A 288358-nucleotide genomic window follows, 5' to 3' on the forward strand; every position below is an offset into this window, starting at 1 on the left:
GCCAGCTGACTTATGCATTAGGTGCAGTAGACACAGTGCCTAGCTCCCACAATAATTTTAGTGACCCATAAAAATGTTTCAATTTCTTTTAAGGTCAAAATAAAGAAGATTTAGAGTTAGACTTATTTTTTTCTCACAAAAGAGAAAGATGAAATTTCGGGGGCTCACAAAAATCTACTAAATTTTGCCTGAAACAGAAGAAAAAGTTGAAGTATTTCAAGCTATATCAAAAATAATTTTTAATACTGAGATGATTAGGATGGGAGACCCCCATAAAGGTAAGAGTGTCCAGGGCCCATGAAAGTCCTTTTGCAGCCCTGTCAACATTAAACAAATGTAAACAGAGATTTTTTGTTTGTTTGTTTGAGTAAAATTAACATTTGTTATCAAAGCATTAGACAAGAGGAAACTCTATTGATCCGGGGGGGGGGGGGGGCGGTGCTGCCTACCTTCACAGGGTGCAACAGAAAGCAAGAAATTGCCAAGAGAGCAATAGAGCAATGGTCAGCTTGGAAGTTATGTTTACACTGGATCCTTTCTTCCAATTCCCTGCTGCCCCTAGACACTGGTATGCTTAGCTGTCTCTGAGGACTTGCACTGGCTGAAGTGGCTTTTTATATTATTGCAACACTAACCATGCATGTATGGGCCCTCATCCTTGCACTATGTTCCTGGAAATGACACCAAATCCAATATGCCCCCCTGCCCTTTGAAACGAACCCTGAGAGAAACAAATACTCCTAGGTCTCTTAAATTTTCAGCATGCTTAAATATTAACCTGAATTCTTATAAAAACTATTTTGTTTAATGTGCATGTCTTATTTTGTTTGGGCTGCTATGACAAAAACATCACAGACTGGGTGGCTTGAACGACAAACATTTATTTCTCAGAGTTCGGGAGGCTGAGAAGTCCAAGATTAAGGCACCAGTAGATACTGTGTCTGATGAGAAGCCCCTCCTGGTTATAGATGATCTCCTTGTAGCTGTGCCCTCACATGACAGAAGGTGCAAGAGCGCTCTCTGGGGTCTCTTTAATAGGAGTACTTATTTAAAAAAAAAAAAAAATCTCATTCATGAGAGCTCCACCCTCATGTCCTAATCACTTCCCAAAGACCCCCACCTCCAACTACCATCACACTGGGGATTAGGTTCAACATAGGAATTGGGGTGGGAGGAGCACAAACATTCAGCTCAGAAGAGTGCACCTCTCTCAATTTGAGGATTTGTATTTATATCCCTAATTTTTATAACATTTTATTTTGAAATAACTTTAGAGTTGCAGAGAAGTTCCAAGAAGAGTATAAAGAATTCTAGAAAATTCTTCACCCAATTTCCTAGGATTTCCTAGAAACAAGAAAATGTTCTTATATAACCTGAGTTACAATGATCAAAAAGAGAAAATTAATGGTGATTCGATACCATTATTTAATCTATAGACTTTATTCAATTTAAGACAATTGCCCCAATGATATTCTTCACATAGATGGATAGCTGGATAGATTGGTAGACGGATGGATGGACAGAGAGAGAAAGGCAGAGATAAAACTACTTCAGGATTTAAATCTAAGATCACATATAGCATCTAGTTGTCAATATCTAATATCTAGTCTCCTTTATTCTGGAACAGTTTCCTCAGTTTGGATTTGTCTGATGTTTCTTCATGATTAGATTCATTTTGTGCAGCAGTATTTCAGTGTGATGTTGTATACCTCTCGGTGCATCTTCTAAGAACCTGATTTCCATATGCACAAGTAATAGTTACAAGGATTTTGCACCCTAGCAAACAGGACTTTAAAGTATCAATTTATGCCCTGGGGGGGAAAAAAAACATTTGCTGAATGAAACTTCCTTGATCTGTTCCGATTGCTGTTCTTGTTTTATAAGAATCACGTCAGTTTCACAAGAGCCCTTGCAGTAGTTATAATTAATAAATACTTTATTTTGATAGTACTTTTCCGGTCTTCCAGAGCTCAATGCAGCAGTAAGCAGCTGCTCACAGAAGGCATGCGTGTGCGCGTGCGTGCGTGTGTGTGTGTCTTTGGCGGGAGGAGGGGTGAAATCTATATTAAAGTGCTCACTAATGAATCCAGGCAATTGTTAGAAGTATTTGGTTTTTCATGTTTTTAACTTTTGTATTTTTTCTGAATTTAATCATTTATTAATTTAATAATGTCACTTAATAAAACCAGGGTTATTAATTATTTAGTAAGTGCTTTTTCACCATGTTATGTGCCAGGCATTGTGATTCGTGCTGTGAATACAACGGGAGTAAGATCTAGTCTCTTCCTCTGTAGACCTTGCAATCCAGTGAGCAACCGGACCGACGAGTCAAGTGCAGGGGTAGAGTGTTGTAATAGGGAGGCACAGAGGCCACGGGAGCACAAGGATGGGACCTTTCAACCATCTTGAGGGAACTGATATATGAACTGAGACCTCAGTCTGAATGTGGAGCTCTTAAGGCAGACGTGGCATGGAGAAGACAAGGGGTGCTGCTAGAGAGAAGAGAGAGCTTTCGTCTGCATGCTCTCTCTCCTACCGACCCTGCGCCTCCTCAGAAGTGGCTCTCACGAGGGAAGTGACTGCAGAAAATCGCAGCCACTTACTGACTCTCCTTAGAAAGAAACGACGCCCCGAATTTGAACCTTTGAACACCCAGTGAAGCTATTGATCCTCTGGCAAATATATTGTATTGCCCATTTTTAACCATCACTGTCACCAATATAATGATGGGAATTATGGTTTCTTTTCTAAAAGCTCAGAAAAGAATAAGCAGCTGCCAACACAGTTACTGAATGGATATGTACCACAGTGTTCTGTTCCAGCGCATTCAAATTCTCAGCACGGGGAAACAACCAGGACATCGAGTGCTGAGTCAGGGAAGGGCTAGACAGAGACTGGGCAGAGCTGGGTAACCAGTCCCAGCTCTGACCTCAGCAGGGCAGCGGCTGTGCAAGAAATCAGCCTCAGAGACTGCTGCTCTCCTCGCTCACACCCGTCTAGCCTCCCCAGTAGGCACAGCTAAGCCAACCGACAGTCAGGTGAACACAACTTCCTTACTCTCCTACCTAGGCTTCCATCCCGTGTTGACTCCCCCGCCTGCTATACGTCCTGCCTGGGTGCCATAGCCTATAATGCTTGTCTTGTAGAAACTTCTAGAATAGGTTAAGTTAAAGAAGCTCCTGTAGGAATCATAACTCTCTCTCTCTTTATGGAACCATTCTTACTTCTCACCCACCGTGGAGTACATCTTCACAGCTCTGAAATCTGTCTCTTTTCTTCTTTCCTCCTTTTTTCCCTTCCTTCCTTCCATCCTTTTCTTCTTGGCATTTGACATAGTTCTACATTACAAATGTGATTCCTTCTGAGTATAGAAAAGTATGAAAAGAAAATAAAAATGGTCCCTCATTTCATTATCCAGAGACGAAGGCTGTTAAGGTTTTGATAGATTTCATTTCAATCCTGTGTGCTCTGTGTACGCTACAATTTTATGTCCTGGTTATTTCACCTTCTATTGTGTTGTCAGTGTTTCTTAACATCAGTCAGTACTTAGGGGCTCCTGAGTGGCTCAGTTGGCTAAGCATCCAACTCTTGATTTTGGCTCAGGTTATTATCTCAGGGTCCTGCGATTGAGTCCTACATCAGGCTCCCTGCTCAGTGGGGTCTGCTTGTCTCCCTTTCCCTCTGCACCCACCCCCCGACCCCCCGCTCGCTCAAGCACATGTGCACGTGCTTCTAAAATAAATAAATAAATCTTTAAAAAAATCAGTCAGTACTTCTACTGAATGATTGTCCTGTCAGCATTTCTACTTCTACTTCCACTTGCATTTGTGAAGTATTCCAACATGTAGCTTTTTTATTTTTAAGTTTTTATTTATTTACTTGAGAGAGCGAGAGAGAGCATGAGCAGGGGCAAAGGGAGAGGGAGAAGCAGACTCCCCACTGAGGAGGGGGCCCAATGTGGGACTCGATCCCAGGACTGAGAGATCATGACCTGAGCCGAAGGCAGACGCTCAACTGGCTGAGCCACCCAGGCGCCCCCCAACATGTAACTTTTTAAAATTCCATAGTGAATTTCTTCTCCCTTCCTGCCCTCCCACACTAGACTGAGTCCTCCTTTCTCTCACCCAGATCACCCAAGAAATCTCCTTAGTGGTCTAACCTCAAGCTTTCCCCCCTCTCCTATTTGCTCACTTTTGCCAAGTGAACTTGCTAAAATATGACTCTGGTCATGTCTTTTCCCAGCTTTAGTCTTGCTGTGGTCTTTAGGAAACAGTTTATATTTTCACTCTGATGAAAGTATTTCTCTGCTTGGCCCCTTCTGGCCAGCCTCTCCAGACTCCTCTTCAGATCTGTCTCTCCTCCTTGCCTCAGCCTCCGTCTTCTAAATTCTCATATCTCTGAGTCTTTGTTCATACTCTTCTGTCTGGGATACCTTTTCCATTTCTTTGTATCCTTTAAAATTCAACCTAGATAGCACCACTGCTTGGAAACTTCCTGAAAGTTCTTCTTTCAACCTCCACTTCACCATATGGGTTAAGATCTCAAGGTCTCTTCCCTGCCTGTGAGCAGTCCTATAGCTGACTGAACCATAAGTGACTTCTTGGGTTTTTTTTCCCCTTAACAACACGAGCTAGATTTGAATCCCAAGCGCCTCACACAGAGTGAACACTCAAGACAACTCTTCTGAAAAGAGGAAATCTTTCAAAGTTACTCTGGCTCAGTAGCAAAGAGTTCCTGTGTCTGAGGCCAGTTTCCTTCTGTTGACCCCAATACAATGTCGCATGCCTAATGCATGACTCATGGATTCCTGGACAATGTCATTTGTCCAGATGGCTATGAAGCCTGGTTCACTTGTGGAATTTCCCAAGGATTTCAGAATCTCCCTTTAAAACCCCTTTCTCCAACATTTCTGTCACAGACGCCTCTAGAGAAAAAGAGTAATAGGACATTGTTACCCTGAGCATAAATCACCTATTGAAAAAAATCCCCCACATTAATTTTGCTTTAAGGAGCTACAAAAAAGGAAACCAAATGAGAGTTTGTTTAAAAATATAATGAGTTAAAATTTTAACATGCAAATTCTATTGTAGTAAATGTGAAAGTGCTTTGGGCGGAGATCCAGAAGGACAGATAGAAATTTTAACATGCAAATTCTATTGTAGTAAATGTGAAAGTGGTTTGGGTAGAGATCCAGAAAGACAGACAGAAATCAAAACACCACTTTAGTGTCAAGAAAAGAAAAATCTCTTTAAATCTAACCTGATGATAGTTCTTCATAAAATCATTCTGGTGACCTAGACCTGATTCACCATTTTTTGAACATACAACAGAATCTTCTTATATTTGTCACTGTTACCAGTTACTATGGGCACAGTTACTACCCTAAACATAAGGATGAACATTTGTACATCCTTTTTAAGGAATGATGTCACTCAGGTAGATGAGAACTTTATCACAACCATAGGTGGACGTATCATGAAGCTACTTAGCTTGAGCTCGAGGACCCGTCACTGGGTCAGCCTTTTTTCAAGGCTTTGACAGGAGCCCTAGCAAGGCTTCTATATTTTTATAGAATGTCCTGTTGTATTTTAACCAAATTGGTTAGGACGGCTTATTTTTCTCATTCCCACTTCCCTTCTTTACACTTCTTGTATTGGAGAATGTTGATGTTTTGCTAAGGGGAAGTTGAGATGAGGATATTAGCTTAGATTTAGTGATATATATTTACTGGTTCACAGTCATGTTATAAATGGTTCTGTTTTTACTAGACATCCTGGCATGAGCATAGCTTCTAGGAAAATCCCTCTGCTCACTGTGCCTACTCACCTGGATTCCTGTAGTGGAGAGTGAGTCTTAAGGGACACAACACCAAAATGATGCAGGCATGGGAGAAACAAGGTTGAAATACACAGAGGCAGAGCTAGTCTGGGGAAAATTCTTCTGGTCATCAGAATGGAAAGTTGCACCAGAGGATTCAGTTCACATCAAACCTAGACAAAAGAAACCCCCCTCCCCATTTCAGGACTATCTTAATCATGCAGGGTATATGGTCGAAAATGTTTCATATCTTTTTTTCTATTTGACTGGAATCATGCATCATAGAATCTATCAGAATTCTTGTAAAGTGTGCAACTGCAGTAGCATGACAAATAGTAAGTCCATCTGTACATGAAGTCACACGCTTTATGCATCCAACTACCTTCCATAAAAACAGATCTGGATCAACCACCCTAATAGACAGAAAAAACTATCTTTCTAGTATTTGTATAGATGATTACCTTAAATATCTTTGTTATATGAAGACGATATGACGAGTATTATAACCACAAATGTAGAGTCAAAGTGTTTTAGAGATGTTGCCAGTAATTACTTAATGAGCATATCCTATTTTATTGGATTTTCTGTTTGTGGTATTTTTCAGCTTTATAAATGTATAATTTATTAGGATTACTTTTCTTATTTAGAATAAATATTTATTCTTACACTGTAATTTGTCTGCCCTCTTTTAGAGCATCTCTATTATTTCATGAGCTTCCGGCTCTACAAAACCTGGATCTGCCTAATTCATGATTTCTTTTTTAAAGTTTCATGTGCATATCGCCCTTCACTGTCTTCCATAGAATGGCCCTTGTCCCCTCACTTGGAGTCACATGGCATCACCCAACACTCAAGAGCAGTACATACAAAAGGCCATTCTCCTGGGTTTGAACCATAGCTACCGCTTACGCACTCTGTGACCTCGTGGTTCTCTCTGTCTCCGTTTCCTTACCTATAAAACAAGGATAATGGAAGGAATGCAGAGGAGAAGAGTGAGGGCTAATTAAGGCAAAGTTTTGGAAACCACTTAGCCCACTGTCTAACACAAAATATATAATCAGTTAAATGATAGATACCATTATTAAGGTGTTACAGAAATTTCATCATATTTTTCACATGTAATATGCATCCTTTTTGCAAGACTTAGATCTACCTAAAGTAATATTCTGAACCCAATCTCAAATCCATTAATAGAATTAGTCTTGTGGTATCTCTTATATCAGAAGAACTAAACAATAGGGTTTTTTAAAGATTATTTATTTATTTGAATGAGAGAGACAGAGATAGAGAGAGCGCGCGCTAGAGAGAGAGAGGGAGCACAAGCAGGGGGAGCGGCAGGCAGAGGGAGAAGCAGGCTCTCTACTGAGCAGGGAGCCCGACATGGGACTTGATCCCAGGACCCTGGGATCATGACGTGAGCTGAAGGCAGCTGCTCAGCCGACTGAGCCAGCCAGGTGCCCCAACAATAGTTTTACACCAGATAAATATTTGAAGAAGAAAAGGTCCAGAGAATCTAACACATCACATAGTGATCGTAGTTGATAACGTTGTGCTATATAAATAAAATTTGCTAAGAGACTAGACTGTAAATGCTCTCACAAAATTGAAAGAAAAAGATAAATATGTGAGGTAATGGATATGGTAACTAACTAAATAGAAGAAATTTTTTATAATGCTTACATATATCAAATCATCACAATGCAATTTTGTCAGTCCTATCTCAATAAAGGTGAAAACAAACCCAAAAAAGCCATTATGTTCTTAATCCAGTAAATTGTTTTAAATTTAAAAAAAAGAAATGGTTCTCATATATATTTAAATGTACTCAAAACATCTCCTCTGGCAAAAAAAAAAAAAAAAAAAAAAAAAAAAGTGGTTTTCTCTATCAGTCCAGTGAGACAAACTCCTAAGAATCTTCTGTGCCTGCAAGTTCTATAAATAGTGAAGCCCAAGAAAAATCAAGAATAAAAAAGAAAACCAACTAAAGGGGGAAAAATGTCCAACAGATCTGAGCAGAGGGCAGCTGGATAGCAGAGGTTTTGGAAAGGGGGAAGGAATAGGGGAGAACGTTTATACAGAGCGGAGAAGGATTACATGTAGTAGTGTGTTTTTTGAAAGCAGTTTTCAAAAAATAAAGCCCAGATTTGTAGCATCTGCTAATTTCCATGGTGCAAACATTTCTACTATGGCCAAATTTATGCTGCCAAAAATTAACAACCAGCTAACAGAATGTTCAACAATTTAACACTCAGCTCTTGTAATAGTATGAGCTGATTTGAGCACAGCAATGACTGTAAGTGACACTGGGAAACACTCGCTGACTAAGGACGAGCTCCTATAGGACCCTTGGGATGATAACTCTCCGATTACAGAAGACTTTTCTTTTAATAAAACTATGACTATGTTTTACTCTAGGGCATCAGTGTGCATATCCTGTGCATCAAGAGGAGTTTTTTGAGTGAGGGATTGAATAAAGTAAAGTGGTTTTACCCCTCAAATGCTGGGCACCTCTGTTCTCTGGTTTCAATGGCAACTGCTATCCATTTAGTGAACTCTAACCACTCGGAAGTGGGAGGAAGGGTGGGAGAAAGAAATGGAATATCAGGGAAAGCGCCCTGTGTTCTCACCCTGCCCTTTTGCCTTACCCCCTCACCCCCACCCCCTCACTCCCAGCCCTGCTTGTAAACCCTTGGCATCTCTGAAATAAACACTACTTGGCCCTGTCTTGGAGGAAACTTGGAAGAGCTAGGCTCTAAAATAAGCTAATATTATTCACAGTCTAGGACAAAAACAAAACAAAAAAACCAGGAAACATTTGGCACAAAGAAGTTGTCTTTGAGAAATTATTTTCCATGTTGTATTTGCATGAATTTGTCATGGGTCTGCCATTTCAATAGAGGAGGAAAATGGCCTGACCTTGAGTTGGCTGACATCCTGTTGTCCTTTGCAGCCAACCAAAGTCAGACTATTTCACAGTCTGCTTTATTTCTGCTCTTCTTGGTAGACTCAAGCCTGGCAGATCTGATGCTGCAGACTGAATCCTACTGATTTTTCCCCCAATCCTGTGTGCTCTAAGTAATGCATATTGGGCAACAAGATTTCATTTTGCTGATTCTTGGTTTGTTGAGCCATGAGTCGGACAAGTTGTTCAAACCGTGAAGTAGCATTTCCTGTGGCAGTGCCAGTCAGAGAGAAGCTGTGTCCAAAGGTCAAGTACCAAAGATGCACTTGGCAAGACCGTCTGACTCCACAATCTTGCTCTAGAATCCAAATTCCTCACTACCTAATATTGTTCCTATGAATTTCACGAGGATCAGCTAGCTGACAACATATCCCAAGACATGATGACCAGTTCAGACTTCTGCCCTAACTGTGAAAGTCCTCCACCAGGAAATGACAATTGCTGTCCCACTGTTAACTCATGAAGAATTTGAAGTCTCTTGAGTAATAAGAAGTTGAGAAATGAACTTCCTGCTGTTGAAATTCCTACACCATGGAGTACTTCAATCAACGGAAGTAACTAGTGTTTTTTTCTTTCATAATGAAAAGAGATTTGCTTAAAACAAGACCAAACTAACTGTCTTAGAACAAGTGCATAGAATCAGTTAGATTGTCCAACCACTGAAAAAAATAAGGCTGTCTCTCATTGCACGAGTTTTCAAGGATAGTTTGAGGCACCACTGAAGACAAGATGATAATTCTTTGCTTTTCCTAATAATGCCACGTTGTGTTATGTTATCAAGATTGATTATAGTTAAAATAGCATTTTATTCATTGGTCAAGAAATTCTACTTGAAAGAAAAACATGCATTTCATCCCTTAATGTGGTTTTCCCCATCTGAGGTCTTAACCGTTAAAATTTATCATCCACACTCCATTTCTCTTCCTTCCCAAGAACATCTTATTTCAAGTTATTTAGCACCATTTCATTCCAAGCACTATAAAATGAACTCTGTGTGTAGAAAACATAGATAGAAAATAAATAATTTTTGTTTCCAAAAAGCAATAAATCCTCTAGAGGTTACCAAAATAAGCACAAATTTAGATACATTATAAAAATACTCAACTTTTCCCCAAAATTCATCTCCCAGTCATCTGTTTTAGGATGCCTTTCCAAAACTCCTTCCCCAAATGCACATCCCCAATATCTATGAACTCAGGCCTATATCTAACAGTTGTGAGGTCTTAGGGGAGAGTTCAAAGAGAGACCCACATTTCCTGTCTAAATGTTTAAAACTTCCTAAACAAGCTAACAAAATGTTAAGAGAATAGTTCTATCCTCCTACCTTGACAAATATACCTTGATAAATATATATCAATAACATTTTAGAAATATGTAAAGCTATGGATTTTATTTATTCATTTGAGACACAGATACAGAGAAAGAGAGAGAGCATGAGCAGGGGGAGAGGCAGAGGGAGAAGCATGCTCCCCGCTGAGCCAGAGGCCCGATATGGGGCTCGATCCCAGGACCCTGGGATCATGATCTGAGCCGAAGGCAGATGCTTAACCATCTGAGCCACCCAGGCGCCCCAAAGCTATGGATTTTATATGATGAAAGTAAACAAGAGAGGGGCACCTGGCTGGCTCAGTCAGTTAAGCATCTGCCTTCAGCTCAGATCATGATTCTGGAGTCCCAGGATAGAGCTCCATGTCTGCCTCCCTGCTCAGTGGGGAGCCTGCTTCTCCCTCTCCCTCTGCTTCTCCCCCTGCTTGTGCATGCTTTCTCTCTCTCTCAAATAAATAAATAAAATCTTAGGAAAAAACGAATAAAAATTTTAAAAAAGAAATGAAGAAAATAAGGAAAAGATCAAAGATAACTAAATTTAATTACTCCATGTATCTGGGTGTTTTGTTATTATGAAGGCCATATTTGAATGTGTATAAAATAAAGACATACATACTTTTATGATTAAAGCTATATTTATGGTATAAAATTCATTCTTCCTGGCTACGTACATTTCAGCAAAATTAATTTTTAAGTTTTCATAATTGAAATTTGTGTTCTATAGACAGTCATGCAAAACTAGATGTTATTTGAATCATTAATCTTTAGATAATTTATTATTAATTTAAATTTGGGGGCTTCACTCTGCTAAAGTAGTGACTTGAATTGTTAATAAGATTCCTAAAACTACTTAGATTCAGAAATGAACCATGAATTTCACATCATGTTCATATATTGTAATGGGTTGCCTATGATAAACTACCTAGATACTGAGAATAAATGAGAAAACATACAATGGATGGATTCCTTAGGGTTTATTAACTGTTATTAACTGATCTCTGAATGAGAGGACAGGGAAATTATTGGTCATAAGGGTACATGGCCCTCTTGACTTCACCCAAGCTTCTTAGGTCAAGTCTGCTGTGAATATTCTGGGTTTACTGCTGTTGTTATTTTAAAAGTTTTGTGTGTGGTTTTTTTTTTTTTTTGTAAAGATTTTATTTATTTGAGAGAGAATGAGAGTGAGAGAGTGAGAGAGAGAGGACACAGTGGGTAGGGGCAGAGGGAGGGAAAAGCAGACTCCCCGCTGAGCAGGGAGCCAGACATGGGGCTCAATCCTGGGACTCTGGGATCATGACCTGAGCCACACAGGTGCCCCTTGTTTTTGTTTTTTTATTACACCTCCAGCTCCTCATATGTATTCCAGGACAGAAGAGACTAGGAAAAAGCCTAATTGCCACTTTTATTTTTCATTAGCGTCTCCAGGGCTTGGAACACTCAGCCTTGGAACTAAACTTTGTTAGTCAAGAGAATAGATATTTAGGGTTAAGGATGTTAAGATGTTAAAGGTCATTTGATGCCCACACAGGTTGCTGGTTCTTCACGTGGCAGAGGTGCTCTTATGTTCTCCAGTACATTTATTTTTCTATATGTTTGTAATAAGGAGGTCTTCTCACGCTTTGGCTAAGGAAAGAGGGTCCTTCTTCCTTAAGTCTAAGGGCATGTAGAATTTGCCTGATACAATTTTTTCCTCTTTGTCTATTCTATCTTTAAGAATTTGAGCCCTGAAAGGATGGGGACAGTATTTTACTCCTTTTTCTATCCCTATTTCTTTACTTATATAGTATCTGGCATATGTATTGTGTTATTATTGCCTGTTGACATCCCTATAGCTCTTGAAAAGGAAGGAATAGATATTTTGATTTCTGGATCTCAGCGTGTCACCCAATTCTGGAAACATGGTCGCTCTTTAATAAATGAGTCCACTGATTAATGTGTGTGTAACCTTAGAACTGTACCCTTAGCGTGGAAGAAAGGAGACAGTATAGTCCATGTCCCATAGGGTCTTATTAGTTTGGAAACATCCAAAATAGGCAAGAAGAAAATATAGAATAAGAAGGGCACTAGAATACAGAAGTATCTCCTATCTCCGTTCCACAATTTGGCTACCTTCAATTTCATTTTCTGTTTCATAGTCACCATTCCTGTATCTTCTATTCTCTTTTTCTTTTTGAATTCATGATCAACCCTCCAACTCCACCTAGTTCCCTGCTGGATACCACAGGGATAGAAGAGCCAGAAGGGAAAGGGTTGTCACAGTGTTTTTTACACATTGCCAAGATCAACAATTTTGTTCCTTCTCTCAGCTCTCTTTCCAGGAAGGTAACAGGACTATGGAAGAATGGCTGTAATCTGTACTTGGAAGACTAGTAAGCCCTGGTATTACCAACTTTAGCACAATTTCTGTGCCACAGAACAGAAAAAAAGCTACTCAGTGCTGCATCTCAAATGACCATGCCAATGTTTGTCCTTTTATAGAAAATAAGCTCAAGCCAAAGCCCAGAGGGACATTCCTAGATGTTTTGCTTTGAATAAATCCCTTGCACTACAAAGAAGTACTGTCAAGGAGCCACTGAAATTAAGTAATTTTCTCCATGGTGGAATGAAGGCACAAGGTCACATTTAATCAGTTTTAAAGAAAATAAACTTAAATGCTCCTGAACATATAAGAGCAAAATTCAGACCCACCATCCAATGTTTGAAGACTCAAAAAAGTTACCTGAAGGACAATAGAAAGTGATTTTTTGTATAAGGACAATTCAGAATTTAAAATATAACCACTGACTTTGCCTTTGTTTTAATTGTGATTATCATAAGCATACAACAGAGTAAATTGCCTCTTACCTCATAAAGATTTGCCTATTTTTCATGTATTTTTATGATGGATATGCATGCAAGATACAGGAAAAGAATAGCTATAAAGACGTGACAGAAAGAAATTTCATCCTAAATAAACATATCACTAAAGAAATTCTTCTGTAATCCAAAGATTTTCAACTTGTTTCCAATGACAATTTATGTATAATTATATTGACTTTAATAAAGTTCTATAACAAACAGAATATCAGCATATTTATTATTTTATGGGATTAAAATTTGTCCTGAAGAATTCAAAGCACAATTTAGGCTCAAAAGTAGAATTCTCACAAAGATAATTGCCTTAGTGCTGGGATCAACTTATTCCTTGCTTAAAGGGTATTCTGAATCCATGCTAAGAAATTTAAAAATGACGCCTTGAAAGTATCAAATTGATCCTTTGTAGCCTAATTGCATCCCAGAGCAAAGTGCAAAAATATTTAAAGTAATATAAAAATATATAATTTAAAAATCCATTCCCAACATAAAATACACAATATTTGACATCCAATCAAAAATTACTAAGTAATCATAGAAGCAGGAAACTATCACCGTAACTAGGAAAGAAGAAAGACATGAGAATGGCACAGATAATAAATTAGTAGACAGAGATGTTAAAACAATTATTATTAATATAATCCATTTTTCAAGAAAATAGAGGGAAGGATGAGCATAATGAGGAGAGAAACAGAAAAAATAAAAAACACCCAAAGCAAACATTAGAGATTAAAAATACCACAGCTGGAATAAAAAAACACACTGGATGATTTACTAGCAGATCAGACACTGCAGAAGAAAAAACTAGTGAACTTGAAGACATAGCAAAAGAAACTACACTATGAATTACAGAAAGGAAAGACTTTTAAAAAAACAGACACCTTCAGTGAGCTGTGGGACAATATCAAGCAGCCGAAAATACATAGAATTGTAGTCTCAGAAAATGGTGAGGAGGAAAGAGAGCCAGAAGAATTATTTGAAGAAATGATAATCAAAATTTTTCCAAATCTGATAAAATTTCTATCAAGAAATGTAATAACCCCCAAGTGGAAAAAAACATGAAGAAAATCAAACCAAGACACATTAAAATCAAATCGTACAAAAAAAATTTGACACAGTCAATTTTAAAGCAACCAGAGGGAAAAAAGCCACACTATGAACAGAAGAACAAAGGTAATATTACAGCAGACCTCTCATCAGAAACCACACAGCCCAGAACACAATGAAATAGCATCTTTACAATTCTGAAAGACAGTTATTAATCTAAAATTCTAAACTCAAGAAAGACTTTTAAAAATGATGAAATAGGGTGGGAGGATGGGTTAGCCTGGTGGTGGGTATTGAGGAGGGCACATTCTGCATGGAGCACTGGGTGTTATGCACAAACAATGAATCATGGAACACTTCATTTAAAACTAATGATGTAATGTATGGGGGTTAACATAAGAATAAAAAAAAATGATGAAATAAAGATTTTTTCAGACATACAAAAAATGAAAAAAACTTATCACCAGGAGATTGGCAATGTTGAAAGAAGTTTTCCAAGCAGAAATAAAATAATACCAGATAAAAACTTGGATTGGTACAAAGAATGAACAAATGGAATAGGAAATATGAACATGAATATAAAATTTGTTATTTAAAATCTATCTAATAGAAAATTGACTATTTAAAGCAAAATAACAGCAACATATTGTAGAGTTTATAACAAATGAAGAAGAAAAATGTATGACAACAATAGCATAAAGGCAAGAGGATGGAAGTGGAACTATACCGTTGTAACATTATTCACTCTATATGTGAAGTTGTCATGCTAAGATAGAGATTGATAAACCCTGGAGCAATAAAAAAAGAGGTATAGCTAATAAGGCATGGTCGAAGGTAAAATGAAATAATATAGTAATATTCAATTAATCCAAAAGATGGCAAGCTGGAAAAGAAATAAAAAGAAAAGAGAACAGATGAGACAAATAAGTAATGGTAGATATAAACCCAATCACATCAAGAATCATATTAAATGCAGATGGAATAAATACCTAAATTAAAGGCCTAGGTTATCAGACTATATAAAAAAGCAAAATCCAAACATATGCTTTCTAAAATAACTCATTTTAAATATGAAGACTCAAGTAGTTGAAAAGTAAAAAGGATTGAAGATTTACCATATTAACAGTAATCAAAGTAAAACTGGATGGATAGACATGTAGATTTCAGAGCAAGAAATATTGCTAGGAGTAAAGGGAGTCAACTCATAATGAACAAAGGTCAACTATTCAAGAGAATATAACAATCTTAAATGTGTAATGATAGTTGTTAGAAATATATTTTTGGTAAAGTCATAAAATCTTACACTTAAAATTGGCTAATGTCATCTATGTAAATAAAATTTCAGTAAAGCTTATGAAAAAATCCACAATTCATTGATCATAGTTCCATTCATATGCCGTGTTGAATCCATCCTATGTTCTTTCTAAAAGCTAAATAAATGTAATGTTCAGTGAAGTTTATTGTGTTTCATCTTCATTTGATTTTCATTCTGAGTATCAGACTGCTCCTGCTGATGAAGCAATGAGTGTTACAATCATCAACTCCTATAGGTCTGCCCATATAACTTTCAGATATTTATCCATTCTCTCTATTTCTACCTTAGGATAGTAATAGACAAATAGTCTGTGGAAGGCATCGCATATTTACAGAAGAGTTTATCATTCTGTGTAGGTGTAATATATGTGTGGGATGGGGCAGAGATATACTGGAGACAGTAGATAATCATTTCTTGAAGAGTTTTGCCCCCATTTTGTGTTTCCCTCTTAGCATTTCACTTCAATGCCATGAGAATCATCTTGCTAAAATACAGATCCAATGATGTCACTCATCTATGTACAAACATTCAAGGTTTCTATTTTTACCCCAGTGGAAGGTCCCAGTTTGTAAGCATGGAACACATGCCTTATTTCCCTAAACTTTGAAATGCGTATATTTTGAATATCTATTTCTTGGGTTACTATAAGGAGATTTTACACACACACACACACACACACACATACACACACAATCTCAGCCCCATGTCATATATAAAAACATATAAAATTGTGTGTTTTTACTGTTAGTGATTATTAATAATTATAATTGTTATGTTATTATCATTGCTATTGTACTATCATAGTCTGGTGGGTTGAATTAAACATTTAGCAGAGATGTTTCAGTGAAGATCAGCAAAGAGTGTTGAAATTGAAACGCAAGTATTTCAACAAATTTTTTGAAAAGTTAACATAGGAGGAAGTGGGGTGCAAGTGGTAAGGTATTATGGTTTTACTTTTTTCTTTATTTCTCTTCTGATGCTTGCCACAAACATCTTTAGTTGGATATTATAATCAGTAAGTATGACCCAACAGGCCAAGAGACCGAAACAAGTTCTGCTCACTTTACTCTTTGTTTTAGATTAACTCTACTGAGAGCATTGTAAGGCTGTCACCTTATCAGCAAGAACATCTAAAGCCAGCATTTCTGTCGGGAAAAGCACAGGTTGTATTGCAATTTACTGTAGCTACCTGTTGTGCAAACTTTCAGGGAGTGATGAAATTAAAGTGGCATTACTTCAATTTTTTTTTTCTTTCTCACTGAAAATTCTTAGCAGATAGTACCTACAAACTAAGAACTTGTATAGTTACAACCTGGATTAATGAAACAGAATTACTGAAGGGATATTTTTGCTGGTGGAGGTCCATTTCCTGTATCTTGTGCATCGAGGATTTAGTTTTATAGTGACCCATGCATATAAGCAACAAAAGCTTCATGAAATAAGACAAGCTGATTATTTATGATGCATTATGGTATATTTTTTTATTCTATCCTATTGTACTTAATTCCATTATATTTTCCAATACTAGTTATAACCCACAAGATTGATTTTACAGCCTATGAATGCATCATGACTTATAATTTAAAAGCATTGCTATAGTTTCTTAATGACAGAGCCAAGCTTTGACAGTCCATGGTAGAGTCGACGTCCTTGTTAGCACTTTCCCAGATGTTAGAAGAGTCAGTACAGGTAGAATGCTTAAACTGGCTAGGCCCTTTGCACACCCTGCTTATCATCTACCTTCATATTATATGATTTGCAGATCCTCACCTAGTGTTGGAAGTCTCTGGGCCCTCCATGGGGCAAAGCATTTGGAGTTGAGATGGCACAATAAGTAGGAGAATCTCTGGGCTGTTGAAACTCTGGTGGCTAGTAGTTGCCATTACCCCAACATTTCTGTTTGGTTCCTAGTACAAACTAGATTGAGCATTTAAAAATGCACTGTTGGGGCGCCTGGGTAGCTCAGTCGGTTAAGCGTCTGCCTTTGGCTCAGGTCATGATACTAGGGTCCTGGGATCCAGCCCCGTATCTGACTCCCTGCTCAGCAGGGAGCCCGTTTCTCCCTCTCCCTCTGACCCCACCCCCCGCTTGTGCTCTCTCTCTCTCTCTCTCTCTCCCAAATAAATAAATAAAATCTTAAAAAAATAAAAATAAAAATGCACTGTTTTCCGGGGCTCCCGGATGGCTCAGTTGGAAGAGCATGCAACTCTTGATCTCAGGGTCATGAGTTCCAGCCCGATGTTTATTGTAGAGATTACTAAAAAAATAAATAAACTTAGAAAAAAAGGACTCATAGGTAAACTTGAAAAAAATAAATAAAAATGCAATGTTTTATAAGAGAGTTTATCAAATGAAATACACTCAGTAGACTTAACATTTACATGGTCTCCTTCTTCCCGATCTGATTCTTGGTGCAGAGAAAAGCCTGGCTTTGAGCCAGTGTGCTTCTAAGTCAGAGAGTCTTGAGTTTTACTTTTAACTCCACCTTTAAGATCTTCTTTCCCAGTTTCCTTATCTATAAAATGAGAATAATAATATCAACCCCATAGCATTCTTGAGATAATTAAAAGGATATTATAAAGAGCTCACACACAGCAGCTGACCAGAATTGGGGCCTAAGAACTATTACTCTTCTTCTCTTCCCTTGGTGCTTACCCCCAGAACTCATATTTCCAAACAGCAGTGACCACATCCCTGAGCCAACAAGCAACCCACTAAGGGTACACCACAGGCAAGCAAGAATTTTCTTCAACAGAACCACAAGCCCAAAGCCGGGGTGCTACCGTCAGTAAAGAAAAATGTAGCACAATTAATATAAACTACATTTCCCCAAAAATCAAATAAAAACCCTGCAAAATTTATCAACCACTATATTTATAAGACTATAAAGTATACAGAGTATCTGGTGATTGAGATCTGGTCTTAACTTTCTCTTTGGTGAAAAAAAATAAGAAGACATAAACATAGCATGTAATCATGTTAATTATTTATTTCTTCACTGAGTCAGACACAAAAAGGGATTATAAAAGTATCCAGTTTTATGTGGGTGGCAGTAAAGCTTGAAAGCAAAAGGAGTCACCAAACCTAAACAGAGTTAGGACTATCAAGTCTTAATTATGAACAATGTTGGGTAATTTGTTTTTACTCGGTGATTCCAAAGCACCATATCCCAACCTCCATCAGCTCTAACTCCAAAATCTAGTGTAATTATTTTCCTTCTGATTTGTTCCTGTAGAGGAGCAAACTTTATCCCCTCTAGTATATCTACATTCTAGAAAATGCTAAAAACTATTTTTCAACTCTGAACCACAGGGAGGAGAACAATGTGATTACTGTAAAAGTTTTGGAGAAGGTCTTTTTTTTATTTCTGGGATAAGCAACTCAACTAACCAAGAATAACACAAAATGTGCTCACTAAATGATATTTAGTTGTATAAGTACATGTTTAATGTAGAGTGTATCACATGTGATATATAACCAAGCCATCCTTCCGTCCCCTTTTCCTCTATATTTTCCACCCATCTGTCCTAACGGGATCTCATAGTTCTGTAACCTCCTCTACTTCAGACCATTCGAATGCCACTAGCTCATCAGCCACAAGCAGAACCTTGTCTTTGACATCATCATCTTCAGAACAATGCCACAAGATTATAGATGATGAAAGGCTCTTCTGAGACCACAACCTTTTGTCCTTCTAATTCTTCTGCTCTCAAACTTAAACTGAGCAGGCCCGGCATTCCATGGGGACTGAAAAGTCCCTCAAAAACCCCACCACCATCATTCATTTCCGTTTCTCACACCTTATCCTGTTTCATTCACCTTCCAGCTCAGCCTGGACTCCATGGTTAGTCATTTCTGCAAATTACTCTCTACATAGTTCGTACCAGGTTAATCCCTCATTCTTGCTCACTCCCATTGTCTTTCTCTGTTTTGTTCCTGAGCTACAAAATACTGCAGAAGAGATGAAATCCTGTGAATTGGTATCAGTGTGATTTAATGCTTTCCAGTTCTAGGTGAGTTTTTCTGATATTTTACAATGCTTTTGTTCCTTAAAATGAACTACCTTTGGACTTCCACAGACTGTGGTCCCAAATCCTCATCATTTCCATCAAATACCCAGCCCTGTCTTTAGCCCTGGCCACTCAAGAAATGACCTGTCCTCCACTTTACTATGATGATCCCTAAACTTACCTCCCTTCATCCTCAATCTCTCTGGATCTTTACCTTTTTCTCCTTCCATCTCCTTGGTATCAAAGAACGTTAACCCCACCCTGACCCCACTTGCTAAATATAAGCAGTCAAGAATACTAATTACTTAGCTTTAACTATGGAAGTACAAATTTTTGTACAACTTACTCACTTTACTTTTAAAAGCTACTCTTAATTTTAATTATTTCATTATTTTATTATTTTTTCTTTATTTAACAATATTTTATATAGAATTTACTTTCTGGCACATTTTACACATGCAAACCGATTTGCTTTTCATAATAATCCTATGAGGACACTTTTCAAGACTTTAAAAGTAGTGCAAATATTTAGGTTGGCTAAGCTAGTGGGGCGCAGAATAGACAAAATAGGAAGCAGACACAGAGAGAAACACCATAATGAGAGATTGCATGGTCCAAGAAAAACAGAGAGAATAAGCTCTATTCCTGAATTTCTACTTCTCAGTTCCAGCCCCATGTAATAATTTGCTATTTCCTGCCCTGGCCAGTAACTGACTGCCTTTTGGGCCTGCTGTTTATACCAAATAAACCCTAAATACCACCACCACCCTGGCACACAGCTTTTGTTTTTTGTTTTGTTTTGTTGGCTTATGTTGGTTTGGTAGGGTTTCACCTACTTGTTAGCAATCACATGTATGTATGCACATCTCTGCATGTCTCTATAAAAAATACATGCACAAATAGAGTTAAGAAGAATAAAAACAAAAATAAAAGCATTTCTGGCGAAAAAGTACGTGAAGGTATAGTGAAAAACATTGAACAAAAGTACTATGGATGGGCGCCTGGGTGGCTTAGTTGGTTAAGCGTCTGCCTTCGGCTCAGGTCATGATCCTGGAGTCCTGGGATCGAGTCCCACATTGGGCTCCCTGCTCGGCAGGGAGTCTGCTTCTCCCTCTGACCCTCCTCCCTCTCATGCTCTCTGTCTCTCAATCTCTCTGTCTCAAATAAATAAATAAAATCTTTAAAAAAAAAAAAAGCACTATGGACAACATTTAAAAATCACATGTTTGATTCTTTATTCATATTTCTTCTAGCTAAAATGTATAGTGTGACACTGTGTGTGACACTTTTCGTAGTGGTTTATACAGTCATCTAGCAACTTCCTAAATTTGCTTCCATAATGCTAAAGTCATCATGATGTTTTTATTCTCCAAAAAACATCTTCTTATTACATAAACCATTTCCATGGGGAAGTTTCCCCTTTCCTGTGTTTACTTCCCTTTTGTAAATTTGTCATACCACCATTTCTTCACGTTGCATTATATGACCACAGCAGTATTTACTTAATCAGGATGACTTCCGTAAACACTTAGAAAACAATTTTAAGAAAATAGAAGCGAAAACCTAATTTGGGGCAATTTTTAAAAATCCTTTCAAAATCCTTTTAAAAATCCTTTAAAAATTGCCCAAAGTCAATATTTTTTCATGTTTCTTGGTGTAACTCGAAATGATTGTAAATAATTGCAAAGTGCTCAAATCATCAGGATCTTCACTACATGTGCAGCAACAACAGAAGTTAATTAAGGGAGTATATTGCATAGATATTAAAGAACGTCAAGCCAAGAGTGTGGCATTTACCCAATTTTGCATCTCTTGTAAAACCTGTCCTAGCACCTTCTACACCATGAGTGCTTAGTAAAGGTCTATCGAATATCCACTATCTCCTCATTTCCTGCCACATCCTCTGACTTCTATTCACTCTGCACCCCACACACCATTTAGTAAATGGTAAATATGTGCACATACAGTCATGCAAACACCTTCAGATGGATTTAAGAGCATTCCAACGGAGGTAACAACTGAACGGGTTTCTGAACAAATAGGGTCTACACACAGCCTTCAGTGACTAGGTCCTGCCTCCATCAGTCCCCTCTCCCTGCCTCACAGGTGAAACTCCAGATGTATAAACTGCCTGGTGCTCCCAGTAGACACATGCTCATTCCAGCCTCTATGACTTTGCATATTTGGTCATCTCGTTCTAGAGTGCTTTCTCCACCCTTCAATCTCCCCATTCACCTGGGAAAATCCCTCCTTTCCGACCCTAGAGAGACTTCTCCAAAGATCTCTGAGAATTCAGCCCGCTCCAATAAGAAGCAAGATTAGGGGTTCCACGTCCATGCGCCTATCATATCCTGGACATGCTCTATCATGTCATTTACCAGGCTTCTTCATAATATTCTATTTATATGTCTACTTCTCCTATTAGACTGAAAATTTGGTAGCAATACAATGCATCTTATACTTTTTTGTATTCCTGGGACCTAACTTGATTCCAAATTCATAAATGCTAACTTATAAATGAATAGATGGAGAAAGGAAGGGAGGGAAGGATTTAAATAGTGAAGAAATCAATCTGTGGTTGATAACTTTAGCAGCAATATGAAAGATGGGGGGCATCTGTTTGGCTCAGTTGGTTAATCTTCTGCCTTCAGCTCAGGTCATGATCCCGGGGTCCTGGGATGGAGCCCCGCCTCGGGCTCCCTGCTCAGTGGGGAGCCTGCTTCTCCCTCTCCCACTCCCCCTTCTTGTGTTCTCTCTCTCTCTTTCTCTGTCTGTCAAATAAATAAAATCTTTTTTAAAAAATATGAAAGATGGAAGTATTTTTCAGGACTCTTTTATTCTAAGCAATGGCAACATGACTGCAATTAACTTAATAAGGAAAGAACATCAACAGCTATATCACAGTGAAAGTCCGTGGATTAAGTCAGGCAAAGCTAGATTCAGGTGCCCCAACAATGTCCCAAATACTCCTAGTTCTGCAAGGGCCCATGCCTTCCTCCGTGGCAGCTTCATTCTCAGGCAGGCTCCCCCAAGCAATGGCAAGACTCCAAGTTTCTATCTTACCACTTTAGCAATCCCAGCAAGAAGCAAGAGCCTCTCAATTCTCTTTGTTCCAGCAGAAATGGCATCTTCTCTGACTCGGCCAGTCTTAAATCACTGGCTCCTCTCTGGGCAAAGGCACAGGCAGGAAGGAGGGACCTACACTGCCAGAGGGTCACAAACTCCCCTCGGAGCTCGAAAGCCAAGTTATCTCACCTTAATTGTGTGGACTGATAAGGGCAAGGGTGAGGATTCCTGAAGGAAAACTAGGGTTCTGTTTGAAGGAAGAATGGGTGCCAGACAGGTAGAAAGAGCAATTGTAGTAGAGACTGGAAGGGGAGGTTAGCACAGACGGGCAACCGAGTGCCCTTAGGCAGGGGATAGCCAATCTCGGGAATTAGTGACACGCTCCCTTCAGAGCAGAACCATTATTCAACAAGTTAAAGCTGTTAGGAAATGGGAGGGAGAAGCGTGGCAATTATGACAGCACAACTCTCAAGGCAAGCCAGGGTAAAGCAGAGCCACACTATTCCTTCTTGCTGGCCGATTAACAAGATCCATGCTCAATGCAGAAGAGCAACCCAAGCTTTTGCAAGCAGATTGCAATGTATTAGTCAAATCTGAAAGATACAGTACCTATTACAGGGTAAAGTGAAATTTAGTAAACTGAATATATATCTGAGGGATAACTTCATTGGATTAGTGATTGCATGGGTTTACAGCTTGCATACAAAAGTAGCATTCAGCACATCTTAAAACAAGAGGCAGTTTGTTTATCATGGTGGGCTTTATAACACTGGTGCTCTTAAAATTTTCTGAAACTTAGTAGGGGGTGAATTAAATGAATTAAATAATGGAAAGTGGTACATTATGAAAAGAAAAAAATAACCTTTCTACTCACTTCCTGAACGCCAATAATTCTGATTAAACGAGTCGTAGGAGGAACACTGTAGATAATTCCACAGATAATGGGTTAATTCTTGAATGTCTCATCCTTTTGGCTGCTACTATAAGTAAATTGAAATTCTCTTCCTGTGTATTTGCTGACGTCAATACTTTGGGTTGGGTCTGGGAATCATTACAGCTAATACTTTCTATTGCTTGAGCAGCCAGCTCTTAATGCCCAAGGCATAGAGACAGTCATAACCGAAATATTTTCCCATAAATGGATTGGGGAGAATTTTTACTTTTATTCCCATTTTATATAGGAAACTCAAATTTCAAAGAAACACTGGATTTTAAAAATCTGTTCTAAGATCTCGAAATAATATAGATGCCCCCTCCTTTCACAATTCCTGACTCTGAAAATTTTAAAAGACAAATTAAAAGATTTCCCCCCCCCTGTTTACATAAGGATTCACCACAGAGTGTTCTTGTTCAGGTAAGTGTCTTCATCAGTTCAGGCTGCTAACACAAAATGCCATACACAGGCTGGCTTAAATAATGAACATTTATTCCTTATTGTTCTGGAGGCTGGGAAGTCTAAGATCAAGATCTGCAGATTCAATAATTGGTGAGAACCCTCTTCCTGGTTTGTAGATAGTCACCGTCTTGCTGTACCTTCACATGACAGAGAGAGAGAGATCAAGCTCTCTGGGTGTCTCCTCTCATAAAAGCACTTAATTCCATCCTGGGACTCCCACCCTCAGGACCCCATATAGACTTAATTACCGCCCAAAGTCCCCATCTCCTAATACACCATCACAATGGGGTACATGGTTTCACCATTGGAGTTTGTGGAGGGCATATTTAGTCCATAACAGGAAGGTTTTAAAACACTACTTCTATTTTATTTAACAAATATTTATATTCCACAATATGTGCTGATGTTTTACAAATGTTAACACATTTAATACTTGTAACAACCCTGTGAGGCAGGCATTACTTGCTCTCCTTTAGAGAGGAAAACCAGGAGCCCAGAGAGATTAAATAAATTGCCCACAATCAGAGGGTCACGGGGCAAGAAAGGATGTAGTTGTGGTTCCAATCTTCAGGGCTTTACCACACAGTCTCTGCTGGGGAGGCAGACCAGCTCCCTCCACCTCCAGCCTTTCTCCAGGCAAGTAGGATACCAGAATATCTCCCACATCAGTGAGGTCTGTGCTACCCTGGAGAATCTATTGGAACTATCCATTTTAATCCCCAAACAGATATCCAAAACTCATGCTGAAAAGTGAATTGCCCCAGTGAGAAGTCCTCAGCTACACAGACTGCAAAGCTCTATTGGCATTCTTAGAAAACTGAAATACTTGGCCGTTGTTTCCCAAGAGGATCAATTTCAGGAGGCAGATAAATTCAGATGACTGTGCAGTGGAATAGCCTAGTAATCTAGTATTTACATACTTGGAAACACATCTGTTTGCGACTCAGAGGAGTAAAGGTGGGAGTTCGCCAGGTCCTGGCTTTCTGCTGTCCGTGATCCCTTCTGTCAGTCCTAGAAAAGGTGGACCTCCCAATCCCAACACAGCCCTCACTGCTCCTGAATGACTGTCGTGAAAGGAAACACAGTCTCCTAGACAACCAACAGTGGGGCTCCAGGAATTACTAGAGCGTGGGAAGTCCCAGAAAAAACGAAGACAAGAAATATTGCAGGTTACCAACTGTATCCTAAAATAAACCCTGACTTAGCCTGAGGCGCCATCTGTCCCCTTACCCTCCCGCCATGCCCCACTGCGCAAAGTGTGGTGTGACGTATCTGAGCTGATAACACGCCAGAAATAAGACAAACGTTCTTACAAATAATCTGAGATGACAAGACAAACATTCTTACAAATAATCTGAGATGACTGACACTTTTAAACAGAGCGTTTATTCCGGAGATGAGTACAAGCTGCAAAACCCAACGTAAAGTGAAAGGATGTATATAGGTAAGAGAGGCTGCCATTCCCGCCTCAACTCTTCTAGTTGCAGCTGCTTAAGTGTCTTTGAGAATTAATTCTCTCCCCTAAAGGATCTAACTAACGGGCTGGACCAAACCTGGACGCCCACGGTGGGCAGCTGCAGCGTGACGGCCACTCACTCCCCCTTTGGGAATTTGGGCGGAAAGAGGACATCCCCGACTCGCAGGGACACGCGGGAGGCCGGGCGGGGGAGGAGGGGCGGGTCCCCCTTCACCGCGGGGGCGGGGCCGCGCTGTCCTTTCCGACCCCGAAGCGACGTGCGGTGCCGGGAATTCCCCCGGCCCCGGGGCTGCTCACTTCCCCGCGCCCACCGGGGATAAAAGCGGTTCTCCCGGCTCCGGGAGCCACAGACTCCGCTCCGCCAGCTCGCGCTCCAGCTCGCCCGCTCCAGGCCCCGCCGCCCCGACTCTCCGAGCTGAGCCCCATGGCCCGCGCCGCCACCGCCGCCGCACCCCGCGCTCTCCGGCTCCTCGGCGCCGCGCTGCTGCTCCTGCTGCTGGTCCCCGCCGGCCGCCGCGCCGCAGGTGCGACTCGGCGCCCCCAGCCCACGGGCGGGACGGGGGCGGGGGGGGGTGCTCTGGGCGCCCACCCTGGGGTCGTCCGCTAACCCGCTCTGTTCTCCCCGCAGGTGCGCCCGTGGTCGCCGAGCTGCGCTGCCAGTGCTTGCAGACCTTGCAGGGAATTCACCTCAAGAACATCCAGAACGTCAAGGTGACGCCCCGGGGACCCCACTGCGCCCAAACCGAAGTCATGTAAGTGACACCCCACACCGCTGCGGCTGCTCGCGTCCTTGTGGCCCCCACCGCCCCGATGCCCCCCGGCCCCCCGCCCAGCCCCACCTCCGGCCAACGCGGATTCTGCCTTCTCCCTGCAGAGCCACTCTCAAGAATGGGCAGGAGGTTTGTCTCAACCCCGAAGCCCCCATGGTCAAGAAAATCATCAACAAGATGCTAAACAAGTGAGTTGTGCTTTTTGTCCACACGTGGGACTAGAGTCATTGGTCACACATCCTGACAAATGCCTCCGGACATTTTTACCAAGGAAACCCAGGGTTTAGCTGAAGGACTGAAAATCATTATTATTTCACAATGAACTCTGCTAGTAAGATCCTTCATCTGTTCTGGTGCCAGAAGGCTATTTCCAGTGCCCTCCATCCCCATGCAAATGAGTGTGGGTAAATGTGTGTTCCTAAAAGATGAAGTAGATTTGGCCAATGATGCCAAAATGCCCCCTACCCATTAAGGAACAAACAGTATTTACCTCCATCCCTGATGGGCTTCAGCCTTGAGAAGTGGAACCCCTGGCTTTGGACAACATGGACCTCTGAAGCGTAGTTATGGAGAGCAAGGACTTTGAGACCTCCCTAAGCTCAAGTCTAGGAAAGTTTTCTAATGAAAGTTTTCTAATCACTTTGAGCCTCAGCAAAATGGGATAGATAATCATAGCTATTTCATGGGTTGTATGAGGTTTAAGTGAGGTCTTGCATGTAATATTTTAACCCAGTGTGACAGTGAGCGCTATGTTTTAGCTCTTTCAAGTCAATAATAGAGTTCATTCCACAGCCCCGCTCCACTCTTCCTCAAAAAAAGAGCCAGTTCCCTGCTGTGCAGGGCAGTGGGTACTGTGGGACCTCGTCTGGGCACAGGGCTGGGCCAGGGTCTGCATACAGAAATCCCTCCAGCCTCAGGGGCCAGTGTGAGAGAATAGCAGGGTTCCTTAGCGCATGTATCAGTAACTCTTTTCTCATCATATCGGCAGCACCAACTGACCTCGAGACAAGTAAGAAGCTCGCTGGTGGTGGTTCCTGAAAGACCCTACAGGAACTGAAAATGAAGAAGAGAACTGGCTTCTGGAGACTTCTAGAAAGGCCTTAAATGTGTTTGACTATTATGAGTTCTATTTATTTATGTTTGTATTTATTTATTTTTCAAAGCTCATATTTAATATTTTACATGTTAGTATTTAAAGATGTGAATGTGTTTAATCAAACTCAGTCCTGATTGTTATTTAATCTGAAGATGATGGGTTTTACATGTCTCATGAAACCAGTGTTTCCGGGAGTTTATCAAGTGCCCCGGGTACATTGATGGGTTGGGCGGTGGGGAGGAGGGAGTCAAAGCAGTTAAACAGTGTGTACAGATCTATTTTTGTACTTGTTTAAAAGAATATCGGTTGTTATTTATTGAAACTATTTCACATTATGTGGTCAACATTTTTATGTTGAAGCTTCCCTTGGACATTTTATGTCTTGCTTGTAGGGCATAATGCCTTGTTCAATCTTGGTTATGCAATGTTGCTCTGTCTTGGAACAGAGAAGTTAAAACTACTGTTATATTTTTATAAACAATAAGACAATAAATGTTTTGTAAAAAATAACACGCCTGGGTTTTGTTTTATTTTTCTCGATTTCTGCTTCCTACTAGGTGCCCAAGGTATTATACAGTTAGATTGTAGGTCACACCTAAATTTATGCCTGCTTCTAGTTTTTACTTTCCTTACCTTTCTCTTATTTAGGGGATATTTGACACACTACTCTCCCCAAGCACCTTGAGAATCCTAGTTTTACACAAAATATTGCTGCTTTTCACACTGATTCAATATTCAAAATTTGTTCTTTATAAACTTCTGGATTTTTATAAGTATTGTAACAAGAGCTCCTATTAAAGGCTTTGGGTGAGTGGATTTTCAAACAGTTATGCAATTGTTTCCATTTTGATGAGGCTGGGACCAAAAAGTGGAAAAGTGGATTCTTCCTAAGAACTTGAACAATTTGTGTTATTTAATAAGAATAGTGATCTACACTAATACTTACTAAAGAAAAAAAAAAGAGAAGAAGAAGAAGAATGATCTATGGAGATAAGTACATGCTGTAAAGTAAAATACATAACAAAAATAAATAGGATAGGTAGGAAGAGAAATGGATTTAGAATATAATACATGTCTTTAATTGGTGGAGAAAGTATTAAGTGAAGGAAAATTGTAATGTGGCAGGAATATAGATTGCAATTTTTAAGGTAACCACTAAAAGGGAAATGAAAATTTTGGATTTAAAAATCTGAAAAGGAGATAAAATGGAACAAAAGAAAATATCTGAATTACACAAAATAAATTAAGGAATAAAGAAGCAAAACAGCAGATGGGATAGAGGGAGAAGGGAAAAATCTTCCTTATGGAAGAATGACTAATAATACAAGTCTTTCTCCTTCTGAAGGTGAGTTTTAATTTCCCTCCCCACATGGGTCCAGGCTGGGTTTTGTGACTTTCTTCCAAAGAAGAGACTAAGAAAAGGGGAAAACATTATAGTGGAGAATCTGGCAGATCCCACCTTAACCAAGTGATGAAGGTTACTATGACCAGTTGTGCCATGTGAATATCAGGAACACCTCCCAACATGATATGGTAAGACGGGCACTTTGTCTCCATCATATTCTTCCCTAAAACCCATAAGCTCAGTATGATCATGAGAAAATCATCATAAAAATCCAAATTCAGAAACATTCTTCAAAAAACAAGTATTCTTCAGATCTGTTGAAGTCATGAAAATCAAAGCAATAATGAGATTCTGTCATAGATCAGAGGAGACAAAGGAGACAGGCTGACTAAATCTAACATGGGGTTTGAACTCATGACCCTGAGATCAAGACCTGAGCTGAGATCAAGAGTCAGACGCTTAACCAACTGACCCACCCAGATGCCCCAAAGATTAACTTTTTTTTTTAATAAAGATTGATGAATAAGACCCAAAAAACCTGTTTCTTAAAAGAGACACACTTTAAATATTGGGACCCAGGTAGCTTGAAATTAAAAGAACTGAAAGTGTTATATCATACTAAAACTAACTGAAAGAAACCTAGTGTGGAAATACTGATGCATTACTTGTTAATAAGCATTAATGTATTATTAATATAAATTTTTAATACATTGGTTAATAATTGATACATTAATTAAGGCTTAATATATTAGGACGTAAGGAAAGAAGTAAACTTAGAGATTAAAAAAAAGACTGAGTCAAAATAAAAAGGAGGTACTTCTACAAGAGACAATTCTAAAATTCCATGAACTTAATATTTATCAAGATATATTAAGAGAGAAACTAGAAGGAGCAATGCATGAAACCATAATCATAGTTAAAGATTCTAACAAGCCTCTTTCAGTACCTAATAGGCACAGCAGTAAAGAATCAGTAACAGTATAGTAGGGTAAAGGAACAGGATCCACCAACTTGACCAGAGTGTTGGTAATCCAGACATTTCACTCAACAACTGCATAGATCATACATATTTTTTCAACACACAGGGAACATTTTACGAAACAGACCATATGTAAGCCATAAAAAATGTATTAACACATTTCAAAATGTTGAAATGTTACAGAGGATATTCTCTGATCATCAAGTTTTTTACGATTTGTCATGTTCCTAGTTGACTATGTATCCACACAAATGTGTAATGTGTTTGCTGTGGTTTCTAGTTCATCTCCTAACTTCCCAAATTTCACTTCCATAATACAGGAAGCATCAAAACAGGGCCATCATGTTGTTTTCAGGCCTGTTACAGCCAAATGTAATAAACATTTCCTCATTTTCCGCATTTATTTCTTGACATATCCTTTTGTAACCTTGGCATTTCTGTATCTCTTTGATTTATAGTATATGTAATGTAATTTGATAACTCATTACTACTGCCACAAAATTTTTTTAAAAATTCTTAAGAAAATGGGGTGCCTGGGTGGCTCAGTCAATTGTGTCCAACTCTTGATTTCAGCTCAGGTCATGGTCTCAGGGTTGTGAGTTTGAGCTCCGCTGAGATTCTCTCCCTCTCCCTCTGCCCCTCCTCTCTTTCTCTCTCTTTAGAATAAATAAAAAAACTTAAGAAAATGGAAATACAAAGCTTATATTGAAATCTATTATTTTTAAAGCCTTGAATAAGTGCCCAAATCTAACATATTGGATGGTTCTCAGAGTTAATTGAAATGAACTCCAATAATTATAGATGGTTAAAATCATCAGGATGGCCTTACCATGGGGGCAGAAGGAAAGACTGACTATGTTCCAGAAGAAAGTATGCAGGTTAGTATTGAAGAAGAACTTCACATTTGGAGTTTCAGTTTTATCCACTACACATCTTTTGCAAAACTGACCACAGTCCCTTGTATCTTGCATGTGCCTAGTAAATGTCTTTTACTTCAATATCTATGACCTTTTCATTTTTTTGGCACATATCCTGAATCTTAGGTTATACCCCACCCACCCTAGGGTAGATAGCCAATAAAGGTCACAGTGTGGTCTGTGCAACAGGGCCATGGAAACACTTTGAGATGCCTACAGAGGCCTCCCAGTGAGATACCATCAATACTGGATGCTGACGGACAAACAGGGTCCTACCAGCACATGGCCCTCTAGTGTCAGATGCCTGCCACTTCCTTCTACCTCAGTGTCTCCTCAGTCTCTGCTCACAGAGTGAGTTCCAGCTTGCTGCTCTTAAGACTCACCATGCTCTATCCCATTGCTAGGCCTCTGTTCATTTGGCCCTCTCCTGAATGTTTTCTGCCCATCAGTGTTCTCTGTTTACCTAGAAAACTCCATCCTTAAAAGTCATGTGAATGGTCACCTCTTTCAGGAAAACTTCTCTCACAAGTTTCATAAACCCTCTCTGTAAGAGTTGAATTAGGTGCTCTTCCTCACTCCTAACACCTTGGGAATAGTTTGCTGTGGTAACTACAGGCTTTTCTAAAATCTTCTATTTGGGGGCGCCTGGGTGGCTCAGTCGTTAAGCATCTGCCTTCAGCTCAGGTCATGATCCCAGGGTCCTGAGATCGAGCCCCGCATCGGGCTCCCTGGTCTGCGGGGAAGCCTGCTTCTCCCTCTCCCACTCCTCCTGCTTGTGTTCCCTCTCTCGCTGTCTCTCTCTTTGTCAAATAAATAAATAAAATCTTTAAAAAATAAATAAATAAATAAAATAAAAATAAAATCTTCTATTTGTACATTCATTTCCCTTATTGCACTGAGAGTCAGAGGACAGCGGAGTCTTATTCCTCTCGATATCCCTGGCCAAACTTCATTCCCACCTTATACATGCTCAGTAAATGATCACTGACAATGTTGAAACAAAGGGAGAAAGAAAGGAATTCAATTCGAGTTGAACGGCCCTTTTGGTTGGAAAGGTAATTAACAGCAAGTGGAATCAGTAACAAAAACCCAACTCAAAATGGCTTCATGAGAAGGCGAATCATTTGACCTGTAAAAGTAAAAAACTGAGGGGCACCTGGGTGGCTCAGTCGTTAGGCGTCTGCCTTCGGCTCAGGTCATGATCCCAGGCTCCTGGGATCGAGCCCCGCATCGGGCTCCCTGCTCAGCGGGAAGCCTGCTTCTCCCTCTCCCACTCCCCCTGCTTGTGTTCCCTCTCTCGCTGTGTCTCTCTCTGTCAAATAAATAAATAAAATCTTTAAAAAAAAAAAGTAAAAGACTGACAAGCTGCAGTTCAAAAATTCTGTTTAGTAATTAGTCTCACTTCAGCTCAGGCTGCTTTTCTCTGTGCTCACTTTACAAAGCTCTCCTCAAACAATGACAAGCTTTCAAGTTTCTGTTCTAGTAGTTATAACCCCCCGCAGGAAGCAAAGGCTTGTTTTTCCAACCATTTCCTGACAAAAGAGACTCCAGGAAATTTTTCTGACTTGGCCAGGCTTAGGTCACTTGCCCACTCCTGTACCTATCAGAACTGGGCTGGGGGGTTAGACCCAGACTGGAAGGACTGACCAATACTACTTTGGGTCATCAGCCCAGTCCTGGAGCTTTGGAGCAGGGTCACCCTACCTGAACTACCCAGATTGGAAGGAAGAAAGGAAGATCCCCAAAAGAAAACCACGGTTCTGTAACCAGAAAAAGGAGGAAGCTCACGCCAGGTAGAAATGACCAATGTACTAGAAACTGGATCAGGTTTATGACATTAACACCGGACAAAATGCTCTGGATTGAGGAAGTGGGTGGATCGATGGATTTAATGTCACATTCAGACATCTCCATTCTTCTCCCCTCAGAACCAGAGTCATTCTACCTGAAGCAGGCATTGCAACAAAATAGGGGTGGCAGTTGTGACGTCACAATTTCCCAAGACCAGAGTGGGAACAACAGAGCCCATTCCTGTGGCTCCATCATCTCTGGAAGGCAGCACCAAGCCTGGATTGTAAAGGCAGATTAGATGGTGTCGATCCAATCTGCAAGATGCAGGAAATATGGTAGCTCAAATTGGGACTTAGTCACCGATGTTTTTATTTTAGGGATGCTCTATTCTTTTAAGATTGGTGATTGCATTCGTTTAAAGTTTGGGCATAGAAATCTGTCATTCAGCTCATAAAATGAGTAATTAAGTGGGGAAGATGCTTGGAAAAACAAAGAATTGGATTTTTTTTTTATTATTTATGCGAATACTTTGGTTTGGATCTGGAAAGCATTAGAACAATATTTTTCTGTTTTTTTTTTTTTAACTTATAAAGAGAGTAACGTTCTGGGTAGAGTCTTCTTAATGCTGAAAGCAAAATAGTTCCATTATTAAAATATGATAAAGTACCCAAACTGGGTCAAGCAGAAAACTGTGATCTTTATTTCAGCAAATAAGAGCTAAAATGCCCAGTTCCCTTCTGGGAAACTCTGAGTAGAGTGTTCATCCCACTGACCTGATTTTGGAAGTGTAAGTCCATTGATATGGAGAATCAGAGAAATAGATAAATGTAGGTTTTATTGAATTTAAGTATATCTTATTCATTAGACAAAAGAAACTTCTTGCTGTTAGTGAAATAAGACACTGGAGACTTTTCAGCAGTTTGCTATTTTTAAGCTTTAAGAAAGGTGAAGTTTAACTATTTAGCCATGAGAATAGCAAAATACTTAAACCAACTAAAACAAAACAAACCTGCTCTCCTGAAACTATCTATTACTTGTCTTAGGAAAAAAAATTTTTTTTAACTTGCGGTGGCTAAAGCAACACTGGCTAGAGCTCAAATTGTGAATTTTATTAGCTTTGAGGCCTTGGCAAATTACCTAAATTCCCTGCCCCTTTGTTTCCTTGTGAAGCAAAGCTGTGGAGACAAAGTTGAGAAGATTAAGTGGGTTTTATATATACAAAAGGTTTAGAACAATGACTATTAAAGTGCTATATTATAATACTTTATGTTTACTAAGCAATCATTTAAGCACATAAACACATGTAAATAACTAGGGATGTTGAAAAATAATGGGAAGATCTGCTATAGATTGTTTCTTGGATAAAAGTCAAAAAGTCTTCATAATCTCTTCATGTTTTCTGTCCTTCATAACTTTTCTATAATAAGCAGATACACAATGAAAATCAGAAAAATAAGACCATATTTTTAACGTTTAAAGAACAGCTATTATAATTCTGAGCTACTGATTATCTCAGAAAAAAACTCCACAGTATTTTTAATTGAGAATCCCAGAAAAATAAGGATAACAACAGTAGTATCTACACAAATTCTCAATTATTGCTAAGTTACTAATATTTTATAAACTCTAGGTCATCTTTCATTTCCTACTTCTTTTAAAAAATTTTAGATTTCTTGGGTTTTTTTGCAGGATTGTACTGATGATTACTGAAAAAAGTGTAAAGACAAATCTTTATTTATAATTTAGTCATTCATAATCTTTTCTAATAAGATGGATCATCTTTAGTTTTAGTCTCATTTTGTAGTTGAAATTCCTGAAATTAGAATTATAAAATTACTGAACAATTAAACTAGCCAACAAAAAATTCATTCTGAGTTTTCGCTTAAGAAAAAAAAAAATAGCACAAAATTTTATATTGGTTGAAGGAGGTGTTTTCTTTTTTAAATTTTTTTCCCCAGGTGAGTTTCAGTTTGGCAATGTGGAAAAAGCAATTTCTATTTTATTTAAAAATGATTTAGAGCATATTGTATGTACTGGTGTTTTATAAATGTTAACACATTTATTCATCATCCCAACCTGTTGAGGTAGATAATACCTTTAATCTCCATTTGACAGGTGAGAAACTAAGGCAAAGACGGGTTAAATGTCTGATACCTGTCATGGCGAGAACCGAAATTCCTACCCTGTCTGTGTGGAGCAGAGTGATGCTCTGTGCCTCTGTGCATCTCTACAGCAACTCCTCCCTGCCCCCCCCCTTTCTTCTACACACCGATTTTCTGGGTAACTCCCACTCTACTCACAGACCTTCATCCAGAATCACACGCAAGTCATCTGAAACCTACACGTAATCCAAAACAAAACAAAACAAAACAAAAACAAAACACAAGACACAAAACAAAAAAACAACATTAAAACTAAGGGTGAAAAATGAGCTCCTGAATGACAAAGGCTAGCGTTAACAGCTTGACATGTCTTATATAGATATCAGTAAAAAACAAAATATGACTGCAGTTATTTCTCTAGAGAAGATATCAGGATCACTGGAGACAGGAAAGTCCACATAACATGGAAATGAAATGAGATTTGTGAACATAAAACAAGGAAGTGCGATTGGATTCGTGATCTAGCACTTAAATGTTCCACAGGAACACCTCTTTTTTGCTGTTTCGGCAAGCAAAGGGTGCTACTCACACTAGGCATCAGCTCCTGGTTCCTCTGACCCTTTTGTGTTTGGACAAAACTAGAAACTGTGGACCCCGTGAGCCCAACGCAGCTTTTCCTCCCCACAACAGCTCTGACGTGACCACCCGCGCCTTACTTCACGTATTAATCCACGCCCTCTAGACCAAAAAGGTGATATTCATGGATTTACTCCGGCTCTGGAAGTTCCAAAATTGCATAGAGGAAGGAAGGTATGTAGGGTTAAGACACTTTATCTTAAATTAAACACTGAATTAAACGCTTGACACTGTTCGTGCCCTCACCCCTCCAGGATATGACACAAAGTATGATTTATTTGTGATTGTAAAATACCAGGAACAAGGAGAACATTCTTATGTCTAGTGTGAGATGACAAAGCTATTTTAACACAGAGTCTACTTAATGCAGGCATACGCAAAAATCATCAAACCAGAAGACATCTATGCGTTAAGTAACAAAGAGAAAAGCATGTCACCTCCTCCGCCCTGGCCTTATTCCCCCAATCCGGATAACTAACGTTCAAGGATCCTGTCTCCAGTAAGTGGCACATACCCAAGCAAGGCCCCTCGCGCCTCCTATGGGGACTCCGCAGGAAGGAGAAGGTCCCCGACTCGCAGGGACATGCGGGTGGCCGGGCGGGTCCCCCTTCACCGCGGGGGCGGGGCCGCGCTGTCCTTTCCGACCCCGAAGCGACGTGCGGTGCCGGGAATTCCCCCGGCCCCGGGGCTGCTCACTTCCCCGCGCCCACCGGGGATAAAAGCGGTTCTCCCGGCTCCGGGAGCCACAGACTCCGCTCCGCCAGCTCGCGCTCCAGCTCGCCCGCTCCAGGCCCCGCCGCCCCGACTCTCCGAGCTGAGCCCCATGGCCCGCGCCGCCACCGCCGCCGCACCCCGCGCTCTCCGGCTCCTCGGCGCCGCGCTGCTGCTCCTGCTGCTGGTCCCCGCCGGCCGCCGCGCCGCAGGTGCGACTCGGCGCCCCCAGCCCACGGGCGGGACGGGGGCGGGGGGGGGTGCTCTGGGCGCCCACCCTGGGGTCGTCCGCTAACCCGCTCTGTTCTCCCCGCAGGTGCGCCCGTGGTCGCCGAGCTGCGCTGCCAGTGCTTGCAGACCTTGCAGGGAATTCACCTCAAGAACATCCAGAACGTCAAGGTGACGCCCCGGGGACCCCACTGCGCCCAAACCGAAGTCATGTAAGTGACACCCCACACCGCTGCGGCTGCTCGCGTCCTTGTGGCCCCCACCGCCCCGATGCCCCCCGGCCCCCCGCCCAGCCCCACCTCCGGCCAACGCGGATTCTGCCTTCTCCCTGCAGAGCCACTCTCAAGAATGGGCAGGAGGTTTGTCTCAACCCCGAAGCCCCCATGGTCAAGAAAATCATCAACAAGATGCTAAACAAGTGAGTTGTGCTTTTTGTCCACACGTGGGACTAGAGTCATTGGTCACACATCCTGACAAATGCCTCCGGACATTTTTACCAAGGAAACCCAGGGTTTAGCTGAAGGACTGAAAATCAGGGACTTTGCCGTGAATCCCTGCCCTAAGTGTAATCTAGGCTCCACATTTTATTATTCCTGTAACCCCAGGGAAAGTACTGAATCTCTTTAAGTCTCAATAGTATAGAAAAATAGAAGTAGCTACTTCAAGGTGTTTGCCATGAGGTTTAAGTGAAGTCCCGAATGTAACTTTTTAGTCTACTGTGACATTACATTCTGGCTCTTTGAAGCTAATAGTACAGTTGGGATCACAGGTCCCTTATTCCTAATTAGCATCCAGGAGGCTGGCATTTTCTGCCTCATCGGGCAGTGATGTAGGTAGTGACCACATGGCACGGGGCTATGCCATCAGTTTATGGAATCCTATTAATAGCAACCATTTTCTCCTCACAGGGGCAGCACGAACTGAGCTAGAGAGAAGGCAGAAGCCTGTGACTTACTGTTGCAGCCTTAGTGAAGTGGGAGCAGAAGAAGAGAAACAAAAACCTCCTGAAACCCCCTGGACTGTGTTTAATGTATTTGACTCTTGCCTAGGAGTATTCTTCTATTTTTTTTAACTTATTTATTTATTTATTTATTTTCTCAAAGCTAGCACATTAATGTCCTAGCTAATATTTAAAGATATGAATTTGGTAATTTGCTGTACTATATTATCTTAAAAGGTCATTTTTATGTTCCATCAAAGTTGGTTCAGTTCTATTATTTAATTTGTAGATGATGAGTCTTAAATATTCTTCATTCATTAAATTATTATTTCTTGGGGGGATGGTGGGGGAAACCATGCCATATCATTCACCATGATGAAGGCTGGCGATAAATAGTGGGGGATCCAAGCAAATACATCCCTGTTAAGGTCGTGGGATGTATGTGCACCTCTGTTTTTGTACTGTTGAGAAGAATGCTGGTTGTTATTTATTGAGAGAGTTCCACAGTATGTGGTCAACATTTCTGATGTTGAAGCTTTAGAAAAACTCCAGTGTTTTAAATATCCCTTGGACATTTTATGTCTTCCTTGTAAGGCATAATGCCTTGTTTAGTGTTAATTATGTGGTGTTTCTCTATGTCTTGGAATAGAGAAGTTTAAATATTTATCGATGTATTTTTACAAATAGCATGAAAATAAAGCTATTTACAAAAGTTCCTTGCTTAGTTTGTGTGTGTGTGTGCTTCCTTCTTGATCTGTTGTTCCTCTTGGATACCCAAGCACTGTAAGTTTCTAAGGGACTAGAGGTCACATCCACTTAGAGACTGTGGCTAGCGGCCATTCCTTAGTTCCACTCCTGTTCACGAAGGCATATCTGATGCTCCTCCAAGTCCTTACAGCCCCCCACCCTGAGAATCTCTGTTTCACATAAAATACTCATTTTGTTTCAGTATAACCAACTATTATTCAATTGGAGCTCTTTAAAATTTTGCAAATGTTTATACATATTTTTAAAAGAGCTCTCATTTAAATTATCTTATGAAATGGTTTTTCAATTATACATTCTTTTCCCTCTCAATAAATCTGGGAGCTAAACTGTAAATTGCGTTCTTCCTTAGAACTCAAACAATTTGTGTAACGAGGGAAAAAAGCAGAAAAAGTGAGTTGGCTGAGTGTTTCATCTGCCTAAAGGTCTAAATGAGAAGGTCTTTATTTTCTAATCTCCATGGAGCAATAACAGTCACCAAGTGTAATGTTGTTTCAATGCTTCACAAGTATGGTGATGGTTCAAATGTTTCTAAACCTGCAAATTTGAATTTAAATGGCCCCGGGACAGTGGGAATACATCCAGCTTCCACAATAGAAACAAAGGCTCTCATCTGATGATGGAAAGATCTGAGCCACCTGAAGAGAATGTATTCTTTAAAAAAAAAAAAAAAATTATTGTTATGTTAATTACCATACATTACATCATTAGTTTTGATGTAGTGTTCCATGATCCATTGTTTGTGCATAACACCCAGTGCTCCATGCAGAACGTGCCCTCTTTAATACCCATCACCAGGCTAACCCATCCTCCCACCCCCCTCCCCTCTAGAACCCTCAGTTTGTTTTTCAGATCTGAAAGGCAGGAGAGTTTGGGCACCTGTGGGGAAAGCCAGGTAGGATGTGTGCCTGTCTCCGATTCAGGACCCATTCCTGGGCACGTTTATAGCCTTCAGCAGGAGGAAGAGGGAGGCACATGCCCACATTTGTCTTAAGTTGCTGGGTAACTGCAGACAAGAAACAGCTACTCGGAGCCTCTACGTCCTCCCCTGAAAATTAAGTATACTAGTCTCTTCATAACTCTAATGGTACTTGCTCAGAATGAAGGAGATAAGACGGAACAGCACTCTTTAAATTGTATTGAGGTGAACACATGCAAACCATTCTGGAAGATCCAGAAATGCCAGCACTGAGTCCTTCCTTAACCCCAAGTCAAGGGCAATATATTTTAGGCTACGGGAAATAAAACTTCTTTGGGTTTCTCAGTGTTCTTGTGGAAGTCCTCGCCTCTTCACATACCATGAGTATTAAATCTGTCATTTGTCTAGTTAATTGCTCTGATCCTAAGAGATGATAGAATTTTTCTAATCTCCTGAAAGGGGACCCAATGCTTACATCCGGGCACAGGTGTCAGGTTAAGCCTCAGGGTGGTGGGGAGACTGGAATGCTAGCTCTCCAGGTATTCACATGGCAAAATAGATAAAGCCACAGAATTTAAGAGACACCCATACGTCCTACCAGTGGAGACCAGGGGTAATTTGGCTCTTGGAAAGATTTACTTATATAACACGGGGTTAGAGTTGGGATTTAGTGTTAGCAAATTACCAAGGAGACTCTTTCAGGAGGGCAATGGATCAAAGTCCTCCTTCCCCTTTATAAGCAGAGACCATTGTGTTTCCCGCAGCCCCCCTTTTTGGAGTGGGACAGCTGATCTGCTTTTCATCACATTACCCCAGGGGTAAGGCCTGAGGCAAGCAGGAAGTGACACTCACTGGGAGGTCATTAATAAGAAGTCTGTCTGATGCAGAACATCTCCGTGTGCATTCAGGATAAAATTTTATTTTACTTTTTTTTTTAAGATTTTATTTATTTGTTTGTTAGAGAGAGAGAGAGGCAGCACAAGCAGCGGGGTGGGGGTGGGGGGCAGGCAGAGAGAAAAGCAGGCTTCCCGCTGAGCAAGGAACCTGATGTGGGGCTCCATCCCAGGACCCTGGGATCATGACCTGAGCCGAAGGCAGATACCTAACCAACTGAGCCACCCAGGCACCCCCAGGATAAAATTTTAAAATACGAATATGAAAAGCTCCACATAGACCTTGTTAACCTGGTGACTGAAAAGAAAGATGCAGAAGCTTCAGCTGGTTCATACGTTGATTGAGAGCACAGGTTGTGAAGAATGAGACAGGTCTGACAGTGGCTTTCCAGTCCTAACACTTTCTGTGTGGCTCGAGGTCAAATCTTGATTCATCGAAACCTCATTGCTCCTTTCATAAAAGGGGAACAAGAAGAGAATCTCCTCTATGTAGCTGTTACTAGAATGGAGCATTATAATTTGAGTAAATTGCTAAGCCGTGCCGAAGAGCTGCTGGTGGCCCCTGAATTTCTGGAGAAGAGGGGGAGCAATCTGACCGAAGGGGGGAAGCAGCGCACCAGTGTTCTGTTGCTGTTGCAGCAAATTATCACAACTTTAGTAGCTTAAGGCAACACAAACTTATTCTCTTACAGTTCTGGAGGTCAGAAGACAGAAGTTAATTCTACTGGACTAAAGTCAAGGTGGCCTCAGGGCTGGTTCCTTCTGAAAACCCCAGGAGAGACTCCATGGCCTTGATCTTTCCAACTTCCAGAGGCCATCAACCTTTCACAGCTCGTGGCCATCTTCCCGCAACTTCCTGGCAATCGGCATAGTCTTCTCAATCTCTTTCTTCCTGTCCTTCTGCTCTGTCACCTCCCCTTCTGTCTGATTCTGACTTCTCCTGCATCCCTTTTATAAGAATCTTTGTGATTATATCAGACCCACCCAGGAAAATCCAGAATAATCTTCACATTGCAAGATCCTGAATGTAGTCATATCAACAAAGTTTATTTTACAATGAAGGTAAAAGTATTGTGTTACAATACAAATTGCATAGGTTCTGGGGATGAGGATGTGGACATTGTTGGGGAACCATTATGCAGCCTTCCGCAAGAGACCTGAATTTCAGTGTTCAAAGCACTTTTTATTAGGCTAACAAAACACACTTATTGCAGAAGGGGAGTTCGAGATTGTGGGAGGAACCAAAATGGTACCAACACTAACTAATGGTCAATAAATGCAACTACTGTTAATGTTCCTAAGTTAAACCAAAGGAGATTTAAGTCTTTTTCTCCAGACTGCTACTACTGGAAAGCTTCAAAGTGAACCCAAATATATTTGTCACACAACTGGAGGGAAGACATGAATGACCAGAAGAGCAAGAGGAGGGTCTGGCTCTGCATTAACCATTGGTCCTCTGGCTTGCTCTTGTGAGACTGTATACAATTTCTGAACAGGAGCAACTCTGCTTCGAAGCTCCATTTTCCTTTCCAGTGAACTTTTGAACTGGACAAAAGTAACTTTTAAACTGGGCCAGTCAAGGTGATTGTTTTGCAAGCAGTTGCTGGTAAAACCAGCAGGACAGTTGGCGGCCAGGCCATAAAACTGCCAGTCCGACTTTCTGAGAGCAGTTAATTAGTGCATACCAAGAGTGGTCTCATCAGACAACACCGATATATTTGATCAACGTGTAAACACAGATGGCTCAATCTGTTAGTACCAGTCAAGACTTTTTTCCTCCTCCTCCCTAATTCGAGTCATGTGACTGCCCCTCCCCCCACCTTCTTCCTCTCATAAAATCTCTGCTCTCTCAGCTCAGGTGCGACACTTTCCTGGTTACACTGGAATCTGTGCTCCCTCCGGAACTGCAATTCCGAAACTCTAAGAAAAAAGGCCTTTGTTTTTCAGTTTCGCCTCCTTTTCTCTGTTGACACTCTCATAGCTATGCTTTCCTGGAGCGAACTGAAAAGGCGAGAGAGGGTATCACATTAAATTGTCCACATGAAGTTGAGATTTGGAGTACAAGACAGCCTTCCATTGGGAGCATCAAGATAGGAAGTAGAGGACAGAGTATTGGAGGGGATGGTCACAGGTTGATGAGGGCAGGAAAGATGTTCTTTCTTCAGATCAGTCTTAGAACACTGAGACGCAGTGTGACCGTTGACTTTGGGAAGCCATCAGGAAACAGTAAGGGCAGCAGTGCCTGAGGTTTCCTGGGCAAAGAAGCCAGGGCAGAAGAAGAGGAATGATGAATGATCCCACTCTGTGAACATGATTCCTTATTTGAGAGTTCTTCTGAGATATCGCTAGAGAATTCCAGAAACTGACGGGCTGTGAGCCATCCGAGAGATGGAGGTCCAGAAATGCCAATGTGGGGTAATGGTTTCTCTGCTAGAACAGAAAAATTATAAGATAAGAGTCCTGCTTTATCTAAAGGTTTCCATAAAGCAGAGCCTGAGGCAGAAGTCTTCGTGGTAGTGCTTTATTAAGTTGGCCAGCCCACATCCGGGACCTCCTCTTCCCCTGTGTGCATGGTGTTCCTGGGGAAACATTTCATCCTCTGCCTTCAGAGTGATAGCAACAGGTGACTAGGGTTGTACCTTTTACTTTCAGCAGTCCTCTGAAAAGAAAATGCGGCTGAAACTGGGCAGTTGTGAACAGATCAAACAGACCCGGACCCGTAGCAGCCAATTAGAATTCAGAGAAGTTTGCTCTTTGGACCACAAAACACCCAAGGGCACACACCACCTTTCTCAGTGCCGTCAGAGAGATCTAAGTATGAAACAAGGAATGGTAAAACACGAGAATTTGATTATCTTAGAATATTAAGAGTCCAGAATTCATTGCAAATGTACTATCAATCTGGCATTGGGTCAAAGTTCTCAAATTAGAGACCCATATTTGAAAGGAAAGTTCCCTGAAAATCTAACCACAATGACTTTGACAAATTCCATAATAACTAGGTGTTTTTTTTCAATTTTTATTTATTCATTTGTCAGAGAGAGGGAGAGAGCGCATAAGCAGGGGGAAGCAGCAGAGGGAGAGGGAGAAGCAGGCTCCCCACTGAACAAGGAGCCCTATGCGATGCAGGACTCAATCCCAGGACCCTGGGATCACCACCTGAGCTGAAGGCAGACTCTTAACCAACTGAGCCACCCAGGCATTCCCCATAATAACTAGTTTTAATTCCATTAAATCCTAAACTGTAATTACATGTTAGAAACTACTCCTTTATTTTGATTCCTCAAAGATTTTTTTATCTTATATTTGTGTACGTATTTTCTTACCATCATGGTGACTACAAACGCTAGTAACCCACAATATAATCACCACTACTTTGACATAGAGAATTGAGACTCAAGATTATATTCGAATAGTGTTTCTGATTCATCCGAGGTGGCTTTTCATTTGGTATAAAGTCCAAGAAGCCAGCAATCAGCTGAAAGTTATAAACTCATTCTATCTTATTGTATGTGGAGACTTTTCCGTCATAAGCCATCCCTGTCACAGAGCTGTGCCTCTTGGAGCATGATTCTGTCTACAGTATTTATCAGCTTTTTTCCTGTATGCTGAGTTTTTATCCATCTTTATAGACACAATTCAATGACACCTCCCCTTGATTATTTAGGGTATGCATATAGTGGTACTGTATCAGTAACTGTATAATTCAGTTAAAGCATTTGATTTATTGATGCAGAAAATAATGTGCTAAATATGACATAACTAAGCCATTTAACAAAACAATGAATAGAATTTGAGCTCATAAAGCCACTGTCAGTAATTCAATTTTGAGAACTTTGAGGCTTAACATACTGCTTTTCACAGGACAAGAATTATTAATTTATCAACTGACGGGAGATTCCATTAAGACCTTAAATATGATTGGGCAAGTAGACATAAAAGGCAAAGATACATGAAAGCATATTCATTTCCTGCTTTGTGCAAATGTGGTTTTTAAAAAGATGCACAGACTTCCTCATGACAATATTCTCTAAATCATCATTAGGTGAAAATGGCATTGGATCTGCTAAAAAACAAAATTCAACTGAATAAATTTGAAGATCTAATTGGCTTCATTAAATGATTATTGAATCAAGCAGCATTCCATGTAGCAAGTAGAGGGGAGCTCCGCTGAGCAAGACAACAAAAAAGGTTCTTCTTTTAAAAAAATATTTTATTATTTATTTATTTATTTATCTATCTATCTTAGAGAAAGGAAAAGGAAGAGAGCACTCCATCTCACAACCCTGAGATCATGACCTGAGCCGAAATGAAGAGTCCGAAGCTCAACTGACTGAGCCTTCCAGGTGCCCCCAACAGAAAAGGTTCTTAAAGGTAGAGAGAGAGCATTACAAAAAAGAAGGAAGGGTTATCAAACTCAACACCCAAAGAACAAATAATCCAATCAAGAAATGGGCAGAAGACATGAACAGACATTTTTCCAAAGAAGACATCCAAATGGCCAACAGACACATGAAAAAGCGCTCAACATCGCTCGGCATCAGGGAAATCCAAATCAAAACCTCAATGAGATACCACCTCACACCAGTCAGAATGGCTAAAATTAGCAAGTCAGAAAATGACAAATGTTGGCAAGGATGCAGAGAAAGGGGAATCCTCCTACACTGTTGGTGGGAATGCAAGCTGGTGCAGCCACTCTGGAAAACAGTATGGAGGTTCCTCAAAAAGTTGAAAATAGAACTACCATATGATCCAGCAATTGCACTACTGTGTATTTACCCCAAAGATACAAATGTAGGGATCCGAAGGGGTACGTGCACCCCGATGTTTATAGCAGCAATGTCCACAATAGCTAACCTGTGGAAAGAGCCAAGATGTCCATCAACAGATGAATGGATAAAGAAGATGTGGTATATATATATATACAATGGAATATTATGCAGCCATCAAAAAAAACCCACAAAATCTTGCCATTTCCAATGACGTGGATGGAACTAGAGGGTATTATGCTAAGCGAAATAAGTCAAAGACATGTATCATATGATCTCACTGATATGAGGAATTCTTAATCTCAGGAAACAAATTGAGGGTTGCTGGAGTGGTGGGGGGTGGAAGGGATGGGGTGGCTGGGTGATAGACATTGGGGAGGGTATGTGCTATGGTGAGTGCTGTGAATTGTGTAAGACAGATGAATCACAGACCTGTACCTCTGAAACAAATAATACATTATATTAAAAAAAAAAAAAAAAGAAGATAGTAGGAAGGGAAAAATGAAGGGGGGGAAATCAGAGGGAGAGAGGAACCATGAGAGACTGTGGACTCTGAGAAACAAACTGAGGGTTCAAGAGGGGAGGCGGCTGGAGGGATGGGTTAGCCTGGTGATGGGTATTAAAGAGGGCACGTATTGAAAGGAGCACTGGGTGTTATACGCAAACAATGAATCATAGAACACTACATCAAAAAAAAATAAGTAAATTTAAAAAAAAAAAAAAGGGAGGGAGGGAGGAAGGAAGAAAGGAAGGAAGGAAGGGAAGGAGGGAGGGAGGGAGGGAGGAAGGACTATATTAGCAAGCAATGCATTGTTTAGACAAAGAGTCCTGGAAGGCATCTATCAGTAAATTTCCTAGTATTGACCAGGAGATTCCATTTTGAGTGGTTAAAGGTTACATTCCTCTGGGAATGCAGTTGAAACTGCATTTAGATAAGGTAGTAAGTCTTGGTTTACTGATTTGGAGTTTTAATCCAAGCGAGGTCATGTGGGGTTTTTTTGGTTTGTTTTTTAACAGATCTTTCAAGGTTGCATAGTTCCATTCCCAAAAAATAATAAAGCAAAAAGTTTATATCTCTGTTAACAAATCTATTACACTCTGTACTCTCCAACCCTCCCAAATAAACAAACTAGAAAAATAGATTATACTTCCTTATTGACATAACTGATAAATACCCCTCTGATAACCTTCTCCTTTCATTCTTCAACAGGGAAAGAGAAAGCAATAAAAATTAATCTCCAGATTGCAGTGCATAAAGAACATTATTGTGCTGAATCCACTGAGGTCTGAAATCAAAGGTGCTTACTGAAATCTTACAAACTTTTTTAATTTTTTCCTTTTATCCACTGGAGCATTTCATAAAAAAGAAACTAGATCTAAAGAGACTTTTTTTGACTTTAAGCAAAATAAAAACTGTGAAATAACTAAAATTGAAGCAGACATACACACAGATTGTCAAGTGTCAAAGAAGTCTATGTATAGGCAGGACAAAATCTATTTAATTACCTTGAAATACTGACTACAATTGTTTGTACTTCTCTTATTAAGAATGATAGTAGTAATATGACTGACAGTCAATCTCAGATGTTTATTTTAATGTTGGGCTGCAGATGAAATTATTATATTCATCTGAGATCTCACATTTAATTATCATACTAATAAATTCAGAATGAAACAGTTAATTTTATGCTTCCATAAGTTATATTGATGACCCTGAAGGAGCCAAGGGCAGGCTGCCCCTAAATGTGCCACTTTGGCATATGATTATTTAAATAAAAGTTACTTAGGAGACAGCGTATGCAAGGACACTCAGCCTCTCCTCTGTCCCCCTCAAAGCAGGGAATAAATCCTCCCACGTGAAACGTACCGTCCCTGCCCCAGTAAGTGAAGAGACCTCCTCATCACCAGAGATGGGAAATTCAGGGCCAAGACGGCCGTATACACATCAACTTCATCAAACAATGCGATTTTCCAAAGGGTTGTACTGACTTAGCCCACCTACAAGCAATTTATGAATTGTCCTCTTCCTCCCCCTACTGGCCAACACTTGTTTTTGGCAGACGTTTAAAATTGTTGACTAATAAAATGGTACCTTACTGTGGTTTTAATAGGCCCTTCTCTTATTACAAATGAGATCGAATATCTTTTTGCATGAATATGAGCCATTTGTATTTGACCCTATGTGAAGTTTTTTTTTGCCCATTTGTTCTATTTTGCTATTTGTTATTTCATAAAAGCTTTTAAAAACATGTTTTGTATACTAATCGTTTGTCATTTACATATATGTCAAAAAGTTGTATCTGTGTTGTTTTTTAAAATACATTTTTATACTATAACTTTTTTCTTATGTCTAGTCTTATCAAAATCATAGAAGTATTCTGTATTGCCTTCTAAAAATTGGATAGTTTGTCTTTTATCCTTAGAACTCGGAATTGATTTTTCTCTACAATGTAAGGTAGAAATTCACTTTTTATTTTTCACATAGGGATAACGAATTGTGCCAGCAACATTTATAGAAAAGACCATCTTGCAGTCTCTGCCATAAATCAAGATAACATATATGTAACGGGTTTGTTTCTAGACTCTGTCTTTTTCCTCATTGTTTCTTCAATATGTTTTTATCTACACCAGTGCCATACCAGCTTAACTACGATAGCACCATAAAAGTTCTTGATAAGACAAGAACTTGGAAGTACAAGCTCCCCAGCATTACTGTTCTTCTTCAGGAGCATCTTAGCTCTTCTTAGTTCATTTGTATATACCTTACAATCATCAGCTTGTCAGTAAGGGAATTTCCAGTGCAAATGCATTGAATTTATAAATTGTCTTGGGTAGGGGTCATTGATGCATCTTTAAAATAACTTTAACTAGTTTGCATCTTTCACATAGGCCATGATGCCATCTGCTTCTAATGGCAGGGTTTTTCCCCCCATTCATTAAATGTTTTTATTTATTTTTTCTAGGCTTACTGCAACTGGTTAAAATTTTCAGTGGGAGCTTGAATAGAAGTGATGATAGCAGGTACTCTTGTTTAGCTCTCAACAAACCTCTTAAACATCTCGCCACTAAGTATAATACTTATCATAGATGTTTTATAGCTTTCTGAGGTCAAGGGAGTCACCTATTAATAATTTCTAAAGAGTTTCTTTTTTAAACCAGAAGTGAATACTGGAGGGGCGCCTGGGTGGCTCAGTCGTTAAGCGTCTGCCTTCGGCTCAGGTCGTGGTCCCAGGGTCCTGGGATCGAGCCCCGCATTGGGCTCCCTACTCGGCGGGAAGCCTGCTTTTCCCTCTCCCACTCCCCCTGCTTGTGTTCCCTCTCTCGCTGTGTCTCTCTCTGTCAAATAAATAAAATCTTCAAAAAAAAAAAAAAAAGAAGTGAATACTGGAATTTCCACTCTGAGTTCAAACTATGGTGAGACGGTCATGTCTGGACTTAACGAATTTCTGGACTCTGGAGATGCAGGTGGAGCCCCGTGGTCTGTGACCAGCCATGGAGACTTCAGAATTAATTTAAATAGGAACCTAAATAGGGACACAGAACACATTCCTTGTGATTTAGACAACACAGGCTCTCCTGCTCAGTGATAAATGAGATTTTAGTGAGATTCTGAAAGCAGAACAAACAAGCAAACAAAAATAAACCAAAAAAGACTGCTAACCAATATATGAAGGATATTCTATGGGGGCAGCTTGGGAGATCCACGTCCAAATCACCAAACACAGAACCTTGCACATAGAGCTACATGTGTTATGTACATATTACATATACAGTAACAAGTGCTTTCTGATTGGTTTATTGCTGAAAGGATTCTATCTTACTTTTTAACTGATATTATTCATAGTCAATGGTAGAAAATTGTGGTAGTACATACAGAACATTGTATCCTAAACATATGGTTACTGTAATGTCTGAGACAAATTTATTTTGAAATTTGTGTATTTTGTAGTTTTTTTAAACCAATAAATAACATTAAGTCACTTTAGAATCTTAAATAAACCATTTTTTTTTAAAGGTAGTACTCTCATTTTTAGTAATCCAAGTGGTCTCCTTTCAGAGTTGCATTGAAAGATGGAAAATTAATTTGCTTGACTCCTGAGGATGTATTATTAGAAAGATTGAAGACAGGTACACCACATGCCAAACTTCCTGAGGCAAAGTTTTTCTTCTTAAGTAGATTGATATTTAAATAAAAGCTGTGCTATAGATTTGAATGAATCGTGACTATACCTTTTATGTAATGTGGAATGTCCTGTTACAATTATCCCTACTAAACATGGAAGTGATTAAAATGGCTTAAGTTATCTTACGCAGATCAAAGCATAGGTATTTTAGCTATGAGGAATTTTGAGCAAAATTTCCTTTTTTCCCTCCCCCTTGGGAGGAAATCCTTTAACTATAAGAAGTGTTGCTGGAAGTCCAACTTCAAGCACAGTTGACAAATCACTGGGGAGAACTGGGAAAATGAGGGCAGCCTAGGGTTGAAGTGCAAGTATGCATTTGGGAGGAGGCGGGGGGGGCCAGCAGAGAAGTGTAGGAAAACAACACTGTGACAGGGACACCACCAATAAAAGGTACACTGTTAAGCCAGCTGCCACCCTGAGACATCGACTGAGCTCCTCCAGCAGGTGCTCCTGGAGGAAGAGCTGAGTGATGCACCTCCATGGTCATCAGACAAGAAGAATCAGATTCGGGAATCCCAACAAATCCCAACAAATCACATGCAGGACAAACAAAAATAATTCCTAAACTTACCACGGTGTAGCAGAACATTAGAATATGGAGGGCTAAGAGAAGATCTTATAATCAATGTGTGTAATCTTCTGTGGATCAATGCTCCACGGAAGAGGCACAGACAGACCAGTTCATCCAGTCTCAGGATAGTACATAACACAATCACCCAACTGCCAAGTCCATTATAAAACTGGAGTGATCTGGATCTGGGTTTTATTTGTTTCTAAAATAAATGCAAGTACTGTGACTTTTTAGAGCTCATTTTCTATTTAGTGAGTGGTAAGTTTACAATAGAAGACTAATCATCAAAATCTTGTGTTAGTCACAAAATCCGTTTTGAGATGGTTTCTCTATTTTCTGGAGGACTAGAGTGGAAGCAAGGGTTAGTAGGCTGTTGGTTGAATTATTTGACTAAGTTTAGCTTACTTGCTTTTGTGGTGTAATTCTGTATACCTAATGACCCTTGTTCTAATATTCTCACCTGAATTTTTCTATTTAAGCTTAAGTAGGTATTCACTCTGTAACTTTCTAAACACATTAAGAAATATTAAGCCTGTATCACCCTTGGCAATGGTCTTCTTTTTGTATAGTGCTATAGGGAGGTTGTATATGATTAATAGTTTAAAGACTTATTTATTTATCTGAGAGAGAGAAAGAGCCCATGCGGGGGGAGGGGCAGAGAGAGAAAGAGAAAGAGAGAGCGAGTTCTCAAGAGGACTCCCAGCTGAGCGTGGAGCCTGATGCAGGGCTTGACGTGGGGCTCGATCCCACGACCCTGAGATCATGACCTGAGCTGAAGTCCGGAATTGGATGCTTAACCGACTGAGCCACCCAGGCACCCCTAGGATTAATAATTTAAATGCAAGTCCTGGTACAGGCATGCTGAATTCACAGATCAGACCTTTGTTATGTGACCTTGAACAAATTACTTAACTGCTTGCAATTTCTGTTTTCTCACTTTGTCCCGATAGAACTCCATGCTCTAGATATATCAAACCACTTCTTGGTTCTCTGAAAATACCATTTTCTGTTCGGGCTCAGGGTCTTACAGATGCTGCTTCCTGTCACTAGAACATCTTTCACCCCACACCTCCTCGCCGTTTCTTCTGGTTCCTTTTTTACTCATTCTTCAGCTCTTAGTTTATAAATCATCTCCAGGAGGCTTTTTCTGAGGCCTCTAAGTATTAATTAGCTAATGATGTGTCATAATAACAATCACTTCATTTTTACCCTGATTTGCTAGTGAAAGGAAAGAGAAGTCAACTGACTTGCCCAAGGTTATAAAGCCTGTTTGGGGCGGAGCCAAGGCATAGTGCCGGGATTGTTCCATCCCTTTCCTGTCATTACTTCTGCTTCAATGATCACGGCCAGCTCCACCCTGATTGCATCCAATCTGTGGAATGCTGAGCCTTCCCTCCACAAAGAGACCTTCTGTGTGTTTCTGGGTGAGGTGCATTTCTTCATGACATGGTAATTCTCCAGGTGCCTCAAACATCCTGACTGCTACCCCTTGCCAGCTCTATGAGCCTTCTTCCCTCACTGGGTCATCAACTGCTTTGATCTTAATCTGGATTGATGCCTATCTCCTGGAGTTTCTCCTTGCTGTTGGTGTTAAAAAGTCACCACCGTAGCTCTTTCCAGAGTTCACATGGGGAGCCCACTGCTCCTATGTTTTTCTATTTTGCTTTATAAACAATTCACTTAGGGGTGCCTGGGTGGCTCAGTCAGTTAAGCGTCTGCCTTCAGCTCAGGTCATGATCCAAGGGTCCTGGGGAATCCAGCCCGCTTTGGTCTCCCAGCTCAGCGGGTTGTCTGCTTCTCCCTCTACCCATCCCCCCTCCCCCACTCGTGCTCTCTCTCTCTCAAATAAATAAATAAAATCTTTAAAATATATATATAAACAATTCACTTATCTGCCTAAGCTAGGGACATCGGTTTCATCACAGACTGAACCTCTCTCTCTGCTTTGCATCCAACTGGTCTCTGGGTCCTGTAACTTCTACCCCATTAACAAGTCTCGTATGTAATTGTTCCTCTCGATTCTCTGTGAAAATGCCTGAATTATGCCTCTCAGCTTTCACTGCACCATTGATGTAACTTTCTAACTAGTCTCCCAGACCCCCACCTATCCCTTCCAATCGATCTTATTCACTGCAAAATCATTGTTCTAAAGAGCAGATCTTAAAAGGTCATTCTCCTACTTGAGATTCTTCAATGGCTGCCTATCACCTGCAGCCACTATCACTGAGCTTAGGTTGAGTATTACTTTGCTGAGGCTGCCATAACAAAGTACCACAGACTGAGTGGCTTGAACAACAGAAATTTGTTTTTCTTACAGTTCGGGAGGCTAGAAGCCCAAGATCAAGTTGTCCTCAGGGTTTTCTTCTGAAGCCCCTCTCCTTGGTTTGTCGATGGTCATGTTTTCCGAGTATGTTCACATGGTCCTCCCTCTGTCCGTGTCTCTGTCCTTAATCTCCTTTTCTTTTCCTTTTTTTTTTTTTAAGATTTTATTTATTTATTTGACAGAGAGAGAGACAGCAAGAGAGGGAACACAAGCAGGGGTGTGGGAGAGGGAGAAGCAGGCTTCCCGCTGAGCAGGGAGCCCGATGCGGAGCTCGATCCCAGGACCCTGGGACCATGACCCGAGCCGAAGGCAGACACTTAACAACTGAGCCACCCAGGTGCCCCTTAATCTCCTTTTCTTATGAAACCACCAGTCTTAGTGGATTAGGCCTACCCTAGTGACCCCATTTTAACCTTATATACCTATCTATTTATTTATTTATTTATCCCACTGAGGCATTTTATTTGCACATATGTATTACATCCTTAGAAAAAGAATCCCAGGATTTTCTCTCCTGTGGGTTTTCATCTTGTTTCTTCATGGTCCATGATGCCAGCTGAGGTTGTCGTACAGTGAAACCAAACTGGCGGGGTGGGAGCAGGTTATTCTGCCATTTTTCTAGATCTTTCAGTTGTACATCAAATCTGGGGCTGATCACTCCACACTTGTTTAACCTTCCCATGAGGTTCACAACAATTTTCCCAGCTCTGTGATCATCAATGATTTCAAATTTGCCAGTGTAACATGCTTCATCATCACAGTGAGAAACTAGACGATGACTTCAGAGCATGGCCAAATAAGAACGTGGCATTTGCCTCTCCTTTCAGGAGTGTTAACGCTCTTGAGAACATCTGCTGGGTCATTCACGTGCACCATTATGGCAGCACGGAAAGATGGCCGAAAGAACCTTATTACCTTTTTAAATAGCTTATCTCCAAATAAGGTCACATTCTGAGGTACTGACAAGACTTCAACCTATAAATTTTATCAGGTTCAAAATAACAAGTGGCTTACTCATCTGATTCTCTATAAAAATTCTTATTATTTGTACAAGTGATTGCCTTAAAATACATAAAATACTTAGTTGGCCCAAAAACTGGCCCAGTCTTCCTTGAACCTTTCAAAATTTAATACTCCTCTGGTAGAAAGAGATCTAAATTCCAAACCACTTTTATAATCATTCCATAAATACTTTACTGAACATGCTGTTCATCATTCAGAAGCTAAACTTTACACCGAGTAGGTAAACTGGTTATACTTAATTATTGAAGAAAAATATGTGCACATTATAAAAATTCAACAGGGAAAAAGGGTTACACAGTAAAAAACAAAACAAAACAAATCTCTCCCTCCTACTACAGATCTTTGTTTCTCCTTCCAAGAGCCTATTAGGATTACTAATTTTCTGTGTGTGGATATCTTGGAAAAAACAGTCTTTACCAGCATACATATGTGAATGATGTACATATGCACATACACACACACAATTCTTTTATGATACACGTGGGGAAATACCATTTATACTGTTCTGCACCTTGTGTGCCTTATGTAAAAATATGTTTTGGTGTATGTTCCATTTCAGTGAATATTTTCACATATTTCCCTACAGGTAGAGAGATGTGAGACATAGCGTTTTATTGTTGGAATGTATCAGGATTTGCTTAAAAAGTTTTATATTGATATAACTGTGGGGCTTCTAGTCTTTTGCTTCTTTTGCTCTAATTACTATCTCATTTCATTTCCTTGTCTAATTGCATTGTCTGGTCGTTCTTATATAATAATGTGGTCTAGACATTTTTGTCTCAATTTCAGCCTATTAGCCTATTTCTTCTATTCTATCATTAGGCATGATGCTGATTTTGACCTCTGTTTTTTTTTTTTTAAAGATTTTATTTATTTATTTGACAGAGACAGAGACAGCGAGAGAGGGAACACAAGCAGGGGGAGTGGGAGAGGGAGAAGCAGGCTTCCTGCCGAGCCGGGAGCCCAATGTGGGACTCGATCCCAGGACCCTGGGATCGTGACCTGAGCCAAAGGCAGACGCTTAACAACTGAGCCACCCAGGTGCCCCCTTTGATTCCTGTTATATGTGTAGGTTGTTACTACCGTTTTTAATATTTTAAAAATATCTATGGGAAGAACACACTTCCAGCCCCATGGTTCTTTTTAAATTGAACTAGCTCAATTTGCATAACATTCCTAGTCTTTACTTGCCCTATTTTATGATTCTCTTGGGAGGATAAATCACTTATTTGGAAAGAATGAATCAAGCCTGCTTAGTTCAGTACCTCCGGCTCTCCCCTTGGAAGCAAGTCCTCCATGTGGATGAAACCCCTCTGGTTCAAAATGTGTAGTTGACTTAGTGGTTGCTGATTTGTGGCATTCAGTTGGCAGTCTATTTGACTCATACACTAAGCTGCATCTTCCAAAGTATTTGTAATCAATATTATATTAAATACTGGTTTCTTATTCCATACACCACTAATTTCCCATCTCACTTTTTTCTTCCCTTTTTTTTTTTTTAAGTGTTCAGGTGTTTTCTTGAGTTCTTTAGATATCCCAACAATAAGTTTGTGATCATATTTTATTAAAAGTTTTAAAAATCTAGGGGCGCCTGGGTGGCTCAATCAGTTGAGTGTCTGACTCTTGGTTTCGGCTCATGTCATGATCCCAGGGCCGTGGGATTGAGCCCCTCTTTGGGCTCTGTGCTCAGCACACAGCCTGTTTGAGATTCTTTCTCCCTCTCTCTCCCTCTGCCCCTCTCCCTGCTCGGGTGCTCTCTCTCTCTTTCTCTCTAAAAATAAAATAAATAAAATCTTTTTAAAAACGTTTTAAAGATCTAGAATGGATGGTTAATCCATTTTTAACAATGACTGTGGACAATTTAATCAATTGCCAGTTTGTTGATATAGGCACATAGTATGTGCTGAATAAATAATTATTTAATTAAATTTTAAATCATTGTATTCATATATTCATAAGTAAATGCAACACTGTCTTCATGTTATGCGCTTTCAGGTCTGATTCCCCAAATTATTCATTCTCACACCATATCAGTTAAAAGCCTTCAATAAAGAGCATCATGGGGATGTGGATTATTCTCTTCTAGTTTTAGACGCTAAGAAAGGGTTTCATTTCCACTCAAATATGGTACCAGAAAGGTGTCTTATAGAATGAATTAATATACTACAATTATCTGTGTATACAAATAATGTTACAGCTACCAGAATATAATAGCCTGTAGACAAGGAAGGAGATAACAATCGTAAGTACAAGAGCAAACCACTCCTCACATCGTTATTTAATAAAGTAGTGAATTTAAACCAAGAACCTCATCTGTGGTTTGTATTAGGAGTAAAATTGCCCTTTGGAGTTCTTTTCAGGGACTGAAGTTATATCAGTTCTTTTAAATTAATTCTTTAGGGGGCGCCTGGGTGGGTCAGTCACTTGGCATCTGCCTTTGGCTTGGGTCATGGTCCCAGGGTCCTGGGATCAAGCCCCACATCACACTGGGCTCCCTGCTCCCCTGCTCGGCAAGGGGCCTGCTTCTCCCTCTCCCACTCTCCCTGCTTGTGTTCCCTCTCTTGCTGTCTCTCTCTGTCAAATAAATAAATAAAATCTTCTAAAAAAATAAATTCTTTAGGCAGAGGTTTCTTTGAACACAACATGATGATGGTAATAAAGTACTTTAAAGTAGAAAAAAGAAGTCCTACTTTGAAAGGTTTTATAAGTGAAGTTCCTGGAAGGAAGAGTATTAGGGTTAAGGGTGTGGTTATTACAGCCAGACTACGTCCTTACAAACCTCAACTTTGGCACAGACTAGCTGTGTGAATTTGAAAAATTTCCTTGACTTCTAAGAGCCTCAGATTCTGTATCAGTAAAATGAGAAGGAAAATAGTAATTCCCTGTGAACCCTTATGACATTACTGTAAGGATTAAATAAAGGTAATGCATGTAACACAGTACCTACAGTAGCAGGAATATAGTAAGTTTTCAATAGATATTAGTAAATACTATGTATTTTAAATATAATTATTGACATTCACATTAACTCTCTTCTCTTTATCCCTTCCACCCGTTAAAATCTATATACAATTTTACCATCCATTTAATTGTCCTTTCTACTTAAACATGAGCACATTATTGTTACGTGGCAAGGAAAAGCTGAATTGGAATGTATGTACAGTTTCTTTTTTCCTTGGAAATGTACCATAAACACAGTGTGTAAATAATCCAAAAAGATGTTCTTTTCATCTGAGACTTTTTACTGTTCATAGATACATATTTTTCCGCTAACAACTTAAGTGGGGATTATTTGGGATAGGAAAAAAGGATTCTGCTATCCACTGCCCACCCCTTTCTGGCTGTAATGACTCAAGTAGACTTTCCTGCATAAGGAGTTAGAGCCACCAAAGAAAAATGGACAATTTTATGGGACTACCAAATATTAATAACATTTTATTCTAACTTTTCTAGTTGAGTACCATTAAAAACACTTCAAAGGAACATAATTAATTATGAACATTCTACATTTTGACTAAGTATTTAATTTATACTTTATTTTCATGGCTAGATATCAAATAGTGGTTAAATTCTAACATTTTGTTATATGTGATTACAATCAAATAAAAATAATATATAAATGAAATCTCTGGGGCCATAGCCCAAATGTTGACAGCATTCATGACAATAGTGGCTCCTCCTGATTCTTCTCCTCTTCCTCTGCTTCCCTTCAGGTTTTCTGTAACTTCCACATTTTCTATAATGAGCATGTAACCAAGCATATAACCTTTATTTAAAAAGAATTCCAAGGTTATGTCTAAATGACCCACAACATCTAGATGAAAGTCAACCTTGAGTCCACTATTTAGATACACTGATGAAAGAAGCTTCATCTCTTCCACAAGCAACACTTTTATTTTCTGTATTATTATGGCCAAAAACAGTTTTAACAAATTCTATTACTAAATTCTTACAAACCTGCTAATGAAAAATTCTCATATGTATTATTCTTTTCTGTGCGTTTACCTCCATTGATGCTATTTTTTTCTTCCTTTCTTTCTTTTCTTTCTTCCTTTCTTTCTCTCTTTCTTTCTCTCTCTTTCTCTCTCTCTCTCTTTCTTTCAATTCAGTTAGCCAACGTATAGCACATCATTAGTTTCTGATATAGTGGTCAAAGATGTGCTTTTTAAATCATTGTCAAGCTTTTGCGTTCATGAAATATGGGTGCCCTCTAGAGGCCAAATTACTTACAGAAAAAGTGATACACAGTACTCTTAGAAAAGGGGCTTCTTCATTAGAGAGGGATGTGGATTACATCTAAAGAGAACCAACAAATGTTTCAGTCCTGTGTTTTATCCATTTTGATTCAGTATAATTTACATAAATAAAACATTCTTCTTTTAAGTGTGTAATTTGATGCGTTTCACAATTGTATAGACCATGTACTATACCATGATCAAAATATGGAACATTTCTATCAACCTCAAAAGTTCTTTTGTACCCCTTTTAGTCAGCCCCAGATGAGCAGTGCAATATGGAATAGAAATGGTGAGAAAAGACATCCTTGCCTTGTTCTTAATCTTAGGGGTCTTTCATCATGAAGTAGAAGGTAAGCCATGGGTTATTCCTAGATGTCCTTTATCGGCTTGATGAATGTCCTTCTATTTCTAGTTTTCTGAGAGTTACTTTTATCACGAATAAATGTTTAATTCTATCAAATACTTTTTCTACATCTATTGAGATCATCATTGTTTTTTCTTCTTCAATCTGTTACTATGGTGAATTACATTGATTATTTAATGTTGAACCAGATTTACATTCCCAGAATAAACCCCTCTTGATCGTGATGTATTACACATATTTATACATATTGCTATTAATTTTGCTATTGTTTTGAAGATTCTTGTTACTATGTTGGTCAGGGATCTTGGTCTGTAGTTGACCTCTCTTGTAATGTTTTGATATCAGGGCAATGGTGGCCTTATAAAGTGAGTTAGGAAATGTTCCTTCTTCTATTGTCTGAGAGATTTGCATAAGATTGTTATTATTGCTCTCTTAAATGTCTGAGATAATTTATCAGTGAAGCCTACTGCCCGAAGATTCTTTGTCACATGGTTATTAATTACTAATTTGTTTTTAAAAATCTATATAGAGTTATTAAATTTTTAAATTTTTTGGGCCAGTTTCAGATGATTTGTGTTTTTAAATAAATTTGTCTATTTTATTTCAAGAGTCAAATATACTGCAGTAAAGCTGTTTATATTATTACTTTATTAATATTTTAATGCCTTTATCATCTGTAGTGATATCCCCTCTTTTCATTTCTTATCATGACAATCTGTGAGCTTCTGAGAGAGTTAATTTTGCCCTACCTACTTCCTACTAAGTTAGCCTCCCACAGTTTGGTGAACACTTACAGAAGACATGAGACTCCTGGACAGAGACAAAGAAACTAGTTGCTAAAAATGACCAGTCCAGAAGGGAAATGAAGAAAATAATTTCATTTATAATGGCACCAAAAAGTTCATATGAAATACATAGTAATAAACCTAACCAAGGAGGACTTGTACACTGAAAACTACAAAATGTTGCTTAAAGAAATTAAAGACACAGATAAATGGAAAGACATCCTGTGTTTATGGTTCAGAAGACTTAGTGTTGCTAAGATGCCAATATACCCAAAGCAGTTTACATTACTAGACTTAATGAAATGCCTATCAAAGTCCTAAAGGCCTTTTTTTGCAGAAATAGAAAAACCCATCCCTGAATTCATATGGAATCTCAAGGGACCCTGAATAGCTAAATAATCTTGGGGAAAAAAAAAAGAACAAAGTCGGAGGTCTCACATTTTCTGATTTCAAAACTTATTACAGGGCATATTGTTAACTTGGATTTGTGTATATTGTTTTATATTCTAATACTGTGTTAAACTATCGAGAAACTGCTGTTCTTATCTACATTCCTCTGTACTTAAAGTGTTTTTTTCTCCTCCTGGCTGCTTTAAAAAATTTGTTTTCACTTTGTCACTGGTTTTGAGCAATTTGATTATGAAATTAGGATATAATTTGGTAAAGTTTTCTTCATGTTTCTTCTGCTTTGGGTTCACTGAGCTTCTTAGACCTGTAGGTTTATACTTTTCACCAAATTTGGAAAATATTTTACCGTGATTTCTTTAAAAAGATTTTTGTTCTCCATCCTTTCTCTTTGGGGAATTCCAGTTACATTTGGTGCGTTGAAGTTGTCCCAAGGCTCACTGATGCACTATTATATTTTTTAGCCTTTTTTAAAAAACACATTTCACCTTTGATAGTTTTTAGTGTTTTCAAGTTTACTAATCTTTATTTCTGCCACATCATTTTGCCAGCTGGAGGAAGGGACAGACTTACGGCCATATAGACAGCTCATGTAAGAAAGAAGTGGAATTGTAGATAAGGAGGAATGAATTGACTAGTAATAAGTGCTTTTGGTGCAACTGGTTGTACATTTTTTTAAAGACTTATTTATTTGAGAGAGAGAGAGCGCGCACCTGAGCATGAGTGGGGGAAGGGGCAGAGGGAGAAGGAGACTTCCCACTGAGCAGAGAGCCCCCATTCACCCATTCAGCTTTGCTCAATGCTATGCTAGGTACAATGGGGATATAAAAGAAGTGGACTAAAGGGCATGCCTTCCTCCCCCATATAGAGCACAGAATCCTGCATATGTTGCTAGACTGATAACTACTCCTGGGCTGGAATCCTTTCTGTAGGATAATCACTCCTGGCTTCTATCCTAGCCTAACCAGACTACAACTGCCGGGACAAACCTATAGCAAGACGAATGTTAGGATAACTTGTTCCTTGTAATGAGACTGCATACCAGAGGAACCCAGAAGTGTCTCATCAATTAGAGAGATATAAGGTTATTATAAAGATTTGGGGAAGGGTAGAGGTTAAGTGAAATTTACATAAAGCAATATTTTGGTAGGCTCAAAGCAGAAAAGAGCTGTGTGTAAAGGGGTCAACATCAGGTTGGACTGCAAAGTGGACCCAGGGGCCTATTCCTTGGAATTGATAAAGGTAAGACAGATGTGGAATGTGTTCAGAAATCCCTCATCTGAAGCTTTTTAGGTAGGTTGGAAATAAAGGCTGCTTCTTTGTTTGAAATTGACTTAGATCATGCAGAATAGGATGTTTCATTCTTATTCATTTGATTTTAAACATCAAATTTTCTGACAGTTATGATTTTAGAGAACAAGGATGCTAAGTAAGAAAGCGGTGGTCAAAGGGATTGTGATGAAACTCACAGCTGCAGCCTGATGGTGAGAGAAATATTCTTTCCCTTCCCCTCCGCAGCTGGTTTTATCTGTCTCTTATCTGTGTCTGTTATTTGTTAAAAAACAAGATAACAGGTCCAAAATGGAGTTGCTTATGCTAAGCCCCACTTCACCAAACTGAGACTTAATGAGTGTAGAGGCCAAGGACAGGCCACCCCAAGATGGGCCACTTGGACATGAACATTATTTTGCCTTAAAAACAATCCAAACCCAGCAGATTCAGAAAAAGTTTTTCACTTCCCCAACTGCCTGCTTTACCAGGAAGAGAGCTATTAATAGAGATTCCTCTTTACCTAAGAAACTATCTGCATAATAGGGCACCTTTGTTTTCCAAACATCTCCTTTCCCCTTCCTGTTAGTGGTCTCTCTCCCTTTGTATCCTCAGACCCCTACCCCTCTCCTTAGCTCATATAAGCATCATGTTACCTGTCTTTGGAATTTCCAGTCTGTGTGGATTCCCCATATGTACGCTATTAAATCTGATTCTGATTCCCTGTACATAAGGTATTAAATTTGGTTTTCTCCTGTTAATCTGTCTCATGTCAATTTGATTTTAAGTCTATCTAGAAGGACCTCCCTAATTCTTCCTCCCCATTAGTTTCCTTTGTCCTAGATATGGCATCTTAAACCAGCAACCAGGAATCACCTGATCAGCACTAGTTAGGTATTGTGACTGATAGATCCCTGCCATCCCCTAAAGGAAAGTAACTTTGCAATAACAAACCTACTTTTTTGCTAGTGTAACTTTCTTGTTCCTGCTCCCTTCTGCCCAGAAAAGTCTTTCATTTTGTACAGCTCCTCAGAGAGCCTTTCAATCTGCTAGATTGGCTGCTGCCTGATTCAAATTGATTTTTGATCAAAGAAACTCTTAATTTTAAAAAATATGCTTCAATTTGTCTCTTAACATATTCCAACATAGTGAATGGTCAGTCTGACTTTTACTTTTTCAGACGGAGTTGATATTTTGCTTCCTCCTTCGTTGTCAATTCACCACACAATGCAGGTTCCTAAGCTGTGTTAACTTGGTCATCAACTCTGGAAAATAATAGACATTGGTCATTTTTTTTCCTTCCAGAAGTGGAGATAAGGTAGAGCCATAGAAATCCTAAAGTTCACTCACACTCACACCTTTGTTTCTCTCTCCAGCTCCCAGGTATCCCAAGATGGTACTAAAGGAGTAGGAAGCAAAGAAGCGGTTAAATGCTTCTGGCTTTAAATCAATTCCACGTAGCCTCGGAGGTGGTAGGACATTTCTGGCTAGGGTAAAAAGGCATGCTGCTTGGACTGATTAGTTTAGACACCTTACCTGTGCCCTCACTGTAGGAAAATCAGAGGTGTAGCGGGTGGGTGAGAAATCACACCGCTAACAGCCAGTCTCAGGGACGCAACCCATCCCGCACCCCGGCGTCCTCCTCCCCATCCCCCATCCTTTGCTCAGCCAGGGCTTAGGTCCTGGCCCCGCCCCCTAACAGTCCCGGAGTTCCTTTGGCCCCGCCCCCGACCGACTCGGAGCTCGGTTTCTGGCCCCGCTTCCCGGCGTCCTGTAGGCCCTGCCCCAGCCCTGAGCTTGGCTCCCGGCCCCGCCCCGGCATGGCGCCCAAAGCCGGCTGAGGGAGGGACCGGCTCCCCGGCCCGGCCGGGTGGGGGCGGAGCCCAGTGTGAGCTGCGAGGGCGGCAGCGGCGGGGGGTGGAGCCTCCGCCCGGAAGCCAGCGATTAGCGGCCATGGCCGTGCCGGCCCGCGGCTTCTACCTTCTTGGTGACCGTGTGAGCCGCATGCTGGCGCGGGGCGGGAGCGCAGTGCTGCCGGGGGTTCCGGGAGCAGACAGGCGCGTGTTCCGGGGCTTTCGGAGCAGCGGCGTGAGGTACGAGCGCCCGAGACGCTCGCTGTTTTCGGGTGTGGGTGCCGACGCGTGCGGAGCCGCCGGCTGCGGGAGGGCCGGCGGGGCGGGGGCCGCTGGCGCCTGCCGAGCTTTCCCGCGTCGGGCCGGAGGCTAGGGCAGCCGCGCGGCGTGGCGGGGCTGGGGGCGAGGCTGCCTGGGCTTCGAACTTGGCCTTGCGGGCCGGTCGCTCGACCTCAATTCGGGCAGCCGGGATGTGGTCTGCTTTGGGCTCTGGCGCCAGAATATTCCTGTTTTGCAGGAGGTACAGTGGAGTGGTTTAGGAAGACATTTGAGGCCCTCAGGAAAGGCGAGGTGGAAACAGGTGGTCTGCGTGTTTCAAGTAGTTGCTTTTGTTTTGGTTATTGTTGTATTTCGTAAACAAAGGAGTGAGCATTGTCTGGATGGTTTACTAGTGTTTGAGTTTCTGAATTCCTTTGTTGATGGTAATGCTGAGTTCTTTTCCAACTCTAAAATTCTTAATGATTTCACAAAATCAGATATTAATCTTGATTTCTCAGTCTTTTTCTGTATGGCTCTTCCCAAACCTCTCCAATCTAAGGTTGAAGTAATCAGTCTTAGAATCATTGCATCTCTTTGGACCCCGTCGCTGGCTAGTACGTTACATGGTATGGTTTTAACTTCTGCACAGTGGCACCCCTGAACTCTTCTTCACTTCTCCGCCATCTACTTGTTGGAGTTGCAAACTCAAACCTAAGCATATAAAAATATATTCCCTTGACCCAGAGCCAGTGAGTCCAGAAGAGGTTCTGTTTTCAAGACTTTCAGGGCTTCCAGTAACGCGTGTTCACTGCAGTTCTACGCGCTCAGAGACGGTCTTTTTCATCTTTTTGTATCACCAGTGAGCAGCACAAGTACCTGGAAGAAAGTAATAATCAGTAATGCCGAAACATAGCTACTGCTTATTTAATTTAAATTGGTTGGCTCCTATTTTATACATATATTTAGTTCTCAGTCTTGAGTGACTAAAATAAAAAGATACATATTTCCAATAGGGTTTACTTTAGATGTAGTTTCTGTTGATTAGGTCTTCCACGAAGATATGTGAGACCATAAGTGATTCTGAGTCTGGTTAATGAAGCTCTCGGTGTTTGAAACAATTTGCCAGTTGGTTTGGAATAACCAACTGTACTACCTAGGAAAAGCAGATTGTGTAAAATTCTGTTTGAATTGCAGAATTAAAGGTATAATGTACTATAGTAACTCTGTTTTTTGAATTTCAGTTGTTTTAGGGCTTCTTTCCAGAGTGAGGATAGCCTTTTCCAGATTGTGTAAGTTCATGAATTTCCCTTTGTCAGCTTGATGTAAAGAACCCATCACCTCATCCTCTCCATATACTTTGAATGGGAGTCAACAGAACCCAAACATTTCCTGGTAGACACTTGCTTCATACACACGTGGCACAAGCAAAGGGATAATTCAGATCTTTTAAGTTGTATTTAATGGTCTCTTTATAATTTAAAAGATGAATGCAACCGTTTTGGAAAGCTACTTTTTTTAAAAGATTTTATTTATTTGTCAGAGAGAACATGAGCGTGGGCAAACAAGCAGGGCATAGCGGCAGGCAGACGGGGAAGCAGGCTTCCTTCTGGGCAGGGAGGCTGACTCGGGACTGCATCCCAGGACCCTGGGATCATGACCTGAGCTGAAGGCAGCCACTTAACCGACTGAGCCACCCAGGCGTCCCTGGAAAGCTGTTCTTAATATAAAGAAGTATTACTTTCAACCCAGCTGCTTTCAGCCCCATTTGATATAGGTTATGACTATAAAAATAAAGAATACTTTTGGTAGTTTTTATTTTCTTACGGCAGTGCTAATCAAGTTAGGATAGGATGGTGTTCTTGACATCCTCTCGGCACTGAATACCACATATGAAGGTGAAGTTGGCTGTCAGGTTGAGAAACACCTGTGGACTGTTGGGTCTCGGGTGGGGAGGAATTCGGACAGTGTGTTGATGCTTATTGGTGTCTCTTTTCTCTTCTAGGACCAGCAGAGAGAAGAGATTCCATCTTCCAGAGGTCGCCACTGTCTGCCTCCCCACTTGTCCCAATCCTCAGTCATCTTTTTAAATAATGTAGTTACACATTAGTTGTCTAGTTCTTCATAGTGAATGTGGTTTAATCTGACATCATTCCTGTTGACTTGAAATTTGAGCCTTAGTATTATTATTATTATTATTTTTTTTTTTTTAAAGATTTTATTTATTTATTTGAGACAGAGAGAGCACATGAGAGGGGGGAGGGTCAGAGGGAGAAGCAGGCTCCCCGCCAAGCAGGGAGCCCGATGCGGGACTCGATCCAGGGACTCCAGGATCATGACCTGAGCCGAAGGCAGTCGCTTAACCAACTGAGCCACCCAGGCGCCCGAGCCTTAGTATTATTTTTATTGAAAATTATTTTTGAGTTTGATAAACTCTGTTTTAAATTAACAGATTTATTGTCAGTTTCTGAGCTACACAGAGCCTTAAAGAAAAACGAAAAAGCATTTTTGATTATTTTTCATATTTTTGACTAGATACATAATGTAGTTACACATTAGTTGTCTAGTTCTTCATAGTGAATGTGGTTTAATCTGACATCATTCCTGTTGACTTGAAATTTGAGCCTTAGTATTATTTTTATTGAAAATTATTTTTGAGTTTGATAAACTCTGTTTTAAATTAACAGATTTATTGTCAGTTTCTGAGCTACACAGAGCCTTAAAGAAAAACGAAAAAGCATTTTTGATTATTTTTCATATTTTTGACTAGATACCTGTACTAATGGAACATGTAAGTACTTCTTTAATGAAGTATTTAATTGGAATTTCAAGAAATAATCTTTGGCAGAATTTGAAAATTATAAAATGTTGAAGTATCATTTAAGCTTTCTCTCATTTTTAAGATTTAACAGTGAGTCAATTTCCTCATGAGAAATTAGATCTTATTAATTGGAAGAAAATATATTTACTGTCAAATAAATAAGCCCTTATATTTGTTGCAGCTTATTGTTTCTTGAAACGAATTATCTAAATAGCCAAAAAGTTAAAAATTAAAAAAAATTATAGTGATTAAATTTTTACTATTTTTGCCTTTTTGCGTGAGTTTACAGATGAAACGGTCACTGGATTATAAATATCACATGAATCTTTGGCCCATTGTTTTCAGTGTATGGAGCTAGGCAGCAGCATTTCCCATTTGGAGGGGATGTTACACACCTTGTACATTAATGCCGTGCTCGAAGCAGATTTGCAGGTATCCTACAACAGGGACTTTCTAAATGCGGCTTTAGATCATCCTACCTGAATTTATTTTCAGTAATTAAATGGATATCCTAAGCGTTTGTTCCATGTTTATCCTGTTGCAAAGTGATTCCCAAAGTCGTTAATTTGGCAGATTCTCTTTTGTCCCTTGCTCCTGATATGATGCCTTTAGTATTTGTAAAATTTTGTATCTGGCCTACAGCTCTTGATGGAAACCTCACCTTTCTTTATGTCTCATTGACAATGGCTTTATAATTTTTGCAGCTAGACCAGCATTTAAAAAAAAAAAAACAAAAAACTACAATTCTGGAGCTATTAAAAAATACTGATTTATGTTCGTTAACTATTCATGTCTTGTAGAGGGAGTAGTTGAATTTTATAATTGAAAAAAGACCAAATTTCATCAGTAAGGCTGGTCATTTTTATTCAAATTCTCCCCTCTAGTAGTCATTCAGTATTTCTGTCTCTGCAACAGAATTATTTGATGTAAAGATCCTTTTATCCTCATGTGCAGCTTGAAGGACCCAGACTCCAGTTAGGACTATTACTAAAGCTGATTTTTCATAGACTGATTTCAACCAAGATAAGAGTTAGTTCCAATGACTAGCAAAAGTAGTTTCTCAAAATCATATTTTGTTGGGAAATGTGATAGTGTGGTTTTCCTATCTTAGTGCCTTACCTATCTAATGAGATAGCTGTCTGGCTACAGTGTTGATTTCTAAGCAGTTCTTAATGTCATTTTAAATTTAGAACCTACATATTTTGCCATTTAGTGTTTCTATATCTGAGTTTTATGTCTGTGTCCCAGCTGTTCAGAAATAATGTGTTCTAATGTAATGTCTCCAAAATCAAGTTTTCTGATTAAAATGGGTCAATAGATGAAAAAAGACTAGTATTAGACGAACCATGAGAGACTGGACTCTTGAGAAACAAACTCAGGGTTCTAGAGGGGAGGGGGGTGGGAGGATGGGTTAGTCTGGGGATGGGTATTAAAGAGGGCACGTATGGAGCACTGGGTGTTATACGCAAACAGTGAATCATGGAACACAACATCAAAAACTAATGATGTAATGTATGGTGATTAACATAACAATAAAATTCAAAAAAAAAAGACTAGTATTAATCTCAGGTCTTGTTACTCAGTCATGGTATTAGGAATAATTAAGCAGTTTCTTTATGACCTGAATCTTTGTTTTTCAAATATTATCTTTTCATGTTAATACCTTGATTGGATGGTTAAAAACATCAGGAAAAAACAAAAATGCCACATAATTTTCCATGGTAACATACTCTCCTGGAATTCTGTGGAGCCTAATGGCAGGTTTGAAAATAGTTTGGGTTGGAGATGATTAAGTTGTGGAGGGAGGTTTAAAGAGCTTGGAACTTGGGAGAAAATTGAACTGTCAGAGTGGGATAAATTAATGATTAATAATAAATGAGATTTGCTATTGGGTGCCATTTGGACCAGATAAAAAGTACTTAAAAGAAAACTTTGTGGTCAGAATGAAGATAAAAAATTTTGTGGTCAGAATGGAACATAATCTAAACCTAAATTAGTGTCAAAGAACTCAGGGTTGGGTGTTATCCAAGAATGCTTATCCACGCTGCTCCACTTAACATTACATCATGTCCATTTTCTTCTGTGTTGCTATTGTTTTTACTAATATTTTATTGGTTGCATTATATTACATTAAGTCAATTGGTCATAACTTACATAACCATCTCGGTATTGTTCAGTGTCTAGTTCTTAAAACATACGAAATAATTTACTCTCAGATTTAGGTCATGTTCTTGTCAACATCATACCAACAGGGTTTGTTCACTTAATGATCAGAATGAAAATGATAAATGATCTATGTAGGTTTCTGTAATTACTCACAATAAAGAGTGTGCCTAGAACCAAAAGATTAAAGATTAATAATTCTAAAGTTAGGGCATATATAGTTTAAAATAGATGACCCTCTTTTCCCCTATGATCCTCTGTTTTGTTTCTTAAATTCCACAAATGAGTGAGATCATATAAAACAAGAAGAAATCAGAGAGGGAGACAAAACATAAGAGACTCCTAATCATAGGAAACGAACTGAGGGTTGCTGGAGGGGAGAGGGGTGGAGCGATGGGGTAACTGGTTGATGGGCATTAAGGAGGGCACATGATGTAATGAACGAACACTGGGCATTATATAAGACCAGTGAGTCACTGACCTCTACCTCTGAAACTAATAATACATAATGCGTTAATTAATTGAATTTAAATTTTAAAAAATTCAAAAAAAATAGATGTCCCCTCCCTGCTTTGGTTATTTATGAATGACTAATGAATATCATCTTGCCTTTAATACAGTTGTGTTGTTGAAAAATAAATTCTTACTAGTATTCAGTGAAACTTTACTCTGTGCTAAGCACTTTGCTGAGATTTTTTTGCATAAGTATATCCTTTTATCCTCACAACAGCTGAAGTAGACTATTACTATTCCTAATAGATTGGGTGATTGAGGCTTAGAAAAACTAACTTGCCCAGGCTAACAGTAAATAAATGGTGAAGACAAGGTTTGAACCTTAATGATCTACCCAGTGCTTTGCTCTATAAGCAACTTATAATTATTGACATATCTCACTATTCCTTTTCTTGAAAACATGTATTAAATCTCGTAGAACTTTTGTGAATCAAGAAAGCTAATTTTGCATATAAATCTTAAAAATTTTCTTGTCAGTTTCCCTTAATGAAGGGTATTTTTTTTTTTTAAAGATTTTATTTATTTATTTGACCGAGACACAGTGAGAGAGGGAACACAAGCAGGGGGAGTGGGAGAGGGAGAAGCAGGCTTCCCGCGGAGCAGGGAGCATGATGTGGGACTCAATCCCAGGACCCTGGGATCCTGACCTGAGCTGAAAGCAGACCCTTAACCGACTGAGCCACCCAGGCGTCCCATGAAGAGTATTTCTTAACCTAAGACTTTATGGACCGATTTTAGGGGATCCATAAACTTAGATGGGAGATCACTAACCTCTAACAAATTTAGCATTTTCTTCAGTTGTAAATGTTGGCAACAAAGCACGGTAATATTAGCAGTATTTGAGATATTGCCAGTAAAACCTCAGATACTTAGATATTACAGTTGATGCAGAGATTCAAAACATCATATATACTCATCATTATGTAGTTATTAGACCTGCCACTAGATGCTGTTCTTTAATGCTTTAAAAACAAAAGTGATAGCCCTAGTTCAAAAAAAGTGGTTTCCTTGTAAACCTGTGTATTTTGTATTAAACATTCCAAAGATTGTTCTGAGAAGCTGTCCAAGGGTTCTTGTGGTACAAAACTTAGCATCTAAGATCCTGAAAAAAGCATGAATGTTGTTTAGGTAGCTACTGATGTTCTAATTGACAGGTTAGGGACCTGAAAGAGATGAATTGCAAAATTGAATAACAGAATTATGCAAAATGAGAAGAACTTGCTTTTAGGTTTTGTTTACAAAAGTATAATTTCTGATAAAATAACTTTAGGGTAGAAGTGTAGTGTTTGGGATGTGAAATGAAATGTTTTTAAAATTCCTAAACTTAACACTCCTAAGTATTCATTCACTTTCAAAAAATTTATTTACTTCAAAAGGCTCCCTAGTACTAGTAATTGGTTTTATTGGATATGTAATTTGTGCTGGTTCCCTTGGGTTTCATTTCTGTTGTACTAATTCAAACTCAAAATCTCCAAGTGAGGCCCTAAAATACACAGCAATTAAGCTATGGTAGGACCTGCAGAGAAATCTGAATTGCTAATGATTGTATTAGGCTTTTTTTTTATCTTTATAGATCATAAAACAGTGCACTGCAGCCCTAATTAAAGTTGTGGTTGAAAATGAGATTGGAACCTAGATGCAGAAGCGAGATGCCAAGTATACAAATTAAATATACTGCTGATCTTGGGTAGATTTTATTTGTTGTTATTTTACTATTTTATAAAGGAGTATTTTAATACCCAAGAAAAGTAGTGATTTATTTACTACTTTGCTTTAGATAATTAAATAACTACATTTTGTTCTAGTAACCATAGGTTAGGATGGTTACAGTTTATTTCCTGGAAAATACAGAGAAATAAACAAGCTCATGGAAGCAACACTAAATGATGGCTTTCTGATCTCGTATTGCTCCTTGGTTATTTGATATGTCACCATCTGTCACTTAAAAGAGCTATTTTTACAAATCAGCCAGTCAACTTTTAGCCAAATCCCTTTCTGTAAGTTAAACAGAGAACATTCCCATTATGTAGATAAGGAAATTGCATTCCTTTCAGAGCAGTTGAGTTGTCCAACCTCATTATAGCTCCTGTGGACCAAGAAAGTATTCACTGGAAATGTAAGCAAACAGGCATTTATTTGGGCAATTAGAATTGCAATTTGGGAGACTCAGATTCAGGTAGAAATCTGACTCCTGTTCTGAGGAAGACAAAGAGGGGACAGAATTATAAAGGCTAAAGTTCACAAGTGCAGTTCTCATTTAGGTCCTCAATGCAAAACAGACTGAAAGTAGGTTAACTGAGATTGGTTGGGTTAATATGCAAATGAGGGATTCAAGGTGAGGCTAAATCTAGGCTGAGGGTGTGTAGCTGGCAAAAAGTTCAGAGTTCCTCCAATGAGGACCTGCACAGATTCCTCCCTACAGCCTTTCCACACAATTTTCAAGAGACTTCCTTAGGCTTGCTTGCTCCGTTTTGAAATCTCCTTTTACACTATTAACCGTGAACCAGGGCTGTCTTCTGGCTGGGGATAAGTAATCTGTAATGCATTATCCTGCCCTACTACTGACCATCCCCACCCCCACTGTGATTTATTGCTTTTTAATGAAGCCACATTTAGTGCCAGCCCAGCAATGGGAGGAGAATACTGAAAGGGAGAACTCTTTGTCTTGCCTTCTTTGGGGGTCACTTGCAACATTCAGGAAATTACACCTGAGCAAGTAATGACAGGGTGCATTATGTGAAAAACATCTTAGGGGTCAAATTGACAGCACTTTATTAATGGCAATGGGAATATATAAGTTTTTGACCAAACCACATTTTTAAGAGTAAAAAGAGATGTTAAAATAAAATTTGATGGGTGCCTGGGTGGCTTAGTCGGTTAAGTGTCAGCCTTTGGCTCAGGTCATGATCTCAGGGTCCTGGGATCCAACCCCCGGTAGGGCTCCCTGCTCATCATGGAGTCTGTTTGTTCCTCTCCCTCTGCCCCTCCCCTTGCTTGTGCTCACTCTCTTTCTCAAATAAAATTAAAAAAAAAATAATGAAAATTACATATTTGAAATATTTTACTGACAAATATTTTAGGACCTATAAAAGAGTCCTGTTCAAAGCTGTTTTCAAAATTAATATTTTAAAAGGTAATTTATATCCTTATACATTAAAACAACTGAAAATTTTTGATCTTTATATTAATATACTCAATTTTTTATGTTAATTATTTGACTACTAACTTTCAACACACGCTGACTTCTTGGTACATATTCTTGAATCAGTTTCTTAGCCATATCTTTAATACCTTGACACTGATAATTTTCTGGAAGAAAAAAAGATGCTTAATTTAAAAATTAAATTTGTTGCAGTTTTTTTTTAAAGTTGCAAATTATTCTTTTCTTTAGACATTGTAGTTTTAGTTTTCAAAGTACTTTCTCTACAGATGCTAAAGCACCTGTTAAGCTCAGAGCAAACTGCTAAATGGAACAGTCTCAATTCTAGTTTTTTTCATATTGAAATGTGAAGATATTTTAGCCTAAATATTTTCACAGTTGCTGTCTTTGTGTCTCCTTTCAGAGTACCTTTCTTTGACAAATACTTAATTAAATGTCATCACAGAAGTTGTTTGTATTTAGGACTATTAAAATATTTTGCCTTATTTATTTATCCATGTTTTACAGATGCAGTAAAATTATAGGTCTTTTCAATTATATGCCATTACGTTCCAAAATATAAATGTATTCAGTGAAAAACAGCTCCATCAAAAGATTCTTCCCACAAATTGGAATATTATAAATTAGGATTATAGATTTGTTTACTAAGGCTGCCACAAACAAAGTACCACAAACTAGATGATTTAAAACAACAGAAGACTAAAGAAGCTAGAAGACTGAAATCATGGTATCCGCAGAGCCTTGCTCTTCTCTTCTTGCTGGCAATTCTTAGTTTTCCTTGGTCTGTAGGGACATAACTCCAATCCCCGCCTCTGTGGTCATGTGGATTATTGGATTAAGGGCCCACTCTACTGCGGTATGACCTCATCCTCATCCTACATCTTAATTATATTTGCAAATACCTTATTTCCAAATAAGGTCACAATCACAGGTGCAAAGAACTAGGATTTGGGAGACACAATTCAACCCACAACAATAGACTTTCAGAATTGCTTTTATATTGTTTAAGCCATTCTTGTTCAATTAGTTCTTATATTGTTTCTCCTGCTTTTAAAGGGATAAATTTCTTCCTTTGCTTTCGAAGGGATACGATTTCTGTTTGTAAGTTTGGTTTCAGTGACTGCAATTCACTAAAAGCTTCAGATCTCACGTCCTCTTTCCAGTGTCCTTAGTGTATCTTCTGAATGTGTTGATTAGCAATTTCCAACAGATTTTGAACAAAATGCAACAATTTTAGGCCTTTTAGGCTAATTTACAAAATAAATTTTCAAACATTTATTTCTAAAATCTGACATAGGCAGTGAGGAGAGTACATTCTGCCATGATAAAATATTTTTTTTTTTTTTTGTATTCAAAATAAACCTAATAAGGCTTGCAGTGGAGTTACAGTAACTGGGTTTATGTGTACATTATTTGCTAGTTTTGTTTTTGAGTCACACTTTAGCTAGTAGTAGATTATAGCTTGTTTGCACACCGCTCTAAAGGTTTTGGGCACATATGCTTCACAGGTTTGTTCACATTGAACCGGACTGACCCCCTGTCGGGAATGCTAGAGTAGGCATTCCTGCTCTGAGAGTGATGGGGGCCTAAGGGAGTGGTTCTTCACTGAGGCTCGAGAACCACTTTATACGTGCGTGAATACACTACTGTGGGATTTTAAAATCTAGTCTATAGAGAGCGTTCCTGGCAATTTCTTAGCCAGTTTGTTTCAACAGCTGAGTCCTGTTGTATTCTATGACAGGAATTTTGTCAGAGTTTGCACTTTTTGTGCAAACCAGAGGAAAAATGTTTGAGTTTTTCATTAGAATTAAGAACTTTTCATCCCCCCCGGGGCGCCTGGGTGGCTCAGTTGGTTAAGCGACTGCCTTCGGCTCAGGTCATGATCCTGGAGTCCCAGGATCGAGTCCCGCATCGGGCTCCCTGCTCGGCGGGGAGTCTGCTTCTCCCTCTGACCCTCCCCCCTCTCATGTGCTCTCTCTCATTCTCTCTCTCTCAAATAAATAAATAAAATCTTAAAAAAAAAAAAAAAAAAAGAACTTTTCATCCCCCGTAATCATAAACTAAGTGAAAAGACAAGCCACATAATGGTGATAGCTGATACACAGACCTAACTGATGATACAAGATTAGTGTTCAGAATGCATAAATAACTACTCCAAGTTAGACACAGATTAATAATTCATTAGAAAAATGGTCAAAAGTGATGAACAGGCATTCCATAGAAGAGGAGCTCCAAATGGCCAATTAACCTGTAAGACGTTCAACCTCTAGTAAATAGGGAAATGGATATTATGAGCACAATTAAATGCCATTTAACTAATTGGTTTAGTTAAAAATTTTGACAGTATCAAGGAAGTAGAGCAATAGAAACTTTCATACAGCATTGGTGGACTTGTGAACTAGTGCAGCAGCTTTGGAAAACAAGTTGGCACAAATCGAACCCCCATGTGTATCCTTTAATCAGAAATTCCATTCTGGTGTGTATACCTTTAAGAAACATGTATATATTTTATTTTATATATCATGTATGTTATTATATCTTTAATGTTTAGAGTTACAAACATTGGATGATAAAGGAAAGCAATGGAATTATAAGCCCACATTTCAGGATAGTGCTTAACTCTAGGAGAGGAGAGGGTTTGGGTAGAGGAGGGTTACAAGATGATTTTGGTGGTAATGGTGATACCATAAACTGGGTGGTAAGGTTGTTAATTATTATTTTTCCTTTTTATATGTTTTGTAGATATTTTCTATCTGTTCTTAATATAGTTCAAGAAGATCTCTTTTTGATAACATTTAAAAAACATTTTAAGATGGGTAAATATCCAGAATACTGCCTGTCTCACCATTTTATGTTACATATTCCTTTTTAATCTTTAGCCATATGCAGGCATGTTTTAAGTTAAAATTATGTACCTACAACTTTTCATCTCACTTTTTCACTTAACTTTATGAAGAATATTTTCACATATTGTTGTTTTTACAGTTACTGTTTTCAGTGGCAGCATAAGAATTCCAACAAATTATAATACAATGAACAATTTAACTCTGATAACTCCACAAATATTTAGTAAACACATACAATGTGCAAAATACTCTGGTATTAAGGACATTGTAGTAGATACAAATGTCCTGCCTGCACAGCTTCCAGTATAGTGTGTCCACATAGGAGTGTGGAGCAGTGGTTTCAACAAGGATTTGCCATAGGACAGCAGGGTCAGAGCAGGGTGCTGTGGGGGCTCATAGCGGAGGCAGTTCCCCAGGGAGAAGGGGTCAGAGAACATTTCCCTGGGGTCCTTCCAAGCTGAGACTTGAGGAATGTGTGGGAGTGAAGGAGGAACAGACTTGCTAGGACGTTGGGGAGGTCAGAAGGAGAAGGAAGAGTGTTTCAGGAAGAGGGAATAGTGTATGTGAAGGCCCAGAGCAACAACCCGGCCCAGTGGATAAATTGAAATGCAGCTGTGTGTAATGTGGGACTTGGCGAGCTTAGTGTTCCTTAGCAACGAGGCCAAGGAAAGCTCATGCAGGGACTTGTAAGCTTCAGGAAATTTGGGTTTTAGTTGGAACTCCCTTTTCTCAGTTTTTCTGGTCAAAAATTTTGGAGTCCTATTTGACTTCTTTTCCTCATCCCCTACATCCAGTCTCAGTAAATCCAGTGGCTTCATCCTCCATATTAACTCAGAATCAGACTACTTCATACCTCCCCTACTACCCTCTTTGTCCAAGCCACCCTATCTCTTGCCTGGGATACCACACTAGCCTCTTATTGGTGTCCCCACTCCCTCCTCGCTCCCATAGTCTGTCTTCCACATTTTCACCCGTGATTGAATAATGAAAATCGGGTCATAGCACTCCACAAAATCACCAAATGGCTTCCTCCCTCACAGTAGAAGCCAACATCCTTTTGAAGGTCTGCAGGACTTTATGTGTTCTGATGTTCCATGACTTCTCTGACTTTGTGTCCTGTCCTGGTCCATTTGTTTCCACCACAGCCGCTGCCCTTCTTGCCATTCACCACCATACCAGACACGCTCCTGCCTAAAGTACTTGCTCTGCACTTCCCTTGGCCTAGAATTATTTTGTCCAGATAGCCACGTGACATATTCCCTCATTGCCTTCTTTTATGATAAAATATCACCTGTAATAAGAGAAGAGACACCTAACCCATCCATATAAAATGACAACTCTCTGGCAATGCCTGGGTGACTCAGTCAGTTAAGCGTCCAGCTCTTAGTTTCAGCTCAGGTCGCGATCTCAGAGTCTTGAGGTCGAGTCCTGCGTCAGCTTGTGCTCAGCACAGAGTCTACTTGAGCTTCTCTCTGTCTCCCTTTCCCTCTCCCCCTGCTCAACATGCATGTGCACATTCTCTCTAAATGAATGAATGAATGAATGAAATCTTTAAAATGACAACTCTCGCTTCCAGATATGCCCTTTCCCTCTGTCACACATGATATGTTAAATATTTGCCTTTTAAAAATTTGTCTTCTTTTAAAAAAAAACTTAATGTCTGTCTTCATCTAGAATATAATTCCCATAAAAGTGGGCAGTTTGTTTTGTATACTGTTATTTATATTTCCTAGAATAGTGCCTGGTAGATAGGAGGTTTTCAGTATGTGTTAATTAAATTAATAGACAATGAGCTTGAAGTGAGGAGTTTTAATAGGGAACTGGCATGATTAAATTTGGAAAATCACTCTGGCTGCAGTGTGGAAAATGGATTGGCAGAGATTGACTTGAGCCAGGGAGAACTCTTAGGAGCTGTATGTTTCTATGCCTGAATACTTGCACTGTTATGGATATTTAATATTTTTCAACAATACACATGTTGAAAAATCTCATTTGTTTATGCACTAAAGACTATGTGAGCTAGATAATGTGTGTGTTTACTGGTTCATCCAGCATGTGGACTGATAGGGGCATCCACCCTTTGGGCCTCCGCTAATTCCAGGTTGCTTCATTTCTCTTTATATTTTATCTCCCACAGAGCCAGGCTAGCTGAGGCTCTGCAGGGACTGAGTGAATCAATGGGCTGAGCCCGCTGCTATGAAAAATCCTCAAAGTTCCTATTTATAATTGGGTGTTTACCCATAAACACCAACTAGGCCAGGCTGTAGCATCTCAGCTGTAATTAGCAAGCTCACTTAGCACATTAGTGCTATAAGGTAAGCCCTGTCACTCTCTCAGATCCCAGCATACAGGATGCAGTCAAATTTAATCTGTATATAAATTGTCTCTCTATGGAAGCCAGGATTCCGTTTATGCCACTGCCAACTCTGACATTCTCAGGGTCCCACAGCTTTGTAATATCTAAGGCATAATTATCCTGGATTATGTTCAGTGATTGCCAGTTTCACAGTAGCCTATGAACAGATTATTGTGTGTGACAGATAATCAACTAATAAAACATGTCAGCAGCAGCATTTCTATGCATATGCTATAAAATGTAACATGGAGCTCAGGTGATTTTGTAATTTAAAATACAAATGCATGTTTTTTATTATAAAAGTGAATTCTAGTATATTAGGTAAACCTGCTTCTATAGTATTTTACCCTAACTGAATATTGTTGACACAATTTAATTTATGGAAAGTATTTATTTTTTGCCACCTCACAGAAATGAGTCCTGCTGGAATAAGTTGCCATATATGCAGACTTTAGTATTTTCTAATGTAAGAGGACCTTGTTCTCTTAGAATTAAAAGGTCACTTAAATGAAATGTAAATATGGGCACTGGAAATTCAGTTCCAAAAACGTTTGTTATCTAATCTTGAAAGATAAAATTTAAACTCAGAAGTATTTTATCTTGATTTAATCTGTAATTATAATTGTGTACTAATCATTAGAATGTACAAAGACACAAACTACAAAAGCTCACTCAAGAAATAATAGATAGCCAGAATAGCCCTCTATATTAAAGAACTGAAATTTGTAGTTTTAAACCTTTCCACAATGAAAGCTCCAGGACCAGACATTTAAGGAAGAAATAATACCAATTCTGCACAAACTCTTCTGGAAATTTGAAGAGGATGGGATATTTCCTAACTCATTCTATGAGGGTAGCATCATCCTGATACCAAAACCATACAAAAACATTACAAGAAAACTACAGACAAATACCTCTCATGTACAGAGATGCAAAAAAATTTAACAAAATTTTAGATGAAGTCCCCATAATCTGGAAAGGAGGAAAGGATAGGCAATGAAGTTTATCCCAGAAATGCAAGATGGGTTTAACATTTGAAAATCAATCAATGTAATTCATCGTATTAACAGACTAAAACCAAAACCATGTGATCATATGATTATCTCTGTAGATATGTAGAAAAGCATTTGACAATATCCTGATATAAAGTCCCATCAAACTAGGGATAGGCCTAATCATAGAACTAAATGTGTAACCTGAACCCAAGAAACTTCTAGGTGGAAACATTAAAGAAAACCTTTGTGACTTTGAGTTAGGCAAAGATTTCTCATACACATCACCAAAAGCATACTCCATAAAAGGAAAACTGAAGAACATCAAAATCGAAAACTGATCTCCCAAAGACACAATTAAGAGAATGAAGAGGCAAAGCACAGACTAGAGAAAATATTTCAAATCATATATTGGTAAAGTACTTGAACCTAGGTTGTATGAAGAACTCTCAAAACTCAGTAATAAGGAAACAACCTATAGAACAATAGGCAAAACATGAAATCACACAATTCACAAAAGAATAGAGGCAGATGATAAATAAGCACCTGAATAGACGCTTAATATTATTATTTATTATGGGAATGTAAATTAAAAGCACAGTGAGATACCACCACATAGCCAGTTGAATGTCTGAAATTTGAAAGACCAGCCATACCATGTTATGCAAGTATGTGGAACAACTGGAACTCTCATATACTGCCGTTAGAAATGTAAAATGGTACAACCACTATGGAAAACAGATTGAGAGATTCTTAAAAATTTAAACATACCTATCATATGACCCAGCCATTCTGCTCCTAGGCATTTACTTAAGAGAAAATGTACCTGGCTTGTACATGAGCGTTTATTACAGCTTTATTTGCCATGACTAAAAACTGGAAACAAGCCAAATATCCGTCAACAGTTGAACAGATAAACAAATTTTGATATATCCATACAATTGAAAACTACTCAGCAATAAGAAGAAATGAACTGTTGATACATGCAGCAACATGAATGAATCTTAATTATGCTGAGTGAAAGTAGCTAGATAAAATGGAATATGTAGTGCATGATTCCATTTTTATAAAATTCGTGATAATACAAACTAATATATAGTGACAGAAAGCAGATCAGTGGTTGCCTGGGGATAGGGAAGGGGGTGTGGCAAGGACAGCAGAATGGTGAGATTACAATGGAGCACCAGAATTCTTCTGAGGGTTTCATTTGCTTGATTGTGGTGATAGTTTCCCAAGTATATACATATAATAAAACATCAAAAGGCACACTTTAAATATGTGCAGTATATTTTATGTCAGTTATACTTCAATAAAGCTATTAGAAAATTAGGACAGTGGAGCAAGATTGGTACACTGATTTGTCATGATTTTCCTTGTCTTGAAAGCTGTGAAATTTTTGGTGAAAAGTAGATAAATTAGAAACAAAAGTTGACTTTACTTACAGTTATAAAGTTGTATTGTCTCATCAGTTTATTTCCTCAGTTAACTGTTTACCTATGGCAATGATTATTTTTAAAATACACTTTTATGTTGAAATGAAGAAGTGGTTTTCGAACATGGTCATGCAGAAGAGTATCTGTGGGGATTTGTTAGACATGCAGATTTCCAGGCTGTTCTGAATCATGGGGGTAGGAATCTACAAGTTTGGCAAGCTTCCCAGGCAATTTTGGTGTATGTATGCATAGACCACATTTCAGAATCTTGGTAGAACGATGTTCATGTCAAAATTGTATGAACTGGGATGGACACTATTGACCACTGGTGCCAGATTGAAATGGAATATTCTTGATATAGTTACATATATATATATATACATATATATATGTACCAACCTCTTAGAAAGGACAGTTGACTTATTTGAAAGAGGTAGCAAATTTGCGTTTTGTTTGTGTTGGTTGATATTCACGATGCCTGCCCCCAGGTACTAGAAAGAATTCAGGTGCTATAAGGTTTCCTTTTCTCCTTTTTCTCTTCTGCTTCTTCCCCCTCCTCCTTTTCCTTTCTTCATGATATTCAATGACCTGCCTTTGGTGTTTGTATAATAATCATGTGCTACATACAGATACTGCTTTCACTAGTCCTTTCAATAGTGAAAGGACAGGGGCAGGAGGAAGAAAGAACCATCTTACCCTTTATCAGGTACCTTAAAAAAATGAACACACAGTAAGAGCAACCTTCATTCACCACTTTTAACTTTGAGATCATGGAGAGCAAGAAAGCCTTTTCAGTATATGCATTTCTTTGTGCCTTTCTAGGGACTGATTGATGGTTGCTCACCTGGACAATCATAGATGTGTAGTTCACGCTTGGACCTCGTACCTTTACGTGACTGAATGTTCCTTATTGTCTTTTTAGTACTCTACTTATTTTGTTTTCCACAGACATGATGCCATTATTATCTCAGGAACTGAAATGGCCAGACAAATCCAGAAAGAAATACAGAGAGGTGTGGAATCATGGATTTCCCTTGGGAACAGAAGACCTCACCTCAGTATCATATTAGTGGGCGATAACCCAGCAAGTCATACGTACGTCAGGAAGAAGATCAGAGCCGCCTCTGCTGTAGGTGGGGATGCGTTTTAGTTGTTCTTGTTACTAAATCATGTGTTCTGGTTTTACTTCAAAGTGTGATCATTATCAGTGATAATTGTCAAATAAGTGCTATTTGAATAACATTTATTATTATTAGAAATTAGTTACCAAAGCTTATGTTCATTTCTTAATCTTTGTCTTCAACTTTCTTACTGAATTAACTTAACGTGGTTTCAGATCCTATGGTGACATGTCAGACGAACACTGCACATTTAAAGGGTCCATTTTTAGGCACAGCATAGGGAATGTAGACAACGGTGCTGTAATAGGGTTGTACGGTGACAGGTGGTAGCTACACTTGTGATGAGCACAGCAAACGGAATAGACTTGTCAAATCACCAGGTTGTACCCCTGAAAAACTAATGTAATATTGTATGTCAACTGTATTTCAATTTTTTTAAAAAGGCCCATTTTTATTATATTGGCTCGAATCTGATAATAAACCTGGCCAGTTCACTCTGCTGAACCCGGCCTAATAGTGGGGGCAGTGGTATTGGTATCTTTATTCAACCCACTAACAGTAGCTTATCACAAATAAATGCAATGGGATACGGGGCCAAAAAAATGCACGTGAATCATGACAAAGCATCTGTGCTATTCGAGAAATCCCTTTTTAATGGTGCTTTGAACATCATTTTTGTAGGAGGGCCTTTCCTTCCAGTGGGATAGGAGCAGGGGAAACCAATTACACACCGTGTAAGACACCATGAATGAAAAAAACCACATCTTTGTTAGTCCAGTGACTTTCTGTATTTGTTTTTCTTCCAGGGATCTGTAGTGAGATCATTCTAAAACCTAAGGATGTTTCACAGGAAGAACTTTTGGACGTAACTGATCAATTGAATATGGACCCAAGAGTCAGTGGTATATTAGTTCAGTTGCCACTGCCAGGTACAAAAGGTTCTTCTATATGTCTGCTTTGGCCTTAGGTTAAAGCGCATCTTTTGACATTGTTTCAAGACACCACAAGTAATTTAGAAAATACGTTCATGAAGGGACTATTAGACTAGCATGCAATTGTTGACAAATCCCAAATGACTTATTGCTTACAATGACTGAAACTTGTGAAAGAAAAATCTGGCAAAAATTACATGCAGTCCTCACTTTATACAATAGTGCAAGACCATAAAAATGAGTGTGTAAGGCAAAACCCGATAAAGGGATCCTAAAAATCAATGGGAAAAACAACAGTTGTTATGTGACCTTTAAAATGTTCTCCTCAAACATTAAAAACTCTTACTGTGGTTCATAAATGTATAGGGAAATGAAAAAAAGAGTAAAACTTATATTTGTTCAGTATACTATAATTTAAAACATTAAAAACATCGAGGGGCGTCTGGGTGGCTCGGTCAATTGGGTGTCTGACTCTTGATTGTGGTGCAGGTCATGATTTCAGGTTTGTGAGATCGAGCCCCACATCTGGCTCCTCGCTCGGCATGGAGCTTAAGATTCTCTCTCTCCCTCTTACTCTGCCCCTCCCCACTCCCTCTCTAAAACAAACAAACAAAAAAACTTAGAAACATTGAGAATTAAAGTTATTTCTTTGCAAAAACTTGATCAGAGGAGTTTGAACAGTAACTTGCCTTCTTCTCATCATGTAACTTACAATATGGCGCAAGCATCTTTTCTGTGCCTTGGTGAATTGAATTGTATATTCCTTTCTAAGTTTGGATCAGCCTCCATTTTGTCCTCTGTAATCATTTGCCGAGCGATCTTCTTGTGGTTTGTAGTCTTTTCAAAGTTGTGAAGTATCCCTGAGAGTTTCTTTAACGTGATGCTTTATGCGGGTCCCACTTACTCTGGGATGTTGTTATCCTTTTCGTCATAAGAACCTTCTTCATTTGTGTGAAACAGTCAGCCTTCACTAAGCTCCTGTGGCTCATAGCCGCATTGCTCCAAAGTGCACAGCGTCAACATTCCAGGGTCACCTAGTTCTTGGACAAGCCATTTCCATTCAATCAGAATCCTCCCATAGTGACCTAATCTTGTCTTCTGCATTCATAGTTCTTACCTTCCCGTGGGCCCAGGCTTCTGCTGTCTTTGCTTTGTTGTCGCCATTTTCAGGCCTTCTGTTCACATCTTAATTTCACTTCCAGCGTCGCCACATTTTCTTTGCTGCCCTGTCACCTTTACAGGTTAATTCCCTTTGTCGATGATCTACTTTTGTGAAATGTCATGTGAGCTGATCACTGGGAGACAAGGAAGAAGGATGATTTGTCACTTATGTTTGAGCTGAATAACGAGTGTGCAGTGACCAATCATCCACAGACTTGTAAAGAAGTGACATGTTGCTCACTGATCCTGATGCTATCTTTATTTACATAGTGATTTGTGGACCAGAGGGCCCGCAGCTCTTACATAATTACTCACAGTGAACTGACACCATAACTGACATTTGAACTGTGTTGTTGGATGGCTCGGGTTATTTAATTAAATGGTGGCTCTGAAATTCATGCCTGTTTCAACTGAGTACAGTGAGGACTTCTGGCTGAGTATAGATGACAGTAGTTTTGAGTTCTGTAAATTTTGCAGAAAGCAAAAGCTGAATGGTGCTATTGCATGGATTCTTTGTATGGTATTAATATGATACTTTATCCAGCAGTATAACTTAATGCCTTAGTACATAACTTTTGTGCTGTCTAAATTCACATTTCTTTTTTTTTTTTTTTTTTTTAATTTTATTTACTTTTTGAAAGAGAGAGAATGACAGAGAGAGAGAATGAGAGGGGTGAGGGTCAGAGGGAGAAGCAGACTCCCTGCTGAGCAGGAAGCCCGATGCGGGACTCGATCCAGGGACTCCAGGATCATGACCTGAGCCGAAGGCAGTTGCTTAACCAGCTGAGCCACCCAGGTGCCCCTAAATTCACATTTCTAATTCTCTTAGGGGTTTATTAACCTCTCATTCATTGCCTCCCCAAAATTTGGCAGTGGGCCTAAACCCAGTTGATTGGCTCATATTAAAAGAGAGTCTTATTTCTACTGTATTTGCCAGGCAATCTTCTTGTGTTTTGCAGTTTTTTAAATTTCTCCCACCTGTATTTGTACCGAATTCAAATAGTTGTAAAAAATGTCACAAATTTATAAATTTACAAATCTAAAACATTAGATTAAGTTTGTCTTAAAAATTAAGTTCCTATCTATAGAAATTTTACCTTTTTAGGGCAACCTTTCTCATTTGGCGAATTTATTAGAAAATTGCCACTAGATGGCACTGTTGATCTGTCTGTACTACAATTGCTTAGTCCTGTGTTCATTTTAGACAGAGACGCATAGAGGCAAAGGGGCTGTGGTAATAAATATCTGGATGCTCTAAGAAAAGACAGTTCTCTATCTTGCTGAAAAGCCACTAATATACAAAATAATACTGGATAAAAGTTATTACATTAAGGATTTTTTATGTTTCAGGCACTTTACATTTATTACTTCATTGAATCCTCACAGTAATCCTTGGGGGTTGGAGCTATTTATGTACATTTTACTAATGAAGGATTTGAGGCACAGAGTAGTTAAGTAAAACTTCCCTTAAGGTCACTGGAGCTGGTAAGTAATTGGGCTGGTCTGTGAATCTAGGAAGACTGGTTCCTCATGCCGTTACTTTTAACTATTATGTTACCCCTCACCAGCACATCAGTGTTAGCTAGTGAATAATATATCATACTGTGTGGCAAGTATTCCTTTATATGGATGGTTTTATCTAATCCTCAAGGCAGTCTTATGGGTAGGGATTATCTTCTTTGTTTTATATATGAGGAGACTCGTCTACATTACTTACCTACTTAATCTACATTATACTGGGACATGGTTTGTTGATTGATAGAAAAAGTTGGTTATCATAAAACAATGCATATTTACCTTAAATATTGTATTATAACATAAATCATTTACATATTCATTCATCAATCTTTTGATGGGGTCCGCAGCTCTTTGGAACCTACTGATTAGAATTTTGAATCATCTTCTGGCATTAATAATACCTGTGATTCATTGCCTCTCATTTTCAGTTTGAGATGAAACTATCTCAGTAAAAATTCATATTGATTTTTAAAATATCTCCCAATCTGGGGCACCTGGGTGGCTCAGTCAGTTAAGCATCCAACTCTTGATTTTGACTCAGGTCATGATCTCAGGGTTGTGAGATTGAGCCCTGCTTCGGGCTCTGCACTCAGTGTGGAGTCTGCTTGGGATTCTCTCCCTCTCCCTCTTCCCCTCTGCCTGTTTGTGCTCTCTAAATAAATAAATAGTTAGATAGATAGATAGATAAAATATTTAAAAAAAAAATCTCCCAATCTTCATGATTGTCTTGTCCGTATCTAAATCCTTACTAACTCATTTTAGTTCTCAAGAGTCTTTCCAAAACATTCAGTTTAGTTTTTATAGAAATAGCAACTGTTTTCTTCTCACACTCCATTGTTATTATTATATTTTATTGTATTTTATTTATTATATAGTTTGTTTATACCATTTTTAATTAAATTACATATTTACTGGGAAAGAACTAGCAAAAACAGTTTAAGAAATACATACAATTATCTCTTGAGTATCATGAAAGTCAACTGGTATGAGCAGTAGTTTTTTTAACTGCTTTCTGGTTTTTCAGCAAGCCCTGAGCATCAGCTTCCATGTTTTACAGAAGAAATGGAACTCCTTTATTCATTTTGGTAGGTTGACTATGTGGGAGTAGGTTGAGATAACCCCTCCCATCCAGGTCTTAATAAGATGGTTACAATGAATCAGTGAAACAATGAGCAAATGAGCAAATGAGATGATTCTAGTTGATCACACCTCCACTTGTCTATCATTCGGTTAAAAATTTGGATTCCAAATTATGTCATGATTAGAAATGGGAGATTATTTTTCACAATTAGGGCAATATCTTGAATAAAAGAAATTCTGACTTAGAATTATAATTCTGATGTTGCAGGACAAGTTTGCATAGGATTAATCAAAGTATACAGACAGCTTCCATGCATCTCATTTGGATAAAAACCAAGGAAATGAGATAGAATTCTGCCCTATTTGGTGGTAATGAGCCTGTCTCAGGCCAGACCCCCTTTTATGTTCAGAAGCTGTGCAACTTTGGTCGGGATTGGAAGCATTCAGGATACAATTGTGTGTCCTCAGTCATGCGGCCTGGCTGTTTTTCCTGAAGCTGATCCACAAACTACAGAGAAATAAAAACAACCACATGTGATGCTTCCCTGCTCCTATCTTGACTGTATATGGTCTGTCAGCATCAGTAAGTGGTCATTTTGTCAAGGCCAGAAAGATGTCTGCTATTCATGTTCTATATATTTTTTCTCCTAATCAGGTATTATTTGCTTTTAGCTTTTATTGAGTTATATCTATTGAAGTGATATTATATTAAAAGTTATGTCATTTGTAGAGTATGTATCAATATGTAATGTGGAAAAAAGGGTGAAATAATGAGCTTTAAAAATTGAGAGCCATTCTTTTCTAACTAAAACAATGAAAGAGAAATTAAAATATCTAGAAGCTTAAAGTACCCTGGAAATTTGCTATAAATATTTGTTATAGTAGGGGATTCGGTACAGGAGAAGTTTGGTTTCAGTGGATTTCAATTATATGAACTGTATGAAAGCATTCAGATGTAACCCTATAAAACAGCAAGCACTAAATGATATTTTAATGTGGTGTTTTACTATTGCTTTATGACAACTTCTATTACTGGTATCCATAATTGCAAGTATTTACCATTTACTATTGACAGGCACTGTTCTAACGTGCTTTCTATGTAGTAAATCATTTAACACTCACAACAACTCTTACCAGAAGGTGCTATTTTTTTCAATCTATGGTGTATAGTTAAGGATATTAAATGAACTGAGAAACTTGTGTAAGGTCAGGGAGGTAGTGAGTAGCAGAGCAATGCTAGGAGAAGCAATGATACTGTCCTTTCAACCATAATCACCGTCCTACAACAGAGACTGCAAGGCAGGTGCCAAGAGAGATCCTTGCTCATCTCCTCATGTTTTCTTGCTTTCTAAAGTCTACTTTTCATCTATTCTAAAACAAAATTATTAGGTAGAAAACTTATTCCATCTTATCTATCTTTTTCTAAAATAGTTTTCCAAATGCTTCCCTTTAATTATCAAGGTTGAAGTCTTTGAATATTAACATCTTCGAATTTATGTAAGGGGATTAAATAGAGAAATTAGACTGAAATATAGGATTAAAGGATTAAATCTGGAGGGATCGAGTAAGAAGAGTTAGAGTTTACTGTGTAGATTTAACAAAGATAAGCTTTTCTAATAATTAGTAGGCATAAAAATGGGGATTTTGACCTAATTAATAAGGATATAGATATATGCATTGCCTAAAACTTAATTCTTCATTTGGACAAAAAAAATCTTGGCCATAATTGCTTTTCTTAAGAGATTATGCAATTTATGTATGCAGAATACTTATTGCTCTATTTTTTTTTAATTTTTTTTAAAGATTTTATTTATTTATTTGAGACAGAATGAGAGAGAGAGAGCACATGAGAGGGGGGAGGGTCAGAGGGAGAAGCAGACTCCCTGCCGAGCAGAGAGCCCAATGCGGGACTCGATCCAGGGACTCCAGGATCATGACCTGAGCCGAAAGCAGTCGCTTAACCAACTGAGCCACCCAGGCGCCCCTTATTGCTCTATTTTTAATGTTCTTGACAAGAGTGGGAAATTTTCATCACCCTGGACTTTTTCATGTTTAAAGAATCATTTATTCTGTTTATTTCTAACTGATTTCCAAATTTTGACCTGAGCTTTGTTATAACATCTTCCCCTCTTTCCCTAGGAAGAAAGCCCAGTTCTGTGTTTGAGGCTTCATAAAATATTCCATGTGGAATACTTTTTAGTAATATATTTCCTCCACTAGACTACTAGTTCCACCAAAGTAGGGAGAATTGCAGGTAACATTTTATTCTGAAATCCACTCTATATCATGGTAGATTTTTAGTGAATGTTACTGATGGAATGAATGAACTCTGTAGTTTCCCAGCGACTGCTTTTTTCATTTGTTTTAAATCAAAGCCCAACTTCTAGCCAGAATAATGTAAGTTCTTTTGTCCTTACAAGAAAAAGCTGAACAAACTGAAAACCAATCCGTTTCTTGACCCATCAGAGAACTGAGGTTGTAGGGCAAACCACCATCCCAGAATCTGGAGTGAGGCAAATCCAGAGAATCACAACCAAGACCTACTCACATTGAACAGAAGCTATTGGAGCTATAAACTGATAAACTGACTCTTAAGTGGAACTTTGATGAGTTTTTGGAGGCCAAAGGTATGCTAGCATAAGAATGAGAAACTCTTGGGCCCATAGTTTTGGGTGTGGCAACAAAAAAAATCACAAGGCATGACAAAAGGCAAATGAAAACAGTCTGAAGGGACAAAACAAGCATCAGAACCAGAGTCACGTATGACACAGATTTTGGAATTATTGGACGGAATTTAAAATAACTGTGATTCATATATTAAGGGCTCTAATGGAAAAAGTAGATAACAAGCAAGAACAGTTGGGCAATGAAAGCAGAAAGATGGAAACTCTCAGAAAGAATCAAAAGGAAATGCTAGAAATCAAAGCTACTCTAACAGAAATGAAGAATGCTTTGATGGGCTCAGTTGTAGACTGGACATGCCAAGGATGATATGCTTGAGAATATGCCAGGAGAAACTTCTCAAATTGAAATGCAAAGAAATAAAAAAAGAAGGAGGGGAACCCTGGAGCATCCAAGAACTGTAGGATATTTTCAAAAGGTAGAACACCCATGCAGTTGGAATACCAAGAGAAGAGAGAAACATTATTTGAAGTAATAGAGTTTTCAAGTTTGCAAAATTAATGACAGACACCAAACCACAGAGAACACCAAACAGGATAAATAACAAAAATGGTCAAAAGATTTGAACAGACACTTCACCACAGAAGAAAAAATTACATGAATAGGTACTCAACATAAGTAGTTATTAGGGAAATTCAAATGGAAACTATAATAGGATACTATTACACACCTGTTAAAATGGCTGAAATTAAAAAGATTACTGACCATACCATATATTGGTGAGGATGTGTTGCTGTTGGGAATGCAAAATGGTTCTCTTTGAAAATAGTTTGGTCATGTCTTAGAAAGTTATATGTATACCCAGTATATGGTGCAGCCATTTCATGTCTACATATTTACCTAAAAGCAAAGCAAACACATATTAATATGAAGACTGTATACGCACGTTCTCATAAGCTTTATTTCCTTATAATTTCTGGAGGCTAGAAATCTGAAATCAGAGTGCCAGCATGGTCAGATTTGGAGAGAGCTCTCTTCCTGGCCTTCAGACAGCCCCCTTTTTTCCTGTATCCTCACAAGGTGGAGAAAGGGAGCAAACTCTCTGGTATCTCTTTTTATAAGGGCACTGATTCCATCCTGCGGGTTCCATCCTGATGACCTCATCTAAACCTAATTACTTCCCAAAGGCCCCATCTCCAAATACTGTTATATTAGGATTTGGGGCTTCAACATATACATTTGGGGGGACACAGTTCAGTCCATAGCAAGTGGTTACTAGTGGTTGGAGGTTAGGGGACAGGTTAGGGGACAGGAAAGAGGGAGGAAAAAGGGCTTGAGGAAACTCCAGGGTGGTGAATGTGCTTATTGATTGTGGTGATGGTTTTCACAGGTATATACATATGTCAAAGCTTATCAAATTATATACTTTAAATATATGCAGTCTATTATATTCAAATATTCTTAAATAAAGCTATGGTTTAAAAAAACAGATCTTTTAGGAATACAAGTAAATGCAATAAAACTATGTAGAAAGGAAGTCAAGAGAATGATAAGCACAGGATGTAGAATGAAGTTTCCATTAGGTTGGAGCAGGGAAAGGGATGGCTTAGTGGATGTATTGTGTGCTTGAATAGAGATTACTATCAAGTCCATAACTTTTGTTTTGGGTGGTGGATTTGCATCTGCCTAGCTTATTACGAAAAATAATTAATTATTTAAAATTTGACTGTGCTTGGACCAATATTGAAATTGTGTCATAAGTCATGAATTATGATGTAACCAATTTATTTGAGGTTTACTCAAAGAAAAAGAGGCCATATTTCGAACAGAATATTTTGTTCAAATCCTTTGTGACATCATTTGAGTGTTTACATAGAAACAAAGCCATCCCGGTGATGGCGTTCTCCCACTTTAAAAAAAAAATTTTCTCTAACAGGTAACATTTTTATCAAAGAATTTTTATTCAAGGCAAACAAAGTGGATGATAATTCTCCTGCATGTGGTTATGTTAACCAAGTGGTGGCAGCACTGAGCAAGCAGGGTTTTTTTTTTTTTTTTTTTTTTTTTAAGGCTAATGGTTTATACTGGAAGCTGAGTAAATTACTTTGATATGATTTACATATTAGTAGGATTGGTTGGTCCCTGTAGCCCCGTATGTCTTTCCCTATTTATTCCCAAGTGGAAACTATCCCAAGGTCACCAAGATCTATAGAATTACCTCTTTTTGAGCAATTGCTCTCATAAACAGGTTGTATCATGTAACTCAAGATGCCTGACTGACTACTCAAAGTATCTCAAGATCCAGAATTTCCTGGAACCACAGTGATTACTTCTTTTCCTTTTTACCTTTTTTCTTTTTCCCTTACCATGATGTCCTAATCTATTTTTTGAGTGCATTCTGCATTGATAAAGGATTTACCAAAATCAAAAGGCCCTTTGAAACATCTGACTATTTCTCTGTAGAAAGTCTTTTAAAAGATCTGTTCATATGGTTGCCTTCTGACCCTCTTTATTCATTTACCAGTTCAAACAAGATTTACCAATCTGCATATAACTCTCTGCCAGGCCCTAGGGGAACGAGGTCGTTAGGACATAGTTGAAACTAACTGTCCTTGAAAAGTTTGCAGGCAAGGTCCCCCAAACACAACATCTCTTCTTTTCCCTGTGTGTTAGAGAAGCTCATTAGGATAGACATGCTCGCTCATCTGAGGGTTCTCCTCTATAGAATGTACGCTGCTTGGAGTGCAGTATAGTACATTTGATAGAAGTCACTGAGTCTAGTGCCTAGGAAACCAAGGGTTTAATAAACCAGGATGTTTTCAGTACTCTTTCTGAAGAATAAGGCAACTTTTGGATCTCCATGTACTCTTTAGGTCACTTAAGAGAATTATGAAGGGCAAAAGCAGCAACCTTTGTGTTATGTGTAGGTCCCTACTTCCCATTAATTTGTTTTTTTCACAGCCTTTAAAATAGGTCTGCCTAGGAATGTCCTGTGCAGTTTCTGTGGCTATAGGAGAAAGAGGCTAAGGAAGGGTGGGGGGCCAGATCCAGCCCTTTCTGGCCTCGACAACACCTCCTACTCCACCTCCAAGCTCTACTAATTCTCAAATTTGGGGGTGGAGTAGCAGTGTGAGATTAGACTCACTTGCCATTCCTTTTTTGTCCCCTCACTCCTCGATGATGAAACAGCTCTTAAATGATGTTGGGCAAGTAGTAAGCACCTGGTAAGTATTTTCTGTCTCGAAACCTTGATGTAGAACCCAAAGGGTGTCATTTAAATATTACTTACTGGCTTGAGAACTGGAGACAGCTTCCAAAAGTATCTCTCTTATTTACTCCTATAAAATAATTAACTCATTAAGAGACTATAGCTAAATAATTTGATTAGGCAGACATTTATTCCATTAGAATATAGGCTCCAGAGGGTAAAAATTTTGTCTGTTTGGTTCACTATGTATCCTAAATCTTTAGAACAATACTGGGCACATGATAGATACCCAGTAAATATTTGTTGAGTGAATAAATGAGCACATTTTCAAGGGCCTATATTCATGTTCAGAGTGTGGACTTTAACCTATAAGCATAAAGCTTTGCCTTAAATTTCTGACTTCTCAAGTCCTGTTTGAAAAACAGACAAACATGAAACTTCTACTTCAGATTTATATTGGAAGACATAAAAATGCCAGATATATAACAATATAGATGCACAGATACTGACAAAGATTTTAATGAAAGCCACCTTTGGCTTTTCGTTTTATTTTTAAAGGATGGATATCAGAGGTTATATAGAAGGATCAGACATCTTTTCCTTATGGTGGCCTCTTCTAATTATTTCTGGTTGTCCACTGATTTTGTCTAGTTTCTTCATCCATAGGCCAGGGGAATAGTAGTCATTTTCCAACAAATATTTATTGAGTCCCTCCTGTCCCAGGCACTGTTCTTTGTGCTAGGAATACATCAGGGAAAAAAAGACAAAAATTTCTGTCCTTATGGAGTAACAGGAGACACAGACAATAAAAAAATAAATGTAATAAATATACATTTATATTTATTAGAACTTGATGTGCTATGAGAAAAAATGTAGAGCATAGTAAAGAGGATCAAGATGTTGGGGGACAGGTGGGCGCCTGGGTGGCTCAGTTGGTTAAGCGACTGCCTTCAGCTCAGGTCATGATCCTGGAGTCCCGGGATCGAGTCCCACATCAGGCTCCCTGCTCAGCGGGGGGTCTGCTTCCTGCTCTGCCCTCTTCCCTCTCGTGCTCTCTGTCTCTCATTCTCTCTCTCTCAAATAAATAAATAAAATCTTTAAAAAAAAAAAAAAGATGTTGGGGGACAGGTTGTATTTTTGTTTCTTGAACATTTTATTATGAAAAATTTCAAACATACAGGAGTTAAAAGAGTGGTACAGTGAACACCCATATAATCCCGACCAAGGTTCCATAATTGTTAGCATGTTGCTGTTTTGCCTTGTCACATATCTATCCATTTATTCATTCATCAATCCATTTTGTTTTTGAAGCATTTAAAGGTTAGAATATACAATGTATCCCTAAAACTTCAGTGTGCATATCATTAACTACAGATCAATATGTATGTTTTTAGGTGAAATTTATGTTGCATTGAAATGCACACATCTTAAGCCTATTATTACATAAGTTTTGAACAATGTAAACTCTCATGTAACTTAAACCCCTATCAGAATGAGTGGTTTTTGTTTGTTTGTTTGTTTGTTTGTTTGTTTTAAATCAATTGAGAGGGTTTTTTTTCATGTTCCCTCCCAGTCAATCCCTGTCCCTACCTTCATCCTCATCCTCAGGGAACCATTGATCTGGTTGTTTTTGTTTCTGTTTTCTGCATGCATATTGCCCATTTGAATACCTTCCTTTGTAAAATGCCTGCTTATATATTTAGCTCATTTTTAAAAACTGAATTATTTGTCTTTTTAAGATTTAGTTTTGAGAGTCCTTTATATAGCTAGATACAAGTTCTTCGTCAGATATGTGTTTTGCAAATATTTTCTCCCAGTCTTTGGCTTGGTATCCATTTTGTTAATGGTGTTTTTTGATGGGCATAAGATTTTAATGTTTCTGAAGTCTAATTGATCAGTATTTTTCTTTTGTGCTTTATGTTTTATATTCTAAGAAAACTTTGCCTGTAGCTAGCACACAAATTAAAGTTTTCACCCAGAAATTATTCAGTTTTAGCTTTATGTTTAGATTTATAATCCATTTGTAGTTAAATTTTCTGCATGCTATAGAGATTATTGTTCACTTCCCCTCCCCATGGCTATCAAGTTGTTCAAGTACTTTCTGTTGAAAAGATTTTCCTTTCTCGATTGAACTGCTTTGGCGTTTTTGTAAAATACCAGATGACTGTATAAATGTGAATCTAAAGCTGGGCTCTTTATTCTGTTCCATTGATGTGTTTGTCTATCCCTACACCAGAACCTCACTGTCTTGATCACTGTCACTGAATAGCAAGTCTTGAAGTCAGGTATTGTGAGTCCTCTAACTTCACTCACTTTCAAGATTGCTTTGGATATTCCTGTGCCTGGTGATACAAATTTTAGAATCAGTCAGCCTCTACTAAAAAACCTCAAAAAATTATGATTGAGATGATATTGAACATATAGATCAATTGGGAAGAACTGACATCATAACACTATTGAATCTTCCAGTCCATGAACACAGCATACCTTTCATTTATTTAGGTCAGCTGTCAGCAGTGTTTTCTAGTTCTCATTATAGAGGTCACCCTCAAACTTTAAAAATTAATCCTAAGTGTTTTATGATTGGTAAACTATTATAAGATGTATTTTTAACATTTCATTTTCAAGTAGTCACTGCTTGTGTATGGAAATACAATTGATTTTTTTTTAAAGATTTTATTTATTTATTTCTCAGAGAGAGAGAGACAGGGTACAAGCGGGGGGAGCAGCAGAGGGAGAAGTAGGCTCCCTGCTTAGCGAGGAGCGTGATGTGGGGCTCGATCCCAGGACTCTTGAGATCATGACCTGAGCTGAAGGCAGATGATTAACTGACTGAGCCACCCAGGTGTCCCAACAATTGATTATTTGTATTGATTTTGACTTTGTACTCTGTGGTCTTGCAAAATCCACTTTATTATTCTTTTGTTGTTTTGTAAATTCTTTAGGATGTTCTGTGTAAATAACGATGCCATCTGTGACTAGTGCATTTCAGTTCTTCCTTTCTGATCTTAGGCCTCTTTTTTCTTTTCCTTGTATTATCGCATTAGCTAGGATCTCCAGTAAAACACTGGATAGGAATGGTGGGAGTGGAAACCCTTGTCTTCTTTTCCTAGGGAAAAAGATTCAGTATTTCATTATTAAGTACGTTAGCTGTGAGTTTTTGTTTGTTTGTTTGTTTTAAGATTTATTTGAGAGAGAGCAAGAAAGAGAGAGAGCAGGGGAGGGACAGAGGGAGAGGGAGGAGGAGACTCCCCACTGAGCAGGGAGCAGGACTCCATCCCAGGACTCTGGCATCATGACCTGAGCCAAAGGCAGATGCTTAACTGACTGAGCCACCCAAACACCCTATAAGTTTTTTTGTAAGTGCTTATCATATTGAGGACTTTAAGCTTTGCTTTGCCTTTGCTGAACCACAGGTGCAATCTCTGTGTAGTTCTCTGAGCCTTGGATGAGCTTCTTGGAGTTTTTCTCATGTGTGTGTTGTTCAGGGATCAGAGAATTGGGCAGAATTTATAAATACACTTTGAATCTCCACTCTGTGGCTTTCTCCTTTTCTGGATATATCCCTTCAATTTTCAGCTGCTGTGGTAACCTCAAACTTTGTGCCTTGATTCCTTAAGCAAGTAGGACTGCAGATGTCTATCCAAGTTCTCGCTCTCCTGTGTCTAGGAAAGCCTCCAAAATGAGAAACTCTTTGAGTGACCTTCCTGTCTTTCAGATGTCCACTCTCCTCCAAATCTGTCAGTGTCTAGTGATTCTCCAATGTTTTCCAGACAGCTTTTTTAAATAGTAGTTATTTAAAAAAATTTTTTATTGAGGTATAATTGTCATATAACATTGTGTTAGTTTCAGGTGTATAACACAGTGCTTCAGTATCTGCATATGATCACCACAGTAAGTCTAGTGAACATGTCACCATACATAGTTACAAATTTTTTTTTCTTGTGATAAGAACTTTCAAGATCCATTCTCTTAGCAATTTTCAAATATGCAACACAATGTCATTAACTATAATCATCAAGCTGTATATTACATCAGTAATGTACGTTACAACTATAGGTCATTGTTTTTTATGTATGTTTTCCAGTGTTTACAGTTATTGTCTGTGAGAAGTTTGTCCCATATAAACTACTTCATGATGATCAGAAATGGAACCTACTTTAAATAATGTGGTCAGAATAGTCCTTACAGATAATGTAGGATTTAAGCAAAGATTTGAAAAAAGAGAGGGAAAAAGCTGAAATGACTGTTTGTTTTAAAGTCCCCAGGCAGACAGAAGAACTATAGCCAATTTGGGAAATGCCTGATATGTTTGAAGGACAGCAAGAAGAGCAGAATGATGCCAATTAGAATAAGATGAGGGAAAAGTAACCAGTGATGAGATCAGACAGATAGCTAGAGTTCTGGAGCAGTACAGATCATGTAGGGTCTTGTTTGCCATTGTAAGGAAATAGGAAGCATTGCAGGGTTTTGAAGAGAAGACTTTTGTGATGTAAAATGCATTTCAAAAGTATAACCCCATTGCTATTTTGTAAATAGATTGTATGGATGCAAATATACGGATGCAAATGTAAAAGCAGGGAATTAACTAGGAGGCTGTTGTAAGAATTCATAGGCAAGATAATGGCCACTCAAACCAGACTAGTATCAATGGACACGGTGAGACTATTGAAGTACTAGATCTATTATAAAAGGAAATTCAACAGATTTTCCAGTGGAGTGGATGTTGGGTGTGAGTCAGAATGGCTCCATACTTTTTTGGCAAGCAGCTCAGAAGGATGGAATTGCCATCAATTGAGTTGGAGAAAGCCATGGGTGAATCGGTTTAATAAGAAAAGATCTGTGCTCTAAAAGGTTCACACTCATAAGTGAGACAGTAAAATGGCTAATGTTATCAACTAACTGAACTAATGTGCTAAGTACTTTTTATAGCAGTTTTGTGGGAGAGCAGAGGAGAAAAATAACATTTCAATTTATGATGAAGGAACAGGTAACAATCAATCAATGTGTTGAGGAATGACTAGGGTGGAAAAACAGGTAACAATCAATCAATGTGTTGAGGAATGACTAGGGTGGGAAAGAACAGGGAAGAAGGAATTAATTATGGAAGAGTCAGCATGCATTTCATGAACAATAGCACAGAAATGCAAAGTTAATGTTAAGGGAATGAAGGAATGGGACACTGCTTGATATACTAGAGAGAAGGCGATGTGATGATGGTGGATGGGAAAGGGAGGGAGCGCTTGGAGAGGAGGAAGATAGGAAAAAGATATAACCAGGCTGACGATGGTATTATTTACTATGCTAATGAGCTTGCACGTTTCCAACAGTCATTGAGGCAGTGGAAGGAGGTACTTTTAAACAGTAACAGAAAAATCCTTGGATGGAAAATAAACCAATAATTTGTTCTTTTTTTTTTCCTGTTCTTTGTCCAAAGGCAATTAAACATTAACTATACACACACACACACACACACACACATATGCACACACATACATACATACAATCATACACACAGTGGAGTAGTTGCATAGAGTGGTCTCTCAAGGCATTTCCTGTGCTGTTCTACTGCAATGTTATGGTTATAATTTGAAGTGTTTTTTTTTTTTTTTCCTGGCATGATTTAATGACCTCTCAAGATCATAAGTAGAGGGGAAACACAAAGTGAATAATGCCAGTTTTCCCATTCATTTGGGTAGGATATTAACTGGTTATTTATTTGCCAATGTATTCTGTGGGTCAAAAATGTTTTATAACCACTGTGAAAAAATTGATGTTACTGAGTTTCGTGATTATTTCTTTAAGTCATGGCCCCAAGAGTGAAACTTCAGGGGACTTTCAGTAGCAGTCAGTCATAAGCACAAAATGTATTTATTTCCCTTACTCATATAAGAAAATATGCAGTGCTTTTCTGCACGGGTTTGGGCATGTTTTAACCTAGGAATTGTGTTGTATTTGGAGGCCTAGAAGAAAGAGTGCGTTCCTTGGTATATGTTAGGATTATCAAATGTCTTGATTAGAAGGGATGGGGGGCCCCTTCTGATTTTAACTTTTTAAAAAAATATTTATTTATTTATTTAGAGAGGGGCAAAGAGAGAGTGTGAGAAGAGGGAGGGGCAGAGGTAGAGAGAGAGACTCTCAAGCAGCCTCTGCGCTGAGCCCAACACAGGGCTTGATCTCATGACCCTGAGATCATGACCTGAGCCGAAATCAAGAGTCCAGTCAACCGACTGAGCCACCCAGGCACCCCCACCCCCAGTTTTAATTTTTGAATGGTATTTGAGATGATTGATATTTATGACTTCTATATACAGAAGGAAATACTGACTTTAGGGCAAAAAGATATAGATTTTAATTCTGGATCTTCCTCTTAGTAGTGGTTTGAGATTGGCTGCATCTCAAACTCTTTGAGCTTTGTCTTTAAAATGGAGATGATAATACCATTTCCATTTTAGTCCCCAGTAACTATGAATATCAAAAAGGAAGTGGATGTGCTAGTAACATGAACATTGTAAAATTCTCTGTAAATGTTAAGTTGTGCTCATTTGCATTATTGCCATTCACTGTACATTACATAATAAAAGGTATATCTTTTGTGGCAAAGGATGCAAGTGAGATTTAATTCACTGCTGAGATAACATAGAATTATATAAAAATGTATGTATGTATATATGATATATGAATTGGTTTCCTTGATTCTTACGATCTTAATTTTTTTAAATCTACTCATATAGGTTCTTTTCCTTTTAGACTAAATAACCTCAGTTTTCATGGGCTCTGTATGTCACACCTTTGTATGTCCACACATCTGTCTTTTAAACACCTATTACTAAAGTGTCTTAAGAGAAAATTATTTGGAAATGGTGGCCTGCTTATGAACTGAGCTGCAGTTTAAGAAGTACCTAAGAGGACAGGTCTATAATCACCAGTCTCTAGTGCTAGCCTCCGCATTCTCACATGCTTACAAAGCTTCTTAAGAATTTTAGCTGTGGGGGCGCTTGGGTGGCTCAGTTGTTAAGCATCTGCCTTTGGCTCAAGTCATGGTCCCTGGGTCCTGGGATCGAGTCCCACATCAGGCTCCCCGCTCAGCAGGAAGCCAGCTTCTCCCTCTCCCACTCCCCCTGCTTGTGTTCCCTCTCTCGCTGTGTCTCTCTGTGTTAAATAAATAAAATCTTTAAAAAAAAAAAAAAGAATTTTAGCTGTGGGGCACCTGGGTTAGGTTAGGTGTCTGCCTTCGGCTCAGGTCATGGTCCTGGGATCGAGTTGTGCATCGGGCTTACTGGTCATCGGGGAGTCTGCTTCTCCCTCTGCCTCTCACCCTACTTGTGCTCTCTCTCTCTCACTCTCAAATGAATAAAATCTTAAAAAAAAAAAGAATTTTAGCTGAGATTTGTTACAACTGCAGTGTTATTGTTAGTGAATGGAAGAGCACAGACCAGTAGATGGTGACATTCAGTGTAGCTCAGGCTTATCAGTAAGAGGATGGCTCTCTAAACCTGTGTTCTTTCCATCAATGGCTAGTCCATGCATACATTAGCCAATTTTAAACCTAGAAATGAACTAATTTAAGCCGTAGCTCAATAATGGAGATCTCAAATGCAATTGTTTTTCTTTTAATTTACAAAGCTTTTGATCAACTATAAAAATATCCTTGGCATGAAGCTTCTGCGTGAGTGGTCAATGTCTAACAAATGAATCATCAATATCATCCAGATTAAAAAAGAAACCACTGTTTTTATCCTCAAATAGTAAATTAAACATGTGATTTTTAAGAAGTTTTACTAGAACCTATATAATCATCTCCTGGTTTCAGAGAAAACAGATGGAGACTTACTCTGCTAGAACATTATAGAATAAACACAGTTATTGAAAGTGAACAACTGTTGATTGGAGAGACATTCCAAAGACCCAATTTCTATATGAACATAATTCAAATTACTACTTATATATATGTAAAAGACTTTGGTAGTTTAATGCTGGCAAATTGGATTTAAAGTAAAATGGCAGTAGTATCCCATTTAGAATACAAAAGATCTAAGGTACAAGGCATAGCTCTTTTTTTTTTTTTAAAGATTTTATTTATTTGACAGAGAGAGACACAGTGAGAGAGACACACACATCCATTGTGTGATGAACAAAGAAACTTTATGTAGCAAATAATACCTTTATTTCAGTATATTAAGCACATGGGCTAATCGTTGGGTTTAGGGGAAGTCTTATTATTTTTACTTATTACCTTTCAAAATGAGATGATGATTGGCATCTCCTATCTCTTTTGATTAGTTTATTACTCTTATTATGTTCTTTTCCTTCCAAATAGAAACCAAAATGATATTTTGGATATCAATGTGCTAGTGCTTCAGAGAAAGGAGGGGTGTGTGTGTGTGTGTGTGTGTGTGTGAGATTTGCTTTTTTGTTATGTCATTTGGGAGGAAGTTAGGCACACTAATGATGTTATGATTATTTTAATACCAACAAAGCCCTTTTAATCTATAATGCTGGAAATATTTAATAGAAGCCGAATTGTGGAAATGTCTTGTATGGGAAAAACATAGATTTAAACTACTAAGTAGGTAAACTTATTGAGGCAAAGACTTAGGACCTGGCTGTTTCCAGGTCTCATTGACATTGTTTTATTTCACACATTTTTCCCTTTACCAGGCCAGCCGTTTCCGGCCCTGCAATTGTCTAAACTCTTAATGGTGGTTAATTATAGCCATCAGCCAAGAGCACTTTGGCTATTTTGGTGGAAAGAAAAAGGACAGAGTAATGATTTTACACCTTTCCTGAAGCCAAATCATAATGTAGGTCTGCAGATTTCAAGTAAAGACCTCCAAATAAATGACCATTTTAAAATTAGACCAATTTTATTTACTTTTCAGACCATGTGGACGAGCGAACAGTGTGCAATGGAATTGCCCCTGAAAAAGATGTAGATGGATTTCATATTATCAATGTTGGAAGATTGTGCCTTGATCAGCATTCTCTCATACCTGCCACTGCCAGTGCTGTTTGGGAAATCATCAAGAGGACAGGTTGGTAACTTGAGGTCCATGGGACGTGGGTGCTGAGGGCCACACTGAGCATTTGTGCAGTGCCCTGATGGAACCATTTCACTACTGAGTGAAAGAAAATGATAAGCCATAGAACTTCAGTCCATAGAAAGTTGTAAAGTTATAGAAGTCAAAGAATAACCCAAAGTAAAATAAAATGAAAAATGCATGCCAGGTTGCAGGTAACTGCCGTTGCACCTTGTAGGAGTGAATTTTCCCAAGAGTAGGTTTGTCTCCCTACTTTTAAGTTATACACTTAATGTGCATTTTCCAAAATGAATTGTAGTTTTCCTTACCTTTAAAAACAAAATGCGGGGCGCCTAGGTGGCTCAGTCGTTGGGCGTCTACCTTCGGCTCAGGTCATGGTCCCAGGGTCCTGGGATCGAGTCCCATATCGGGCTCCCTGCTCCGCGGGAAGCCTGCTTCTCCCTCTCCTACTCCCCCTGCTTATGTTCCTGCTCTCACTGTGTCTCTCTCTGTCAAATAAATAAATAAAATCTTTAAAAAAATAAAAAATAAAAAAAAAATAAAAACAAAATGCGGTGATCATATTTGAGCCATCTCTAATGACCTAGGTTTTTACTATAGACATTTACATTTGAACTGTGCTCTAAATACAGTAATACTCTCTTGAACCCTTGAGGTGTATAGAGAAATGTTTATCTCTACATTAATCAATTCCATACTGCTTTTATGTTCGTCCTGCCTCCCTGACTGTCCCTTCCATTTCTGACAGCATCTTCTCCTTTCAAATCTGCTGTTTTCTAACGGAAGGAGAAAATTTCCAAGAGAAAACAGATCCTAGAACCATCCTTTTAGGATATTACTGCTTGTAAAAACCTTAATTCTAACTTCTTCATTTTACTTATGAAGCAACTGTGCCCAAACAAAATAGAGTGTGTTATATTTGCAAGTTTTATCTTTCAGACCTTTTTGAGTCCCTAAAATTCAGCACCTCTTTCCTATGGGGTAAATGCATGAGCTTTGTAAAAAAATACACCTTTTCCCACTTCATTTTGTTCCAGATTTGCTAAAATTTTGATTGCCAATTAAGCTCGACATTGTTGTACTTTGCTTACTTTATAATTAGTAGTTAATATATTTTAAGTCTTTGCATGTCTAACTCTTCATGTGAATCTCCATGTTTAAAAGTAATTTAATGGCAACTTGAAAATGTAGTTTTTTAACAAGGACAATTATAGAGGAAGTGACAAAGCCAAGAGGCGTAAAAAGAATATTTATAAATAATGAATGTGGGCACATTATAGACAAGCCACACAATAACTCAAATTTCATTAGAAGTTTGTAAAGAATGTTTTAGTTGGCTGTTCAAATGTTTAATCTGCTTCTTGTTGTTGATTCTTCATTTAAATCAAACTCTGTGTTTTAAGGAATTGAAACATTTGGGAAAAATGTGGTTGTAGCTGGAAGATCCAAGAATGTAGGGATGCCCATTGCCATGCTTTTACACACTGATGGAGAGCACGAACGGCCGGGAGGTAGGTTGGACCTTAATTCCATATACTCCTGTGATTTTCTTCGTTCTTAAAATCATCAGGTCAGGATGCTTGGAAATGTGACTTGGTATATTCATGGGTTTATGCAAATAAAGGCTTCCCTTCTTCCTCATCTAATGACATGAGCACCTTGAAAGTGAATAAAATAATTGCTGGAAATACATGGCCCCTTTGTCCCTCCTACTATTATTTTAGCCATATACACTTCCTTAAAATAATTGACAATATAAACATTAAGAAAAATGGAAAGCCACTAAATACATAACAGTCACATGTTGATAGACTTCTGCATGCTCACACACACACACACACACACCCATACCCACAGACACTCACAAAGCCCTATGGAAAAAGAAACCCAGTGATGACATATCACTTATCTAAAATGATGAATGAGACTTTTGAATATTGCTTTCTCCTTCCTGGGCCTAAGAATTTAAATATTGCCACTAATCAAAATGTATGTGTGGATCATAGTGAATTAGGGCCTGATGATGACTCCAGGGACCTTTAAAAAGCCTTAGTCTTGAGGAGCTCTTTGAAAGGCCAAATCTAGTAATATGCACACAGTTTTCATAGTGAACATCTACAGTTCTAGTGTTACTATTCACTTGTAACTTAATCTACTAGTGCTTATCTGTCTCTTAGGATATAATATATTGATTCATATTTGCCTTTATGCAGTAATTTCTATGTTAAGCAAGTTAAAATAACCAGAAACGTTTACCTAGGTATACCATTTTTGTTGGAAAATTTTGACTTGGTGTCAGTGTGTAATTTTTTTCTTCATTTTCAGCATTTTATTTTCTTATCTCATCGATAACATAACAAGCAGCATTATGTCACTCCATGACTTGCATGGTACTTTCTCATAAGCCATCTTATTTCGTTCTCAGTCATTCTGGCATATATTAATATTACTTATATTTTGCAGCTAAAAGAAATGATCTTTAGAGAGTTCAGGTGACTTACCCAAGGCCACACAAGGAAATGGTGAATCCAGAGCTGGCAGCTGGATGCTGACTGTGTTTAGGAGGATAGACTTGGGGGTCAGACCCCTCTCCTGCCATGCCCTGTGCCCTTGAATGAGACATTTATGCCATACAAGTCACCACTTCCCATATCCGTAAAGTGCAAATAATATTAATATTTCCTTCACTGGGTTATTGTGAATATTAGATGAGATATGAACATAAAGCTCTAATTATAGTGCCCGACATATTAAATTAAGTGCTTGGTAAGTGTGAACTGTGGCTATTACTATTATTTCCATTATATGCTTAACTTAATAATCTATGGCCATATTAACTGTAAGGTGTGGAGTTACATGATCCAAGGCTGATGATGTATTCTTTACCTTCATTTGAAATTTTATTGTCTTTTTCTGGTGGGTTTTATGTTTGCTTTTTTTGGATTAAATCTAGTCTTTGTTGCAATAATTTGCATAAACATAGAATTTATGAAGTCTGTAAAGTATTTGATTAGAAATATGTCATAATATTCCAAATCATACTTTCCGTTGTACTTTTCTTATAGATATCAATATATTGTATGCTAATTTCTTGATAAGTTTCCATTGTCTTAAGTACCTAAGTCTAAGAAAATCAATTTATCCCTTCTTTATGCAATTTTAAATTTTAAATATGTCATAATACATATTAATTTTGTAGATATTTTACACTTTGTATTATAAAATATTCTCATGAATGCATGTTAAAAATTGAATAAAAGTGGAATTAGTTATAATACTGGTCACTTATAGCCCAGGTAGTTAAATTTCCATTTATTATAGCAGCACCTAGGTGCCGTTATAGTTACAGTATCTAAAAGGTAATAAATTATATTAAAAATGATGTTGAGCAGTTTGCAACATGAGTGGTATTTAATCTTATGCATATTTAATGGGAGTGTGGTGACATACATGATTAATATAATGAATTGTTGAGAGCTGCTTACTGAAGATTTGGAGTCTGTGGGAAAGTTAATATTTCAAACGTCCCTGTCTGTTAGAGCAGTAATTATGTGCAGTGACTACATGTGCATTGTTAGCTAATGGAGATAATGAAGGGGGATTAACTCGGCAAATTCATATCTATAGAACTGTTCTGATGACACTCACAATGTTGAGCATTCAGCTCACACTGTATTTCTTTGCCAGAAGAGATTCAGAACCCTAATTATTCATTTGTGTCTTAAAGCCAAAGATAATTGTACTAGAAGAAAAACGGCCATACTGTAATTTAGCTTGATTAATATGTGTCTACTCTTGGCTAGCTTTTAGTCCTGATTATTTAGGACATGAATCCCAGCTGTTTGGTGAGAAAGAGCTTCTTTTAATTCCTCAAGGGCTTGAAATATTTAAAGGACTGAGAATGTGCTAAAATCTTGAGACAAAAGTTAGTGCTGATGCTCAACACAGCAGGATGCTGCAGGGAGATTATGTTCTCCTGAGGACACGTCCTCGCAGAAGGCTTGGTTGAGGACATGGCATTTGAGCCACTCTGTAGTTTCTAGAGAGTAGGTGAGAGATGGTTCTTGTCTTTCAAGAGCTTACAGTGTTGGTGGTAAAGGGAGGGGGGTATAGATACAGAGGCACACGATATGCAAGTATGGGTGTTTTAAATTATAGATAGTCAATGGCACAAAATAAAATCTGGCATCTCTAAGCAAACACTGCATTTGCTTAGGGAAGCCTGTGATTAATTGAGGGGATGTAAAGATATTGACAATGGAGAATCTCTTCTCTTGAGCTCCACTCCTTTCATGGATGTTTGAGGGCCATTGTGACCACCTAGAAGACACTGTGTATTCTTTTAACTTCTTCGTATGTGGTAACCTACCCAGTTTCACCTTTTTTCAGAATGGAAACTGAATACCTTTGGTATCAGCCCAGTGTCTTTATTTTTAGCTTTATCGTGAGGAAGCAAGAGGGAAGTTCTTGAGTTTCTCTAAAACAGAAATTCCTGCAAGATAACAAAGTACCATAATGACCAGGTGTTAAGATTATTACTTGTCATCAAAAGAATACAGAATCTGATTTTATTTCAAGTTTTCTTAGAGTAAATGTCTCTTCATATTTTATATTCTTATGTAGGACATCGCATCTAAACAGATTCCGCCTAAATGGCCATGACATGGAGTTACATGCTTCTCCTTTAGCTGAAAGATTGTGGTATCATTGCAGTCCCTACATGGATGCAGGGACCTTTTCTTTTTTAAAGATTTATTTATTTATTTGAGAGTGAGAGTGCTCACACATGTGTTAGCGGTGGCGGAGAGGGGAGGGGAGGGAGAGAGAATCCCAAGCGGACTCCCCACTGAAAACAGAGCCCGACATGGGGCTCAATCTCACAACCCTGAGATGGATCATGACCTGAGCCAAAACCAAGAGTCAGACACTCAACCGACTGAGCCACCCAGGCGCCCTGATGCAAGGACTTTTTCAATAGCATTTTGAAAAGGACAGCAACAAGCTGATTATGCTTAGAGGTCTATGGGCTCAGGGATCTTCTTAAATTCACTCAGACAATATGCATTCAGTACTTAATTCTCTGTGAAACACTGTGGGGAACAGTGGTAGAAAAGACTTAGTTCTCTGTTTCTGGAAGATGACAGTCTGCATCTGTAGAGTTCATCTTTGGACACAGTTTTCTCCAAACACTGCTTCTGCATTGGTGTTCAGCTTTTGAATTCAAGCTACCCTTCTGCCACACCTTTCTGTCTATCAGGTCATTTTCATTCAAGGGGCAGCCTATCTAAATGGAAAACCATAAGACATTTTGCCAAGAGAATGCCCTTCCTTTGCGAAAATTGGCTCCAGGTGTGAAAACAAACACTTTTGCCAGACTGGGAGCATTCTCTCTCACCTGCAGGAGGTGCTGTCAGGAGGTAACACAGGAGTGGAGGTTCCAGGTAGTGCAACGTGATCTCAGTGGTATGTGTGATTAAGCTCAGCCCAGTGCCAGGTTGGGCCAGGCATTCTCGGGTTTCAAAGAGAGGAGCCAAATAGAAACGCCTAGGAATGCAGGAGTCATGCAAAGGCTCACACCACAGAGCCTGAGACTTAGTCTTGTTGGCAGCAGAGTGGAGTGGGATGTTTGCTACCTCCATGGAATGAACCATTGTCAAACTGGGGCAGGGAGGATGGCAGGCATTTTGTCACTATTCCTCCCATCCCATGACCCCTAAGTGAGAAGGCCCCCGATAAGATATTGGAGATATTATGTCTTGTGATGCCTCCGTGTCCATTAGACCTTACTGAATTCCAGCGCTGAGTTTGCATAGTGGAAAGTAATAGAAAAAAAAAAAAAAATGCTTGTTCTTGTCTCCTTTTCTTAGCTGAATAATAAGAGTACTGCTTAATTTTTTTTTAAGATTTTATTTATTTGAGAGAGAAAGAGCACGAGCCAGGGGGAGGGTCACAGGGAGAGGGAGAAGCAGACTCTTCATTGAGCAGCGAGCCTGATGTGGGGCTTGATCCCAGGACCCCTAGAACATGACCTGGGCTGAAGGCATACACTTAACCGCCTGAGCCACCCAAGCACCCCCAGTACTGCTTAATTTTTAACATCTCCTAAATTCAGCCAGCTCTTATCTGGAAAGCACTGTGCTTGGAAAATAGCATGTATTCTTACACCAGGCAGCTGGGACTATGACACTCTTGCAACTAACATTAACCATTATTTAAAATGTAAAGTGACGTCTAAGCCTTTCTCTTTCCCTTTCATTTTCTCTCTTTCCCCATGACTTCAGAGTACAAGGCATTTGTTTTATTACCGGCAGAGAGCATCCCTTTTCTAGTGTCTGTAAGCCTGCGTGTTCAAGGTACCACTCATAAGGTTATTGTGGTCTGCTCCACACTGCCCTTTAAGGCATTCCTCCTGCCGCTTTCTTCCTGGGACCCGATGCCGAAGCTCCATAGAATCCCGCGCTGGTCTTCGAACATGCCATGTCTTCCAAGCCTCCTTGCCCTCATGTACCCTGTTCCCTCTGCTTGGGACTCGGCTTCCTACCTCCCACCCGTCTTTCCAGATGCAGCCCAAATCTTCTGCTTTATGCATGTTGTATATGCTGCGATCACAGTACTAATCCTCTCACATGTTGATCATCTACCTGTTCTTTCCTACACACGCATAGTGAACTTGAACTTCTCAATGACACATATGTGTCTGGCTTTTTGTATCTGAAATTTAGCACAGGGCTTGGTACGGAGTAATGCAACCAGCCAGTCCATCAATAAAAGTTTATTTAGTGTTTCCTATGTGCCAAGTACTGTGCTAGTATTGTAGAAAGTGAGACTACAGGCTAGGAATTTAAAATAAAACATTGTCGCTTACTGAAAACAAAAAATGCCTGTATATTGAGAAGGAAGGGGAAGAGGGAGAGAGAAGTAGCTAGGTGCTTCTCATACACTAATTCCTTCATATTTTAAAATTACAGGCGTTTATATAAAAGTATAACTTAAGACTCCCCTTTCCCCAAGAATCAGATCACAGGGGAGGAAGGTGGCTCATGACTGTCAGAGGAAGGAGAGAGGAGATCTCAGGATACTGGGAATGGAGGGGAGGGTGCTGCTGGCAGCATTAATTGAAAGAGGTCACAGTGTTTTCCCAGTAAAATGCTTAGGATCTATCCTTTTCTTTAGGCTAACTTTTCCCCCCCTCAACCTGCTGATAGATGTGGCTGTCTTGTTACAGAGGGGCTGATTTCTTTGTCACTAAGTGTGGGGACTACGATGGTGAATATATCAGCTATTGTTCTGTCCTCTTGAGCCCACAGTCTAGTAGGAAAGACAGCCAGCCATTAAACAGTTAGGTATGGGGACGCCTGGGTGGCTCAGTCAGTTAAGCACTTAGGCTCAGGTCGTGATCCCAGGGTCCTGGGATAGAGTCCCGCATCGGGCTCCCTGCTCAGCGGGGAGTCTGCTTCTCCTTCTCCCTCTGCTTGTGCTCTCTCTCTCCCTGTCAAATAAATAAATAAAATCTTTAAAAAAAAAAAATCTTTAAACAGTTAGGTATGAAGGATTAATCACCATAATCGTGCAAAGAGCTGCGAAAGAGGTAGAGCTTTCTATAATAAAGAGTTTAACTATAGGAAGGAATAGTTTCTAAATACAGTTATAGATGAATGTCATGCCTTCCTGTTGTCTACCTTCTGTTACTATTCTTCACTTCAGACCAAAAAATCCCACCTAATAAGCAAAAACAAAACTATCTTCTACTTGAAATTATGAAAAATTCCATCTATGGCCATACCACCCTGAAAGCACCTGATCTCATCTGAAATTATTAAAAATTCCTAAAATCTGGAAGAAAACATTTCACTCTCTACAAAATAAATAGTTCATACCATAAATATAAATGATGATTTAGTGATTTAAAAAAATAAAGTCAGGGCCGCCTGGGTGGCTTAGTCGGTTGAGAGTCCAACTCTTGGTTTTGTCTCAAGTCATGAGCTCAGGTTCATGAGACTGAACCCCATTGGGCTCCGCACTCAGCGGGGAGTCTGCTTGAAGATTCTTACCCCTCCCCCTGCACACTCGCTTTCTCTCCAGAATAAATAAATAAATCTATAAAAACAATAAAGTCAGTGCCAAGAGTGTTATATATAAAGGTACTAAATGTACTTCAATAGTGTGGGCTCTACTCTGTTTAATCAATTAGTATATCTGAAGTTTCTTCTATTTTTTTTTCTTCTTATAATTTGTTGCTTTTCTTATTCTGAGGTCTTTTTCTATTTCCCATTGTGGATATTTCTGCAGACTTTCAGGACATCCCAGAGCTGCTTCTCTTTGCCCCCTCCCTCATTGTTCTGTTTTAACCCCTCACCTGTCATCCTTCAGCATTGTAGATAGGAGTGTTCCTTCTTACTCATGTATTATATGTCAGCTCAGATATAACTTCTCAAGCAGGCTTCTCTGATAGCCTGTCCCACCCTCTCCCACACACCACCATGGACACATTGAAGAACTTTTCCTTCACATCATTTATCAGTTTGTGATTAGCATTTCTTAGTGTCATTATTTGATTAATGTTCATCACACTCACTGGACTATTAACCCCACAAAAGCAAAGACAACATCTGTTTATCTTCCCATTTTATCTCCTGCACCTCACACAATAGCTGTCCAGAGAGTCTTTGTTCAACAAATGAATGGGTAAATTTACTTGTCGACCAAGAGTATCATGGAAGATTTAATACAGCTAATTCATAAGCTGTATTCTTAGCAACACCAATGTACCACAAAATCTCAAATGGGTTTGATTTAAAAAGAAAAAAAAGAGAGAGGAGTTGTTCAAGTAAGTTTGGGAAATCTGGATTAAATAAAATCGAACCTATAACTTGACTGTGATATTTCTCAGAGACTTTAATGTAGTATTATAGCATAGCCTTTAACATGGTAAGCACTGTGAATCTCTGAGAGGGTAATAATATTTAGTATTTGACTCTGGAAGTGGTTTTTGATTTGTGTTTTTTCCTCTCACAAAATACATGTATTTGTATTTATATTTGCTCTGTTTGCATCTAGATATTTGCTATGTTTGTACTAGCATACCCCCAGAGGTCTAGTCTTTTTCCACAGAGAGGATGAATAGAAGGGCAGTAAGGAGTACAGTGTTCTTCGAGATGTCTGCGTATTTCACTCTCAAATGCAGGCAGAAACCTTGGAAATACTTATTTAGTGTTTGTGTATGATCTTTTAAGCATGTTTGCAGAATAAGACTTTGTAGTAAAGTCCTGGAGTTTATTTTCATCTGTTAATCTTGGAGAGTAGAAAGTAAATGCAAAAATTATATAAGGCTGTAACAAACAGACCCCTTCTGCACCAACACACACACACCCCTTCTAGCCAAAACAACTAGAAAGGAACAAACAATACTTTGGCTCATGTCAGCACCCCTTGTCCCGTGGCTAAGCTGGCTAGCTCATTTTGGCTAGGATTCGGAAGGTTCTGATTGCTTTAGTTAGTCTTTATAGCTTAAAATCTGTTTCACAATCAGAAATTCTGTCAATCCTGATTTGGCAATTTGGTACCATGGGGAATTTGGTCACCTGAGGAACTGATTCATGTAGATGACTCAAAACATTTCATCCCTATTAATAGGAAAATAATCCTAGAAATATAAGGTTTCAAAACCAATTATCTTATTTATGATTGCCATATTGTTCACACCATAGCTGCAGTCTTGAATGGTGAAGATTGACTCCTAGAACAGGAAAACCTAGTGTCAATGAGCATAGACTCTTTGTTGCCTGAACACACATTCTGTTCCCACATGTCCCTGTGAGATCAGGGTATGCATGGTTGTTTGGAGAATTAAGTGAGCTGATCCCTGTAAGGGATTTAATATTCACACATGGTGAGTGTTGGGTACATGTTAGCTATTACAGTATACTTATTCTAAAAAGTATTTAAGGTGGGCCACAGCAATATATGAAACACAATGCCAGTGTGAAATAGTTAAAAGGGAGAAGCAAGGCCTAGAACTAAAACAGAGCCAAGAATAAGGCTATTAAAAATAGGCATATCATTAAATTTTCATGGACATATTACCACTGCCAAGCACATTGCTTTTCATATACTAGTGCTGAATATATGTTAGGTGAATTTGTTTGAGTCTAAACTATACTTTATGATTGGGTCACTAATTTCATCTTGAGAACTCTTTCCCTGGAAAAAAATGATTGGTTACCCAATTAAGTGTCTTTAGAATTAAAAATAAATACATGCTCAGGATAAATAAAACATTTTTTGGTGTTAAAACTGAAAAGTAATTTCTCCTGAGGGTTCTTATAAGCAAGAAACTATGGAATGAACTGAGTGATATTCATAACATGCTTTTTAATTTAATGAAATGGCCACATCATATAGGGCTATTTCTGTTATTGCTTAAGCACGGATTAAAGCTACCACTGGCATGTATTTCTTTTATTTCACTAGATATTTCTTCTCATGTTTCTGGGTCATTGTATTCTTCCCAACTTCTAAACCAGTGGTTCTCAACCTTAGCTGCCCACTAGAATCATTGAAGGGCTTTTAAAAGTATGGTTGCCTGAGCCCAACACACAGCAATTAAATCAGAATCTTTCAAGTTGGACCTGAGTATCAGTATTTTTTAGAATGCTTCATAGAAGATTCTAATGTGGTCAAGGTTGAGGGCAACTGCTCAAAACATTGGAATAAGCCCAGGGCTTCACTTCTCATTCCGGAACCATTCCTAGGTCATCTTTTCTAGTCCCAAAGTCTTTTTTTTTTTTTTTTTTTTTTATATGACAGAGAGAGACACAGCGAGAGAGGGAACACAAGCAGAGGGAGTGGAGGAGGGAGAAGCAGGCTTCCCTCAGAGCAGGGAGCCCGATGCGGGGCTTGATCCCAGGACCCTGGGATCATGACCTAAGCCGAAGGCAGACGCTCAACCATCTGAGCCACCCAGGCGCCCCTCTAGTCCCAAAGTCTTAAATACCCTCTGTATTTCCTAGGTGTTGAGACCCCTGGAACCACTGTCCACTTGGCAAGTCCACTTGGATGGCCAATAGGCACTTCAAACTTACCATATGCAAACCTTCAATCTTAATTTTACTCCCCATAGTCTGTCCTGTCTTAGGAAGTAGCACTGTCCGTTCACCCTTGCTCGGTTGCTCAGGCCACCCTTGACCTCTCTTTCTCTCACACCTCATGTCTTATCCATTAGCAGTCTGTTTAAAATATACCCATGCTCACATCCACCAAAAAGATCCTAGTTGAGACAGCCATCGTCTTTCACTTGGAGCACCATGAGATTTACAAACCAGTTTCTCTGCATCCACCCTTGTCCCTTCTCCCATATGTTCCACGTGGTGGGTCTCAATCACGCATGGCTTCCCGTAACCCTCAGCACAACATTACATCAGGATAAAATCCAGCTTCCTTCATGTGATATGCAAGACCTTTCAGGAGCTGGCCTGGGCTGCATCTTTTTTCTCACTTCCTACCATTCTCACCCCCCATCACTGCCCTCCAGCCACGGCTGCCCTTTGCTTCCCTAGAACACACGTCATACGTGCTCGTGTGTCAGGGTCTTTGACTTGGTTTTCCTTCTTCTGGAATGCTTTTTTGAGGTTATTTACATAAATTATTTTTCTGATTTCCTTTGGGTTTCTCTCCGAATGTTACCTCCTTGGGCTGTCCCTCGCCACCTTATCAAAATAGCACCCATGCTCTTATTCTGTATTCACTGACTCTGCATTCCTTTCTTCAAAACATTTATTACTACATAGAATTTTATTATATGTATATTTTTTCACTTGTATATTCTCTTTGTTGAATAAATCAATCTGTGACTTCAGTAATTTTTGGCCAAATAAAGGGGCAGATTTTTTTTTTAAAGATTTTATTTATTTATTTGAGAGAGAGAATGAGATAGAGAGAGCATGAGAGGGGGGAGGGTCAGAGGGAGAAGCAGACTCCCTGCTGAGCAGGGAGCCCGATGCGGGACTCAATCCCGGGATTCCAGGATCATGACCTGAGCCGAAGGCAGTCGCTTAACCAACTGAGCCACCCAGGCGCCCAGGGCAGATTTTTTTAAATACCTAAAGACACTGGTGGTGAGGACTCAGTCCTCCCTAATAATACTCTTTGTCTCAAAGGTACTTTGAGATAGTTGTTTAAGAGGAGTGAGCCTAAAACGGTATTTGACTAATTAAAAATGAAACCACATTCCTCCTAGTGGCCCAAGTTGTTTGGAAGATAACTGAAGGACTGATCTACAGGAAATCAGACCAGCCAGGTCTTGACCAGATACAAATGCATTTAAAGCCTGGCCCATTTTAAGCATGAAAAGAAGGCTTAGCTCTAGGTGCTCTATAACTATCTCTAAAATTATTTAAGTGATTTAATCCAGATAAAGCAACTGAAGTTGAAATAGAAAACTTACAGCAGCACCTGGGTGGCTCAGTGGGTTAAGTGTCTGCCTTCAGCTCAGGTCATAATCCCAGAGTCCTGGGACCAAGCTCCACATCGGGGTCCAGGCTTAGCGGGGAGTCTGCTTCTCCTTCTCCAGACTCTGCCACTCCCCCTGCTTGTGCTCTCTCTCTCCCTCTATCTCAAATAAATAAATAAAATCTTAAAAAAAAAAAGAGTAAAAAAAAAAAAAAAGAAATAGCAACCTTACAGTAAATGGAATTCAGGAGTCAGGAGAATGCAATACTATTTCAAGATCTGGGAAATGGCCTCTTGATCATTTTACAAATGGGAAAAACTAAAGCTAAAATCATCCTTTTTTTATCAGAGGCACATGTGTTTTCTGCCATTAGCTGGCCTCTTAGCAGTACTATCGGTGTACGTCAGGTGGGATCTGAAGGTAGAATGTGTCCCAAAGGAAAAAGAAGTGTCATCCAAGATCCCTCAGTGGCTTCCTGAAAGAGGCAGGGTGATTGTCCAGAAATGCTCTTCTGCCCACTGACGTGACCACATCATGGTTGCTGGCTCTGAATTTATGACTCTGAACCCGGGCGGTGCCGCTTCTGACTGCCCAGTGTGGACGGAGGCTGTGGAGCGTCATGATTAGGAGCTTGGGCTTTAGAGCCGGACTGACTTAGTTTGAATTCTGGCTCTTAGATGGTTTGTATGACCTTGGACAAATTACTGGACTTCTTGTGTCTCTTCAGGTTCCTCATTTGTAAAATACAAATAACATTAGTTTCTTTTTTTTTAATTAATTAATTTTTTTTGATGTAGTGTTCCATGATTCATTGTTTGCGTATAATACCCAGTGCTCCATTCAATACATGCCCTCTTTAATATCCATTAGTTTCTACCTTATAAAAAATACTCTCATGGTATCTTGTGAAGAGTGTGTGATAGGAAAATGTATGATAATATGTGTAAGGTGCTAGAACAATGTTAGACGTATAGTAAGTTCTTACATAAGGGTCATCTTAATCACGTATGTTTAGGCTCTGTCCATTTAGCTGCTACAGAGAATTTCTCTGTAGAGAGGTGTTTTTTTTTTTGTAAAAATGAGAATTTTATTATTATTTGGGTTTTTTTGAGGGTATCGATCTTAAATACAGTTAAATAGCTAGATCAGGAATAGGGTTAGCAAAACATTCCTTTGTGAGACATGATGAAGAATAATAATTTGATATATAGATTTAGGTGCAAATTCACAGATTCTTATAAAGAAATGACTAATTGACTGTCCTATACTTGAGTATCCAATCAAATATCTCTTTTTAAAAAAATTTTTTATTGTTATGTTAATCCCCATACATTACATCATTAGTTTTAGATGAAGTGTTCCATGATTCATTGTTTGTGCATAACACCCAGTGCTCCATGCAGAATGTGCCCTCTTTAATACCCATCACCAGGCTAACCCATCCTCCACCCCCCTCTCCTCTAGAACCCTCAGTTTGTTTTTCAGAGTCCATCGTCTCTCATGGTTCGTGTACCCCTCCGATTTCCCCCCCTTCATTCTTCCCCTCCTGCTATCTCCTTCTTTTCTTTTTCTTAACATATACTGCATTATTTGTTTCATAGGTTCTGTAGAGAGGTTTTTGTTTGTTTGTTGTATGCTACAAGATGCAATCACAGCTTACAAAGAGAGTAAGAAACATATTCTAGTCCAGAATCTTTAGACCTCTGGAGGAATTTGTCCAAAACCAGAACTCAGGTTGCTTTTCTCCTTTGGATGCTGTTCTGGTGATGAATACAGAGTTTTCCTCAGTATTTTGCTTTTATTTTTCTCTCTCTCTCTTTTTTTTTTTTTTTTTTTGAGAGGGAGAGGGAGGGGGTGGGGCAGAGGGAGAGAGAGAATCTTGAGCGGGCTCCACACCCAGCACAGAGCACCTGGGTGGCTCAGTGGGTTAAGTCTCACAACCCTGAGATCATGACCTGAGCTGAAATCAAGAGTTGGATGCTCAACTGACTGAGCCACCCAAGGGCCCCTCCTTTAAACCAGACCATGGTATGAGTTAATGTATCAGGAATGATTCAGTTTTCTCTTATCCAGGGAAAGTGACAAAGCAAACGCCTGTATGTGAGATTCTAGCTCCTACTGGATTTGCCATTTTGCTTCATCCACCAATGCAGGTTCAAGCTGGCATTTAAAGATTTGCCTCATGGAAAAGGAAGTGAGACTTGTTCTATGTTGCTGTAGAAGACAGATCTAGAATCATGGTAAAAGTTGCAAAAAGGTAGACTTCGGCTCTTGCAAAGAAGAAGTTTCTAACTGTCTGGGCTAAATAACATGCCCTTCTCACATTTTTATGGAAAATATTTTATCAATGGGCAAGGATAGTAAAAGCATAGGGGGATTGAAGCAGAAGCAAAATAAATTCTACTCACATCAAGAATCTTTCTTCCCTAAGACCTTTAACTGCACCTGCGCTGTTCTTAGCTGGAGGAGATGGTGGTGCTCTCTCTACCCACACCGTGACTTATAACTGCCTTTTAACGTGGACCTGACCACACTGTATTCTCATCCCGATTTACATATCTGTTTCTCATGTGAGACTGTGGAATTGTGTGTCTCCATTGCTTAGCATGGTTCTGGGATTATTTCTTGATTATTGAGTAAATGAAGCCAGGGAATGACCTCGAAACGCCCAACAAAAATAAACACCTCATTTTAAGTCACTTAAACCAAAAAAAAAAAAAAAAAAAAAAAGCTACTCTAAAATGAAGCATATTGTGCTGTTTGTTCTAGCGTCTTTTTAAGTAGCAAATATTTTTCTCCTCAAATTGGCACTCTGTTAGTTGCCAAAACTCTTTGCTACAATCTGCAATTTTACGTAAATTACAGTATAATAATAGCCTAGAAAACTGCTCAGACAGCTCCCAGTAGACAATTCTTGATTGACTATGGACTTTTATATAGCAAGAAGCATATCTTGCCCAGCAGTTAATTATTAAGTTCTAACAGAACTCTCAGATTCCAGGAGATAGGTTCTAAGTTTTTTATTCTTGCTCTATCTTACAAACATGATGTAAAGTGCTGGGCACCATGAAGTTGCTTAAGACTCTGCTTATAAAAGTTTTTATCTGGGCCTGTGTGATAGTTAGAAAAATTAGGCCCTCGCCCAGGCTGGTATCATATGCACAATAAGAGGATAAAGCCGAGTGTGGGAAAAAGTCATCTGAGGGTCAGAGATATGCATCATTCGGCAGAGTAGCTGCTGTGACTTGTTAGTTCTGGTTACCCCAGGGAAGAGTTGAGGACTTAGAAAGGATTAGGTGTAGCAAGCCAGAGGATTCGCTGAAGAAAAGTAAGAGGGCACCAGACCTGAAAACAGGAATGACAAGAATTTTCACAGGTTAACTAAGCAGATAGTTTGCAGGATAGCTAGCTCTCAGCAGCAGGAACGGGTATCAAGGTGCTCATCAGCAAAGGGCAAAGGCAGAAGAGACTGAGGCATGATTTGAATACATTTGCCTTTAACTCCTCGATTTACCTCTTTTTTGCTATCATCCTCTGGTCTCCTGAATAGTAGGCTGAAAGCCTCTCCATGGGTTGATATCGTTATAATAAGAAACTGATCAATCAAGTCTAAATATGACTTTGATATTTCCCATAGGTTTCACAAGTCAGACTCACTGAGGGGTAATAACAAGTTAACTGGATATTGAAGGGAGGGTGGAGTTGCCTAAAAGAGCTCTCTATGCTTATTGAAATTCATCTTAATATTTTTTCTTTTGCTCTAAACTTTATAGGTTATGTGTATATACAACTCAGTGGATGATTATGTATCTCTCAATTCCATGCTGAAATCATCAGTGCTGAGGAAGTGGGAGGTTTTTGTTTGGTCTTGATTTTTGTGGGCGTTGGGAGGCTCTCATTCAAGAGAACATACTCGCATGGGTCGCTAATGTCTAAGGGGACCTTTCTGCATGGGGGGGGACTGTACTAAGGTAGAGATGGGGGGATGCTTTGTAGTTTTGCCTTGGGATAGTTCTAAACATATACTCTACATTTATTGATGGTGTATAGCAAATGAAAGAAAGAGGAAACAGAAGGGAGACTCTTGGACTTCTGCTCTGTATAGCTGGGCAGAAGGTGGTACCGTTAACTGAAATAAGATTGGTATCAAGTACTTCTAGGTTGGTTGCCTCTCATTGTTCTTCCTTTTCAAAGCTGTCCTCATTATTGTCTTTTATTTGTCCTTACTAACTTTAGGATGAAATTATATTCTTCCAAAAAATAAAATTCACAACTACCAGTTTTTATTGGAATTGTATTAAATTTGTAGTGAACATAGAATTGTTAATCTTTATGATATGGAGTCTTTTATCCAAGAACATGGTTTATCTTTCTAGTTCTTTAGTCTTACCTATGTCTTTTGGTGTTATTCTGGAGATTTTCTTTTATCAGATAGATTTTGTATGTTGCTCATTAAGTTTGTTTCTGAGTATTTTACCTTTTGTATTTACCTCTTATAATGGAGTCTTTTCTTTCACTTTTTCTTCTAATGTGTTGTTATATATGAAAGCTGTTTATTACTATTTATTTTTTACTTGGCAATTATTGAATTCTCTCACTGCTTATAATATTACAGCTTTTAGACTATTTAATATTAACACCTTACCTTCTAATTTCTTTTGTTTCCTTTTTGTTCTTTAACTTTTTAAAGTGATTGATTTGCTTATTTTCTTATTTTTATTTTATTGATACAATAATTTAGATCTGTGAGTTTTCCTCTGTGCTTTACCTTTATTTTATAGAATCTAATAGGTGCTAATTTCATTATAAATGTTTCTAGAAATTCTGTACAGTTATTTTGTGTTTTCTTTTTGACCCAAGAATTATTTATTTATTTTTTAAGATTTTATTTATTTATTTGAGAGAGAGAGGCAGAGGGAGAGGTAGAAGCATAAGCATGCTCCCTGCTGAGCAGGGAGCCCAACGTAGGGCTCCATCCTAGGACCCTGGGATCATGACTTGAGCTAAAGGCAGACACTTAACTGGCTGAGCTACCCAGGAGATCTGACCCAAGAATTATTCAAAATAGGGTTTTAAAAAAATCGCAGTGGAAGAAACTTGTAATTTCTGATTTTTTTCAATAATTATAACTTTATTGAGAAAGGTGAATTAAATTCAGCAAATACAATGTGTTTCTTTTTCTATTTGTAGTCCCTGTAATTTCTGCTGTATGAATTATATTTCTCTTTTATATGTTACTTATATATTTCTTATTGTTGTGCGCTCATTTGAATCATGTCTTTGCTTTATAATGTGTACTTCTTTGTCCTATTTAATGTAAATTTCGCCTTATTTGACAATAAGAACATCTTATCTTTTTTTGTCATTTTCCTGCTACACGTTTGCCCATTTTTTATTTCTAACATTTCCAAACAGCTTGGTTTTAGATGTGCCTTACATAAAGTAAAGAATTAGATTTTGTTTTTGCTTTGTGAGCCAATTTGAAATATTATTCTTATAAATAGGTAACTTAGGAAAATTTATTATGATTATAAATATGAATGATCTGGACTGTCTGTCATATTATTTTCTGTTCTGTTTGTTGTGTTTATGGCTTTTATTCATTTTTTACTTTTTTTTTTCTTTTTGTATATGGTTCTTCTGATACTTAGGAAGGTTTGTTGTTACTCTAATAGTTTTAACTTTACATAGTACTCTTAGTTCTCTTTTCTTCATATGGTATCTATTGATACTCTAATTAAAAAATGATAAAAATGCTTTCTTTTTCTTCCCTGATTTCATTTCTTTTGTCTCCTACTTAATATTTGCCAATAAAAATGATCTTTTAATGTTTTTACCTTATAATCCTAAATATGCTTCTATTATTTGATTGATCAGCCTTAAGTGTTTTCTCTTGATTCTAGTCATTAGATAGTAGGTGATCAGCAAACTTTCTTATCTGTGCCCTTTCCATTCTAATTTTGTTATTTGTACCATTTCTCCATAATCAGAGCAAATAGCACTTACATTTTGTCTATCATCCCAATTCCTATATTTTTTAAGTCTTAGTTTTATGATTAAATATATTCCAAACTCTCCAATAGTCCTTTTGCTAGTTTCCTCAGGTATATGATATTTAATTTATTAAAGTTAATCATTTAGCAAGTTCCTCAGGAAAAACACATGGGAACAATATTCCCTGAGGTCTTAGTTTCAAAATTGTAACCTTTTATTTTGGAGGATGATTTTACTGGATATAAAGTCCTTGCCTCCCAATTTTTTTTATATGAGCCTCTTATAAATATTGCTCTTTTTCTGTTTTCTGGAGTTGAATGTACAAATCTGAATTTTTGCTCTCACCATTCTTTTTTTAATCTTTACAATCCAGCTACATTACTGAAATTTCTCTCAGTGTTGACCATTATGGGTCAATTTATATGGATTCAAGTCTTTTTTCCCAAGGTTTTGTGACTTTACATTCTTAATTTTTAAATTTTTGGCATAATGTTTAGTCATAATGTTCAACTTTTCCATTGCAATACTTTTATTTTTTTTAAAGATTTTATTCATTTATTCGACAGAGAGAGAGACAGCGAGAGAGGGAACATAAGCAGGGGGAGTGGGAGAGGGAGAAGCAGGCTTCCTGCTGAGCATGGAGCCTGATGCGGGGCTCGATCCCAGGAACCTGGGATCATGACCTGAGCTGAAGGCAGATGCTTAACCGACTGAGCCACCCAGGCGCCCCTCCATTGCAACACTTTTTGTTGTTGAGTGTATTGGTTTATTGGTAAATTCTTAAAAAACCCTTTTTTCCTTTTGTTTTTTTCTTGGGTCTGCCATTTTAAAATGTATTCTTTTATTTACTTAAAAAATATAGTAAAATTCACTCTTTTGGGTGTATAGTTCCATGAATTTAGACAAATGCATATAGTCATGTAACTACCACTAGAATCAGAACCCCAAATTCTCCTGGGCTGGTTATCACATGGCATCCTTTTACTAATTCTGTGTCAAATCCTTTTTTAATTACTTCTCATTGAATGAGTTGGATTCCGTGGATCTGCTATTCTCAGGGTACTTCTGCAGGGGTTGGGAGGAGGTGCCAGGCAGTCCTCGGATCCCTCCTTCACCACTTACACAGACTCAAACTGCTCCCTGTTGGAATGGCTCCTCCGTGGGGATCTTTCTGTTACTAGCTGCTATGAACTTGACTGGATCCAAGAGGGCTTCTTCTGCATTTATTTCTATCTTTGCTATAGATAAGAGAGATATTTTGCATGTTGACGTGAGCCCTGCACCTTCACACAGTATATTTCTGCAGTCATTTTCAGAGATTGACTGCTACTGGGCCATCTTATTCTCTGTATTTCTTTGCTGCCTTTCTTCCTGTGTGGTATACGCTAACTCAGCCAGCCCTGGGTAACTCACATATTTTTTGGAGTCTGTGGAAAATATGTCTTCTAATTTTGCTAAAAATGGAGATCATGGAGTTTTTGTTGTTGTCATTAAAAGTGTAGCATTTGTATGTTGCCTAGGAGCAGAAGAGAGAAGGCCCTGTCTCACACAGCTGTGGCCTCACTGGAAGTCCTTCTCTGATTCCCCTCCTCCCTGCCTTTCTTTTTTTTTTTTTTTTTCCTCCCTGCCTTTCTTTCACTCCTCTTCCTTGGCTCACACTTGAAGCACTGCAAACCCCTCAGGCTGCTAACTTCTCTTATTCATACATCAGTTCCTTAAAGCCGGTATGAATACTTCCTGTTATATCTTATACCTCTTTGTCATTTCCTAAACACATAACTTCAAAATTAGTCCATTTTTTTCCTGTTATTCTGTTGGTTCGGAATGCCCTTTACTTCTTTCCCTAACTAGTATACCCTTGCTCATACTTTAAGACCCCAAAAAGTATACTATCTCCTTTAGGAACCCTTCCTAGACACCCTCAAAAGAGAGACAGAATTAATCTCTCAGCTGTGCTCCCACAATAAATTGCCCCATTTTGGGTGCACTTATCTTGCTGTTTTCAGTATTTATATACCTTGTGATCAGGCCAATGTGTATCCCCTACATTTACATATTAACCCGTCAATCCAGAACCTTCAAATGCTGGGTTTCTGGAATCTTACTTATAGCTCTTTTATGATGGTCAGCACATACTCTCATTTGGTCTTAGTTGATTTTCCACTGGTTAATTGAAGGGTACAGTATTCTGGGTCGTCTAGGCTTTCTGTTTTTTTTTTTTATTTGAAAGTTCTGATTACTTTCTTATCTGTAAAATGAGAACAAAATATTAATGTCTTTCTCATAACTCTATTGTAGACATTAAATGAACTAATGAAGGTGAAGTCTTAAACACAATACCAGGTATGGAACATGCAACAAACTTAGCTATTATATTTTGATAAGCTGTGCCTCTGAAAAATTGAAGAGCCATGAGAAGAAATAGCACCATAACACCAGTAGAATTCTTTTTTTTTTTTTTGATGTAGTGTTCCATGATTCATTGTTTGCGTATAACACCCAGTGCTCCATTCAATACATACCCTCTTTAATACCCATCACCAGGCTAACCCATCCTCCCACCCCCCTCCCCTCTAGAACCCTCAGTTTGTTTCTCAGAGTCCATAGTCTCTCATGGTTCATCTCCCCCTCCGATTTCCCCCCTTCATTTTTCCCTTCCTACTATCTTCTTTTTTTCTTTTAACATATAATGTATTATTTGTTTCAGAGGTACAGACCTGTGATTCAACAGTCTTACACAATTCACAGCATTCAACATAGCACATGCCCTCCCCAATGTCTATCACCCAGCCACCCCATCCCTCCCACCCCCTACCACTCCCGCAGCCCTCAGTTTGTTTCCTGACATTAAGAATTCCTCATCAGTGAGATCACATGATACATATCTTTCTCTGACTGACTTATTTCGCTCAGCATAACACCCTCCAGCGCCATCCACTTCATTGCAAATGGCAGGATTTCATTCTTTTTGATGGCTGCATAATATTCCATTGTATATATATATATATACCACATCTTCTTTATTCATTCATCTGTTGATGGACATCTTGGCTCTTTCCATAGTTTGGCTATTGTGGACATTGCTGCTATAAACATTGGGGTGCACATACCCGTTCAGATCCTGTCTCACATTCAGGTCTTTCAACCATTTTGAGTCTATTTTTGTGTGTGGTGTAAGGAAATGGTACAGTTTCATTCTTCTGCATGTGGCTGTCCAATTTGCCCAACACCATTTGTTGAAGAGACTGTCTTTTTTCCATTGGACATTCTTGCCTGCTTTGTCGAAGATTAGTTGACCATTGAGTTGAGGGTCCATTTTGGGGCATTCTATTCTGTTCCATTGATCTATGTGTCTGTTTTTGTGCCAGTACCATACTATCTTGATGATGACAGCTTTACGATAGAGCCTGAAGTCTGGAATTGTGATGTCACCAGCTTTGCTTTTCTTTTTCAACCTTCCTCTGGCTATTCGGGGTCTTTTCTGGTTCCATACAAATTTTAGGATTATTTGTTCCATTTCTTTGAAAAAAGTGGATGGTATTTTGATAGGGATTGCATTGAATGTGTAGATTGCTCTAGGTAGCACTGACATCTTCACAATATTTGTTCTTCCAATCCATGAGCATGGAAAGTTTTTCCATTTCTTTGTGTCTTCCTCAATTTTTTTCATGAGGATTTTATAGTTTTCTGAGTACAGATTCTTTACCTCTTTGGTTAGATTTATTCCTAGGTATCTTATGGTTTTGGGTGCAGTTGTAAATGGGATCAACTCCTTAATTTCTCTTTCTTCTGTCTTGTTGTTGGTGTATAGGAATGCCACTGATTTCTGTGATTTGATTTTATATCCTGCCACTTTACTGAATTCCTGTATGAGTTTTAGCAGTTTTGGGGTAGAGTCTTTTGGGTTTTCCACATAAAGTATCATATCATCTGCAAAGAGTGAGAGTTTGACTTCTTCTTTGCCAATTTGGATGCCTTTTATTTCTTTTTGTTGTCTGATTGCTGTGGCTAAGACTTCTAATACTATATTGAATAGCAGTGGTGATAGTGGACATCCCTGCCGTGTTCCTGACCTTAGGGGAAAGCTCTCAGTTTTTCCCCATTGAGAATGATATTCACTGTGGGTTTTTCATAGATGGCTTTTATGATATTGAGGTATGTACCCTCTATCCCTATACTCTGAAGAGTTTTGATCAAGAAAGGATGCTGTACTTTGTCAAATGCTTTTTCTGCATCTTTTGAGAGGATCATTTGGTTCTCGTTCTTTCTTTTATTAATGTATTGTATCACATTGATTGATTTGCAGATGTTGAACCAACCTTGCAGCCCAGGGATAAATCCCACTTGGTCGTGGTGAATAATCCTTTTAATGTACTGTTGGATCCTATTGGCTAGTATTTTGGTGAGAATTTTTGCATCCATGTTCATCAGGGATATTGATCGGTAGTTCTCCGTTTTGATGGGGTCTTTGGTTTTGGGATCAAGGTAATGGTGGCCTCCTAAAACGAGTTTGGAAGTTTTCCTTCCATTTCTATTTTTTGGAACAGTTTCAGAAGAATAGGTATTAATTCTTCTTGAAATGTTTGGTAGAATTCCCCTGGGAAGCCATCTGGCTCTGGGCTCTTGTTTGTTGGGAGATTTTTGATGACTACTTCAATTTCCTTAGTGGTTATGGGTCTGTTCAGGTTTTCTATTTCTTCCTGGTTCAGTTTTGGTAGTTGATACAGCTCTAGGAATGCATCCATTTCTTCCAGGTTATCTAATTTGCTGGCATAGAGTTGCTCCTAATATGTTCTTATAATTGTTTGTATTTCTTTGGTTGGTTGTGATCTCTCCTCTTTAACTCATGATTTTATTTATTTGGGTCATTTCTCTTTTCTTTTTGATAAGTCTGGCCAGGGGCTTATCAATCTTGTTAATTCCTTCAAAGAACAAGCTCCTAGTTTTGTTGATCTGTTCTACTCTTCTTTTGGTTTCTATTTCATTGATTTCTCCTCTGATCTTTATTATTTCTCTTCTCCTGCGGGTTTAGGCTTTATTTGCTCTTCTTTCTCCAGCTCCTTTAGGTGTGGGGTTAGGTTGTGTATTTGAGAACTTTCTTGTTTCTTGAGAAAGGCTTGTATTGCTATATACTTACCTCTTAGGACTGCCTTTGCTGCATCCCAAAGATTTTGAACAGTTGTGTTTTCATTTTCATTAGTTTCCATGAATTTTTTAAATTCTTCTTTAATTTCCTGGTTGACCCATTCATTCTTTAGTAGGATGCTCTTTGGCCTCCATGTATTTGAGTTCTTTCCGACTTTCCTCTTGTGATTGAGTTCTAGTTTCAAAGCATTGTGGTCTGAAAATAGGCAGGGAATGATCCCAATCTTTTGGTACTGGTTGAGACCTGATTTGTGACCTAGGATGTGGTCTATTCTGGAGACTGTTCCATGGATACTAGAGAAGAATGTGTATTCTGTTGTTTTGGGATGGAATGTTCTGAATATATCTGTGAAGTCCATTTGGTCCAGTGTGTCATTTAAAGTCTTTATTTCCTTGCTGATCTTTTGCTTAGATGATCTGTCCATTTCAGTGAGGGGGATGTTAAAGTCCCCCACTATTATTGTATTGTTGTCAATGTGTTTCTTTGCTTTTGTTATTAATGGCTTATATAATTGGCTGCTCCCATGTTAGGGGCATAGATATTTGCAATTGTTAGATCTTCTTGTTGGATAGACCCTTTAAGTAGGATATAGTGTCCTTCCTCATCTCTTATTAGAGTCTTTGGTTTAAAATCTAATTTGTCTGATAGAAGGATTGCTGCCCCAGCTTTCTTTTGGTGTCCATTAGCATGGTAAATGGTTTTCCACCTCCTCACTTTCAATCTGGAGGTGTCTTTGGGTCTAAAATGAGTCTCTTGCAGACAGCATATTGACGGGTCTTGTTGCTTTATCCAATCTGATAGCCTGTGTCTTTTGATTGGGGCATTTAGCCCATTTACATTCAGGGTAACTATTGAAAGATATGAATTTAGTGCCATTGTATTGCCTGTAAGATGACTGTTACTGTGTATTGTCTGTGTTCCTTTCTGGTCTATGTTACTTTCAGGCTCTCTCTTTGTTTAGAGGACCCCTTTCAATATTTCTTGTAGGGCTGGTTTCGTGTTTGCAAATTCCTTTAGTTTTTGATTGTCCTGGAATCTTTTTATCTCTCCTTCTATTTTCAATGGCAGTCTAGCTGGATATAGTATTCTTGGCTGCATATTTTTCTCATTTAGTGCTCTGAATATATCATGCCAGTCCTTTCTGGCTTGCCAGGTCTCTGTGGATAGGTCTGTTGCCAATCTAATGTTTCTACCATTGTAGGTTACCGATCTCTTGTCCTGAGGTGCTTTCGGGGTTTTCTCTTTGTCTCTGAGACTTGTAAGTTTTACTATTAGATGACAGGGTGTTGACCTATTTTTATTGATTTTGAGGGGGTTCTCTGTGCCTCCTGGATTTGGTGCCTATTTCCTTCCCCAAATTAGGGAAGTTCTCTGCTATAATTTGCTCCAATATACCTTCTGCCCCTCTCTCTCTTTCTTCTTCTTCTCAGATCCCAATTATTCTAATATTGTTTTGTTTTATGGTATCACTTATCCCTTGAATTCTGCCTTCGTGATTCAGTAGTTGTTTATCTCTTTTTCTCAGCTTCTTTATTTTCCATCATTTGGTCTTCTATATCACTGATTCTCTCTTCTGCCTCATTTATCCTCACAGTTACAGCCTCCATTTTTGATTGCACCTCATTAATAGCCTTTTTGATTTCAACTTGGTTAGATTTTAGTTCTTTTATTTCTCCAGAAAGTGTTTCTCTAATATTTTCCATGCTTTTTTCAAGCCCAGCTAGTATCTTTATAATCGTCATTCTGAACTCTAGTTCCGACATCTTACTAATGTCCGTATTGATTAGGTCCCTGGCAGTTGGTACTGCATCTTGTTCTTTTTTGGGGGGTGATTTTTTCTGTCTTGTCATTTTGTCCAGATGACAAAAGATGAATAAGACAACAAAATGCTAACAGGGTAACAATGACCCCAGAAAAATATACACTAAACAAATCAGAAGAGACCTGAAACTGGGGGAAAAGAAAGGGAAAGAAAGAAAAAAGAAAAAGAAAAGAAAAAGAAAAGGATTAAAAAAAAAAAGAATATGATCAAATATGATCAGGCTGGTGCATAGATCAGTGCCACACACTAGATTTTGGGTGTATTTTGGTCTGTTAGAAGAAAGTGCCTCCCAAAATTTTAAAGAAAGAAAAGCTTATATATGTACAAAAATAAGGGTAAATACGATGAAGGGATGGAATATGACTGTAAAGATGAAAATTATAAAAGATTTTATAAAAGGAATTGATAAGAAGTTGGTTGAAAAAAGAGAGAAGAGGAATTAAAAAAAAAAATAGGGGAGAGAATGTGATCAGGCAGGAGACTAGAACAAAGCCATACACTAGAGATTTAGAGACTAGTCTGTTAGAAAAAACTGTATCCCAAAATTTTAAAGAGAGAATAACATATATATATACAAAAAATAAGGTTAACTACAATGAAGGGATAGAACAGGACTCTAAAAATGAAAAATAAAAAAGATTTTTAAAAAGGGGATTGATAAGATGTTCGTTGAAAAAGGGAAAAAGAAAAATTCAAAAAAAATAGAAAAAGAAAATTAAAAAAATTAACTTTGAAAAACTAAAGAATCATGGGGAAAAGGCATGAATTCTATGTGCAGTATTCCCCTAGTGCTGGAGTTCTGCCGTTCTCATTGATCAGTAAACTTGGTCTTGGCTGGCTGTTCTTGCTGATCTTCTGGGGGAGGGCCCTGTTGCCGTGGTTCCCAAATGTCTTTGCCGGAGGCGGAATTGCACTGCCCTTGCTGGGGGCCAGGCTAAGTAATCTGCTCGGATTTGCTCTCGGTAGCTTTTGTTCCCTGCAAGCTTTCCCTACAGCTTTGGAGTTGGAGAGTGAAAACAGCGGCCTCACAATCTCTGCCCTGGAGGAGCCAAGAACTCAGGGCTCTGCTCCTCAGTGCACCCCCAGGGACCAGCAGTCAATCACTCCCGTCTCCCTGGTCTCCGGCCGCACTCCATGCTCCCTGGGCCTGTGACTGAGCATTTCTATTTCTGGCACCTGACCCGGTGTGGAGTCTCCAAACCCAGCAGATCCCTGCCGGTGCACTCCCATGCCGCTCCTCCCCGGGGAGGAAGGGGAGTCTCCCCAGATCTGCCGCTTGTTGGGTCCATGATGGAGGATCAGTGGCCCGACTGTGCCGCGGATCACGGTTTATGGCAACCCCGAGCTGAGAGTCCGCTCCTCGGCTCCGTCTCTGCAGCCGGCTTCCCTGCTCGGATCCCTGGGAGCTCTGCCGCACTCAGGCACCCCCAGTCTTTCTGTGACCCTGAGGGTCCTGAGACCACACTGTCCTAGCGAGGGTTCCACCCCCTGCTTAGCCACTGGAGCGATGTCCCTCAGCAGAGCAGATTTCTAAAAGTTCCAATTTTGTGCTCTGCGGCTCTATCACTTGCCAGTGTTGGCTGACGGAGGCCCCTCCCCCACTGTCTATCTTCCCAAATATCACCTCAGATTCACTTCTCCGCACATCCTACCTTCCAGAAAGTGGTCGCTTTTCTATTCAGAGTTGTTGCTATTCTTTTCTTCGATCTCCTGTTGAGTTCGTAGGTGTTCAGAATGGTTTGATCCCTATCTAGCTGAATTCCTGGGACCAGAGGAAATTTAGGTCTCCTACTCCTCCACCATCTTACTCCTCTAAAGTCCTCATCGAGGTTTTCTTATCTAGCTTTGGTTCCTCATTTCAAAGCAATTTTCCTACTCTTAGGATGTCACTGAATCTCCTCTAGAATTGGAGCATTCATAAATTTTGGAAAAGCTCTGTAACCATTAATGGAAGTTCTTCTCCATTCCAGGTGATGCAACGGTGACCATAGCTCACAGATATACTCCCAAGGAACAACTGAAGATCCATACTCAGCTGGCAGATGTTATCATAGTAGCTGCCGGTAAGTCTTTAGTGGCTGTTATTTGGTGGAGTATCATCAGCGGAGTAATTCCTGCCCCAGTTGCTGACATGTCTATAAAGGCAGCTGCTTGGGTGAGTTAGGTATACCTACGACTCACTTCCATCGGCTGGATCCTGTCTCTTGTCAGTTATTATATTGGCTCGTTGTGCCTACGTCAACATTTGTCACTTCATTATGGAAAACCCAAACAGCCTTTGGAATGACAGATGAAGCACAGGAATGAACACGTACATTGCCACCTCCTTCACAGACACGATTGATTCGAAACATGAACGAGTTATGGGGAGACGGGTAGGAAATGCTCTTTAAGAGATAGGCAGGGCTAGCTCATGGAGGAGCTTGGGAAGTGTGGACTCCAGAGCGGCAAGAGGAGGAACAGAGAAGAGATACTGTGTTTTCATTTATGGGATCTAGGATTTTTCCTAATTTGTTTTATATTCGAACATACAAAATAATTCTACCCTTTACTTCTACCTCTCCACTTGCCACATAGTGTTTCTACATTGCAGACAATTGTGACTCTTCTTGCTTTAGCCAAGGCTTGAATGAGAGCCTTTTTCATTTTGTTTTTCAATTAGATGTTATTGGTAATTTCTAGACTTTACATTTGAATTGCTGGGTGGTTACAAAGTGTAAAAGGAAGAGTAGAAGTTCCAGAAGAAATGGAGTTTGATGAAGAGAATAATGATCGTTTAAATTATTTTCAACCAAATTTAGTTTACTTTCTTATTCTGATATAGGCCCTTCTCTGGAACTGAGGATATATATGTGAAGACTCCAGGTAGAGTAATTTGCCTCCTGATAGAGTAAATGCTCCCTTTTCTGGAAGTCCCCAGTAAGTTGGTACAGCTAACCACATTTCTGGTTTTTCTGAGAAATTATATTCAGATGATATTAAATGCAAATTTTTGAATGGGATTGACAGAAGGAGACAGACGTTTAGAGAAGCAATAAACTTTTTCAGACCAAAATAGGAGCCAGGAGGTATTCGGGCCAGTACTGTCTAGCCGCCATCCCAGTCAGGGCATCCTGTGACCACCAGAGGGCGCCAGGCAGGTGGCAGCTATGGTAGACAGCCACACTCCGTCCACACTCCCACACTCCATCCCCGTCCTGGCTGGAGGACATTTTGAATGACAGTAGTATGAATGGGCCTTGTATTCCAGCCCTAATGCCTGTAACTAGACACAAAGGTATGCTGAATGCTGGAAGATAGCCTTGTAGATAACCCTGCAGTCGTCCTGAAGAAATAGATAAATATTTGGATAATGGGAAATTTGGGGGAAGAAGATTGAGAATTTATAAGAAATAACTAAAGATTGCCCATTTGCATGTCCTTACTAATCACCTGGAGAATTTAAGGATAAAATATGTCGATATCGGTAAGTTACAGTGAAATTAAATGGACAAATTAACATAAAAAAGAAATTCCATATCACCAGACAATAGGACTGAAATCTTACTAAAATGAACCACATCATGCATTCTGTGTGGGAAATAAACAAATACAGTTAGCAGTGGGTATTAAAGAAGGAGATAGTGATCTAATGGCAGAGGTAGCTGGAACAGGGAGGGCTGGCTCGTTGGCATAACTAGAATGTCAGCGTATATGGAAGCAGTCCCATCGAGGAGTCAGGAAGAGTAGAAGGAGGAGTGGTGCATGATGTATCTGAAAGATCGATAATGCCTTTTGATAATGTCTGAGGGATGACAGTGAAGAATATAGTGATGAAATCTCAGAATGGGCTTGCAGAAGAAAAAAGTAAAAAAGGAAATCATTGTGTAAAGGTCCTGAGGCATGAATAAAATTAGCTTATGTTAATATTCATCTCACCCCTCCAGTTTCTCAAATTCCCATGGTCCCATCCTTATAGGTTTAACTATGTATCGCTGCACATTCAAGATTTAGATTAATTTAGAAGCTCAAATACGAAAGTAAGATCCTGTCAAACTACGCATTTAGAAATAAGAAATTCAAGTTTCTCCTCAAAACTACTCTCTGAGTTCACAGAGAATGAAGCTGTTTCTGGGGCGCTTTACTGGACTGTGGTTAAGGCCCTAAACATCTGTTTATGGCTGTCCATCACCTTCACTAGCCGGTAGCAGGAACAGGACGGGTATTTTTTTTTTTTTTTTAATGTATGTAAGTGCTTCCAACAATATCTGACACATAGTGAGTATTCAATTAATGTGTGTTGTATTCATTTTGAAATTACAACTGGGGCAAGGACAATCACATTGATACAAATTTAGCTGATGAATTTTTAAGCATATAATTTTATTAAGGTGGAACCATTCTTGTTATTGGTTGACATAACGGTAGCATTATTTTTATAACTACTAAACATTCCTAGCATGTCACTGTAAAGTAAGTTGAAAAAGTCATAAAGGTGAAAGATTTGTTCATACGAGAGCAGTTTGTATCATTAAGTGGATTATTGAACTGATATGATTTGAAATAATAAGGTTAAGAAATTCTGAGCAGGGTGATGAAAGAGACTGTTATAGACATCTAAAATACAGTAAGAATATTAAACAGTTGAATTGAAAGTAGTTTCAGGGAAGACTGCACTGGCTTTGTGTGAGGCTAGTGATAAAGAAGGGAAAGCTAGGGGCGCCTAGGGGCTCAGTCAGTTGGGTGTCTGCCTTCAGCTCAGGTCATGATCCCGGGGTCCTGGGATCGAGCCCCACGTCGGGCTCCCTGCTCAGCGGGGAGCCTGCTTCTCCCCCTGCTTGTGCTCTCTCTCTCTCTCTCTCTCCCTCACAAATAAATAAATAAAATATTTAAAGAAAAAAAAAAAAAAAAGAAGAGAAAGCTAGCCAGAACAGGGCACCAATGCTAAGAGTGTATTAGAAGACTCTTTGATTGACTTCTATCAAATGTTTCCGGGACACTGGGGGAAATCCTAAGTCTGTAAAAGTTCTAGGAATCTTCATTATTCAAGCAGGATAGGCAGGTTTTTTCCAGACACTGTCTGAAAGACCCTCCACCAATATGAGTAAACTGTGGAACTAGCTTCCTTCAGAAGATGAGCTGCTGAGTCAATGCCACTTGCATATTAACCTGTGGGTATAGAGTGTCATAGGTGGTGGAAAGCTGCCATTTTGTCCACTAAGCCATCCCCTGCAGCAGGATGAATGGACCTTTACAGTCGCAACTCCAGCGTCTCTGTTGCAACACTTTTAATGATAGTCACTGTAATATAAAACAGGATAAATAGGTAATTCAGTAGAGTAATTTGGAGTATTCATACTTACTCGTCATAAAATAAAGGTGACCAACCAACTTCTTTTCACTACCTCTCCCATCATATCATCAAGTTTTGGATACACTCCCATCAAACATCATCTTAGGTTCTCAATAGAGTTTTCCTTCTGGTGGATTTCCTCTTCCTCGGAGCGAAATGCCAGGACACTGAGAAATTCCCAGGGGTGGGGCCTGGAAATCGTCGGCTCCACCGTCCACAGCTCACGCAACCTGGGAGTGGAACTTGCTCCCTTACAGCCCTGGGTGCTCTCTGAGTGGATGCCAGCACATTTCATAGTTTCACTAATGCTGTTGTTCTTTGCATATCCTATTTCTTATTTTTCATCTTGTCTCTTTGGCCTCTGTTGCTCCACCTAGAAGTCCTTCCTGCCTTCCTAAACGTGTCATTTGTCTCAATTTTATCAGTTATTTTATAGAGTAGTGTAAATACACAGCCCTCACTAGAGCAAGAATCCCAGAATTTAAATTCTAAGTCTGCCATTCACTGATTGTGTAACTTTGGTCAAGTCATCCCATCTCTGAGCCCCAATATCTTTGATGTGAAGAACAGTAATCTCTAACATAGAATTGTTAAGCCAGCCAATCCAGGCAAAGAACAGGGCACAGTGCCTAACATATTGCAAATACTCAATAAATGTTATATGCTAATATGTAATATGTTACTCCTTCTTAGGCCTTCTTAGAATTGCAGGTGAATTCAAACAAAAATTTTGAAACAATAAATCAGTTGATAACTAACCTAAATCTTCGATGTAACTAAAGGAATATACTTTTGGTCACTTTTGATATTAATATATTATCAAAGTTGACTGGTCATCATAAATGTAAACAAACAAACAAATAAATAAATAGATAAAAGAAGTGACTTACAGATAAGAGACCAACTTCATAAAAGCTTTATTTTTACTTAAGATTTGTGGTTTCTCAGCATGACACCCACTTTTGTTCATAGCTGTGTATTCTGTTGTCCCAGGATGAGTCCCTCATTGCCACTCTCTCTTTTGAAACAGTCGGACTTTGTGAGGGGTGAGGGAGGGGAGAGGTACTTAGGTGAAGGGGTTTGTTCTCACAGACCTTTTCCCACCCTCTCAGTCTCCCTCTTCCTCTCTCTACCTTTTCCCCCTCCCCCACTGTAGCCCCCACAGTCCATCCCCAGAGCCTCCCTGATCCACAACAAATAAGCTTCATCAGTGTATGAGAGGGTGCTTAACTATTGATTATTTTCCTGACTATTGGTTATTTTCTACATCCCTACCATAAAAACCTAGCAAACATGCACAATAATCCAACCAAAGCCAACCACAGTTAACAGTTTGATGTTGGGCCTTCCACTATTTTATATTTACATGTAAATATACATATATACACATTTCTTTTCACCCTGCGCGGACTACCTGTGTTTCCTGGCTCCACACTGCTGTACGTTTCCTCATAAAACGCGTTCTTCTAAAGTGTGGTCTCTACTGACTTCGTAGTAGTCTACGCTGTAGGTATAATTTATTTATTCAGTTCTTGATGGTTGGACATTTAGGTTGTTCCCAGGTTTTTACTGTTATAAACATTGCAGTAAACAACTGTGGACATCTTTGTAAACACCCATGATTATTTGCACAAGGAACCTATACTATTTATTAGATTGGTCTTTAGTTCTTTATTTGCTAATGAATGGTTACTTGTATTCTCAAAAACAAAACTAATATTTAAAGCTTTGTGCATAACACATGTCAGGCTCCCTGCTCAGTGTGAGTCTGCTTCTCCCTCTCCCTCTGCCCCCACTTGTTCTCGCTCTCCCTTTCTATCTCTCAAATGAATAAAATCTTTAAAAAAAAAAAAAAAAAAGGACTCTCTTCCCCCTCCCTCTGGTCCTCCCTCCTCCCCCAGAATAAATAAAACCTTTAAAAATTTTTAAAAAGTAAGGAGGATCTGGGTACAAATTGAGTTTTAATCTTAAAAATACATTTAATTCTCTGGGCTGCATTTTCAACTATTGTAAAAAGGAGGTAATAATACTAATGGTACAGAGGCTGCTGTAAGAATTAAGTGCCTAGCACATAACTGGTATGAAATAAATATAGTTTCACTTCCCTTCAGTCTGACATTGTATTGTGACCCTCTGACTAAAATTACAATATGTTTTAAATGAAAATTTGTCATCTAGCACCATAAGGTTTAGGTTGCCAATATTTGGATATGTAGCCTGTAAAAGGTGCATATGAACTTGTACATTTTTCCTTGATCCGTGTTAACCTCAAATAAGCAAAAACATCCCCCGCCCCCTGCAATTGAGCACCTAAGAAGCATCCCAAGGCTTTATTTCTTTTTCTTAACTTGTTATGTATATTTTTTTCTTAACTTGTTATGAATGCATGGACTTGTGAAAAAGGGGTTCCAATCTTTTCGTCACCAAGTTTTTTTACTTGATATCATTATGTGGGAAGCACAGATTGATTTTTTTTCTTTGGAGGGTCTTCTCCTTACATGTATATCTACTTCCTTTCTTGAGTAAAACAAGTGTTCAACAGCAGTATCCAAGAGCACTTCAGTAAAGGGCAGTTAGATCAAAGATCTGTATTATGGGGGAAATATAGATTTCCTTTGAAATATATTTTAAATTGTTAAATGATATGTTAATTATGGCTAATTCTACTTGGTTGCGTATGTGTGTATCACAGGGAGGAAGAGCCCTTTCAAGATAATGTCTCTAACCAATGGCTTTACCTTTGTGATGTTTTTATGGTCAGATCTTTAAAAACTTACATGACAAAGTATTAAAAATGCACATAAACGTGAGCCAAAGAAGAGTTACCACCTACACACCTACCGACCAATTTGTCAAATCAGAATATCATTATAGATATTTTTAATTTCTACATGCTGTACATTTCTGCAAACTTATTTTGTTCTGATTAACATTATGTTTTAGAGATTTGTTTATGCAGATGCATGTAGCCTAGCTATAATACTCAGATGACCAAGTGCCCATTTTCTGTTGATAGATACAAGTGTTATTTCTCATTTACTGCTATTATAAGCAGTGCTATAGTGTGTAAGTGCAACATTTCAACAGATACTAATTTTGCTACTACTTATATTAGGCCCTACATTGGGTGCTGGAAAACAAAGATATATAAAATATAGTTCCAGCTCTTGAGAAGTTCAGAGTCTAGCAGAGAAAAAGATGATGTGCAAACCAATTAGTGTAATATGGTTCACTAATACAGTATTAGAGGTGTGTGTGTGTGGGGGGGCTATTTATCCATCATCTAGAAAAAGGGAAATAGAAAGAGGGACAGAGAAACAGAAACCAAGAAGGACAAAGACAGAGAAAGAAAACAAAGACACAGAGACCAAGAGAGATGGAGACTGAGACCAAGAGAGATATATAGAGAGAGGCCAAGAAGGATGGAGACACACCCTGAGAGGGAGAAGGACAGACAGAGACAGACACAGAGAGACCAAGACCAAGAGAGACAGAGAGCGAGAACCACAGAGGAGGGATGACCGGCCCGCTTCACTGCCTCTGAGGATGAAATGGTGGAGCTGGGTCCCAGCCCACAGAATAAACAGAGAGTCACTGGGCAAAATCCAAGGAAAGGCGACTTCTGGCAGCTTAGAGCTGTAAAACACTGTGCACGTACCAGAGAAGATATTAGACGCCTGTCAAAAAGATAGATGCCCGTCTGTGGGTGGTGAATGATTAAGCCGAGTCTTTAGGAAGGGCCAGGCAGCAGAAGAAATGAAGAGATCTGGATTTTATCCTGTAGGCCAGGGGCAACTTTTAAATAGTTATAAGCATTGGAATAACATGATGGCATTTAAATTCTAGAAGGGTTACTCTGGTAGCCTCTGGGCAGGGGTGAGGCTGCAAGTAGCACTCACGTGGCTCTAAACTAATACAGGGGGAGTTGAAAGTGAGACGGAGAAACAGAAAGTAGACTAGAAAGAACTTTCTGGCTTTGCATCCTGGGTGTATGGTGTGAGCACGGACAAGGAAGAGCCCAGAGAAAGGAAGCAGGTGTGGGAGGAGTCGAAGATGGGTGGGTACAAATTTTGAAGTGTAAGAAAATAATAAAAGAGGAGAAGCAGGATGGAAAACCAGAGGACCTCGATGAGATATGTGATGGGTACAGAATAGTGAGAATTACAGGGACAGCATGGAGGGGACAGCTTTGACGTGACTCCCACGGCACTGTGACCTCCAGTAGCCAGGACCGCGTCTTATTTACCTTTGTATTTTTGGAAGAACCTGGCACTGGGGACTAGAAAATGCTCTGCTGAATGAACACGCATCCTTCTTTAGAATGCAGGTGCTTATCTTGGGTCCAAGCTTTTTTCCTGGAAGTTGAGGAGGGGCCTTCCTAGAAGCAGATGATCTCTTTCAAGTCCCCTCAGCCTTCGACTCTCCTTCATATCATGTTTGGAGCTGTACCACTTCACGAAGGCTTAATATGGCATTGCGTCAACATCATTGACTCAGACCTCGCACCTGCAGGATTCAGAGGGAAGGCAGGGAGGCGGCAGAGAAACAACTGAGAAATGATGACTGTCTTCAGTGAGAGGACAAGAAAATACCATAGCTCTCCTCTCTAGTGTGGGTAAAAAAATGAGCCCTCCTTTGGTGAAGTCATCATTCCTGCAGTAGATTCAGAGCGTGCTGTGTTGCGGGATGCCTCTTCCGAACATGTGTTGACTGGCAGGAAGTGAAATGATTTCATTAGATATGTAGCCAGTCATTATTGGTTGCGGCTTTGCAATAACATCCACACATCTCATTCAACTCCAGGAAAATTGAAAATTAAAAAAAAAAAATGGGGGGATCAAAATGTCACATATCAACACTTGTGTAATAATCCGCACAGAGGCGGTGTTTGCAATGCGCCGTGGAGACTCTGACTGTGCAGCTGGCTCGCTGCGTTAGGTGTGGCTCTGGTTCTGAAGGAGAGAGCTGAGAAGTAAGGTGTGTTGGCATAGATCTCCTCAGGCAGCTTTCTATGAAAGTCCTTTCTTTTTACCCCTTTCTTATAGTCAGAGAAAGGTTTCTGGCTCTGGCTCTTCATCTTACACATCTAAGTGCATTTCCCCCAAACTGATTTCTGATTTGGCTAATTAATAATTGCTTATTTTAGAATGACTTACCTTTGTTACAAAACCCGAGGATTAATGAGTACTATGCATGAATGTGGGCTTTATGACTGTGGTTGGAACAAATTCAAATAAGTCATAGTTCTTCTCTGAGTGTGCATATTGCAGGCAGTTCACTCTTAGGAGCCTAATATGTGCCCTTTCAATCGAGATGGTGATCGATACCAGGGATCAGATATTTCACTGCAAAAAAAGGCAGGTGCATTTCAGTAATGTTTCTGTTGAGTTTCTATTGTGTTTCATAATTCACACTTACACTTATTTTTAAAATAACAAGGATGATTCCTTTTCTTTAGAAAATACACACACACTTCATATGCGCGTACACACAGCACATAGACACACAACAAAGGATACCTTATTTTTTTTTTAAGATTTTATTTATTTATTTGAAAGAGAGGGAGAGAGAGCACAAGCAGGGGGAGTGGCAGGCAGAGGGAGAGGGAGAAGCAGGCTCCCCTCTGAACAGGGAGCCTGATGCGGGGTTCGATCCCAGGACCTTGGGATCATGGCCTGAGCCGAAGGCAGACGCTTAACCAACTGAGCCACCCAGGCGCCCCCAGAGGACACATTATAGCATACATTCTTCTCAGAGTAGTTGGTCGGGATATTTGTGGTAAAATAACGTGGCATACCATGTCAGAATGAATGAGAATCGCTTTTATATACTAAGAGTACTATAAGTTCTTTTAGGTCACTAAGATATCACCCCAAATTTACTTTATTGGTGGGTAATCATCCTTTCTGATGGCTGAGTAATATCCCATTGTATATACGTAGCATATCTTCTTTACCCATTCATCTGTTGAAGGGCATCTCAGCTCCTTCCACGGTTTGGCTATTGTGGACATTGCTGCTATGAACATTGGGGTGCATGTGCCCCTTTTTTTCACCCAGGCGCCTGGGTGGCTCAGTTGGTTAAGCGACTGCCTTCGGCTCAGGTCATGATCCTGGAGTCCCTGGATCGAGTCCCGCATCAGGCTCCCTGCTTGGCAGGGAGTCTGTTTCTCCCTCTGACCCTCCCCCCTCTCATGTGCTCTCTCTCATTCTCTCTCAAATAAATAAATAAAATCTTTAAAAAATAAATAAATAAAATAAAATTGCCAAAAGGAGATTAACAATGACATTTGTTTGTGAAAATTAATTATACTTAGATTTTTTTTTTTTTTGGAAAAAGAAGTTTGAAGTGACTTATACAAAAAGACAATTTAGTTACATAGAAAGAAGGTCACTTATAGTAACTTATTAGTAAAACTGTGTATGACACAAGATTCCTATTGTGTTTGAGATTTTAATTAGAAAACTGAGAATCCAAAGGCAACTGTCATTCATCAAATGCTACTGTATTCAATTACCATGCTCTGTGCCTTCCTATATTTAATTTTACTTCTACAGCAAACCTAGGCCAAGAGGTAGGAAGTGTTCTTGTGTTTATTTTTGTAAATGTGGGATATAATCTTACTATTAGTGTAAGATCACACAATTTATAGTTGTCAAGGTGGAGATCTGTTTGCCTCCAGAGTCCAAGTTCTTTCCAGTGAGTCAGATTGCATGCTTGTGCAGACCAAATGGCAAAGCTGCCTACCCTACAGGGTAACTGCTAATTCCCAATGTAGAGTTGTCGATATCATTCTGTTTTCCCACGTGAAGAATTACTCAGACCATACTTAGTCTTGTCATACCACACGGGGTGGAATAACTGGTACACATGGGATTTGGAACTCCTGGAATTCCTGCTCACTTCTCTTTCCCCTCCTGCTATCCTTGCTCCTGCGGCCAGGTCAGACACTCCCAAGACCTGCAGGTCCCAAGACCTTAGGGCCGTCTCGAGCCTTCTTGTTCCTTCTCTGCAGCCCTGCAGTGCCAGCCAAGCCAATTACATTATAAGGCACAAATGAGAGGAACTATCAGGGTTCACTGTTCTCTTGGAGGCTCTTTCTTCTGCACTACCAAGAAAAAAGAAACATGTCTCACAAAGAGTATTTCAGATCCATTGGTCAGAATTGTAAGGATTTATCTGTTATCTGAAGATGTCCAATATGTGATTATCGAACTGGATTCAGTTGCCTTCTCATATTAACTCCTCTTCACCAACTATAGAGGACAGAAGCCTTGATAATTCTCCTATTTTCCTATGGGACTCTTCCTTTTGTCTTTCTCCCAATTAGATTAATGTGCCACCTCTAAGGATTGACACATCAAGCTGGTCTAAAGCTACATACTACCTCCCTCCCTTTATCAACCCCACACATTTATTGAGCACCTGGTAGTGTCAGTACCTGGGTTAAGTGCTGGTTGTACAATGAGACTTACTTAATTTCCACCCTCATGGATCTTATGGTCTAAACAGATATTAATCAAGTAACAACAAGCAAATGTAATGGCAGAATTTGAAAATTGGTAAGAAAGTGCAGGGCCACAGACGCATATATAGAGAGGGACTTGACCTCCTATCAGGATCGGTGCAGCCCCCGACGACCTCCCAGAGGAAGTGGCTGTTTGGCTGCCATATGCTTTTCAGGGGTTTGTAAATAATTGGCAAGAAAGACCTTTGCAGTTTTCTTTCCCTTTGTGACTTTTAGCGAGGCACCATGCATACATCTGGTATATTTTTATGACAGTGCATTTCAGTTTTACAAGTCTGTTCCACACAGTGCATTCGAGTTCCCCAAAGACAGGGGCTCCATCCGTCAGTGACCCTCGAACTCACAAATGTCAGCAGACCTCCTCCTTACATCCTGTTAGACCACCTGCGGAGGGGTCGTGATGGCAGGACACGAACTCTACCAGGAAGTCTGAAAGCTTTCTCAAACCCACTTTTTTGGATTTTGTTCATTTTTAAAAAAATATGCATTGGCCTTTTTTGGTATTTATTGTTATTTTGTTTTTAATGAACATTTTTTTATAAACATCAAAAAACTATTCCTGTGATTTCCATGCTTTCATCTCAGGCCTCTTCAGAGTTCCATGCTCTGAATACTTTTGGTGTTTCCAAATGAATATGAATGTGTTGCCCTTATTTTTTGTTTGGTTCTTAGATTGCAAAGCATGTTATAAACAACTAGTAATTCTCCCAAAACAAAGCTGTAGGCAAGGTAACAGAGCCACCCATTAAATCCCTGAGAACAGAGAACTTTCTTCATTCCCTCAAAGTGCCCCTTTCCTGACTTCAGCTTACACACTGAGTTCAACAATGACAGTAGACTCTATGAGGTTTGGCCTTAATCATTGTTTAATAATACTGTTTTTAGGGCCGCCTGAGTGGCTCAGTCGGTTAAGCGGCTGCCTTCGGCTCAGGTCATGATCCCAGGGTCCTAGGATCGAGCCCCGCATCGGGCTCCCTGCTCGGCGGAGAGCCTGCTTCTCCCTCTCCCTCTGTCTGCTGCTCTGCCTACTTGTGCTCTCTCTCTATCTCTGTTAAATAAATAAATAAATAAATAAATAAATAAATAAATAAATAAATAAATAAATAAATATCTTTAAAATTAAAAAAAAAGTAATGATAAAAACTTCAGTTTAAAAAAAAAATAATACCGTTTTTATGATTTATGGAGGACCAAAATTAGAAATAACACCATTCAGTTTGTTGATAGGTGTGACAGAACAATCTTCTTGTTACTCTTTGTTTCAACGGTTGTTATGTGATTATATGTTCAAGGCCACTCCTTATTTGTGGGGGGTGGGGTCTCAAGTGAAGAGTGAGATCATTAGTTATATTTATCACAGTCTTTTCAATCGGCTGGGAAGTGGTGTGATCTTTAGACCAGAGAGATCAATGGGGTGGAGAGGTCTGTGCCTACTGGTAGGGATAGATCCATCTGTTGGCTTTAAAGGAAATGAATCAGAGTGCTCATGGTTGGCTTTAAAGGAAATGAATCAGAGTGCTCAATGGTCTGCTTTTGTCAGTGGGAAAGAAGATCTCAAAACACAGACTGGTGGTGGGTACAAAAGGCACCTGGGTAAGTTATGGTAGACATGTACAGGCCCTCTGGGTTAGGCTACAGTTTGATTTCAGTCAAACAGCTTTTCCCATGAGATCAATGGTAATATTAACAGATATGATTTTTTTTTTATTGTATAATGACAGGTGATAGCATTTGGAACATCTGCATAACTCAATGAAGAGATGTTTTCCAAATAAGCAATGCATGATGTCACCAAATCTGTTCAAAATGCAAGATAGACCAATACAATATTACAGAATATGGAAAGGTCATTGAAATGGCTTCGAATTCCACATTGCAACTAATCTTTGAGAAATTATTGCTTGTCAAGTTTTGGTGTAGATTCAGAGAAACATAACCCCATTTTTTTAGAAGGCTAGTAGAACACTTCTTCCTTTTCCAACTACATATGTGTGTGATGCTGGATACAGAAGCAGATTTGAGAATCCAGCTGTCTTCCTAGTAAGCCGAACATTAAAAGATTATCAAAATTGTAAAACAGTGCCTCTCTTCTCACGAATTTTTTTGTTTTGTTTTGGAATATATAGGTATTTTAATTAAATTGTATTTTTTAATTTTAACATGTAATAGGTTTTTTATTTTTTTCCCCAAAGAATTAAATAGATATTTAAACAATCTATCAGTTTTAATTGCTTATATGGTAAAATCAATGGATATAAGTTGCATAAGCAAAGCTCTTTTGGGTCTTCACTAATTTTTAAGAATGTAAAGTAGTCTTGAAACTAAAACGTTTCTTAAACCACTCATTTGCATAGTAACTCTTTTTCATTCATGTCTCTATTCAAATGGCATATGTTTAGAAAGGCCTATCTAAAAATAGCAGCCTTTTATTTTTCTTTCTGAAAAATTATCATTATCAGACATTGTATTATGTATCTATTTTTTTACTAGCTATCTTCTCTATGAAAATGTAGGTTCTGTTAGGAAAGAGATTGTTGTCTGTCTTGTCCATTACCTTATCTCCTTCACCTACTATATAGTACCTGGCACATAGTGGCTATTCAGCAAATAGCTATTGAAATAATGAAAATATTTCCTATGTGGGTATTTTCCCTGCAGTGAGAAAGCTTTAGAGATTCCATGTGGAATTCTTTTTAATTATGCCTCACACTTAGTCTATTATTTTTGGGTCTCTCATGGGTTTTTATACTACCTAACACATCCAGTCAGTCTTCACATGGTGTTCCCCAGCACACTCTCCCCACAACATATTCATATGGGTATCAGTTTCCATATTTCCTGCCAAGGACAGCCGCCACCATGGCTGGACACCGTCACTTAACTACATACCCCATCCTAGATGTCCTGGAGCCCTCAACAGAACTGCATGAAGTTCTATTGCAGAATGGGAAAGAATGCCCCTTCGTGGTATTCTCTCTTTTTTTTTTTTTAATTTTTTTATTGTTATGTTAATCCCCATACATTACATGGTATTCTCTTCTTAGAGGGGCACAAAGCATGCTTTAGAATTTTTAAGGAAAGAGCCCTTGCCATTGTTTATTTGTGACTTCTCCCTCTCCAGTGACCCTGAATGGACTCCATGGGAGAATGTAGAGCCCAATCTGAGTTAAGAACACTAATATCTACAAAGACTCTCTCCCCCCTAACAATAAATACTATGCTGGTGTAAGCTCGTTACATACACCTGACTTCTTTCATTAGAGCAGGATCTCAACCTTGGCTACACATTTGAATCAACTGAGGCACTTCAAAGTGCTGATGCCTAATGTCCCACCCACAGAAATTCTGACTTAGTTGATCTGGGATGCAATCTAATCAGTGAGAGTATTCAAAGCTCCCCAGATGATTCTAATGTGCAGACCAGGGGGAGGAGTTTTCCCTCAGAGACTCCTCAGTCCTCCCCACAGGGACTTCTGTCATGCCCGTCCCTCCAGATCATTGCATACACCCAGCCTTAATTTTTTCCAAGAATTGAATGTCATGTAAAACTAAGCTATTTCTGATTTTTTCTTTCTTTTTTTTTTTTTAAGATTTTATTTATTTATTTGACAGAGAGAGAAGCGAGAGAGGGAACACAGCTGAGCCACCCAGGTGCTCTTATTCCTGATTTTTTCAACGGAGGAGTAAGTCTCTTGTAAATTCAGGATGTATCTGAACTGTAATGTGATCAATTGAATGAGAATCAGCCTTTCTCTTCTCCTAGGTGCACAGTGGGAAATAAAGTATCTATCATTTGGTGGTTGTATTCAGACTCCTGCTCCATCTCCAGCTGTTGCACTCAATATGCGTCCTGGACTAACAATCTCAAACTCTTTTCAGTTTCCTTAAACCTATGAAGTTAATTGGAAGTCCATATTTCTTTGTAGAGTTGGGTTCCTGTGTTTAGAACAGCTTTTCTTACCCTTTTACCTTACACATTTCAAGGCATCTAAGAATCATCACAGTCCTCTAGAAAACAAGCCTTCACCACCACAAGCCGGGTTAGGTGTGCCCTCCCTGATTGATTCCCCTCCTCATCCTATACATTTCTACATCACAGTGCCATATTCTGTTATAGTTGTCTGACTCTCTTGTTTGATCATGAACTCTGAAAAACAGACCATGTATTTTTCTTAATTTTTGCACTATCAATACCCAGACAGAGCATAATGCATAATAGGCCATCAATAAGTGCCTGTTAAGCAGATGAATGGACAGATGGATAAGCCTATTATGTGTTGGGAAAAGTTAGTGAATATTTTATGAAATATTTATACTTGAAGTGTTCTTAGGGAATAGATACCCATAACTTTTACTTTACATGTGATGTCGAAATAGTCGTATGATTTATCTTGAATCATACTCCTAGTTGTTGTGTACCTAGTCCTAGAACTAAGAATTCCTGACTTTAATTCAGTGCCCTTGCTGTTTAGAACTTTCTGTAGGTTTTTTATTGTAGGTTGTGTGCTTGGCTTTGATTTTGGTTGATTAAGAATAGGGCGCCTGGGTGGCTCAGTCGTTAAGCGTCTGCCTTCGGCTCAGGTCATGATCCCAGGGTCCTGGGATCGAGTCCCACATCGGGCTCACTGCTCGGCAGGAAGCCTGCTTCTCCCACTCCCACTCCCCCTGCTTGTGTTCCTGCTCTCGCTATCTCTCTCTCTGTCAAATAAATAAATAAAATCTTAAAAAAAAAAGAATAGTTTAGGTGCGGGGCACCTGGGTGGCTCAGTTGTTAAGCGCCTGCCTTCGGCTCAGGTCATGACCCCAGGGTCCTGGGATCAAGCCCCACATCGGGCTCCCTGCTCGGTGGGGAGCCTGCTTCTCTCTCTCCCACTCCCCCTGTTTGTGTTCCTGTTCTCACTGTCTCTCTCTCTGTGTCAAATAAATAAATAAAATCTTAAAAAAAAAAAAGAGAGAGAATTGTTTAGATGCTGCTTGTGTGAGAAAGCACTTTCCTCAGTATAAGTCAGATATTTGCGGGAAGTGCTTAAATTCCTAAGCTGCTCAATTACCACAACTCATGCTCTGCTCTAAGGGTTGAAACCATGGCCATTGACATCCCATGGTAAATGCTCAAATATTTCCTTTGAAATACATGAGATCATTAATAAAGCACAGCATATGGTAATGTGAATTGCATAGTATTTGCACTTAACCTAGATAAATTTTTAAAGCAACAGTAAGTAAAAAACAAGAGTGAGAAAGAGTATTTTAAATAATGCAGGCTACGTTACTTGACATTCTATTTAATTAGGTATGCGCAAGAGTGAACATAAAATAGAAATATGAATATGCTCTACCTTCAGACAGTCTCAGTTCCTATATGTCTCTTGGAACTCACACATCATGCTGCAGTGTGTGTGAGTCTGGAGATGAAAGATAGGATCTATTTTTCATTCAGCATGACCGCTAAACTGAGCCAGCTACCACCTCTGGTATTAACCAGAGAAGTTGATCTGATCAAGTAATGGAGAGGAAACCAGCCATGTTGGATTCACTGAGAGGCAGGAGATTATTCTCCAGCATGGTACCTTCAAGAGCAATTTTCACAGACTTTAAAACCTATTACCCCATTAGGTAGGATTTTTCTATTTCTCTATGTATGGGAAAATGATATTTCTGCATATTTTATGATATATATTGCGTATCATATATGCTGTATATATTATATTACTGATAAAAATAACATTTTATATAAAGAAAATATTTGTATGATTTTCTGGTCAATAATGGTGAATTGTACACATGCTGAAACATACCCTGTCCGATCTGCTACAAATTCAGACATCAGAGCAAAACATTTTTTAAAATTAATAAACATAGTTGTTCTAGAAAACAAGAAAGAGAGATCTCTGTAGATGGGAGTAAGGATATTTCCTTAAAAAAAAAAGCTTCAGGGAAACAAAGTTCAGAACAGTCTGAGCTGTGAAGTTAATCCATAGGCAGGAAAGGGTTGGGACCCAGGTGAATGCTTGGAAAAAGGTGCTGGCATCTTTATGCCCACACAAGTTGTGTATGTAGCTCAGGGCCACATCTGTACAACTTGTATAAAAGTGGGTGCTGGGAAAGATGCTACCTGCTTTCTAGTCCTGGCTGAGCCAAGGACAGCAGTATCTCCTGCCATTTAGCTTGAGGCTCCTGCAGCACAGCTTGTACAGTTATGGGAGTCTGGAGCTGAGCCTTAGCAGGAGCAAGTCTGGAAATGGAACTGTGAGGAGTGTAGCCCTTAGTGCCAGGCTTGCAGGGGAGCCAGACTCCCAGCCCATGCAGAGGCCACCACAAATTTGCTGTAAGAGATCAGGACGCCCTCAGAGGAGATACCCTGTGGAAAATGATTACATAGGCACTTCACAAAGACAATAAAGGACAAACAACAAGCTTGGTAAACAGAAAAGCTGACAGTGAGAAAAAAAGGGGAAAAAAAGCTGACAGTGAAGAAAATAGACATACTAGTACAATCAAAAAAGGACTCAAAGTAAGCACTTTTGATGCCATTAGCAAGATAAGAGATTACAGCCATGAGAGAAGAATGAAAGTTTAAAGACAAGCATATGGGGTTATACCACAAGAACAGATAATTATGAAAAGTAATTAGAAACATTGGCAATAAAAATATAGTTATTGAAATTAAAAAATAAAACTTTAAAAACACACTGAATAGCAGTGAACACAGCAGAAAAATAAACCCATTGGAGTGATAAAATGAACTTATCTCAGAATTCAACACAAAGATATAAAGAGCTAGAAAATATGGCTTGGGATATGGACAATAATTTAAACTCCTCCAGGAGAGGATAGTAGGCATAATGTAGAGAGCACCTTAAAGGAGGATCACTGACAATTTTATGACACTAAAGAGAGATGAGTTTGAAAAAATTCACTGTGATGAGAAATATTAAAGCAAAATAATTATATTTAGACACATAATATTAAAAGTTCAGAACATTAACAATCCTAAGATTTATAATGGTAAAAGAAAGTATCTGCAAATGAACAAGGGTCAGAGTGAAGACTGATTAAAAAAATAAATAACTTCTGAATTCTAATGTGTTTTTTTTTTAAAGATTATTTATTTATTTATTTATTTGAGAGAGAGAGCACATGAGAGGGAGGAGGGTCAGAGGGAGAAGCAGACTCCCCGCTGAGCAGGGAGCCCAATGCGGGACTCGATCCTGGGACTCCAGGATCATGACCTGAGCCGAAGGCAGTCGCTTAACCAACTGAGCCACCCAGGCACCCAGGGAAAAAAATTTTAATTTAGAAGTTAATTCCTAGCCAAACTATCACTTAGAAGTGATGGTGAAATGAAGACATTTCCAGATACATAAGGACTCAGAAAGTTTATCTCCTTTAGAATGAGTCCCTAAAACAGTAGTGTAGAAGGCAAGATGTAAAGGTGAGCTCTCCCCCAAAAATATATGTCTGCCTGAGTGCAGACTGTATAAAATAACATTAGTAATTCAATTCAACATGGTTGATAAGTTGGAAATAAAATTTTCAATCAGCAATACTATAGAACCTATGTGAAGAAAGATTGTGGAGGGTGAGTAATAGTGTGGGACAAAGAAAACCACGTCAGTTCAAATCTTCAGCTCTTCTTTGAAACTCATTAAAGCTATGGGCCACGGTCCCCACCCTCAGGCCTGGAGAAGTCACCTAGGGGTACAGACAGGCTGTAAGAACAATGTAGCTTTTCTAAGGCAAATGACTTTATTTGGAGAGATTGGAGGGAAGTTCAAGCCTAAAGGCACTTTTAAAAATAATGGAGATTTTGGTGGTAGACAACTAAGAGGGGGCTAGTAGTCCTTGAGAGCAACGTGCTAAGCCACAGATCAGCTATATGTTTAACAGAGAGAAACAAGGAAAAATAGAGCTAAGAAAACACCTCCTGGGAGTGGAACAAAAGACTGGCCTCAAAGACTATCCCTGTAAAGAAGCTTAAATCTAACTGATGGAGACTGCAGAGCAATTTATTCCCTAAGATTCCGTTGAAACAAGAGAGCAATCAATTGACCCATTAGAGCATACCCTAAAAGCTGGGTATGATACTAATAGAGGAAGACTGACTAAAGTAAATGGATAATCTGTACTAGAATACACCAAAATTTTCATGGAAATATGTTGTCATTAGGAACAAATTTGGGGGGGGAGGGAAAAAATAAAGAGATGGCACAAAAAGTAACATCAGAAAAATTTTAATTGCATGTAACCATGAGATTGTGGAACATTTTACAAAAAAAAGTTATATAGATAAATTTATGCCACTAAATTTTAAAACCTAGTTAATGTTTTTAAGCCTAAGGGGGGAAAAATGACCAAAACTAACCCAAGAAGTAGGAAATCTGATTAAGATATTAAATATAAAATAAATTGAAATGGTGGGGTTCTTCATATTTAAAAAATATAAGTAATAAATGGTTTTGAGATAATTTCTATTAATTCTTTAAATAATAAATAATTGTGTCTTATACAAACTGATTTGTGGGAAGAGAAGAAAGGGAGAGAAAGGGAAGAGGAAATTTAAAAACCCAGAAATATATACATATGTATGTATAAAATAAGGTGTCATTAAACCTTGAAGGAAATAACAATTCAATATGTAGGGTTAGAACAATTTACTTTCCATTTAAGAAAAAAAAAATTCCAGTTAGATTCCTACCTCATACCATACATAAAAATTAATTACAGATGGAATAAAGAGAATAAAGTAAAAATAAAATTTAAATTATTGGAGAATTTAACAGAAAAATATCTTCCTGAATTTAGAACAGGTAAAGCTTTCTTAGAAAAGATAAAAGCACAGAGATACAAACACAAGTGAAAAATCAACAAAAAACTTGACACACTTCAACACATCAAATTTATTTATTATTTTAGAGGGAGCATGAGCAGAGCACAGGGGGAGGGGCAGCAGGAGAGGGAGAGAGAGAATCTTAGTGGGCTCCATGCTGAGCGTGGAGCCCTATGCTGGGCTCAGTCTCACAACCCTGAGATCATGACCTGAGCTGAAATCAAGAGTCAGAAGCTCAACCAACTGAGCTACCCAGGCGCCCCTAGCATATCAAAATTTTAAAACCTATTAACAAGGTGCCCATTAAAGTTAAAATACAAGCATTATATTGGGACAAAATGTTTTCATTATATCATGTTTTCATTATATCCAGTATATATAAATACATTTTTAATTTTATTTATTATGCAAACAAGAGGTCTCACATATTTACCACTGAACCAACCTACTAGTGCAGAAGCATAGAAATGGAGGAGAACCGTTTTCCCAGTAAAACATGTCTATTCAGGTAGGCATGATGTTACAGCATGATGTGGTAGGAGCAAGGGACCTTACAAATACGAGTGCTATCCATGTACGATTCCTCGTAGACCCAGCTTGGCTCTTCTTCCATGTCTCCTCTTAGAGTTGCACCTCATCGTATTACCAGTTTCCATCCGAAAGCACTGGGGAATGTAAAGATTCTGCTTTTATTTCTTGGCCAGGAATCGAGTGACCCTGCAAGTCTTATGAGAAGACAGCATAGTGGGTGGGCCCAGTGAGCTTGAGGAGACCTCAGGTCTCAGAGGGAAGGCACCCTGGAGCTGATTGTCCCATCTGACTGGCTTGAGGGTTTCAAAGCTGTGCCGTGGGATGGGGGTGACCCCAGCAAAGCACGATGGACTTTCTGAGCTGAGGAGAATGAGCTGCGAGTCTGGGAAGACCATAATGGCTGAAATTCACAGGACAAGAATACGGAAGAGGAGAGGTGGCACAGAGAGACTCAGATTGCAGGGGGGCACTCTTGAGTACTCAGGGTGCACGTATATAAGGAAACTATCCATGGCAGAGAAAGAACCACCTGAAAGGAATAGAGAGAACAGTGCCCAGCACCTACACAGTGCCAGGAATAGTGCCTGTTTCTACTATCCGGACCAGAAAAACTCAAGATTCACAGGGCTTTGGGTAGAATACATAGAAAGGGTATGTACTTGACATACTTCTAACCAGACTGATTTGGAAAAAAAAAAAAAAAAAAGAAAAGAAAACACAAATTACCAATATCAAGAATGAGAGAGTGAATATAATTACAAATTCTACAGATGTTAAAAGGATAATAAAGGAGTATGATGAAAAAATTTATGCCAATAAATTTAACAAGTTAGATGAAATGGACGAATTTTTTGAAAGACACGAAGTACAAAAGTTCACGCAAGAAGGAATCTGGAACCTAAATAGCCCTCTATCTATCAAAGGAATTACGTTACGTAAAGTTCCTCCCACAAAGAAATCTCGATGTCCAAATGGCTTCACTGGTGAATTTTACCTAGCACTTAAGGAATGCTAGCCAGTTAAGGAATGTTAACCAGTTCTACACCAACTCTTACAGAAAATTGAAAAAGAAGGGACACTTCCCAATTGGCCGGCATTACTCTGATACCAAAACTAGACAAAGATGTTACAAGAGTATAAAACTGTAGGGGCACCTGGGTGGCTCAGTTGGTTAAGCATCTGTTTTTGGCTCAGGTCATGATCTTAGGGTCCTGGGATCGAGCCCCGCATTGGGCTCCCTGCTCTGCAGGGAGTCTGCTTCTCCCTCTTCTTCTGCCCCATCCTCTCCCCCTCCACTCATGTTCTCTCTCTCAAGTAAATAAATAAAATCTTAAAAAAAAAAAAACCTATCAACTGCTATCTCTTGTGAATATAGATGCAAATATTCTGACCGAAACTTACCCAAATTTAATATATTGAAAGGATAATGCATCATGACCAAATGGAGTTTACCAAAGGAATGCAAGATTGGTCTAACTTTAGAAAATCAACCCATGTAATTCAGCATTTTAACAAACTAAAACCAACCAAACAAAAATAATAAAAATTAAAAAAAAAAAATCTCAGTAGTCTCAGAAATCACATTTGACCAAGTCCATCATCATTCATCCCACCAAAAACTCTCAGCAGAGTGAGAAAGGGACTCCCTCATCCTGATAAATAGCATTTATGAAAACCTTACAGCTAACATCATACTTCACCCTCTAAGAGGAGGAACAAGACAAAGACTGTCTTCTGAGCACTTCTATCTAACATTGTACTGGATGTTCTATATGGTATAATCAGGTAAGGAAAGTGATAGAATGTATCCAAGTTGGGAAGGAAGAAGTAAAATGCTCTTTATTTTCAGACAACATGATTATCTGAAAATCCGGTAGAATCTACAAAACAACTGCTAGAATTTATGAATCAGTTTAACAAGTTTGCAAAATATATGGTCATTATAATAATATAATCATGAATACTAATGTACTTACCCCTTCGCAAGAAGTAGAATATTACCAGTAGCTTACATCTAGTATGTGCCTCTTATTCCCTCCCCATGTTCTAAAAACCCCTCAATGTTTTATGTATAGTTTATATGCATGAGCACATAAATGTAGACAAAGGAACAAGAAAAAGGCTAGAAGATTAGGAGAATACACACCAGTCTAGCAAGAGGATGGGAATGGGGATTAAGTTTGAGTGGATACTTTACCTATCCCTACAGTTCTAATATTTTAAAGGGCAAGAAAGTATAAACTTAGAAAAAAAACTTGTGGTAAATATGCCAAGTGTTGATACTTGTTGACTCTGAGTGGTGGCAGCATGGGGGTATTTTCTTTTTTTTTTTCCTACTTTCTGTGTTACTTGTTATTTATATATCTTTCTATGTTACTTCTCTATGTTTTTTAAATTTCTAAAAATGAAAAGGAGGTAATTTTTATATAACATAAATGAGAAGTTCTGATGTACAGTGATTTGAAAGAGTAATAAAAGACCTTTCAAATTATCGTATGTGGAGATGTTAGGGATCCACTGGAAAACAAATTCAGAGCCCATTATAATTGGGAGAATATATGTCAATTTCTAACCTGTGTCTTTCAAGTATTGTAGTTATGACCAATTTGTTTGTTTTACTTTGTGCAGTAGCACAAACCATGCCAAAACTGTGTGACTTAAAACAACAGTCATTATTATAACTCACAAGTCTGGTTTGCTGGGATATTGATCCACAGGGCTAGGCTGAGCTGATCTCAGATTGATTCATTTGTGTATTTGTAAGTTGACAGGCTTACTTATGTGTCCGTGAATCCGCTGGGGACTCTACTCCGTTCTGGGCTTGAGTGAGGCACTGTAGCTCTTCCCTGTGCGTCTCCTTAACCTGGGACCAGCAAACAGGCCCCGATGTGACCTTATCGTGATTGCGGGGCTGCCGAAGGGCAAGGGGGAAGAAGCAAGACCTTTTGAGGGGAGGTTTTGAACTGGCATATTGTCATTTCTGCCTCATTCTATTGGCCAGATTGATTCCCACATTCAGGCTCAGATTCAAAACATGGAAAATCAGCTCCATCTCTTAAACAAAGGAAGTGCAAAGTCACATGGTAAGGAGTTTGAATACAGGGGGAATGGAGATAAAGAATTAGGGCCTTTACTGCAATATATGATACATTTCTTGACTTAATGTATACTTACATATACATACATAAAGTAAGACGAATTTTTGCGAAGGATTTTTTTACTATGTGTGTTGCTCTTTGATTTATGCTGTGCTACATCTTGCTGTGCTATTCCTTTAAAAAAAAAATTCTGATTGCTACTGGATTGTTTCATGACTCATTAGTGGGTCACTACTCACAGTTTGAAAAATACTCTAACTGGTGGGAGAGAACTGCGTTGTGTGAATGGAGGTTTCAGTTCCTGGATTCCGCACAATTTACATGAGGATTTGCACTCACATAAAGACAGCCAAAAGGAAAGTAGTGAGCACAAAGCAGTCTATTAAGAATAGTTCACGCTCAAGATGGGAGAGTGGGCAGCCCAGAGGTGGCGACGCCCTAGACAGTTGGCCAAGGACCCAAGTGACTGGAAGCAGCTTTCTGGAGCAGGCAGTGAGTTAGACAGGGGCCAGAGGCAAGGACGGTGATAAACAGGTTACACACGTTTCCCAAGATGCAGGACCCTGCTCACATAAAAGGACAGGACTCCTATAGCTATAGGAGTGAGAACTAAATGCCCCACCATGCCTGGGTACTTACATGCACCCTCAGGGAAGATGGAAGGAGAGTCTAAATAGATGATTCATTTAGGATAGGAGTCCTGTCCTTTTATGTGAGCAGGGTCCTGCGTCTTGGGAAAGCTGCTTCCAGTCACTTGGGGGCGTCCTCCCACTGGTTGGGAAGGGGAGTTTTTGATCCTACAAGGTTTGTACCGTAACCATCATGGCGGCCTTCCCCCATAGTGGGGGAAGACACTAAAACCGCAAAGCAAATGCCTTATAATGAGTCTAGTGGTTGCCTTGCGCTGGAGGTGAAAGAGGAGAGCACGTGTTCTGCCCCTGTGGCTCTTGATCTGTTAGCCCTGGGGTCTTGGAAGCCCCAAAGTCAGGGTGTTGTGCTGCCAGGCTTCTAAGGTGTGATGTTGTGCTTCTTGTGTGTAACCTGTTTATCACTGTCCTTGCCTCTGGCCCCTGTCTAACTCACTGCCTGCTCTATCAATACATTATAACATAATGTGTGCAGGTACAGTATCTTTCTCTTCTTCCAATTTTTTTCTCCAGGGTAATATGTGAATGACTCTGGCATATCCTGAGCAGGTATTGGGTATTTAGATGCCGGGGAATGTGCTAAGCATTTTATATACATCATTTCATTTATTTCTCTAGCCATGTTTACGAAGTTGTTATTATTCTAGATATATAGGTAAAGAAACTGAGACTGAAATAGGCATTTCTCCAAGGTTACCCAGGTTTTAACTGTACAGCCTGAGATTTGAACTGGAGGCTTAGATATTGACCAAGGAACAGAGGAGGCTAGACAAGCACTTAAAATTTGCCATGGCTAGTATTTTTGTCACGGATAATCCTAACTATATAGGTTAGTAAAATAGTAATTTGATAAAGCATACAACCTGCCAAGTTTAATCTTCTCTTTATCAACATTTGTCTAGCAACAAGATTTCTAGAGCAGTCCTTGTCTAGTAGACATCTGGACAAGATTTCTAGTCTTGTGTGGCAGATGAAGAAGAAATGCAGTTTACCTAATTTGCTCATGTGGAAGCTTTATTATTTTCTTTTAAGAAGCAAAACACTGTTAAATTGTCCTTTCAACATACTGTAAACATGAAGGATTAAAGTCAGTTATCTATGCTTGAGATTCTGGTAGTTATAGTTCTAAAAACATTTCAGTTGTTTGGTGGCCAATAATCTGGACCATTGTATCCTTAAACATCTGTTAGCTTCCCCCCCGCCAATCTTTATTGACTTTTTCATTAATATCTTTGACAAGTTAATTCAAAGTAGTAGAAACTCAACCTTCATCTATTTAGACTCTCCTTCCATCTTCCCTGAGGGTACATGTAAGTACCCAGGCATGGTGGGGCATTTAGTTCTCACTGTTACAAGTTCCTAACCTGGCATCCAGTGAGATAGCCTTCATCTCATCGGGTCCTTGGCCAACTGTCTGCACATGCACTGGCCCGTTTGTCTCCAATGGCTTTATCACTCTGTGACAGGAAACTCTAAGAAAGTGTCTCAGGCATCTGCCTAGGCTCTCCTTACATCCATTTAATTATTTGGGGTCATGACACCTTCTCAATCTCCACCCAGACTATGAGGAAAAGATCCCTTTGTTTTTGAACATCCCAAACCAATACTGGGTTTTTTGCCAACTCTCCAAGACACAGCCCAAGGCACATTGACTAGCAGCCTCTCCCTGGGAACCTCTCAAGTTGAAGCTCTCACCACCTCTTCCAATGTCCTGACTTTATATTTAGCCCTTTCGTTTTCTAGCTTGAGTCCCTCTGTCTTTCCTAAGTGTTAGTCTTTTGAAATCCAGGAGTCAGAGAGTAAGTTCTTTCTTCTCTGTTCTCTTTCTTGTCTGTATCACTTCTCTGAGTCAATAAGCACCGAGGGTCTCAGGCACCGCTTGAATGCGTAAAGGAGATGTGTAGCATAAGCCCTGACAGCTGGCTTTCCTTTTTGTAATACAAGTGCCTAATAAATAAGGCCGAAGAGCTTTGATTACAGAGGCATCCATTTCAAAGATGTCTATCTCCAGTAAACATCTCTCCAGCTGCTAGATATAAAGAGCCAGGCTGCCCCTCCCTGCCAGACTTCATTGTTTTAGAGATCTTGGTTGTTTTGATAACTGACCACTTGGGCTGCTTGTGTTTTCTCTTCCTGTGCCTTAAATTCCCACCCTGAACCACAATAAAAGCAGAATCCCAGGCCCGTGCACTCTCTCCCTACTGGTTACCTCACTGGGTGCCCCGTGGTGTGCTATGTAATATCCCGGTCATATAAATAATAAACTTTTCTTTTTCTCAAAGTTTCCTGGTGGTTATTACGGATGCTGTCTTATAGTCATAATAAAAACCACAAGGGCCGGTCCAGCCACAATATTGGTTTCCAATAGGCTGAGACCAGCACACAACGAGGCGGGAGAAGGGAAGGTCTAGGACTATAGACAAAGGGAATTACAGGGATTATCAAAAAATGGTTTGTGTTTCCTAAATATCAGGTCTCATTAGTATGCATTTTCTAGACTATCTGGCCTTTAGGAGCTATATCCTTAAAGCAGAGGAATTGGACTCACTAGTTTTCAAATTTGACTGGGGGGAGCGTGAGGGGCTGTTGGCTGGCTGTAGAGCACCCCCCAACCCCAACCCCATCTTCTCTTTGCAACTAGTACATTTCTCCTTGCTTTGATCATGTTACATACTGAGCTTGGTAAACATTTTTCCTTTAAAGAAAGGGTGAAATAATGTTTGAAAACCATTCCATTTGACTTTAATACTCTGTATATAGGCATGGTGGTTAGTAATATAGACCCTTGCCTATTATCCCGACGACCTCCAACCTCTACTCATGCCTCAGATACACCAATGTCTATTTGAAGGGAACAAGGTTTGGTTGATGAGAGGAAGAAAAGAAAAGCATGCATCCAGCCCCCACAAGTTCACTGGATTTTGCAGAGGAAAGATTCAAGGCAGAAGCTAATAGAACTACCCAAGAGTGTTCCTGTGAATTTCTGAGAACAAAGGGATTCCATACTCCTAAATGATCCAGTATGGCACAGAGCAGGACCCTGCTGGCCCTCAGCTCTGTAAGGAACCTGGCAGTGTTCTGGCACCACAAAGATTAGAAGCTTTGGAGGCATCCAGAGGTTGTCTGTGCTATGGACAATATATTCTAATGATACACATCATAGCCAAACAAATACCTGATAGGAACCAAAGAAGCCAGAGAAAAAGAAGATACGCTCTGTAGTCATTGCCACTGACTCACTGGTTTATAAATACTTCTTGAGGATTCCTAGAAATAACAGGGGGACTTCTAGGGGAAGACCCTGCAATATAGGTTCTATTTAGCTGGGATACATTTAGCCATCATAGGACTGTCTCCAAAGCAAATAAAGCTGAAGAAAGTTTTTCTAATCTAGAAGAAAACATACACATTCATACAAATTCCACTGCAATTACTCTTGTTATTTATGTAGTAGGACAATTTCCAGCTGAAGGAGTAATCCACCTGAATAAGCATTTCCACGGTGTCACTTTTATATCTGAACAAGAGTTCTGGTTTTGTTCCCAGCCTCACCTCTGACTCATCATTGTGAAACTAAGAAATCATTTAGCCTCTCAGCACCTCAAAATCTTTCTTCTGTGAATGAGGATAATGGGTAAACCTTCTCTTGCTTCACTGAATTGTTGTGAAGTTTAATTAGATAATGTTTGCACAGCCCTTTGAACTCTACTAATTAAATTGATGTGTAAATATGGTGCTTCCTTTTATCAGGATGCCTTGACTGAGCCATTTCATAAAGACTTAAAGATGACCATGATAGGAGGATTCATAGGGAAAAGATTTTTTTTTTTAATTCATGTGAACGCAATTCTGAGATCGTCAAATAGGCATCTGAAAATACCCAGTTGGAGTTCTAATTAATAGGGGTAAGGATATGGCCTCATACTTGCTCAAGGGGTAATGGTTACACCTTCATATCAGGGTAAACTTAGCACCTAGGCTGTACTTACTGTGCTCTGTGTGTGCTTTAGGTATTGGCATTGTTTTGTTTTCTTTTTAAGATTTTATTTATTTGAGAGAGAAAGAGAGAGAGAGAATACAAGTGGGGGGAGGGGCAGAGGGACAAGCAGATGCCCCACTGAGCAAGGAGACCGATGCGGGACTTGATCCCAGGACCCTAGGAACATGACTGAACCAAAGTCAGACGCTTAACTGAGTGAGCCACCCAGGCGCCCCATATTGGCATTGTTTTTAAGGTGTTATGTTTATTCATTATATTTTACTAAGACAACACTGGTGATTTATTTCATATCTGTCATATAAGGAATCACACAATAACAGGTTTGCAGTCACCTAATAAGAAAGTCATAACTTTTGAAGTAGCGTGATTCAGTGTAGCTCACCCATGGGTTATTAGCCTACTTATCAATCAGAGAGATTTCCACCCACAACAGAGAAATCTTAAATAAATCAGAAATCCTCTTACTAAATTTTCTGATGAGAATAGTTCACCCTAAAATAATTATCCCAATTATTTCTGAAAATGTGTTTTAATAATAGGTCTTTTTTTCTGTCAGAAATAAATTCATAGATGGATTAATTGGCTTGGGGAAAAAAACACAAGCCTTCCTCTATAAACCTACCTTGGACTTTAGTGTGTAATTATATTTGTTAGCTAGAATTTTTTAATGATGATATCATAATTATGTAGCAATTAAATTTCAAATGTTACTGAATATCCCAGAATATAGAATTGAAATGTTTTATCAGGAACTTAGACAACTGATATGAGAGTTTTGAAAACTATTAAATATCAAGGTGGGAGTTCACAATGGCAAATACTTCTGTAAAATCTAATAGCTAGTTTATTAAACTTGTAATGTTTCTTCTGTCGTATGTACTTTAGGAATATATCCACTGCTGGCCCAGCATAACATAAAAGCACTTTGAAGTGTTAGAAACTTCAAATTCAGCTTCTGATTCCTATCTTCCGAAATGGATGTTCTGCCCTGACTCTTCATCTGAATGAAAGAGGAGGTTCCAGGGATTCTTTAGGCCCTGGTTGAGGGCTTATGAAAAGTACAAAGTGCCTTCGTAAACTCTGGGCATAAGGGCCCGGATAGGTATAGTGTTCATATTTTCAGAAGAAGGCAAATAAGTATTGATTATTATGATCTAAAGGGACACAAAAGAAAACAAAATACAGATCTAAAACCAAAATATATTGCCTCAGGAGGCACAAAGACAAAATAGACCTTGAGCTTGCTGCTATAGGGAAAGGGAATGAGTATTCTTTTTATGTCTCTAAAATTCTGAATGCATCTATATTACCTCACCCATTGGGGTTTTTAAGTAGGAGGATAAATGTTCTAAGAATCAGTCAATTCTCTATTAGTTTTAGTCTAACTTTAGCTTATTTTAGAAAACAAACCTTTCCAGGTTTTGGAAAATCTTTAACACTGGCTTTCAGCTCAGAATAAGACTAGATCTTAAAACCAAAGCAGTTTTCCCTGTTCTGAGGGAGATTTAACTTTGCAAGGTAACTGCACTTTGGGGGGTTTTGGCCAGTTAGGAGGGAAAGGAACAGCTAAGAAAGAAATGGCGGAAATAGTTGAGGGAGGAGGAATAATTGGATGAAGGCTATTAGGGTTGTGCTGAGACTTGGAGGAATCTAGAAGAGAGACCATTTTTAGGTTTTTATCTTTTGTTTGCCATGGCCAAGACATCTTTTAAGGGAACAGTTTTGGAACATGAATACCTTTGAATACTTCCTCAAAAACATTAAAAAATGCAGACCACTGGATGGGTAGAATTTTATTCCTTTAGGTTCTAAGATACCTCTCCAATGAACACTTTTGTTCACCTCAAAAGTTCTTCAGAATGGCTATTATAATTCTCAATTATCCTTGGTGAAATGATGCCATCTAGAAAGGTAGTTATAAGAATCTGGGGTATGGTATAAACACATGTAAAGAGCAGGAGTCTGTATCAGAGGGGAGAATGGTGTTGGTTTTAGACTGAGGCAAATCCAGGAGAGTCTGGGACTGGTCAGTTGAAAGTGCTGTTTGTATACCTTCTGCCTCACACCCCCCAGTCTAATGGCTGGCCCGTCTCTAGTTGCAAACCTGACCAATTTGTGGTTCTCCCCAGACAGAAAGGTTTGGGAAGATTTCATAGACAAAACAAAGCTCTTGTTCTATGAAGAAAGTTTTCATAAAATTTTACTTAGTGACCTGAGGCACAGTTTTTCTATAGGATTTCTATAGATATCTATAGGATTTTCTATAGGATTTTCCCAAAGTTCAGAAGACACTCTCTGTATTTCTCAGTTCTTAGGGCCAATTTGAGGAATGGGTTTATCCAGGTTACTCATATCTCCTCCCTGGGAACTTCTCCCATATAGATATACAACAGAAATGACAGGGACATAGGCAAATTTCATTTTAAGTAGTGAGACTGATCTCTACTAAGGATAAAAGATTTTTAACTGATTGAGTAATCAAAGGATTCCTAAAAAGGGTTCCTTATTCATAGAAGACAAAATAAATTCAGCGTTTGGGGAGCTTTAATAAAAGAAACCAGAGTTCAGACTCAATACCAGACTTACCTCATCATTCCAGTGAGAGAGACCAATAATAACTCCCTATCCCAGCAAGAGGCTCAAGGGACCATAGAGGTACCCGTGGTTTCTGAGTTGAGATCTTGAATCATGGCCAAGAGTGGTTATTGATGAGATCTTCATGGATCTCCAATATTGTTGAATACTGGCTCTCCTTAAATACCCAAACAATCCATTGATAAAACGATCTGAGCTTATAGTTACAGAAGCATGGGAAAACACTGTCTTGGCAGTCTTTTAGGAGGCGTGGTGTCCTGGAGCTTCCTATGATCATCAAGTCTGTGAAGGTTGATTCTGAGCATCTCTTTCTAATTCTATGTTCAGTTGATGTCACTTGCTATCTTGAAGTCCCATGGTAGGAGTATTTATGCCATAGAAGAGTATTTATACCACAGAAATCACCAAATTCCACAAATCAGGGATTTCCCCCCCCCAACCCCCAGAGAGCCAATTTACCTTAGTAGTGTCTTGGAGTGTAGAAGCAAAGTTGGGATATTTAGATGTTGGAATTTGTTTTAAGGCAAGTCTTTTAATGTGGAGGCTTGCTTAGGATTGGGTAAGGAGCCTAATATAAAAGTTTAGGATTGGTGGGTACAGCAAGGAGAGGATTTTGAAGCAAGGATTTTCAAGAGTCTTGGAAAACAAACAAGTCATTTGATACTATCTACTGAAAAATCAAACAATTAGATGTTAGTTAAAATGAGTTTTTAACAACTTCCCAAGACAGTGAAATTATTCGCAACTTCTATCTTTCTAAGCAAGAGTTTCCTGGAATAATAGTCATGTTGATGAAGACAGTGGAAGAGTAAAGTCATATTAATGTATACAGTAAGCTACGTGGGTGTGGATGGTTTCGGTTCTCACATACAATGCTTGAGCCTTCAAATTATATAAGAATTAAGGATAGGTTTCCATGGAATTATCACAGCAAAAAAAAAAAAATAAATTAAATAAATAAATAAAGCTCATAGGAAATAGTTATTTGAAATCACTATTCATGTTCAACTTTAACAAAGCATAAAAAAAAACCCTCTGACTCCACATCCTAAAGCATTTAAAACCTATTGGTGTTTAAATATTTACCAGATATTTAAATAGCTTTTAATTCTATTCCACTGTTATCAAATAATAAGAATTTAAATATATTCCATTTATATACTTGGGGAACTGAATACATCATGTCTAAGGAATATCTTTTCAGTGTCTTTAAAAATATAATTAATGAACAACTTTATACTTCCAATCATTTGCCTCTACAAGACAACAATTTAGATGGATGATTTAGAGTATTAAGATATTTGAGACAGATTTTGTGTGTCCATTTGCTATAATTTCAGCATTAAATACAGTTTGTATTAGTTCTTTCTTTTCTTTAGTAGAATGATAGGATCAGAAGTCTGCAAGGATCAGAAATGAAATAGTTGAGAGAGAAAGAAAAGAACATTTGACTATGCAAAAGACAGTGTTTAAATCATAGAAATGGGAGGCATTAATAACCTTCCCAGATCCTTCTTTACCCGATTGTGAATATTTCTAGTGAGGAATAAGGCAGTATACAGTTTCTCTTTGTGGAGCATTTTCTTATTCTTAAAATATTCTCTGTAATGAGCTGAAGGCTATTCCCTGTGTTCCCTCCTTTCATTCTTCCTTCTGAAAACATTTCGAGTAAATCTACTCTATTCAGTTTAGCATATTGATGACACTACCACAATTATTGGGTTTTGCTTTTGTTTTCAGTTGTTTTGTTTGTTTGATTGTTTGTTTGTTTTGTTTTTCCTGAGATAGGCCGCCTGAGTTTATTCAGTCATTCTTCTATTTCAGAGGTACTCAGTGTGGGGACCAGTACTGGTCCACGACTCTCTTATTCTCTGGGAACCATTGGTCCACAACGAGATAAGGTGCTGAGCCAGAATATAAATCAACATACTGCTTCCTTCACTGAAAAAAACCTTGCTATGAAAAAAGAAAGCTAGCTGAATTAAACAGTGTGTTTAGTGAGATGGTTGTTTTGCAGTGTGGCATGAGCTTGTTTACCCTGTTGCAGGCTGGTAGTAAAGAGTTAAACCAACTAGTTTGATAGTACTTGCTCCATATGACATGAGTTCTAGATCCATTCTAACCATTCTTCTCTAGACCAGCCCCTAGAATACATCCAGTGCTCCCAGAGAGACTCTGCCGAAAATATAATGGGAAACATTATATCCTTATATCTGGACACTGTCTGTCTTAGAGTAGCCTAATAAATGTATGTATGTATGTATGTATGTATGTATTTATTTATCTTTTAGAGGAGGAAGTGGGGAGGGGCAGAAGGAGAGGGAGAGAGAGAATCTCAAGAAGGCTCTATGCCCAGCATAGCACCTGACACTGGGCTCCATCCCACAACCCTGAGATCATGACCTGAGCCAAAATCAAAAGTAGGATACCCCACTGACTGAGCTACCCAGGCGTCCCTAGTTTTTAATGAATTTTTAATCAAGTACAACTCCTGGTCAGAATTATACATTTATCTCCTCTTAAATTCTTCTTGCTACTTATAGTCCACCATTCCAAAGTGGGCTACCTATTAACTATTCTATCTGATTTTGTTCATTTACACATATAGGCTATGCAGCTACTGCTGTGTTAAAAACCAAAACCAAAACATCTCAATCACTTTAAACAGCCATCTTTTTTTTTTTTTTTTAAGTTTCTCATGAGTTTGTGTTCAGCTGGTCAGTTATGGTGACTTTGGCTCGTTTCTTCTGATTTTGACTGGGCTTTCTCTAGCATCTGCCTTTAACTGGTGGTTAGCTAGAGTCTAGTCTAGGATGGCCTCAACTGAAATGACTCAGCTTTCCTCCACAGGATCTGTATCCTCCATTAAGCTAGCTTGAGCTTGTTCTCATGGCTGTCCCAGGGTTCCAAGAGATATAAGAAGAACACAAGACCTCTGTAAGGATTAGCCCTGGCATAGGGTAGAGCAGAGAAAGGCAGAAAATAGACCTGGAGGAGAACAAAGATGAAATAACCGTCATAGTGCCAGTGTGTTCTTCCAACTTCTTTATTAAAAAATTTGAAAATGGCACCGACAAATACTTTTCATGGAAGACCTCAATAGACCTTCTTAGAGATGGATTGATCAACAGTTTTGGAAAACATTATTTAACTATCCATGACTGTACCAATAGGAGCTTTATCCAACCCACATTTTTCCATGATGTTAATAAGGGTTTAGTGAAAAATTTTGTCAAATTTGATGCTGCAATTAAGAAAACATCCATAGTTTTCTGAACATAAACGATCATCACTGCATTTAATTATAATAGGAAAATATTAGAAAGAGTTCAGGACTGTATAACTTATGGTAATCCATATAATAAATAATTTCATGTGGATTTTAAATTTCAAATAATTGATAAAATGGGGAGATGCTCACAATTTAATCTTAATGACAAAATGGTAGGATACATAAACACAATATTAGCAAAGTCATAGGTATTATATTTTATATCTAATATATAAATATTTTAAAATCCTAGAAAAACAATAAAAATATACTTACTATCTTTGAATGGCATGATTATAGTGATTTTTATTTTCATCTTAAATTTAGATATTTTCTAGATTTTCTGCAATAGACATATGTGATGGCATCCTTAGGAAAAAAAACATGTATTTAAGGTTTTTCCATTTTGTAATTAAAATCAAGCATACATTTCCCTCTATTTTGAAAATTGCACATTTGTTTATTGCCAGTCTGATATTCCCTGAGAAAACATAATGAACAACTATAATTGGGAGGGAAATTTGGATCTTTCTCAAAAGCCTAGTAGCTGGATTTTAATAACTATTTCATCAACATTTTTATCTTAAAAATATTTCCTGCAGCTATAATCAATGTATGTTTCCTTTTTTTTTAAGAAAAGATTTCCTTTTATTAACCATCTATAAAACTTCCATCTAGATCACTACCCTTTCAGAGCTCTTTAGTAACTAAGAGCAATGGATAAAATCCATGTAACAGTTCAGAAAAGTTCCCATCACCATCAGTTCAGAACATCTGATTCACAAGCTTTGATAATTTAAAAAGAGTGATTAGAAATTAGACACCACAAATAAGATTTTTTATTTGTCACCATTAAAAGTCTGAATTTTAAACAGATTCTTGGACTGGTGGCTCATATCCATCAGCTCATTCAGTCTTACCACTGGTCTCATCCCAGTCACTTTTCCAGAACGACTACCTTCACCATGAAGCTCCCATGAGCTTTCCCAATTCAGACTTGGGCTTCTTCAGCATTGTTACTTTTCTAACCAAGAAAGACATCCTGGAGTGAATAAATAGACTGACAAGGTTTTTCTATGTCTTTTCTGAGGCTATCTGGAATCAATTTATTGGCCATTTCTTTCAAGTGCCTGCACTTCTTGTTTTCAGTTGTTTTGTTCGTTTGATTGTTTGTTTGTTTGTTTGTTTTGTTTTTCCTGAGATAGGCTGCCTGAGTTTATTCAGTCATTCTTCTGTTTCAGAGGTATTCAGTGTGGGGACCAGTACTGGTCCACGACTCTCTTATTCTCTGGGAACCATAGGTTCCCAGAACCTCCCACAAAATCTTTGATTTTCCTCCCACTGAAAAGTGGACTCTCTGTCCTCTTAAATCCAAGTGGATTCTGTCACTGCTTAGTTTCCATCATCTTTTTCCGAATTTGGGGTACCTATTGGTGCTGAGCATAAGAGGTCTTCTGAATCGGATTGTTGTGTTTTTTAGTAAAACCAACACAAAGTAGATGAAGCAAATAACCACTGGTAGTCTTGACATCAACATGAGCTTCAATCATGGTCTGCCAGTTTTCGACCATGGAGCACATTCTGTCATGGGTAAGATCCACGCCATGGAAATCAGTCAGGCAGTTTTTGCCCGGAACATCCTCAGTAATTAGCTTGAATTTTCTGGATGCAATTTCATCGTTTACAGATCAGCAAGGCTCACTTCAAATGCGCGGCCCTTGAAGCCATCGGATCCTATTTTGGTTCTTCGAGTTCTTGTAACTAATGTTTTTCCAAAATTTCTTGTGTTAAACGTAGCTGGCGCTTTCACATCATACCAATCGTTCCTTGAAAATGGATCAACCATTTTCTTCTTGGCTCCCTTTTGCTGCCTTTCATAAGGTGCTTGTTCTTGCTGACTGCCATGGCGCTGCTCAGGGAACCAAAAGGCTATGGTTTTTTTTTCTATTGGGTTCCAAGAAGAAACAGGATTATGACTATCTTTAGGACAATACTCAATATCTATGCTAGACCTGATAAAAAGGAAGAAGTTCTATGGGCTAGGTAAGAAAGCAAGAGAAAAACCATGTTTCAAACATTGATGCCTCATTTGTTATATTATTATGTGGCTGGGGAACCTATCAGTTAGCTGCATCTATTTTAGCACTGACCATTTCTTTATAGCCTTTTAATTCTTACTTGTACTAAAAATCATATGTCAAGAAGGTGACATTTAAGCCATCTGGAATGCATAAATGGATAGTTTAAATGTAGAAGAAAGCCTCTGACAACACAACATGTGTCTTTTTCTTGCAAGGGATGCAGAATGTGAAAATGAGTAAATCACCTCCTAAACACAGTGGTGGGAGAGTAAAGATGGCCACAAAATCTTTGATTTTCCTCCCACTGAAAAGTGGACTCTCTGTCCTCTTAAATCCAAGTGGATTCTGTCACTGCTTAGCCGGTAGAATATGACAGAAGCGATACTGTGCCAGCTTCCAGGTTCCAGCCTTGAGCTACTGGCAACTTCTCTTCCCATTTCTTGGAACACTCATGCTTGGAAGCCAGCTGCCAGGAAGCCCAAGCCACAGGAGAGGCCACACCTGTGTGCTCCAGCTGATAGTCCCAGCTGAGCTCCACCAACCATGAGCAGCAACTGTAGCCACGTAAGGGAGACATCTTGGACTGTTGCCATCTTGGACAGTCAGCCCAGCCACATCTTGGGATGACTCCAGCCTCAGCCACTGTTGGATTCCAGCTCTATGAAAGACCCAGGGAAGGTCCATCCACTGAGCTCAGTCAACCCACAGAACCGTGAAGTGTAATAATGAAGTGTTGTTTTAAGACACTAAGTTTGGGGATGGTATCTTAGTAATTAACAAAAAATAATTGGAACATTAACCATTGTTAGCTGGTACTGTCATACTTGAAATAAAGTTTGAAAATCGTTGTAGAAAATGAATGGTGACATAAGATCTCTGTAAAGTTATCTTTCTAACTGCAGTGGAGAAATAGTGAATAGAGCTTAGTATATCTTATACCTTTCCAAGTCATATACAAACATAATGAATCAAAGAAACCAAGAAAAAACAAAAAGAAAGCCCAAGATAACACTTCATGTTTAGAGTCGATGTGATACCACCATGTGTATGGTACTTTACCATTTACCACAACCCTGAGAATTCGAATTATTATTGTCTCATTTTTTTTTCTTTTTATTCATCCTCCCTCTACTCACGCAACCCTTCTTTCTCTCTACCTCCAATTTCCAAATAGTTTTCATTCCACCAAACCTCAACAGGAGCCTGTTTCATGTCCATAATGTCCCCATGCCATTTACAGTGCATGAAACACAAAAGGATGCTACTCCAGTGGGTACCCATCAGGAGAAATCTGGTAGCAATCTCAGAGGTGAAAGGGTAAATCCAGGTAGGATTTTATGCACAGAAGCCACCATGTGCTGCCTTTGTTCTTCTGCTTGATTGGAAATGATTAAGTGCCGTTGGTCTCTTCCTAGAAACAGTGTATTTTGTACATTTTTTAAAGCCATGACAACAAAACATTAGATATATAAATCTTTGTTATGGTCAAGGATGAAGTTGAGGTATTTTCCAACTCTGTTTTGCTTTCAGGTATTCCAAAGTTGATTACATCTGATATGGTTAAAGAAGGTGCTGCTGTAATTGACGTGGGTATCAACTATGTCCATGACCCAGTGACGGGAAAGACAAAACTGGTTGGAGATGTGGACTTTGAAGGTAATAAACTATATCTCTTTTGATGAGTGAAGAAAATGAAAGAATCTACTTTGCATGTTTTGATGGTAGAAAGAGAAACTTCGTATTCGATGCAGGCATTATTAAGTTATTAATCATTATACCTCTTTCCTCTGAGGGAAGAGAGTTTAATCACTCACATATTTCTAACCTTCCTCCCTTTCCCCTCCCTCTCTCTCTCCCTCCCTCCCTCCCTTCTTTCCTTCCTTCCTTCCTCCCTTCCTTTCCCTATCCCTTCCTTCCTTCTTGTTCTCCTCTCACTTCTTGGGAGGAAAATATAATTACACCATTAATATTTAGTTTTAAGATTAAATTCCTGGGCGCCTGGGTGGCTCAGTTGGTTAAGCGACTGCCTTCGGCTCAGGTCATGATCCTGGAGTCCCGGGATCGAGTCCCGCATCGGGCTCCCTGCTCGGCAGGGAGTCTGCTTCTCCCTCTGACCCTCCTCCCTCTCATGCTCTCTGTCTCTCATTCTCTCTCTCTCAAATAAATAAATAAAATCTTAAAAAAAAAAAAAAAAAAAAAAAAAAAAAGATTAAATTCCTTATAATGCAGGTTTTTAGTGAAAGAGTTCAGCTGGCCTCTGTACCAGGAATTATTTTGATTTTTTGAAGTGTGTCTCTGTACTTCGCCATCCAGGCTATATATTCAGCCATTCACTCTTAAAGCCAGAAGGCATCTTGGGATGTGTTTGCTAATCCTAACAATATGTCAGATCTAGAGAGTTACCCGGTTAATTCAAGTCAACATTCTCCACTTGTGTTTTAAAGAGGATGAAGAAGAGGAGCTGGGTTAACATTTCTATGGCCGTTGAAGGAGATAAGGCAGCAAATGTGTAGTAACAAACAATTCTAACTCAATGCCTTATCTCTACTGAGCCCCTGCACAGATAGTTTTAGATGCCTCACCCCTAATCCAATTTTACTTCCAATATCTTCATCAGATACTTAGAGGCATTCAGGTTTTTAGTATAATCTCGGAATCTTAGATGTCCAATAAGATATGAACTTAGTAAAGTAGATGGAGGTATTTTCATATTAGAAATATGGTATATATTAGATTGATCATCTGGCCAAAAAAAGCAAGGCCATGTCAATAACTTTATCAGCTATAGGTGTGTCTTTATAGACAAACTGAAAGGAATAATAGATGATGCCCTTTTTAAAATAATTCCAAATTTTACATTTCCTCTTGGAATCTGGTCATCAGCCCATGGTTTACCCAAGTCCTAGGATATTATTGAATGAAACCAAACACGCAGGCACCCAAGTGTTCTAGGGCATTGGCCCTATGTTTGTGAAATTCCAGGGTGCATCAGGTAGGCAACCTGAGCCTGGTGCTAAAAAAAAAAAAGAAAAAAGGAAACCCCGAGGACACTTGTGCTGCAATACACTGTGGGGACAGAAGGGCGAATAAGAGCAAAGTAGGGAGAGCACGCCTCTGCCCTCGCAGGGCATGGAGCTTGCAGTGAAGAAGCGTGGCTCTCCGAGTAACCATGGGCGTCTGTCTGTGTATATGTGTGTGTCACGTGTATGTGCCGAACTCTTTAGGAAGTGACCCCGTTTCTTTATTTCATTTGTCATGTCCGATCAGCAATGTCAGGTATCCATAATTTATTTGAATTTCTCAATGCGAAAGAGTAAGGAAACATTTCATTTTAAAACCTGATCTTATTTTATTTCTTATCCTTGCACTGTCATTCTGCTTCTCGATAACATTACAGTTACCCTGCATTTATTGCGAAATCACCACATGCTTCTGATGCACCCAGATGGCATAGGCAGAACCCAGCTTGAGGCAAGAAAAGCAGAGATATTTGCAGTTCACAACCTTGACCGTGCTGGTAGGGCAAGCCTCCCCAGCAGTTCAACACATTTTTAAGACCCTTCTCTCGGGACACCTGGGTGGCTCAGTCGGTCAAGTGGCTACCTTTGGCCCGGGTCATGATCCTAAGGTCGTGGGGTCGAGTCCCACATCGGGCTCCTTGCTCAGCAGGGAGCCTGCTTCTCCCTCTCTCTCCCTCTGCTTGTGCTCTCTCTGTCAAATAAATAAAATCTTAGAAAGGCCCTTCTCTCATATGATTGTCCATGGGTCTCAAACCATTTCCATGCATTCTTAGGTGTAGCTAAGAATGTGTTTTTGCTTGAGGGGTATTCTACAAACATTAAAAAAAAAAAAAGTAGGCATTTTGGGGTGTGTGCATATGCTCAGTCACACATAGATAATATACCTCAGATTGCATACCACTCCACTTGGTAGAATCTATTAAACTGAATGGCACTTACGTGTATCTAAACATATAATGAAATTTTTAAAAAGGAAGTGGCAGAAAGAAACAAGGATATAAGATAAACGGGACAGAGCATCAGGCTGGGAGACCGGGAGGTGCTTTTAGACCTAGCGCCACAGCCCAGTAACTTTGCAGCCTCTCTGGCCGTTGGTGGTGTTACCAGTTAAATGGCAGCAGTGATCACAGGGGCCCTTTCCAACCCTAATGCTCAGTGCAGCTTGGACGTTTAGCTGAGTGCCACCAAACGATCACGTAAAAACACAGACACCTTTGGAAGGTCAGGGTTTCCTGATCCTGTCATAAGGTATGCCCATCTGCTGGATTATATTACTCCTGCTACACGCCCCCATCCCTCCCCCACCCACCCCTGGTTCGAGACCCAGGACCCTAAGGAAGAGCCGGACTTGGTGAAGAAGGCCTTGTCAGCGAGGCCATGAAACTTTTATGTTTCCCCCAGGATATGTATAATAGCAAGGTCTAAAAGTGCCTATATGACAGTATCCATGTCCGTCCGTCCTCGCTCTACGTGGCCTGATAGGCACAGGTTTCAGTTACCACGGTTTAGGGAAATAATACCAGTCCCGTGACAAAATGGTTCAGATTTCGATGAGCATGCTAAAATAACAGCGAGGTAAAGAAGGCCTCCTCCCAGAGGAGCGGGCGAGTGATAGGTTTTGACATGTTGCTCTTCGGGTTGTTCATCAGGTCATCCCATCAGGTGAGGGATGATCGCTCGGCTGACAGGGAGGACCTTTAACTTGGGTTATGCCACAGAACTTAGAGGGAACACTTGGCTGCAAACTGCCGCAGGGAAAGTGTGGCTGCTTTGTGAGTATCGGCGAGCGTTTCGTTCTAACCGTACAGCCAACAGAAACAAATGGATGACAGTAGAAATGCTAAAATAAATCGTCCTTGCAGAAATGTTCGGCTCTCTAATAAAGGAAAACAGGATGGCCTTTGGCGGGAATTTTTTTTAAAGAATAATTTCATTAACTGACCCCCTTTGGGAAATAGCAGAAATAGGTGAATAATTGCAAATTCAATGATTTGTAAAACCAGGAGGCATTTTATCTATTTTCTTTCTAAGAAAATGTGGATACCTCCTAGTAATCTGCTTTATTATTAGATGTTTTGGCCTCAGTTTTGAATCAGGCTCCTCATTTATGGGTGATATTTTATATCAGACACAGCATGAGGATTGCCTCACCCCTTACTATAGTTCTTGACAAAAGGCGACATAAATCATCCTAAATATTTCTTTTTGATGTTCATGTCAGGGTTTTGTTTTAATTCAGCTATGATTTGCTCCAGACCACATCTTCTTTCATCTATGAGGGTTTCTCATTCTCATTTTTTTCTCTGCTTCCTTCTCTCTTTGTTCTCCTTCTCCGGAGCCCAGAATAGAATCGAATAGCCCTTCTTGAGTTGGTGGCCTGGTATGGGGGTCAGGACTCAAGGTGGCCCAGAGAAAGGATTGTCCCTACCTTCACCACTCCCCCAATAATTCCCTGCCACCTTGGCCATAAAATTGCCAATATTCCTAGAGAGGAGGCAGGCAGATCTAGTAGAAAATTATATTGAGGGTAAGGAAGGTAGGAGAAGCTTTCTGACAGGGGGACACCCTCTTCTCAGGTCATTTGGAATTATTCTTCATTTAGTAATAATAGTAGTGTTTGAGAGGTGCTTACTGTCCTTAGCCTTTTACCTGAATTATTCATTTAATCCTTATGATAGCCCTATAAGGCATTGTTATTATCCCTCATTTTACAGAGGCACACAGAACCTGGGCATCCTCCCTGAGATGACACGTGATGGGGCACTGTGGGTTCAGAGCCAGGCACTTGGAATTTCTACTGTGCATTGTTGCCAGTCTCCTGCATTTCACTGGGTGAATACTTTCCTTTTGAGACACGAAGTTATTTCTTTTATGTTTCTCCCAGGATATGATAATAGCAAGGTCTAAAAGTGCCTATATGACAGTATCCATGTCCGTCCGTCCTTGCTCTACGTGGTCTGTTAGGCACAGGTTTCAGTTACCACGGTTTAGGGAAATAATACCAGTCCCGCGACAAAATGGTTCAGATTTCAGTGAGCATGCCTTAATAACTATAGCTGCATCAAGTGCAGACTTCTCTGCTAGCTCTTCCATCTGCGAATCCTGATGCAACTAACAAATGTGCACTGTGATCTATGGCCAATGACATCCCTTCCTTCAAAGTCCGTTCGTGGTTGGTCGGGGACACCTGTTTGTTACTCAGTTCGAATGGCAAAGTGTGTAGTTCTGTTGACCCCTTGTTTCCCACTAGTAAACCACATGACATTTTGCAAGATAGATCACAGACAGAGGGAAGTGCCAGCAAAGAAATGGAAAGCGCTAATGCTGAAAGTAGAATTTGCAGTAGCTGACAATGGGACATCGGGAGCGCCACCACTTGCCGTTTGAGAGATTCTGCATATGCGGCTGGAGGAACTTAGTGAAGGCCAACTTGTCCATGTAAATGAGGGAAGTGGTACAGGCATAAAACTTCACATTGAAAGAACTCTCTTTCATGGCATTGGAAGAGCAAATACAAAACGTTGGAAGCTGACCCAGATTTGGAAAGGAATCCGAAATTCACCAAGGCGTAGGAAAGATGCTCACCCAGTACCGCACGGTGTATGAGCAGAAGAACTCAAAACACTGTCCAAACTACTCTTGATAAGTTTTGCAAATAAATAAAACACTTTAATTCTCAAGGTTTCTAACGTTTTCAATAAATTATGACATACTAAATACATGTTTTCCTACTATTTTCAATTCCCTATACATGTGTAAACCAAGGGAAGAGAGTTTTTAATGTTTTGACAAACATTTTCACAGGTCATTGAACAAATGTAATGTCGTCCGTCGATTATTAAAATGGCTTTGCACTGTTTCGGCTTCCACAGTGATTTGTATGGTCTTTTCTGCTACTGTGGAAAGTGAGCACGGCCCATATTTATCTCTATGTCCAGTGAAATTAGTGGGCAATGAGTCGTAGAGTTCAAACTCATGTCCAATGCCTTGATCCCTTCTCCTATGTGATTATTCAGTTGTGTTTGTTTAGCACCTTTCCCAGGGATTCCGCACTGGTGTTTTTCCCCAGTACGGATCCAAGTGAGGCCTTCCCTGCAACACCATTCCTCTCTGGGTACCTTGAAGAGTTAATAGGGCCTTAAAGTTATTCCTAAACTGAAATGCTTCTTTGGTTTGAATTGATCCTTAATTATAGAATTCAAGATAGTTCATCATTGCTTCCAGCATCTGACAAATGCTTACCATTCCCCTTCTGTTACCTGGACAAGCCTCTCCCCTCTAATTTAAGGCATTGCAAGAAGAAACAGTATTTAAAAGCATCTGTGGTAAAATTATTTTGTATGTCTAAGAATTGTTTTTCCTTACTAACAACCACACAATAAATAATCTATCTTGAAAAATTTAGATTTCTATACAGATTAAAACAACAACAACAACAAAAAAAAAACAATGGGACCTATCTACTTTCACCTGGCCATTTTCTTTTAGTAGCTCTGAAAGAAACCTCATACATTTCTAACAAAGAAGAATGTATCCTCATAAGGTAGAAACAAAAGAGATTATGTGGCATGAGTTGTAAATCGCTTCTTCTGACTAGAAAGCAGTCTGTAGTGCTGGGCAAGCTCATAATTATACTGCTTTTATGACAGTAGTTCACTGAATGGATTTGGTGAGCCGAACAATCTAATTAATGACTTCCTGTGCTGTTAATTCAGCTAACTTCGTTCACGTTGGCGAATTCTCAGGCCTCATTTGCACCTCGTAGCTACCACATAGATGTTTCTATGATCTTTTGAAGCTTTTAATAGCTTTGCTTCCGTTTTATGATGAATTCTTCAGGGACTGCGGTAGGAATGAAAGGAACTGGAATGTCTGCTCCTTTATTCCCTCCCAGCTCTCCTCCCTGTGTTCCATCCCTGAGCACACCTCTCCACTCCTTGGTCTGTACCAAAACAGGGAATAAAATAATGCTGGGAAGAACTGCTGAAAAGGAAGTGAAGAGGCAGGAACAATGTGTGGGCGCTTTTCTCAAAGTCAAAATAGGTGGGGCTAATGTCTAAGAGTGATTCTCTCCGCTGACTTAAAGTTACAGGAATACATAGAAATTACTGAGATAAGTCTAAAGGTACATTACAGTGTTGATGAAAGTGATTTAAATTGTAAAAGTAGAAAAGCCACATTATTTGGAAAAGAATGTCTACTCTGACACAACCAATTTTTTTTAACTGTAGTTGTTTCCAGATGTTTCGTGTATGCCTATTTTACATAGTTTGAGGAATATGTGACTTATACCCTTAGATTTTTATCAGCTATTTTCCATGCTGAAACTCTGGTTCTTGGTTATGTTTAGTGACTACATCATAGTTTGCCTCACTCTGTCTCTTTTGTTAAATGCTGTTCCTATTCCCCTCCCCCCAAGTATTTTGCTAGAGTATAGGTTAAGCTGCTATAACAAAGGGACCCCAAAAGACATGAACTTGAACAAGGTAGTTTAGCTGTCTCCTACCAATGTCTGGAGTTAGACAGCTCTTCTTCCTCCAGGGATAATGCTCTCATCTAACTGTTTGTATTAGTTTGATAAAACTGCCATAACTAAGTACTAAACACTGTGTGGCTTAAACAACAGAAATTTAGTTCTCACAATTCTGGAGGCTAGAAGTCAGAGATCAAAGTGTCACCAGGGTTATTTCTCCGTGACCTGGAGATGGCCGACTTCTCCCTTTCTTCGTATTGTCTTTCCTCCGTACATGTCTATGTCCAATTTTCCTCCTCTTACAAGGACACCAGCCAGATTGCATGAGGGTCCACCCTAATGGCCTCATCTTAGTTACCAAATATAGTGACATTCTGAGGTGCTGATGGTTAGGACTTAAGCATCTGAATTTGGGGGAGATGTAATTCAGCCCACAACACTGTTCCACTTGAGCATTCTTCTTATCCACACAGTTGAAGTTGAATTGCCTCCTCATCCATGTTTTCTTTCATTGAAAGGTGAAAGAGAGATGAGGACAAGTGACTTACTTCCCTTTAAGAAAATCGAACTGGAGTGGGGCACCTGGGTGGCTCAGTTGTTAAGCGTCTGCCTTCGGCTCAGGTCATGATCCCAGGGTCCTAGGATTGAGCCCCACATCGGGCTCCCCGCTCAGCGGGAAGCCTGCTTCTTCCTCTCCCACTCCCCCTGCTTGTGTTCCTGGTCTCACTATCTCTCTCTCTCTCAAATAAATAAATAAAATCTTTAAAAAAAAAAAAAAAAGAAAATTGAACTGGAGGATGTATGCATCACTTCTGCTGGCCTCCTATTGACCTGAATATAGCCACATGGCCACTCTGTATGGAGTGGAGTGAGAAGGATGTGGAATCCCTAGTCTCTAGACGGGAAGCCACGCTTGGATGAACAATGATCCATTCTGTACATAAGAACTTAAAAACTGATCTCCTTACTTGGAATAGAGAGAGAGATTTCTTCCTCCAGCCCCCACATACCATTCTGTCTACCCTTAATTCATTCAGCTGTGAAAACCTCAGTATACAATCTCATTGCTTGCTTTTAAGTCAGTTTCAAAGCCTGATCCATTTATTAACTCTTTCCTGTGGAGTAGGTGGAAGCCTAATGTCAGTGAAGTCATATCTTGGCTCAGATCTTAACAGTATTAACCCTGAACTCTGTAGATAAGGTATATGTAGATTTGCAATGTGTAGACCGTACAATCTCACCAAAATGTGTCTTTGGTTCTAACTACACTCATTTTTATTGTTCAATCATTGGTAGAGACTAGACACTTATTATTTATTTATTTTTTTTTTGAGAGAGAGAGAGAGAGCATGCGAGCAGGGTGGGGGGTGGGTGAGCAGAGGGAGAGAGAGAGAATCCCAAGCAGGCTCCATGCCCAGTATGGAGCCTGACATGGAGTTCAGTCTCACGACCTTGAGATCATGACCTGAGCCAAAATCAAGAGTTGGACGCTTAACCAACTGAGCCACCCAAGCGCCCAAAGACTAGATACTTTTTGACAACTTCATTCAATGTTGAAAATTATATCAAGTCCTGGGGTGCCTGGGTGGCTCAGTCATTAAGCATCTGCCTTCAGCTCAGGTCATGATCCCAGAGTCCTGGGATCGAGCCCCACATCGGGCTCCCTGCTCCACGGGAGGCCTGCTTCTTCCTCTCCCACTCCCCCCGCTTGTGTTCCCTCTCTCGCTGTGTCTCTCTCTCTCTGTCAAATAAATAAATAAAATCTTTAAAAAAACAAAAAAGAAAATTATATCAAATCCCTTTGTGGTTTTCATTTTTCATGTCACTTTACTGACCTTACTTTTGATCTCTTGATCATCACTGATATTTTCTGTGTAGCCCTTCAAATTCACTAAGCCATACTTTTACTGAAATGCATGTCATGCCATATATTCAGGAGTTGGAAAAATAGCAAGGGGGAACAGATCTAGATCTCAGCCACCATCTGCAACTGGTCCTGAATAGGAAAAGCATATGAATTACTACTTATTGTGACCAGACAAGAAAGATAAACCCACACAGTGAGATGTGTCAGGAGAGAATGAGGTCTGCTTAGGGCGAGCTACTGGGAGGGTAGCCAGCTGGGGTAGTCCCTGAGCTTCCTTCTGCCCCTACACATCTTACTGTGGCGCAAACTGGCCCCAGGTGATCTGCCTCTTGAGAAAGTGTTCCCAGAGTGTCCAAGGATAGATCAGAGTGGGTGAGGCGAGGATCCCAGATACATAGAATAACAAGAGGGCAGGCCAGCCTTGACTGAATTGGGTCATTTGGCCAAGAAGTGGGCTGGAGGCCTCAGGGTGGGAGTCTGCAGTGGACGCAGGGTCCCTAGCCTCAAGAGATGGGGCTATTGCTGCTGCCATGAAGTTCTGCTGGAGACCAAAGGCCTGGGCCAGACACATCCCAGAGAGACTCCAGTAGTGAGGGCAGTGGTACTTTTAGGCAGCTTTAGGTAAGTAAACTGGGTCAAACCTGCAGGAACTAGGGACAAGCCTATGAGAAAGCCCCATCTGCTGATCCCCACACAGACTCTGCCTGTCTCTTGGTTCAAGTACTGAGGTTTTTGTGTGTATGCCCTGCCAGGCATTTCCCTGATGATGGGTGATGCTGAGCATCTTTTAATGTACTAGTTGGCCATTTAGATGTCTTCTTTGGAAAAATGTCTGTGTCTTCTGTCCATTTTTTAATTAGATTTCTTTTCTTTGTTTATTAGTTGTTTTACATTCTTCAGGTATTTTTATAAGGTATTTTGGATAATAACCCCTTATGTGATATATGATTTGCAAATATTTTCTCCTATTCTATAGATTGCCTTTTCATTTTGTTGATTGTTTCTTTTGCTGTGCAGAAAGGTTTTTTTTTGTTTGTTTGATGTAGTCCCACTTGTTGATTTTTGCTTTTGTTTCCTTTGCTTTTGGTGTCATATCCAAATCATTTCTAAGACCAATGTCAAGGAGCTTTCCCCCTATGTTTTCTTCTAGAAATTTTATGGTGTCCAGTTTTATGTTTAAGTCTTTAATTCATTTGGACTTAATTTTTATAAGTAGAAAAGACAGGGGTCCAATGTCATTTTCCTATGTGTTGTTCTTTAGTTTTCCCAGAACCATTTACTGAAGACAGTACCCTTTCCCCATTAAGTGTTCTTGGCTCCCTTGTCAAACAATAGTTGACCTTATATACAGCAGTTTATTTCTGGGCTTTCTACTTTGTTCCATTGGTCTGTGTGTCTGTTTTTATGCCAGTACCATAATGTCTTAATTACTATAGCTTTGTAGTATAGTTTGAAATCAGGAAATGTGATGCCTCTAGCTTAGTTCCTCTTTCTCAGGATTGCTGTGACTATTCAGGGTCTTTAGTGGTTTCATACAGTTTTTTTTTCTATCTTTGTGAAAAATGCCATTGGAATTTTGGTAGGAACTGTGTTGAATCTGTAGATGGCTTTGGGTAGTATCGACACTTTAAAACTATTAATTCTTCCAGCCCATGATCATGGGATATCTTTCCACTTTTCTGTGTGTCCTCTTCAATTTTCTTCATCAAAGTCATGTAGTTTCCATTGTACAGATCCTTAATTTCCTTAGTTCAATTTATTCCTAAGTATTTTATTGTTTTTGATACTGTTGTGAATGGGATAGTTTTCTTTATTTCTTTTTCATTTATTTCACTGTTAGTGTTTAGAAACAAAACTGATTTCTGTATGTTGATTTTATGATCCGGCAATCCCACTTCTGGGTATGTATCCAAAAGAAATGAGAACAGGATATCAAAAAGATATCTGTGTAACCATGTTCATTGCAGCATTATTCACAATAGCCAAGATACGGAAACAAAAGTGTCAGTCAGTGGATGAAGGGGTAAAGAAGATGTGGTATTGAATATTGAATTATTGAATATTTTATTATTTATTATTGAAATATTGAAATATTGAATATTTTCAACCGTGAGATAGAAGGAAATCCTGCCATTTGTGACAACATGGATGGACCTTGAGAGCATTATGTTTAATGAGATAAGTCAGACAAAGACAAATGCTGTGTGGTATTACTTATATGTGGAATCTGAAAAAGCTGAACTTGTAGAAGCAGAGTAGAATGGTAGTTACCAGGGGCTGGGGGGTGGGGGAACTGGGAAGATGCAACTAGAAAGTGAATAAGTTCTAGAGCTCTAATGCACAGCATAGTGATTATAGCCAACAATACCATATTATATATTTCAAAATTGCTTTAAAAACTAGATCTGAAATGTTTTCCCACAAAAAAGAATTTACAATTATGTGGTGTGATAGAGGTGTTAAATAAAGCTAGGATGGTAATCATATTGTAATATATAAATGTATCAAATCACCAGGTTGTACATTTTAAGCTTAAACAATGTTTTATATAAATTATGTCTCAATTTAAAAATTTAAAAACTAGAGTGTGAGGGATCTAGGTTCAGGCTGGGACACAGTGGGTACTGGGGCGAGGGTAGGGCCTTTCCCTCCTGGTGTTATTTGTTTGCTCTCTGCTCCTCAATGCCCTGGTTGCTCTTCGGAGCCTCCTGTGGGGTCCTGTGTGCACCCTCCCGTGGATAGGCTGGCAGAGCAATGGGGCCAAGTGCCATCCTGGAGCTAGGTTACCTCACCCTCTAGGCTGCAGAGGGATGACACAGGATTAACAGCAGTTCATTGAACTACTGGGGAGAACAATTTTCATGAGAGTCTGTGCTTAAACTCGGAGAGGAATATGTGGATGGGGAGAGATGGTCCTCGGGAGGGAGGGAAAGGGGACCCCTAGGCCAACTGCCCTGGACAGTAAGGGAAAAGACAAGGCTCAGATCCCGGGCTTACAACCTGCCCTTTTCTTTTTTCTTTTCTTTTTTTTTAAAAAGATTTTATTTATTTGACAGAGAGAGACAGCGAGAGAGGGAACACAAGCAGGGGGAGTGGGAGAGGGAGAAGCAGGCTCCCCGCTGAGCAGGGAGCCCAATGCAGGGCTTGGTCCCAGGACCCTGGGACCATGACCTGAGCCGAAGGCAGACGCTTAACGACTGAGCCACCCAGGCACCCCACAACCTGCCCTTTTCTTAAACTACACCAAGGATGGTCTATACCAGCCCTGCAGGGGTCCCAACAGCTGAGCCTGTTTCCTGCCAGTGATTTTTCTTCCTGGCCCGTGATTCCCAGCACTGTAGTCCGAGGGGCTTCTCTGGTCGCTCACAACAGCCCTTTGCAAACAGAGCTGAGGAGCACAGTGGGAAGGGAAGGAGCCTCCCTTGGCCCTCTCAGGAATTCCTGGAGGCCAGAGAGAGGCTGAGGCTGGGATGCAGGAGGGTTTGGAGCAATGTTACGTGTCAGGCGTTGTGATAGGCACTCGAGGCGCGACAGTGATCTGAACAGGCAAAGTCCTAACCCACAGGTAACTTATATCTGGTGGGAGAAGACAGGTAATAAACAAATATATACATATCCATGTAATATATTAGGCAGTGTTGCTGTAACAAAAACAAAACAACATCAGGGAGGCTAGAGAATTATAGAGTAAGGTCGCTTAAAAAGAGTGTTCAGGGAAGGTGCACTGCCAACCTGAACAAAGTGAGGGAGAGAGCCATGTGGGCGTACAGGAGAGGGACAGTCCACACACATGGAGCAGCAAGTGTGAGGCCTTGAGGATCAGCATGCCTACTGGCTGTCATGGGCACAGAGTAAATAGGGGGAAGAACAGTGGGGAATAAAGTCAAAGAGGTAGCAGCAAAGGTGCCACATCATGTAGGGCTGTGGAAAGAAATTTGGATTTTACTTTAAGTGCGGTGGAAAGCTATTAGAGGATTTGGGGCAAAGAAATGACATTTGACTTGCGTTTTAACAGGATCACTCTGGCTACTGATGGCAAACAGACCTTAGAGAGGTTAGGATATAAATAGGGTACCTGTTAGGAGGCTATTGTAATTATCCAAGTAAGAAATTATCCAAGATGGGGTGTGGGCCAGCACGGTAATGGATGAAGGTCTTAACAGGTGGTTAGATGGTAGATATAATTTAAAGGAAGAGCTGGAAGGATTGGCTGAATGATTAGATATAAAAGAAAGAGAAGAATCAATTATGACTCTAAGAGTTTTCAAATAAGCAAGAGTAAAGGTGCCAGTTCTAGAATCCTTTTGAGATGAGTTTTACCTAATGTGTGTGTGTATATAGGGGAGAGAGTGGACAGAGAGAGAGAGAAGAAGGGGCTCTTTCCAGGTGAGAAATAGCAGACCAAAGGCAAAGAAGAAAAATTGCAAAAGGTCTTTTGTACCCAATAGTCGGCTCACCATTGTTGAACAAGGAAGATAGGACATTGTAAACAATCATGAATTGTGCCCCGAGTAGCTGGAGGCTTACTTTGTATTCTTCAGAGCATCTCTACTTGACATGACATCCCTCCTACAACAAAAGGGACTCTATAATTTGGGACTCTATCTGGTCAGAATTATTCCTCAAAATTCTAACCCAGTAGTCAAAATATGAGGACAAAAGAGGTCTAGAATTATTATAGAAGCCCAGTACCATTTTCTAAGAAACTACTAGATGTGGAACTGAAACCTGTGGAATGCTTTATTTATTTATTTTTTTTAAGATTTTAAGATTTGACAGAGAGAGACATAGTGAGAGAGGGAACACAAGCAGGGGGAGTGGGAGAGGGAGAAGCAGGTTTCCCGCGGAGCAGGGAGCCTGATGTGGGGCTCAATCCCAGGACCCTGGGATCATGGCCTGAGCCGAAGGCAGACGCTTAACGACTGAGCCACCCAGGCGCCCCTGGAATGCTTTTAAAGCAGCTTTTAATCTCTATTTTCTCTTCTTTTACTATAGTCACTTCCAGATGTCTTGTGAATGTTCAGTATTTCACCTTTGAAACCTGAGAATTACTTTGTCACTCCATGGTCTTTGTATATTATGTCCAGTCTTAAAAGATGATAATTTGCAGTCAGGCTGACTTAGGTTTGAATCCTAGTTCTATTGCATAAAACAATTATGATCTTAGGCAAATCACTTCACCTCTCTGAGACTTGATTTTATCATCTGAAAAACTGAGATAATAATGGTTATCTTATAAAGTTGTTATGAAGATTAAATGAAATAACCACCTCACATGAGCTAATGTATGTGACTTGCTGAGCACAGTGCCTAGCAGAAGGCAGTGTGCGTGTGTGTGCGCATGCGCGCAGACGCACGCTCCCATCACTCACCTCCTCTCCATGCTCACTTCGGTACTAACCCAGAAATACGTAACTTCACATTGCAGTTACCACCCTGTCCCTCATTGTTTTTCTGGCCTCAACTCTCTTCTGGCCAAGTCTACTCTTCACCCAAAAATCATATGAATCCACTTTAAAGCACTCATGCTTATCCCCACCTTCTCCAAGTTCCTATAGTAGGTCCCATCTGCCTTGTTCATTTTGTTCTTAATCCTCTACTACCTTACACTTCTACTCAGTTGTTGTCTACTGAATTGTATGCCTCTGTAAGGTGAGCTTCTTGTCCTATATTTCTTTTGTCTCTCTATCCCACAGCAGGTCTCAGCCTTCTTAGTCATACCATTGGTCAGGTGTATGATCCTCCTCTGTACTTATAAATCTCTAATGTGACTCTTACATTACAGAAGTAATTCCTTAAAGTTGCCTTAATGGGAACAAAAGCTGCCACTCAAGGTAGCATCAAACATATTACTAACCTACAACAATCCAGATCCAGTAATAATACATCCATTGATTTACGCAACACACATTTCTCATTCAGGATACCTTCAAGGTACTGGGGATATAGCCATGCATAGGATAAAGTTTCTGCTTTCATGGAATTTATATTCTCCAGATAACATGCTAAAATAAGTTTCTTCTTTTTTTTAATGTTTCAAGCTTTTATTTAAATTCTAGTTAGTTAGCATATAGTGTAATAATAGTTTCAGGAGTAGAATTTAGTGATTCATCTCTTACAAGTAACACCCAGTGCTCATCACAAGTGCCCTCCTTAATGCCCATCGCCCATTTAACCCATGCCTCTGCCCACCTCCCTTCCAGCAACCCTCAGTGTGTTCTCTGTAGTTAAGAGTCTGTTTTATGGTTTGCCTTTCTCTCTTTTTTTCTTTTTTTCTCTTTTCCCTTTGTCCTTCTGCTTTGATTTAAAGTAAGCTTCTTTTGGAAATGATTTTGGCAGTATTTACTTCCAAGTATGTGTTCTACAAGATGGGAAAGTAAGGGAGTATTACCAGTTTCTAAGGAAATGGTACTTTCTTTGAAGTAGATCACTTATACAGAACTATTAATCTGTGATATTGTAAAACAAACAAACAAAACAAACAAACAAAGTTGAAGTGACTCCCCACCAACTCAGTGTTCAGCGTTAATCATTTAGTTTGATGGTATGTGTCTTAGTTCAGGCTGCTATAACAAATTACCACAAACTGGGTAGCTTAAACAGTAAGCGTTTATTTCTCACAGTTCTGGATGCTGGAAGCCCAAGATCACAGTGCCATCATAGTTGGATTCTGATGAGGACCCTCTTCTGGGTTACAGACAGCTAACTTCTCATTGTATCCTCATATAGTGCAAATAGTGGCAGAGCTCTATGGGGTCTCTTTAATAAAGGCATTAATCCCATTCCTGAGGGCTCCACCCTCATGACCTAATCACCTCCCCAAGGCCCCATCTCCTAATACTATCACTTCCTAGGTTAGGATTTGAACATACAAATTTTGGAGGGACACAAACATTCAGTTCATAACAATATGGCCAATCTGACTCAAAATATCAACTTTTTGTGATAGATGATTACAAGGTAGCCTGAAAGTCCAGCTTTAGGATAAGGGAAGACCTAACACTTTAACCCAGAGGTGATTTCTTCCAATCTTTTTTTTAGGATTTATTTATTTATTTGAGAGAGAAAGAGAGAACAAGCAAGAGGGGGAGAGGGAGAGGAAGAGAGAATCTGAAGCAGACTCAGCTCGGAGCCTGACGCAGGGCTGGATCTCACTACCCAAAATCATGAGAGAGACACTTAACCAACTGAGCCACCCAAGCTCCCCTCTTCCAGTCATTTTTAAAAAGTGGCTTGAAATTTGCAAAAGTCTCTGTTAGAGAGACTGCTACAAACACTGGTCATAGTGCCTGTACAGGTCATTTCATAAAACAAGTAGTCATGGTCCCTCTGAGATCCTTCTCAGGGAGCCAGCTACCCGCACTGTGGCTCACCGCACCCTTACATTTTACAACACGGTGCTCATTGTGAAGTCTAGGTCTTTGAAATCAGGTCAGCTTTAAAGACATTCTTTGTACAAGAACGTATTTGACATTGAGCACTCTACCTTCATAGAGGAGTTAAAAGTTGAAGCACAGAAAGGACATCCACAGGAACAAGAGAAGGGCTGCTGCCTCTGCAAGTCTTTCTTCTTCTTTTACACCTAACGAGATTTTTTTGTAGTTATTTCCCCGGGCTCCATACCAAAGTACAAATATCTCTGGAAGGAGATTTTATCTCCTAGTATTTTGGGTTGACGATGGCAGGCTACCGACATCCATGCTTTGCCAACAGATTTGGAGGACACTCCAAACAGCCTATCTAGTTTACAGATTTCTCACTGTATGATCGGAATGTTCGGTGGCTTGAGGAAAAAGGACTGGGGAGAATGACAGGAGTATATGATGATTATGTTTCTTCTCAAGAAGTAATGAAAGGGAGATAGTGTTCGTCTTTTTGGTCGAGTACTAGAAATACACATGGCGGTAATCCTTAACTCCTGCCTACCGAAATGGAAACTGGTCCTGGTAGCTGATACCATCCATGGTCAGGAAGGAGGTTCCACGGATGGGTCATAGACAGAGCTCACAGAAAGCAATTTCAGATTTTTATTCGGTGATTGATTTGCCGTTTGGCTCCATTGAATGCATCCTGAGTGGTATGAGAAGTATCTTTTGGTATTCACATCTATGAGGCAGGTAGCTGGAAATGTGGAGATTTGATTTAATGTAAGGAGAAAAGTAAAGGGAAAAAAAAGGCTTAGCCACCTTACACGTACAGATGGCACAGCAAATAGGTGAGGGATGCATTTGTAAGTGCAAATAAAGTGCTTAAATAAAGCTAATAAAGCCAGCACAATCTGTCTAGAAATGTGGATCAGAGTCTTACTCTTTTACTCCATTAAGGCATTAATCCTCTCTGTCCCATTACTGCCCCAAAGGGTGCTGAGATAATGAATGCCCTAATAAATATACAAATCTTGTAGAAACCCCAGAATCAGGCAACCAGATAAATGCAAGAGGAAGCATAGTGAATTTCCTTTGAGGTGTCTGATTCTTTGTTGCCTTGCAAGAGTTCAGTGCTGAGCCATTCACTCGCCAAGGAGCCCTTCTCTCTCTCTGGCTCATCATGCTCTTAAGTGTCATTTTTATATCAACCATATGGGAAAGTGGAATGTTTTCCATATTACCTCCTGAGTCACACTATTTCTCCAGTCCTATGCCAGTCAGGTTTTTCTGGTTGTTATTCATGTACTTCATTTTCCTGAAGCTTGTCTCCCCTTCATTATAGTGGATGTGTTTGAGAGGTCATGTCTAAATGGCCTGCATTTAGAAGCATGGGAAAATTCTCCAAACATTTAATTTAGACAATCATACCTGCATACCAGAAGGCTGAAATTCATATGAAAAAAACAGGACATTTTCATCGGCTGTCTTGCCACCACTAAGGAATCATTCCTTTTCCTTTTGGGGAAGGAAGTTGGCTTTAAAAATTAGTTGTAGCCTTGTGGCAAACCTGACATGGGTCATGGAGTGCTTCCTTAAAAATGGCAGAGAACGGGGCAAAATACAAAGAGAACTACAACAATATTGCAGGATCTTGAGACATGAGTTCCTTATCCTCCACCCAAAAATACATTTATAAAGCACACATATATTGTTTGACTCTGCCAGAACATACAACTTCCAAGCCATGCCAGCAGAATCGATTATGTAGGTACATCTGGAAATTCCATTATCTGGATACTTTGGAGTAGTATGTAATGCACCAAAGCAGAAATTCACTATCTGCCAAAGAATTATTAAGTCTTCCTAACAAAGTATCTTAGGTGAGAGTTTGGATTATTAAGTCCAGACCCTAGGAACCTGGGAACATGAAGTTTCCAGAAGAAATAATGACAGAGAACATACCAGCCAGAGACACCCTGTCATGAAGCATAGGTTGCTGGTACCAAAGATTAATAGTCACATACATTTTCTTTCATTCTTACCTAAGTTGTTGAAGGACATTTTGAGGTCTCTTATGTTGCTATTAGTATCCTTCATGAGTAATCGTTCACATCGGTGTGCAGGGCTCAGTGAGGGCCTCCTCACATTTCACACGTGTGGCACTTTTCCTAGCCAGAGTTCAATTATTATTTGGGTGATTATCTTTTTAATATCCATCTCCTAGCTATGCTATCAGCTCCAGGGGACAGTGGCTCTGGCTGTCTTCCTCAAGAAACATTTGTGGTGACTCTGTCTGGGCCAAACTGGAGCCAGTGTGGCAACGGTGAGTAAGTTAGGAAAATATGCAAGGGTTGGGAAATAACGCCAGACCCGGTTGGAGGGCCTAGATCTCCTAAAAGATCTTAACTGCCACAAGTATAAACACTCTATACTTTATCCCAGAAGACAGTGAAGATTCATCGAATGTTTCAAAGCTGAAGTGATCTAATAATCTGTGTTTGAAAGAATGAATCTGGCAGCAGGTTAGAGATTTCGTCTCTAAGCCAAAAGACTATTATAGTAGATTATAAAAAAAAAAAAAAAGATTAGGTATTTCTTCTGTCCTCATGTGCACATCCCTTTGGCTTTGTGGCTTTACCATTCTTCTTATCCTAACACTTTCAATATGAGTTTGACCACGTGACTTGCTTTGACCGATGGGGCATTAACAACTGCGACTCACGCATTTGCTTGCTGGCGTTTGCCGGAGGCCTGACTGAGAAGCAGGAAATCCCCAAGTGAGGTAGCTTAACGAAGCAATGAATTTCACCCTTGTATTAAACTTCCTCTTTGCTGCTGTTAACATGCATAACCCCCTCCCCCTCAAACCACCACTATTAGAAATCTCACTTTAGCAAACGATCCTCAGCGGTGTGCACTAGAATCTAGAGGTGGGAGGAGGTATATGTCGTGTGAATTCCTTTCTCAGGAGGTGGGTTCCAGCATGCATTATGGCTGCAAATTTGAAAATCACTCTGCTAAGTTTCATGGATCAGTGAGTGAACAGTTCACTCAGCCTGGGGAGTTAATGAGCACCACGGAGGAAGTGACATTAGGCCAGGTCTGCAAAGGAAGAATAACTATTCATCAGGTGGAAAAGTGCAGGAAGGGTATGTCAAACAAAGAGTAGAATGTGCCAAGTCAAGTCTTGCATCCCAAATGACTGGTTTTAAATGGTCATCTCTTTTCTTTCTATACAACTGAACATACTCTGTGGTACTCTAGATCATGCTGGCAGAACCCTATCACTCTCAAGGAAATCTATAGAATTTACTTTGCAGTGTCTACAGTTTATAGAGAGATCATTGAAATAAATTGGCAGGATAATCATTGCCTTTCCTCAAAATAGTCTTCATTTTCAGAAACCAGCCTGAAGCATGACCAGGTCATTTTCCTGTGAATCTCATGCCCCCGACCAGGTTCCATGCAGAAAACAATAGGCTCTGATGGTTGTTTTATTTGCATTCACCGTCAGTTTCAGTAACTCTAGAATCATGTTAACTTCATGAAATTGAATCTAATTCTGATTGTGCAATCCTGTTCACAAGCCTCTCGTGAAAATCCTGATATCGATCAAGATCTAATGCATGTTCCCCTGCTTTTTGAAAGTTCATGTTGCCACTTTACTTTTACCGAAAAAATGACATTAGTATCTGTTTTCGCTAAGTGAAAGAAATGCAATGAGGATTTTAGCTTTTCTGAAAAAAAAGAAAGAAAGAAAGAAAGAAAGAAAGAAAGAAAGAAAGAAAGAAAGAAAGAAAGAAAGAAAGAAAGAAGGAAAGAAAGAAAGAAAGGGTGCAAAGCAAAGAGTGCTCAGCATTTGCTTCGCAGTGAGCATTGCAGAGACAGTGCGCACCCCCAGCAGAGAGAGGGGCCCCGCCACGCTCCTTCCGCGGGAACTGCACTCAGCATGTGAGCATCCAGCCACCAGAGCTGTGAACGGTGTCTGTGAGCATATCTGTGAGCAGATAGATGGCGGCTGGATTATCCCCATTTATTTTGTGCATCTGTTAGCAAGAGATGCCCTAAGATGTCAGAAAAGCCAAAGAGAGGTTATCTTTTAGGTCTGGGCATGCTCAACCTTTTTTCCCTGTAAATTAATGGCATATGCTTCTTCAGTTACACCATTTTGGCTTATGGAAGGTTTCCTAGGAATGCTCTACTTTTGGATAGCAGGGGGGAGCCTGTACCTGGTTCTCATCCATACAGAATTTTTGGCATTTTCCTTAACACACACACATACTCCCTCACACCTAAATGCAGAGTAAATAAGTCTCTGAAGGAACTTATTGCCTTAATGTGTTTCTGTAATTCATTTCAATAGAGCATATAGAACGCTTTTCCCCACACATAATAGGATTAATCTTTAAAAGCATCATCTTCTACAAGCAGGTGCAAACCTTTGTCTGCCCTCAGGGAAAGACCAGCCAATGAGAGATTATTCTGGTGATGTAATGCTTGTTAACTTACTCTCTTGCAGACATGATTGGGGAAGATGCTTTTCAGAGCATCAAACGTATTAAATTTAACTCTTTCTCACATGACTAATTTTAGCTCACAAGCCACTTCCGACGCTTCGTAAACATGTCATGTAGGACAGCCCTGATAGAGTTATGCAAAATCACTAGACTAGAGAATTTCTTTTGAGCATTGGCATCTGACCCACTGGCATTTGCCAATGATAATTCCCTACCTTTCTTGAGAAATCAATACTTCCGCATCCTGGTTCTTATGTAAATAAACGATACTAGCCAGAGGCAGATAAACTTACATTTCTTTCTCAGATATAGATTCTCCTGAAAATCAAATCAAAAGGGATAGAGACTTTATATGGGTTTTTTTTTTTCCGTCAAACTCATCACAGTTGACTTGTCGTGACTGTACAAACTTAATTCTCATATTCACCCACTTTGTTTCAAAGATTTAAAAAAAATACTTGAAACAGTGTTTGAATAGCCAGGTATGTTCATAGTGATATAATCTTCTGCTTAGTGAGTAATGTACGGGGCTCTGCTGATGCAACTGAATGCTTGTGAATGTCCAGAGAAGCCGTAGCTGGGGCTAGGGCAGCCACTATCCATCACATAGTGTATTTCTGTGAAGTGGTGGGCAAGGCAAGATAAATGTGTGTTACTTTCTAGCAGTAAAGTGTGCAAAAAAGCAGACCCAAGCTACAGATTTCAGGCAGCTCAACAGTGCAACAGCTCATCCATTCCCCATCCCTCTCCCTTCACCCCAAACCTCAGTTTTTTGAGCAAAAGAACACAAGAGTAAGCATTTTGTGAAAAATCCTAATTTGGAAGAGGAGTGTCATGTTACCTGAGCACACCAGTGGCTTATCTGATCTGACGCCGGGGAAGAAAGCAACTCAGACTGCTCAGCCAGCTGTGCGATTTGAGGTGCTGGATGTAATTCGGAGATGATGAGCTGTGAGTACTCAGAGTAAAAATGTAGGAAAGTTACTTTATTAGAACTTTCCTCCTTGTTTCTTTTTTCAGACTCTCCTCCAAACCCTTTGAGAAAACTGCATTAATTTTTGGCACATGAGCCTTTCTTGGGACTTTTCTACTTATTCAGGTCATGGTAATACGGTTACATTGGGATGGGGTGGGATTCTGGAACGGTAGAATGTTTCAAACGTGGCTGTAAATCTCGTCTCTACCATATAAGGGAGTGGTAAGTCACTCTAACTTCAGGGAGACACACTTTCTCCCTCTATTAAAATGAAATAATAATCCCATAGGAATTATTAAAATAATATTTATAAAGTTCTTGGTAAGTAGCAGGTATTCAACTGATAGTAGCTATGGTTATCACTATTTTTTACATATGCATAATTCCAAGCCACTTTACCTTTCAAAGTTGAAAACCACATTATATAAAATGACTATTTACCCAGAGCAAATTTGCTGACATGATGAATTTTATCTACCTTTTGATTGTGAAATGAACCATTCTGCTTTCCACTGAAGATTCAGTTTGTACTTGGTTCTTCATTTACCATATCATTCAGTCACCTTTTATTTTTACCCATTGATATTTCAAAGTCAGTACTTTACAAATACATGATTTTAAATATTATCAGAATAAAGAGTAGTATTACTCTTTATTAATGTATGGCCCCATACAAAGCATGGGGCCATTCACGAGTAATGTAGTACATTTCTTCTAGAGATTTGTTGATATTTTAAGGGCATGGCTTTTCCAATTCTATAGTAAAGGTCCTGGAAGGTAGCTTGAGGTTTTCAGTAAATTAGCTTGAACTAAATTGTTTGTATCCACTGACACATTCCTACAAATTGATTTTAGATTTTAAATTTCAAGGGCTAGGAATGCCTGGGTGGCTCAGTCGGCTAAGCGTCTGCCTTCAGCTCAGGTCATGATCCCAGGGTCCTGGGATCGAGTCCCCCATTGGGCTCCTTGCTCAGCGGGAAGCCTGCTTCTCCCTCTGCCTGGCGCTTCCCTGTTTGTGCACTCACTCTCTCTCTCTGCCAAATAAATAAAGAAAATCTTTTAAAAATAAAAATAAAAAAATAAATTTCAAGGGCTATTTAGTTCACTTTATCAGAATTTACTGAATGCCTGACCTGTACATGTAGAGACTCTAAGGTTAAACCCAATGGTGACAGCACCAGCTGTAAAGTCTAGGTTGCTACCATCCAGGTGCCAGTGCCTGGTTAAGGGGACAGACAACACAGTGTGTTCATTTCCATAACAGAGTTATGTAGAAAGTTACTGGAAACACACAGGTGGTGGGGCTTTTAATTCAACATTGGAGGGGTGAGTTTTTGAGAAAAATTATAGCCAGGTAACATTTTATTGACTTTTAAAGAATAATAAGGATATTCTTATTTGGATAAAATAAAAGAGTATTCCAGGTAGAAGGAATAGCTAGAGCAAAGGAGGAAAGGATTGCTAATTCATACCTATTTGTGGAATGGCTAGTGACGTAGCCTACTGTTTGACTTGGATGGAAGTGTGGCGAGGGAAAAGGAATGTTCATGTGTAGAGGGGCTTTTTGGAAAACTAATCCGTTACCTTCTGAATCATAAATATTCTTTATCTTGTCTTTGTTACGTGCCATGAGAAGATTGATAATACATACTAGCTGGATTTTTTTTCTTTTTTGTGATGTCTTTAAGCCTATTTGTACTTAAGCAAAAGAATACTCTTCCTTTGCTCCTCCTATGATTAAAAAATTCTAGTGTACTATTAAACTTCAAATAAGGTAAGTGTAAACTTTACAAACCCTATTTCGAGAAGGCAATATAAATTGTACAAAAAATAATACTTGCGATCTAGAAAACATCTGTTAGTTTTGCTTCCTATAGAAGCATACATGAGCAAACTTGTAAAAGGCCATACATCTAAATAACATGTGACTAATAATGTCAGAATATGCGTTAAAGAAGTATTGTCTATGCTAACTTTGTGAAAGAGTTATCTGGGAAAACTTCATTGTTCATATTCACATCGTGAAGCATAAGACCAGCAGGTCAAAGCATGGGGCCATTCATGTGTAATAATGTGGGTGTGAAAACATTCTTAAATAAAACTTGCTGAAAGTTCTCTGTCATTTTCTTTGAGTCTACTCACTGAATAAGAAGTCTGCATATCTTAGAAGAGAACTATGTGTATATGCTCAGTAATTCAAATATGTTTGGTGACTTGTATTAGACGTGCCCTGGAACGTATTGTCCACACATAAGTGACATTGTTGTTAGAACAGGAATTTATCAATTTAACAAATGGTGTGTGCTGAACTGTCTATAACCTGTTCCCCCTTTGTGACCAGTATCATGTATTTCAGAAGTAGTTAACTGGAATTACAGGTATTTGGGTCCCTCATGGGTTATAGATTGTCATCATGTAAAACCAACTGCATGGAGATTCAACCTACCTCTTAGGCTGATTAGATAACATACACAGGATTTTTTGCCTAAGTGTGTGAGTGTTTGTAGGCTACCTCATTCTAAAAATGCTTTGAGGTTCGTAGATTTATATGTGTAATGCAGAAAAATCCACTATATTCTCTTAAATTCATTAAACAAGGAGGCTGTTAGAACTCCTGGGGCTCTCACGCCATGGCAGCCTATGTAAGCAAACCAAAATCTAAGTCTATAAATGCCCCAAGGTTACAAAATCAAAACCTGAGGACAACCAGTCACATACAGCCAATTAGGCTTTAAGTGATAGCCGATCCACAATGACCTTGCTTTGTTTCCACCTCGCTCGCCAGCTCCTTGTTAGTGGAGCACTGCTGACCACTTCCAGTTCGCTGCTGTCCAATTCAGATTGATAAATGCCCAAATAAACTCTTAAAAACTTTTGGGGTGCCTGGCTGGCTCAGTCGGTAGAGCACGCGACTCTTCTTTTTTTTTTAAGATTTTATTTATTTATTTGAGAGAGAGAGAGAGATGAGAGAGGGGCAGAGGGAAAGGGAGAAGCAGGCTCCCTGCTGAGCAGGGAACCTGATGTGGGGCTCGATCCCAGGACCCTGGGATCTTGACCTAAGCCGAAGGCAGATGCTTAACCCAGTGAGCCACCCACGTGCCCTGAGCATGTGACGCTTGATCTCGGATTTATAAGTTTGAGCCCCACGTTGGGTGTAAAGATTACTTAAAAAGAAATCTTTAAAAAAATGTTTATATGCCTCAATTTATCTTTTGACTAGTTATTTAAAAATATGAAATTCTCAGAAAAATATAAAACTAAAGATGGCTTTCTGTTTTCTCCATCAGCTGTTAAGAAGAAGGCTAGCTTTATCACTCCGGTTCCTGGAGGTGTGGGACCCATGACGGTGGCAATGCTTCTGAAGAACACCCTTCTGGCAGCTAAAAAACTCATTCACTAGGTCACATGAAAGAATAAGGCAAAATGAAATCGTGCTATTTATTTATTTGACAAAGGGCAAACACCTTTATATTTTACTACAAAGCTATTTATTTCTACATTGTATTTATTTTTTCATGGATGGAATCATTGTGGATCAGATGATTCACACAATCTGACTCATTTCCTGCTAACAGATTTTGAGTTTTAGGGGAAAAAAACAAAACAAAACAAACAATTCCAATGAAAACTTTGGTAACAGTGGTTTATTTTGTGAATAATATTTGTTCATAATGTTAAACAATAAAGGGCTCATAATAAATGAATGTATTTTTGACACAAATATCACACACAGTATGTTTTCAGCAATCGTCTTGTCAGCCAATGGGCGCCCTTGTAAAATGCAATTTAGGTTTTGACATAAGCAGTCTCAATTTTTATATACTTTGTTTATCATAAGCTGAAAAAGAGCTTACTTGCTAAAAGAAAGATAAAATATTAAAAGTAAAATCTTGATTCATGTATCTCCCAAATGGACCCTATGAGGCATCTTAATGAGAAATGACACTCTATTCAAGGAAAGAAAAGTAAACAAAGAAGGCAAAGAAAATGCAGTGCTGCTTAGAAAGGTAATAATGATCATTTCAAATTGTGAACGACTACTTGCCATAGTAAAAATGTAATAAGAATATGTTGGGTTTACATGTAATTTCTGTCTTCTTCTAGAAAAATATTTGGATAATACCTTCCTTGAGGAATAATGGAAAATCCAAAACCAGTCATATAAAACAAAACTGTGGTTGTGTTTTCCCACAAATATTAGAAAAATATGGTATACTATGAGTGAGGATTTCATTAAAGAATGAATATTAGGTTTGTTCACAGATTCGGAAATTAATAGGAAAATATGACACAATGTGCCAAAGCTAAACCTTAGGCTATAACTAAAAATCTACTGCATTTTTGCCCACAGTTCTTCCCTCTTCTGTTATGGCAGTTGGTTCTCAGAGTAGATGTCATATTTTTAACACAATGTAAATTAGGAAATACACATGAATGTCAGTTGAAGGCTATTTTGAGACTACCCTAAGTACTTGATTGTATTGTTTTCATGCCCAATCCCAGTGTGTGTTTATGTACCAACAATGATTCTTACCCAGTGCATGTTTTTACCAGTGTGTGCTCCTGATCAATGTGTGAAAATAAACTACTTATAATTAATCATATTTTAACTGTATAATAAAAGCAATTTGAAGAATACCTGTCTTCTTTTTTCCTTAAGATATTTATAACTTTTTTGTTCATATATTTGTTACCTATTTCTTTTTTCTTTCTTTTTTTTTTTTTTTGTGGTTTGATTCAAGTTTTTATTTAAATTCCAGTTAGTTAACATACAGTGTAATATTAGTTTCAGGAGTAGAATTGTTGCCTATTTGTTTACAGCATACTGGGGAAATGTACTAGTTTCTTAAACATGCAGGAAAAGGTTCTATAGCCCATTCCAAATTCAGTACAGGCCAATCTTTGTCTGATAACCCCGACAGAAGTTTAAATTCAAAGCTCCCAAGCAAACATTTCAGAAAGGGCCTATTTTATTCTTAAGGGCCTCAAATTCCCCAAACAGACAAAATGACCCAAAATACATGTGCATGGAAAAGGTGAAGTCTGCAGTTTTGAGCCCACCAACCCCAACCCCTCAAAATACAGGAGGAATTATTCTGGGAAGGTTTCTGCCCTTTGGCTAGGCTAAAATTCAGGAGGGAATCTTTCTAGAGACTAAAATACTGGAAAAGAAAAATTGTTCGGACATTTGTTAAAAATGATAAGGAAGACTTTATCCAAGACTATTGCAATGGGATCAATACTATTGCAATAGAGAAGATTGAACTCAACTCCAAATACAGCAAAGACAGCTATGGATCAACATCCAATGAGCAGAGTAAGGGGATCAGTAGGTGGAAAATTACTGTAAGAGGAAATTGATTATATATCAAGGGTAGGGGAATTCTTTCTAAACTAGCTTACCAGGATTCTTGCTGAAGGCAGGCCAGATATCAAGGGTGGGGCATGGGAACTTGATCAGGTATGGGGGGGGTGGTCTCCATAAACTGACTCAGCAGCATTCTTTGCTAAGACTGGGCTCAGGGGGCCTAGTCAAGAAGAAGACTCAGAGGAGTCTGATTGAAGTCCAGTTGAGAAGGAAGCCTTTGTCAACACATAAAGGAGATAAAATTGGTTCGTGGGTACCATGACTTTATTTATGGATACTTGGGGTGAGTAAAAGATAGACATATGACAGCCATGCAGTGGGGCTTTGGAGAATTAACTTTCCTTCTCCTCAAGTATCTATAAAAAGGACCCTGAAGAATGAAGGGGGATTGAACAATAATACAAAGATATGGAAGTGAGAATGAGTTTGGCATGTATATATGAACCAAGAGTCAGACTAAAATGAAAGGTGTGTGTTGGAGAGTGGTGGAAATCCAGCTGAATAAGTATGCAGAGATAGATTTAGAGAGTGCCTGGATAATTCAGACCATGTTTGGTGAATTAGGACAATTGCAGTTAGAGCCTAGAAGATATTATCATTGATTAATATGAGAAAGTTATAAAGCGGAGCTGATTTTGGAGAAGAGATTATGTTCAGTTTAAGAGTGTCAGATGATGACATAATACATGGAGTCCTGATATAACATCAGTCTGGGAAGAGACTAGTGATGAAAATCTAGGACTCAGTACCATGTACTAACCACTAAATCCCTGACCTTGCTGACCATTCACACCCTGTGTCTCTCTACTCTTGCTCAATAGCAACAACTATCCTTAAGAGAGCACCTGGCGTGTGCTACATGCTTTATTTTTTTGTTGTTATGGACAGTCTCCATTTGATAGATGAGGAAATTGACCCTTGGGGTTATTAAAAAGCCTCAGCCAGGGCCAAATGGATAGTGGACGTGGAATTCAAAACAAGGTCTGGATTGCTGTGAGCCAGAGCTCACTCTCTTGTCATTACATCACACTGCCTCCCTCAGTGCCTTTCTCCACCTGGAGTCCTTTCTCTTATTACACATCTAAATCTTCCTTGTTATTCCAGGTTCACTTCAAATGAAACTCGTCCATGAAAACTGGCATGAGTCCCACCCCTGAACTCCCACAGCCATTTCTGCACACATTCATGGCACTTCTCAGTTCCTACCCGGTTCTGTATGTGCTTTCCTTAACTCCCTTCAGTACCCTGAAGTCAGAGTCCATGCATGATTTGTCTATTTGTCTTGCTACCACCACATCCAGCCCAGGGCCATGGATGTTGCAGGCGTTCAATACTGAATGAGTAAATGAATGAATGGCAACTGCATCCATGAGAATTACAGAATAAGTTTAGAGAGAGAGAAGGCCATGGACGGATGACCATTTCCCACCAATGTCTAGCAACAGATTTTTGTTGAGTTAGTGAGAGAGCAAGAAAGAAGGCAAAGAAAGAAAGGGAAGGGAGGGGAAAGGAAGACTTTCAGAGATGCTTATGACCAGAGAGACGAGTAAATTAAAGAGACAGAAAAAGTGGCAGAAGGGAAGAATGACAGTGGAGTGTTCTCAGCCTTCTTTCCCCTTTCTCTTTCTAACATGCTCCAGTGTGTCTCAAGAATGAGTGACGATATCAGTGAGACCACCTTACAATGCCCCTCCCCCCATTCTTCAGGATTGGGAAGGGACTTTTTGTGAGAGGATTGAGGAAGGGAACACAGGGGACTCTCTTAAAGAGAGTTTAAGTGGGATCCATTAGTATGAGTCCCAGAGGAAAGACGCATGCGGGCTGACTAGAGCTATTTTCTGGTGTTAAGTCTTTAGGAAAGTGGTAGGCGAGTTTCTGTGTTATGTGGCCTAATTCACCAGAGTGGGGAAACATCAGGAAAGAGCACAGGCCATTCTTCTCAACCCAAATGTGAGTGAAAGCCACAGCTGATTTAATATTTAGATTCTTAGGATAGAGGTAATGGATTTAAAGTTTGATTTTAGGAGATAAATCAGAGAATTCCTCCGAGATCAGTATACGGATTCCTCCTAGAGAACACAGCTGGGGAAGTAGAAAGGACATGTGACCTGGAATCCAAACACAGATTCGAGTCCTGACTGTAGGGCATATCCTTTGGTACGTCACTCTTTTGAGTCTCCATTCCTCAGTTGTCATAAAGGAAGAGAAATAAGGCCTCTTGTTTATTTCTTTATTCACTCAAGATGGATTCGTTAGGTATATACCATATGTTAGGCACTGGATTTGTTGGGGCCAGGATTACTGAAGAAATGACTGGGAGGTGCATGAAAGCCTTCTGCAAAATGCAAAGCACTCTGCAAACTCTAGTTAACAGTTAACAGCCAAGATGGCTGTTGTACTATGTCCCCGTCTTACAAATAAAGATATTTAACAGTAGTCCTAGTATGTCCCTCCAACAATTGCAATTGGTCATAATGGTTTATTTAATCCTTTGCAAATGTTTTTCTTCTTAAATTCACAGCAGTGGTGCAGAGGATGACTGTTTGATTTATAATTCAAATATTATTTTCCTGGGAAAAATATTATCCAGAAATTGTCTTAATAATGAACAGTTAAAAAAAAAAAAACCCACGAAAGTAGAAATACAAAATGTAGGCTTGTTTAAAGTGAGCCAAGTGCTGTATATTCTTTTAACTTTAAAATGATGACTCCTTTGGTGATTGCCCAAGTTATAATGAGTTCAACAAGCTCATTCTTGTGTGATTTCTGAAGCCAAATTCATATTTCAATAGTGAAAGAGATCCTTTCTGGTAAAACAAATTTGCTGAATGGACACGATGCAAATGATAACCTATCTTGACTTAAACAGGTTTTCAAGGTCCGGAAAATATGAGCAATTGAAATTCCTGATAGAAAGGCAGGACACCTCAGTAAAACATGTTTATATAGGTTCTTTATAATAATTTGGGGCAAGTGAAAATTTATGGGAACCTCCTACCGTCACAAAATCTAACAGCAATAATCACATCTTGCCCTTTAAAATGGCATTTTAATAATCATAACTAGATTAACAGTGAGAAAAATTTGAATGTCGTGTTAAAACTTTCTGTTCGTTAGACATACCAAACCTAAGTACTTTCATTTTGTCTTAGTGGAGATGGCATCATCATCCTCATCCTCATCATTCTGGTACTTTACTGGTTCTCCCTAGCCAAGTCGCTGGAGCACAGACCGAAGCATTGTAGCTCTAAGGAAATTGGCAGCCCATTCCATTTACTCGGAAAAATCTTAAATGGCAGAATGACATAAAGGCAAGTGTTATGCTATTAAAAATAATTATTTTTACAGAACTGGTAGTAGCAACACAAAGTAGCAGAAAAATAAAATGGATTATGAAACCTCTGCTGTTACCCAAATTTCATTTTCTCCCCTGCCGTTTAAATTACAAAATACCTTGATTCACGTGCAGTTCGTATGAGAGGTGGTGTAACTGAGAGGTGGTGTAACATAATCGTGTATGTAAAAGTACATACAGTTTCAGGGATGTTTGATTTATTGCCCGGTGATGCTGTTTCCTGGTTTGCAAATATCAGAACTCCCCTTTGCTGGAATCCTAGGAAGGTCACTAGCCACTTCGGTGCTGGTACAAGTCTGTTCGCAGCAGTGGGGCCTTCCCTGAATTTAGATTCTTTTTTGTTGTTTTAAGTACTTTTACATACACAATTATGCCCACAGGTAACAGGAAACCAGTGTTTCAAAAGAAAACTTGATCACTCTGCTAGATAACATTAGGTATCCTAAACAAGTGTGTGAGCGCCTCGAGGGCTCTACCTACATCTGCTGCCAGAAGTACATATTTTTTTGATTGGTAAGAACTGGCAGATGACGCTTCATGAAATATAAATGCAAGAAAGACTCCGGAGAGCTCAATAAAAACCTTCCACCTGTCAGTCTCGGAGGATAAGAAAGATACTGTTAACAGCAGCAGGAAATGGCTTTCGGAGTTTCAATATCAGTCTATCTCTTATTCAAAGGTAGGTAGTTCCTTTTTGTCTTGTTAATTTTGTATCCGGGTAAAATATGAATAGAATTTGTTTCCTCTGAATTAATGAGAAGTTGGCTTTCAACGCCCCGTTCTTCACGACAAAGGACAGAGCAAGGAATCTGTGAATTAATTGAGTTTCTTATGTAATGCAGGTTTGGCTCCTAACAGATGGTGATACCCCCTTTTTTGAGACCTGTCTGCTTGCTTGATGCAACTGAAGAGCAGTTGATACATTTTAACTACTGTGTCACTGCATCCTTGTGATTGAATTAGTATACCCATGTATCCACGTTCTCGTAAAAATGTATGTGTTTCTACTTTCTGTAATTAAAAAGTAGTCCCTGGAATTGGTATGGGTGAGAAACTGTCAGGAAACTGCCCCGGTCAGGTTTTGGATTTCAAATGTAAATGAATTGAAAATAGAACACAGGTGGGAATAAGTAGACTAAGAAGGACTTTTGATCCGTGGCTTGCACATAACTTTCGGTCTGTCGCTTGCATGTAGAAGGCGGCTCACCTGCTAAAGATGCCTTTCCCCTCTCTCCCCCCCCGCCCCCACCCCTTCATACAGCAGTGACAGCCCTGACTACAGAGGCAGCCGAGCCGGGGACACCCCCAATCACAACCCAGCCAAGTAACTGGACAGTGAACAAAACAGAAGGTATTTTCTTCACACTTGTGTATTTTAAGTGCTTTTTTTTCTCTTTTTACCATTTGAGAGATATTTGGATTGTGATCAAAAGCAACATTGGAAATTTTGAAATATATATTTTATTATTAATCGACTCTTCTGTTAAATGGAAGTGACAGGTAAATGTGCCAGCAAAGAATTGCCCTTCTAAAGGGGCCAAGTAAATGAGAGATACAGAAGTTGTCTTCAGTTACGGTCCCGGATGTGAGACACCCCACATTTTCTGCCTGACTCCTGCTCGGTTCCCAATAACCCATGTGTGTCGCAAGGTGGTTTGTCCCTGTTCTGGCATTCTTGACGACTGATATTTTGATATCATCTTTTATTCTGTGACCATGACTTTGCAGCCAAAGAAATTATGACATGATGAAGCCTTAATCCCTCTTTGGAAAGACCTTTTCTCTTGTTTTGTTTTGGGGGGCTTTTGTTGTTGTTTTAGCATATGCTATATTTATTTCCTAACCACTTATACTTAATTTTGGTTGTTGATGGTGATGATGTATTATCACTATTACTATTATTATTAGAATAGCTTCTGGCTGTTGTTGAGCATCAGTATTTTTTTAAGCCTGTTTGAACTCTGGGAGGTGAACTTGGAAAACTTGTTACCTGCCACGACGTGTGTACCGGCTAGTTAGGATTCTCACACAAATCACTATCCCCTCTTGTGAAGATTGGTGATACAACATAGGACAGAGAAAACAGCATATCTTGCTCTCAAAGCCAGGCAAATAAAAGATCAAGTCAGATGGTTTGTTTCTGAATATGAAGGCTAGTAATATTTAAACAGTCCTCATTTCACCAATAATTTTAAATTAAAAAGAATTTACTTAAAATATTTTGCCCATTTGAGTGTGGTTTTTTTTTTTTTTTTTTTTTTTTTTTTTTTTTTTTTTTTAGTTCATGTCTTTTATTATTAACCCATATACAATTACTTGTCTTCTGGTTTGTTGAAGCAATAAGTCAGACAACATTTGCCACAATAATGTCTGTCGAAGTGGCTAGCCATGAAAACTCCAGCACCACACTCATCTGAAGGGCACTCCCGACGAAGGCGACTGATTTTGCCATTCTCATCCACCTTATAGTATTTCAGGACGGCCAGTTTAACCTTCTTCCTCTTATGCTTATTCTTCTTGGGAGTGGTATACGACTTCTTCTTCCTTTTCTTAGCACCACCACGAAGTCTCAACACAAGATGAAGAGTAGACTCCTTTTGAATGTTGTAGTCAGACAAAGTGCGTCCATCTTCCAGTTGCTTGCCAGCAAAGATCAGTCTCTGCTGATCAGGAGGAATTCCTTCCTTATCCTGAACCTTGGCCTGTACATTTTCTATTGTATCCGAGGGTTCAGCCTCGAGGGTGATGGTCTTTCCCGTAAGGGTTTTCAGGAAAATCTGCATCTTGGTGGCGGTTCCACCTACAGCTGAGGAAAAGGAGTGAAGGGTCAGACGTGGGAACATCAGAGGGCCTGCCCATTTGAGTTTTAAATATCTATCCATTGACAAGACAAAATCTGTGTGAGCTTTAGAATAATTTTTAGCCAAACTTCTTCATGTCTTCTGAGCCTTTGAGCCAAGAGAAAAGATCTGGGAGATAATGTAGAAAATTCAAGAACAGTTTCCCCTCAGTGACTGACTTCGTAACAGTGCACCCAGCATCACCTTTTTACTTCCTTAATAGTGAAAGTCTTCCAAGTTACAGAGAATAATAATAGACGACAGGGGACTGAATATATCATTTCTACAGTTTTCCTTTGCTTTCTTGATGGAGAGCCTCAGTTTCTCCGCTTTTAATTTAATTTAAAAATCTGCATCCAATATCTTAGGAAATTTTTCATAAACTTGTAACTAATATTCTTCTCCTTAGGGGAAAGATGAGGCTCTCTAGTATATTCTTTCCTTGAAAATGCCTTCTCTCAGTTCTCACATTTTCTAGCAAATCCTGGTTCAGGCTTAGCTAATTCAATTGATTTAGTCTTGAAGCAGGAAGAACCCAACACAGTTTATAATGGGAAATTCTTACTGGCTTAGAGTTAATTATTAAAATGAGATACTAGATTCACAACACCACATTCAACAAAATGAAGGTGAATCTTCAGGTAATATTGTGTGTTCTCAACCAAAATGAAGTTATATAACACAATATCTTATTGGTGGCTTAGTACCTAAGATTTAGTATTTTCAATATAAGAAAAATACACCTTTTTAGATCGTTTATTTCCCTAAAAACAAATAAGTAGGATTCTCTTCAACTACTTAGCTAGCAAGGCAAATGTGGTATGATATGATAACTAAAGATGGGGAAATACATTTATTCATAACAATGATGAAATAAAATGCCACTAATTCTGCTTGGGACAAGTTTAAGAATCGGTAATTAGATTTTTACCAGAAAGGACTCAATTATTCAGCTTTACCCAAGTGTCATCCCCACTGCATATACCCCAAGGATGGCATAGGTGTATGTCTTCAGTACATCAGGGAACGAGGAGTAAGCATCCTGAAATGTATATATTTTGCCAAAGGGAAGCTTCCGGTAGAGACTTCTGGACACTTGACCACAGAAGTTTTGCCAGATGCAGTCATTTGCATGGTGTTAGACTTCAAAACCCAGATTTTCTCATTCTGTCTGTCTCGAGGGCTTTCCCCATTATCTCATAATGGCTCTTAACTGAGTACAATTTCCAATTAATATTCAAAGGTGTTGTCTCAACTATGTGAAGCTTGAGCCATAACTTGTTTCTGGCTTCTTGTATAGGTCATGACAATTCCTCTTCTGAAATCAGGCACAGGGCTCCCTTTACCATTACCTTCTCAACTGGTAGTCCACAGAAGAGGAAGCAGGGAATTTTCATCTTCTCAAGTTCATTATCTCTGTAAATGCCAATTTCCTAAGCGCTGACTTCTCAGGTGTAAAGGGGAGAATTAAAAAAGGAGAATCAAGGCTAAAACGAGAACCAATGCTGCCACCTTTTGGCAAACTGGTATCTCTGCCTCATTATGTAGCTTCTAAAGAGCAGAGCAATCATCAATGCGCCTCCACCCCCTAATTAGTTAGTGATATGTCTAAATAATATTAACCCAAACTTTGGACTATAACCTGCTGACGGAATCAGTCAATAGTTTAAAAGGCAGAGCACCCAAAGAATATTGTTAAAATTAAAGATCTCTTTACATACGTGTAACAAATCTACTATAAGAGTGTGACCCACTTCATCTGTTAACATTGTATGTCCTTTTCCTAGTTGACTACACAGAAGGACCCATAGCCTTGAAGTTCTCACATCCTTGCCTGGAAGACCACAATAGTTACTGCATCAATGGTGTTTGCGCATTCCACCATGAGCTGGAGAAAGCCATCTGCACGTAATTGCAAAGAACTTTCCAAGTCCTAGAGATGGGAGGAGATGAACTTATGTTTCACATGTTTCTATGCGGTTCACATAGTCCCTTTCCACACACCTCTCTCTTATCTAGTACAAAGGGTACATCATCTGAACATGACTCACTGTATTTGAATATCTAAGGAGTCTTTTTCTAAACTACCTAACCCTCATTACTCAAAAACAGGGTTCCCACATTAGCAGCTTCTAGGTAACCTGGGAGCTTGTTACAGATGCAGAAGCTTATGCTCCACTCAAAACTACTGAATCCAAATGTGCATTTTAGCAACATGCAAGGATGATTCTGAGTTTTCACGGGGTTGATTATAGGATGAGATGAAATAGATTATAGCAAACACATTTCAGGAATATAAAATTCTAGAGAAATTAAGTACTATTTTTATGATCATTGGTTTGCTAGGCATTCTCCTATGAAAGACTAGATTAACAATTTTCTAGATCAACTCATGCAAGCAGATTACCTTCCCCTTCTACCCATGAGGGAAGTTACATTAATATGGGCCCTTAATGAATTGATTATTGTGAAATACATAGCTTCTTCAATACATTTAACAGTTGGCTTTCATTTGGCATTTTCCTCTTTAATTTACATTACTTACTTTCTATTGAAATTTTTATTCTTTGAAATTGGTCATTTCTTTCTATTTCTACCACTATGAGTTTTAAAATTATGCATTCTTTTCTTTTTTTTTAAAGGTGTTTTACCGGTTATACTGGAGAAAGGTGTGAGCACTTGACCTTAACTTCATATGCTGTGGATTCTCATGAAAAATACATTGCAATTGGGATTGGCGTTGGATTATTATTAAGTGGTTTTCTTGCTATTTTTTACTGCTACATAAGAAAGAGGTAGGAAAAAACGAAAATATGAAGTGACTGGGCACTTGTTCACTTGATGAATATTTATTGAGCCCCTACAATGTACCAAGCACTGACATGTGTAATTGTTTAGTGAAAAATGGCTGCAGATCTGGCAATTTCCTACATATTTGTTTTGATGCTTTTTCTTATAAACACAGACAAGCAGTAAAAATTTACCTGCAATTGCACTAGAATAGCTCCGATTTGCAATTTCTCTTCATCCTCATCTCTGTCTGCCCACATCAAAGTTACAGGTAAGGAGGACAGTAAACCCCACAAGAGTAGAGAGTGTATCTTGTTCACGGTTATATATTCAGTGCTAATTACCATGCCTGGCACACAGTAGTCACTCAGCTAATATTTGTTGAAGAACAAATCAAGAAATGAGTATTAAATGAATGAAAATGTATGGCAAACATTTTCTTTTTAGACTTCAGCTGAGGGTTTATTTGGGAGATTCTGTCTACTGCTAAAAGCCTAAGAAAATAAGCTTGATCCACAAATATAAATTACTTGTGTTATCCACACTGGTAATTTTTTCTTAAATCCATGTAACTAGGATAAAGTCAAGAAATAATGTGAGATACGTTAAAGAAAAAAGTGCAAATACATTTCCTTTGCTGTACCTTATTAACTGAGTTGCCATTTTTTAAATGACCAAGACTGTACGAAATAAAAGTTTGTTTGCTTAATAACTGCATCGTAGAAGAACATCTGTTATGTCAGTTGTAGGTCAATTGGTATAAAATCTATTCTATCAATTGATATTGTTATATCAATTGCCTAAGAGACCAAGAAAGAAAAAAAATAAAAGGAAGTAAAACCTTTTAATGTTAACAAGACCACTGTGTGAGGTCAGGTTCCTCAGCACCAAACCTAAGATGGGGATTCTTGTGCAAGTCAATGGCTGAGGGAGTTCTCTGTAATGGAGTAAGAAAAACTAGAGCAGAGTATGAAGGTGAGCAAAGACGTGGCTTTCGCCAACGTCTAGCCTTGGCCCAATTCCATAGGGAAATCTAGAATATGAATGGCATGGCAGATGTCTCCCATGAGGGCGAGGGATCTTGGTTTTAGTGCCCTGTGTCATCAAGCATGGGTGGCAGGATGCTCCTGGTGGGAAAGGGGGCAAGGACTTGGAATCTCCCAGGAATCTTCAGGCTAAGTGCTCTGTTGACCAAGGGCAGTCCTCTGGAGAAGGATGCAACTGTGAGCCTGTTAACAGGCGTAGCCCCTGGGGGGTGGGTCCACCCCCATGGATTTGGGGTGGGGCACCAAGAGCAATTGCTATACAAGAGCATATATACCATTCTCCATAAACTATACAAACAGCCATCAAATTCACATGGAAACCAATGTTCTGTTTTAGGTGTCTAAAATTGAAATCACCTTACAATATCTGTTCCGGAGGAAGACCACTGTGAGGCCTTTGTCAGAAATTTTCATGAGGCATTTATAAAAATCAGCGGGCCCCAAATTGAAATCTTCAAATGAAACAACAAAACTTCCCAAGCTGACTGGACTGGAAAATAATGGAAGTTGGGATCATGATGAAATGAGAGAATACCTGGATGGGAGAGAATAAATTTCAACGTTGGTCTTCGGACTTTGCCATCGTTAGGGTGCCACGGGAGCCGAGTGAACAAGCTACAGTGACAGAAGTCAAGTTCATAGTCCTACTCTGGGCTGGTTGCAGTTGCTGTTGTTGTGTGGTTATTGTTCTTACTGCAGAAGGACCGAGTTTCAGGCCTCTGACCGTGTCAGATGTGAAGTTTCATGGGAATGATTATCAACCTTGCAGCAAGCCAAAGCAAAGCCAAGGTTGGGTTCTTCATGTGCTTGCTACCACCAGTATTTTGGATCACTGCTCTATGGACCTGGTCCCAAACATGCTGCTTTCCTGGTGTCTAAAACAATGTGACGTCAGCTGTTCGGATGAGGTCAGTGTTAGGGCACCTCTGGGACGCAAGCACGTGCCTGAAATCTAAACCGGAGAGAAGAACACGGAATGTCCAAGGCAAACACGAATCATGCCCAGCTTGTGACAACACTATGTAGCCTTTATCTGTGAAATATGGAATAAGCTAAAGAGTTTTTGATGACTGAAAGCTATCTGGATATCGAGTCCTGTAGGTGAAACATTTCTGTTTCTGCATGGATTATAAAACTTTGTGTTGGACTCATGGGTCCCCTAACGTTTATGCTCATCACCTCTTTCTGATGTTAGTGGAACTACCTGGTGACTACCCATTTTGACTGAAATTCTAGAATTCTACTAATAAATAAAATTTGACCATTGGCCCTGACATAGAAACTGAAGAATTGGACACAGGAATTTTTTCACCAGCCAACAGCATGTGGAAACTTTCTTTACCATTTCTGAATACTTGATAGCAGATTTGCACAGAGCGAGAGAAAATGGAACAATGGCAGAAATACCTACTTGGGAATTAGGGTCCTTCCTCTTTAATCCTATTTCTTCCACATAAGTCGAATAGTCTTGTGCAGGTCCTTTAATTTCTTTGGGCTTTGGTTTTATTTTCTACAAGGCCCTGATAGCTTCAAAATTGGACAATGGGTCAAGAGAAGTTCTTCCATGTTTGTTCTGCAAGTGGGATTATTCTCAACCCCAGGCCACCTCTAACCCCCAAACACACCACTGGACATCCTCTTAGGTGTATAGTTTAATGTGTAGTTTGTAGAATAATAAATTAAAAATTTGTTTTTCAAGGAACTGAAACAGGAAATTAAAGAAAAATGATATCTACCAAATTTTCTTTTGGATTCAATCTAAAACTATGGACTTTCTTTTCTCTATCCTGACATAGATAAGCAATAAGTGAAACAGGTCTGATCACAAGGTGGGTTAAAAGCGAATCAAACACGAACGTTCTTACGATGGTAACAAGACTTTCACTTCTAATGACTTTCCACTCACTCCTAAACAAAACCTTATATTCTGCTTTCCTTTGAGTAGAAGGTATTTCTCCAGCTTCGTTTTTCCTCCATAAGGAATTTCATGCAGATGAATCGCGTGTGTCAGCACTTTCTGCTTGTCCTCACAAACTATGCAAAGGTTACATCATACCAAAAAGTGGGGAGGTGAAGGATCCTCCCAGTGACTCCAGCGACCGCGCCTAGAAAGCTATGCTCTTCCTGGGCATTTCAAAAAGGTGTTAAAAAGCTGGGGAGAGTCCAGGAAGAAGCAGTAAAGCTTAATTACAGACTGCCTCTTGATGAAAGGAAAGAGGAATTAATTCTGGAGTCCGGGGAGGTGATAACCTAAAAAGTTATAAATATCTGCTGTCTATAAATATTTCTAAATTGTAAGCACGATATAACTGAAATTAAATAACACCAGACAGAGAATTAAAATTTCCAGATTGCCAAACTGAAACAGAAACCAATTGGGAATCAGGTTTTTTTCACTGGAGAATAGGATGCATGAAGAGTAGAAGATCCTCCCATCCCCCATGAGACTGCAGAAATTTAAAGTGTGGCTTATGAGAAGCCATCTGTTCGTGGTCCGTCATGCAAAATAATCTTCAGGTCCCAAGATGCCTAGAATTGATTTTGCAGGGAGGGATGAATCTCGGGCATTCCTATGGCAATGTTTACATATGTAAACGGGACTCCAGTGAGAAAATGCATACATACAAGATGTTCTGCAAACTTTCCGGTCTTTTGTTTTTTTCCCCGTGTTCAGTAAGACCCCGAGAAACGTCTGCCAGGGAGGCCCTGCGTCAGCACTGCATTTTCAGCTCTCAATCATGAATTATTAGGTGCGGTGGATCATCTAGGAAAGGAATAGGAACATGTTTCTGGCATCTTTGACTAAAACAACCTGGATAAGGGGTTCATCGATTTTGCTCAATTCCCATTTTGTCTTCTTCCTGTGTCTATCCTTCCATCTTTGAGAATACATTCCTAAGTCATCAATATTCATAAGTGCTTCATTAATTAGCATATTGGACCATGATAGGGGTGGGAGCAAACACTATAACTTCAGTCATATTTGAACCAGTAAATTTACAAAAAAAAAAGTATAATTACTTGTTATTGTATCCTCTGTCCCCAAATTACTTTTTTTTTTTTTAAAGTAATCTCTATACCCAGCATGGGGCTCGAAATCATGACCCTGAGATCAAGAGTCGCATGCTCTACTGTCTGAACCAGCCAGGTGCCCAATCCCAAATGACTTTTTGTATATTATGCTTTTATAATGTTTGAAGTAGATGAAATTAAAACATAGATTATCTTTTCGTGTTTCCGGGCACACTACAAATCTAATCCTTTAATTTTGAATTGTCCATTTTGGTGATGTCAAGAAGATTTCCACTCATTATATGTAATTGAAAAAATGTCTTAAGAAAATAACAAGGCAAACATCAGCAATTAAGCTTTTGATGTTGGACATCAGGACAATTTTTGTCTGCAGAAGACCATGAGTAAGCCATCTAACTTCTGGTATTGCAAAATGTCACAAAGTCTCCGTAGTGTGATGTAAATATTGATATCCTGCAACCCACATTCATGGGAAGGGTTACCGGAATCTTTCTATTGCAAAATACCACTCTTTCTGGCTTACATCATGGCTGCATGACATCAGCTTACTAGCATCTGCCAAGATGAACTGCAAGTGTTGAAATTTAATTTGTCAGAGTCTGGCACTGCTAATCTGGGTGAGTCCATGTTTCTGCCCAAACCTTGTTGCAGCCCTGTTCAGTAGCACATTCAGAAGCAGATCTTCCAAATTCAGCTCCCGATTTCTGTTAATTATTCAATCCATGAGCGCCCAGCTCAGAGTACAAGAGCTCAAGCCGTTCATTTCCTCCAAATGCAAAGGCTAGGCCCCTGGAGAATATCCACGTGAATCAATGAGTCCCACCATTCTATTTCACTCCTCTGACGAAACCGAACATGATGGCTCTCCAGATTGTGGGCAACACCGACAGCCTCCAAAGAAACATCCCATAAAGATTGGGAGTGTGATTATAGGGTAACAAGAATTGAACTGTTTAGTTGGATCTTATCTATAATATATCTCATGATAATTTTTATGTCTCAGGTGTTATTGGAGCATAAATCACTCAGACTGTAATTCAGTTAGGACTGCAGTCAGACAGGTATCAAACTAGCAGTGCTTTTGATCTTTAAGAGGATGTTAATTAGGCTTCACAGCTTTCTGGAAAGATTGGCATCTATAGATCTTTAAAATTGCATGAAAATATTGATTCAATATTGAGTCTCCTCACAAATCAAATTAAAGTAATAGTGTAATATAGCTACCACTCACGAGCACTTACAGTGTTTGAAAGGCATTATTAGCATTATTTTAATTAATCCATGCCTGTGTGTAATTGAGGCTTAGAGAAAAGGCTATTCCTTTGTCAAGTACACTTAGCCTTTTAGCAGCAGAGCCTAGACCCGAACCAGGTAAATGCCAAAGTCCCTCATCTAAACTCTGTATGATAATGCTTCCCAATATTTTATGGAAAATATTGGTGTTAGGGGATTTGTTTCTTGATGAGCTTAGAGATAATATCCAAGTGGTTTGTATGCAAACGAAAAAAATGATCTTGGAGGATAGGAGGTTTATTTAACTCCGGGAGGCTCAGAGGAGAGAGATCTCCAAAGGTCTGAGCCCCAAGCACAAACAAAGGGGGTGATTTATACACTTCTACTTCCACATGCTGGGCACTTTTGGCGTGTGTGAGAAGCGGGGCAGGGAGAGGAATGAGGATTGGCGTGCACGGGAAGCAGAGCAGAGAGAAGAACCCGGAAGAGCCCCGAAGCAGGGGCTGGGACTCCCTTGATGCCTCGGTAGGCCATCTTAGGACACAGATTTTCCTTATCAGACTAAAGATGATCTCTACATTCCCTTCCTGGTTGAAAGTCATGTGTGGAAATCATGCAGCTTCTACAGCAGATCCAGCCTGCAGATACGTTTCCTTTGACCTTCATGGTGTTTATTTTAAAACAAGCTCACATTTAGAAATCTAGATATTTTAATATATTTTTAAAACTCTAGCTTCTTTTGGAAAATAGATCTAGAGCACTGGTCCTACATGCTTGTCTTGCTTTGGTTCAGAGCATGCTCTCAATGCCTAGCCCGCTTCTCTTGAGGGTTACCATGGGCCTTTAAAGTCTGCAACCTTGCTTCTTTGACTGGATTGATTTTAAGATCCTGCCTCATCTCAATTCCCCTGAGTCTAGCCATCAGCTTGCCTGCAGAGGGCCTTGTTGGACTGCAAACTGCACAAACCATAAAGGAACAGCAGAGGCTGGGTTGCCTAGGAATGTGCTCTTCAGAAGAACCCACACTCACCTGGAAGCTGGCAGGGGCGGCACCTGATGACTCAGACACTCTGCCCTGCCCACGCCCTCACTCCCTCTCTGCTATAATCCTAACCAGATTTGTTTTCTCAGAGCTCAACCCTGCTTCTGTATTCCTGTCTGTGGCAGGGTCTCCGCTGTTCACGCCACATGTGTCACCCTCCTCCATCTCTGTCTGCCTATTTACAGGTATCATGTTTCCCTCCTCTGAACTCCCTGGATATTTATGCCCCCTTGCCCCTGTACTTTTTAATCTCCCAAACACTGTTGACAGTGTTTTATAATGATTTTTGTTCTTGGCTCATTTCCAGTGTTAATAATAATGGACTCCATTGACTGGGTTTCTACCTTAGACTGGGCACAGTGCTAAGTAATTTATAGAGAGCCTCTCTTTCAATCTTCAGAGACAGCCAGGAGAAAGGTTTTATTGGGGGTTGTGGCAAAGAGGGGTTCAGGTGAGTCTTTGGAGTTTAACATACTGAGGTTAAATCCCAGCTCCACCCCTTACCAGCTGTGCCACTGTGATCAAATTTCTTAATTTTTCTGAGCCTGAGTTTTGTCATTTGTAGAAAGGGGATATTTTTTATCTTCTAGAGTGTTTTGAGAGAAATTATAAGTGCTCAACGAATATTAGCTATATTATTATGATTGCCCTCCATTTTTCAGATTAGGAAACTGAATTTAGATTGCTCAATGATATACATCTTGTAAGTGGTGGAACCTGGATTTGACCTCAAGGCTGTCCAGTTTCAAGGCCTGATTCACTTGGCACAGTACTTTGACCATGGCTGTTGCCTGGCCCTGTTGTTTGAAGCAGGATCTGCAATCTCAGAGAGCTGGGTTTTGAATCCCACCTCTGTATTAGTTCTGTGACGGAGAATAAATTATTTAACTGCTCTAAATCCTATTATAAAATGGGGACAATAATTACACCTAACTTAGGGTAATTTCAAGACTAAGTTAAATTTGGGGCACCTGGGTGGCTCAGTCGGTTAAGCCGCTGACTCTTGATTTTGGCTCAGGTTATGATCTCAGGGTTGTGAGATTCAGAGCTCTAAATTGGCTTCCTGCTGGGCATGGAGCCTGCTTAAGATTCTCTCTTTCCCTCTCCCTCTGCCCGGCCCCCCCTGCTAATGCGCAAGCACACACTCTCTCTCTCTCCTCTAAAAAAAAGACTGAGTTAAATTACATAGCTAATATATGTAAAAATCCAGAACACAGTGCTCATTCAATAAATATTACTTATAATTATTTTTATTGGGAACTTCTGGTGAAGAAGCTTTTTTTGACATTCAGTACAGTTGGTTTTATTATAATGTGACATATGCCTTCCTAAGTATCATTGCCCTGCAAAACTGAGCAATAAAAACCATAGGGCTTACAGGAAAACTGGGGTTAGGGGTATCATGTTCAAAAACTGTCAGTGACACGTTAAAGAAAAAAAAAAGAAGAAGAAGAAACCTAACAAAAACCATAGCACAGTTTTGTACATTTTAAGCGGTTAAGAAATAAAACAGTTCCTTATATAGGGCATTCTAGAAGAACACATGCAGTTGCTCATGGAAGTGAGTGTCAAAGTGTTGATTGTGAATAATTGTCAAGTGATGGAGGAAGCATTACAGAAATAGGATAGAGAGTTGTACCAACAGATGTGGATGGGTATAGCTCATAACCCAAATGTGAACCAAGGTGGCTGGTTTATGTTTGAGACCTTGGCACGTGTGTGCGTTCTGAGTAGCCCATGCAGCTCGCTCAGCAAGCAGCTCTACGAGTTCACCTAGCAGTTCTAGCAGCTGCAATCACGTGGAAGCAAACACAAAATCCTCATTATGCTCAAATCGTCCCTTTGTGTTGGAATAAATTGATGTTTTCAAGCATTTTTAAAAAGATTTTATTTACTTATGAGAGAGAGAAAGAACATGAACAGGAGGGAAAGGGAGAAGCAGGGAGCCCGATGCGGGGCTCGATCCCAGGACTCTGGGATCATGACCTGAGCTGAAGGCAGGCGTTCAACTGACTGAGCCACCCAGGCACCCCTAAATTGATGTTTTCAAAATAAGCTTTCAAACAGAACTGACTGTACCTTGAAATTATCACAACATTTGTCTCTCAACCTAAAACTCAATTATAATTATTAAGCACTTGAAGTATTCTGCTTGTATTAGACACTAAAGGGGGATTATGATAACCCTCATTTCCCCATCTAAATTTTAGCAGGAATGTCAAGGACATAATTCTAAAGACCCATGTTACTGTGGATTCAAATTCTCTCAGAATAACTTGTTATCATAGTGTTTGTTCCTTTGTTAAGCTATAAATGGATAGAAAACTGCATGCCTTTGTTTTCCCTTCTTAAATTAACACTAAGATGGCTTTCCTCCAAATATTATTGGCTTCCAGTATGAATGGGAAGAGATCCAATTTTTCTTCCTTTCATCATGATTTATTCCCTTCCTCTTTTTTTCTCACTCTGAGGAAACTGTTCCTCTTGTTAAAACATCTTTAAATGATGCAGAAGGGGGAAAAAAAGGTTTGCTTCCATCAGCAGTCTATATTAGGCAATAAATTATGCCAAACTGCAGACCTTCCAGCAGCAAGAACTTGCTTAAGAATTAACAAAACCACAAAGAAGGGGCCCTTAAGCCAAAGGAAATTCATAAGAAAGAAAAGTCACACTTGGCATATACTGGAGTCCTCAGCTTGAGCCTAAAGCGTTCTGGTTCAGGGTTCAGGCCTCTCTGGGTGGGCTGGGCAAAGAGGAATGTCTGCGAATCGGGGCTCTGGGCAGGCTGAAGTCCATGTGCTTGAGGGACAGGAGTGCCTCCCTGTGAGTGAGCAGACCTTCAGATGCTCCTCAAACCTGATCAGGGTTGACTATCCTTCAGTGGTTTGTTTCCATGGCTATGGAAATATACGGCATGTAGAAGCATGTCATAAAAATTTGTGTGTTTGCTTTGCCAGCATCCATGCTGCTTATGTAAACAGCACCCCAATTGTGCTTGGGAATACCATCCTCCTTCACCTTCCCTGTACCTGCTTTAGCTGTCGTTACCTCACCCCTGATCCCAGGGCCACTCAAAGCATTCCACCACCCCCAATACGAGCTACTCACTGAGAGGCAGGCTTGTGACCTAATCCAGGTCAATGAAAATCAGCCCTTGGGTGTTTGTTTTGTTTTGTTTTAAGTCATCTTTACACCCAATGTGGGGCTCCAACTCAGGACCCCGAGATCAAGAATCACATGCTCTACCAACAGAAACAGCCAGGTGCCACACACCTTGGATTTTTATTGGAACTCTCTGGTGTCAAAGTTCTCTCTTTGCCGGGCGCCTGGGTGGCTCAGTTGGTTAAGCGACTGCCTTCGGCTCAGGTCATGATCCCGGAGTCCTGGGATTGAGTCCTACATCGGGCTCCCTGCTCGGCAGGGAGCCTGCTTCTCCCTCTGACCCTATCCCCTCTCATGCTGTTTCTCTCTCTCTCTCTCTCTCAAATAAATAAATAAAATCTTAAAAAAAAAAAAGTTCTCTCTTTGCCAATTGTATTGCTAAATTAACAGAATGAAATCTTGGACTTCTGTCAAGGCCGCCATGGCTACCATAGGACAATAGCCTGCCTGAGAAGGAAACTACAACAGAGAGAAGCAGTGACAAACAGGAAAGAGATTTCCACCCCTGATTTGAGCCATGGTTGAGGTTCCAACTCTGGTTCTGGACTTTTTATTTTTATTTTATTTTATTAAAGATTTTCTTTTTAAGTAATCTCTGCACCGAACGTGGGGCTCAAGTTTATAACCCTGAGATCAAGAGTCACATGTTCTACTGACTGAGCCAGCCTGGTGCCCCCCCATGTCCCTGGGCTTTTTAAGGTAAACCAGTCAATACATTTCACTGTTAGCTTAAACACTTTACCATCTCCCAAAACCATCAAATTTCATCAAAAATTATAGTAGAAACTACTGAACTTTTTTGCTCCTTAGAGGTTTTTGTAAGATATACGTAGTCCCACTTTTCCATGCAGGCCCAGTCACTTTTTTTTTTTTTTGAAGTTTATTTAAATTTTCAGTAATCTCTACACCCAATGTGGGGCTCAAACTCATGACCCCAAGATCAAGAGTTGCATGCTTTTCTGAATGAGCCAGCCAGGAGTCCTACAACCCACTCCATTTTAAAATGAAAGCTCAAAGACTAAAAAGTTTGCACATGCAATCAGTGACAGAAAAATATGCCACTTTTTTTTTTTTTTTTTTTTTTAAGCTTGGAAGGATCCGGATATTAACATTGTAGCTAGTAATCCACATGACTATGCTGGAAAGGGTGCTTTCTAGAACCATCCATCCAGGAATCTGCACAGATTTTTCTAAAAAATTAATTTGTAACCTTATATATTAGCGGCAATCTATAACTTTTGATTACATAAACCACTGGTTTCCCTATTTGTCAGACTTACCCTCTACCAAATGTTTTTCTTACTAAATGTACAGAGCTCCACTGTTCTGCAGTAAGTTCCCAGACAGCACAAACTTAAAATAGTTTTTTTAAACATCTTTCTTTATGTAAAACAAGAAGTTTAACTCTTATGCTAATAGGGGACTATTCATGATGAGAAAAATTCAGAACAACCTGCAATCGTGAGGCATGTTGAAAAAGAGTAATTGGCCGTTAGGCCTCCTACACTGAACTTGAAAGTGAGGCAGCTGAGAGCAGGCCCTCAACCACAAATCGTGAACCAGCAGTAACAAGCTGCAGCCGCAGATCCACACATTTTTAAGAGGTACTTAGATGCTTAATTAAAGGTCAGTTTTATTGCTGTGAAGCTGCAAATAATCCAAAATATTGGTGTCTGGTGAGAAAACCCAAAGATATAAATGCACGAAATCATCCATCTTCCTGTGTATTTTGAAACTATCCTGCACATTTGAAAAATATCCTCAGTCTATTTTGCAGCTTCCAAGAAAGAAGTCTTAACCAGGGAGAATAGAAAACCCAATCAGAGGGCCAAATTACAATTGCTTAAAGCTTCCTTTCGAAGTCAATTTCAGAATCACCATGGATAATCAATTGGATATCATTGAAGAATATTTTATGAAGCCCTGCATTGCTCCTGCAACCACAAGCTAAAGCCGAGCTGAGGAAGGTGCCTTGATAAAACAACTCACATTTTAATAGTAAACAAATGACTAAAAGATTGAGCTCGATCCAATTTTGCTTAATCTTACAACTGGATGAAAGCGGAGAATTTACTGTAAAATATGTTGTTACTAAATTTGTGGATGATGTTCGTAAAGACATAAATTTGTGAACTGCTTAATGGTAAAACAACTGAAGACATTTTAAAGAGTTTTTTGGTATCCTTGGTATTGATTAGGGGGAAAAAGTACAGTGTTTACATCTACGGATAAAATTTATGACACACAATTTCATTTCTGATGGGAGGGTCCACGTCAGAGCCATTATAGACTGTAGCTGGACTCTCCTTGTCTTAAAGAGTTTGCTTCATGCTTTTCTCCATGTGTCTAATGGGTTGTATAAATATTAACATTTATTAAAACAAAACAAAATAAAAATGACAGTCGTTTAAATGTTTTTGTTTTAGACCAATGTGTAATACAACACAAATTAATTAAGCAATAAAATAAAAGGGCTTTGAAAACTTGTTCTACTCATATGCTGGTGTAGAGGAGCATAAGTGGTTGTCTGTTTTCAAACCTAAATTGAATAATTGTTTTCTTTTTAATAATAATGATAATTAAAAAGTAGTAATATTGCAACAATGAATTTTTTCTTAAAGCTAAAAAGGGAAAATGAATTCATGGCTTATCTTAATAACATTAGGTTTAAAAGCTGACTTCTTTAACAAACAATAATTTTAAGACTGCTCAATCAATTAAGGTAAATGCTTTCATGAATAATAAATTTGATTGTGTGTAACTTCAGCTTTTTACTTTATGGGTTAATTTCTGCCAGTGATAATCTAGTAATCTGATTACTTGAATTCCAGTAAATTATAAATTCTAGTAATTTGTGTATTTTTTTTTTTACCTAATCCATCAGAAAATTATAAGTAATTCCCATGAGATATGTTAGGGTTGATTCATTATCAAAATCCCTATGGTTCAGACATTCTTCTTTTTATTCATTCACATTTTAATCACTTCTCTGGTGCCATTTCTCCTTAAAAATTGTTCTTGGTATTTTCCTAATTTAATTTGGCAGATTTACTGTATAGTGTATGAACTTCAAACTGTAAGATGATATATTTTGTTTTTTGGTTTTTGGGTTTTTTTTTTCTTTTTCAAGTTTTTATTTAAATTCCAGTTAGTTATCATACAGTGTAATATTAGTTTCATGTGTACAATATAGTGATTCATCACTTACATACAACACCCAGTGCTCATCACAACAAATGCCCTCCTTAATCCCCATCACCCATTTAACCCATCCCCTGCAGCCTACCTCCACTCCAGCAACCCTCAGTTTGTTCTCTATATTTAAGAGTCTGTTTTATGGTTTGCCTCTCTTTTTTTTCTCTTGTGTTCATCTGTTTTGTTCCTTAAATTCCACATATGAGTGAAATCATATGGTATTTGTTTTTCTCTGATTGACTTATTTTGCTTAGCATAATACTCTTTAGCTCCATCCATGTCATTGCAAATGGCAAAATTTCATTCTTTTTTTATAGCTGAGTAATATTCCATTACACACACACACACACATATATTTACATATACACATCTTTTTTATCCATTCATCAGTCGATGGACATTTGGGTTCTTTCCATAATTTGGCTACTGTTGATAATGCCACTGTAAATATCAGAGTGTATGTGTCCCTTCAAATCAGTATTTTTTGTATCAAAATTTAGTGTGCCCAGGAATCATGTGGGAGGGATAATAATTAAAATGCAGATTTTTGGACTCCAACACAGATCAAAAGAATCGGAATTCCAGGAGAAGTGCCTAGGAATTGAGATTTTTAATGGTACTGTGCATTCTCCTCCCCACTCCTAGTTAAGTCATAGAAACACACTGTTGTGTGATCTTGGATAGCAGAGATGAAAAGCAAGCAATACAGTCATTTTCTTTGTGAGGAGAATTTTGCTTCTAGCTCTGTCATTTTTTCCTTTATGTTTTTAAAAGATAGGAAAAATAATCTGAAATATTCAGCATCGGAGATTTTCAAACAGATTTTTTTTATACTTTTTCTATTTTTTTAAGATTTTATTTATTTAGTTGAGAGACAGAGAGAGAGAGCACATGAAAGGGGGGAGGGTCAGAGGGAGAAGCAAACTCCCTGCTGAGCAGAGAGCCTGATGCCGGACTTGATCCCAGGACTCCAGGATCATGACCTGAGCTGAAGGCAATGGCTCAACCAACTGAGCCACCCAGAGGCCCTCAAACAGATTGCTCTTAAAATCTCCTGTTCAAAGTATGTGGATAGAGATGTTTATGTAAAATTTAGCCTCGAGTTTTTTTTTGGCTTCAAAATTATGTGAGTACATTTGTTCTGGCTTGTTAAGCAGAAGCATGAATAAAAAAGGAAATAAATCTCAGTGCAGTTAAAATTACATGTCATGGCTTTTCTACATGTCATCCATGTAAAATTTTTCATATGCTAATTCTTATTAATGTCAGACAAAATAAAATTTGATTAGTGTCACCTTCACTACAATAAGTGAGGGGAAATTTTTTCCTTTTTAGGATAGGTCTGAAAATGTTCTGACATGTAAACTGATACTGAATCTTGTTGTGCTGGCCCTGGGAATGTTCTACAAGTTCTTTTGTGTTGAATTGCTACCTTTCAGCACATGCATTTTGGTAATTTGCCTTTCATTGCCTATCATGTTTTCCATGCAATATCTTTTCAAAAGTAAGATGGCCTTTCAACTATCAGTTCTGTTTTGAAGTACTTTGAAAACTCTGACGTACAAAGTGAGACCGGCTGAACTTCAATAATCTCACTTCAGTGAGAGTGATCATTTACCATTAATACAACTGTCACAACCAAACTATGAATTATAGATCTACCATATTCCTCACTTGGCATAGCTGCTGGATCTGATGGCATCACTGGGGTTCAAAACATAACTTTGTAAAGTTCTTTTTCTATGCTTTCTGGTATCATCACAATTGCATCATTTTTATGCTTATATTTTAACCTGGAAAATGATTTTAGTGTCAGAAATTGCTGTTGCATGACTGAACTCAGAAGAAAGAAATGGATATCATTATATATCAAAAAAGAGTGATCCTAGGGCGCCTGGGTGGCTCAGTTGGTTGAGCGACTGCCTTCGGCTCAGGTCATGATCCTGGAGTCCCTGGATCGAGTCCCGCATCGGGCTCCCTGCTCGGCAGGGAGCCTGCTTCTGCCTCTGACCCTCCCCCCTCTCATGTGCTCTCTCTCTCATTCTCTCTGTCTCAAATAAATAAATAAAATCTTTAAAAAAAAAAAAGAGTGATCCTGGAGTCATAGAGCAGAAGTTGAAGCTATATGGGAAGAAAGGGGTAAGAGGCTGGAATTTGTAATAGATACATGTGTTAGGGCTGAGGATGTTAAGATCTTCCGGGCAAATGCTTAGAGCCCTGAGCTAGAAAAGCTTTGCTCTATTTATGTACAAGGACTAGAAAAGTTCCACCAGACAGTCAAGATCTCAGTCGATGGAAAAATACCCAACTTAGGCTATGAGTAGAAATAGAATCAATTTCAAGGAAGCAGAGCTTGAATATACACTAAATAAGGATACAGGGGCCTGAAATCACAGTACTCATGTAGTATAGGAATCCCAAGCTGAGAAATTGAGTGTAAGACAAAAGAGAGAAAGATTCAAAGCCTATGATCCTAACTGCACCTAAGCAGAGTTCATCACAATGCTTTATAGTGAGGTCTCCATAGCCAATGATATTTGATGGCCTTTTAGAGAACATAGTTCCCACTTAAGATGACCTCATGAATAAAAATTATATTGGGGCGTCTGGGTGGCTCAGTTGGTTAAGCGACTGCCTTCGGCTCAGGTCATGATCCTGGAGTCCCGGGATCGAGTCCCGCATCGGGTTCCCTGCTCGGCAGGGAATCTGCTTCTCCCTCTGACCCTCCCCCATCTCGTGCGCTCTCTCTCTGTCTCATTCTTTCTCTCAAATAAATAAATAAAATCTTTAAAAAAAAATTATAAAGCACATGAAGAGTATCAGAGAGGAGAGTCCACAGACCCAAGGAATGTAGAATTAACTCCTAAGTAATTAGAGGACGTGTGATCCAAAAGGCTGTTTCAAATGTGTAGCTTAAGTTGTTCGAAGAGATCAAGGAAATCATAAAAAAGAGCAGGGAATTGAAATATAGACAAGAGAAAATCTTAAATACAGTCTTTGGGATTAAATAAGATCCTGTAGCTAGATTAATCAGTAGCTTAGGCATAACAAAGAGAATCAGCAAAATGGAGGGAAGATCTGAAGAAATCACCTAGAATGTAGCACAGAGAAATAAAGAGGTGTAAGGCATGAAAACTTCCAAAGTGAGCCTAATATGAGTTCCAGAAAGAATGAATGGGTTAGAGAAAATATTCAAGAAATAGTGGCTAACAGCTTTCAGCATCAAAGCAGGACATGAACTTTTACTTTGGAGATGTGTGCCTGCCCTTGAGATAAATGAGTAAAAACAAGTCCACACCTAAACAAATCACAACCACACTGCAGAACATGAAGGACTAAAAACTCTTAAAAATTTGCCATGAAAAGAAGATAGGTTGCCTAAAAAGTCAATTTGAAGAGCAGTAAATTTCCCATCAAAGAAACAGATTATTATACAACAGAATGAAACGAAATGAAGTATTAAAAATATTTAGGTAGAATCAATGCTACCATGGAACTCTACCCCATTTAATAGTGAGAACAAAATAAAGACACTCAGCCACAAAGGATGTTGACGCTTTCTACTTAGATGGAATTGCAATGAAAAATTTAGTGAAATCCGACATAATGGGTCTCTTTTACACCTGTTTTCTATGACAAACATAGTGAATAGTTTCCTGGAGCAAACATTTTAACAAATACGGTTTTTTAAAACAAACATTTTGGGTCTCTAGGTTACAAGTTAACCAAACCATGCTATATATACTAGTTTTTGTTTTTTATCTAATGTTATATCTTTTCAGATTTTTTTCATGCAAGTGCATCCAAGGCTGCATCATTTATTCTAGAGCTTCCCTGTATTAATTAACTGGTCTTCACTTGATGGACATTTACATTGACTCTAGGGTCGTCATAACAAATAGGCCTGCAGAGACCATCCTTGTACCATCAGGTTACAGAGATGGAAACATATGGAAGATATGTAAGGATAAGCTCCCAGAAATCAGGTTGCTGGTTCTTAAAAGTGGGGTTGCTAGTTCAGACATACCTCTTCCTGTATTTAAAATATATTAGTATTTCCATTTCTTTATCAGCCCAAGGTCAGATAAATAAGTCAGAAATAAGGCATCATTTATAGAAAGAAAATTAGTTCTTTTCTTTAGACATATCTTGCAAACATTTGTCTTTAAATTTTTTATGGTGCTTTTTGATACCTGTAACATTACATGTAGTTGAATTTATTCATCTTTTATTTTATGGTTTCTGTTTCTTTTTCCATACTTTTTTTTTTTTAAAGATTTTATTTATTTATTTGACAGAGAGAGACACAACGAGAGAGGGAACACAAGCAGGGGGAGTGGGAGAGGAAGAAGCAGGCTCCCCGCAGAGCAGGGAGCCCGATGCGGGACTCGATCCCAGGACTCTGGGATCATGACCTGAGCCTAAGGCAGTCGCTTAACCAACTGAGCCACCCAGGCGCCCCTCTTTTTCCATACTTGATGCAACCTTCACTTGAGGTTACAAAAAATAAAATTAAATTAAAATTAAAACTAAAGAAAGAAAGAAAAAGAAAAGAGAAGAGAAGAAAAGAAAAAGAAGAGGAAAAAGAAAAGAAAAAAAAGGAAAAGAAAAAAGGAAAGGAAAGGAAAGAAAAGGAAAGGAAGGGAAAGAAAAGGAAAGGAAAAGAAAAGAAAAAAGCTTCCCCAGTGCTAACACTTTTATGGCGTAAAACTTAATCCATCTAAAACTTGTTTTAGTTCAAGGAGTAAGTAAATAAAGCCATTTATTATTTAAGTGCCTTTCTGAATTTCTCAACCTTTCTTGAGTAATTTCTGGTCTTATGCACTGACCTGCAATGCTACCTTCATATTCTATTATTACTCCCATAGGGCTTTCTGTCTTTGGATTCTGTTTCATGTCACTGATTTACCTAGTCTATTTTTAAAATTGCAGTGTTGTTATTTTGTAACGATTATATCAAATGCAGAGCCTTATTTTAGAGAGAACGTACATTATTATGATGTTGAGTGTTTCTGTCCAAGATTAGGCTACATCTTTCAATTGATTCAAGTCTTCTGTTACATCAAGCAATAGCATATTAATATTTTGTTCACAGAGCTCTTGCACATTTCTTGTTAAAGTTATTCATAAATATTCAAAATCATACTGGTATTCCTATAAGTTGGATCTTCTTCCATTTTATATTCTAACTGGTTGTTGATTCTATATAGAAAGGCCATCAAATTTTGTATATTAAATTTGTTTCAGCCATCTTACTGAAATATCTCTTTCATTGTAATAGTTTATGAGGCAATTCTCTTGTTTTTTAAAAATGTAAAATCATTTCTTCTATTAATAATGATAAATTTGCCTCCCACTATTCAAATATTTTGCCTCTTACTTCTTTCTCTTATCTAATGCTGACCATTATACTAGGTAGTAATAATTTGACTCATTTCCAACTGTAGGATAAATATATCTAGTGTTTAACATTAACATAATATGGACTCTTGAGTTCATCTATGTATAATTAAAACATCTTTTCATTTATGTTTTACTAAAAATATGTTTAAAACCAAAAACGGATATTGCATTTTATCAAAAGAATTTTCAACATCTATAGAGATTATTATGATTTTGCCCTTGTTGTATTCATATTTTGAATTAAATTAATAATTTTCTTCATGGTAAATCCTCTTTGCATTGTTAGCATGAATCCCACCTGCTCTTCTTATACCGTTCTTTTAATGTGCTGCTGAATTTTCTTTTCTGGGTTTTTTTCAAGACTATTATATCAACATTTATATGTGAAATTGGTCTACAGTCTCATTTGTGCTGTCGTTGTTGGATTTAGGATGCCAATATTATGCAGACTTAATACTGTAGTATGATAATAAAAAGCATGAACTCTGGAGCCAGACTAGCCAGGTCCAAATATCAGCTCCGCTACAAGTCATTGTAGGACCTTGGGCAAATTATTTAACCTCTCTGAGTATTGGTTTCCTAGACTATAAAATATGAGGCCTGGTTTATTCTGGTTCTTTCTTACTAGTAGCATGTAACTCTTTAAGTCCTCAATGAAAGGCTGGACAAGTGGTAACAAGGAACCTCCTTTTTGGTCCTAAAGTCTAATTTTTGTCCCCAACCTTGTAAGTGTGTCAATAGCCCCATTCAGCTTCGCGGTCCCTCATCCTCTATTCTCTGTGTTGGGGGATCATCTCGAGGGAAGAGCAGTCCAAAGTTGGGCTCACCACCCTCCCTCTAGATGTGGATCACTCAGTTCCTTACTGCCTGGCCAGCTGTCTGATGCCTTCAGATCAATACCTTCTTTCATTTTGCTTCAGTTTTTCTATCTATTCTCACTGGAGAGGTTAATTCAAAATACCGTAGTCTCTCCACTTTCTATCATTACTGTAAAGTTTAAACTAAGATTTTCTGCTTAGTAATTTTGTTTATGCACACGATTTCACTTATGTTTCTCAATTTTGTTCTCTATGTCCCCTATGTGTTTTAAGCATATTGTCTTTTTTTGCTATTTCAAAAAGGGGTTCATTTCTACAAAAGTCTATTTTCTTCTATATTTTTCTTGAGTGCTGGCAATGTGCCTCTAGTCATTCTGTTGTCTCACCACAGATCCTGAGGTCTTCTGTGTTATCTGCATGAACTTTGATTATTACTCCACCATGCAAGTTTATGGCAAGGTTTTGTCATGGTTTTTATCTGCTCAGTGGAAATATTTTTCTTATGAATGTTCTAAACCTGCATTTTTTCTCTTTCTCTTTTCTCCTTTTTTCCTATCATAACTTATAAATTGTTTTTACTAACAACATACTCAAGTAGACAATAAAATAAATATGTACAGCGTAAATACGGTTTTAATAGCATTGTATATAATGAGCAGTAAGGGAACAAGAAAGCTTGGAGGTCAAAGGCAAGGCTCTGATTTTTTACTGCTGGCTTCAAACTCTGGTTCCTGTGCTTAATTGTTAGATTTTTTTTCTATAAAATAACAATAAATTAAAAAAAATAATAGCTCTACCTTCCTCCTAGGGGTTTGTAAGAATCAAATCTATATTAGTTTGCTAGGGGTGCTGTAACAAAATACCACAGAACAGGTAGGTTGAACAGCAGAGATTTACTTTCTCATAGTTCTGGAGGCTGGGACATCCAAGATGAAGGTATTGGCAGGTTTGGTCCCTTCTGAGGTCTGTCTCCTGGGCTTGCCCTCCTCATGTGGCCTCACATGCTCTTTGCTCTGTGCAGGTGCCTATATCTGATATCATTTTGTGTCCAAATTTCCTCTTCCTATAAAGACTCCAGTCAGACTGGATTAGGGCCCACCCGAATGGCCTCATCTTAACTTAGTCACCTCTTTCAAGACTCTATTTCCAAATACAGTCGCATTCTGGGGGCCTGAGGCTTAGGATGTCAACCTATGAATTTTGGAGGGACAAAATTCAGCACGGGACATAAATCATTGTCCATTCAGTTTCAGATGATAATTGTTTTTTATCTTGATAGTGCAAAATTGTTCGCACTCAAACTAATGAAACCAACACAATTAGTTTAACTAGTAGAGATAGTAAAGGTATGAAAAAATAGCAACCTTGTAAATATAAATAATTGCTTGTAAAATTTGTTATATTTTAATGCCAGCAATAAAGTCCTGTGGTCTATGGCTAGGGTTTAAGTGAATAGATAATGTAAGGAGTATTTGTAGCCTATATTAGTTAACCTGTAGTTTTATAGGTAACTACAGAACTTAGAGATTACTGAATCTTTCAGATTGTCTACAATGTTGCTATTGTTTAGGATGAGAGTTTATAACTTTTATAACTTTAGATCAACATTGTGCTTTCACGGATTCTCTACTCTGGATTTTATTTAGTCTTGTTTAAAACTTCATATGTCCTTGAACAAAATAAAACTTCAAATATGCATATTTCAAGCCTGTTGTAATGGTTATGCTTTCTGAAAAAAAAATTCTAAGAAAAAATTAAGCTCAGGCTTACAAAATTTATATTATAGCATATACAACATAAAATTGACATCAATTAACAACCAAAATGAAGATAGATGTCACACTTACAAGTAAACAAAACCAGAGAAAAATCATATTAAATTAATTCTTTTTGTCTTTTATACTTAGATGCTTAGGGCAATATAAACAGCTGAAAATAAAATTAGTTCACATATTTTGGATACTAGCCCTTTATCTGATATGTCATTTGCAAATATCTTCTCCCATTCTGTCGGTTGTCTTTTGGTTTTGTTGACTGTTTCTTTTGCTGTGCAAAAGCTTTTTATCTTGATGAAGTCCCAATAGTTCATTTTTGCCCTTGCTTCCCTTGCCTTTGGCGATGTTTCTAGGAAGAAGTTGCTGCGGCTGAGGTCTAAGAGGTTGCTGCCTGTGTTCTCTTTTAGGATTTGGATGGACTCCTGTCTCACATTTAGGTCTTTCAACCATTTTGAGTCTATTTTTGTGTGTGGTGTAAGGAAATGGTCCAGTTTCATTCTTCTGCACATGGCTGTCCACTTTTGCCAACACCATTTGTTGAAGAGACTGTCTTTTTTCCATTGGACATTCTTTCCTGCTTTGCCAAAGATTAGTTGACCATAGAGTTGAGGGTCACTTATCAAACTCAATACCCAAAGAACAAAGAATCCAATCAAGAAATGGGCAGAAGACATGAACAGACATTTTTCCAAAGAAGACATCCAAATGGTCAACAGACACATGAAAAAGTGCTCAACATTGCTCGGCATCAGGGAAATCCAAATCAAAACCTCAATGAGATACCACCTCACACCAGTCAGAATGGCTAAAATTAACAAGTCAGGAAACAACAGATGTTGGCAGGGATGCAGAGAAAGGGGAACCCTCCTACACTGTTGGTGGGAATGCAAGCTGGTGCAACCACTCTGGAAAACAGTATGGAGGTTCCTCAGAAAGTTGAAAATAGAGCTACCATATGATCCAGCAATTGCACTACTGGGTATTTACCCCAAAGATACAAATGTAGGGATCCGAAGGGCTACGTGCACCCCGATGTTTATAGCAGCAATGTCCACAATAGCCAAACTGTGGAAAGAGCCAAGATGTCCATCAACAGATGAATGGATAAAGAAGATGTGGTATATATACACAATGGAATATTATGCAGCCATCAAAAGGAATGAGATCTTGCCATTTGCAATGACATGGATGGAACTGGAGGGTGTTATGCTGAGCAAAATAAGTCAATCAGAGAAAGACATGTATCATATGACCTCACTGACATGAGGAATTCTTAATCTCAGGAAACAAACTGAGGGTTGCTGGAGTGGGGGGTGGGGTGGGAGAGATGGGGTGGCTGGGTGATAGACACTGGGGAGGGTATGTGCTATGGTGAGCGCTGTGAATTGTGCAAGACTGTTGAATCACAGATCTGTACCTCTGAAACAAATAATGCAATATATGTTAAGAAAAAAAAAAAGAAGAAGAAGATAGCAGGAGGGGAAGAATGAAGTGGGGGAAATCGGAGGGGGAGATGAATCATGAAAGACGATGGACTCTGAAAAACAAACTGAGGGTTCTAGAGGGGAGGGTGGTGGGAGGATGGGTTAGCCTGGTGATGGGTATTAAAGAGGGCATGTTCTGCATGGAGCACTGTGTGTTATGCACAAACAATGAATCATGGAACACTACATCAAAAACTAATGATGTAATGTATGGTGATTAACATAACAATAAAAAAAATTAAAAAAAAATTAGTTCACATATTGTTCCTGATGGTAAATATACTCCTATTTTCTTCATTACTTATTTCTCCAAAGTTTAGACATTCAGAAAAATGTCCTATTATTCAACCCTCTTTTATAAAAGGAAAAGATCTTCCCATGCTAAATTTTGAAGAGTCATTGTTTATAATTAAGTATCCTTCTCATATCCAGCAACTATGCATATGTGAAAACATTGTTTAAACTGTCACAGCATTGCAACACTCCCAATAATAAGGAAATTTATATCTACTAAACTTTTGTTTATTTTGGAATAAAATTAAAAGGCCCTTTCTGACATTTTGGCATATACTATTTATCTGTGACCTTCATCATGGACAAGGATTGTTTCTTGGTTACTGTGTGTGTGTGTGTGTGTGTATTTAGGAGGAACTGACATATCATTTCTTGAATATGTTCTATGGGTTAGAAATTCTTCTGAATATGAGAAATGATTTCAACCTCAAAAGTATCCCATGATGCATGTTGTGTTAGCTCCATTCTACAGATAAAACTGATTTGAGTTTGTTAAACAACTTGATGCTAATATGTGTAGGAGGTGGAGTTTAAGAATGAAGTTTTAAAAAAAGTGAAAATCATCAATAGCAGAGTCAATACCTTCAAGAAGTTATCTGATCCATTCTGCTGTCTTTTGACAAAATTGCAGTCCAACCGTAGATAGTAGTCTGCCTCCCCAACCCCAGCTCCATCTTCAAAGACAACACTGCACCAGTCCTTGTGATGTAGTCCAGTCCCTATACTTATCAGCCAGAGTACCTCCTGGAAACATCTTATCATTTGAGAACATCCCAATTTGTCTCGTTTCAGCTGAGAGAAAGTCTGGTCACCACCACGCAAAACTTAAACATTTTCTTTCCATTCAGCACACCCCATTCCTGTGGCTGTTCTTGGCTTTCTGCTTAGCCCAGAAATTCCAGCACAGACACTGATCTGAGTCTGTTCTCAGGTTTCATCATGGCTTCCCAGGGTGATCCTGCTACCAAATCACAGTTCTGGTAAACTCTTGGAGTCCATCTGGTACTTACATGAACAGGCTAACTGCCAGCCTTAATCCATGTTTTTATTTCAAATGGGAATGACTCTGAGTTAGGCTAGATCTCTTAGGGCTTACTCAGGCTATCCTAAATACCTGTATGACTGAGTACTTAAACAAGGAGATCAACAAGAATAATAGGATGAGTTTAAATACGTAAAAATTTCCCCAAATAGATAAATAAAAGAAATCCAATGAGTTTTACCTGTATTTTTTACCAGTATATTTCTTTTTTTTTTTTTTTTAAAGATTTTATTTATTTGACAGAGGGAGAGACAGTGAGAGAGGGAACACAAGCAGGGGGATTGGGAGAGGGAGAAGCAGGCTTCCCGCGGAGCAGGGAGCCCGATGCGGGGCTCGATCCCAGGACCCTGGGATCATGACCTGAGCCGAAGGCAGACGCTTAACGACTGAGCCACCCAGGCGCCCCAGCCAGTATATTTCTATAACCATATCCATGACATAATTATTGTTCATTCTTATGTGATGATGATGATAATAATAATTATTATTACATAGTTTCTTTGCATGTCCAAGATTGTCTTGGTTTCCAGGTACAAACAGTAGATTCATAGGCACTTCTTCTCTGGAAGTTGTCTTTATCTGGTCTCTGCTGTTACTATACAATTTTATCACACAATTAAAATCACAGGTTCCATTTGGGTTGGAAGAGGGCCCAAGGGGAAAAGAAGCTCACAGGTAGAAGATAAATACACATAGTCTTATATTCAATGGCAAAATTGTTGTGTCTCAGATTATTTTAATGGATTTTTTTACAAACTGGAAAATGTATGAGTAGAGCTTATTTGAGGAATGTTGTTAAGAATAAGGTTAATCTATTTCAAGTAAGAATGTAATCTATGACTAAGATCTTCCCTACTTAAAAAATGATTTGATGGGCATCTGGCTCCAGCTCCAACATGTAAAGAGCTTAGAAGGTAACACTTCCAACCTGACAATAAGAAACAGTTGAACAAACTAAAAATCAACAAATTTTCTTGGATCTCTCAGAGAACTAAAGTCATAGAACAAACTGCTACTCTCAAATCTAAAAAGACAGATGAAAAGACAGATGAATTTAGAGTCACTGCTGAAATCTGCTGCTTCTATCTGAAGCAGAAGCCCCTGGAGCCATACACTGATAGGTAATTTTGATGAATAGGTAACTCATCAAATGTTACTAGTAAATAGGTGGTAATTTTGACGACTTGTTAGAGGCTGATTATGGAAAACTGTGGGAGTGAGAAACATCTGGGGGCTATAATGTTGGTGGGGGGGTGGGGGGGCTCAGTAATTTAATGGGTTTTATCTCCAGGAAGCCATAACTTTCTCCTGGTGAAGATCTAAGAAAGAGACCCTCCTGGCTCTGACTGAGGACAGGAAGCATAACCTTATAAAATATGCATAGAGCATTCTCCATAACAAATGACTATTTTCCATTGGAAATACTTTACCAGAGCCTTATCCCTTCTGGGGCAAGGGCATTTATACCACTCCAGCTCCCTCTAGTCTTCTTAACTCATCTGAAGAACAATAAAACAAGCTAAGGAACACTGGTCAAGCTCACAGCCCAGAGACAAAGACTCATGAAAAAGCAGATTTCATCATAAGATTATAGAACACTTCTCTTCCCACACACCTTATAGCAATACAATGGGATTCCAATATAAAAGAGTAGATTATAGCAGAAAGAGCTGCAAGATATGCAGACTCTCTCTGAGGAAGAGTACTTAGGGAAGCCCAAAGTAATGAAGGAACATACACACACAAAGACTCTAGAGGAATTTTTAAGCCTCTTAAACCTACCACTGCAACAAACATTACATACAGCCCAACTCCTAGTCAGATTACCATAAAACCTCACACGAAAAGCTTTTTACCTCAGTTTCTATTACCTTATACATAATGTCTAGCTTTCAACAGAAAATTACAAGGTATGATAAAAGGCAAGAAAAAACACATGCAAAGCAAGCGACAGAAAAATAGTAGAAGCCAAGAATGGAAACAAGGAACAAATACAATGAATGCAAAACAGCTACAAGCATGGTTGATATTAAACAAACTATATAAAAAATCAATTTAAATGAGAATTGTCTAAATATAGCAATTAAAAGACAGATTGTTAGAGACCCAACTACACAGTGTCTATAAGAAACTCATTTTTTTAAGAAACTAATTTTAAATATAAAGACTCAGAAAAGTTAGAAATATAGGGATGGAGAAAGACACACCATGTTGACACTAATGAAAAATAGCTGGAGGAGATGTAGTGATGTCAGAAAAGACAAACTTCAGAATAGGGAAAATTACCAGGGATATAGAGGGCATTAGGTAATGATATAGGGTTCAATTCTCCAAGAAGACAAAACCGTCCTAAATGTGTATGCATCTAATAACAGAGTATTAAAAAATTTAAGCCAAAATTGATAGAAGAAATAGACAGGAGAAATAGACAAACTCACTATGATAGTTGGAGACTTCAACACCTCTCTTTCAGTAGTTAATAGGTTAAGCAGGCAGAAAAATACAGTTGACTTGGAGAGCATATCAATCAACATGACCTAAATGACATTTATAGAATACGCCATGCAACAGAAGCAGAGAACACATTATTCTAAAGCTCACATGGAGCATTCACCGAGATAGACCCCATACTGGGCCATATAACATACCTTAACAAACTTAAAAGAATAGAAACCATACAAAGAATGATTTCAGAGCACAGTGGAATTAAACTTCAAATCAGTAACAGAAAAATAGCTGGGAAATCCTTGATACTTTGTAATTAAATAACACACTTCTAAATGACACAAAAGTCAAAGAAGTCTCAAGTGAACTAAGTGAAAATAAAAATACAACTTACTGAAATTGATAGGATAAAGTGCCTCTACAGGGAGCCGAGAAGTTCTATTGATTTTGGATGGGCTCCTTTGTGAGTCTGGAATCTGGAGGTACGTTGATCTTGACTGGTTTCAGTTCAGCTGAAGACTTAGCTCTCTGTTCTACATGCCCTTCATCCTTTTCTGGAGACCAGTGGCTAGACCAGCCATTGATTTTCATGGTAACAGCAGAGGTGCGAGAAAGCAAGGATATCTATGCATGTGCTTTTCAAGCCTCAGCTTGAATCAGATCTGCTCACATCCCATTTGTCCCGGCAAGTCACATGGCTGAAAGCAGAATTAGGAGGTAGGGAAGTACCTTCTACACATGAAAGTGGAGGTCGGGGAGTGAATATTTTTGAACAATAATCTATTACGATAATGGTGTTAACTTCAAAGAGTTATTGTGAGTATTGAATGAGATATTAATTGATGTCAATAATATAAGCTCTCAGTATAGTAGCTGCCACAGAGTAAACATACCATATTTTTTAGCTATTTTTATTATTGTGTTAGGCTCTAGAAATAAGACCGACATCATCCTTGTTTATAGTGCTTATTAGAAAAATAGATAATGACTATGTAATTAGAGGAGGTGTCAGGCGCCGAGGGCAACGTTTTGGGGCACACTCTCCAGAGAAAAGATTCATCTAGCATGCAAGGCTAACAGCACTGGCGACTGACATTCATGAATAAGTCAAAATATAAATTACTCCATGTTACCACCTCTGAGACTGAAAATAAACAGTCAAACTTAAATTAGGAAACAATCAGATGCCGTGGGTTTACCATATCACATTAGCCTTTTATCCAATCTCAGTCATTGTAAAAACAATGAAAACCTTCTATTGTTTATAGTTTCCAAGTGGCTAAATTTTACTGAACTCTTACAAGGAGCCAGGCACAGTTTTAAACACTTCTTGCTTATCGAAGACCCACATTTTAAAACACTGGTGATACTATTCTTTCTACTTTATTTTTTTTTTACTTTTTTTAAAGATTTTATTTATTTATTTGACAGAGAGAGAGCGAGAGAGGGAACACAAGCAGGGGGATGGGGAGAGGGAGAAGCAGGCTCCCCGTTGAGCAGGGAGCCCGATGCGGGGCTCGATTCCAGGACCCCGGGATCATGACCTGAGCCGAAGGCAGACGCTTAACGACTGAGCCACCCAGGCGCCCCTATTTCTACTTCATAAGTAGGGAAAAACTGAGGTACAAAAAAGTTAAGTGACTTGCCAAAGTCACATTATTAGTAAATGGAATAACAGGATTTCAACCCAGGAACTCTGGTTCCAAGTCCATGCTTTTAACCCTCCCCCTGCCTCCATGCTTTCACATGTGTCATCCCATTTAATGCCCAACCCATTCGTTCACCTGAAGAACACTGATGGAGGGCGCCTGGGTGGCTCAGTCATTAAGCGTCATGATCCCGGGGTCCTGGGATCGAGCCCCGCATCGGGCTCCCTGCTCCGCAGGAAGCCTGCTTCTCCCTCTCCCACTCCCCCTGCTTGTGTTCCTGCTCCTGCTATCTCTCTCTCTGTCAAATAAATAAATAAAATCTTTAAAAAAAAAAAAAAAAGAACATTGATGGAGCATTGATTACGCTCCAGGCACAGAACCAGGTGCTGCAGGATATAAAAAAAGTACAAGGTATAGAGCCTGCTTCACCCTCCAGAAAAGGACAGACACTTTAAAAAGTGTTCCTCAGGCCTCTTTAGTGTGGCCTGGGGAAATTCAGTCCCCTCCCCATGTCCTTCTCTGATCTACACAAGAGGAGATTCTTTTGGGAATTCTAAACACCAGAGTTCTCCAGATGGTCAGTAGGGTTCTAGATGCAACAAACCTCCATTCCTGAGGATCTAGACTTCACTGGAAGAAAGCTCTTCATTGTTTTCTTTTACTCAGGCTGAAAAGCAAGGAGAAATCCCCTTTCCCTCAACAGCATTTATAATCTGTTGTTATGTCCCAAAGGAACTATGTCCCTGTACTCTCAGTTTTCTACAAAACTGGATGCTATAGCTTTGTGGCTGACTTACTCACTATTCCAGCATTTTCTGTTTAGCCTCTGAAACCCTTCTAGAAAACATTCTGAGTTTTCTGCCTTCTATGCTCCCAGCAGTGTCTCACCCACAACCACCAAGTTCTTTTCCACTTCAAGCAAACGACACCCAACCGTCGTCCCCTCTGAATGACCCTCTTCATTTCCCGATATATGACTTGGTGTGGGGGAATGGGGTGACTCTCTCTGCATGCCCCTGCAGCAGAGGGTTCATCCCTCTGAGTTATTCACCTCAAATAGTCTGCTCCTTTGGGCCTCTCAGTTTCCAGCTCCTCTAATTCTCATGCAAATAGACCTTCAAATCTTGGACCTAAATATTTTCTCACCAAAGCCTGAGTTATAGTGAGGTGAAGTGTCTGCATACGTGTTAATCCTCTATTCTTGGAGGTCGAGCATAAGTTGAGGAGACGTGACTTTCTTGTAGGAGGAATTACCCAAGTGGGGCTCCGATACTGCTTTCAACCAAGAGGCATAGTAACCCGAGCTGTGTAGTCAAAAGTTAAAGCTAAACTGGGGTTAAGTGGAAGCTAAGGAACAAGAAGGCTGAATCTGAAGGGTGGGATGGGCCTCCAACCGGGAGGAGGAGCCACAAAGGGATTGGCCATAAGAGGACGTAGGAGAGGGAGAGCAGGAAGAATGTGGCTCAGGGTTCAGACCCTGATCAGTGAGAGAGCCTGTGCCTGGGCAGGAGGGAGGAGGGTGACTTAGGGAACCATGCACAGTAGACTGGTCTTGGGAAGCAAAGGGAATACCAGGAAAGACCAGGAATTTGAAATCTAACAAACCTAGCTCCACCACTGCATGACCTTGGAGGTGTTGAGTCTCAGTAAATTGGTGATTATTACATCTACTCAGTAGGTTGTTGTAGGATTAAAAGTAAGAATATGTGTCATGCTTTTAGCTTAATGTTTCACACATAGTGAATATTCAGTCAGTACAAGTTCTCTCCCTTCTTTTGCTTCCTATGCGTCTCCTCTCCCAACTCCCTCCCAATCTTGATTCATCTTTATAAACTGGTTTTGTGTCCTTGTTCCAAAGACATGTAGTTTTAGGAAGTTCTAATAACCATTCTAAATTCTTTCCAATTAGTTTAAAACTGTGGGATGTCACTTTTGTGCTTGAAATATCATATACTTTCTGGGAACAATTTCTGCCCATTTTTGATGAACTGATAATGTCTAAAGAAATATTAGAATTTTCCCATTGACTGAAATGAAATGCTCTTTTTCTGAAAAAGCATGAAGAATAAAGCAATCAGTAAACGATCCTAACCTTTAAAGAATAACATATAGTCACTTGTCAGAAACAAAAACAGTGATCACTCAAAATTTAGCAATGAGTTTTGAGCAAAGGGATTAAAATTCATGTAAATTATCTAACCAGAATAACACAAGCTAATAATATAAATTCCAAGATTCTGATGCCAGATATAAAATGTCAGGAAATGTAAGGAAAATTGCATTATAAAAAAATTCTAAGGACCTAGGCAAACACTTGAGTTTACTGCAACTTTGTGCCTAGAGTACTTGAAGTATTTGAAGTAAACAGAACATCATATGAGAAATCTTTTATTTTATATAGTGATTTCAGAAGCAGTGATTTTTGTCCTAACAGAATTTGACCTATAAGTTAAGGAAATTATAATGTACAGAGATAATTGCCAAACCTTTTAACCAATGATATGTTTCTTTAAATGAAATTTTATGTGGAAGACCTGTATACATAACAAAACGTTATCAAAAGTGAGAGTGAGAACATAGAAGCCATCCACTCCAGGATCATATGGTCTTTCTCCCGTCTTTGACCACCAAAGAGACTCTGAGTCCCCCACCCCCTCACATAGCTCTTGGGCTCCAGGATCCACAGGAAAATCACTGCTGATTTACTTGTTTTTCTTCCAAATTGCATATTGTACCCAATCAATGTGTCATTAAATAAATTTTAATGAGTCTCTGAAATTTTTTAAATCTTTCACATAAAATAAAATAGAAGACATAGCCTGAGTGATCTGAACAAGAGTGCACCTGAGCAAGATAAAGTATTGCTTTTAAAATATTTATTTCAGATATATATGAATATATATTCCTGGGTATGCTGCACCATAATGTAAAATGATTCAGGTGTCAGTCAAGAAAAGTCTACCTACTTCGTGAGGTTGAGAAACCTCATGAAAATGATAACATTTTGGTAAAATGGTTTTGTGATGACAACTCTTTATAAAATAATGGAACTCTATTTAGAAAAAAAAATTTATGACTGAAACACATGTATAGGCCAATCAGTGAGGAAGTTGGAAGCAAGAATCTTTGTTAGCAAGAAAAAGAAGTAGCTGGGTCAAAAAAGCAGTATGGTTTATTTAATTTTTAATAATTTATTAATTATAAGTGCCATCCTAAAATGGTTTCCTGTCTATCAAAAAAAATGTTTTAATGTCAAACCTAAGATTGTTGAAGAATTTGGGCTGCCTTATGCCCTCTATCATAGTTGTTAAGTCCCTTGTAAATTAGGGAGGGATGCAGACACTTCAAATGGAAAGAGTGGCAATAACAATAACTTAGTTAATCCATGGAGTTGTGATGCCACTTCTCTTAATGACATTGCAGATATATTCATCTTTCAGGTCTCAGGATCATTCCTGTGTTCATTTTCGTAGTAACAGGCATCCAAATGTTAGCAGGTCTTTTTTCACATGGAGCACAGGGTCTTGGGTTGGTTGAGCTCCTACTTGGTGGGTTTCCAGTAGAAGGAAACTGCAGTGTTTTCTGAAAATGATTCATTTCATCATCTGACCAGTTCTCAGTGTGGCTCAAAATATTCAGCATATTCTGAAGATTGCTTAAAGTATTTCTTCTGATCAATAGGCTTTTAGTGGTCCACCCCAAACCCATCATATGGCATTGTGACTTGTGAGTGGTACTGGTGAATGCAGAGAAGTAATGCTAAGAGGGCAGCTTAATGGACAAGGCTTCCTCTCCATCAGCCCTAAATCTGATTCATAGGTGTCTAACAAACCTGTCTAGGAGCTCGTTGAGATAATATGCCCATCATTAATATAATAGGAATTACAATGGCAATAATTATTAACGTAGTAATGTCTGATCACTACCGAATATAGGACAACTGAGTCCCAACATAATTTCCTTCTCTTCCTATAATCTATAATATGGAATTCAGCTTTGGTAATCAACAAATTCATTCAACCAGTATGTATGTGGTACCGAGTATATGCAAGACACTAAACTAGAGGCAGCAGGTTAGCCAAACACAAGTAAGGCATCACTTCAACTTCAAGAATATTTGAATTTGGTATTGCGAATTCAACCCTTAGGGGCACCTGGCTGGCTCAGTTGGTAGAGCATACAACTCTCAATCTCAGGGTTATAGGTTAGAGCCCCAAGTTGGGTGTAGAGATTACTTAAAAATAAAAATAGTGGGCGCCTGGGTGGCTCAGTCGGTTAAGCGACTGCCTTCGGCTCAGGTCATGATCCTGGAGTCCCTGGATCGAGTCCCGCATCGGGCTCCCTGCTCGGCAGGGAGTCTGCTTCTGCCTCTGACCCTCCCCCTTCTCATGTGCTCTCTCTCATTCTCTCTCTCAAATAAATAAATAAAATCTTTAAAAATAAATAAATAAATAAATAAATAAATAAATAAATAAATAAATAAAAATAGTAAAAAAATAAAGAGAACACAACTTTTAAATCACCACTCACGGTTAACAATAGTCAATACCTATTGAGGAACTTCTATTTACCAGGCACTGTTCTAAAATTTTTAACTTCATATTTTAGAGCATGGCTCAGCATATACATTACTCAATAAGCATAGTTGTTGATCCTCTCCTCATACAATTTATCTCTTAGTGGGAGAAGCAAAGAAGCAAATGCATGAAGAACTGGTAAGTTTTATGGCACAGCAGATGTTGTAACCAAGAGCAGAAGGTTTCATCTTTGGGGCCATAATATTACCTGCGAGACCGACCAGCACAGGGTAGCTGCAAACCCACAGCCACGTGGGTGATATGCTTTCCAAATCCAAAGACACACTCTGTCATCTAGGGAGGGTACGGAACGCCCCTAGGAAATTGGCTCAAGATTCATGTAAAACTCAGGTTTTCTTTTGGTGAGAGCTTGGGTTTTATTTAACTTCATTTTTCATAAAGTCTAAGGAATGCAGTTGCACTAAACCGGGAAGAATCGATCGGAAATACTGTTTCCTCTGGTACAAAGGTAGAATGATAACTGGATTTCACAAAGAGGTATGTGTTAGGAGATGCCCTTAGAGGAAGGAAAATTAATCCTGCACCAGGGAGTTTGTGGGGTTGATTGGTGAGATGAGAGGCGTTTTGAAGGATATTGAGTCTGGATTGACAGTCCGAGAGCCTCAGGAACTTGAAAGTAGCATCAAGGAATGACAACACTGATATTCCTTTCCTGTCATCATTTTTCTGATTTTATGTTGGAAGTCCAAGTCAGTTTATGTTCCATAGCACCGTATAAAGACTGAGGAAGTTGACTCATGTCTGATTCTCTAGAGTCAGTTATTGTCCCCACTGAAGACACAACAGAATACTATATATACGTATAAATATTTATGTGTGTACATATACATGTATGTATGAAAGATCTGTTGTTTGTATCACACACACACACACACACACATACACACTATCATCTCTATTACATGAGTTTTACACTTGGTTTTGACCATTTATGAGGCCCGTGTTGAGGCTCACAGAAGACACATTTCCGATAGTAATATTTGGTATTGACTTCTGTCCTCTCTATTCGACTGAACTTTCTCCTGAAAGGTTACCAGTGACCTCATAATTGCTAAATCTCTTCCTCCATTCCTATTGTCTTGACCTCACTGTTTCATCTAATGATGTGTCTGCCTCCTCTTTGGGACTCCCACTTCCTCTTTCTGCTTCAGGAATGCAGCACCAGCCTGGCTGTCCTCTAAACTTCTTTGACTTTGTTAGATATCCTGGCACTAAATACATGTCTGATATTTATTAATATCAGCAATCAATATCACAGGTTTACTAAACTTTATCTCATTTGAGTCCCATGAAAATACTGAGCTGAATGAAAGACAGAAACAATTATCTCTAAGCCTTACATTGGTTTTTCCATCAGAAAGTGAAACTTTTGGGGGCGCCTGGGTGGCTCAGTCGTTAAGCGTCTGCCTTCGGCTCAGGTCATGATCTCAGGGTCCTGGGATTGAGCCCCGCATCAGGCTCCCCACTCCCCCCTGCTTGTGTTCCCTCTCTTGCTGTGTCTCTCTCTGTCAAATAAATAAATAAAATCTCTCTCTCTAAAAAAAAGTGAAACTTTCTTTATGAATATGGTTTGGGTCATTAATAATACAGTCCTCTTTACCTGCAACAGGACCTAGCTTTTCTAGTTTCTAATTTCCCAGGTTTGTGTGTGTGTGTGTGTGTGTGTGTGTATGAAATTCATGATTCTTGAGTTGTGAGCAAAGGGAAGAGTTTTATTTTTTATTTTATTTTTTTAGTAGGCTCCATGTCCAGCTTAGAGCCCAACATGGGGCTTGAACTCATAATACTGAGATCAAGACCTGAGCTGAGATTAAGAGTTGGATGTTCAACTGACTGAGCCACCCAGGTGCCCCAGGAAAGAAGTTAAAAAAAAAAAAAAAAAAAGGAAAACAAGGCCTAAGTGAAGATCCGGGGGAGGTTGAGGAAAGATTTTAGAAAACTGGAGAAACTTGTTTATAAGATGAACTACTTTTGCATATCCTGAGGACATTATCTCTGTGATCACTCTGAGATATTTAAGCCAATGCCTTTACACACTTGCTTAAAATTGCTCAATGTTAAAAGGCACAGTTGCAAGATAAGAAAGCTGTGGTTCCATCTTAGTACCATATTACAGAGGTCATACAAAGCCATTCCATTAGAGACTGTGTAGCTCAAACCTGCATTTTAAGGACGAGAAGAGTCTGTCCCAGAGAAGTTAAATGACCCATGCAAGATCATCCAACAACTTATTTTCAGTCAGGACTAGAACTTGAATCTAAAATGTGTGTGTTAGTATTATTTCTCTTCCATAGTTTAGCTAAAGGGTCAGGCTGTCTGTTTGTAAAAATACATTTACTTGCGGCCTTTTCAAAACCAAATGAGTCAGAATCTCTGGGAAGGTAAGGCCCAAATGTCTACTTTTCTGAAGCTGACCAAGTGATTTTCAAGCAGCCATGGATGGGTGAGAACATGTGTCTTGCCAGCCAAACAACAAAATATTAACAATTTACATAAATAATTCCTTATAGAGAGGGTGCATTGCAAGATAGAGTATAATCTTATTTATTTGTAATTTTATTGGCGAGATTTTCCAAGTCAAGTATTTTCTCTTCAGATCGTATAAATCTTTTGCCTTTTACCAGTAATATACAATACAATTAAAGTAAAGACTTTAATAGTTATTGTTTTGTTGCTTTTGCTAGCAATTTCTTGTTTGTGAGTGGTAGTGCTAAACAAAGAAAAGAGTATCAATCATAAAACACTCCCAGGATTTTTGTGGCATTCCATTCTGTCTTCTAGATATTTTTACCCCTGGAGTCTTCATAAAGTAAAGTTTATTGAGACTTAAATTTAGAAACTGATTCAGGTAACTTTGGGAGATTGAAAGACAAGATAGTTTCAAGCTGAAATGTCTGTTGTGTATAGTTTCTCCTTTTTCCACACCTAAGAAGAACATTAACATTCGAAACTTCTAAAATCATGTAAATCCATATGTAATCCTATAATGATCACACAAATGATTTAGCAATACAATGCGAAGTTTCTCAAAGGCCGATTTGTGATGGTATGAGACATAAAATATTTGTTGAGTGACCAAACATGAGATGATCATTGAATCAATGACTCTGTGAAAGTTAACATTTTAATGTAAAATGTTGAAGGAGTAGCCGCAGGGATGCGGGCCACGATTGGTTGATGACAAGCAAGTAGGCGTTAGCTCAATGTGAAACAGCAATGCTTTAAATAGGGATAGCTGCATTCCTAATTCATCATCACTACGTGTGTGATTAATGCTCTGTGGGCACGCATGAGTGATGGGAGGGGAGGCTTTTCTATTACTAGGGCACAACTCAGGGCAAGTCCAAGCAGCAGCAACCTCAGCAGCGGCAGCTCCTCAGATCATATCGTATCTGGATCTTTTTACATTCTGGGATTCTAGAGTCATTTTTCGGAGGATTCCGTTGCTAGATTCACAGATGCCATTTTAATGTGACATTTTTAGAATAACATGTTTTCCATAAGCACAATGAACAGTAAAAAAGTGAGATTAACAAGTGCTTTGACATTGGAAGCTGGAAGACTGACACTCGTGATTTTCTCCCTTTGTGTGTGTGTGTGTGATTTTCTCCTTAATAGGAAAATAACAACATAGATGTTCTTCCTAATAAAAGGGTATAAAAACTATCTGCAAAGGGACATGAATGCTCTTTGCAAGTTATCGGAGACTAGAGACCCCCAGAATCGTGGGTTTTAATGAAAATATATGACAGCGTGGCACATAGGGCAAACCCCGCATTTTCAGGGCACTAAATGTTACACATCAAACCAATGGAGCGTGTGGTGAGGAGCATAGTGCTGGCTGGCATCAGGCTGTCTGATCTGAATCCTGTCTCTGTTGCTTATGAGCTGAAGGGCCTTGCACTAATTTCTTAATCTTTTTTGCCTTAGTCTCATCTGTAAAGGGGGAATAAAATATAGGGTTACATTGAGGAATAAGTAAGCAAATGTATCTTAAGCTTCCGAGTGAGTTCAAAATGTTAGTTATGAATATTATTTGCTATTAGTAGTAGTAGTATTAGGCTCGTCTCATTTAGATTTAAGAACAAATAACTACTTTCATGTTCCTTTCCACCTATAGTTCTGAATCCAAATTAAACTACAAACAGAAAATATTGTTTTTAGTGACTCTGCTCATCTAATCAGCGAATTAGCCAACCACACCATTCATTCAACATTTAAATGCTATGTAAATTTTTAAATCTGTTGGAATCACTTATTTTTTTATAGATTTTATTTTTAAGTAATCTCTATACCAACGTGGGACATGAACTCACAACCCCGGGGTTGAGAGTTGCATGCTTTACTGACTGAGCCAGCCAGGCGCCCCAGAATCACTTTTAATTTAAGAATAACCTCAGATTATCAGGTCAATCAATGAGAAAATGTAATTTACTATTTAGTAGACATGAAAGCATTCTCAAGTTCTATTTTTTTTCTACTTCTTTAATTATACACTGAAAGAAAGACAAGGGAAATTTCCATTTTGAATTCTTTTTTTTTTTAAGATTTTATTTATTTATTTGAGAGACAGGAGAGAGAGCACAAGTGGAACGGAGGGGCAAAGGGAGAGGGAGAAGCAGACGTCCCTCCCCCTGCTGAGCAGGGAGCCAGATGCGGGCTCAGATGCGGGCTCAGCCAGATGCGGGCTCAGTCCCAGGACCCTGGGACTCTGGGACCATGACCTGAGCCAAAGGCAGATGCTTAACCAACTTAGCCACCCAGATGCCCCTCCATTTTGAATTCTTAAACTACTTCTCAATTAAAAATGAATTAATCCAGAGAAAAAGACCCTTTTTAAAAAGTCTATGATAGAGGCTATTTAAATAAAAGAGACTATCACTACATTCAATATGTGTTTCTCCTTTTCTCTGTTTTATCTCTAGGTGGATTAAAAGTTCTTTGGATTCAGGGAAGTACCTGTATATCTCTATTGACCTATATCAATATAATAATGCCATTACAGAGACATTCAATAAATATTTGCTGAACAAATGAATAAATGAGACATGTGCCTAAATAGCATTGTATTCTGTTGATTGTTGGTCAAGGAGAAAAGCAAAACAGTCACTGTGCCATGGAAGTTATGGGGAAATAGGGAGCCCAGAATTTTGCTTGGAAATTTGTGCTTTATTTGTATTTTATATGATATTATTTAATTTAAGCATATATGTAAGTAATTATCATAAAAGACATAAATTCTTCAGTCAAATGGAACTTGTTAAAAAGGCCCCATATAACTAAATTTAGAATAAAATCCGTTTTTTCAAAAGTTGGCATCTGACAGAATAGAATTCATGTTCAAGTTCTCTTATTATTTTTTTTAAAGATTTTATTTATTTATTTGAGAGTCAGAGAGAGAGAGAGAGAGAGAGAGCAGGGGGAGGGACAGAGAGAGGAGAGAATCTCAAGCAGACTCTTCCCCGAGCGTGGAGCCAGACTTGGGGCTCAATCCCAGACTTTGAGATTATGACCTGAGTCAAAGTCAAGAGTCCAATGCTCAGCCGACTTGAGCCACCCAGGCAGGTCTTATATTTTAAATATTAAATTTAGCAATCTGATCTTGGACACTTTCCTGGATTTGTCAATGCCTTCCCTGTATTAAAGCAACCCAATACCATTCCATCTCTGTGGTTCTTGTGAAGGACTAGCTAATAAAAGACTTTAAACATTTTGTATCATATAAAAGCTAATTCACCAAAGTAGGTATGCTTAGTTGCCAGTTTGAAAAGCAGTGATTTCATAATAAACAAGTGCCATCTGCAGTCCCAAAAGGCGCTAACTTGAGGGAAAAAGCAAGAGATGAAAGAATTGCAAACTTTCTCAGTTCTCGTCTGAGGCTAGACGCTGGCTCTCTGGTCAGGCCCCAGGGTCCCCTCTGGCTGTGGTCGGTCGTGCTGATACCAGTCTGGGCCTATATGTGTACGCCACCAGTCCAGGTTCCTCACAAGCCTTATTTTTAGGACATATCCTCCCCCTGTCCCCCATGGTGGTTACAGGTTAGTTATGTATCAACTGAAAAACATACACCACCAAGCCACCTTGAATTCAGGATCAATTTAAAATGAATATATTTTAATCATCACAATAAAGGCTCAATACGTTAAACCAGCATTAGATAGATATATTACATATTTAGTTTATAGATAATACCTAGACTTACTAACCCCTTGGAAAAATAATCGCAATGCAGTGTTGCTCAGATTGGGAACTACTGATCTAACTGATGTCTCTAAGTCACTTCCCAGCTAAGAAATTCCCCATGACTTGATTATTGTCTTCTTGAACTGTCCTATCTTCAACTATGTTTTGTGCCTTTAAGAGGAATTATGATTGTACTTCAGACTATGTATATATATATTTAAATGAACGATTCATGAAAATCGTTCCCAATTATTAAAAAAAAAAAAAAAGAAGAAGACTGTTTTGCAGAGGCAGCGACAAATATTCCCTGATGTGTCATGACGGAGTCATTCTCAAAAACTAATGGCTAGAAAATTGAGTAAACATAGAACCAATAAGGAAAAGATTTCTTCACACCATGTGAAATCAGCACAGAGGAGAGCACACTGCCATGGAAAATTTTGGGAGAAGCACAGGGATTTTTTCGTGATGACATCTCATGCTTGCAAGGTATCAGCTACAAAGTGAAAAAATTCCTCCCCACATATCAATACCACGGAGTTGACTGTTGCACCCTGACCCCATTCTCCCCAGTGCCTTCCCACCCCATCCTTCTTTTGAGCACAAAGCACGATACCATATTTGATGAAACAGGACATTAATCAGGACTAATAAGATTCTTCTTCCTGTCACTCCTTGCAAGTTATCTAACAGCATCTTTGTGCAGAATAAGGAAACATTTCCAGCTGACACCCCATTCTTAAGAATTCTGCTCTAGTTTTTGAGACCCCTGAGCTCTTTCTTTTCCCAATGCAATCTGTAAAAAGGCATTATGTAGCCAGTGGTGGGTCCCTTTTCCAAATTCACATTTACCAAACTTTTGATCCCTATCAATGCTCCAGAAAGCTAACCCATGACTACGATCATCTTTCCTGGCTCCATGAGTTCTTTTACAAAAGAGCAGCTAAGTGAGAAGTCGCTTACTGCCTGTTTTCTGGGTAGATTCAGAAGCTAGACTTAGAAACTCAAAATCCTATCTCTAACCTACCGTTCATTAATTCACTTAACTCATGAATACTGACCAAGTACCATCATCCTATGCATCAGTGTTGATGTACAATAATAAGTATTTTAAATGCATGTGAGCTCTGTGCTAGGCACTGTGGCAAGCACTTTCATTATCTTCCTATGAGTTAGATCCTATTATTATCCGTATTTTACATATGAGGAAACTGAGAGAGATGTAAGTTGTCCAAGGATTCACATGCAGACAAGTCTAGATGCAAAACCCATGATCTCCACCACTGAGAGGAGGATGAAGTAGTTGTTTCCAATGTGAGAGTTCTGGACATTACCAGGCACCCCTTGGGGTGAGGAAGAAAAAGGCCAAGATTAAAACAAACAAACAAACAAACAAACAAACAAACAAACAAACAAGCAAACCACAAAAGAGAAAAGAATGAATAAGAAGAAAACCATTAAAACGTAGACAGGTAAGGAGCTATCATCACCCAGCAGATTCTACTTTCTATTCAAATATGTTTTCATTACTGCTAAATTGACTCACTTCTTATGCCCCACAGGGAGTACAAGAAAAGGTAAGACAATTTATGTATTCATACAGATCTGAACATAAGGCTTACGAACAAGAAAAACAAAACAAAATAATAGAAAATGGTTTCATCACATATGAAGTGCCAGATCTAGAATTCTATGAGCCTAGGGGGCAGACAAACAATACAAGCTGTAAGAGGTCCGAGTGAAAAGAGATACCTGTGGGCTCAAGAAATCCAGGCCCTTCGGGAGTAACAGCAAACTGAGAAGGATTTCACTAGCGCCAGGAAAAAGCAGCCATTGCCCCATCCGCAAAGGCAGGAGAGCGGGAGTAAGCAAAGACATAGAGTTTTCCAGCCTGGCTGAGGCCAGTGAGACCGTTTGTCTGGTGAACTAGTAGTGGGAGCCGAGGTTGAAAAGACTGGTTTGGTCCACATCTTGACAGGCCTCGTTTGAAAGGCAACGGGACGTCATGGAAAGATTCTGTACGGGGGCGAGAGCGGACTGCGGCAACATTCGGCGAAGCAAAAGCAGCAGGCTGATGGATGGCAAACAGGAGAGAGAAAAGCTAATTTAGGGCTTCTCCTCATGACTCCACTTTGAAGCCATAAATGCCTGCCCCGAGCTGGAAGCCGAGCTGCTGGGAAGGAAGGTGTAGACGGGAAAGACAAACTTCAAGTCCCTCCCGCGCACGGCTCTCCAAAAGCGCCTACTGGAATGCCAACCCTGGCTGGTGGACGGACGGATTCAAGTTAGGCCTGTCACCCAGAGCAACTAAAGCCACCCACTCCAGGGCAGGTGACCCCACAGAGCAAACCGATCCATCTGGTCCACGCTCGCCACCTCCTCCCGCAGAAATCGGAGAAGCAGATGGAAAAGTTTGGGGAGTAGTCCCCGGCTAACCAGAAGGGCACTTTTTCATTCCTCAAGCACTCTCAGGTGTTCAGAAAGGGAGGATGACATCCGGACAGTCTCCGGCCACTCCTCCCCCGCGGCCTATTACGAAACTCTGGGCTCTTTGTACCTCACCCCGCTACTATGTCCCGGGGCCGTGGCCCCTCCCCGGAGCTATAAAGGTCGCAGCGCCCGGCCGTGGAGCTCACTCGCCGGACACACCGGCTGTCAGAGGGACGCGGCCGTCGCGTGGCCCCTGCAGGCTCTGTCCGCCGCGCTCCAGCCGCCGCGCCGCAGCCCCGCGCGTTCCCGGCCCCGCCCCGCCGGTGCGCCCGCCGCCCGCCGCCCGCCGCCCGCCGCGGGAAGGAGGATGGAGCCGCGCCGCGCCGGCCGCGTCCCCGCACTGCTGCTGTGCCTGGGTAAGAGCTCGCCCGCCCCGCCCCGCCGCCCCCGGTCGCGACAGCCCGGAGCTTGCCCCCAGGCTGAGGGGGACCCCGTTTCAAACGACGACTCCGGTTCGGCGCGTGCGGGTGGCCCTCTAGCCGGGGATGGACTGCGGTGGGGTGGGGAAGGGGGCAAAGCGGGGTTACAAATGTCTTTCATTGAAAAATGAACTATTGTTACGCAGCAGGAATTAATGCAGCTCCGTAATAGGCAAAATAAAAAGTTGGAGAGCCTTTGTTTCTTTCTTTTGGAGCTGCCAGTTCTAGAAATCCGGAGACCGGGGAAGCACTATTCACATTTCAGGTTTTGCTCTTTCTTGTTGCGGGGAGGGGGCGGGAGTAGAGACCAGAGCCGCGCAAGAGAGACCTTTCGGAAAGAAATGCTTTTCCTCCTGTCTCCACCGCAGTTTTCTCCGGCAAGTCTGGTTGAGTTTCCGGGGGCGCGGGCGCACGCGGGTGGCAGCTTTGCGGGAGCTCCGGGAGCCACAGAATTAAAACCTTGTCCTTGCCTGCCTGGAGCTGGAGGGGCCGGGGCGGGTCCTGGCGCTGCTCCCAGCCCCCAGCCCTTCACCTTGAGGCTTCCTTCCGATTTCCTCCCGAAAGCCCGCACCCGGGGAGGCTGGGCCGGCACTTTTCTCTTGCTGCTTATTGCTCCCCATCGCCTGTAATTGATGAGTGCATTTTAATGCCTGCCTTTCTATTTGAGATGATTTAGTTCTTGTGGACAGGAAAAGAAATCCTTCGTGAGCCTTCTGGTTTGAAAAAAGAGATATCGTTTCTGTCTAATTCCTCATATGTCAAGAGGAATTCGGCGGTCTATAGGAAAATTTTAATAAGGAAATAAAAGTTGCCAACCTCACATTCCTTCTGGGGATCAGTGGGGCAAATTCCCCTAACAAATTAACTCTACCTATGCAGGATGTGACAGTTAAATTATTATGTCGACACACCTTATCTCAGGGCTTGGAGACCTAATGACATGCATACTATGCATAGTTGGAACTTACACGTGTTTAGGAACAGAAGTAGAAACTGGATCTGTGGTTTCTGCCAAAACTGTGTTAAGGGTGACTTGCTAGAAGATTCTCAGTAAATAATGTGGCTTTGCTATCTTTGTTTTGAAGGCTCCGTGAAAAGAATACAATCGGAAAGGTGACAGTCTTCCTAGAGTTAGAAATTAACCTAGAGGTCAGAATGGCTCAGTGCTTTTTTTTTTTTTCTTTCTACCTGTAGGGTTGCATCTGAACAATGCCAGTGTCTGTTCTGGGCCACTCATTGAATATTCTAATTTGAGACAGCAAGAGCCTATGAATAACCTGGTTACTACCCACCTAGAGAGTGTGTTGTGTGTGTTTTTGTTGTCATGAAAGAGTTTAACTGCTTTATTGCATTACTTAATTATAGTTCACCTATTTCATCAGCCGCCAAGCCCATTTCCAAATGAGTTAGGTCAGTCTCTGTTTCCCCAGTTTGTTTAGATATTTCTCTGCCACTAGGAAAGTTCCTGTTTGAAGTTCTCTATCATATCTCTATACTCTAATCAGGTCTGCAAGTCCAATCGTTTTATTCCAAAGCACATGTAAAAAAGACAAGGCCACCTGGCATTTCTGAAATTGCCTCCCCACGCCAAACACAAGATTACCTAGAAATACTTATCCCAAATGTCTGTTCTTCAAAAGAAGATATTTATTTCAGATTTCAGCAAATATTTTGTTATGGCTTTGTGTGTGTGTGTGTGTAATTTATGTCTATTTATGACTGGAAAAAATGTAGATGCCTTCCGTTTCATCCTCGGTCTCAAATACATTGCAGATTTAAATTGCTACACATTCATATGATCACTTGGTTACTTTTAAATTTCATAAATATTTGATATTGATGTTCTTGTTTTCTATAATGGGAAAGTATGACCCAAGTTGCCATAGAAAAGCAGGGCTAAACTGAGAAAGTTCACACCTGGATTTGCTGGCACTTTTAGTTTACTGAATTCTAAGTAAAAAGGATTGAGATTCCCCAAACTGGATAACACATTTATAAGTAATCTACAATTTTAGAACTGAAATACCATTTCTAATCTTGTGATTGGTCCAGAGCAAAGACGAGAAATTTTCATCTTGAGTTCTGCAATCAATGTTTAGAAAGGCTCTCTATCTAAAAGCCAACATTTTCATTGATACCCAAATGGGCTTTTGATCATGTTCCTGAATACCATCTCCAAGACAGTTTAGTCCTACTTCATTGTACAATGACAGAGAACTGAGCAGAACAAACATTCTTTCCTGAGAATATGAGAAGCACAGGTCTCAATGAGACATTGGCTCAGCTCAGATCTTTTCTGTTGGCCCTGAGAGTTTATGAACTGCCTGAGTGTTGACACCACCTACCTGCCTTCCTCCATCATCTTACCATGTGAACAATTTGGGTAACTGAGGTGTGTGGTTCAGCACTGGGGCTCAAATCCAGGAGGTGGGAAAGAAATGAACAGTTACCAAATGCCTACTGTGAGCTAACCATGTCGTGTGTTAAGTGCTTTATATGTATCATCTCATTTATTCCTTAAAATCACTGTATGAGGGGTGCCTGGGTGGCTTAGTCGTTCTGCCTTCGGCTCAGGTCATGATCCTGGGGTCCTGGGATCGAGCCCCGCATCAGGCTCCCTGCTCAGCGGGGAGCCTGCTTCTCCCTCTCCTTCTGCCTGCCGCTCCCCCTGCTTGTGCTCTCTCTCTCTTTCTCTCTCTGTCAAATAAATAAAATCTTTAAAAAAATTATCACTGTATGATGTAGGTATGATTAGCTCTGTGACAAATGAAGAGACTAACCCTAAGTGGAGTCAAATCCTTAGAGATAGTAAACGGCATGGTTGTTCTGGAATAATGTGTGAGGAGCCAAAGGGTCTTAGGATTATCAGAAACATAATAAAAATTACAGGTTCTAATGAAGAAGTTTCAGGGTAGTCTGGGGGCTGCCCCAAGGCTTTGAAACTGTTATGGGGACAAGCATATGTACAAGAATGGTATCTTTATGGTATCACTCAAAATCAGGCACAGAAAGGACATGACTGTTTTCTTAAGCTGTGCTAAAACATGTTGGATTTTTACTTAACCTATATTCAGCATTTTTAATCAACACAGTTCCCAGGATATGACTTTTATTCCCAAGTAGTCATTACATCATTTGACTGAGGCCTTATTTCTGCATTTGCCTAGTTGTATATTAAGTAAATCAATCAAGGACAAGGGTATCTATGTCTTTTTCTATTCCTTGTATCTTTTTATAGTATTGTGAATTTAATGTAGTATTAATAAGGGACTAAGTTGGAATCTACAGCACATTTTTTTAAAAGATTTTATTTATTTATTATTATTTTTAAAGATTTTATTTATTCATTTGAGACACAGAGATACAGAGAGAGAGAGAGAGCATGAGCAAGGGGAGAGGCAGAGGGAGGAGAAGCAGGCCCCCCACTGACCCAGGATCTGGGACCCGGAGCTCGATCCCAGGACCCTGGGACCATGACCTGAGCCGAAGGCAGACGCTTAGCCATCTGAGCCACCCAGGTACCCCAAGATTTATTTATTTTAGAGAGAGAGAGAGCGCAGCAGAGAGGGGCAGAGGAGAGGGAGAGAGGGTCCCAAGCAGACTTCCCACTAAGCCCGGAACCCACATGGGCTGGATCCCACGACCCTGAGATCACCCCCTGAGCTGAAACCACGAGTCAGACGCCCAACCCACTGCACTACCCATGCACCCCTATAGCATATTTCTGTTAACAGTGAGAAAATAAACATGCTTCCTTGGTTAAAAAAAAAAAAAAAAAGTACAATATTCACCTAGTTGCTTTGGAAAAATTGTATTTGAATGCCTTCTGTCCGTTTTTGCCCAAGAATCTTAGATTTCCTGGTTAATGATGGTTAAGAGATGCAAATGGCATGTAAGAAATCCTCTTCAAAGAGACTGTAGGTTAAGGTGTGGTTCCCACAACTGTCAGGCTTCACTCTGAATATAGGCCTATGCAAATGGTCTAAGTAATAGGGCTGTGACTGCTGCTGGGAACATTCCTTTGGAAGACAATGGGAAGACTCCCCAAAGCCCTAATAGGAGAGATCCTTAGGGAGGAGCACCCTGACAGCCATGGCCTTGGTATGGCAATTCTGGAACCTTTGAAAAATGAAGTAATGCCACTGATTCAATGTCCTCTGGCAATGCAGTTTATGGAAAGCTGGGTGTTTAGTTACAGGCCAAATAGAGATTTGGTGACATTCTAGGTTAAAGCCATGATTTCGTTAACATGGATACTATTTATAATAGTACTTTTTTTTAAAGATTTATTCATTCATTTCAGAGAGAGAGAGAGAGCAGGGGGATAGGGTGGGGTGGGAGGGTGGGGCAGAGGGAGAGGGAGAGAGAGAATCCCAAGCAGACTTTGCACTCAGAGCTGGTCCCAGGGCTTGTTCCCACGAGACCACCACCCCAGCCGAAACCAAGAGCCAGATGCTTAACCAGCTGAGCCACCCAGGCACCCCTATAATAGTATTTATGATACACAAGACGATTTGATAATTGTCCTGAAAAAAATGTTATCCCTTAATTTCTTAGGTCAAAAATCCTGAATTGTAAATTTGAGGCATGAAAGTGAGCTAAATACAAATCCTCCTGAAAATATCCTCAGGATAAGGGAGGGGGGAAGCCCCCCTCTCATATTTATATATAAACACACACATGTTTATATATGTCAAACTTTATAGTTTTGAGTCAAGAGACAGAGTGTAAAGAACACAGAGTCCATACCTCTGTTTCTTTATTTTATACTTTTAAGAAGATTTATTCCTCTTTGAGTCTCAGTTTTCTCATCCGTAAAATGAAGATCATAGCTAGGTTGTCAGGTTTTTGTATATAGATATGATAAATATGATGCTATTATAAAATAATAAAAAAGCACTTTTAAAATTAGAGCTATTATCATCATCATCAAGTACTTTCTTAGCCTCATTGGATCTTTATAATAATGCCCTTTTAGCTAGGAAATGTATTGTCATTCCCATTTTTCAAATGAGGAAACAGACTTACAAGGAAGTGAGTAACCCAGAGTGTAAGGTTCTGTGTTTGAATACACCGAGCCCCCTACTGTGCCCGAGCTGACACTTCACTTTTAGTGCAAGCTCTACTCATCCTTTAAGACTGAAGAGAAGTATGAAGCCTTCTCAGTTACCTGCCTCCTCCTTTCCCGCACCACTCCAAAGTAAACCTGCAGCCTGTCTTGGTCTCCTTTGCAACGCTCGCATCCCTGGTCCTGCCCTCTTCACGTCCCACTGTGTGTGTCAGCCCTGTGTCTCACGAATCCTGCCATGTTCCTCTTTGACCATCCATATTGTCATTGACTAAAACACTCTGTGTGATTGTTGGATGGATGATTCGAATGGTACTTTTTTCAGTCTTCACCACCATGGGTAGACTTGAAAGCTGTTTTTTGAAAATGTGCTTGAGAAGCAAAGTATTTCGAGACTAAGCAATAGTTGTTGAAAATTCAATTCTGTTTAATAATAAAGTTTAACATTTTTTCTTCCTTGTTTTTCCTATTTCTATCACTTGATATAATTTGTATTTGCTGATGGTATGCCTAATAAAATTTAAGTATATCTGCACTGTACATGTGTGTGTGTGTGAGAGAGAGAGAGGGAGAGAGAGAGAAAGTGCACAAGCAGTGATATGACTGGATGATGGATAGTCAGTAAGAGAAAGAGAAGTATTGTTTTAGAAATGAAAGGAGCCTTAGAGTAATCTAATCTAAATTCCATTCCCCCCTCCCCCCGGCCCCCCACCCCTGCCCCAGTCTACCGCACTCCTTAGGTCTGTTTTCAGAGATAAGGAAACTCAGCTGCAGGGAGGTGAAAGTATCACCTGAACTGGAAGTGGACTCCATACTTCATGGGTCTAGTGCAGGTTTTTTTCGGCCTTAGCTCTATTTATATTACAGCCTAGATAGCCATCTGAGCCCACATCTTTGTTGTGGGCTCTCCTGTGCATTGCAGTGTGTTTAGTAGCAACTCCAGTCTCTACCTGCTAGATATCAGTAGCGCGGACCCAGTCGTGACAGACAAAAATGTCTCCAGACATCGCCAAATGTCCCTGGTTGACAATATTACTCCAGGTTGAGAACCACTAGCTTCGTGTATTTTCCATTGCCATAACACATCGCCACTCATAATTCACAGTTTGAATCAGTGCTCAAGTTGCCAAGGCAAACAAAATTAATATTAATGGCAAGCTGGATGCAAATACAAAATAATGCTAGTGTTTAAAAAAAATCAAGTTAGCGATTTTTATTGCTGATTTTAGTGCCAGTTGCCCTGAATAAAGATGAGTCTTTATACTTCTTACAGTCATTGTGTTGCTAACCACTCCACGCCTCCTTTTAAAACTCAGTGCTCTCTTGGATCCCACAACACTGAACTTCCTTTTTCCTTCAGTTTCCGTGGCCATTTCTATCCATTCCTCATCACTTCTTTCTCCAAGCTCTAGTATTTTCCATTCCATGCTATTTCCGTTGGAACATGTGAATGGCCCCTATGCCTTTAATGGTCGTATTTCCACATATGACTTTCAAATGGACTCCAAAAGTGCGTTCTTATTTCTATTCAAGAACTGTATCCCCAAACGCCTCCTAAATATAAACAGATCAAATAGGAACTACAAACTCAAATTCCTGTACTCATTATGTCTTCCCTTCCTGTCCACTAGCTGCCAATGCCGCCACAGAACCACTGTGTTGCCTGTGTCTTTTACTCTCTTCATGGCACCATCGTCCTTGGTATTTTCAGAAACTTGCCATCACCTATGAATTCTCTCCTTTCCTCTCCACCCACAAGTCTCTATTAACTCTACTGAGGACAGGAACTCTGTCTTTTGCATGAATTTTCCTTTCAGATTTTGTTCAATCTCTTACATATAGAAAAATCTCAATATTTACTGAACAGATACAATTTGAGACATGTGGTTACTAGAAGTAAGTCTAGGCTACGCTACTCCCCTTCTTTCCCATTTATGGAGTATAGCTAAGCCCTTTCCACCCTCCTATCATACTACAGAGGCAGATGTGTTTCTCACTGAAGTTGAAGTCTCCCACATTAACTAAAAAATATATTTTCACAAAATAAAATTTCTTAGTGCTTCCAAAGTGCTAGTTGCATTACACAGATTCTATGAATGAAAAATAATTAACTTTGAGGCTTTTAAAATTACCTTTTATGTACCCATGTTTTTCATGCTCACCTATTTAAGGCTATTTTTTTGCAAATTCATTTTTGGCAGTAGGCTTCCATAAAGAATGAATGATGTGATTGTCAATATAGTTTTAAAAATACCATTAAGTATTCAAAGCTTCAGGCCACAATATGGCCATAATTAAAAGAAAGCAAATGGCAAACATTCCAGACTGTTGCTGTTTAGGAGATTTTTCTTTCAAAACAGTAATGTGATAGTAATTTAAATTTCTGAATTGGGTCAGTAGGGATGGGTGTGAGAAGCAAGATGGAAGGGAGTGAATGTAGAAAGGGTTGTAAAAAGACTCTCCCATGGAACATCTTGAAGAAAAAAATATTTTCGATAAAACATTTGAAATAATACTCTAGAGATGAATCTTTGGCTTTTAGGGAATGCGAATCCTATATTTAGAGCTCTTCATCACAAAATTCCCAACACCCAGATTAATATAAATTGTACCCTTTCCACAAGACTTGATATGCATTCTCTTATGAGAACACTTCCATTATGAATATGATGTGCATCTTTAAATCCATTTTTAGGTAAAATAAACTATATCCTCACATTTTAACTCACTGATTTCTTGATTGAATGGCTTTAAGGATGGTCTTGTATGCTGACTAAAATATATGAGCACATTGAAGTATGATTTAGGAATTACTACTAGAACTGAAGAGTATTATTTAATGTTTATGAATTAAAAAGCATGGCCTATTAAATCGTTTCTTGCCATTTGACAAGGAAGACCCTATGGCTACCTTTTAAAACTCAAAATTAAAAGAAATACTTATTTGTAACATACCAACTTCTGGTTTCATCCAGTTTTATTTGAAATAGTTCTAGTTTTTTTTCACATTTATTATTTAATGAAGCTTAGTTACAAGGTTAACACTGAAAAACTGTAGAAAGAGGATGGTGGCTGGAAAAAGGCAAGGCTTATATTCTCTCTCTCTCGCTGTCTCTTTGTAGTTCTCTGGAAAGTAGGCTGTCACTAAGAAACACTGACAGTAGTTCTTTTCAGGATCTGATGTGCCAAGGTGAAGCCAGATCTTTTCTAATAGTGGATTTTAATTTTAAATGAGAAGGCATTTGGAAATGTTGAAGGCATATTCACCCACAAGTCCTAACAAGCCAAGCCTACTCTGTTACAGACAAATCCTCAAATTATAGACTGCCATAGAAGAAGGTAGGAAACTAACAGTCCATGAGCAGGGGAGACATGTGACCACACCAAAAGCATGAACAAAGCGGATTTTGCTACCTGTTTGGGCTGGGCAAATACTATGATTCATTATGAGTTTATAGTTCTGGTCTAAATATTCTAAAAGTTTAAGATGGGAAAATAAGGTGCATTCTTTTCATTCTGTAACCTATCTCATTTTACCTGGGCTCATTTTGATTTGCTTCATTGTTATTCACGAGAGCCATTTTATCCCTGAGAATTGCCAGTTGACTTTGCGGAATTGGCTCAGCCAGCCAATCCCCGAATCCCAGCCTCCTTCTAGATGAGCCCCTCCGTGTAGTTGTGAGGAAGCAAGGTCAGAGGGAACCATGTGAAATAAGGACATTTCCTACCTCTGGCCCTCCTCTTGACTGTTGGGCAAGCACTTCTTAGTGCCTCCGGGCCCATGGCATTTAGTGATACCCCCATTCGGATGAGGATCCTCAACCTCTCCCATGCACAGTGCCCCAATATTGTGTAAGGTTGTAGGCTTGGCCCTGACTCACAGAGTAGAGGTGATTTGTATCCTGTGAGTCACCTGCACCACTTCCTGCTGGCACATTTGAGATTTCACTGAAACACAATCTCTGGAAGGTGAAGGCAGAGGGACGAAGGGCTGTGCCTCAAATTCCTAAAACTCACTTGGAGATTTGGCAGAAATAATGGCCCCTAAAGGAATTTTGAGTTTTAAAGCATTATTGAAACGGAGTCCCAAAAGCCCATTTTGAGTTTACAGATCATCTACCCCATACCATCTTGCACACAATTCCTCTATACTTTATTCATTTTTTTTTAAGATTTTATTTATTTATTTGTCAGAGAGAGAGAGAGCGTGGGCAAACAAGCAGGGGGAGCTGCAGGCAGAGGGAGAAGCAGACTCCCCGCAGAGCAGGGAGCCCGATGTGGGACTCGATCCCGGGACTCCAGGATCATGACCTGAGCCGAAGGCAGTCGCTTAACTGACTGAGGCACCCAGGCCTTGGGGTACTTTAGTTACCAACGTAGAGTTTGCCACCAGATAGGTTTTCTGACACATTGACACTATCCCAAGGTCTTCATATCATAGTGAATTGTTTTCTTAGCAGAGACCCATGGTCAAGGATCAAAAACTCAGAGATAGTATTTGCAATTGAATCATAGACCATCATTGTTCAAATAACACTAAATCATGGAAAAAAAACAAACCTGTAAGATTAAGGAAATATATGTATAGGACTTTAGCATCCATTCCTTCCCTCTATGATTTTAAAATAGTGAGTAGTGATTCTCAAGGGTGACAGGGTGGTGGATATCAGAATTCTCCATGGGTTGACTTTTTCAATATTTGATCAGCTTCACCTACTGTTCTGCTTGAGTTTGCAAGGGCATGGGGCAGCGATGAAGTTGACAGAAGCAAGCTTTAAAATCACTCTTTTAAAGCACTAGAGCTGTGCAGAGGGACAGGAGATTTAGCAACAGTTTTGCTATTTTATTGGCTGTGTGCGTCCATGACAGAACTGCAGCCTTTCATTTGAGAATATTTAAAATTATTTACAGTTTCATCTGTAGAAGACCCGGATGTTGAATTCATGCAGTGAGTCTCACAGAAACCATCCCTGAGCCATGGACTATGTCCAAGGGAGCGTCACAGGTTAGGAGAGCCCAGTTTTTGTGGAGGCACACCCTGCACTGAACATCCTTTAATTCACAAAGACAAATATTTCACCTGTGGCCTGACCAGGTGGAACCAGTGGAAAAACTAACAACTACTAAAAACCTTAAGAAAAAAAAAAAGACTAAGGAGCAACACCCGAAAACAATTAGCTGAATTCTGTAATAGTCTCAGGTTGCTGTTGTAAACAGATCCAGACAGGAAAGGCTAGTCTTTGATTTCCACAAAAGACAGAGAAACGAGCCTCAAATGTATGTTTGCACGGTGGCCAGGGCTGTTGGGAGAATTTCTTGGGGGGAGAATTGGTAACGTTTTCGCCAAAGCCTCTCTCAGTTGAGGAAGCTTGGAGACATAGGAGTGTCAAGGATGTAAAAACACACATCTAGAGCTCCAGTTTGTGTTGAGTGGACTGTGTACGCTGAAGGGTTTAATTCTTTGATAGGAAAAGTTCATGGCAGAATTAAATTGAGAAGTAGAACAAAATTGGCTTGTGGAGAGCCCACTCTCCACAAAAAGCTACGTAGACAAAGTTATCTTTTTCTATCTCTGTTTGAATGACAATGAAATCCAAACTTTAGCCATTTTTTGTTGTCATTTAAGAAAGATGATTTATGTTTCCTTTAAGACCAATGGAAACAGCATTTATATTGTAGGAGAAGTATGGGGTGGGAAGGAGATAGTTCTAAATTTTCCAAACAGTATTGTCAAATCATTGAAAGATTATGAGTCTTGCTGAACAAAGATAGATTCCTAACTCTTATTTTTAAGGTCGCTAACTATATACTCAGTCTTGGACATTTAATTTAACTGCACTGAGGTTGTTTGGGGCTAATAACTACTTAATAGGATTGTTCTAAGGGTCAAGTTTGAAACATTACGAAATTATAAGCTATGATCCTGATGTGTAATTTCATTTTTAGCACCTCAATAATATGCAATATGCTTAACATATACACGTCTCCTCTGATTGAGAAAAAGTAAAATAAAATCCTTTCTTACATGGATTAAATCGTTCTTTAAAATACCCAATTACAAAGAGATTTGTAATCTTGTTATAGACCAGTAGAGGGCACTACCCACATATGGTGCTAAAACTAGAGACCGGATCAAGAGTATCATGGAATATTTGTGGGAGTCTCTGGTGTGCTAGGCATTTTGGAAAAATATCATTTCATTTAATTCACCCCCAAACTCTGTGAAGTAGAGGATACTGAGATCCAGAGAAGCTAATTAATTTTTCCAAAATCACATAACTCAAGCTTTCTCCTGGGATTGCCTTTCCATCATACTTTGTTGTCTCCCTATGGGATTAAAGGCCCTGCTTCAATTATATTTGCCCTGGTTTGTCTGGATGATGGTCACTATCTTCTAGTGTTATTACCTGTTTCCAAGTTCTATAATGTGGCCCATTAACAACATTGCTATGCACTCTTGGGAAAGTTACTTAAACTCTCTGTCTCAGTTTTCTCTCATGTCTAGCGGGGATAACAGTAGTATCTTCTTCAAAGAGTCACCGAGTGAATGAAATAAGATAATATAGATAAAGAGGATAAGAACCACGCCTGCATACAGTCCACGTTCAAGAAGTGTTAGCTGCTGCCAATTATTGCAACTAATGGTCTCACCGCCATTCGTATTGACTATATAACAGTTACTCATATCAACTAGAAAGAAGGGTGAAGTGCAAACGCCCAACTCCTAAACAGAAGCAGCTAAATCCTCTTCAGGTGCAATTAAAAGGATTCTTCTTATGCTTTCTATGCAATTCAGAAACTACTTGAGTCATTCTGGAGCCTGTTTTCCAACATTTGTCTTTCAGGTGGCAAACACACAATAAAAAACCTCAGACTTTTATTGGACTGACAGAAACTGGCTTCTGGGGCTCCATGGTTCATGTAGGATGGACGTTCATTCCCATATTAGATATGTTCTGATTTTCCTTAGATTACATTTTATTAATTAAAATCTACTTTTGCACATAATACAATGCAAAGAATAATGTAGGCACTTAAATCAACAAGGAACATATCTAAGGTTGAGAGTCTTGTTTTGTTGTCACCGGCAATAGAACCTGAGTTTTACTGAAGTCTTCTTTCATGATGGGTTCTAACTTGGAGCATTGCTCCGAACACACTGTGGAGCAAAATAAGGAAAATCCTACAATTTCGATTGCTAAGCTTCTTAGGAAGTCAAACTTCACTATCAGGTCTTTGACATTTAGAGCTGGTCAGACCTGTAACCAGGAATGTCATGCCAAGGTTTTCACCCTTGGACAGGGAGCCGGGGGCTCATTTATTTTCAATTATGTGCCTGTTTTCACGAATTAGTTTCTCTTATGGTTTCGATGGATCGAATTTGAATTCTTGAAATAATTAAAACAACCCTACAGTACTGTGATTATGTGGAAATCTGATCAAGGTTTCTTTCCTAGAAGCACTGTTTATGTATTTGTTTCCTCCCCACCCCCGCCATAAATAGGTCTCCATCTCCTCCAAGCAGTTCTGGGCACCACTGTGATTCCTTCCTGCATCCCGGGAGAATCCGAAGATAACTGCACAGCATTAGGTAAGCCCAGCTTTGCCAGCATGGCACCAGAGCATCACGTGTTCATAACAGGAATGTACTCAAAGAGGACAGATATGTGACAGTGTAGAGGAAAGGGGGGCGAGCGCTGCTATGTTAGAATCATTTCTTAAACACCCTTACGAACTAGTGGTCTGAAAAAATTATATAAAAGGATAACTGGTGGGAGAGGGATGAGGCATCTAGTTATATAGAAAGATTGGATCTTAAAGCGATAGGAAACAATGAAAATCAGATTCTGATTTCATTTGGCTTTGCTGGGAAACCGTTGTTAGAGGTTGGATCCCAGGCAAAACAGGAAAATTTAAACTTTGTACACAGTAGATAATCAATATATTTTGTTATTTTTTGTAAAAGGAATAAATGATGTCCTTTCTTTCTGGTTACAATGTTCGTTCAGAAAATATTTATGGAATACTTAATACCTGTCAAATGCCGTGCGTAGGCATGGAATACAAAGAGAAGTAATGCACTGTTTCCCTCAGGGACCCCTGAGGACTCTGGATGTGGTTCAGGAGAGATCTGCTTTAGATTCAGTCTGAGTATTGAGTCAAGGGTTATCCTGAGGAACTAGCGTATTTCCAAAACGATTTCACCTTCTCTCTTGTCCTCCTTTCTGTTATGACTCCACTATTTAGGGTTTTCTTTTTGAGTTTTATTTAAATCCCAGTTAGTTAACATACAATGTAATATTAATTTCAGGTGTACAATATAGTGATTCAACACTTCATACATCACCCAGTGCTCATCACAAGTGCACTCCTCAATCCCCATCATCTACTTCACCCATCCTCCTGCCATCTCCCCTCTGGTAACCATCAATTTGTTCTCTATAGTTATGAGTCTGTCTTGGTTTGCCTCTTTCTCTCTCTCTCTGTTTTTTCCCTTTGCTTATTTGTTTTGTTTCTTAAATTCCACATATGAGTGAAATCATATGGTATTTGTCTTTCTTTGGCTTATTTCATTTAGCATAATACTCTCTAGCTCCATCCACATCATTGCAAATGGCAAGATTTCATTCCATTATATACATACATATGTATATGTATGTATATACCACTTCTTTATCCATTCATCAGTTGGTGGATACTTGGTCTGTTTCCATAGTTTGGCTATTATAGATAATGCTGCTATAAACATCGGGGTGTATGTAACCCCTCAAATTAGTATTTTTGTTCTCTTGTCCTCCTTCATCACTGGGCTCTCTAGAAGTTTGATCTGCCTCTCACCTTTTGTTGTTGTTGATGTTGTTGTTGTTTTGTTTGTTTGTTGGAGCAGAAGTATTATAATCAAGATACTATTGTTCGATTATTTCATAAGTATCCTTCACATTTTGGTAACTAAATCATCCTAAAGTGAATTTTATATAAGTTGCAACACTATTTCTAATGAGGCTCCTAGTTCATTGTTGTATTTGTCTAACCCAGGCATCTGTAAGTCAAGATTTGTCTAGTTTAGTTCTCATGGTTACAGATGTTGGGAAGGCTTTGATTGATTTCTTTGACGGTCGCCTCAAAAATTTGGGAATGTGCGCCAGAACATGCCTTCCTGGCTTAAAACCCATTGTAGAATTTTGCTCTCTTGAATTAATTAATGGATTCAGTTTGCAATTCCTTTGGGATAATGAACTGCAGAGTTATTTTGAGATTTGAAAAAAATCAGGCAAACTTAGGGTAAGTGAATAACTGTGGAGGATAATGATTTTTGTGTCTTAACCTTGACTTTTCTATCCTTCAAGATTCTCATTTGTGAATTAAATCCCCAGGTCTCATTTTGTTTGTTTAGTCTGTTGGACATTTTCCTTAGGGGGTCAAATGTTTGTTTATTGGTATAGAGAATATGATAACTAGAGGGACTTCCTAGTTCTAAAAATTCTCCTCGACTGATTGGCACCTGACCTGCTTTGCTACAGTAGCTCAGTGTTTATTATAGGAAAGGGTAATTAATCTTTAAAGAAAGCAGCAGAATATATCCAACTTTCATTCCCTTCACAGTTCAGAGAGAAGACAATCCACGTGTGGCTCAAGTGTCAATAACCAAGTGTAGCTCTGACATGAACGGCTACTGTTTGCATGGACAGTGCATCTACCTGGTGGACATGAGTCAAAATTACTGCAGGTAATATGCCAGAAACAAACAAAACCCAGTGGTTTGTTTTTTTTTTAACTTATATTCTCTATTTTTTTTATTTTTTGAAGTTGACCTATATTTCCATGGGCTATAGTTTATACATACTATTACCACGCAGTTATACATGCTATCAGGAACTCTACTAGGTGAGTTTTTCAGAGTTAGGGAACAAACAGTAGCTCTCAAGTCATACAGATACTTCAGGGGTGCAGAGTGGGGAGGGCGTCAATGCTTCCTTCTCATACTTGCCATGATGGTGGTTCCACTGGGCCTCTACATCAGCCCGTTTTATGAGTTAATTGCATTGATTTTGACAAAAAGCACCTCAAACCTACAAAACTTAAAAACAGCATTGGAGATTGTCAGCCACCCCGGCAGCTGAGCCAGCCTGTCCCTTTACCACCAGGGTTGAGCTGAGAGCTGAGAACTCTCTTTACCAATGTTGGCCCTGCTCTAACGTCAGTCTTCGAATGCCTCTTTACAACTTTTGGCAAACCTTGTTGATTTCTTGCATTACAGTGTGAGATGAGTTCTTAAGCAACTAATTCATAATAATAATTTCTTTTTTGAAGTAACTGATCTTTTTCTCGTATTTTCCTTTAGGTGTGAAGTGGGGTACACTGGTGTCCGATGCGAGCACTTCTTTTTAACCGTCCAACAGCCCTTGAGCAAAGAATATGTGGCCTTGACTGTGATTCTCATTATCTTGTTTCTTGTCATAGTCGCTGGTTCCATATACTACTTCTGCAGTTGGTAAGCCAGTGTTTTTTAACCCCGCTTCTATAAATTATTTTTATACAATACAGACTTATAAACTGGGTAGAACTATGGACCAAGTATTATTTCGAGGGATAAGATGGATTCTCAATGATGGTATTTACAAAGAAGTTTCAGTGGCGGGACATATGGATTTGACTCTACTATTAACTCTTCTATTTCTTTCTTTCTTTCTTTCTTTCTTTCTTTCTTTCTTTCTTTCTTTCTTTCTTTCTTTCTTTCTTTCTTTCTTTTTTTTGAGATAGAGAGCAGCAGAGCACGAGAGAGTGAGAAGGAGATCATGAGTGGGGGGCAGGGGCAGAGGGAGAAGGAGAAGCAGACTCCCCGCTGAGCCAGGAGCCCGATGTGGGACTCGATCCCAGGATCCTGGGATCATGACCTGAGCTGAAGACAGACTCTTAACTGACTGAGCCACCCAGGTGCCCCAGAAATACTGCTTTTTCAGTAGGAAAGAAAGAAGAAAGAAAAGAAGAAAGAAAGAAAGAAAGAAAGAAAGAAAGAAAGAAAGAAAGAAAGAAAGAAAGAAAGAAAGAAAGAAAGAAAGAAAGAAAGAAAGAAAGAAAGAAAAAGAAAGAAGGAGGAAGGGAGAGAGAAAGAAAGAAGAAAGAAAAAGAAAGGAAGGAAGGAAGGAAGAAGAGAGTGGGAAAATTGAGAGAGAAGGGAAGCAAAGGAAAGAAAAATGAGAGAGAAAGAGAGAGAATGAAACACCCAGGCTTAAATTTGGTCATATGTTCTCCTGAAACTTTATAATTTTCATGACATGTTAAAAAGTCTCGGAGAAGTCCTTTAGCTGTGTTTCTCCATTCCCTCCCCAAATTGTTTGACCACAGAACACTACCCCTTTCTCCTTCCTTTTTTTCTCTGGTCCAGCCTAAACCTGTTGACCTTTGTCATTTTGGAAACACTATGCTAATGTACCTTTTGAGTCTGTATGTTGGTTTATTTTGTTAGCATACTTTGTTCTTATTACTATTAACTACAGTGCTAACAGTTTCATTTCTGAATATTTCTAGGTACAGAAATCAAAAAAGTAAAGAGCCCAAGAAGGAATACGAAAAGGTGACGTCAGGGGATCCAGCATTGCCACAAGTCTGAATGAGGCCATCAAGCTACCAGCAGGGATGGTTATGCACGCCTGGTTATGTTAATATTCCTATTTTATTAATAATATTTATGTTGGATCACGTGATAAGTTGACAATGGCGCACTTTTAATATATTTGGACAAGTTTTTTTATTTTTGTTTTATTTTTGACAGACTATTTGCTAATGTATAATGTATAAGAAATATATAATATAGAAAAAAAGTCAATATTTTTCTAAGAAATAATTTCCTGGACTAAATGCTTTAGCTCCAAAGCTTAGTTGCCGGCTACGCCATGTTTAGGAGTGAAGGACGTCCAGTTTGTTGCTCAGGAAGTGTCACAAATGACAGATTTCTGTTAAGCCTAAATATATGGTCAAATCAACTCAAATAAGTGTATTTTCCTACTCCATTAGCGATAACTGGTTTGACTATATTGTAGTTTGATGTATGACTTGGCACGATGGTGTTACATATCAAAACACTAATGTGATGGGAATTGGGGAGAAGCAAATTTGGATCCTGTGCTAAACGCTACACACTGGGACCAACCTAAACCGGGGAGGACTGTGTCCCCCTACCCCATCCTCCACTGTGGCTCCATGTTTAGTGGCCTGGAAGGAAGATGGGCAGTTCCTTACTCTACCCACAATTCCTGCAGATACGAGTCACCCATCTGCAGCTTCTCCTTGCATTAAATGAATTGACAACTTCATTTTATACCATCTTTCATGTAAATAGTAGGCATTTTATAGCTTCGTGATGTTTCTTTTCTTTTCAGTACAACATTTATGTGAGATAACTGTCACTCATGAGACAAGTAAAAAAAATCCACACTAGGAGCCCGAATTTGGGCTTCTTTTCAAGGGTATTTCTTTTCATAGGGACTTTGATTAAGAATCCTAAGATTAAGTCGCAGTCCAAAATTTGAGGGACTAATCACCACTTAAAAAATAAGACAGTAATTCTTTTTTTTTTCTTTTTTTTTCTTCTTTTTTTTCCATTTTTTTAAAAATTTTATTCTTATGTTAATCCCCATACATTACATCATTAGTTTTAGATGTTTTAGATGAAGTGTTCCATGATTCATTGTTTGTGCACAACACCCAGGGCTCCATGCAGAATGTGCCCTCCTCAATACCCACCACCAGGCTAACCCATCCTCCCACCCCCCTCCCCTCTAGAACCCTCAGTTTGTTTTTCAGAGTCTATCGTCTCTCATGGTTCGTAAAAAATAAGACAGTAATTCTATCTGTTGTCCAAAGATGGTAATACAGTTATTTCATCTTCTATGCAAGAGAGTTTTAACTTAAAACAATGCAGTTAAGTAGCTCCTTCTGCAATTTAAAACTATATGGTTAAAGTAATCTCCTGATATAGGATGTAGAAGAAATAGATCACAGTGTATTTTCCCAAATGAACAAATTCATTTGAAAACTTCTGAAATTTAGAGACTTAACCATGCCTTCTTTTGGAGACTGAGATGAAACCAGGGCCCGGTTTTCTGTCTTTTGTTTATTTTGGGGGGAAGAGAAGAAGGTTTCTCGTGTGCTTGAGACCATGGTCTCAGTGAGTTAATAAGGGTACCTGGGGCAACCGAATAAGGAACCGCAGCTGTCAACACCTCCCAGTCTCAGGGGAGACTGCCTCATTGAATACTAGACCTATGGGTAGAGTCTCTCAGCATCACACACCTTGTTAGGGAGGGTCTATTCTTTTTCCACCTTTTTTCCTGGGAGGTGCTAGGGCAACAAAGAGAAAAAAACAATGGCTGACTTCTGACGTGCCAGGTGCCAGGATTTGCCTCCATATAGATCCCTTCTTTCTCCCCTTCATATGTGCCCGGTGCTTTCGTATGACTCTTTCCCAAAGTGTTGGATCTGGTCCCTTACTATTAGGGGAAAAACACACACGTGTGTGTGTGTATAAAATATACATATATAAAATATATATTCATATGCAAAAACACATGTACACATGAGCTCATAGAATTATAGTCATTTGTTGCTCTTTCAAAAATAGATGAAATCTAAAAACAAGATGAAGAGAAATAAAATAAAATTCAGTGAGATCTAAAGGATATTTCTGGCTCCCATTTAATATAGCTGAAGTCAAATGTGCTGTGTAAGAACACATCTTAAGTCCTACACATTCTTACTGACACCTACTAGATGTAAATGAAGTCTGCCTATTTTAAGTGATCTTGATGGTGTCAAAGAAAACTGACTTACTGAGAATCCAACAGCAATTCACTTATTTAACTTACAAAAAGGGAGTTACATTGGTTTATCTTAAACATCTCAATTCATATTATGTAACTAATTGTAAGTAGTTTGAGGTGTTTTTAATTTTAAGGATGCCTAAAAAAACTAGCCCCTGTAAAGATTAAATCTATATTTATAAATGTATATTAAATAATAAAGAGATATGACCCAGATTGTGTCCTATGGGTGAAAATAAGTCAGAAATAATTGTTTTAATGAGGGTAATTCTGAGCAGACATAGCAGATGATTGCCATCAGCTCAAATTTCCTACGAACAATGGAAAGATTTGGGCTGATATTTCTCTTCCTTATTTTACAGATTTCTCACTATATATATTTCTAGAAGAGGCTATATATATCCAATGTACTGAGAACAAATGCTATCAGACATTAAGTCAATTTTTATGTTGGAAATATACGTACTAGTTTCTAATTTCTGTTGAATTCAGTAATCTTGTTTTGAAAAGCTCATGTCTGATCTGCATTGTCATTTTTGCTCCAATATCCACTCTGTAGACTTCGGAGGGAAAAAATGTGTTTAACTTGCTACCCAATATTTTCTTACTTCTTTTCTACTCTTATTCATATGGGAGAAAGGGAGTAACAGCTTGCAAAGCAGTGTATGTTTTTAATGTTTTAGCAAAAAGTAACTTTACCTAAAACATGTCCGTTATTCAAAATGGATGATGCTAACTGTAAGATAGCGTATTTTTCTCTTTGCTGTTTTTGCACTCTTTAATTGCACTTTTTGAGTTTGAAGAGCCATTTTGGTATACAGTTTATATTGAAGATGCTATGGAACATAAAGTTGTGTTGCATGCAGTTTAAACTAACTTATTTGACAATGGATTTTATCAGAGTACTGAATTGTATCAATTTGTTTGTGTTCAATATCAACTTTGATAATTGTGTACCTTAAGATATTGAAGGAGAATATAGATACTTTACAAGATGTTGTTAATGTTTATTTATTTTTGTTGGGAACTGGAAAAAAATACAATTGAAAAATAAAAATGCATTAACTATCGTGCATAAAAGAGTTTCACTGATAAATGGAGTTTTTTTCTTTTTTTCTTTTTTTTCTTTCCATAATAAGTAAAAGCAGTGACAGAACTACAATGTGTTTAGATATAAAGACTTAGAAAGATAGAAAGATAATAGTCTTAGTTTGGGAAAGCCTCACATAAATTTATTATACTTCTGACCTACCACCATGAAGAATTTCTTTAAAATAAAAGGAGCTGCATTTGTTAAAAAATTTTAGTTGTTATTATTTTTTAAAAGAATATGTTCAAGGAGTATTCAAAAAGAATATTTCTAGAAAGAGTTGATATCTACTGAGCAGTAATTTGTGAGAGAACACATCAGCCAGAGTGTGTCTCATGATTCCCTCAGCATCGGCTGACCAACAGGCTTGGCTTCCCTGGGGCTTCCCAGCAAGAAATATTGGTCCCTCTGAACCTCAGTCACAGTGATGGCGTCCTTGGTACATACTTCAACAATGTGCAGAGTGCTCTGTCCACTCCTTGGATCGTTTCATCAGCTTATGCAGAGGGCAAAGAGGCATAACTATGACCATTTGATAGGGAGGGAAAGCCATTTGTCCAGAGTCCCAGTGGTAGTAAAACATGGAGCTGGCATGAGAAGTAAGGTCTACTGATTCCCCAGTTCTGGCCATGTCAGGCCGCAGAGACTTCCTGTGAGTTAAGTCTCAGATGCAGTTTAGAATTTTCTGAGGAGAAACACAAGTTCTTGTAAAATGAAATCTTGGGATCTCACAGAACCCTCAGATTGACTCTGTTCAAAGTCTGAGAACCCAGAGGGTTAAGGAAAAGGGCTCTCTGAAACACTGTTTTCACTTGGCTTCTAGGACATGACCCTCAGCTGGTTTTTCACCTGCTGCTCAGTCTCATGCAGGATCTTCCTGAGTAACTCCTATCCCCCATCACTGGCATGCCCCCAGATCCCCATCTTGGGAATTTTTTTCTGTATATAGCCACTCCCTATTTTATTTCACAAAGTCCTGTGCCTTTAATTATCATCTATATACTGATTCCTCCCAGCCTAAATATTTCCCGAGTCCTAGACTTCTTTTTTTTAAATTTTAAAATCCAATTTAGTTGACATATAGTGTATTATTAGTTTCAGGGGTAGAATTCAGTGATTCATCAGTTGCATAGAACACCCAGTGCTCGTTACTTCAAGTGCCTCCCTTAATGCCCATCACCCAGTTACCCCATCCCCCACCCACCTCCCACCCAACAACCCTCAGTTTTTTCTCTATAGTCAAGAGTCTCTTATGGTTTGCCTCCCTCTGTATTTTTATCTTATTTTATTTTTCCTTCTCTCCCTCTATGTTCATCTGTTTTGTTTCTTAAATTCCACATATGAGGGAAATCATATGATATTTGTCTTTCTCTGACTGACTTATTTCGCTTAGCTTAATACCCTTTGGTTCCATCCATGTCATTGCAAAGGGCAAGATTTCATTTTTTTGATGGCTGAGTAATATTCCAGTGTGTGTGTGTGTGTGTGTGTGTGTGTGTGTGTGTACCACTTCTTTATCCAGTCATCTGTTGATGGACATCTGGGCTCTTTCCATTATTTGGCTACTGTAGTCCTAGACTTCTTTATCCCACTACCTATGTAACATTTCCACTGGATATCCACTAGACACTCAAAAGTAACATGTTCAGTAATTGATATTCCCCTAAAACATTGTTCCTTCTAAAATGTTGCTATCTTAGTTCAATTTAATTTCATCCTTCCTGTACCTTAGGTTGAAAACCTGGTATGATCCTCTGGAGGTGCCAAATGACTCACTTTCAAGAGATTTCAGAGAGGATTACTCTCAACTTTTTACAACAATGTCAAAATTATTCATTTTGAAGAGATTATGCAGAAAGAAGAAAATTCCAGGAAACGAAAGTTAGAATATCACAGTTTTCTAAAGAAGAAAATTATAGGCCCTTAATTTGACTTTGATCAATTCTAGAACATATTTCTCCCCAAATGGTCACAAGACATTATAAAACATAAGTGCTGTTCATTAGGTTCTAACATGGATTTATTAAGAAGGAGACATAAAACATGGGTCTCTTTTCAATATCCCGTCTGGTCACCAGCTAGTGCTAACTACTTGTCATAGGAAACCAAACACAGATAGCCCATTCAATTTCTCTGAATTTCAGAGATATATTTGGGAAAAGTCTTCCAAATATTTCCTATGAGCCTGAAGTGCAAAGTACCTATTCAGAAAATTCTTAATCTCAGGAAACAAACTGAGGGTTGCTGGAGTGGTGGAGGGTGGGAGGGATGGGGTGGCTGGGTGATAGACATTGGGGAGGGTATGTGCTATGTGAGCACTGTGAATTGTGTAAGACTGTTGAATCACAGACCTGTACCTCTGAAACAAATAATACATTATATGTTAATAAAAAAAAAAAAGAAGAAGAAGATAGCAGGAAGGGAAGAATGAAGAGGGGGAAATCAGAGCGGGAGACAAACCATGAGAGACTATGGACTCTGAGAAACAAACTGAGGGTTCTGGGGGGTAGGGGGGTGTGGGGATGGGTTAGCCTGGTGATGGGTATTAAAGAGGGCATGTACTGCATGGAGCACTGAGGTTATATGCAAACAATGAATCATGGAACACTACATCAAAAACTAATGATGTAATGTATCATGATTAATATAACATAATAAAAAAAGTCATAAAAAAAGAAAATAAGCACAGCTTAGGCTCATTTAATGCAGGTGCTGTGAGTGAACCGTTATATGCTAAACAGATGGAGGCCATGTGACCACATTATAGAAAACATTGGGGATACAGAAAATAAACAACAACAAAAAAATACAGTTAGTGGAGGGGTGCCCTTCCAATCCATCTATCAGGAGGGAGCAATGCTTTTCTATTTCTCCTTCTGGAGATGGCAGGATTGATACCAAGGAAATACATGTCATGTTCCTTGCGCTCAGCTTGCTATCAGGAGTAATTTACATTCTGAAAAAAAAAATCAGTACTTTATGAATCACTCAACCAATATTTATTGAAAAGCATTTTGTATCTAGTAATATACAAGGGCTTGTGGAGTATTTGAAAAAATAAAGCATGAAATATACTGTAGTTAAAAAAGAACTTAAAGTTATGAATATGTTTAAAGAACAATGCAAGGCTTTAGCAGTTAGGGTTCTTTGACTTTTATGAAACAGAAAATGATTCAGGCCTAACCAAGAAAAAATTTGTAGGAAGGATATGGGTGGTTTGATAGAATTAAAGTAAATTCTGAGGAAACACAAACAGCATCATGTCAAACAATTTAGAGCAAGGTGGCATCAGTTGGGAAGCTTTTCTTGAGGGGGTGGGTTTGGAAAATTGACAGGACTTTGATAGCAAAGGAAGGATTGTAAGACATGTCAAATGGAAAAATAATTAGCAAAAACACTAGGAAAATCATAGCATATCTAAAGTATGTCAGGGAGACTATCCTGATAGTGTACAGGATCTCTGTTTTGGAATAGCTAAGAATTTAATCTGAAGGATCTTCAAAGCCACACTGAGAAGATAAACTTTACATTAATGGGTAATAAGGAATCATTTAAGCTCTTGATCAGGGGAGAGACACCATTAAATTGGTGTGGTAAGCAGAATAATACCCCTTATCCCCTGAAAATGTCCAAGTCCTCATCCCCAGAACCTGTGAATATATTATCTTACATGGCCAAAGGAACAGTGCAATGTGATGAAGGTCAGAGACTTTGAGATGAGGGAGATGATACTAGATTAGCCCAGTAGGCCCAATCTAATCACCTGAATCCTAAAAATAGGGAACTCTTCCCATCTGTGGTTAGAGAGCTGTGATCTAAGAAGGACTTGACCCATAGTTGTTGGCTTTGAAAACAAAACAAGGGGGCCACAAGCCAAGAAATGCAGGTGACCTACAGAAATTTGAAAAGGCAAGGATATGGATGTTCCCCCAGAGCCTCCAGAAAAGAATGTAGCCTGCCAACACCTTGCTATTTACCTGGTGCCAACAACTTGATATTAGCTGGGTGAGGCTGGGTGAGACTTCTGATCTACGGGACTATAAGACAATAAATTCTATTGTTTCAAGCTGCTAAATTTGTGGTCATTTGTGACAGCAGTAATAGAAGTCTAATACAATTTTGGGAAGACTGAAATGAGATTATCTGAGAAGACTGAGAGAAAGGCTGGAAGTGGAGAGACCAACTAATGGAGTGTTGGAGTGACCTACCTAGATGTACACTGAAGAAAGCTTAGAGTGAGATTATGTCTGGGAGAAGAGAGAGCAGGAGGCAACTTTTAGACACATCATAGAAGGAAAATGAAAAGTGCTTAGTGATGCACATGACAAATGGGAGAAAACAAAGTCAGAATTCAGTTTGGGAAAAAGGAAATTAGTCAACTTGAAATATGTTGAATAAGATAGCAGCAGGGTATAGATGGATAAATAGCATATTGGAGGTACTTGGCAGCACCTCAAAATTACATGTACTGTTTTGCAGTTTACAGAACACTTTCCCTTTTATTAACTCTTTCTTTCAATGCACTATCTAAGATGGAAGGTGGAGATTGACAATTATTACCTACAAGAGAATATAATCTCCAGAAAGGTGGTGGTTTGCTATGAGTCACAAAGCAAGTAAAGTCACAGGAAGAACCCTCTGTCAGGTCTTCTGAGTCTCAGGCCAAATTTTCTTTGCCTTTTTTTTTTTTTTTTAAAGATTTTATTTATTTGGGGCGCCTGGGTGGCTCAGTTGGTTAAGCGACTGCCTTCGGCTCAGGTCATGATCCTGGAGTCCCGGGATCGAGTCTCGCATGGGGCTCCCTGCTCGGCAGGGCGTCTGCTTCTCCCTCTGACCCTCCCCCCTCTCCTGCTCTCTCTCTCTCATTCTCTCTCTCAAATAAATAAATAAAATCTTTAAAAAAAAAGATTTTATTTATTTATTTGACAGAGAGAGACACAGCGAGAGAGGGAACACAAGAGGGGGGAGTGGCAGAGGGAGAAGCATGTTTCCCGCTGAGCAAGGAGCCTGATGCGGGACTCGATCCCAGGACCCTGGGATCATGACCTGAGCCGAAGGCAGACGCTTAACAACTGAGTCACCCAGGTGTCCCATCAAGCCAAATCTTCATCCACTTAGAGCTGCCTCCCCAGTGTGGAGCTTGGTCATATGGTCTGAGCTAAAGATGTGATTGTGGGAACTCCCATCACAGAAACTATGGCTGAAGCCTGAGAAACATTTCAAGTTAAACACTTCAAAGGAGTGAGGGTAGAGGAAAAATGCCAAGGAAACCAATGATCAACTCCAAGGAAATGTCTTCACCCAAGAAACTGGTAAAAGAAAAGGAGACAGTGAGGGCAAAAGAAATGGTTAAATATTTTCATTCATTCATTTATTCAACAGTTAACTTCCTGACGGCTTAGTCTGTGTTTACTACTCTAAATCATGAGAATAAGTGAAGAATAGACAGATATTGCCTGGAATTTGTATTTCTAATGGGAAAAGCCAGAAAATAAATAAATATTAATAACAATAATAGTAGTAAACACATATAGGGCTTACTCTTTGCTGTTAAGCCTCTAAAATGTAATAACATTAAATCCTGATAACAACCCTATGAGGTATGTAACTAGTTTTGTAAGACTCACTTCTCACATGAAACTGAGGCACAGAGTAACTTGTACAAGGTCTCATGGGTAATTTCAACATAAGGTAGTAATACACAATACACTCTGGTCTCAGGGCTGCTGTAACTAGGGTGGTCAGGGAGGCATCTCTGTGGTCATGTATGAGCAGAGACGTGGAGAGATGAGGTGAATGAACTCAGCCATATGAACGTGTGGAGCCAAAGTATTTTTGACCTGGACAGGAAGTACAAGGAGTTTAATGTTCAAAAGACAGTAAGATCAGTGTGGCTGGAGCATGCTCCATGGACAGTGGCAAGAGAAGTCAGAGAGGTAGGCAAGGATAGAAAATTTAGAGGGGCTAGGCTTTGTGTTCTGTTAACGATGCAATAAGCCATTGGAGGGTAAGGGGTGGGGTGGTGATATTATTTGTATTTCTAAAAGACCAGTTGATCAGCTCTGTGGAAGATAGACTAAAGAGAGGCAAGACCAACCTGGAAGATAAGGTAGAGGGTAATTCTAATTACCCACTTAAATTACAAATGGCTAGGGCAAAGATGAGAGTAGCAGCAGTGATGAGAAGTGTTTGAACTTGGGCTGTTTTTAGAACTTAACATTAACAGGACTTGCTGATGGCAACTAAGAGAACACAATGACATGAAAGTCAGGAGACAAAAAAGCCAAAATTTACAGCAATAGTCAACACTGTCTAGTACAAAAGGAACCGAGAAAAAACCTGAGGAGGAGGGAAAATGCCACTGGTTTTGACTTCTGAATGTCGAGAGGGTTGAAAGAGTGTTTTCAGTGGATGATGAAGATGGAGGTCAGACTGCACTAGATTAAAGGAGATGGTGGTGGCTGCTGGTAGAAAAAACTTATCTAGAATCTTGGCTGTGAAAAAGAATGGAAATGATAAGTGCTCAACTGTTCAATGATCATATGGTTTTTTTGATTTACTAGACCTTATGCTTTTTTCTGTGGCCTTTTCTGTGTTCATTAAAATCAATAGTAAAAGAAAATTGAGATCATAGAGGAAGTTAAAATTACTGGTTAAAATGGAAGTTGGGAATCACTGATGGATTTCCTTTCTTCCAGTCATCTCTGGCACTCATACCACAGATAACTGAGAGTTGGCTCTCATCCCAAATTCCAGGAAAGGGACCAATGCATGTGAGTCATGTGCTTACATAAGATGAAGTCGAGATTACAGTGGGAGAATCTGGTTGTGGGAATATAAATAAGCCCCTTATCACTGGGTAGGGTCTCTTTATAAAACATGGGTTGGGCCATGGAGCAGAAGGTTGAGTTGAAGAACACATACAGGAGATATATTGAGAATTTATTCCTCCCCCAATACACACGAGAGCTCCTGATCTGTTGGTAGTGTCACATAATTGAAGAATCATGAGTAGGAGGTTTTAGATGAATGGCTACAAATCATAGTTGACTTCTCAGAGGTACCAATTTGCTCTCCTTGATGTAACAAGACTGGGAAATCTAAGGAGGGCTTGTAGTTGAAATAAAATGCCACCTTACGACACTGTTTCTGCCTTCTTAATCTGTGCTTCAGGGTCTCTGACAGACCATAGCCTCCATTGTACTATTCCATAGATTGGGACCCAATCTCTAGTAGCTTATATATTTAATATATATTTGTTTTCTGGCCACTTCTCATTCTGTGGTACTTAGTAGAAGGTTTCAACATGTGTTACTAATAGAGTAATGTAAGTAGTAATTTCTTCTTAGGACCTATCTAGATTGTAAAACAGCCCCAAACCAAGACTATAACAGACACAGTGTCCACCTTTTTAGGTGCGTGCACGCACACACACACATGAGCACATACACAAAATATGGGTAGTTTTTATAGCAATATGCAGATAAAACTACAAATAATCCAGAGTTGAAAGACAAAGAAAAAAATTTTAAAGATCACAGAAATATTTTCTGATTCCAGGCCTATACTATCTGAAATGTAGGGCTTACAGAACATGAAAGGAACTAATCTTGGAAATCAAATCACAAGAGAAATAAGTGAATTTGGACTTTCACAAGACTTTGAAAGTCCTTGATATTGAGAAAATACAAATTTAGCATATAATAAGAGTGTGCCTTTTTCACAGATCATAATAAACCATATTGCATTTTCTTTTTTTAAAAAAAGATTTCATTTATTTATATTAGAGAGAGCATGGGGGGAGGGGCAGAGGGAGAAGCAGGATCCCCCCCTCCCTGCTGAGCAGGGAGTCTGATGCGGCCGGGGTGGGAGGGACCCTAGTTTTGCAATCTTTTATGTGTATGGGATTGTGGGTATATTTGTATGTACATCTACATGCAGAAATGGAGTCATTCTGGGTGTACCATTTTGCATCTTGTTTTTACCACTTAATGGCACTTTTACATGTCATTAATATTCAATAGCATTTTAATGACTGGGAATAATCTTAAAACAAAGCTATATCATTAGATGTGGAATTTTTTTCCAATTTTCCAAAATCATATACAAATTTTGATGAATATCCAGTGACAAAGCCATTGTACCTCTCCATGGTTATTTCTTTAGAATAAATAGGTTATTTCTTTAGAATACCCAGAAGTGAAATTATTGGAATAAAGTTAAGGACTTATAAAATTTCCCTTTAATACATCCCTCAGCAATTACTTTTTAATTTCAGATGATAAAATAAATTCCTTAATGCCAATAAAAGACTGGCAAGTGGTTCAGTCATGAGTTAACCCATGAGCTTTTCATCCCCTTTCTGCCATCATTCCTTCTCTCTGAACAATATGAGAAAAGTTCTGGATATCGTGCAGCTCTGCCTTTAATTATTTCGGTATTTATTTCCTAAGAATAAGGGTATTCTCTTGCATAGCCACGGTCAAGTTGTCAAAATCAGGAAACTTAATATTGATGTACTATTATCTGGTATCCCTTCCATATTCAAATTTCATCAATTGTCCTACTAATGTCTCCTATGGTTTTTTTCTTCCTCTTTTTAGTTTTTTGGTCCAGAATTTAATCCAGGCTCACACATTGCATTTCATTGTCAAGTCTCTTTAATTTACTTCAATCTGGAACATTTTCTCAGCTTCTTGATCCTGACATTTGTAAAGATTATAGTATAGCTATTTTCTAAAATGTCCTTCATTTTAGATTTCTCTGGTGTTTGTTCATGTTTAAATCCAGGTTGTGTATCTTTGGAAAGAATATGCTGGAGGTAGTAATGTGTTTCTTGTAGTACATTAGGAACCACATGATATTAATTTATCTCAATGTTTGTGATGCTAACTTCGATCATTTAGTTAAGGTACTATCTATCTATTAGATTTTTCCACTGTAGTTGCTATTTTTCCCTTTATAATTAATAACTAGTTTGTGGAGAGATATTTTTGGACTATGTTAATATACTGTTTCTCATCAAAATCTCACCCACTAGTTTTGGCATCCACTGATGATTTTTCTAATCCATCATTTCTTCTACATTTATTATTTGGCATTCCATAGGAAAGAAGAGCTTTGCCTAAAGCTTTGTTTACTTATTTTTAATCAGTATGAACTTACGAGTCTTTGTTCTATCACTGTTTTTATAAATTAAACAGAAGTGGCCTCTCATGCCAATTCAGTAAAGGGATAAGGGGGTATGCTCATGACTAACTGAGATCCAGTCAAGGCTCTGGTACCTCGGGCATCTTACTTAACCTGTGAGCTTGTTACCAAACCTCTCTGCCTCCATTTCTTCATCTTTATGGTAACCCTACCTCATGAAGTTACTATAAGGATTAATGGAATTAATCCATATAAAATGCTAAGCATAATACTTGGCAGATACTGAATGCCCCATAAGTGCCATCTGTTATTCCTGTTTCAAAAAAGAATATTTCATCATCACTAGGGGTTATTTGGGAGTAACTTCAAATCTAAATAATTTCTTCAAACCACATCTACTTACTGCTAAATTACATCTGGTGTGAATTGTTTTTTCTCATCCATATAATTAAACCAGCTGTGCTTCTGTACTTTGGGTTTCTGGGAAATTTTCAGCCTGGCTTTCTTCAGAAGTCCTCCTGGGCAGGAGAAAGCAGAGAAATGCACAGCTTTCCCAGATCATCTGGGGCCGGTGGAAGGTGGCATCACGGGAACCTGGTAGATGAAGCATTTGCTTTTAGTGAGACACTGGGTCTCCTTGGAATCCCCATGGTTGCAGAAGAACATATTGACGTCTTTCTGAGATGCACTGTCATCAAGTGCGAGTAGAAAAGACTCCGTGCCACCTCCGAGGGGTTGTTCCGCTTTTAGAGGTTGGGGTTGAGGAATGGGGAAGAGGAAGTTCAGGTTTATGCAACCTTCTAGGAAACCCCACAAAAACAAGAGCTGGAGGGATTAAACATCAGGAATGGGAGCAAAGAGTTACTGATAAAGTGATTTGTTGAAACGCCATTTTAAAGAGCACCAACTTAGGCACCACATAAAGTTTCAATTAATGGGGAATACGCCGGTTAGGACATATGTTTGTAGTGTCCTCTTGAAAATCGGTTTTGCACAGCAAGCTTAAGCTGCTAATTACACTTTGAGGAATCCCTTCTGGAGAGATAATTTCAAATTCATGTAAAGAATCTGAACACGATGCCCCTCATAATATTATTTATGATTGCAAAAAGTTGGGAACATTCTATACAATGAATCCATAAAATGGAAATGATGTTTATGAAAATATTCTACTGCCATTGGGAGAGGCTCACAATTTAATATTAAGTGAGGGAAAGAAGATATAAAACTGTGTTAGTTGGTTCTCTGGGAAGCAAAGACTTGGGGGCAGGATAATGTCTGTGAAAGACAAAGGAGAGGATCTAGGGGAGCTGAGGAGAGACTTCAGATGGCAGTGCGGGTCTGGTACCTCTCCTGAGAGGGAGGAAGGACTAGGTGAGAGGAGACTCAGCCTGTGGTTCCACACTGAGAAAGTCTCTGCCAGGCCAACAAGGGGCTCTGGCCCCAAGACTGCTGGTGGACGAGTCCCTCATTGAGCCAAAAGGGCAGGCCCTCGCACCCATTGCTGTGTTCGGCCATGGCCAGCCCTGCCTGTGGAGAGTGTCCCTCTCCAACACCGTGGCAGATGTCAGAGTCTTCTGTTTGCTAGCTGCATGCCTTGCAGCGGATCAGGATGCTCTTTCTTGAAGGGAGATCAGATTGGTTATCTCCACACTATGTAAAAACTATTCAGTGTCATCCCATTATTGAGAAAGAGAGAGAGAGGGGAAATAAGTAAAAATCAGGTTGCTATTGATTATCTCTGGACTGTGGGAAGATGAATTTTGTAAAAAGTCATTTACATATTTTACAAATTTCTACAATAGGCATATATTACTATTATCCTAAGAAAATTGATTCAAGAAAGAACTCACATGGAAATTAGTGTGAAAGGGATAAAATACCCCCGTGCCACAGAGACTCCCAGCTACCTTTGCTACTCTAAGAGCAGTGTAGAATCCTTCCATGAATTAGCAAAGAAATCGTAGTTTTCATTAAATGTTTCCCTGTGAACTCATGAGAACTTCCAGCACTATTAAAAAAAAAAAATTAAGTCAACATTTATTACAATCCCATGGCAAGTCCTGTTTATGTTCTACCTCTCCCAGTAAGGGAAAGAACAACACCCTATAACCTTTATAATCTCACACTTGCCTACAAAATCACTTTGGAAAGGTTGGCTGTGTGGTCAGAGTCTAGACAGGGAGCAGGTGGATGTGGGGTCTTGGATTGGTGAAGTAGGCAGACGAGTTAGGACCTTACAGCCATAGTAAAGATTCTGTACTGTCCCGAGAGCAACAATGTACCACCAATGGTGTCCTCCCTCACCCAGCATGTTTTTTTTTTTTATTATGTTATGTTAGTCACCATACAATACATCATTAGTTTTTGATGTGGTGATCCACGATTCATTGTTTTCATATAACACCCAGTGCTCCATGCAGTACGTGCCCTCCTTAATACCCATCACCAGCCTAACCCATCCCTCCTACACCCCTCCCCTCTAAAACCCTCAGTTTGTTTCTCAGAGTCCATAGTATCTCATGGTTCATCTCTCCCTCCGATTTTCTCCCCTTCATTTTTCCCTTCCTTCTCCTAATGTCCTCCATGTTATTCCTTATGTTCCACAAATAAGTGAAACCATACGATAATTGACTTTCTCTGCTTGACTTATTTCACTTAGCATAATCTCCTCCAGTCCCATCCATGTTGATGTAAAAGTTGAGTATTCATCCTTTCTGATGGCTGAGTAGTATTCCATTGTATATATGGACCACATTCTCTATCCATTCATCTGTTGAAGGGCATCTCAGCTCTTGCCACAGTTTGGCTATTGCGGACATTGCTGCTATGAACATTGGGGTGCTTATGGTCCTTCTTTTCACTACATCTGTGTCTTTGGGGTAATGCAATTGCTGGGTCATAGTGTAACTCTATTTTTAATTTTTTGAGGCACCTCCACACTGTTTTCCAAAGTGGCTGTACCAACTCGCATTCCCACCAATAGTGTAAAAGGGTTCCCCTTTCTCCACAACCTCTCCAACATTTGTTGTTTCTTGCCCTGTCAATTTTTGCCATTTTAACTGGTGTAAGGTGGTATCTCAATGTGGCCTTGATTTGAATTTCCCTAATGGCTAATGATAATGAACATTTTTTCATGTGTCTGTTAGCCATTTGTATGTCTTCTTCAGAGAAGTGTCTTTTTATATCTTTTGCCCATTTTTTGACTTGATTATTTGTTTTTAGGGTGTTGAGTTTGAGAAGTTCTTTATAGATCTTGGATACCAGCCCTTTATCTGTAGTGTCATTTGCAAATATCTTCTCCCATTCTGTGGGTTGCCTCTTTGTTTTGTTGACTGTTTCCTTTGCTGTGCAGAAGCTTTTTATCTTGACGAAGTTCCAAAAGTTCATTTTTGCTTTTGTTTCACTAGCTTTTGGTGATGTATCTTGAAAGAATTTGCTGTGGCCGATATCAAAGAGGTTATTACCTATGCTCTCCTCTAGGATTTTGGTGGATTCCTGGCTCACATTGAGGTCTTTCATCCATTTTGAGTTTATCTTTGTGAATGGTGTTAGAGAATGGCGAGTTTCATTCTTCTGCATGTGGCTGTCCAATTTTCCCAGCACCATTTATTGAAGAGACTGTCTTTTTTCCATTGGATATTCTTTCCTGCTTTGTCAAAGATTAGTTGACCATAGAGTTGAGGGTTCATATCTGGGTTCTCTATTCTGTTCCATTGGTCTGTATGTCTGTTTTTGTGCCAGTACCATGCTGTCTTGGTGATCACAGCTTTGTAATATAGCTTGAAATCGGGCAACGTGATGCCCCCAACTTTGTTTTTCTTTTTCAACATTTCCTTGGCGATTCGGGGTCTTTTCTGATTCCATACAAATTTTAGGATTGTTTGTTCCAGCACTTTGAAAAATGTCATTGGAATTTTGATCGGGATGGCATTGAAGGTACAGATTGCTCTGGGTAGCATAGACATTTTAACAATGTTTATTCTTCTGATCCAGTCACCTGCTGCTCAAAAGCTACAACGACTTTGATTGTTAATCTTTTTATTCTCTTCTTTGGCTCCTAGACTTGTTCCAGATGAAGAGGTTTAGGTTGTCGGTTCAGACAACTAGCAAGATTCTAATTTGTGCCCAGCTCTAGAAAAGAAAAATTCATTTAAGGAGAAGAAAGAAAGTGGGATATCAATGGACAATGAAGCTTTTCCAACTTTCAGATAGTAGAATATATGACACATACCTTTTTAAATCCCTTGATCCAAGTATGTTTGACTTTACATTTGAGGTTTGTATTTGAGTCTAGTCTTTCAGGTTTTCTTTTTTTCCTATGCCTGTACTTTTTTTCAATGCCTATAACTCACTTAGCTGACAAGTAGTTTAATTGGCATGGGATCATCCGAGTACAAATGAATAGTCTAAAATATAGAATATTTTTGAATTGGCATGGGATCATCCGAGTACAAATGAATAGTCTAAAATATAGAATATTTTTGAATTGGCATGGGATCATCCGAGTACAAATGAATAGTCTAAAATATAGATGTCAATTTTTTTTCAAATTACATATTCACATCTATAAAATTAATATGGTGAAAAATTTTAAAAACATATATTTTAGTCACTGCAAATAATTTTTGTTTTCTACCCTTTAAAATCAGTATAATTCTCTCTCCTTACTTCTAGGATTGTGGTGAGAATTACATGGATGACATATCCAAGGGATATTTAGTACATGTGTGTGATCTTCCCTTCTACCTAAGCAAAGACGGTTCTCAGGAGAAACCAGGGATGACCAGGAGGAGCTGACCCATTACATCCAGCTTTCATTTTCCTCAGTCTGCAACCATGCAGTTGGTATTTGAGGCTATAATCAGAGGATAAGCAAGGAAGTTGAACAAAAGCCCCAATGAATACAATGGTATCTTGGATGCCATTTCTCCCACAAAGTTGCCTTCTCCAAAGATCTTAGTAGTCATAAATCCACAATAACTTGTCGGATTTTGTCCAGGTGGAGCTGACCTGAAAAAAAAAAAGAATGATAAAAATTCTAGCAAAATAAACTGTCCTAGGCTATCATTCATGTGACTCATTTGAACGGAAATGTGAAATTATCTGAAGGCATAAGAAAAATTTTATGTTAAGTGATCTGAATGAAATGAGTGAAATGCCAAGGGATGAGTCAATTCTTTTCTCCAAAAGCACTAGAATTTCTGCTGACATCATTTAGAATCATCTTCCCATAACTATTCCACCTTTCCTTTACCTTGCATTTAGTCCTCAGTTCTACCTTTAAATCACACAAACTCTCTCAAGATTGTAAAGCTGGCATACTATTATTTACATTTTAAAATTAAAGATGGTAATTTTGCCTTTGAGGATGGTATCTGAATTTTTCAATAAACAGTCAATTTTGCAACTTTCTTTTTATAAACACATGATATGATGCATCAGAAGGATCCACTTAAACAATAGTTCTGAGAAACTGATAATCCAAGAAATCCCTAAACTGTATCATGCATTACATAATAGGAGTATTTACAAACAAATGATAGTTGAAATACACAATGTTTTGTTTTATCCATGTAAGATATGCAAGGGGTAAATAAATTTCCTTTCCAGATGGTGGTTTGTATAGGTAGTGACATCTGTGTTGAAATGATCACACACGCTTGCACGCTATTCATGCCCAGACTTTTTCCATCAAAGAGAGATGACTAAGAGTGACCATGCCAGCTCATAGGGCCAAGGATTCCAGGATAGTCTTCTTGCTTGCCCAGGCCCAACCTGTCAAAGGTTCAGGGATAGAGATCCTTTCTGACTATTCTCATAACCACTTACAACTGGAAAAAATTAGTTAAGCAGAGTAGTCTCTTAAACTGGATATTACTTAGTTCTTACAGATGACCAGCGACAATAACTAATGACAAAAACCATATTTTCTCCACAATTAGAGATAATTTCTTGCTAGTCCTTAACTCTGTACATACACCTTAACCCTGGGTGCACATAACTATTGAATTTAAGACCTGAAACCATAAAAATCCTAGAGAAGAACACAGGCAGTAACTTCTTTGACATTGGCTGTAGCAACTTCTTTCTAGATAGGTCTCCTAAAGCAAGGGAAACAAAAGCAAAAATAAACCATTGGGACTACATCAAAATAAAGTGAAGGAAACAATCAACAAAACTAAAAGGCAACCTACCAAATGGGAGAAGATATTTGCAAATGACATATCTGATGTGATATATCCAAAATATATAAAGAACTTATCAAACTCAACACCCCCAAAACAAATAATCCAATTAAAATATGGGCAGAAGACATGAATAGATATTTTCTATATCTACATAGACATATAGATGGCCAACAGACCATGAAAAGATGCTCAGTATCACTCATCATCAGGGAAATACAAATCAAAACCATGATGAGGTATCACCTCACACCTGTCCCAGTGGCTAAAATCAACAAGACAAGAAACAATAGATGATGACAAAGATGTGGAGTAAGGGGAACCCTCTTGCACTGTTGGTGGGAATGCAGACTGGAGCAGCCACTGTGGAAGATAGTATGGAGGTTCCTCAGAAAGTTAAAAACAGAGCTACCCTATGACCCAGCAATTGCACTACTAAATATTTACCCGAAGATACAGATGTAGTGATCCGAAGGGGGACATGCACCCCAGTGTTTATAGCAGCATTATCTACAATAGCCAAATTATGAAAACAGCTCAAGTATCCATCAACTGATGAACGGATAAAGAAGTGGTGTATACACACACACACACACACACACACAAGAATATTACTCAGTCACAAAAAGAATGAAATCTTGTCATTTGCAAGGACATGGATAGAGCTAGAGAATATTATGCTAAGTAAAATAAGTCAGTCAGAGAAAGACAAATACCATATGACTTCACTCCTATGTGGAATTTAAGGAACAAAACAAACGAGCAAAGGGGGAAAAAAGAGAGAAAGAGAGAGGCAAACCAAGAAACAGACTCCTAACTATGGAGAACAAACTGATGGTACAAGAGGGGTGGTGGGCCGGGGGGATGGGTGAAATAGGTGATGGGGATGAAGGAGTGCACTTCTGGTGATGGGCACTGGGTGGTGTATGAAAGTGTTGAATCACTACATTGTACACCTGAAACTAATATTACACTGTATGTTAACTAACTCGAATTTAAATATGTCTATGCCTAGGTCCTACTCCAAACAAATCAATCAACATTTCTCGGGGTGAGATTTGGTTTTTAGAAGCTCCTTGGGATGCTTACATGCAGTAAGAATGAGAAACAAAGGTCTCAACCAATGGGATCACTTGGTGAGCTTTATAAAGTAGGGATGCTTGGATCCTACCCCCAGGCGATTTAGTTTTAATTAGCCTGGGGTGCAGCCTGAACACTGGGAATTTTAAGAACTCGAAGGTGATTCTAATGTGCAGCCAGGTCAAGATGGTGATTTTGTAAATTGCCTACCTCTTCTCTTTAGCGCACTGTAGAAATCTAGGAGGAAGAAGCCTCTTTCAGTAGTGGCTCCAACATTGGATCTCTTCAGAGACAACAAAGCCATTTATAACTATAATAACTCTTCACATTTATTTAGCATGCAATACATTTTAGAGTGTTTTCCAGGGCTTTAGATTATATTAAATTGGTATGGACATATTTTGAAAATAATTAAAATATACAAAACCAATACCTCTCAATATTGCCTATCGTTATTATCATTTATTTTAACCCTTACTTAGTTCCTCTAACAAACTAGAAATTCCTTAAGGTTAACTTTTGTATCTTATTTATCTTTGTGTTCTACACAAGTGCTCAATGGATGTTTTTACTTGGTAAGTGTTCAATAAATTTCTCTTGAATAAATGATTGGATAATCCCGTTTGCTTTGATGAATATCATTGAGTATTTCTGTGCCTGTCTCTCTTCAAGCCTTCTATATATATGAACCCTGTGCCCACAGCTCCTGTTTTCATGGAGCTTACATTCCAGGGAATTAATAAGAGATGAAGATTTTAACTTCCAGGACTACGCCAATTTCTTGTGTCACTGACGACATGCCACAACAGAACTCCAGACTGGGACAAGCCAAGAAACTCAAGAGACACGTGCTTTTTCCTTTGCTAACAGGAAGTCAAAAATCAGACTGTCTTGGATCGTTACAGCTGCCTCATACAGGGGACCTAAAAAGGACAACCAAAGGAATGCGTTAGCAGTGCTTAGAACAGAAACTCAGAATCTTAACGGGTGATAGAAATGCCTCCTGTTAGGTTCCTCAAAAAGTTGAAAATAGAGCTACCATATGACCCAGCAATTGCACTACTGGGTATTTACCCCAAAGATACAAAAGTAGGGATCCGAAAGGGTACATGCACCCCGATGTTTATAGCAGCAATGTCCACAATAGCCAAACTGTGGAAAGAGCCAAGATGTCCACTGACAGATGAATGGATAAAGAAGATGTGGTATATATATACAATGGAATATTATGCAGCCATCAAAAGGAATGAGATCTTGCCATTTGCAACGACATGGATGGAACTGGAGGGTATTATGCTGAGCAAAATAAGTCAATCAGAGAAAGACATGTATCATATGACCTCACTGATATGAGGAATTCTTAATCTCAGGAAACAAACTGAGGGTTGCTGGAGTGGGGGGTGGGGTGGAAGGGATAGGGTGACTGGGTGATAGAAGCTGGGGAGGGTATGTGCTCTGGTTAGCACTGTGAATTGTGCAAGACTGTTGAATCTCAGATCTGTACCTCTGAAACAAAGAATGCAATATATGTTAAGAAAAAAAAAAAGAAGAAGAAGAAGAAGATAGCAGGAGGGGAAGAATGAAGGGGGGGAAATCGGAGGGGTAGATGAACCATGAGAGATGATGGACTCTGAAAAACAAACTGAGGGTTCTAGAGGGGAGTGGGGTGGGAGGATGGGTTAGCCTGGTGATAGGTATTGAGAAGGGCACGTTCTGCATGGAGCACTGGGTGTTATGTGCAAACAATGAATCATGGAACACTACATCTAAAACTAATGATGTAATGTATGGGGATTAACATAACAATAAAAATAAAATAAAATAAAAGTAAGAAAGTTAAAAAAAAAAAAAAAGAAATGCCTCCTGTTGCCGGGTAATCTATGTTTTAGTTTCCGCATTGGAAGGACTGCGCCTGAGGCTTCCATTTGAACCATATGAGCTACCATATGATCCAGCAATTGCACTACTGGGTATTTACCCCAAAGATGTTTGTGGGTATCACTCCTGTGATGTTTGAAACCGATATATTGCTAAGAAGTCTTGGCCTGAGAAAACATTTAACATACGATTAAAATAAAATTAAATGTGTGTATGTGTAATGGTCTCCCGTGGACAACACTGAGGAGAACAAGGGTGGCTTTTCCTTAGGTTACGTGACATTGAAGAAGTGATTAAGAAGAGCCTCAAAATGCCTGCTGTTGATATAAATTCTCCCTCTCCCAAACGGCTCCAGTGTCAGAGGCTAGTTTAAGCAAAGACTAAATCCCATACTCCCCTTCAAGAGCAACGATTGATCATCATCAGAGAGCCACTGGGGCTGTAACATAATCTGAAGACAGGAGACTTGTGAATCAGACTCACTGGCCCTCCTCATTTCAAAAGTGCCCTGGGGAAGGAGGAGGAGAAATGAAGGAAAACCATAAATGCCCTTACTGTACTCAGAGTCACGTCTTAATTCACTGGCGCCTCGACTGCAGGGTGCTGCGTGAGGCTCTGCCCAAAATAAATTTGCCTGCATCTATGAAAAGTCTGCTTAGGATTTTAGAATTCGAGCTCATTGGATTTTGTGATCAAATGTCTTTTAAGCGAACTGGCAGGTTGAATGGGGCAATGGCTGTGATTCTGTACAAAAATCCTGTGTGCTTAGGGGCACCTCGGTGGCTCAGTCGGTTGAGGACCCAACTCGATTTTGGCTCAGGTCATGATCTCAAGGTCCTGAGATTGAGCCCCAGGTCGGCCCTGCACTCAGCATGGAGTCTTAAGACTTAATATTAATTAATTAATTAATTAATTAATTAATTAATTAATTAAGAATCTTTCTCCCTCCCCCTCTGCCCCCCCTTCCCCTGCTTATGCGAGTGCTCTCTCTCTCTCTCTAATAAATAAATAAATAAAATCTTTAAAAACAACAAACCCCCAAAATCCTTGTGCTTAAATTGGGGCCAAGAAAATATTCAATGCAAACAACTGATTAGAGTTACCATTATCCTGGGATGTGAGGTGCGTAGGTGGGGTGGGGAGAAGAGTTATTTTGAGTTTTGAGTCCAAATATAAAAGTGATATACACAGATGGAAAAACATTCATCTACTTCCAAGTTCAACTTCCAACTAAAATTATTTATCACAATAACTCTAATTATTTTAAAAAGTACCTTGAAAAAAATGCACAAATAGTGGAAATCATCTGAAGGTCAGAATCTCAGAGTCTGATCTAAAATTAGGGTTTTCTTTGTTAATACCCCTTGTTATGTTTCTACAAATGTGAATCTCAAGTTTATGTTTTCAGAGACAGTAGATGTCTCCCAGCCCTTATTATTCTTTGGAAATGAGGTAATACAAAGGGCTCATAATTACTAGGGAAGGAAAAAAACCCACTGCATATCCAAGCAGCTGACCTATATTAGGTATCACTTTTACTTTTCTTTGCTAAGGCAGAACAACAGGATAATGATCCAGTAACTTTTTTCTGAAGATTGGAAACTTAATAGGATATGATCATTTTGGCATGAAGCTTGTGTAGAAAAGACTTTGTTACTACCAAGTAATTAAGTAAGATAAAAATATCAATCGATATTTTATATAAAGGCAAGGGAAATTTCTTTGAAAGCACATTTCTATGTTGCAAATATTAATATTTGAAGGAAGAAGTATAGTTACTTCAGTTTTCTGTTACCTAGCATTCTATTAACCAGAATTGTCTATTAATTTGCACTTTTGAGCACGGATAGTAATTATTCATTATTACAACACTGGGATGTTGAAATATTGTGAAGAATTACTTAAAGACCAAGCATAGTTTATGCTCTAATACTTGAAAACAAATGATGTTTATGTAAATCATGTTTGATAGATCTTAATTAACCACACCATTATTTCCTAGGGATGCCAGATACCAAAATTTTCTAAATAACATTTGAAGGATTCTTCCTTAATTTAGTAGAAGAAGATTCATCATTGAGGCCAAATCGAAAGCTGAGTTATATTGAAGAAAAATTATTAATGCATCATTAGTCTCATACTTCAAGAGACAATGAATTTGAACTCACTGATTTCACTTCTCCATCAGTTTCCAGTTATTGGATGGTTTCTGATTAAAGTTGGTTCTTCTTGACTTGTCCGTCACTTTTGCCATTTGGAGAATAATATTTTAGGCCCCCGTTATTGAATTTGAGCACAGATAGGCAATGATGGCAGTGATTAAAAATTGTAAGACATATGAAATCTCAATCACTAAAAAACATTAAAATGGCATTTTGCACAGCACAGTCCTTGGACCACTTGCATCAAGAAACTATCTAGGATGTTTGCTGCACATGTGACTTCCTGGACCCCACTCTAAATCTAATAAATCAAAATCTTGACCCAGGAATGGGCATATTTATTAAGTGCCTCAGTTGATTCTTATTCCTGCTGAAGACTGAAAATATCTCAAAAAATGACTTCTTTTCCAACCTTAAAACCAAAATGTTGTAAAACCTGGGAGTAATGGAACTTTTGATGAACTTTTGGTGAACTCCAGGCTCTGGTGAGACTGTCTGATTGAGTGATATCAATGGCATGCCCTATTGTCAACAAAAACCATCCTGGAAGGCAAGGATTTGGTCAGAGGCAAGGAAAAGCTTTATTGCCTTGCAGTTTGCAAACTGAAGAGATACAGCATTTGCCTATAAACAAAAAGTATGCTCTGAAGGGGGAGGGATTGGGCTCCAGGTTCAATAGGCAAAACTCACCAGTTTTGTGCCCTTCCCATAATTTGGTCAGACTCGAGTCCCAAACTCTAAGTTTCAGGAGTGGAGTAGGAGGGAGGATAGAGTTCACTAGTTGTGGTGGCAGTTTCAGGAGGAGAGCTGTTCAAGGGTATGACAGATGCGTTGCAGGTGTCTTTTTGCCAGTTTTGCTGAATTTTGGGCAAGCTCGTCATCTTAGGCCGTGTGGCTAATTTTGCTCCTCATAATCATTCAGTCTCATTAAAATTTTAGTTTCTCTCCTTTGACACAAGGGCACCCATCTTGTCTGTCAGTTATTACTCTCTAATTATTGGGTCTTTGGTTCTCACTATGAAGCCTTGAGGAAATTTTCCAAGTTACAGGAAAATTTTCCAATTTTCCATGATAATGATGGGGGTGCTGGTGGGTTGGGGTGGTGAGGAGGAGGAGGATGGTGGTAGTGGTGGTGATGATGCAATCACATTAATTTTAGCCAAAATTCCAGAATGTTTCTTGACAATATTAAGTGCAACACTCATCTCACAGCCTTTGTGCTTATTTATGTTCCCGTCCCTGAAATGATCATTCTCTTAGATTCTAAATAGTCTAATTTTATTTGTGCTCAAGAATCACTTTATCTGGGAGATCTTCCCTGGACACCCCAAAATTTCACCATCCTCCCTTACTCTGTTGTCTCACTTGTATTTATTTTTCTTCGTAGGTATTGTCATATTCTCTATTACATATTTATTTGTTTACTTGTGTAAATTCTTCTTCCACTAGAATGTAAGATCGAAGAGAGTAATCTCTTCATGTGTTTTGTTCACTGCTCTATTCCCAGTACCTAGGATGGGAACTAGCACACGAGAAATCTTAACAAGTATCTTGGGAAGCAAATGAACCAACATGCACAGTTGTTAGTTAATCCCTCAGCAAACGCATGCTTTAAAATGGTCTAAAAGAGAACTCTAATATGAGCTTGTAAAGCCCCAGTGAGCCTCATGTTTCTCATGCTCCGGCAAAGTTGCCTACACAAAAAGTGTGCTAAAGGTAAATTTATGTTCCTGTATTTGAAGACACTTCCTTATTCAACTCATCTCCCGGCTTTCACTATTGTCACATCTAATTCAACCTCCACATTGAAGCCAAGGTGACAGACCACATCATTCATCTGTTTAAAATCCTTCAATGGCAGCCCATTGTGTCCAGGATAAAATATCCCTAGGGCTTTGCACAGTTCAGCTTCATCTGGATTCACACCACTCTGCCGGATCAGCTTGCCCAATAGTGCAAACTCTGCCAAACTCAAAGCTATATCCATGCTGACCCCTCTACAGGGACTGCCCCCGACTCCTTGCCTTGGCCAACTTCCCTACTCATTCTTTGGGTCTTAGATGAAATGCCATTTTTTTTCCCTCAGAAGCTTTTTTTAACCTTGTGATCTAAGTTCTTCTTGATGTCTATTCTGATAGCATCCTATGATTCACTTCCATAATATTGATCACAGTTCGTACAGTTTTTGATGGTATGATTATTATTTTAAAAAGAACCCACTTCTTTCCAGTAAACTCTAAGCTCCATTTCACAAGATCCTTGTGTCCTTTTGCGTCCCTAGTCATTGGCACAATGCAGTGCGTACTCTCAATCAATATCTGTTGACTGAATGAAAGAGGCATCCACAGATACCCTCTGGTAAAAGTGCTGTTAAGATACAGCTATTTTATACCATTGTGAGTGCTTGGAAGTTCCTGGAAAGCTGAGTGCTTTTAAAAATAGTCTTAATTCTAGTGTCCTCTTTTTATTGTTAGTAGTGAGTCTCATGCATTATCTGGACTCAGTTGAATCCTTTAAATCTTTTCCGAGGTAATGATTATCGTTCACTCATAGATGAGCCTCCGTACAAATGATGGGCACCAGGATTTGAGTCCAGTCCTATGGATTCCTCTAGAATGTGCTGTCTCAACAACAGTAGCATCTCCACAGGTCTCATGTTCCTTTCTGAAGCCTGGGACCCTTGTATTCTTGCAGAGTGCCCTGAATTCATATTCACTGAAACTTAGTTCTCTGCTCATTGAAGTATTTACACAATCGAAAGGAAGTGAGCTCAGACTTCCCACTTAATCCATACCCACTGCAATCAAATACTCTCTTTAGTAATTCATGGATGGCCTTGTGTTTTTAGGTTCTGAATTTGGGGCCTTATAAGACAAATTTGTACTTCACCTTGTTTTTTCAGTACTATGAGTCAAAAAATTTTAATGAGTACAACTCTATATATTAACTCTCTATATTAAGATTTTCTTAATATGCAAGATTCCTATTTGGCAGCTAGCTACATGGCATGTTAAAGGCTGAACTTCAAATGCCGTAGCTTGTCAGAATGAGTTTGCTCTCTCTGCCCTCTTTACGACATTCAGGCTGATAAAGAAGTCTCCCATGTCAATGAGAACACCAGCTCAGTTATGGAATTTATAACATTATTTGCTTTGAATCAAAGATCATTTGATTGGCCCTGGCATTCTGGCTATTGGCTGGGCTCCTCCTAAATTGTCCTTGTTTATTTTAAAATCTTGAATAACAGGAAATCAATGGACTCTGTTGAAATAAGTAAAAGGCAAAAATTTTTTTGTGTGTGAAAGTCCATTGGGCCTTTGAAGACATAACATAATTGACATGTGAGTCACCGCTGTGAATGAGTTTATGATGTATCATTATGATTTTACCTTTAATCACTAATTTTTTTATGTGAGACAATTGTACTTACGTTAAAACCGTTCTAAAATTTCAAAACTCTGTGTACCTTTGTGCTTATTTTAGATTAGATCCCATATCTGATTATTCTTGCTTAGATTAGGACAACATGCCAAGACAGGACACCCAGAAACTTTCTAACAGAATTATGTATTTTGTTATGAGATTTACATGAAAGTTGAGAGATACCATTTAAGAAGTTTAGAATAATTAGCAAAAATTTCACTCTTATTTAAAATAGGAGTTGGTCCATTTGGTAAGTCATGAAGGTTACTTAAAAGTGAGAAGAATATAAATAGTCATTTGGCTTCTTATTTTTCCAGTTTTGTTACATAAATGTGTACTCAGTTAGTGCATTTAGACTTTAATATACATTTAGGATAGCCCAGGTATCTTGTTAAACAACAATTTGTGATTTGGTAGGCTAGGACCTGAGATTCAGCCTTTCTATTAAGCACTAGATTCTGTTGCTGACAGTTCCTGAATCAACCTATTCATGCCTCCCACAGAGTAAGAATTCAATAAAGGCTGATTTTAATTGAATTCATGAAAATTGATTTCCTGAGGCCATGCTGTAACTGTCCTTCTTGTATTTATTGAACAAATATATCGAGCGCCTACTCTGTTCCAGACACTGGTAGGCATGGGGTATGCGCGGCGAGAAAACCAGATCCATAGCAACTCTTACAGGCCATGGTAGTGAGAACCAACTGAATGCCCGTCCTGCCCTTGCCCTGGCTTCAGAGTCCTTTGGGGAAGGCAAATATTAAAGAAAGAAATGCATACGCATACATAGCATTACAAATCATGGCACATGCAATGAACAGTATAATGAAAGAAACTGACGGGGGAGGGGTGGGCAGAAGCAGATTTGAAAGATGCCTAAGTGTTAACCACATGAGGAAGGAGAAATGCATTTCAGGCAGGAGGAGGGAGGATTTGGGCAGTGACCCTAAGGTGCAAAAGAGTTTAGCTTCCTGGTGAAACCTTATTTTTGTCTTTATCTTTAGATGGCCAGTGTTAACTAAAATAGAGAGAAAGAGTAGAAGGGGCAAAGAAGTGGGTCATAACTGAGTACCACCTACCTAACTGATTGTCAAAAAATCTTTCTGAGAGTAAAAGAATGCATTCTTAATAATTACTTTAAAACAATTAGGTATAAACCAAAGGGTAGGGTAACCACCCTAGTACAGGCAGGCAGGTTGGGAGTTTGGGTTTTGGTTTTTCCTCCTATGGAAAGAACTCCTGGTCATGGGAATGACATAATCCCACTTATGATTTAGAAGATCGCTCTAAGGTGCCTCGTTAGCGCAGTAGGTAGCGCGTCAGTCTCATGAAAGATCACTCTAGAAGCTATGGGAGTGTGACAGTGAAATCAAAGTCTTTTTACTTGGTTTCCAAACATGTTTGGTTTGCTTCAGAAGAAGCAGTGTCAAAAAGATAGAACATGAATTGGAGAAAGACCAAGGTCATATTTTAATTTTGTCCGTTAATTTGTTTCATGTGGTTACATGAGATTCAATTACTATAAAGGCGTATGAAGTTAAATGGTTTCCATTTGTTTAATTATAAGTGCCTAAGCACCAAGGAAGAAATTCCCAAAAAGAACTTTAAGATCTTTGGGCTATCAAGGGTTACCTACATAAATTCAAAGAATTTTTATTGATGGGAAAGTAAATATTATGAACAAGATATGATTGAAAAAAAGAACTTGGAAAAAAATATCAGGTGTACATGTTAGTTTGAGGCACAGAAGTAGAGGTTCACAGAAATGATGTTCCTCCCACATATGTGACCACCCGAAAATTAAAATACCTCACACAGATGATATAGAGAGACCTCGGGGGTACCTTAAAACAACTAACTCAGTGCCACCAACTTTCTCTACATTTCTTCTCTTCAAGAAGTGATTTTAATATACTTTGTTTTAGTGCTTTTACATACTAAAATCATTTATATATCTAAAGTGATTTTATGTGCTTCGTTCTGTGATCTCAACTATAAAAAACTGAATATTTCACCACTTTGAACCTTTTACAGTATTCACATGATAAATCTTTCTTGTACACCCTTATCTCCTATCCCCACAAAACTCCCTCCGAGAAATTTCCCACACGGTGCTTGGTTATATGTGCTGAAGCACTGAAAGGGGAGGGAAAAGATTAAGGAAGGTTGTGGGACTGGAGCTAGAGCAGAAAGGGAAGGAAGGAGGGATGAGGAAGGGATGGAGGGAGGAAGAGGGAGCAGAGGAAGAGATATTGAGAGGAAGAAAGTGAGGAGAAAGAGGGGAAGGGAGGGCAGGGGAGGAGATTGAAATAAAGAAGAAGGAAGGAGGAAGCAGAAAAATAAGAATTAATGAGTTGGTTGAAATAGAAGAATACAAAGATTACAGTCATACCACTCACTGGTGACCCAAGCCTGATTTTTAAAAATTATCTATCTATCTATCTATCTATCTATCTATCTATCTATCTATCTATCATCTATCTATCATCATCATCTATCTATCTATCCATCCATCTACTGGGCAATAGATTTTTTTTTTTTAAATCATCCTATTTCGGGAAAAAACACATGAAGAGAAGACTGAATTCTGCCCCAAAGTCTCCAAGTTTCTCATTTTTTTTTTTATTCCTTCCACAACCAAGGAAATTCTGAGCCACCCAACTGGACAGAGTCAGTCTTATTTCTCAGAATCACAAGTTCTTGTTGCCCTTGGAACATGTGGCTCTTAATCAGCAGCAGGCTTGTAGGAGCAGTCCACCTCAGTGCTGGAGAGCGACTTCCCAGGCTTGCTCTCTTTTGGACAGTTTGGCGGACAGCCACTCCATCTAGACATGCTGGCGGAATTCAGCTGAATACGAGATAGTCTCTTCTCTTGTTTTCATCAATGGAAGAAACAAAATCAATCTTTCTTATTAGTACTTTTTTTTTTTTAACAATTTATGATCAGCACTGTTTATTTGCTCTTCTGATTACCTTTTAAAAAACATGCTTGGAAAGGCTGTGCTAAATGAGTTCTTCCAGGTCCTGAGATATTCCAAATGCATGTATACATTAAAACATTGTTTCCATACATGAATGAAATCTAGATTTGGACCTATAAAATCCTTCTGATAATAATTCAATTTTGGAGATAGATCTGGAGCCGTAAAGAAAGTTTCAAAATTTTTTCTATTATCAACATTAATGTCTGATGACTGATCAAGGAAGCATGCTCAGATTCGTTGATTAAACTTAAAACATAAAAAAAAAATGCTGCAACCATTGATTCACGTTCATGAGGGAGGGAGCATTTGGGCACTGTTCTAATGTCATCAGAATTTATATTCATCTGACATACATTTATACAGTCACATTAATCATTAAAATCTTCAGTGCTTCTGAACTACTTGGTAAATACCTGCTCCTCTGAGCCCCTGATGCCCCAGCTGCACTGTCCACTCTTTCAAAATCTTTGCACTATCTAGAAAAAAAAGATTTTTCATTTCCTTCCCAACCTTTCTAAATAGAAGACTGCAATGCCAACAATGCACAAAGCTCTTCTATTGCAATGATTCTTCTACTTTCATCACCCCACGAACTGTGGTGTGTCAGACCCTCCCCCAGAGCCAAGCTAGTTTCTGGCAGCGATTTGGTTGCTGGGGGAACCCAGTCACTCTCAGGACACTGAGGACTGTTCATGTACCCCAGGAGCCTGGTGTGTGTACATGGGTGTGGGAGGGAGGTCATTCAAAGGCCCCACTGCTTCCTTTCCTCCCTCTTCCCCAACCCCTCACTGCACGCCCTCTGCTACCTGTTGACTCATTTCATTCTCCATGACCCATCGCCTCCTCTGGAAGCAGTCCATGTTCTCCCCGCCTTCCCATTTCCTCTGCCTGCAGCTCTCAGCACAGAAATGCTTTCCTAAAGAGTTGAGTGATATCACATC

At 39.1% G+C, this 288358-nt stretch overlaps 6 protein-coding genes, 1 long non-coding RNA gene and 2 pseudogenes across 21 annotated transcripts in view; 5 read left to right on the plus strand and 4 right to left on the minus strand.

The window, feature by feature from the left end:
* The first annotated feature begins 25527 nt into the window (after positions 1-25527).
* Positions 25528-27645, plus strand: LOC135363598 (growth-regulated protein homolog gamma-like). The gene is made up of 4 exons (XM_064584588.1): positions 25528-25793; positions 25898-26021; positions 26144-26227; positions 27028-27645. Exons 1-4 carry the CDS (start codon positions 25694-25696, stop codon positions 27035-27037), a joined length of 318 nt encoding a protein of 105 aa, XP_064440658.1. The 5' UTR covers positions 25528-25693; the 3' UTR covers positions 27038-27645.
* A 7681-nt stretch (positions 27646-35326) lies between these two features.
* Positions 35327-37499, plus strand: LOC135363599 (growth-regulated protein homolog beta-like). Its single transcript, XM_064584589.1, has 4 exons — positions 35327-35828; positions 35933-36056; positions 36179-36262; positions 36753-37499. The coding sequence occupies exons 1-4, from the start codon at positions 35489-35491 to the stop codon at positions 36766-36768; spliced, it is 564 nt and encodes a 187-aa protein (XP_064440659.1). The 5' UTR covers positions 35327-35488; the 3' UTR covers positions 36769-37499.
* A 14194-nt stretch (positions 37500-51693) lies between these two features.
* LOC123847608 (small ribosomal subunit protein uS8-like) lies at positions 51694-52087 on the minus strand (annotated as a pseudogene).
* Positions 52088-61210: 9123 nt separating this feature from the next.
* On the plus strand, positions 61211-189546 carry MTHFD2L (methylenetetrahydrofolate dehydrogenase (NADP+ dependent) 2 like). 10 transcript variants are annotated; one of them, XM_064584590.1, is made up of 10 exons: positions 61247-61385; positions 62645-62692; positions 63406-64653; positions 78633-78817; positions 79612-79734; positions 98209-98361; positions 99771-99878; positions 125748-125840; positions 163221-163346; positions 188198-189546. In XM_064584590.1, the coding sequence occupies exons 3-10, from the start codon at positions 64628-64630 to the stop codon at positions 188308-188310; spliced, it is 927 nt and encodes a 308-aa protein (XP_064440660.1). In that variant the 5' UTR covers positions 61247-61385; positions 62645-62692; positions 63406-64627; the 3' UTR covers positions 188311-189546. The 10 variants fall into 10 exon arrangements, 9 of the variants coding, with proteins under 9 accessions (XP_045736966.1, XP_045736970.1, XP_064440660.1 ...); XM_064584593.1 differs by having other exon boundaries at positions 63406-64191; XM_045881012.3 differs by having other exon boundaries at positions 63406-63495.
* LOC123848507 (small ribosomal subunit protein eS1-like) lies at positions 160477-161514 on the minus strand (annotated as a pseudogene).
* A 4663-nt stretch (positions 189547-194209) lies between the features above and the next one.
* EPGN (epithelial mitogen) lies at positions 194210-201924 on the plus strand. 6 transcript variants are annotated; one of them, XM_045881005.2, is made up of 5 exons: positions 194210-194312; positions 194895-194984; positions 198261-198381; positions 199116-199268; positions 200647-201924. In XM_045881005.2, exons 1-5 carry the CDS (start codon positions 194270-194272, stop codon positions 200699-200701), a joined length of 462 nt encoding a protein of 153 aa, XP_045736961.1. In that variant the 5' UTR covers positions 194210-194269; the 3' UTR covers positions 200702-201924. The 6 variants fall into 6 exon arrangements, with proteins under 6 accessions (XP_045736961.1, XP_045736962.1, XP_045736963.1 ...); XM_045881006.2 differs by having other exon boundaries at positions 199116-199142; XM_045881007.2 differs by having other exon boundaries at positions 194895-194957; positions 199116-199142.
* LOC123848504 (ubiquitin-ribosomal protein eS31 fusion protein-like) lies at positions 195934-196432 on the minus strand. The gene has a single exon (XM_045881004.3). The coding sequence runs from the start codon at positions 196414-196416 to the stop codon at positions 195946-195948; it is 471 nt and encodes a 156-aa protein (XP_045736960.1). The 5' UTR covers positions 196417-196432; the 3' UTR covers positions 195934-195945.
* A 35583-nt stretch (positions 201925-237507) lies between the features above and the next one.
* Positions 237508-258897, plus strand: EREG (epiregulin). Its single transcript, XM_045879429.3, has 7 exons — positions 237508-237520; positions 239228-239242; positions 240146-240511; positions 253147-253233; positions 255246-255369; positions 255985-256134; positions 257172-258897. The coding sequence occupies exons 1-7, from the start codon at positions 237508-237510 to the stop codon at positions 257251-257253; spliced, it is 837 nt and encodes a 278-aa protein (XP_045735385.2). The 3' UTR covers positions 257254-258897.
* Positions 258898-286946: 28049 nt separating this feature from the next.
* The window catches only part of LOC123847606 (uncharacterized), a 9122-nt gene continuing 7710 nt past the window's right edge, over positions 286947-288358 (minus strand). The window contains exon 4 of the long non-coding RNA XR_006791577.3: positions 286947-287304. This is a non-coding gene — a long non-coding RNA (uncharacterized LOC123847606). The remainder of the gene's footprint in view (positions 287305-288358) is intronic.

This window comes from Mirounga angustirostris, unplaced genomic scaffold, assembly GCF_029215605.1.
Source record: "Mirounga angustirostris isolate CCGP_5_RB_7025 unplaced genomic scaffold, mMirAng1.0.hap1 SCAF_2, whole genome shotgun sequence".
NCBI lineage: Eukaryota > Metazoa > Chordata > Mammalia > Carnivora > Phocidae > Mirounga > Mirounga angustirostris.

Coding starts and splice junctions, on each gene's coding strand:
- LOC135363598 (XM_064584588.1), top strand. CDS start 25,694: ATGGCCCGCGCCGCCACCGCCGCCGCACCCCGCGCTCTCCGGCTCCTC. Junction 25,794..25,897: donor CGCCGGCCGCCGCGCCGCAG/GTGCGACTCGGC, acceptor TTCTCCCCGCAG/GTGCGCCCGTGGTCGCCGAG. Junction 26,022..26,143: donor TGCGCCCAAACCGAAGTCAT/GTAAGTGACACC, acceptor TTCTCCCTGCAG/AGCCACTCTCAAGAATGGGC.
- LOC135363599 (XM_064584589.1), top strand. CDS start 35,489: ATGCGGGTGGCCGGGCGGGTCCCCCTTCACCGCGGGGGCGGGGCCGCG. Junction 35,829..35,932: donor CGCCGGCCGCCGCGCCGCAG/GTGCGACTCGGC, acceptor TTCTCCCCGCAG/GTGCGCCCGTGGTCGCCGAG. Junction 36,057..36,178: donor TGCGCCCAAACCGAAGTCAT/GTAAGTGACACC, acceptor TTCTCCCTGCAG/AGCCACTCTCAAGAATGGGC.
- MTHFD2L (XM_045881010.2), top strand. CDS start 61,246: ATGGCCGTGCCGGCCCGCGGCTTCTACCTTCTTGGTGACCGTGTGAGC. Junction 61,386..78,632: donor TTTCGGAGCAGCGGCGTGAG/GTACGAGCGCCC, acceptor TGTTTTCCACAG/ACATGATGCCATTATTATCT. Junction 163,347..188,197: donor TGGAGATGTGGACTTTGAAG/GTAATAAACTAT, acceptor TTTCTCCATCAG/CTGTTAAGAAGAAGGCTAGC.
- EPGN (XM_045881005.2), top strand. CDS start 194,270: ATGGCTTTCGGAGTTTCAATATCAGTCTATCTCTTATTCAAAG. Junction 194,313..194,894: donor AGTCTATCTCTTATTCAAAG/GTAGGTAGTTCC, acceptor CCCTTCATACAG/CAGTGACAGCCCTGACTACA. Junction 199,269..200,646: donor TACTGCTACATAAGAAAGAG/GTAGGAAAAAAC, acceptor GTTCTGTTTTAG/GTGTCTAAAATTGAAATCAC.
- LOC123848504 (XM_045881004.3), bottom strand. CDS start 196,416: ATGCAGATTTTCCTGAAAACCCTTACGGGAAAGACCATCACCCTCGAG.
- EREG (XM_045879429.3), top strand. Junction 240,512..253,146: donor CGCACTGCTGCTGTGCCTGG/GTAAGAGCTCGC, acceptor CGCCATAAATAG/GTCTCCATCTCCTCCAAGCA. Junction 255,370..255,984: donor ATGAGTCAAAATTACTGCAG/GTAATATGCCAG, acceptor ATTTTCCTTTAG/GTGTGAAGTGGGGTACACTG.